This window comes from Taudactylus pleione, unplaced genomic scaffold (assembly GCF_031769625.1).
Source record: "Taudactylus pleione unplaced genomic scaffold, aTauple2 ptg000042l, whole genome shotgun sequence".
In the NCBI taxonomy this organism is placed as follows: Eukaryota; Metazoa; Chordata; class Amphibia; order Anura; family Myobatrachidae; genus Taudactylus; species Taudactylus pleione.
This window is the reverse complement of record NW_028284444.1, coordinates 1,560,359-1,783,541: the sequence shown is the minus strand read 5'-3', so window position 1 is coordinate 1,783,541 and position 223,183 is coordinate 1,560,359. Positions and strand designations below refer to the sequence as shown.

The following is a 223,183-nucleotide window of genomic DNA, read 5'->3' as shown; positions in this document are numbered from 1 at the left end:
CGCCAACCCGAAAACGCAGTTTACCCGCCAGTTATCGAATGGTTAGCATTCCATAAGTGGAGGTGTGAAGGGATTTTTTAATTTTTCCTCCTGGGGACCACTATCTGGCCCAACTTGATTCATGAGGAAGGTTTTTTAGTTTTTCTTCTTCACTCAGGTTACCTGTTTCCCCCATCTCATCCCTGCTAGTTTAGTTGCTGTGTGTTAATTTTGTTGTGTACAGCTTGGTTTTGGTGCGGTGGCTCACGGTTAGGGTGTTCTTTCCTTACAGTGAAAGACTTTGGAGAAGAACAGGTTTGGCTGGTCGGAAATTCCTATATTTTCTGGGCTGAACAGCATGGTTTGGCTAGACATGCCAGTTTATTGTTTTGCGGTAGGCATGTTCGCTGGATTGGTATGCGTGGCCTGCTGTGTGCATCCGTTCAAGATTTGTTGGTGGAGTCTGCAGCAAAATGGGGAGTGCTTGATTGGTTGGTCCTGCATGTTGGTGGGAATGATCTTTGTAAGTTGAAAGGTTTTGGAGTTGTCTTTTCGGCTGAGAGAGTTGGTTGATGGTGTTGGTTTGTTGTGGCCGGATGTGCGAATTGTCTGGTCTGAAATAGTGCCGAGACTGGTGTGGCATGGTGCGCGAGATCACAAGGCTTTGGATAAGGTGAGGCGTAAGGTTAACAGAGCTTTGAATAAACATGTTCTGTCCTTTGGTGGCTTGGTAGTCAGGCATAGCTTTAGGGGTTTGGATTTAGCTAGATTTTTCGTCTAGATGGTGTTAATTTTAATAATTTGGGTTTGTTTAGTAAGGAGTTGCTTGCCTTTTTGGATTAGTGGGTTTTTCTCTAGGTGGCAGGCCAGTCTCAATTTGAGGCTGGCTTTGGTGGGAGAACGCTGCCTCTCAGTGGCTTTATTGTGGCGCAAGAGAGCGTTGTGAGGGCGCTGGACCTCGATGTAACATGGTGAGTTTGTCCTTCTTGTACGAGGGCACCCGAGTGCTTTTGTACGGAAGCGCTCGGAGTAGACTGGCGGGACCTTCGCAACGTAAGTGCGTCTTTAGAGGTAGCGTTTCAGTTGTTCCCTTGTGTGTCTTCAGCTTGAAAGCTAGAACTGAGTATGCAACATCTTCTGGCAACCTTGGTTAGGTGAATTAATTTGGAAATAAAAGCTATGACCTTTTATCCAAGCTGTTACGGTGTCCGTCTCTTTATTTAGTAGATAACTTAAGTGCTAAGTTAAGTAAGGATGTTTAAGGTATTCAATTAGCAATAAGCCAAGGGAGATCTTATAGAAAGCGAAGGTTGCATACACGTGAGATGAAATAAGAATCCTGGGGTTTTGCTGATTACTAGGCTGATCTACTAGGCAGATTAAGTGGGTTAAGGGGTCAGGTGGTTGTTAGCTGACCAATGCTGTGAATTGTGGGTGTGCCTGTGATTAGGGGTATAAAAGAGGTGATGTGCATGTGATCTGCCTCTTTGCTGATTCTGGAGCCCACCATCTCGCCCAAAGCTTTGCTTTTTGTATTTTGTTGTGTTTATTTTTTCCTTATTCAGGGAAGGCACAGCATGGCGGGATAACGCTGCATCTCAGTGGCTTTATTGTGGCGCAAGAGAGCGTTGTGAGTGCGCTGGACCTCGATGTAACATGGTGAGTTTGTCCTTCTCGTACGAGGGGACCCGAGCGCTTTTGTACAGAAGCACTCGGAGTAGACTGGTCCAGGAGGGAGGCGGGACCTTCGCAACGTAAGGGCGTCTTTAGGGGGAGCGTTTCAGTCGTTCCCCGTGTGTGTCTCCAGCTTGATAGCTAGAACTGAGTATGCAGCGTCTCCTGGCCACCTTGGTTAGGTGAATTAATTAATTCGGAAATAAAAGCTGTGACCTTTTATCCAAGCTGTTACGGTGTCCGTCTCTTTATTTAATAGATAAGTTAAGTGCTAAGTTAAGTAAGGATGTTTAAAGTATTTAATTAGCAATAAGCCAATGGAGATCTTATTAGCTACACTAAGGAGCCCATTCATCAATTATTTATAATAATTCTCAATTTTCACTTACATTTTTAAAATCCAAGTATCATGGCTATTCATTACACTGGTAACACAGAAGGTAGCATTGATATCTACTGCTAACCTTGCAGCCCCGATACTGTCCGCAGTTCCCATAAAATAGTAGGGAGACCTTCATTAATCATAATCTGAAAACGAAATGTTAGCATTGGCTCCTGGAGCAGCACTCCCTCCTTTGGGAAGGAGCAGGGGCGTCTTAAGAGAGGAGGGGGCCTCGTGTGCACTCCCCGTGCGGGGCCCCCTCCTCTCTCCCCGATGGCCGGTAGCCGACTGACGCGGCTGGCCAGCCATCGGAGCATTAGTAGACTCTGGGCACTAGAGTGTGCCCGGAGTCTACTGCACATGCGCAGAACACTGGATAAATAGCCACAGCAGCCATTTTCCGGTGTTCTGAGCAGCACTGACACCCAACGCGGGACCACGGATAGGTACGTTTAAAATAATATGTGTGTGCGGAGCGGGGCCCCCCTGGACACACTGCACCCATTATAGATACGCCACTGGGAAGGAGGTCCAGGTTGTGAAGAGGGATCCGATCACATCACTACACCCATGCTGGCCCTCTCTGTGCACATTCGCAAACTTTAATTACACGTGCACTAACACTGCTGGGTCAGAAACGGCAGTAACTTATTATGCTTCTCATTAGCGGCTTAACTGTCAGTTTTAGGGCTCACAGCAATCGTGAATTGCTCTGATAATTGCTATGGTATACCATACCATACCACAACTCAAGTCGGATACCAAAGTATTAGAGAGCAGATGGGGCATGTTAATAAATATGCCCCAAGACCTCAAAATAGTCCTAGTTTTCGCAGCACAGTACTGAATTCAGAGATCAGCAGGCACATAGAATTGTCCTGATTTTTCAAAATGGAAGATATTTGAATTTATTAGTGTTAGAGAGCACACAAGACTTGATGAAGATTTCCTCTGAAGCAGGGGGCGGTAGTTGGGTGGAATGAATATAGTGTTAGCAATGTACGCAGCAGGTGTACCAGTCCAGTTTCTCCTGGTGGGGTTGGGTATGAAATCCCAGCAGTCGGGATGCCGCTGATCAGAATTCCGATAGTGGCATCCAGACAGCCAGAATCCCGACACCAAGGGAGCAAAGTGTAAGTATTTTCCCTACCCTAACCCTTCCTCCCCGGTGCCTAATGCTAACCTACTCCCTTAGTGCCTAAGCCTAATCTGCACCCTAAACCTAACACCCCCTCCCCGGTGCCTAAACATAATCTTCCCCTCCATGCACCCTAAATCTAACACCCCCGCCCCGGTGCCTAAACCTAACCTCCCCCTCCCCGCACCCTAATCCTAAAACTCCCTCCCCAGTGCTTAACCCTAACCCTCCCCCTAGTGCCTAACCCTAACCCCGCTACCTAACCCTAACCTCCCCCTAACACCCCGATACTTAACTTCGGAATGCTGACTGTCTGGATACTGGTGCCAGGATTCCAACCTGCCGGTATTTAGACCGACAGCATGCAGCACGCCGGGATGCCGACTACATCCCCTCCTGGTGCACTCTGAGCAATGTAAAAATAAAAAAGGTCATACAGATAAGCTACGTGGGATTCCATTAGGACAATGGCCAGAGCCAAACCTAATGTCATGAAAAACAGCACACTCACTTTATCTTACCATCTAATTAAGTTATCAAACTGTTATATAATATAGACACTTCATTGATGTTAATATCTGTGACTGTGCGCCGCAGCATGCCCCTAGTCTTCTTAAACCAATGCAACACCATGGGAACCGCCACCAGTCGACTGTAACTAGATAACACACTGTGGTGGGAAGAAAATGGACACAGCCTCTGTTATATAACACTTTAGGGGAGGATTGTACCAAACAATGTATTTCCACAGGGAACCACATACCAAACAACATTAGCTCCAGTGGCCACCAAAGGGGTTAATACTTTACTGGGCTTCTTCTGGACACTTCTAGGCCCTCTTCTGGCTCACTGTAATCCACAGAAATCCCATGATACAAACCCCATTTTGAGTTGTGTACATCTAGATGCCAGGGCCATAAAGACATTCCTGCTGTATCACAACAGAGGAGGTGGCCATTATACCTGTTGTTCCCTGGTGTGTTGGAGTGGAGTATATGCAGAGGGACAGTGAACACAAAAGGAAGAAAAGGCATGATTGGAAGCTCCTGTATTCTTTGGAGAGCAGTGACATTCTGACAAGAGAGAAGTAGATACCTACTATGCTTGGGCATATTGAGAGGAGGTTAGAGTGTATGTGTTGCTGACATGAGAACATGGTGCAATCTATCTTGGTGCAAGAAAGCTGCAAGAGGTCAAGTGTTGCTGAGACCTGTAGAGCCTACAAAATAAAAAAATATTTTTTGTTTCACATCAGAGTTGCTGCAACGCGTTTCACAAATACGATCCCCTTTCTTAGTCATTCCAAGTACCTGAGGAAGAGAATGTGAGGCAATTTTTATTTTATGCTTTATTTTTGTTTATACCTATCAACCATTTTTACTTCATATATGCTATTATTGTGCGTTGCTGTGAAACATTGCATTATACAAAGATTATCCATCATGAAGAGAGTCATTCTTCAGGACAATGGTTGTAACTTTGTCTGCACTGTGAAATATACTGTAACTACAGATTTAAAATTTTTAAATGCTATTACTGGATGAACATTCTTTTACATGTACTGTAGCTCATTGTTTTAGTGAGTAAAGGAATCGGTCCACCCGAACCTTTTGGTTGAAGCGCAACAGTTTCTCCACTGGGTTCCAAAATCCATAAACCACTATTGGAAACTGAACCCAGATTACACTAAAGGTTTATTTATCTAAAAGGTTATCTACCATCTAAGGGCCTGATTCAGTAAGGAACGCAGTTGCTAATACGCACGTAATCGGTCGATTATCTGTAGAACTGCAAGTGCATGGGCCTCCCTACGAAGTGTTCTTGTCAAAACCGCTACATTAGTGGCCATTTGGAACTTGCGAGCAATGGTATGCATTTCGCTTGCGCGGGGGTGTCCAATCACTTTTGTCTACATAGTGTATGGCTCCTGTGGAAATATAGGTTGTGAATGGACCAGCGTGTGGTTTTTTGGGAAACTAGGGAAACAGGTATGGAACAGGTGGGAAAGAATTTGGTATGAGTGGACTTGGGTGTGGCCTAGCTAGAAAATGGCAGGTACAGTAGAAATGAATATAGCAGGGTTTACTGGTGTGTGCTTTGCAGGGAGAATTCTATGGCAAATGTGGAAATAAAAATGGTGTGAGTGAACCAAATTGTAGGTTTCTGGGAAGATGGAATGGTCTACATGGACATTAACATACATTAGTATGGGTATGCCAGGATTTGGTTTGAGCCGATCCATTTCTGAGAGTTGTAATTTGAGAATGTTATGAGACATATGCAATTCTTTGAAATATACCAATTAATCTTCCCAAGCTAATGTTTTTGTTATTTATTACAATCTACAACCATAAAAACATAAGTAGATTGAATTGTGCTTTTTAACTGTAAACATAGTAATATTGGGTAAACAGCTAAATAAATTGTAGCTTCACTGTGTTAAACACATTAACAGCACCAATAATTGTAGAATTATATTTGTTCAATTATTTAAAAATGTATGTTTGTAAAATACAATTCCTGTCCATAAAAATACAGAACATGTCTAAATATATATTACACCTTTGACCACAACATTGTGTCCAAATTAATTACACTGGAAAAAGTAACACTTTAAGAACAGCCCTGAAAATGTTCTGGTAACACAAAACAGCTTTTACCTAAATTAGTCTTGACACACTTATGAATTACCAGACTATTTAGAGCATCACAGATGTGATCTGTCTATTTGGCTTTTCACAACTTTAATGGTGTCAATGTGAGCCCTGAGAATTAGTGAACAACACAATTCGGAAACCTGTTCTGCAGAAGGAATTCTGATTTTATTCCATTCCTATGGGGCTCATTCCTCATTTGATTTCAAATGTTCCTGTTCAATGTTCTGTGTGTCTTCAAGACAATTAAGTTCACTGGTTTCCTTATGCTCAGGGCAGAAACCTATGTTTAAGAGATAAGATATCTGGCTTGGGCCGATGACAGCATTGGTGTATATTGGTGCACAGAATGAGCTTCTTTTGGTGTACTGGGAGTTTTTATTGCCAATGACCCGAAATTTCTGAGGACCTGAAAAGGAGATTTTGGCTACAGGACTTGGCTGCTCAATTTTCCCTTTTGTTTGTCCCATGTCAGTTACAAAGTTATGTTGAGTTTTATCAAAATTCTTAGAAGTGGTCTCATTTCTGGCTTTGTGTTTGATTGACCGGAGAGTAAAACCATCATAGAGTCCTGTCATAGTAACAGGGGATACTGCTAAAGTTGCTCTCTGCGGAGACCTTGAGATGGGTGGTTTAGCTATAATGAGGCTGCCACTGTCTTTAGAAGCTTTAAACGATTTATGTGACTTTTCCACATTTTTCACAGGTCCATTAAGGCATTCAGATGGCACTGTTTTGTCCATCTTAACAGGGCTGATGCTTCGAGGCCAATTGAATTTTATGGTCTGCTCATTATTCTCCCCATTGTATAGCAGTACAAACTTGCTCTGCGTATTCAGGGGAATAGTGCGTTGGCCTTTAGAGCTTTTGTTGAAGATTTCAAGAGCCAAATCTGCAAAAACAGGAGAACAGTTGAATTTCATCAGATGCCTATAGTGGGGGATTTGCGTGACATGAAAACTTACAACTGTGTGAACTTTGCTAGCCTATAAGATGTATGGGAAACACTTTTTTTCTGATACTAAATTGATTGTGCATCTGTTCTACTCACAAACACATAAAGAGTTTTGGCAATTATCGGCAAGGTTTTGTGGATTCGTTGAAAGACCTGTGAGCTGCTAGTTAGATCAACCACAAAAAATCACAGTACACAGATTTCTTTATAGTTTATGAAATACTGTAACATCACAGGTAAAATGAAAGGAAGAACATTATGCATCAATAGCTGCTACTGAAATAATTGGTGGAAGAGTTTTAGGGCGTTATTTAATAAACTCAAATACAACTTCTCTCCAGCATTTTAGCTGGAGAAAGTTATAGTTTTCTCTTTCATTCATAATGCTGAGCCTCCATTGGATTTAATGGGACTGTGCAGGAACAGTATTTATATAGATTTTTTGATAAACATAACACCATGTCTGGCCAGAGTTATGTGTCTTTTTAACTGATGAAGTGAAGAAAAGCAGGGAAGAGGCACTCTTTTACTGCTTTTCTCCAGTCCCCTGGCCGGCTCTCTGCGCCCCCTGGCAGGCTCTCTGCACCCCCTGGCCGTCTCTGCTCCCCCGGCCTACTCTCAGTCAGCATCCGATGCAATTACTAAACTGGTACATCCACAGTGGCATTAAAAAGACTTATTTTGCTTATACTAAAGAAGCAAACCATCTCCTCGCCTGGACAGCCCTTTTTCAGATCTTTTTCCCCGGCAGCTAATTTAATGGAAAAAAACATTTGTTGATAAGCTGCAATTATTATATAGTTTTATTAGCAGTTTTTACTAAATAGACTTAGCACTAAAAGCTAAGGTCCATCCTGGCAAGTTCCAGTGAAATACTCCTTCCTCAGCGACAAGGTTTCTTCTCACTTCCTGTCAGCCAAATGAAAGCTTTCTGTCTCTGTCTAGACTCTAATCTGTATTGAGCATGTGCATTGAGTGGTATGTGCTTGCTCACATCACAGGTATTGGATGGAAATACCTCTGTAGGCTGTAGATGTGCCTAACTGGCACACCCTACCCCAGTGTCTGCTCACCCACCCCCAATTAGAGAGTACTGCTTTCTCTGGGCAGGGCTGGATGAGGTCAGTGTTAGACTGGCCTAGCAGGGAATCAGTGATATCTCTGGTGGGGCCCCACTGCCTGAGAGTCCCGCCTCCTACCCGTGAGGCACAAACTGGTCACTGCTCATCTGCTCCCTGACCATTTCAAGATTGCTGCAAATTGATATTGCCACCATAAGATTAGATTATGTCTATGTCACTGCAAAGATGAGCAAGAGAAGACAGAATAGAAAGTAATAGGTAAGTAACCCAAATCAGCAGATGGAGGGAACAGTGGAGGGGCGGTGCCATTGAGTGGAGAGAGCCTTGAAAGGGGTGTGGAAATACGGAATGAAGAGTACCGGAGAGGAAAGAAGCGTGTATGTTTGTGTGATGGCCATTGTACCATCAGTGTTCGTTGGTTTTAAACCATGGTAGAGAACTGAGTGCTGCCGCATGTGTAGACCTCGGCCATCAGACCACTGCCACCAATGTTTTCTCAACAGCGGGTGCAGGCATCAATGGTGCAGCATCATTGTCATGCCATCGATGGCAAAAACACAGACGATTGATGGTGCAAAACCATCGATGGTCGATAGCCATCCCTAACACACAGGGATTGTTCCATCCTGGTTATGGGTAAGTGCTCGGAAATACTGCATGAAATTACATTTTGAGAAGAGCAGAGGCAGTATGTGCTCGGTGTCGGGCTGGTATGGGGGCATTTGTGGGGTGCTTTACTTCACTTTTTATTTCAGTTCTTTATTTCAGTTTTTTATCTGAATACAAATAATGGGGCAGATGTATGAAGCTCTGAGAAGAGATAAAGTGCAGAGTGATAAATGACCAACCAAACAGCTTTCATCTGTCATTTTTCAAACACAGCCTGTAACATGACAGTTAGGAGCTGAGTGGCTGATCGTTTATCAAGCTCTAATTTATCACTTTCCAGAGCTTCATACATCTGGCCCAATAAGAGTGAGTGACGGTGAGAAGTGCAAACAGTAAGGGGATGGACATGTGAAGGGTCAGGGTTTGATGCAGAAAGCAGGCTGGGATGCTGATTACATCCCGGTGGGGAGATGCCATCTGCACTGTGTATACAGGACATTACATTTAGAAAATAAAATTTCCTACATGAATAAAATACAAATAATAGTGACCAGCTAAATAAAAAATCTGTCTCACCAGAGTGATTGCTGTTGTCAGAGGAGGGAAGAAAATCCAGCAGCCCGATGTGGAGAAAAGCTTTCTAACCAGAGAGAGAATTCCTAGCTCATTTATTGATTGATAAATTGCAGCAAGCAACTCCTTCCAACCTCCCTCCTTAACTCAGAACAGTACAACGTTAAAGCTTCAACTACTTATTCTTCATAAATAAATAGAGCCCTTATCATACATAAGTAACCTACCAAGAGTTTCATTGACCACACTTGGAATGACTTCTTTTAGCACCTCACAGTTGGTGTGCAGGGCAGGATTGCAGTTCATCTCTAGTAGCCAAACCTGGGAAAACAAGTTGGATGTGTGACGTCTGTGTTTGATGCCATAATCTTTCTCTACCAGATTCACAGACACCTTATATAATCATGTGCTGCTGTTAATGTTTACACTGGGTACTTGTTAACTTTGCTGATTCAGCAGCATACGCAAATGCAATCGCCTATGGATCGCAGTTGCTAAAATATGCTAATGGCTGCTGACATAAAGACTGCTGCCTTCTCATATCCGTCCAATGTTGTTCTTCTGAGCAAACATCGGTACTATCGATGCACATCAGCCAGTCACGCAGCATTTACAACAAGTCTGACCACCTGCAAACACTTCAAGCCTCCTTGCAGGCAGAGAGCTATCATGCTGCGTATGCAATCACAGTGGCTAATTTATGCACGTCTGTGAAACGGCGTTCAAACGGACAGCCACGTCTGCATTCTTCTGACCACCCCAACCCCGTTACCCTCCCCAAACGCTGACAGCCTGTCACTCAGTTTGCGATGGATTCCTCTGTGCGTCCATAATCACACTGCGATCGCTACACACGCACAGTGTGGATTATAAGCATGCGCAATGGCAAACAACCGGTCGATCTGTGTTTACTGCTGTATCAGGCCATTAGTCCTTCCTGCCTGCCAAGTAGTGGACATACATGAGTTATTTGTGTTTAAATAGTCTGTGCTGCTGCTGACATCCTAATGTCCTGATTGCTTCTAGGACGTTCTTGGCCCAACCAATTAATCTCCTTCACATCCATTTGTCCCTTTTTAAAAAAATGAATACAATAGGTGCTCTGACCCTTGCTAAACACAATTGAAAAGGTCAAATGAAATAGTGAGTGTGATTGCTGTAAATTAATCAACTCATTAAAACAAGGTCTAGAGCTCTCTATGGCACTGCAGAAATGTGTGGCTCCTTATATATAAATGTAATAATAATAATAAAAAGTAAATGTTTTTCTCAACTAATTTGAGCCCAGGCATGATTGTCTCTTTACTAAGCCGCATAATGTGCCCCTCCAATGTAAATGCTGTATTGGGAGGTAAGGAGCTTATTTGTGCATAAATACTCCCATGTTTATGATTAGAGTGTAGCACTGCAGATCGGAAAGGGTGAGCATTACAGGCTGCATTGATCCTTCCACATTGTCTGTCATAGGGAAGGAAAAAAGAGGCACGGAGACCACATGCCCACGTAACATATAGGAGCTGAATTTAGGTCACCAGGGATTTGTCACAGCTGCAACTATCCGACCACTGTTGATGCATATCATCTTGACTATTAAAGGCAACTCATGAATATGATGGCCATTTATACTCACAAACCTTATTATATATGTAATGCAATTCTGTATAATTATACACCATATCAACGATGTGAATACTTTAGGAAGGCTCTTTATGTTTGACCAGATGCCCATTATTTATTTTTTGTATAATTCATTAATTTGAAGCTATTCTATGCTGATTATTCTGCTACATCAAATCATTTTCCTTATGTAAAACTGAAAGAAGATCTGGGATACAGTTTGTATTTATGCAATACCTTGAAATCTTCATCGATCAGGAAGTCACAGCCAATGAGATCGAAGAACCCCCGTCGGGACTCCAGCTTTGATTTCACACTCAGGAAGCTATGTATAATTATCTGCTGCATCCTTCTCTGTCAGAGACAGGAAGACGATGACACAACATAAAGATAATCACCAGCATCCCTACACAACAGCACTTCCTGCATCCACTGGGAGATGGATATAACATTTAATGCATGTAGCATTGTATGTCCTACAATCCCCATTCACTGTTACCTATGCTGACCCAGATCTTCACCTGGCAGAGAATAGTTAGCAGCACACAATGCAATTCTTAACCGGGTGGGGATGTCTTTGAAGACTGACAGACAAATATTCTTTATGCAAGATAAGGGTATTGGCCTAGACTACATAGCAGCATATAATGCATAAAAATGAAAAATAAATAATTTTGTGTGAGATTTTACACATATTTAGTTTTAGTGTTGAAAAAAAAAGATTTGGAGACAGTACAGCTTACGTTACATACAGTATATTTATACTACAATGTCATTACACACATGGCTTTGTCCTACCGTAAAGACGTTCAGTACCCAGTCTTGGGGTAAACCCCTAGCTGGAGCATACAACTCATTGACATAGGTGTTGAATCTTTCCATTCCCCAGACTGTTTCCTCTTTCAGCTCATTATAAAGTGGGTTTTTCTTCTGCATGTACTGAAAAGCAAAAAAAAGTTATAAACTTACACAACTTTGCTACAACAGTCTACCCTAACAAACAATCAACATAAAATAAATAAAACATTATAACAAGGCCTGGATATAAAGTTTAAAATTGCCTTCCTCAGATTACAGTGTACAATACAACATATGATACATACAGGGCCGGATTAAGGTCTGTGGGGGCCCCTGGGCAGCAAACTTGACGGGGGGCCCTATCAGTGATCCATATATATATATATATACATACACACACACACACACACACACATATATATAGCTTCCTTTATATGTCCTGATGAAAAGGCTTTCAGCCTTGAAACGTTGACACATGGATATTGATATGTCGTTGAATTAATACACGTTGATTTGTATCATCTATTGGAGTGCCGCCTTCCTTTGTTGTGTGCTGGGTACATACCCATGCCAGAAGGATCTTTTTGTATATATATATGTATATATATATATATATATATATATATATACATACACATATATACAGTATATGTGTGTATATATATATATGTATATATATATATATATCTACACATACATGCACACACATACATGTATATACACACAACACATACACGATGTGTGTATAATATATATATTTCATGTAATATTGTGCCCCACAACCAGCAGCACCACACATATATAAAAAAAAAAAAAAAAAACATTAATTGACTCACCCTCCAGCTTCCAGGCACCAGGCCAAGGCAATCACACAGCAGCAGACCCGGGGCAGCAGTTGCAGCTCCTGTATTCTTTTAACCTCTGCGGGAAACAGCTAGAGCCGACCCTGATGTCTTCAGAGGAGGCTGTTGAGGAAGTGGGGCACCGCAGCGGAGACAGCTAAATGCTGTACTCCGCCGGTCTTAATAGGGGAAGGGCAGTAGTGGCAGGGGACAGGGTGTGGGGGCCCCCTATGTGTGGGGGCCCCTGGACGACCGCCCCTGTCGCCCTGCCTATAATCCGGCCCTGGATACATATAGGGTAATGTATAGTCATACTTTGCAATATTTTAAAATTCCCAGAGACTCTTTGCTGTATACAGGTGAATCTGTTTGTGTTGTGTGTAAAATTCCTTCTAATAACAAATGAAACTATACCTACCCAACATTACCAGTCCACAGGGGCATCTTAAGAGAGGAGGGGGCCTGTGTGCACTCCCTGTGCGGGGCCCCTCCTCTCTCCCCGGTTGCCGGCGGCTGGCCTGCCACCGGAGCATTAGTAGACTCCGGGCACACTCTACTGCGTGTGCACAGAACGCCGGAAAAATGTCCGCGGCCATTTTCCGGTGTTCTGTGCATGCGCAGTAGACTCTGGGCACTAGAGTATGCCCGGAGTCTACTGTGCATATGCAGAACACCGGAAAAATGGCCGTGGTGGTTATTTTCCAGTATTCTGACCAGCTCTGACACCCAACGCGGGACCACGGACAGGTTCGTTTAAACTGATATGGGTGCAGGGTGTGCGGTGCGGGGCCCCCCTGGACCCGGGGTCCAGTGTGCCCCGCACACACTGCACCCATTATAGATACGCTACTGCCAAGCCACTGGATATGATACTAATAGAATTCCATTACACGCAATAAAAAAAATGAAAACAAACCTACTTATCTTGACCTGAGCACTGGATATGATGATAATACAATTCTACCTTACTTATACAGACATAGGAAATGACCCCTGCTCATCATTACCTGACCACTGGACTGATCATAATGCAATTCTATTGCACTCTATAATATGATCTATACAGATATGAGACACTGCACCTACCTAGCATGAAGTGACTACTACACATGGTAATAACAAAATTATCATACATTTCTACAGACACTGACTATTACATGGATGGCATGCCCAATGGATATGTTTAATTTCAATACAAAAAACTCTATCACACTCTTCAATGAAATACTGTAGGCCACTAAACCTATCCAACAAGACCTGATTGTTGGATACTTATATTAATCTATACAGGCATATGAGCATACACCTAACCCAGCATAACTTGATCACTGGACCTGATTATAATACAATCCTATAATATTATGTAAAACCTTTGGTCTGTATGTACTGTGGTTATTTTAATAGTTTCTTTACAGATGAAAAACAGATGCCAGCGAACCCTTAATGTCCAGGCATGCTGGCTATTATTGTTCCACAGGTGCTGTATGGTGGGGCTGACCTACTGTTACTTGTAGTCCGCCTGAAACAAACAATGGGCCTGATTCAGACCCACTCGCGAGCGGCTGTACGCTCGCAAGTGGGTCGATGGTCTGCACTGAGCATGCGCACGACGGAGGGAGCTCCGTCGTGCGCATGCGCCAGACACGACGAGCAAAGGACTTTCCTTCGCTCGTTGTGTCCGATCAAAGGGGGCGTGCTGTCAATGTTGATTGACAGCACGCCCCCTTTGGTGGGCGTGCCGGGGGCGTGCCTCCCTGACGGGGGCGTTCCCACGGGAACGCCTCCCGTCAGAAGCCGGCCCACTGACATCACTAGTGATGTCAGTGGGAGTGATTTTGGCTCTGATAGAGCCAAAATCACTCCGGAGCTTGCGGTTGAAAACCTCAACCGCAGGCTCCGGCTCGCAATTTCGATGGTCGCGATGGTCACGACCATCGCGGCCATCAAAATGCACGCTTGTATAGCCTGTGGGTGGTGACCCACAGCTATACGAGCGTCCAGGAGGACGCTCCATGAAAAAGGAGCCCGGCCCTCATGCAGAGCGTGCGCTCTGCTCAGAGCGTACGGCTCTGAATGAGGGCCAAATATTAGTAACCATTCTTTCACCATTAACCCTGCACCCACTGCCACCAGGGGGAGGGGAATAGCCCTAGGCTTTCAGGCTAGGGTTGGTAGTTCCTCAGGAGTCCAGACTTTCTGAGGAATTCCAGTCCTGTGCAGTCCAGTTTGGGGCTGGTTGCCGCTATGGCAGGAGGACTCCATGCTGTGTGTCTCCCTGTAATAGCGTCAGCCCACCGGTTGGTTCAGTCCTGGCCTGGTTATTGGAAAAAGAGGGAACCCCACAATGCAATAGCGTCAACCTCCCGGCTAGTTCAGCCCAGCGTTGATTACTGGAAAAAGGGGGGACCCAACAATGCAATAGCATCAGCCACCCTGGCTAGTTCAGCCCGGTGCTGGTTACTGGAAAAAGGGGGAACCCAACGATGCAATAGCATCAGCCCCCTGGCTAGTTCAGCCCGGTGTAGGTTATTGGAAAAAGGGGGAACCCAACAATGCAATAGCACCAGCCCCCCCGGCTAGTTCAGCCCAGTGCTGGTTATTGGAAAAAGGAGGAACCCTGCAACACAATAGCGTCAGCCTTACAGTATAAGTATATATCCAAATCGTTAGATTCATAAAATAAATGACCCAAAGTCTCAGTATAGTAATATACTACTGTAATATGAAATTTATTGGTGATAAAATCTACTAAAAGGAATCTTTGGATTTAATAACGATTAGGCAGGTTCATTGATATAAAATTTGTACACTTACTAAAAAAATATACAAAATTTGTAAATATGTGTATCAATTCATTAAAAACCGTATCTGTAGTGCAAACACCTAATACCGGTATACAAAACATATGAAATTACCACATGACAACATATATCAAGTTAACATAAAAATGTCACAATGGTACAACATATAACATAAAATCCAGAATGTATGGATAACTTTTGTGTATACTGGAATAACCCCACTTATAATAATGTCTTTCAGGGGATAATGTCCTTATGTACAAATATCAAAATATCAGGTCGTGATAGGCTTAGTGCCTCTAAGACTGGTCAGCCTCAGAGGTAGATTTATATCTCATGGAGCCCTAAGCAAGACACCAATTTGGGGCCCCCTTCCTCAAACAATCCAGAACACTATACTTTCGCTCCTGATTTCCCTTACATTTGTAGTATTTTTTCCTCCTTATATTCAACTTTTTAAAGCTTTAAACATTAAGGGTGCCGTGAAAATAAAATGCTGATACTCTAGGGTGCCGTGATTCAAAAAGGTATGGGAACTGCCTTATAGGTAAAATGTAAATGCCGGCTGCAGGGCCTGATTCAGAGATGGATGGAATTACCGAACCACACACAAGCGGCTGTGCATTTCCGTCCATCTGAAATGCAAATGCAGCCGGAGGCATCTGCAATCCCAGCGCTGGGACCGAAGTCGCAACCTGGGATCACCTTCGTGACCATCGGACTCTAAGATGGAGGAATGAGGACTGTGCATGCGCAGTTCTTTAACAATTGGAGATCTGCTCCTATAATTTCTTTACTACTAAAGGCTGAGCTGCAACAAGGAGCAAAACCTCGCAGCCATCCATCGCCCCAGCAGACATTCATTTGCAGCATATACCACAGACACAGACATGATTTGACAGAAAAACGTACAACTCTGTATTGCCAGCAGATTTGTGTGCATACCTCCCAGATTTGCTGCGAAAATATGCTAATGACTGCTATCCCAGTGCCGTCACACTGCCAGCATAGAGATTCCCACCCACTATCGCTATCTCACATCTGTACTACCTTGCAATACTGTGTATACATCAGGAACATCGAGTAACATCGGCCCCTCATGCAGAATTACAGCAGGTCTGACCTTACTCAGAAATTGCTAACCTCGTCGCACGCAGTGAGTACTTAAGCTGCGTATGCTGTTGCAGTGGCTAATTTATGCACGCCCATGCAATGGCGTTGAGATGGGCACACCTGCGTGCCACCTCACCCAAACGCTGACCTGATGTTACTCACTCTGCAATGGTTTTGAATCTGCACGAGTGACCGCAGGGCAATCGCGATGCTAACTCACGCACTGCGATGCATGCGCAGTACGCAACAATCGGCCGTCTGCGTACGCTATCGCAATAGCGATCCATGCTGAATCAGGCCCTTACTTCGGAGTTGGGTCGTGGCTAACTGACTTGTCTCCTTAGAATATGATCATTTTGATATGGCGCAGCTAGCAAAATGTGTTGAGTGTTGCCAGTTTATATTTCACAAATTGTTACCAAATTCTTTTTTGTACACAGTAAATGTAAAATAATTTTTCTATGATTGGGAGAGCTACACTAATGCAGCGTAAATAATGACTTGCATTTTCATTATACACCCCCCCCTCCTTCCCACAGTTGTCATTGAATCCTAATGTTGTGTCATAGAACATACACATACCTCCCAACTGGCATTCAGCGGGAGTCCCGTTTTTCTGGGACTGTCCCACACACGGGCCACACAGTCACGTGGTGGGGGGGAGAGTTGGGGGGAGCACAAACCACAGACAAGAAGAGGTAGAACAGATGCTGTGCCCATGCACATGGCATCTGTTCACAAGTGTAAGGAGATCCTGGGAGCTGGCACACCCCCACAGTGATTTAAACGGGGGTGCATTTAGGCTCCACCCCTTTCAAATGCCCTGTCCCTTATACGGAAAGCACCACCCATTTTCGTTGGGACCTGTCCCTTTAAGATACTAAAATGTAGGGAGGTATGCATACATGTCAGTGTGTCATCACACACACTCCCTCCCCTGTGGCCCCCCTCCCCAAAAAATAATTTCCTAAACACCCCCTCCACCCGCGACCCCCTCCCCGTAAATTTCTTAAACAGCAGGACTACAATTCACCCGAACAGTGACACTCACCTTCAGGGGCTGGCTGGCAACTTTTAGCCTGGGGGACAAATGCATGCAGGCGGAGGAGTAGCGTGTCCGAAGAATATGCGTGCTACGCCCCCCCCCTCCACTGTTCCAGGGAGGAGGTGGGTCCATATGGGATTAATGTAAGGTAAAAATAAAGATTAGGGCAGCCCCCTGTCGTAGTGCCCATATGCAGTGCCCCCGTGCGCCACAGGTGAGAACACCCTTATGCAGGCCTCCAGTAGTGCCCCCAGTAGTAGTCCCCCCCCTTGTAGTGCCCCCAGTAGTAGTAGTCCCCCCCCTTTGTAGTGCTCCCAGTAGTAGTAGTCCCCCCCTTTGTAGTGCCCCCATTAGTAGTAGTCCCCCCCTTGTAGTGCCCCCAGTAGTAGTAGTTCCCCCCTGTAGTGCCCCCCAGTAGTATTCCCCCCCTTGTAGTGTCCCCAGTAATAGTCCCCCCCTTGTAGTGTCCCCAGTAGTAGTAGTCCCCAGTAGTAGTAGTTCCCCACCCCCCTTGTAGTGCCCCCAGTAGAAGTAGTAGTAGTCCCCTTATAGTGCCCCCAGTAGTAGTAGTCCCCAGTACTAGTAGTCCCCTCCCCCTTGTAGTGCCCCCAGCAGTAGTCCCCACTTGTAGTGCCCACAGTAGTAGTCCCCCCCTTGTAGTGCCCCCAGTAGTTGTAGTCCCCCAACCCCCTTGTAATGCCCCCAGTAGTAGTAGTCCCCCCTTTGTAGTGCCCCCAGTAGTGCCAGACACCCCCCCCAGTAGACACACGTAATATAAAAAACAAAATAAAAAAAGAAACACTTACCTGAATCCCCGCTCCCACCGCCGCCATCTGCTCCTCCGTCTGTCCTTCTGGGCCGGGCCGCTCTGCATTATGGGAGAGATGTCATATGACATCATGACGTCTCTCCCATTGCCCATTGCGGGAGCCAGAAGATGGAGCGGCTCCCGCAGTGGGAGCAGCAGCAGCTAATGAGAGTCTGACAGACTCTCATTGGCTGCTGCTTACAACAAACATACAGCTGCCGGAGCCGGCGGCTGTGTGTTTGTCAGTGTAGCGCTGACCGAACTCCGTCCGGTCAGCGCTACACATGCGGTGCAGTCTGTGTCACAGTGACACAGACTGCACCGGCCCGCGGCCCGCATGACGCTGCGGCCCGGGGGGCACATGGCACCCTGCCCCCCGGCCCAGCCCGCCACTGCTCCCCTTCTATTTTCTCTAGACTGCAGACAACTTCTAACTTCTCTGGTTCTCTTAGCACAACACACTGGTGCAGGGGAGAAGAGAGTGACAGAGCAGCATCCGGCAGCTGTCCACTCAATGTGCTGACAGTCTGCCAGGGCCTGAACTATATAGCACACTTCAATTATACAGCCCTGTCAGCGGGCCCTAAGCGGCAGCCTGTGTTGCCTAGTGGTAAATCTGCTACTGGTCAGCCTTAGTTCCCTTGATCTCCAGGTTCCATCTGGCTACTGATGTACAGGCACTGTGGTCACGCAGGTGTATTCAGTAAGCCGGGTGTGCGTGTTCTGCTATGGTGGTATCAGGGCCGAAACTAGGATATCTGTCACCCGGTGCAAGGCAGCAATTTTGCGCCCCCCTCCCTTCCCGTACCTGGATTTTGTCCTTGCTCCTCCATAAGGTAGTGCATTACTCAGACGTCCCTGGTTCCATGCTCGTTGCCATGGGGTTCCATGCTCGTTTCCAGGGGGGTTTATGCTCGTTGCCAGGGGGGTTTGAAGGGAGAAGATGCAGCTCTCAACATCCTCTCCCTGCAGCGCCAGCGTTCCCGGCACTTCCGGGAACGCTGTGTGCATTGCGCTCTGCTAACAGACACTAGAGGTCCAGTAGGACCTCTAGCATCTGTCTCTTCCTTGGCGGCGGACATTTTTTGATGCCCGTTTTCAGCAGAGTCCATGCGGATGGCTAGTCCGCATGGAATCTGCTGAAAACGGCCATCCAAAAATGGCCGCCGCCAAGGAAGAGACAGACACTAGAGGTCCAGTAAGGACCTCTAGCATTAGTCTCCTCTTCGGCGGCGGCCATGTTCAGATGGCAGAGTCTGCATTTTCACCCCCCCCGCAATTCCCTCCCGTTGCACGTGCACCTCTAGCCCCCCCTAGTTGCGGCCCTGGTGGTATGTATATTGGAAAAAGGGGGAATCACACAACATTTTTCCCCTATATTTTCTAGTACCAACCCAGGCTGAGAGGTCTGGAGCTGGTTATTGGTTTGGAGGGGGGGGTCCCACACAGTTCGACATTTATTTATTAAGTGCCTACATTTTAACTGTTGAACCTATAACACTGTTGACATTTTGAATGTCTGTATTTTGACCATGTCGACGATATGACTGTCAACATTTTGGTGTATAAGTTTTTACTAAGATTTGACGACATTCCAGCTTGGACAATCTGTGGTTCTCCAGGTGTTGGGAAACTACAATCCCCAGAATGCTCTGCCAGCTGGTAACTGCCGGGGCTTGCACATACACTACCGTTCAAAAGTTTGGCTTCACCCAGACAATTTCGTGTTTTACTTGAAAACTGACTTTTATTTATCAAATGAGTTGCAAAATGAATAGAACATATAGTCAATACATTGGCAAGGTTAGAAATAATGATTTTTATCTGAAATAATAATTTTGTCCTTCAAACTTTGTTTTCGTCAAAGAATGCTCCTTTTGCAGCAATTACAGCATTGCAGACCTTTGGCATTCTAGCTGTCAATTTGTTGAGGTAATCTGAAGAAATTTCGCCCTACGCTTCCTGAAGCACCTTACACAAGTTGGATTGGCTTGATGGGCACTTCTTGTGTACCATATGGTCAAGCTGCTCCCACAACAGCTCAATGGGGTTGAGATCTGGTGACTACGCTGGCCACTCCATTACAGACAGAATACCAGCTGCCTGCTTCTTCCCTAAATAGTTATTGCATAATTTGGAGGTGTGCTTTGGGTCATTGTCCTGTTGGAGGAGGAAATTGGATCCAATCAAGCGCTGTCCACAAAGTATGGCATGGCGTTGCAAAATGGAGTGATAGCCTTCCTTATTCAAAATCCCTTTTACCTTGTACAAATCTCCCTCTTTACCAGCACCAAGGCAGCCCCAGGCCATCACATTACCTCCACTATGCTTGACAGATGGCGTCAGGCACTCTTCTAGCATCTTTTCACTTATTCTGCGTCTCACAAATGTTCTTCTGTGTGATCCAAACACCTCAAACTTCGATTTGTTTGTCTTTAACACTTTTTTCCAATCTTCCTCTGTCCAATGTCTGTGTTCTTTTGCCAATATTAATCTTTTCCTTTTATTGGCAAGTCTCAGATATGGCTTTTTCTTTGCCACTCTGCCTAGAAGGCCAGCATCCCGGAGTCCCCTCTTCACTGTAGCCGTTGACACTGGCGTTTTGCGGGTACCATTTAATGAAGCTGTCAGTTGAGGACTTGTGAGGCGTCTATTTCTCAAACTAGAGACTCTAATGTACTTGTCTTCTTGCACAGTCGTGCACCGGGGCCTCCCACTTCTCCTTCTACTCTGGTTAGAGCCTGTTTGTGCTGTTTTCTGAAGGTAGTAGTACACACCGTTGTAGGAAATGTGCAGTTTCTTGGCAAGTTCTCGCATGGAATAGCCTTCATTTCTAAGAACAAGAATAGACTGTCGAGTTTCACATGAAAGTTCTCTTTTTCTGGCTATTTGGAGAGTATACAGTAGTGGAATTAATTAGGAAACAGAGAGAAGGGGATGGAGAGATAGAGTGGAAGAAAGAAAAGATAAGAGAGAGAGAAGGTTTTGATATACATTTACCAGCCACTGTCAGTGGTGAAGATGCAGGCTGTCACCAGTCAAGGCAGGCAGCATGTCGACAGGATCCGGGAGCAGGTCCCACACAGCATCCATGCAGACTCATGTGCTTTGTTCAGCACTCTATTCATCCAGACTGTGGCAGCCTTTACAATCAATCCTAAAAGCTAGTTGCAGCTCTGGTCAAAGTGTGAATAACAACTAAAATGGCTCTGAATACTTCGAAACATGTTGACTGGTCGCCTGGGAAGAGAGGCAAAGCCATGATGCTTCGTGAGGAAGGGTATACCTATGAAAAAATTGCAAAGAGGTTGGGCGGTGGGGCAACGAAGTCAGGTGTAAGGAAACTCTGCATAAGGGTTGCGAGCAGTGGATTGACGAAATTGGCCGCAAAAACTGGGAGAAATCCCACGCTTACAAAACAAGATGAGCACAGAATCTGTTGCCTGACCCTGCAGGACTGTCAAAGGTCTGCAAAAGCCATCAACAACATAATGAAAACATCTGGTGTCCAAGTTTGTGACCGAACCATACAAAAAAAATTTTGTGACAATGGTTTGCGAGCTAGGACCCCGATAATTAAGCCATATCTAAACCAGAAACAGAGGCAGAAACATATAGATTGGGCTCTGGCACACAATGAGTGGACAGAAAAAGACTGGGACAAGATTATTTAGAGCGACTAGACCAAAATCAGCATCTTTGGGAGTGATGGAGTGAAATTTGTTCTGCGTCTGCCTGGGGAAGATCTTTTGCCTGAGTGCACCACGGCAACTATGAAGCACACAGTGAGTGTGATGGTATGGGGCAGCATGGCCAGCCATTGTGTGGGATGTTTGGCTGCCGTTGATGGCAATATCAATGCCAAAATGTATCAAGAAGCCGTGCTGGAAGCGAAACTGTTGCCCACAAACGAGGATTTGTTCAAAATTGACCCATGGAAGTGTATCTTTCAGCAGGATGGAGCGCCATGCCACACTGCCAACAGTTCAATGAAGTGGTTCGGTGATCACCAAATCACTGTCTTGCCTTGGCTAGGAAATAGTCCGGATTTAAATCCGATAGAAAATCCTTGGTCAAGGCTTAAAGTGATGGTATCACGAAAAATATCCAAATAACAAGAGAGAGCAGGTCGAAGCCATAATCCAGGCCTGCTCCCACGTGATTTCATGTGAAGATCTGGGATGTCTGGTTCACTTGATGCCTCGACTAATGAAAGCTGTTCTTAAAAACAGAGGATATCCAATGAAATATGAATTTTATGTATTGCTGAAATTGCAAATTTTTTTTCCGTAATAACAGCATACCTGTAAAACTGTGGTTTTACTGAATTTTTCACTGGACCTTTGACAAATGACAACTTAAAAATAAATAGTAATGATTATACGCACATATACTTCAATTGGACTATAAATTATGTTATTATAATGTAAAAATAATGACTAAATGCAAAATTTTCAAAATTTCCTAAAAATGTCCAGAATTGATTCCACTAGTGTAATCGAACCCACAAATGTTATGCTCCAGATACTCAACTAACTCAAAGGAAGGCCAGTTTTATAGCTTCTTTAACGAGTAAACCCGTTTTCTAATTATCCATTAGTCTTCTAACGCGCTTAGCAAACACAATGTACCATTAGACCTGATGGTTGCGGAAATGGGCCTCTATACACCTATATAGATATCCCTTTAAAAAACAGACATTTGCAGCTAGTATAGTCATTTATCACATTAACAATGTATAGAGTGTATTTCTGCCTGGCAAGGCACTGAAAGATTGTTTCCTTCATACATTGACAAGTTATACAGTGTATAGTCACTGTATGAAACACCTGTGCGGCTGAAAGTTACTTGCCCTTATACTGCCATATAGCATGTCAGAAGGCTTCAGGAGAGGAAATAGATACAAGCATAACAGGACACAGCTGTCAAGTCATCATACCATCGCATTCCTCCACAGTCTCCAAGTTCAACAGCTATGAAATGAAATCAGTACAGTATATGTGGTATTTAGTTAACTTGTCCTATAGCATAGTACTGTATTTTACAACCATGGCATACATGCAAGATCAATGCAGAGAGTTTCATGGCATGTAGTATATAGCCTTACATTACAGCATATCACATACAGTACCTGGTTGGTCAGGTGACCTGTGAGGTCATCAGACTTTGGATCATAGGTGTTGCAGGTCAGACGGACATAGCCATGCCGAAAGAATACAAGATAGGGCACAGTAGAAGCTATGAGCAGGTAGGAACGAATATCAAACTTCTTCCCTTCCAGAAGCAAAGGGTTTGGAATATATCTGTAATACAAGAAGCCCATAACTTTAACTGATACTGTGTAGCAAACTATGTAGTCGGAAACATACATACAATAAACTATCTAAATATTTTTGCAACAAGTGTTAACATGCAACCACTTCAGCTATTTACACAACTTTTGAACCGTAACTGGCGCTGGGCAGGTCTAGCTGAATACAGGAGAACATCAACTTCATTGTTCAAGTTATAATTCATTTATTGTTATCTTTATTTATCCCTTTTCTAACATCTAAGCACCTCTCATCTCACAGTAACTGCTGCCTGTATCTGACAGGGCAGCCATTGTTCTCCAGTGGAAAGCACCAGGCAGGGAACTGAGAATCTTTCCTCGTCTTGTCATACAGTACCATGGGGAGGGCAGGGTGACCTGACACCTGCCTTGTATGGAAGAGTGACCGATTCTGCTACCACAAAAAAATATTAGAACATATCACAGATGCAATTAATCTGACACATGTAAACAGACGTCTCTTTTACATCTTAATTTATAACGGGCCTCTGCAAAGTGGCACTGAGTGCAGAAATTACCTTGCTCTGGGATCACAATGAGTGCATGTAACTTTCTACCATCTTGCTGTACTCTCCTCCATATCGGGTTCAAAACAGCTTTATTTGCAATGGAGTATGGCCCATGAGCTACACCATAGGCCCATGGTAGTTCTCATTCACCACTTACGTAACTGGTTCAAGATGGGCTATTAGTGTGTGAGGGGAGACTAGAAACTGTTTTGTCTCTTGATTCGGATTCTCATAAATGTGAAAGTAATATCTGGGATTCCCATGTGACCCAAAGTTTGGGCCACCAAATGGGGTGAATTAATTAGATATCTCCCAAGCCAATTCTGGCACAACAGTCCTGATGTCCCATCCCAGGATTGGTGCGGTTGTCCTGATTTGCTGGAAGGTGAGAGGAATTGCCATAAAAACACCATAAGAATGAAGTTTTATGTGCAAAATGGCAACAAGATACATGGCCTATCATAATGCAGTCACACCCCCATCATTCTGTAGACCTGCCCCACCGTCCGGAGTAAGCTTCAGCCGATGTTGGGAGATACGTAGTTATAATCCAATTAATATTTAATTAGAGGAAAATAGTATTATGTGTGAAAGATTTTGGTAAGGGAAATGAGAGACAGGTAGTTCAACGTACATAAACATGGCAGAAGGCCAGTTGGTAATTAATTATAATAATAAACTATTCAAAACAGAAAAATTGGTACTGCGCTTGTAAAAAGAATCTACTATGGCAGAAGTTACCCACACCAAGACACAGGTATGTATATAAATAAAGGAACAATTTTATTCCATTTAAAAATATATATATCTAATGCACATAAAGAGATAATTGCACATACATACGGGGCTCGCTACAAGACGGGGCGGCTGTCGATGGTGCGTGACAGCTCGCCCCGCTTTGTAGGCGGGTAGGGGGGGTGGCTGCACAAACGCAGGCGTTCCCTTAGGAACACCTGGCGTTTGTGGGAGGACCAACTGACATCACTAGTGATGTCAGTAGTGGACTTCCTGCTCTATTAGAGAAGGGAGTCCACTTGGGCTTGCGGCAGCCGAGACCCTACCCCAGGGTCTCGTCGCAAGCCCGATGGTTATGATAATCGCAACGGTCTCCAGCCCGCTCGCACTAGCTGTGGGTGGACACCCACAGCTTTGCGAGTGGCCAGGAGACAAAAAAAATAAATACAAAAAAAACGCCCACAGACCCTGCGAGCTGCCTGCGGCAGCGAGCGGGTCTGAATCAGGCCCTTAGTACATCATCCAAGTACCATCTCATCTTACCATTCTCCTGTGCCAGTTCTGCATCTGAAGCCACAGTGTGTATGTAGTTAGGGCCTGATTCAGACCCAGATGCTAAGCTGCGATCTGTCACTGCCAAAAGGGGCCGGATATGCAAATTCCGCGATCATACTGTGTGGAATAGGGATGCCCTCTATGTCTTATAGAGCGATGCAGTGAGCGTATGCTGGTGTATAAAGACGCCCACTTTCCTTTCTTAACACACGTCATCTCCAGGAAGTGTATCATTAATCTGTAACATCGTTCTGCGATCAGTTCTGACTGAAATACAACCAGGGGACGTGTACAATGACGCCTCCATGCTAATTATGCACGCCCTTTAAACACCGTTTTGACGCCCAGACATGCATGCGTTCGCACCACTACTCCCCCCTTCAGAAGCACCTTCCCCTGTTACCACCCACAAACGGCACTATCAAGGTAGCGCTCAGTCTTTGTGCTACGAGTGCACGATTCCCGAATGCAGTGACTGGCACGCGCATGCGAACTGCGAAGCATGCGCATGCGCACAATGTGAACCATCGGCATCTACGAGTGAACGCTTCTTAGCGTCCGGGTGTGAATCACACAGTACTTAGTACATCAACCAATTACCATCTCATAATATACCCCAGTGCCAGTTCTGCATCTGAAGTCACAGTGTATGTACTTAGTACGTCATCCAAGTATAATCTCCTAGTGCCATTCTCCTGTGTCAGCCTTGCGTCTGGATCAACAGAGTGTTTACTTATTACGTTACCCCAGTACAAACTTCCAGTATCTGTTTCCTTTGCTTTTCCTGTGATAGTGTTCTTTCATTTCCCACTTGTGCCAGATACAGTACCTGACCAAAGGGACGCGACCTGCTTGTTGGGTGTAGCTTAAGCCCAAATCCTGCTTTTGAGATGTCACTGGTGGACACCTCCCAGTAAGTTAGACTCTGTGGCTTTGGTCAGGTCTAGCCAATATCCGGTACTAGTGGATGAGTAAGTCATTTATCCATGCCCCTTGCCTCCTGTTCCTTTCCCAACCCGGGTCCACGTCATCCAATACCTCGGCAGAGGGTCAGCATAGCCTGAGTGTGACACCAAGGCCACCGGGACATGCTACGGGCCTGGATGCTAGTTGGGGATATGGTCACACCCTATTGTTAGATCATATAGCAAAAAAAACATTCCTCCCTTCCATGGCTGTCCCTGGACCCTGACAAGCCCCAAAGACAAGCCTGAGTAGTCAGGACCTGGCCCACCCCCTCTTGCACCTCTGAGAATACACCACACCATGCAGTGACACTATGCATGAAGTCTCTGTAAAAATGAAGTGTCTACAAGAATCTTAGTTTAAGGGATACATACTGTATATCTATTACTAAACTGGACTACACATGGCAGTGAATATTTGTGTGACTAATATATGGGATAATACATGCCGTTCTCTAAATTATATGGATATTTAATGATCATATAAAAGCATAGCCTTACTTGGTGCTTGGTGTTTTCCAGGTACCACACCTTCCTTACTGACCTATTTCCCCAATACAGTATTGCTGTGGAGTTTATAATGGCTGGCCACCACAAATTGAGGCCATGGCTCCAGCCTAATCACTCAGTTATTCTTCACCCTCGTGGTGCCACGTAATCTGCTTCCCATCTGTGACCTGATGCTTCCTTCCAGTGTTCCTGACCAGAGGCAGCTCTCTGCTTTGTTTAGTCTGTGCTCTGGGCCACCATCTATATTCAAAGCCGTAGTTTGGCCTAGTTTTCCTGTTAATCCTTTCTCAACTCACTCTGGACCAGGTACTCCCAGCTCACTGTACAAACCTCCATTAATAAGTCAAATGTTTTTTTGTGTGTCTGAGCTCTCAAAAGACCTCTTGTCCTTGTAGTGGGAGCCGCTATAGATACGGGAGGTAACCACACTGCAATCAGAATTGTTTAATTGAATAAATAGAGTGTCACGAGGAAGCTGCCGTGGACCTTGGTACAGAGAGACTGACATCCCGCCCAGCAAGGAAGGGTAAGTACCGAAAGGTCCTGGCGGCCTGACACTACATCGGTACAGTAGTCCAGCAGACTGGTAGAGGACTTACACAGACACCCTCAACAGGGAGCTCCCCATCGCGCAATCATTTACCACTCAAGGAGAAGCAGAACAATGCTAGAGCATCCATATAAAAACATTGGGACAACGGATCATCCATTCATTCCCCCCTCCCTTCCCTCAATTCCCTCACCCTCACTATTAAGCACTTTCGTCCCAGTCTATATCATGATCCCACACACTCACTCCTTCCCTCTGTTTTACATTGTCATTGTCCTGTTACATGTGGTATCTAGTAATAACAACACAAAACCAGCTGCATTAGGGAGCCTAAAAACTCTCCATCTAACAAAACTCAATTTTTTACTATGTTCAATCTAAGAATTTTAAAATAAAAATTATTTATTCAATTAAACAATTCTAATTGCAGTGTACATATATTTTGAAAGAGGAACACATACATAGGTGAGTGCTGTGGGACAAAGTTATTATTTCTTTAATTGAACTATTTCAACTGCAATGACATATATTTTGAAAGAGGAAGACATGCATAGGTGAGCGCTGTGGTACAATACTATTCGAAAACCTCCATTAATGTAGATATGGGAAGTTTCTTCCATCCTGCTGCAGGACTTCTCCTGCATCCAGGGCACTCAGTAGTGCACTAGCCCAGCACCCACTACCAGAAGTTACATGAAACTAATTATATGGATTCTCATCTACTCTACCTAATAAGGATCAGGAAACCAAGTACACCAAAGAAGGTGTCGAAGCTGGTTTAGTGGCTGAGACAGAATCGGTGTAAAAATTAGCTTGGAGCCACGCCATCTTGCGAATGGCAACCAGACTCCATCTTAGAAATAAGAATCTGCACGACGCCATTTTACGAATGGCCGTCCAGCGTCATTTTAGAGAAACTCACACTTAAGGACATACGGTGATGCTATTATTAACATCATGCGATCGCATATTATTAGCATTATGCGAACGCATATCTCCCCATATACCATATACACATTAAGACCCTCATTCAGAGCCGCTCGCTATTTGCGGTCGTTCATTCTAAAACAAGGGGTGGCTATTCAAATGAACCGTTCACTCATTGCGGTCTGTTCACGCCTCTAAGTCTGAACGAGCGAGCAAAACTTGCAGTTGTTATTTTGAAAAATATGCCACCTGGCCGCTCGCACCATACGTCATGTCCGCTATTTATTAGATTAATCGAGTACATCGAACAGCGTATGAACTGCTCGCTATTCTTGTGGTTGGTTTTTTCAACCGCTATTTTGCGAGCAGTTCTGAGTAAAAAAAAACCAAGTGACGTGGTCAATGACGCTGCTTTATTAATTATGCACTCCCTTAAAACGCCCGTTTTGACCTTTAAGCACGCCTGCGTTCTAATTCCACTCCCCCGTTTTCAAGCACCTTCCCCTGTTACCACCCACATACGCCTCCTTCTGTCACTCAAAATAGCAGGCATTCGCTATATAGCGAACAAACTATTTTCGGCCGCACTGACTGGTTCGCGCATGCGTATTAAAATCCGTACGCATGCGCAGATGTGCGAACATCGGTCAGAACGAACGAGCGGCCGCTTGCGAGCGGCTCTGAATCAGGACCTAAATACGCACATTAGCGAATGGATAATATCCTGCAGGTGAACGCTGTTTATTAGCTGCATGCGTACACATCTGCCCCAAGTTAAAAGTCCTCACTACATAAATCTAACTAGCGTCTTTTCCCAAACCCCTAATACTTACACACTGCACACTCAAGTAAAAGGTTCCATAGCTTCAAGGTGTAATATTCAAAGTTTATTCAGTTATTACTAATGTTGTGAAATAAAGATTATTTGATATCTAAGGTTTAGTACATGATAAGCCAACCATGTTTGGTAGCATACTGATCTACTCTGTCTCAACAGCTTTCCGGTGTCATCAGTGAGAAGATCGCAACATGCATTCTCAACTTATGGACTGTAGAGAGTTAAAACACCAAAATGTACTTTGTAATGTTAGCAGCTTAGATTTGCATGCGGCGGGAAAAAGGAGACAAAAGGCTGTCGGAGGCTGATCTGTGTCCATTTGAATCGACCTGTTAACTGTCCTGTAACAGATGCACCCGCACTGGCAACCAATAGAACCATGCCAAACTTTTCTATTGTGTTGCTTATCCCTGTAAGGGTATAAATGTGCGTACCGACTCCAATCTGGAGTCTTCTTGTTGATGCCGGTAACTGGTCCCAGTGCGCGTGCATATGTATAACTGTACCTTGGGTCTGTATAATTTCTTTGCGCTAAACTGTCTTTAGATCACAGCATGTAACGTACTGTTTATATGTTGAATAATAACCTTTGTGCTTTGGAAACACATTTCTCAAAGTCTGAAGGCATTTATTTACTGTATGACTGCGTACGCAAAAAGCGTCAATTTTAGAAGGTATAGGCAGGATTTAGAAGGTATAGGCAGGAGCGTATAGAGGTTTAAATCCAGTATCCTTAGTTGGGGGCTCATCGAGTGAAGTCACGATACCAATTCACACGATAAACATACGGTTATCGATCTCTCACCAAATGGTGGAGTGGCCACACGCAGGGTTTACCTGCAACCACTTGATGCTGAGAGATCGCTATCCGTTATTGGGTGAGTCAAGGTACGCTGACTAGAATCCAGGGACAAGAAAGGAAAAAGTTTGTTTTCCTTTGTTGATAGAAGTGCATGCTAAAAGGGGTGCCGCAGTATTGCGTACACGGCTGGGTCGCATTTTTGCATACAGTCAGGTGCATAAATATTGGGACATTGACAAAATTTTCATATTTTGGCCTCTATTCACCACCACAATGGCTTTGAAATGAAACAAACAAGATGTGCTTTAACTGTAGACTTTCAGATTTAATTTGAGGGTAATTACATCCAAATCAGGTGAACGGTGTAGGAATTACAACGGTTTCTATATGTGCCTCCCACTTTTTAAGGGGCCAAAAGTAATGGGACAAACTAAACAATCCTAAATCTAACTTTCACTTTTTAATACTTTGTTGCAAATCCTTTCCAGGCAATTACAGCCTGAAGTCTGGAACGCATAAACATCACCAGACACTGGGTTTCATCCGTGGTGATGCTCTGCCAGGCCTCTACTGCAAATGTCTTCAGTTCCTGCTTGTTCTTGGGGCATTTTCCCTTCAGTTTGTCTTCATCAAGTGAAATGCATGCTCAATCGGATTCAGGTCAGGGGATTGACTTGGCCATTGCATAACATTCCACTTTTTAGCCTTAAAAGACTCTTTGGTTGCTTTTGCAGTATGCTTCGGGTCATTGGCCATCCAATGAGTTCTGAAGCATTTGACTGAATATGAGCACATAATATTGCCCGAAACACTTCAGAATTCATTCTGCTGCTTTTGTCAGCAGTCACATCATCAATAAATACAAGGGAACCAGTTCCATTGGCAGCCATACATGCCCACGCCATGACACTACCACCACCATGCTTCACTGATGAGGTGGTATGTTTTGGATTATGAGCAGTTACTTTCCTTCTCCATACTCTTCTCTTCCCATCACTCTGGTACAAGTTGATCTTTGTCTCATCTGTCCATAGGATGTTGTTCCAGAACTGTAATGGCTTTTAGATGTTGTTTGGCAAACTCTAATCTGGTCTTCCTGTTTTTGTGGCTCACCAATGGTTTACATCTTGTGGTGAACCCTCTATATTCACTCTTGTGAAGTCTTCTCTTGGTTGTTGACTTTGACACATATACACCTACCTCCTGGAGAGTGTTCTTGATTTGGCCAACTGTTGTGAAGGGGTTTTTCTTCACCAGGGAAATAATTCTTCTATCATCCACCACAGTTGTTTTCCGTGGTCTTCCGGGTCTTTTGGTGTTGCTGAGCTCTCCGGTGCGTTCTTTCTTTTTAAGAATGTTCCAAACAGTTGATTTGGCCACACCTAATGTTTTTGCTATCTCTCTGATGGTTTGTTTTGATTTTTCAGCCTAATGATGGCTTGCTTCACTGATAGTGACAGCTCTTTGGATCTCATATTGAGAGTCGACAGCAACTGATTCCAAATGCAAATGTCACACCTAGAATCAACTCCAGACCTTTTACCTGCTTAACTGATAATGAAATAACGAGGGAATAGCCCACTCCTGTCCATAAAATAGCTTTTGAGTTGATAGTCCCATTACTTCTGTCCCCTTAAAAAGTGGGAGGCACATATAGAAACCGTTGTAATTCCTACACCGTTCACCTGATTTGGATGTAATTACCCTCAAATTAAATCTGAAAGTCTGCAGTTAAATCACATCTTGTTTGTTTCATTTAAAAGCCATTGTGGTGGTGAATAGAGGCCAAAATATGAAAATTCTGTCAATGTCCCAATATTTATGCACCTGACTGTATGCAGCAGAGACGCATTTTTACGTACGCAGCTAAGGGTAAGAGTCATACAGTTGTGTAGTAGTCGCATTATTATGTATGCGACTAGTCGCACAATAGCGTATACGTATTTCCGGTCTTCCTGCCACATGTTTTAAACAAAGCCGTTGAGATTACTTTATCAATTGTTGCCAATAACTGGGTTAAAGTGTATTTTTCTGCGCAGGAAAGAGTGTGTGACTGTGAGTATTTGTTTAGGGTGTAACATGGGTCCTAAATGTTAAGGGTATTGTCTGATCCTTAAGGGCTAGGTGCAGGAGTTAGCCTAGCTGCTCGGTAGTAGCTACCGTTCTATACACATCAGCAGGTGTACATGTTGTCTTTGTTGTAGGGACCGGCTCTGTGTGATTGTAGTGTTTAGTAATTAGGTTAGGTTACTTGAGCATTGTAATTGAGCCACACTGGAAACTTGTGATTGTAAACTGAGAGATAATAGGTGAGTGGAAGCATCTAGAAATAACCTCCATAGGTGAGTGGGAGCATCTAGAAATTTCTTCCATAGGTGAGTGGGAGCATCTAGAAATTTCTTCCATAGGTGAGTGGAGGCATCTAGAAATTTCTTCCATAGGTAAGTGAGAGTATCTAGACTGTCTTTCACCAGTTAGGCCGTTCCCTAGAATTGGTAGCTTTGATAAGGAGATATTGAACAATGTCTGAGCTCTCATCTGTTTGGTGCGTTCTCGAGTGAAAAAGTTAAAATATAACGAATGTTTAAAGTTATGGCAGCATGAAGGGGATGTGTGGCTTAAAGGTGTGCAAGCGACGCAAACTAGCGTTGCGAACGCATTAACAGAAAGTACACCCACAGCGCTAAATTGCAATGCATGCGAGCCGCGGAATAGCGCGCACGTGCAGCAAAGTAGCATTGTGGAAGGTATTGCCAGTGGTTCACGCGCACCACCACCACCCTATGTTGATGGTGGTGCAGGTACAGTTGTTGAAAACACCCAGAAAAATTTAACAAGTAATTGTACCCTCTCTTAAGTAACATGTTTATGATGTGGATGATGATCCTATTGTCATGTCTGCCATTTCAAACCTCCAGCCAGGTAATAAGGTCAAAAGTAGCAGTGCGGCCGGTCTGTATCCCATCCGGACAATAACTGTTCGAAATGGGAATGCAGATGTGAACGGAGTAGTGCCCACAAGGGAAGTAGTAAAGCATTGTCCTTGGACCTGAGCAGAGCTAAATTCTATAATAAATGATTTCCCCGATCCCAAAAAGGAATTAGCCAAATGTCAAAGATTTTTGAGAAATTTTGGTAGTTCTCACGAACCAACCAACAAAGATTGGCGAGTGGTGTTAAGGGCCTGTCTACCATGCAATATCGACGTGACAAAATTTATCACGGATTGTGTATTGGATGGAGATGTTCCCTTAACAGACCAAATTAATCAAGGTAACATTTCCCGCATTGTAACTCAATTGGGTGTATATTTTCTAGTAGTAGTTAACTGGAACAAAATCTTCACCATAAAACAAAAAGAGAGTGAATCTGCAGAAGATTATTGTGACCGGGCTCTTCAGGCTATCACCCAGTACTCTGGGTTAGAAGATATTAAAGATAGCACTCACTACAGGGGAATGATTGTCACTGTACTCATTGATGGTCTTAAAGAGAACCTAAAGACCCGGGTTCAGACCTCACAGCCTGGCTCGAGGGGAGTCACAATAGACACCCTCATAGAATCCGCAATTGAACATGACAAGAACATCTCTAAAAAGAGAGAGACCCAGAGCGAGAAACTAATGGCTGTCAGTATTCAAGCTCTAGAAGGAATAACGGTAACATCACAGCCAGCAGACACACCTGCACCCACACCTGCACCTGAACAGTTACACGTCCTCACTAATCCCACACCACCCCAAACGCAGTCCTACCCCACTTATCACACACAGCCACAATTCCCATACTATCCACAAACCCCATATCTCCCACAATATCCTCTCCCTCAATATCCTTACCCATACCCTCACCCTTTCCCCACTGCTCAACCCACACAACAACTTTATCACCCACCCCATTCATGAAAATGCTTTAACTGCAACCAAGTGGGACATCTAAGTAAGCACTGCAAAGTGAAGAATGTAGGACCCCCTAACCAGGGAAGTACCTAGATATCCCCATAAAGGATCTAGGGGTCGGGTCATATCTGTAGTCTACAGATAGTCAGGTTAATGGGAAGTACTACACATGGACACGATTGCCCCAAGGTTTCATAGACAACCCCAGTATCTTCCCCCAGGCCTTATACGACTGTTTACAATCTTTTTCAACCTGCCAATGGATCTGTTCTGATACAATATGTGGACGATTTATTGTTGTGCCCTGTTTTCATTTATGCCATGTTTAAATGATACTAAACTGTTGTGCTTCATCTCTTACACACAGGACACAAGGTTGCTAAGGACAAATTGCAGCCATGCCAGGCTAAGGTCAAGTCCTTGGGAAACTGTCCAAACCCAGGGGCTAAGACACTACCTAGAGCAGTAACTATTATTAACAGGGTTTAATTGTACAGAAGGTTGTATGCAGATACGGTATCCCTAGAGTAGAGGGATACTCATTTCACAGGTGATGTCTTTAAAAACAAACAGGTGTAAGTTGGTAGGTATTAATAATATCAAGACCACCCCAGACTGGCTCCTTTTTCTTTTTTTTATCTGTCCCCCTTTGAGATACTGTTTGACAGGCAGCCTCATGTGGAAATATGATAATGAGGTTACTGTGCAGTATCTTACAAAGATGAGTAAGAACAACAGAAATTGAAAATGTTATTTTCTAACATGTCTGATGCAAACTGTCATGAAAGGGTGGAACTGTCAAACCTAGAGAATTTCTTATGTTCTGAATTTCTTTACGCTCAGGTTGTTTGACTGATTGTTGGGAAGGCCCGTTCCAGGTGTTGCTGACGAATACCATATCTTTGAAGGTGGCCGAGAGAGATACCTGGGTCCATTCCACTCACTGAAGAAAAAAAAAAAAAGGTCAACCAACCGGTGGAGAAACAAGGCGGAGACGAGGCTGATAACGTGGACCTGTCGATCGTGAGCTTGTTTCGGGAGGATTAAAAGGTTGTAGTGAGATACCTGAGCTAAAGAAATTTGCAGGTCCTTGCTGCAGCGATGAACTGGTCTGCTGTGTTCATTTTCATATTCTCTTCCAGAGGTTACATTATCCTGGTTTGTTCGGGGATATCTGGTGTCTGTGACGGGGGACCGACAGAGGAGATGGGAGCTGATGGCATTACTGATGGAGTGGAGTCAGGAGGAGTAGTATTATGCAAATCAGGGGAGTGTCTGACCAATCTTAGTACTGTAACTGTTAAGAGATATGACCCTCACACATGTTGAAATGCTTGGTATTCATAAAAACACACCATCACCATATCTTCACACGCAGTATGAACACAGAGGCAAAAGAAATATGATACCTGGTGATGTGCATAAAACCACTCAGCTAATTAGTGAGACAACTGGCTTTCAAGTTTCAGTAGCATTGGATCCCACCAGGATCCCTCGGGGTACACTAAATTTCAGATATATCCAAGATCTTGCTAAATTGATAGATAATATTACCGAGATGTATGATGACACCTTCAGGTATACAGGTAGGGAAGTGCAAGCGTACATAATAAACTCCTGATCCTCATAGTGGTTGTCATCATAGTAATTGGCATATGTGTCAAGTGTGTTCCTAATGTGTTGAAGTGTGGAAAATGTAAAAATAAGGTAAACCGGAAGAACGAAATTATGATGGTAGTTAATAGTGACCATATGAATACTGAGGTAAATGTAGAACTGCATTACAACCCTTAACTAGGAAATACCATCATATAATGTATTATATTTAGACATGCACAAAATGTATTATTAAAATGTTATTTTAAAATACCTCAAATAATGTAAGTCCCTAATCCCCCTCAAGACTTCCTTTATAGGATAGGTGCATCCCCACACCTTTCCCATGATCTTTCAAGATCCGCGGTGTGCGTATAATGGTAGTTTTATGTCCCCTCCTAGAGACACATTATTGATGGATTAAGAACCACCGTGTGCCATCCCATAAAATAACATTAAAACGATATGTCCTAATGTAAGCCTAAATTTTAAAGTCAGAGTATGATAGCATGTTGTTTGCTATCAAAGGGTGGACTGTCGAAGCTGGTTTAGTGGCTGAGACAGAATCAGTGTAAAAATTAGCTTGGAGTGACGCCATTTTGCAGTGGCAACCAGACTCCATCTTAAAAATAAGAATCTGCATGACGCCATTTTGTGAATGGCCGTCCAGCACCATTTTAGAGAAACTCACACTTAAGTACATACGGCAATGCTATTATTAGCATCATGCGATCGAATATTATTAGCATTATGCGAACGCATATCTCCCCATATCCCATATACACATTAAATACGCACATTAGCGACTGGATAATATCCTGCAGGTGAACGCTGTTTATTAGCTGCATGCGTACACATCTGCCCCAAGTTAAAAGTCCTCACTACATAAATCTAACTAGTGTCTTTTCCCAAACCCCTAATACTTACACACTGCACACTCAAGTAAAAGGTTCCATAGCTTCAAAGTGTAATATTCAAAGTTTATTCAGTTATTACTAATGTTGTGAAGAGAAACCGAAAGATTGCATAAGAAAAGAGGTGTTTTAAACCTCTAGGATGGGGGCAGGCATGTATGCAAATTACTTGTTTGAGTTAGCCTATGGCAAGCAGGGGCGGGTTTGTAACAGGAACATTATATAAAGGGCTAGAAGTGTTGGCCAAAGCCTCTTTGTTCCAGATTCCTCTAGGACAGGGAAGTGCATTTTGTCAGTTGTCATTTTCCTTAATAAAACTCTCTTAGTGCTTCTCCTTTTTCTCTTCTTCTCTCCTCCTTTTCCTTATTGTATTTAGTCATTCTTTTCATTTACTTCATATCATTGCTTTTACTTTTCCTTTCTGTCCTCAATCACTGTCTTTTCTGGTTTCTTGTTCTGCTGGGGGGTGGGGTGGCTATGTACTGCCTAGTGATGAGCCTCCCCAGACCCTGGTCCCTGGCTCCACAGTGCCCCCATGTTATTAGGGGCTGCAGGTGTGGTTCCCCTATTGATAGTACTATCCCCCCTCAGGCTGCTGCAGCTTTGTGGAAGGTGTGCCAATGCGGGGGAGGGGTGCTTCCCTTCAGTCCTTAATGCCCCTGGTCAATATCATCTTTGTGGCTGCAGTGGCCAGCACCATAGGCAAATGCAGGAGGGGTTAATGAGTGCCTTGCCTGAACCCCCCCCCCTCAGCCCACACCATGATGACTACAATAGAAATAGCATATAATACTCAAGTTGCGTGTTTTTTAGGATCCCCTCAGTGTCACAAATGAAATAACTAGCACTACAGTCCCTGTTGATCTTTTAAAATGTGTCAGCCAGTAGAAAAAGTTAAAAAGCCGGTAATGAATATTGTTGTGCAACAACTAGGAGATCTGGAAAACATGCACTGTTCGGGGTGCACTGATATGGACCACCTATTGGATCAATTATTAATACTGGATAATACACCATCCAGTACATAAGGGGACCAATCTGTGCATCTATGTCCAGGACAGTGCACGGTTTCTTTTTCTGCCCTCCCCCAGATTCCCCAACTTGCTCAAATGATCTGTAAAGGAGCCTGCACATGAAATAAAAAGATTCAGCTCAGACAGGATGGCTCTACTTCTACATATAATTGCTTACTGTGTTTGCTGGTCCTGTATATGCCAGAAATATTTCATTCAGTACATTCGTATGATGTATTTTATAGCTGGTGTAAGTGCTGATTATGCCCTCTTAATGGTAGAAAACAGTTGCAGCAAACAGTGTCAGTATTATTATTATTGAGGTATCATTGGGGAAATAGAATGCTTTAGTGATGCGTTATCTGACAGTAAGGGGTAATGGCTTTGACACTGCTTTATTTATTTATAGCACCTAAGATCTAGCTTTTATCTCCTTTGAATCATTATTATCAGTCAATAGAGGAGATTGTATTATATACTGTATTCTGAGCATTTAACTTAAAAAATAGACAGAATACATGTGCTACAGTGAATTTCTACAGGGTGCACAGCTTATTATTGCAATCACTGCCCCAAGCAGCTATCACCGGGAAGCTCCATTCTCAGCTATGCTCCTACTTCGACAAATATACATTGCTGGAGGTCACGCAGCCTTCGCGTCCTGTCTATGAGGGGTACAACGCGAGCAAAGCAGCTAGTTCAGTTCGGCAGGGCTAACAGCAGGCGTCTGGGGGAAAATGCTTCGCCTTTAATAATTCCACCTGTACGCAGGGACGAAAATGTCGTTTTCGTCACCTCTGCTTGCGATGTGGTGGAAACCACCCAGTTGCCAAGTGTTTCAAGGTGGGTGCCCAGCAGCAGCCTGCACAGCCAGCAAAATGCATAAGTGCTAAGTAAAGTTCCATCCCCTGTCCGTGTCACAGCGATAGCAAAATGGTTGAGTTGGTATCCGGTTCTGCAGGACGCAGAATTTTCGTTAAAAGGCTTCAGTTTTGGTTTTCGTTTACCTAATTGCAGTGATGTCGACACATGTTCGCCTAGAAATTTGAAGTCTGCCTTTGAATTGCCTCACATTCTTAGGGAAAAAGTGGCTGGCGAGGTTAGAGTCAGGCACATGGCAGGGCCTTTTGCAGAACCCCCATTAGGGATCTTGTGAATTCCCCGGTGGGAGTGGTTCCCAAGAAAATTCCAGGAAAATACAGGCTCATTCAACATCTGTCTTATCCGCCAGGCTCGTCAGTAAATTATGCCATACCAGTTGAGGTTTCTTCGGTGGTGTACCAGTCTTTTGACGATGCTTTGGACGTCATTAGGTGTTATGGTCCGGGCGCACTGATGGCTAAGATAGATGTTGAGTCAGCTTTTCGTCTACTTCCTTTGCACCCAGAGTCATTCTGGTTTATGGGTTTTCGCTTGGACAAAGGATATTACATAGACAAATGCTTGCCATGCTCATTTCTTCGGGATTTTAATGGCGTTCAGTTGTGGATGTCTCCAGCCGCTGACAATTTGCAGCTGCAGCTGTTCACCGACACAGCTGGTGCCACGGGGTTCGGATGTTATCTTGATGGCTCCTGGTGCTTTGGCCGTTGGCCGGAAGAATGGGTGGGAAAGGGTTTGACTAAGGACTTGCTCCTTCTCAAACTCTTTCCCATAATGGTTTCCTTGGAAATCTGGGGGGAATGGTTATGCAATCGCAGCATCATTATCAGGTGTGACAATCTGGGCGTGGTCCATGCGATCAATCAGCAACGTGCGGCTTCCCTGCTGGTTTTGCGCTTGCTAGCGCAGCTGTGCTCACATGTTTGCGCTGTAACATCATGTTTAAGGCAAGACATGTTCCTGGGGTGGAAAATGAGATAGCCGATGCGTTATCACGTTTCCAGTGGGCTAGATTCCGATCTGTGGCCCCTGGTGCTGACGCTGTGCTTTGCCCCTCTTATGTTTGGCAGGTGATCGTGTCGGCATGAAGGGCTTAGCAGAACAGTCTCTAGCCCCCTCCATGTTGCGAGCATATCGGCAGGCATGGAATGAATGGGAAGATTATTCCCGTAGCAGCAAACAAGCAGGTAAGAGTCAGCATCGTTCGATGCTTTCTTTTATTTGGAGTCTCCGTTTGGCTGGCAGATCCAGGGCTTCTGTTGCACGCTCTTTGGCGGGCATTGCATTTTATTGTAAATTGAAGGCCCAACCTGACTTTACTAAAAGTTTTCTGATTGTGAAGGCTTTAAAGGGTTGGGCACGGGTCTCCCGGCCAGTAGCTGACCGTAGGAGACCTGTGGACGCTTATCTGCTTCCGGCAGTATTAGGGGCAGCTCACGGAGTGGCTCTTACTGCGTATGAGGTGGTCCTGATTCAAGTGGCGTTTTCGGAGGCTTTTCACGGCACCTTGAGGGTATCGGAGCTGGTGGCATCATCCAAATGGGTTCATGCCGCCATGCTCCTCTCGGATATCCTGGTCAGTGAGAGGTCTGTTCTCTGTAGGATTCGGCAGTCGAAGACTGACCAGACTGGTAGGGGTAGGTGGATCTCGTTGGGTCCAAATAGGGACGAACGGATCTGCCCCGTGGCACTAGCTATGCGGTATGAGTTATTGCGGCGGGATGTTCCTGGTTCATGATACATGCATATGGACAGGACCCCGCTTACCAAATACACACCTTTTCAAAATCCAACCAAACTGGTATCAGTTTTAGGCCTCCCGCCTCAAGATTTTGGTACACACTCGTTTCGGATCGGAGCCGCAACTTCGGCGGCAGCTGCGGGTTTCTCGGCATCAGAAATTAAGGCCCTAGGGCGTTGGAAATCGGATAGTTATAAAGGTTACATTCGACCTAGGCGTTAAGGCCCTTTGTTTAAAGTCATTTCACAGTCTATTCTGGTTATGTTTATATTTTATGCTTGCCTGGTTTTTGTCTTGTCTCATGTACTGTCCTATCTTGTCTTGTCTGTTACCCCCGTCTGTCCTACTCGAGATTAGCTACTTGCCATTGCTGGCAATGGGAGTCTCGAGGGATTTAACAATTTTTACCTGAACTGACGGATTCAATTCGGCTATTCTCAATAATTTAATTAGGTCATAGTCCATCCCTCAGCAGGTTTTTATTTTACCTCTTGCCGAGTTCACCTGTTTTTTCCCAATTCCCCCCACCCATTCTTCCCCTTTGTGTCTTTTGTTTGTCTTAGCCACTTTAAATAGTAAAGTCGGCAACCAATAGAAAATTTTCCTTTTTGGCAGATACTCACTTATGTTCTATCAGATCCCACTAATACACCATAAAATTTTATTGTTTTATGACAATTACTAATTTTTTATTTACTGCTTTCCTCCACCTTTAGGATTGCTCTTTGACACGCAGGACATTTGGGTTATAGGCCACTCATATATTTTCTGGGCTGCTAGGTTTATGAGTTCAGATCAAGCTCCAATTTTTGAATATTCAGCTAGGGTCTGTTGGATAGGTTTCAAAGATATGAGATGGCATTCCTTTTGTCCTAGACTGTTAGAGTATGCAAGGCTTTTTGGTAGGCCACGTATTTTGGTTGCTTATTTAGGAGGCAATGACTTAGGGCAGAGGTCCACTGTAGAATTACGAGTTGATATTGTCAACGATTTGGCGAGGGTGCTATCGGCCTGGCCCTTGTGTAAATTAATTTGGTCTTGCATTGTACCTCGACAGGTCTGGCGTGGGGTTAAGAGTTTTCCTGCTAATGACGAAGCTAGGAAGAAACTTAATTTCGCAGTTGCCAAATTTGTGATGGCCAATTATGGCCGTGTCATTTACCATAAGAACATTCAATTTCGATTTAGTTATTTGTATAGACCTGACAGAGTTCATTTAACAGAGGAGGGGTTGTCATTGTTTATTGGGGATCTTTTTGAGGAGTTGGCGTTATTGGGGTAGTACTTGGTATGGTGGCGGTGCGGCGGTTCTATAAGCAGAACCTTGCTGTGGCGGGAAAGAACGGCAGGTCACCAGTCTGGGTGCAATTATGATTTAAGGGTGCTCCCTTCATTGACTGGTAGTTGGCTGTACCAACCTAACGGGGGGCAGTATCACCACCTAAACGGATGGGAAGTCAAGATGGGGGTGAGCGTTACCTTTTGTTGATGACATGATTTACATGGTTATGTGTATGCACTCTGGGCGATCTACGCCTGCTATGCCTTTTGTTGTTTGTGTGTGGGCATAGCAGATTTGGCTGATTTCTGGCCGTCCTTTCTTTGCCACCATACATCCTTAAATAAATAATAATTATTATTGCTCCAATAAATCGCCATCAAGTTATCTGCCAAATCCACGTCTCAGTGTCTTTATTTTATGTTAGTATGATAAGTGGTTTGCACACATGACAACACCTCATCCGATAGAAGGTTTAGAGAAACCGAAAGATTGCATAAGAAAAGAGGTGTTTTAAACCTCTAGGATGGGGGCAGGCATGTATGCAAATTACTTGTTGGAGTTAGCCTATGGCAAGCAGTGGCGGGTTTGTAACAGGAACATTATATAAAGGGCTAGAAGTGTGGGCCAAAGCCTCTTTGTTCCAGATTCCCCACCCTCCCTCCCCTATAAATTTTGGGATGTTGTGGGTTTGGTTTTGGGTGGTGGGAAAGAACGGCAAGTCACCAGTCCGGGTGCAATTATGATTTAAGGGCGCTCCCTTCGTTGACTGGTAGTTGGCTGTACCAACTTAACGGGGGGCAGTATCACCACCTAAATGGGTGGGAAGTCAAGATGGGGGTGAGCGTTACCTTTTGTTGATGACATGATTTACATGGTTATGTGTATGCACTCTGGGCGATCTACGCCTGCTATGCCTTTTGTTGTTTGTGTGTGGGCATAGCAGATTTGGCTGATTTCTGGCCGTCCTTTCTTTGCCACCATACATCCTTAAATGAATAATAAATAAATAATTATTATTATTGCTCCAATAAATTGCCATCAAGTTATCTGCCAAATCCACGTCTCAGTGTCTTTATTTTATGTTAGTATGATAAGTGGTTTGCACACATGACAACACCTCATCCGATAGAAGGTTTAATAAAGATTATTTGATATCTAAGGTTTAGTACATGATAAGCTAACCATGGGCCTGATTCAGAGCCGCTCGTAAGCGGCCGCTCGTTCGCTCCGAGCGATGTTTGCCCAACTGCGCATGCGAACGGATCGTTGTACGCATGCGCGAACCAGTCAGTGCGGTCGAAATTCATGTGCTCGCAAAATAGCGAATGCCTGATAATTTGAGTGACAGAAAGAGGCGTATGTGGGTGGTAACAGGGGAAGGTGCTTGAAAACGGGGAGTGGAGATCCGAACGCAGGCGTGCTTAAAGGTCAAAACGGGCGTTTTATGGGTGTGCATAATTAAAACAGCAGCGTCATTGACCATGTCACTGGGTTATTTTATAGCCAGAACTGCTCGCAAAATTGTGGTAGCAAAAACCAGCCACAAGAATAGCGAGCAGTTCATACGCTGGTCGATGTACTCGATTAATCTAATAAATAGCGGACATGACGTAGGATGCGAGCGGCCAGGGGGCGTAGTTTTCCAAAAAACGACCGCAAGTTTTGTTCGCTCGTTCAGACCTAGAGGCGTGAACGGTTCAAATAGCCACCCCTATTTTCTGGACGAGCGAGCGTTAATTGCGTCCAGCTCTGAATCAGGCCCCATGTTTGGTATCGTACTGATCTACTCTGTCTCAACAGCTTTCCGGTGTCATCGGTGAGAAGATCGCAACATGCATTCTCAACTTATGGACTGTAGAGAGTTAAAACACCAAAATGTACTTTGTAATGTTAGCAGCTTAGATTTGCATGCGGTGGGAAAAAGGAGACAAAAGGCTGTTGGAGGCTGATCTGTGTCCATTTGAATCGACCTGTTAAATGTCCTGTAACAGATGCACCCGCACTGGGAACCAATGGAACCATGCCAAACTTTTCTATTGTGTTGCTTATCCCTGTAAGGGTATAAATGTGCGTACCGACTCCAATCTGGAGTCTTCTTGCTGATGATGGAGGTTTCTTGTTGATGCCGGTAACTGGTCCCAGTGCGCGTGCGTATGTATAACTGTACCTTGGGTCTGTATAATTTCTTTGCCCTAAATTGTCTTTAGATCACAGCGTGTAACGTACTGTTTTTATGTTGAATAATAACCTTTGTGCTTTGGAAACACATTTCTCAAAGTCTGAAGGCATTTATTTATTGTATGACTGCATACGCAAATAGCGTAAATTTTAGAAGGTATAGGCAGGATTTAGAAGGTATAGGCAGGAGCGTATAGAGGTTTAAATCCAGTATCCTAAAAAGGGATTAGGACCTCATTCAGAGTCAGTCGTAAGCAGCCGCTCGGTCGTACGCCTAACGACTGAGAAACTGAAAAAGGAAGCAATCGCACTGCCGGTCGGTCGCAGCCCATATGTGAACAATGCACCTCCTCTAGCTAGCGAGTGATAGCAGCTAGCGATCGAGTCAATCGTTGTCAGTCGTTGTCTGTTTATTGTATGTTAATTTTCTTCTGATGGTTGCGGCTGCTTGTGTTGTGTTGTTCAAATGTCATTTAGTTCATGCTGATGTTTTACTGGTAGTGCGTTTGTAAATAAAAAAGATTTTAAACCCAGATTTTGGAATAATAATGTTGTGTTGTTGTTAAATGCATGTTAAAATGAACAAAAAACCACATAGAATAAGCCATCCCCATGAAATGTATTTATTCTTATTATTTGCTAATGCTAACGCAGCTGATTCAATTACAAGCCAAGTAGAAGTGTTATTAGCTTCAACAAACGATTATTAGCTGCTTGCATTGTGTGGCTCAAAATAGAAACATAGGCCCTCATTCAGAGCCGTACGCTCTGAGCAGAGCGCACGCTCTGAATGAGGGCCGGGCTCCATTTTCATGGAGCGTCCTCCTGGACGCTCGTATAGCTGTGGGTCACCACCCACAGGCTATACGAGCGTGCTTTGTGATGGCCGCGATGGTCGAGACCATCGAAATTGCGAGCCGGAGCCTGCGGTTGAGGTTTTCAACCGCAAGCTCCGGAGTGATTTTGGCTCTATCAGAGCCAAAATCACTCCCACTGACATCACTAGTGATGTCAGTGGGCCGGCTTCTGACGGGAGGCGTTCCCGTGGGAACGCCCCGTCAGGGAGGCACGCCCCCAGCACGCCCACCAAAGGGGGCGTGCTGTCAATCAACATTGACAGCACGCCCCCTTTGATCGGACACAACGAGCGAAGGACTTTCCTTCGCTCGTCGCGTCTGGCGCATGCGCACGACGGAGCTCCCTCCGTCGTGCGCATGCTCAGTCCATAACATCGACCCACTTGCGAGCGGACAGCCGCTCGCGAGTGGGTCTGAATCAGGCCCATAAATCCTAACATCAATAATATTCGATAGTATCGATTGTACTCTGGGGCTTGCGAGAGCATGTACCCAACCTCAAGCTGTACGATCAGCCAGGCCTCGAACCTGCTCGCAGAGTGACGTTTTACTACTTCCGACCTTCTATGTCGGTTGTAGCAGGTAAATTATATACGCCCCTAAAACGCCCTGAAAACGGTGAGGAACGCCTGCGTTTTCAGACCACCACCCCCGTCAACACCCACAAACGCCATTTCATGTCAATCAACTCTCGGAAGCCGTATGATCGACAGCATTTTGGATCGCAAAGCCTCGTACGCACATACGCACAACTAACCGTGCGCATGCATGGTTTGGAAACATCGGATGCATATGAGCAAGCGCCCGCTTACGACCGACTCTGAATGAGGTCCTTAACTACTACAAAACCAACATATCTGTGACATAGGTAAACCATTCAAAACTTTGCTCCATCTAGGCCTCTGCACCAATCTGGCCTCAGCCTCTTGCAGACCTCTTCACCAGAGTGAGCACCACTGTGCTTATAGGCCATTTGCTCTTATACTATGTCTGTCAACTTTACATATTTCTCTTTTGTATTTCCCCAAGGTTTATCATATCTCCACGTATTGCTTATCCCACCCATTTCAACCTATGTAGTGTGCTCAAGATGGCTACCTCGTATTGTACATGGATAGGATGCACAATCTGTGGAATGAATGATGCTATGATGATACTGTATTTTGTATATTATATTCTGCCCAATGGTAATTGATAAGTATCGCTTCTCCCGCCCGTTGTAAGCTTTGTAGTGCGCCCAAGATGGCTATCTTGCCTAGTACTTTCTTGGGTCGAATGAACAATCCTTCTAACTGATGATTCTGTGGGCCCAAGATGGCTGCTTCCTTTGTATTATGGGCTTGATTCAGATTTGATCGCAATGCTGCCTTCGCACGCAGCCGGCCGATGTTTGCATTCTGCGCATGCATACAAGAGGTAGTGAGTACTCACTGCGTGCAGGAAGTTTAGCAACTTCTGCGGCAGGGTCATATCAACCACAAGTGTGCATGCAGCTCCGATGTTACTTGATGTTGCCGATGATTTTGCATACTTGTACAATAGTACGGAGGTGAGAAGAGAGTATCGGGGAGGCATTATGTAGTGCTGGGCGTCTGCATCTTAAGCTGCGACGGCATTGCGAATGATTCATTAGTATATTTTCGCAGCAGCCGGTTGCGTGCGCAACGCAGAATAGCAATCCAAGCTGAATCAGGCCCTATGGGGGTCATTCAGACCCACTCGCGAGCGGCAGTACGCTCGCAAGTGGGTCGATGGTCCCCACTGCGCATGCGCACAACGGAGGGAGCTACGTCGTGCGCATGCGCGAGACCCGGCGAGCAAAGGACTTTCCATCGCTCCGGCTCTCGCACCAAAGGGGGCGTGCTGTCGATGTTGATTGACAGCACGCCCCCTTTGCTGGGCGTGCCGGGGGCATGCCTGCCAGACGGAGGCGTTCCTGTCTGAAGCCGGCCCCACTGACATCACTAGTGATGTCAGTGGGAGTGATTTTGGCTCTGATAGAGCCAAAATCACTCCTGGGCTTGTGGTTGAGAAACCCGACCACAGAGTTTCACTCGCAAGTCCGATGGTCGCGATGGTCTTGTTGCACGCTCGTATATGCTGTGGGTGGTGACCCACAGCTATACGAGCGTCCAGGAGGACGCTCCATATTAATGGAGGAGGGCCCTGATTCAGAGCGAGCGCTCTGGTCAGAGCGTCCGGCTCTGAATCAGGCCCTATGTTTTTTGTCCTGCAGATGTAATGCACTTTTAGTGTTTTTGGAGAAAAACACTATATAAATAAATAAATAATAATAATGATATGAATTATTATTATCATTAATAATAATAATAATTATATTATTATTATTATCAAAAGCAGCAAAAAGTGTAATCATTTTTCCACTGTTTAATCGTCTTTTATGTTGATTTCCCCAGGCAAAGGACTGGAGAAAAGGGCTTTTGTATGTTTAATGAATAGACCCCTGAGTTCTGAAGTAAGCTAATACCCTCCTTTTCCAATCTCTCTCAGCTGCTAACTAGTAAGGGCAGTAGTAAGAACAGGCCTGGTGAGAGGGGGGACAAAGGAGACACTTGTACCAGGCCCCGAGATTCTGAGGGGCCCAGAGATTCTGAGGGGCCACGAACCCTCAGGAATTTCGGGAGCCCAGTTCATGTGTCCCCCTTGACTCTGCAGACAGCTACCTGCTGTGTACGCAGGGCACCCGGCATGACAATTGTGGCTAGATCCTCCCGACTAGTCCCGACAAACACAGGGAGGCCGGACCGGTGCAGCGTGCATAACGTCATGACGTTGCGCCGCTGAATCAGACCGAGGAGCCGTCGGGTGTGAGAGCTGCCAGAGAAGACTGAAAAATACAGGCAAGCGAAGCAGGTAAGTGTTGGCCGAGGCCGGGCTGGGCTAGAGAGTCACCGGTTGGGTGGTGGGGAGCTACAGATGAAGGGGGTGACAGACTCGGGCTGGGGAAGTGGGGGACATGTGACGGGCTGGGGAAGAAGGGGAGATGTGACAGGGGCTGGGGAAGAGGGGGAGATGTGACAGGAGCTGGGGAAAAGGAGGAGATGTGACAGGGGCTGGGGAAGAGGGGAAGATGTGACAGGGGAGCTGGGGAAGAAAGGGAGATGTGACAGGGGCTGGGGAAGAGGGGGAGATGTGACAGGAGCTGGGGAAAAGGAGGAGATGTGACAGGAGCTGGGGAAAAGGAGGAGATGTGACAGGGGCTGGGGAAGAGAGGGAGATGTGACAGAGGCTGGGGAAGAGGAGAAGATGTGACAGGGGCATGGGAAGAGGAGGAGATGTGACAGGGGCATGGGAAGAGAGGGATATGTGACAGGGGCTGGGGAAGAGGAGAAGATGTGACAGGGGCATGGGAAGAGGAGGAGATGTGACAGGGGCTGGGGAAGAGGGGGAGATGTGACAGGGGCTGGGGAAGAGGGGGATATGTGACGGGCTGGGGAAGAGGGGGATATGTGACAGGGGCTGGGGAAGAGGAGAAGATGTGACAGGGGCATGGGAAGAGGAGGAGATGTGACAGGGGCTGGGGAAGAGGGGGAGATGTGACAGGGGCTGGGGAAGAGGGGGAGATAAGACAGACACAGGGGCTGTGTGTGATGGACTTGGGAAGATGGGTGTGTGACACAGGGGCTGGGGAAGAGGGGTGTGTGACACAGGGGCTGGGGAAGAGGGGTGTGTGACACAGGGGCTGGGGAAGAGGGGTGTGTGACTGACACAGGGGCTGAGGAAGAGGGGGGGTGTGAGATCCACAGGGGCTGGGGAAGAGGGGGGGTGTGACTGACACAGGGGCTGAGGAAGAGGGGTGTGTGACTGACACAGGGGCTGGGGAAGAGGGCGGGTGTGACTGACACGGGGCTGGGGAAGAGGGGGGTGTGACTGACACAGGGCTGGGGAAGAGGGGGGGTGTGACTGACACAGGGGCTGAGGAAGAGGGGGGGTGTGACTGACACAGGGGCTGGGAAGAGGGGTTTGTGACAGACACGGGCTGGGAAGAGGGATGCGTGTGTGACAAGCATGGATATGGACTAGGAGAGGGTATAGGGAGAGCCAAAAACATGAGTGTACCAGGTCCCAAGATTTCTGTTGCCAGCCCTGAGTAAGAACTAAAGTAGTCATGATTTGTATGTACAGTATAAAAGGCAGGACAGTGCTGGAAATAGAAGAAAATATTCAGATAACTTTATTAATTGTCAAAGAAATATAACTGTAGTATGAACACCAGAGGGAGCTGTTGTAATAGGAAATGTGATTCCAAAACCTATTTGTATTAATCTTACTAAAAGCATCCTTATAGCATTGATGTAAAACATAGATTTATTTCCATACATTAGCTTTGATAAACAGCAGACATAGCAATAGCTACAGAAAATTGCAGAAAAAATATAGCATGTCCCAAGCGTCTCATGAAGAAAGAGAGAGAGAGAGTGAGAGAAAGATCAAGGACATATTTGCAAGTTATGGTGCCAGAAAAAATAGTAATATTGTAATACATGAAGAACATCATTCACAACAGATGTGATGCATAAACAATGAGTTTATATGCAAATAAACACATGTAATAGGGTATAATTTTAGACAAATGCCTTGATTTTGGCGATTCATGCCACTGCCAGCAGCACATGTAAGTACAGGGGGCATGAAATGGCTGGAAGGGCTATGGTCTGTTTTGTGTGCAAGTCACTAGGGTGCACTCTGAATTGTATAGAGGTCACAATGATGCTCTCTGTATTGTATGTTGGTTTCTGTAATGCACGTTTCGGATACAAGTAGGCAAAATAAATCTGGTTTATTCTTTATACAGGTAGGCAAAGGAATCTTTTACATTGCTAGCTAGGGAACAATTTGTTTAGTCCTGCCTATATTATCCCACTTTCCGATTTGTTTGTCAATTCACCCGTCACTGTCCCCATATATAATTATATATTTTATTTTATTATTTTCATTTGGGGAAGTGGGTGTGATCTGGGAGAGTAGACCCAGGAGAACTTTTCAAGTTTGGGACGTCTACTGGACATTACGTAGGCAAATATGATATTCCCCATACTGTACTGCAGCTGAGCTAACATTGTTTTTCAAACTGATCCATTATAACTAACTACCTGCTTTGCCTTCTGATTACTGACAGTAAGAGTACCTATATAACTGCTTAAACCATCTCTCAGCTTCTGGTTGCTTGTTATAGACAATAAGCTTCTCCTGTATTCCAGTGGTGCAAACAGTACCTCGCCCACAAAACCTTCTTTGGGGCTTATACCCATTGGTTTTTATTCCTCATAGATTAATAGTAGTAAAAGGCATATAAACAGGTCTGACATTAGAAACCAGTCTACAATGAGCTCCCGTGAGCTACTAGAACCTAACAAAATACTATCGGCAAACACAGCGGTGTTTTACCTAGCATCAGTGTGTGTGGCATTAGTTTCCCAGTTATTGAAACAGTGAGGCAGCACAAGGTCAGGATTTGGGATGTGTTTTGGTACACCAAATGTATGAATTAGAGAGGAGCGAGTTCGGATCTCAGAGATCCGAACCCATCCGAATTTCGGGGATCCAGGGTGATCCGAGCGCAGCTCGGATCTGCCTGCCTTCCCCGGATCCCTGACCCGAGGCAAAACCTTGTGACCCCTCTGTCGAGTCGCGAGGTTTTGTTTTGAGCGGGCTTAACGCTGATTGGCTGAGAGAGTCGTCTGTCACAGCTCTCAGCCAATCAGCGTTAAGCCCATTGAAAACAGCACAAAAGAGGAAAAGAAGATGGTGCCCGCCATCTCCCGCCGCCTGACACCGCCGGCACCCCCACTGGCAGAATCCCCGCTGCCGACACTCCTGCTGCCCAACATACTGAGGACACCGTCTGTGACCCCCCACACTGCCGACACTCCCACACTGAGGACACCATCAGCACCTCTGCACTGCCGACACAGTCAGCAAACCTGCACTGAGGACACCGCTGGCACCCCCACTCTGCCGACACCACCGGCACCCTGCATTGAGAACTCCCCTGCACTGCCGACACAGTCAGCAAACATGCAATGAGGACACCGCTGGCACCCCCGCTCTGCCGACACCGCCGATGCCCTTCACTGAGAACACTGCCAGCACTGCCATTCCATGTACTGAGGACACCGCCAGCAACCCCCGCATTGCCGACACAGTCAGCAAACCTGCAATGAGGACACCGCTGGCACCCCCACACTGCCGACACAGCCAGCAAACCTGCACTAAGACACCGCTGGCACCCCCGTACTGCTGACACAGCCAGCAAACCTGCACTAAAGACACCGCTGGTACCCCCACACTTCCGACACAGCCAGCAAACCTGCACTAAGACACCGCTGGCACTGCCGACACAGCCAGCAAACCTGCACTAAAGACACCGCTGGTACCCCCGCACTGCCGACACAGCCAGCAAACCTGCACCAAAGACACCGCTGGCGCCCCCGCACTGCCGACATCACCGGTACCCTTCACTAAGGACACTGCCAGCACCGCAGCACTGCCATTCCATGTACTGAGGACACTGTCAGCAACCCCGCTCTGCCGACACTGCTGTCACAGTAAGTGCACTATAGATGTATCCAACCCACACTGTATAACACACTGTATCCGTGTTGGAAATTAGAAACTGAACTGCCACATGTTAGTGCTGCCCACTGTGTCACTTAGCTTAGTCAGCCAGCTAGCTGGATGCAACCTTTTGGCCTTAACTAGATGAAGCACATAATATTGTGAGGTGTTCAAAATTGATTGGAAATTACTGGAAATAAATGTTATTGGGGTTAATTATACTGTTTAAACAAAAACAGGCCAATTTTATGTGATTTTAGCTGTTTTTATGATATTTTAAGAAAAAATCCAGATCCAAAACCAAAACACGAAAACAAAAACACGGAGGTGAAGTTTTGGCAAAACCAATCCAGATCCAAAACCAGGGTAGATCCAGATCCAAAACCAAAACCAAAACACGGGGGGTTGGCGCACATCTCTAGTATGAATGAGAAAACAGTGACTGAAAATGCAAATAATCTTCTCATTTGTCCGGTGTGTGAGACAGGTGTTGCTGCTGATCTAAGAAACTTTCCTTAATACTGTAGTCATACAAAAGCCAATGCAAATCACTTTGCAAATTTTGATAGTCACCTTTGAAGTAAAGACAACCATCAGCAGTCTCTGAATATAGGGGGTACATTTACAAATTTGGGGGTTTTCTGTGATTTTCCATTGATTTTGCAAATCTGAGATTTTCGAAAGGCAAAATCAAAATAACAATTTTAGATGCCAATAGCCAGCATTAGACCATCAGACCAAACATCAAATCCTTTTTATTAGGCATATGCGCCGATCCCCGTGTTTTGGTTTTGGATCTGTATCTCCTTCAAGGTTTTGGACCTGGATTTGGTTTTGCAAACCACCCTCAAGTGTTTTGGTCTTGGATCTGGATTTTTAAAATATTTAAATAAAAATAGATAAAAAGTTTTAAAAACAGCTAAAATCATGCAATTCATGCAAGCCAAAACCCGAAATTCGGATTTAAATCCGAATTCCGAACTGCAAAAAGATCAGAACCGCGACCCGGATTTATCCGGATTTCCTCAGGAGATTAGAACCGCGACTCGGATTTATCCGGATTCATGAAATTCGGGTGCATTCGGATTTCTGGAGAACCGAACACCACATCTCTACTTTTTATAGACAGCAATACAAACCATGGATTTACTTCTTGTCAGGTTTGTAAACCTGATAGAAGCCGCAGAAACATCACAGCTGAATAGTTACAAATAAATAAACCTGTCTGTGAGTGACGTGGAAAATCAGGAAAAAAACTGGGCTGGCACCTGTAGTCAGCCTGTAAAGAAAATATTAAAATAAACACAGTACTCACACAACGTATGTTATAGTATTTTATTTAAAATAACACATCCCAAATCCATTAATTTCATACTTACCAAATCCATGGATGACCTTCTCCTCCAAGTAGGCATCCAAAGGTTGTCTGAAAATAACAAGCAGAAAACACCGGCCCCACGGACATGCACTGTACAGTGGGCCTGATTCAGACCCGCTTGTGAGCGCACACCGCTCGCAAGTGGGTCGATGGTCCCCCACTGCGCATGCGCCCGCCGGAGCCGGCTCCGACGTGCGCATGCGCGAGACCTGGCCAGCGACGGGCGCTCCATCGCTACGGGTCCTGCACCAAAGCGTGGCAGCTGTCGATTGTGATTGATAGCTTGCCCTGTTTTGGAGGCGGGCAGTGGGGGTGGCTGGCCGAACGGAGGCGTTCCCGAAGGAACGCCTGCCATTTGGGGGCGGCCCCACTCACATCACGAGTGATGTCAGTGGGTGAGCTTCCGGCTCTATTAGAGCCGAAAGCTCACTGGAGCTTGCGGGAACGAGACCCTACCACAAGGGTTTCGTCGCAAGCCCCGATGGTCGTGACCATCGCGACCATCATCTTGCCGCTCGCTAAAGCTGTGGGTGGTCACCCACAGCTTGGCGAGCGGCCAGGAGGCCATCCTTAAAAATAAACATGGATGCCCTGATTCAGAGCGAGCGCTCTCAAAGAGCGTCCGGCTTTGAATCAGGCCCAGTGTACAGTACAAATGTGGACTGACAGGTCACTCAGGGACACTATCATACCCCACACTGTTTTATTTTTTTTTTAATTAACCATTTATTATCTGTTTTGCTTAACAAAGTCTGCACAGATTATACAGATCTCTGCAATGCTTTCAATCTTCCGCAGATTGACGGCGGATTAATTATTCTATTTGACAGTGGAGTCCATCATAAAGATGGCAATCCGAAGAGGTTTTAAACAGAGCAAAACAATGGATAAGACCATAGAAATCCAACAGACACTCAAATACAATGCTTAGTAAATACTGCATTTAGACCCTCCAAACCGCCGGAAAAATCCAGCGTTTTGGTTAGAAGTCAAACCAATGATTCTTAGTAAATTTACCCCTAGGTGTACATTTGACTAATTCTTCCTGCCGGGGCAGGTTTGAATGTGAAATTGCACAATGCTACCAAAAATGGATTATGGTGGGGGCACAGAGGCCAGTGGCCTACTCAGATAACATTCATCTAAGTCAGAGGTCAGGGAAAAGGGGTAAATTACCCCACATGGGCTAAAAATGAAAATCCTGGGGATAATGAACGGACAGCCGGGCATGGATATAAATCATTCTATAATATAGAAAGATTCATATGCATGCCCGGCTGTGCAGCAGGGAGGCTCTAAGCCGGACGCCTGCTGAGATGTTATTACCTGCGGGCGCCCGGCTCCTTCCCTGCAGCGCCGCGTTAGCCGGAGGCTGGAGTTCTCTTCTGAACTCCAGCTTCCGCCTCTCTCCATGCGCACTATGGGAGAGACGTCATGACGTCTCTCCCATAATACCGAGGAGCAGCCGGGCGGACAGGACGGCGGCGGATGCAGGAGCGAGGATTAAGGTAAGTGTTTTTTGGGGGGGTTTTTTTTGTACAAGCGGCACTACAGGGGCATTATATGGGGGCACTACTACAGGGGCATTATAAGGGGTACTACTACAGGGGCACTATATGGGGGCACTACTACAGGGGCATTATATGGGGGTACTACTACCGTGGCATAACTATGGGGGCACTACTACAGGGGCATTATATGGGGGCACTACTATATGATTTCCTTCCTTTCAAATCAAGGGGGTAACGTCGGCATATCTAAATATATTTTGGGCTAAAAGGTTAAAAAGTTCCCTGACCCCTGATCTAAGTTATAATATCTTGACCATCATGAAGTACCCACAACAGGGAATATTTTGTGGCTTTCCCTATGTAGGATGTGTGTGCTTAACTAAACTCACAAAACATTTTGAGAATATTCAGATTAAATCTACCAATACTGCCAGTCAAGAAACAAGGGCACAGTTAGCTACACCCTGATCTCCCCAAAGGGCCTATTCATCATCACTTAATTTCTACAGAAGCAGGTGAAAATTATTTTGTAGAAATTAAGTTTTCGGGCCATTCATGAAAAAGGTAATGCAGGAATATCACAGATATCTCCTGCTTACCTTACTCTCCCGGAGTGGCCCGCTGTCCTCATACATTAGTATGGATACAGAATTCTTCTAACTCCGAAAATAGAATATTTCCGGAGCTTGAATGCGGGAGCATTCGCCATCTTCAGATGATGTTTGCTCCCTCAACCCGCTCCTTCCCTATGGGAAGGAGTCCCGGGTTGTGAAGAGAGATCCTTTTGGATCCCTCCGCCCTTGTCTGACTCCTTGCTCTGGACTCCGGGGCTTTTGTGCGCCTACAGGACCTGTATGTCACGCAGGCGCACTAGTCTCACAGCTCCAAAAGGAGCAGTAAAAAGACTCAGGGAGACAGCTGATTGTCAGATCAGCTGTCTGTGCGCAGAAGCAATGATGAATAGCTTTGGGGCTCGCGTCCAGTTGAAATGTTAATTATTGGGGTCCGTTCGGACTCCAATAATTAACATAATGAGTAGAGCCCCAAGTCACAAACCCAATACTCCATAACTATTCTCCAATCATTGGGTCATCTCTTCTACACTTGAGGTGGTACTACAAAAAGAGGAACTTTGGGGGTATGTACTTGTTGTAAAGACAAAAGTGTCATTTTATGTGAAGATGACAGATCTGCAGTAAAACATAATTTACAGTAAGCAGATCAAACAGTTTCCTGAAAGAAAAGTTTTTCCATAATCTATCAGAAGCTGACTCGGTACCTTTGCACTATCCGAGCCTGTGGACATTTTGCTGGAGACAGAAGTTTCCTGGACGCAGACACCTCCACCATGGACTGTATTTGGCAGCGAAGGGTGTTGATCTGCTCTTGATTTTTCAGTAAATAGATACCACGGCCCTGATTCAGCCCAGTAGGTTTGCAGATCCATGTTTGGCCCTCTGGAAAGTGATGTAAAAGGCAAATGTGTCTCTTGTGTTCATCTTTAAACACTCACAGCAAAGAACCAGGTCTCCTAAACATGTATTTATTAACAGTTATTTATATTGTGCTTACATATTATGCAGCAATTTACAGAGACTAATTGGATCATTCACATCAAGCCCTGCCCTTTTGGAACTAACAATTTATATTCCCTATCACACAGACAAACATATACACTAGGATTAATTTTTTGACAGAAGGCAATTAACCTATCACTATGGGGTATATTTACTAAAGTGCGGGTTTTTAGAAGTGGAGATGTTGCCCATAGCAACCAATCAGATTCTAGCTAATATCTTCTAGAAGGTGCTAGATAAATGTTAAATAGAATCTGATTGGTTGCTATGGACAACATATCTGCTTCTAAAAACCCAGACTTTAGCAAATATATCCCTATGTCTTTGGAGTGTGAGAGTAAACTGGAACACCTGAAGGAAAAACTATACAAGAAATTAAAAAAATACAAACTCCACTCAGATAGGGTCATCGTGGGATTTGGTCTGTAAGGCAGCAGTGGTAACCACTCTACCACTGTGCTGCCTTTTTAAAAATGTTTTCATGTGTTTACAGGTAGTTTCACCTTGGCTTCTTGTTATGTTCTGTTATAAATACATACTGATTATTCAAGGATCAAAAAGATCTAATTAGCGTTTTACCAATATATATATATAATATCTAATAAAAAACTAATAAAAATGTGTTAATTATGATATCATTCCTGATCTTATTGTATATTCATTAACTTATAAAATAAAAAACATCCAGAATAATCTGTTTCCCAAGACACATACACTATACCAATATTGGGGATGTAGTTATTAGACCTGTGACCAAGATGACGTCGGTCTAAATCCCGATGGCTAAAGCCCGACACGGGACTTAAGATAGGCGTCGAAATACTGACGTCTATCTTAATCCCGATGCCGGAATGCAGAAGGACGCTGTATTAATATTAGGGGTGTGCACCGGCCACTTTTCGTGTTTTGTGTTTTGGTTTTGGATCTGGATCTTTCTTAGTGTTTTGGATCTGGATTGGTTTTGCCAAAACCACCCTTCCGTGTTTTGGGTTCTGGGTTTTGTGTTTTGGATCTGTATTTTTTTGAAAAAAAGCATAAAAACAGCTAAAATCACAGAATTTGTGGGTTTTTCTGCTCCTATGCTATTATTAACCTCAATAACCTTAATTTCCACTAATTTCCAGTCTATTCTGAACACCTCACACCTCACAATAGTGTTTTTATATCCAAAAGGTTGCATCGAGGTAGCTGGATGACTATGCTAAGAGATACGAGTGGGCGGCACAAACACGTGGTCCATCTAGGAGTGGCACTGCAGTGGCAGACAGCATGGCAGTTTGAAAAACTAGGCCCAAAACTATACATAATGCAAAGAAAAAAAAGAGGTGCAAGATGGAATTGTCCTTGGGCCCTCCCAGCCACCCTTATGTTGTATAAACAGGACATGCACACTTTAACAAACCAATCATTTCAGCGCTAGGGTCTGCCACACGACTGTGGCTGAAATGATTGGTTCGTTTGGGCCCCCACAAAACAAGCTGGCAATTAATCTGTCCCTGCACAAACTGGCTCTACGGAGGCAAGATGTCGTCCTCATCCACCGATTCCTCACCCTCTTCAGTGTTGTGTACATCCTCATCCTCACAGAGTATTAATTCGTCCCCGCTGGAATCCACAACCACAGGTCCCTCTGTACGTTCTGGAGGCTGGTCTCCCTGGAAGAGTTGATAATTCATTTTATGAACATCATCTTCTCCACGTTTTGTGGAAGCAACCTCCTACGCCTTTCGCTGACAAGGTTCCCGGCTGCACTAAACACTCTTTCGGAGTACACACTGGAGGGGGGGCAACTCAGGTAAAATAGAGCCAGTTTGTACAGGGACCTCCAAATTGCTTCTTTTTCCTGCCAGTACAGGTACGGACTGTCTGACATGCCTACTTGGATGCTGTAATCCTTTAACAGACAGACGCACGCTTGTCGCTGCTGCTTTGAGGATGCAAGTGCGGCTACAGCCCACACAATTCACAAAGACAGAAAAAAAATAGTTTTTTATTTTTTGGAGCACTTTGAGAGTTACACCACCCTTTAACAGACAGACGCATGCTTGTCGCTGCTGCTTTGAGGATGCAAGTGCGGCTACATCGCACACAAGTCACAAACACATTAAAAAAATAGTTTTTTATTTTTTGGAGCACTTTGAGAGTTACACCACCCTTTAACAGACAGACGCATGCTTGTCGCTGCTGCTTTGAGGATGCAAGTGCGGCTACAGCCCACACAATTCACAAAGACAGAAAAAAAAGAACAATATTTTTATTGTTTGTGTAGCACACTTTGAGGGTGTCACCACCCTTTAACAGACAGACACACGGTTGTCGCTGCTGCTTTGAGGATGCAAGTGCGGCTACAGCCCACACAATTCACAAAGACAGGAAAAAAAAGAACAATATTTTTATTGTTTGTGTAGCACACTTTGAGGGTGTCACCACCCTTTAACAGACAGACACACGGTTGTCGCTGCTGCTTTGAGGATGCAAGTGCGGCTACAGCCCACACAATTCACAAAGACAGAAAAAAAAAGAACAATATTTTTATTGTTTGTGTAGCACACTTTGAGGGTGTCACCACCCTTTAACAGACAGACGCACGCTTGTCGCAGCTGATTTAAGGATGCAGGTGCGGCTACAGCCCACACATTTCACAAAGACAGAAAAAAAAAGAACTATATTTTTATTGTTTGTGTAGCACACTTTGAGGGTGTCACCACCCTTTAACAGATAGACGCACGCTTGTCGCTGCTGCTTTGAGGATGCAGGTGGAATCTAGACGGGATTTGGAACCGGGGACACATTACCTCCATCAATTGTCTAAATCCCACTGCACTAATGGCGGATACCGGACGCACGTCTAACACCAACATAGCAGTCAAGGCCTCAGTTATACGTTTTGCTTCAGGATGACTGCTGTCGTACTTCATCCTCATCGCTAGGGACTGTTGGAGGGTCAATTGTTTAGTAAAAGTAGTGATGTTCCTACTTCCTCTCTGGGATGATGAACAACTCCCAGCAGCAGCAACAGCACTAGGAGGAAGTGGTTCTTGATCTTTCCCTATTTTATTTTTATCGGAGAAACTTTGGTCCTCCATTTATGTTATATTGATATATACGTGCGGCTAAAGCGCACACAAACACAGAAAATATTTTTTTATTTTTGCTGGAGAGTAGTGCACTTTGTGGGTTACACCACCCTTTAAGAAATGAGCCAGCCGGCTCTTTACTTATGGGACACAGGCGCACGCTTGGCGCTGCTCCTTTGTTGATGCACGTGCAGCCACAGTGCACACAATTCACAAACACAGAAAATAATTTTTTTTTTGGTTTGGACTGGAGTGTACTTTGGGGGTTACAGCACCCTTTAACGGTCAAGCCAGCCGGCCCTTTACTTATGACACAGGCGCACGCTTGGCACTACTTTGTTGATGCATATGCGGCTACTGCGCACACAATTCACAAACACAGAAAATATATTTTTTTTTGGTTTGGACTGGAGTGTACTTTGGGGGTTACAGCACCCTTTAACGGTCAAGCCAGCCGGCCCTTTACTTATGACACAGGCGCACGCTTGGCACTACTTTGTTGATGCACGTGCGGCTACTGCGCACACAATTCACAAACACACAAAAAATATTATTTTTTTAGCACTTGGGGGGAGCACCCCTGATGAACAGAGCACCCCCTGGACAACAATACAGCACCCCTTTAGGACTGGGACACTGCACAGGACTTTGGAGTGGACACAGCCCCTATGGAGAACTGACTGCACAACACAGTCCAGCCAGCCCCTATGGACTTTGAAGTAGTGGACACAGCCCCTATTAACAACAGCAGCACAGCACAACACAGCCAGCCCCTATGGACTTTGAAGTAGTGGACAACAGCAGCACAGCGCAGCACAGCACAGCACAACACTACTCTGCACTACACTACACTACACTACACAGCCCAGCCAGCCCTAACTCCCACCCTCCCTCTTCACTGTCCACAGCCGAGTGAGAAAATGGCGCCGACGCAGGTACCTTATATAGGTTCCAAAACCCGCGAGACTCGGCAGGCGGGATGATGACGTTTTGCCTCGATTTCAGATCCGAGTCAGGCGGGAAAAGTCGAGCCTGACTCGGATCTGACTCGGATCGGGAGGCTCGGGGGGGTTCGGATTTCAGAAATCCGAACCCGCTCACCCCTAGTTTGAGCCGATCCATTTCTGAGAGTTGTAATTTGAGAATGTTATGAGACATATGCAATTCTTTGAAATATACCAATTAATCTTCCCAAGCTAATGTTTCTGTTATTTATTAAAATCTACAACCATAAAAACCGCTCACCCCTAATTAAAATATATACATATATATATATATATATATATATATATATCTATCTATATATATATATACAGTCAGGTCCATAAATATTGGGACATTGACAGAATTTTCAGATTTTGGCCTCTATTCACCACCACAATGGTTTTGAAATGAAACAAACAAGATGTGCTTGAACTGCAGACTTTCAGATTTAATTTGAGGGTAATTACATCCAAATCGGGTGAATGGTGTAGGAATTACAACAGTTTCTATATATGCCTCCCACTTTTTAAGGGGCCAAAAGTAATGGGACTATCAACTCAAAAGCTATTTCATGGACAGGTGTGGGCTATTCCCTCGTTATTTCATTATCAATTAAGCAGGTAAAAGGTCTGGAGTTGATTCTAGGTGTGACATTTGCATTTGGAATCAGTTGCTGTCGACTCTCAATATGAGATTCAAAGAGATGTCACTATCAGTGAAGCAAGCCATCATTAGGCTGAAAAAATCAAAACAAACCCATCAGAGAGATAGCAAAAACATTAGGTGTGGCCAAATCAACTGTTTGGAACATTCTTTAAAAAAAAGAACGCACCAGAGAGCTCAGAAACACCAAAAGACCCGGAAGTCCATGGAAAACAACTGTGGTGGATTACAAAATAATTATTTCTCTGGTGAAGAAAAACCCCTTCACGACAGTTGGCCAAATCAAGAGCACTCTCCAGGAGGTAGATGTATATGTGTCAAAGTCAACAATGAAGAGAAGAGTTCACAAGAGTGAATATAGAGGGCTCACCACAAGATGCAAACCATTGGTGAGCCACAAAAACAGGAAGACCAGATTAGAGTTTGCCAAACAACATCTAAAAAAGCCATTACAGTTCTGGAACAACATCCTATGGACAGATGAGACAAAGATCAACTTGTACCAGAGTGATGGGAAGAGAAGAGAAGGAAAGGAACTGCTCATGATCCAAAACATACCACCTCATCAGTGAAGCATGGTGGTGGTAGTGTCATAGCGTGGGCATGTATGGCTGCCAATGGAACTGGTTCCCTTGTATTTATTGATGATGTGACTGCTGACAAAAGCAGCAGAATGAATTTTGAAGTGTTTCGGGCAATATTGTATGCTCATATTCAGTCAAATGCTTCAGAACTCATTGGACGGTGCTTCACAGTGCAGATGGACAATGACCCGAAGCATACTGCAAAAGCAACCAAAGAGTTTTTTAAGGCTAAAAAGTGGAATGTTATGCAAGTCAATCCCCTGACCTGAATCCAACTGAGCATGCATTTCACTTGATGAAAACAAAACTGAAGGGAAAATGCCCCAAGAATAAGCAGGAACTGAAGACATTTGCAGTAGAGGCCTGGCAGAGCATCACCAGGGATGAAACCCAGCGTCTGGTGATGTCTATGCGTTCCAGACTTCAGGCTGTAATTGCCTGCAAAGGATTTGCAACAAAGTATTAAAAAGTGAAAGTTAGATTTAGGATTGTTTAGTTTGTCCCATTACTTTTGGCCCCTTAAAAAGTGGGAGGCACATATAGAAACCGTTGTAATTCCTACACCGTTCACCTGATTTGGATGTAATTACCCTCAAATTAAATCTGAAAGTCTGCAGTTAAAGCACATCTTGTTTGTTTCATTTCAAAGCCATTGTGGTGGTGAATAGAGGCCAAAATCTGAAAATTCTGTCAATGTCCCAATATTTATGGACCTGACTGATATATATATATATATATATACATATATATATATACACACACACACACACACACACACACACACACACACACAGTATATATACATTTATAAAAATACATTTTCAATTTTTTTAAAGTTAAAAAAAAATTCAAATTTCTGCCATTTTTGGTAAAAATAAATTAGTTAATCAGTTAAGTGGTTAAGGATGACCAAGCTTCTGCAAACTGGCTGAGGTACTGTCGCAACTCACGGATAGATAGTGGATACTAGCCTGGGATAGGCAAGACCCAGTACTAAGGCGCGGAGTCTAACGTGCCGGTGGTATTCACCAGGGACCCCCACAAGGAGGTTTGGTCTTGGCTGCATCTGACACGCAGGTCGCGGCCCTCAGACTAGGTTCCTTAGTACAGGTGCTGATGTACTCTGGATTACTGTGGTGTACGATGTAGGCATACAAATGTAGTTGGCAGGTCGGGTCAGAACCAAAAGGACAATACGGTACCAGGAATAAGACAATAACAGAGTCAAGAATAAAGTCAAGGCCAGAACCGAAATACCAAGGGCAGTACCAGGGAGGAGACAGTGGCCGCCGGCTGGGACCTCAGTGCTGCTGAAGCCGGTGAGTAACGTCGGGTGTCTGGTGCACTGTGACAGGTACTAATTAAGTCACCTGTGCTTAAGCATGGATATACTTAAAACCTGCACACATATACAGTATACACAAGCAAACATACAGGAGACTGCACATAATCTCTCTCCCATAAACAATTCTTAGCATCTATATACAGAGGAGTCCTCATGCATCTATCCTCAATAAGCTACGCAGCACGACTTGCCTGGTGTGAGTGAGCCGCCAGATCCCATGCAACTCTGTGCTGATTCATTTTATATGCGACACTTGTATATCTGTGTGCACTTCAGTCTGTATATGAGGCACAACGGAACTTTGAATGAAAAAAGCTGCGGCCTTTACATTGTAGCCTTTCGTATACAGACTCAGGTGCACACAGATATACAAGTGTCGCATATCATTTTAATCAGCACAGTCTGCTTATGCGCCCTAGTTGGATAGCATTGCCACTTAAATGCATTTTCTGCAGTCACCTGGCGCTAGCAAAATCTCACAGGTCTTGGCACGCCGAGAGGGGATTTTTGGTGCGACTGCAGCAAAGATTTGTAAGGACACCTCTGTGTCATTCCATGCAGGGCCTCATTCAGCGGAGGACACAGTGCCAATGTTTACGCAGTTAAGCAATTATTTGCTACTGCGCATGTGTGAAAAGTCCTGAAAACTCTTACAGTGCATGCGTTCTCCTGAGTGTACGCTATTGCGTATAGAGTTGCAGACATTAGAACTGAGCGTTCATGGGTGGTGTCTGGGAGGCGGCTGGAAGTGTGTGCAAAAAAAGGCCGTCTCATGGGCGTGTTATGGGAGTGTCACTGGAGTATCAGTGAACATAACTGCGTTCCCAAATGCAGTACCGGAGCCACAGAGGCCATGTTTAGCTGGAGTTGAGAAGGAGACACTGCGCCAGTCATGGGCTGGTGCAAGTGTCGATGTGGATGCAAAGGTGCGCCGGTGGTGGAGTGGTTGGAACCATCAGCAGCTTTGCACTATCCATGGGCACTGAAAGTGGACGGCTCAGCTCTTGCACTGTCTGGCGAACACTAATACACAAGGGAAAGGCATATTGTTGCTGCTGCATCTCTGCAAAAAAATCGCAACCGTGGCGGCATTAGATTGCACCTTTGAATCAGGCCCACATTTTGCTAGATACTTAGATAGTGCATTTAACAAACTGAATATGGACTTCTATTGGAAAAATTCTAAATGTGGGTCTACGTATTATAACAAATTTAGGAAAAAGCATTGACATACTAAAACCCATCTGGAAAAAGAGGACCAACTAAAAGAAAAAGTAAACAACCAATTTAATGTAGCAAATAAAATGAAGCTCATTTATGTTACCTTCATAGGTGGAAAAGAATGCTTCTGCCTCTTCCTTTGAATCCAAGCGGAACGTCTCAGGGAAAAAATCTGCCATCTTCAGCATTCTACTGTGAAGGATAAATTTATATTATATATTTTTTTTTCAAAAATATTTTTATTGACTCTTTAGCACACAAAAAATAAATAATATACAATTTTTGTACAGTTATATAAGTAAAACACATAACATTACATTCCCGTACAGCATATATTAAAATTTTGATACCATACAGAATTCCAGCAGTAAAACATAACACATAACCGTGACAGTTTCAAATTGTTTTTTTTTTTTTTTTTTTTTCCTTTTTGTTTTGTAGTTTCCTTACTAGCAGGTTACTATTATTAATCTTGCCTCCATGCGGATAGGGGCCCCCCCCTTTACATCAATATCGGCGGATCATTATCCACCATTCTTAGTTCAAACCATGATGTAGAAGAAAAGCATTTGTGAAGTAGTTGCCTTGTACTCAATGGCAGAGTGGTCACATAGCTCTCCCACATTTCAAAAAATCTACCAACCCTACTCTCCCTCTCCAAGGATGCCTCTATCCAGTCCATCCTGAAAAGATAAAACAACTTCTCTCAAAACAGACTAAAAGGAGGGGTTTCTGGTTGAATCCACATCTGAAGGATAGTTTTCTTTGCTGCGGCACTTATTGCCAAAAGAAGTTTCCGCCCTCCACTAGATATCCTCTGATCTGCTGGTAATATGCCCAATATGGCCCACTCCGCAGTAAAGGGTAAAAAATTCACTAAGTGGTCAATTGCAAATTTCCTGACACCCAACCAGAAGATTCTCACTAGAGGACACGCCCAGAGACAGTGAAATATATCCGCATTATCTTCCTGGCATCTATAACATCTGTGTGAAGAGGAAGACCCCATTAAAAAGCTTCTGTGAGGGCTTATATATGTCCTATGAAATATATTCAAAAATAATTCTCTGTAAGAGCTAGCAGGTATGAGGTAACAAGATTTTTCTAATGCATTAAGTAAATCATCAGTTGACAGTTCCGGAAAATGGTCCAACCAACGAGATAGCCCTGTTTGAATATTCTCATAATCAAGCTTTACTCGAAGAAAATTATAGTGAATAGAGATGGCCTTAGAAATGGGTGGAGGATTAGCCAATAGGGAATCTCTAGGATTGGACCAATCTTGTGTAGAAAAAAACCTAATATTTTCACTAACATAATGTTGGGCTTGATAGTATGCAAATGGAAAAGATAAGAGAGAGTCATATTTCCCCACCGCCTGTTGGAACGTGAGAGGCCTCTTTGTATTATAGTCTAATAAACATCCAACTGATCCAAGACCGTTTGACGCCCATATGGTAAATGGGTGGCCAGCCTGACCCCGCTGAAATTCAGGATTAAGCACAAAAGAGTTAAAGGTTGATCTGTTAGCATTTAAATTTGATTTGTGTCTCAAAATACACCACAGTTTGCGAGTGCTCCATAGAAGAGGATTGTCCCTCAAGTTGGGAAGAATATCATGGTCTGACATATGTAGGAAAGATACCAAGTTACAATCAGGGAGGAAGCCACCCTCCAAATTAGGGTCAGTATATGTGTCTGTGCCATGCAGCCAATCTCGGAGATGACGCAAAATGGCCGCGTGGTTATATTGAGTAACATTAGGGAAGTTTATGCCTCCATTCGATTTCCATTGTTGTAAACGAACAAGGCCTATTCTGCGGCGCCCCTTATTCCAAATAAAATTTACAAACTCTGTATTTATCTTCTTGGTATCCTCTAAAGACAGCAGGAGAGGGAGGGACTGCAGGAGATACATTATCCTAGGAAAGGACACCATTTTTAACAGACTGGCCCTGCCCAAGTAGGAGAGCTGGAGACGACCCCACCCTCCCAGCTCTCTGCGGAGTCCCGTTAGAGCTCTAGTAATGTTCACACTATAAAGAGATGCAGGATTTTTGGTGATCTGAACTCCCAAATACATAAAGCTCTTTTTTGCCCACACAAAAGGGGTATTAGCATGCCAATAGGGGCGCATGTATCCCGGCCGAAGATATAAGGCAGTCGATTTTTCTGAGTTAATCTGCAAACCCGACACAATTCCAAAATCTTGAAGCAAATTCAGTAGATGCAGCAATTTACAGAGACTAATTGGATCATTCACATCAAGCCCTGCCCTTGTGGAACTAACAATTTATATTCCCTATCACACAGACAAACATATACACTAGTATTAATGAAGAAGAAGAACAGGGTCTAGAGATATATAACAAAATATCATCTGCAAAAGCAGTAATTTTCAATTCGCGATTGCCTATCAAAATACCCCGAATATCTAAAATTTGTTGAATGAGCCGTAACAGCGGATCAAGGGATAGATTAAAGAGAAGTGGGGATAGGGGGCAACCCTGACGGGTTCCCCTAAACATTTCCACCATTCCCCCACGCACCCCATTTACTAGTAATGAAGTTTTAGGAGATGAATAAAAGTAGTGAATTAAATTTATGAATTCCTGGCCAAAAGCTCGTCGTGCCAAGACTCCACAAAGGTGAGGCCAGAGAACAGTGTCAAACGCCTAATGGCAATCTAGGCTGAGGAGCATATTATTGGAAGATGGGTTACCAGAGGAGACTATTGTAGCTGCTATCGCTGCTCTTATGCCCTTTACGGAATGCCTACCCTGTACAAAGCCTAGCTGGTGAGGAGTAAGGAGATCAGGAAGTATACTTTGCAAATCGTGTGGCCATTATTTTGGCCAATATTTTGAAGTCCACGTTAAGCAACGTAATTGGTCTATAAGAAGCCACTAACTGGGGATCTTTATCCGACTTAGGTAGGAAGATAGTATATGCTGAGTTAAAAGTATCATATAAAGGAGCATGCTTGTGTATACGCCTATAAAGTTCCAATAGTGTGGGGGCTATATTATGTTGCAATAGTTTGTAGTCTCCTGAAAGGCCATCTGGGCCCGGAGTCTTGTGATTTTTAAGGCTTGAGATAGTATCATTGATCTCAGTAGGAGATATGTCTCTATCCAGCCTATCTTTCTGCTCTCTGGTCAGTCTAGGGAGGCGCGCTTCACTCAGTAGTCTATCTTGAAGACTTAAGTCAATAGGTCTGTCTTCATAGAGGTGTTCATAATATTTCTAAAATTGATTAGAGATTAAGTCTGTCTGAGAATATGAGATCCCAGAGGTTGGATCCCTAATCATATGTATGAAGCTCCTCCCACCTCTAGCCCTGGACATGGTAGCTAGCAGTTTTCCTGGTCTATTTCCCCATCGAAAATATTTGTTTTTGGCGTAGTCTAATTTACATTTGGCTTGGATGAGTAAGAAGGATTCCATCAGTTTACGTGCCTGTTTATAGATCTCGAAGGTCTCTCTAACTGGATTAGAAATATAGAGTTGGAAGGCCGAGGACATGGCCGCTTGTAAAGAGTTAAGTTGAATATTAGCTTCTTTACATTTTCTAGAGGCATAATTAATGATATGGCCCCGCATCACCGCCTTTGACGCCTCCCAAAAGAGCACAGAGTCATCCCAATGCTCTATATTGTCATCAAGATATTCATTCCACTTGGTTGTTAAGAAATTATGAAAATCTTCTGATTTAGATAAGTATGTGGGGAAGCGCCAAAGGCGGGAGGCAGCTACCAGAGATGTATTATACAGAGAAATACTGATTGGGGCGTGGTTAGAAATGACTATATCACCTAAGTTTACATTTTGTATTTTTGAAAATAATGCGTCCGCCACCAATATATAGTCAATACGGGATAGAGTTCTGTGGGCTGCCGATAGATGCATATAGGATCTATCAGTAGGATTTAGGATCCTCCATGGGTCAATTAAGCCATGGAGATATTCAAATCGTGCCAGATGTTGCCAATAAACCGAGTGAGGTCTCACCGGAGGGGTAGATCTATCCAATATTGCGTCTGCAACTGTATTGAAATCACCTCCCACTATTAAATTCGGAGTATTTCTTGTCAGTAGAAACTGAGAAAGATCATTTATAAAGTCGGCCGGAGTGTTGGGTGCATAAAGATTCAGTAGAGTATATTTAGTCTGTGAGATAGAGACGTCTAGAAGAATAAAGCGCCCCCTGGATCCAAGTATTTATCATGAATCACATATGGTAAGGCCCGGTGTAATAATATTGCTACCCCTCGTGATTTATTTCTAAAGGGAGCAGATATGCACTCATTTATCCAGGAATCTCTCAACATAGAATCGTCTCCAGCCCTCCAGTGCGTCTCCTGCAAAAACACTACAGAAGGTTTAAGCTTTTTAAGAAATGTAGTAACCCTCTTTCTTTAAATAGGCATATTTAGGCCTCCCACGTTCCAAGAGATTATCTTCAAAGCATTATCTATCTGAGGAGTTGAAAGCAAAGGTGACGTCATCAACCTATACCTTTAGGGGGGGAATACAAACAAAAAATACAATTTAAGAAAAACAAACATCTCCCCTTCCCAGCCTTCGAGGAGATAGCGTTGAGGGGGGCCATTCGCACGGCAGACCAAACATTTGCAAAAATGCATCACATTCAATATAAACAAAACAAAAAAAAATTTGCTGTACATTAAAATCAAATAACAAATAAGTATATATGCCTTTGAGTCATCATTTTTTCTTTTTTTCCTTCCAAAAACTTTTGTACATTCTCCAAAACAGGGAAATGTACCGAAAAAAATAGCAATAGAAATGAAGATTACCAATAATGTCAGATTACACCATTTCCGCAAACCAATAAGGAACGCCAGTAATAGTCAGCGAACGCGGGGACCAGCCGCAAGTTAATCCAAACAAATATTAACCCAACATATCCTTCATACTTCTCTAAGGTCTTTGATTTGGAGACCACGAAGGAGAGCGCCTATTTAGAAAATGAGCCTTGGCCTTATCAGGATCATCAAAGAACATAGTGCGTCCATCTACTTCTACACGCAGCTTCGCAGGGAACATGAGGGCAAAACGTTGATTATTCTCCACCAGGAAACTGCAAACTGGAGAAAAGGCTTTCCGTTTTTGAGCCACAGAAGCTGAAAAGTCCTGGAAAATCAAAATTCTGGTATCATCTACTTGTAACTGCGGAGACTTTCGATAGGCCATGAGAATCTGTTCCTTGACTCTAAAGTCCAAGAATCGGGCAATGACTGGCCTTGGGCGAGTTGCAGCATCATTTCTCTCCGGTCCAATCCTGTGGGCCCTTTCTATTTGTGGTGGGGGCAGATCAGGAGATAGTTTGAGAGCCCGTGGCAGGGTGGTAGAAAGATATTCCATCAGACGTTGACCCTTCACCGTTTCAGGAACTCCAATAAATCTCATGTTGTTTCTGTTCTCGAGATCATCCAATTTCTCCACCAGTGCCCCCGAGGAGCAAGAGCAGGCATCAAGGCTAACTTGCAAAGAATGAATTGTGTCCTCCGCATCGCTCAACCTCTGCTCCATTCCAGAGATACAGGAGGTTTTGGCATCAATCTTTGCTAAAGCTGAGTCGAGGGATGTTTGCATGACATCAAATTTTTTGTCAATCTGGGGTAAAAGTGTTCTGGAAATTGCCTCGATCATATCAGCAATAGACATCTGGGCTACTATAACCCCCTGCTCGGGACAGGAAATGTCCGGTGGGCCCGACGGGGTCTCTGAGGATCCATGTGGCGTGGAGGAGGACTTGCTCCCCGCTGGTCTATTTCTACCCATCTTAGAAGGAGTAGGTTGTGAAGAGTCTCCCGATTGTGGTGGTCTATCCAAATATCTGTCCATCACCCGACAGTCAAAAATTAAGAAAAAGGCTCACAGAAAAATAGTAGTGGGTATTTCAATATGCAATATTCTACGAGTAGATTACACCCAGTGGAGTATATACACTAAAAACCTGCGGCTAGGTCCCCTTGCACACCGAAAATAATCACATATATCCTCAAAAGTCACCCATTAAGAATATATTGCCACAAGGTTCCAATTAAAGAAAACTACCACTAGGTGGCAACAGTACTTGAAATATAACAGCAGAAAATGGTATCACACAGAGATTTCTAATCAGCAGCTAGCAATGTTAACAGATAATATAAGACTTAGGGCCTGATTCAGAGCCGTTCGCTATTTGCGTTAGTTCGTTCCAAAACAAGGGGTGGCTATTCAAATGATCCGTTCGCACATTGCAGTCTGTTCACACCTCTAAGTCTGAACGAGCGAGCAAAACATACGCTCTTTTATTTCTTAAAAACGCCCCCTGGCCGCTCGCACCATACGTCATGTCCGCTATTTATTAGATTAATCGAGTACATCGAACAGGATATGAACTGCTCGCTATTCTTGTGGTTGGTTTTTTCAACCGCTATTTTGCGAGCAGTTCTGAGTTAAAAAAAAAAAAATTACGTGGTCATTGACGCTGCTATATTAATTATGCACACCCATAAAACGCCCGTTTTGACCTTTAAGCACGCCTGCGTTCTGATCTCCACTCCCCGTTTTCAAGCACCTTCCCCTGTTACCACCCACATACGCCTCATTCTGTCACTCAAAATAGCAGGCACTCGCTATATTGCGTACAAACGATTTTCGACCGCACTGACTGGTTCGCGCATGCGTAATAACCGTACGCATGCGCAGATGTGCGAACATCGCTCGGAACGAGCGTACTGCCGCTAGCGAGTGGCTCTGAATGAGGGCCTTAATCCACATTATGAAACAGAATTAAGCAGTTGTAGATAAAATTGTATTTAAGTGAAAAGAAGTGACTCAGTTAAATAGCCACAGGGTGATCAAAATAAACAAATAGGATTAGTTTGTCACATAAAGTTTGCAGTGTCCTACAAATTGGTATTCATTTAGAGCGTCCCCATACACTCTTATTATTTAAAGGTGACTGTATAGTTGCAAAAATAGGGGGGTGAACAAGGAGAAGGTAAAGAGACTGGGAACGGTATAGGTGGGGAATGGAATGAAAAATGGGACATACAATAGGAGGGGACGGAACCAAGAAAGGAGATGGAAACAGGGATGAGTCAGAGACATAGATTATTAAGAGAGGGGAAAAAATAAGATGACATATACAAAATTAGTACTGGGGGTAGCAATGTAGATCAGCAAGTTCACAGTCTGACTAAAAGACAACTCCAGGAGTCAGTGTTCTCTCCTTCCCCTTGGTCAAGGCAAGATCAGCCGTCTGCAGTAAACAGGAGTCGAGGTATTGAAGCAGGGAGGACAAATGTATAGGGAAGCAGCCACCGGGTGACTGAGAAGCAACGGGAAGTATCCAGCCTCTGTAGAGAAAAAATTCTTCAGCCGCTCGGGGCCATGCAAAGCAGCTCCAATCGGCAGATAGCAGCAAGCGTCAAGGCACACAGCTCCCTTCCACAGCAACCTCCGCAGGAGAAGTAAGTAAAGCAGGCTCCCAGTTTTGTTAGACAGGGCACCTCCAGCCAAAGACACCACGTGGGGGCACAGCTATCAGCCACAGTTAGGGATACTCTGTAGCAGTGGTCGTAAGAGAGTGTAGATGAGCAGCTTCAGAGGGCAGCGTCTCCTCACTAACCAGCGCGAGTCGCCCCCACCGAGCAAGACATGCAGGGAGAACAGTCAGTGAAGGGAAGCAGCCGCCAGTCGTCCACACAGCGGATCTGCGGTCACCACTATCAATTTATCAATCCCCAAGGGGGGGCCCCCCGCACAGGGAAGCGGAGAATACCCCAGACGGCTGGCACTCTATGGGGGAGAAGCGGGGATTAGAAGTTTACAGCCGCACAGGGCTATGCAGGACAGGTTCCTCCAGCAGACAACAGCGATCAGCGGGATTCAAAGTTTCTCCCCACACCGAGACCCAGCAAAGGATCGCCGCCTGGCAGTTCGCCCAGGGATTTCCAATATTAAAAGGCCACGGAGGACGCCGCCTCCTGGGGACACAGAAGGGCCAGTAGCAGGTAACTCCACCGTGTAGAGGGTGGGCAGGCCGGGACACCAGCTCCAATAGATAGTTCTCGCTCAGGTAGAGACACTGCAAGGGATCCTGAGTAGCAGCTGTGGCGATAATAAAGGAGTAGGTTCCCTTAAAACAGCTACGGCGCCAAATTTGCGCGCCAAAACTCAACGGGACTCCGGGGCTAAAATAATGGGTTCCTCTGCTGCCCACAAGAATATATTTTGGGATCTGCAGAATTCCAATAGCCAAATCCGCTGTTTCTGTCCCGAGTTAGAGCCTTTAGTGGCTGGATGGTCACAGGTTATAAGAGGACAGAGAAGAGCCTCAGTAAGATGCGGCCATCTTGGATGCCCCGCCCCCGGAAGTCTTCTGAAATTTATATTATATTATATCACATAAAAGGAGAAAGGGGACAATCACGATACCTTAAAAGTTTTCGTTTTGTCTGTTCACTAGTGGTCATTAACAAAGCACGGTTACTCTGATGTTCATGTAGTTGATCTCATGCTGCCTCTTCGGACGCAGCCATAGGATCACAGAAGCCATCAGTGAGCGTCTTTTTACTTAAGATGCCTCCTGCGGCTTTTGCATATTTTAGCACAGCCGCTGTGTAGAAAGACGCAAAGGCTATGCTTCTCCATAACTTTTTGAATCAGGCCCAATGACCATTGCTGCCTGTTCCTACCATAGGACTGCCATCCACCTTTAGTATAGTTGCATAGCTGAAAACAAGTAAGAGCAGGGATAATATTAGATTTGTACTTCTGAGCTTTATAATGCTCCAATCTATTTCTTTCTTTTGTGTTCAGTAATAGACTTGTGTTTATGTGATATGTGTAGGCAGTAATGTTACCTTGGCTATCATATCATGATCTAACATATACAACACATCAAAGCTTTGTATATGGCTTTCATGCATTAAGCAGCACTGCATTCACTGCAGAATTAAATAATGCATGTAAACATTAAATCTTTATGTAGAGAGGGATGGGTCTGCCCCTAAGTGAACCAAGGTGATCGCCTAAGCTGCCAAACGTTAGGCGGCGCTTAATACATGGAGGGTGAGATGTGCCACACTGTACTTCCATTCTGTGTGCGGGTTTAAAGCTAGGGCTAGTCAGCATCAGGTTGGTCCTTGAGGGTACTCTGGAGATGTCTGTACCAATTCTGAAAAACAATGGGCTCCTACTAGTACCACTATAACGATGGCTACCATGGCAATATTGATTAAAAAAGAAAGTAGTACCCCATTTATCTGAATTTTCATATTTGTGCCCCCACTCCTAATAATAGTTAAAAAAGTGTCCATGCTATTATCATTAGATAGCTTTCAGCTTTATTATTAATAATTGATAAGAGACCTCATCCTGATTGGCAGCCCGTCAATTAACTAGCCAGGTGGCCCAAGCTTAGTACAGCTTGTGTCCTTTGCTCCTTGGACACAGTGTGTCCTTCCATCCCTTTTGTATTTCTTCCCATATTTTCCCATTGGTTCTGGGGCTACTGTTTTAGATTAATAATAAAACCAATGGTACTACTTTATTTAATTATAGGAGTCAGGGCACTATTTTATCTAATAGTAGATTAAATACACACTGCTACCTTATTGGTTATCAAATTCCCAGCCTGACAGAGGTGCAGAAACCACAACACTTACAGGCATCGGTACCTAGCAGGGGAAGAGGGCATAGAGTACAATGTGCCTGGCACTGCCCCACTATGAAGAAATTTTAGAGATGTGCACGGACCTCTGTGTTTTCATTTTGGTATTGGTTCTAATTCATCATCGTGTTTTGGATTTGACAAAACCACCCTCCAGTGGTTTGGTTTGGATTCAGTTTTTGGATTCCTTAAAAAATCGCTGAAAATCTATAAAAAAAAAAATTGATAAAACAGCTATTTTGGACCTGTCTAAATGCAATCCAAAAACCGAGATTGGTTTATAAATTCGAGTTCCGTACTGACTGCAGAACTGAACCGGGACTCTCTTCCACTCAGAATCCCAAAGTGATTTCGAACTAGGACTCGATTCGACTCGGAACCGCATATCTCTATGAAGAATAGATCATGACGCATTCTGAAATCTATAACACACTTTATGATTTCAGAACTAACAGTGTACTCTACACTACTGAAAGCAAAATGCTCTAAATTGCATCAACATCACTAAAATCCAAACCACACTCCAAAAGCCAGACATGAACATTCCAAAATCTGACTGGGGGAGGAAACCAGACAAGTAGTAGCATCCACATAGGGCTTGATTCAGAGGCGCTCGCAAAAAGCAAGCGCTCGCTCTGAATCAGGGCGGGCGCAGGTTTTTCTTAGTTGCGGCCTCTTCGCTGCTCGCATAGCTGTGGGTTGCCACACACAGCTATTGCGAGCGGCCATGATGATGGTCGCGATGGTCAAGACCATCGCGACCATCGGGCTTGCGACGAGACCCTTGTGGTAGGGTCTCATGGCTGCAAGCCCCAGAGAGCTTCTGGCTCAAATAGAGCCGGAAGCTCTCTCGCTGACATCACTGGTGATGTCAGTGGGGCCACCCACAAACGGCAGGCGTTCGCATGGGAACGCCTCCGTTTGTGAAGCCACCCCCTCGCCACGCCTACAAAATGGGGTGAGCTGGGAGCTGCAAGGTGCCGTATATTACAGGTGGAATTCAGTGCTCACCTGGTTTTGTTGATTTTTTGCATGATCCTTTCATATTCCCTCAGGCTGCTTAGAAGGCCGATCTTGCTGGTGAGCACTTTATTGTTGGGTATTTGATATAGAAGTTGTTCACCTTAAAAAATAATAACTATAATTAAGTCTTTATAGTGCTTTGCAAATATACATTTTCCATAGTTTACACCATGTTGCCAGCGAAACCCTTTCGTTTGTACTTATTTTACTGCCTAGAATACGTAATTTAACCCAAGAAATTACTGTGCTTAATTGCAATAGCTTTCTACGGGCCTTATTCAGAGATACACGCTGCTGTGATCCTGTATGGAGCGGACTTACGAAAATATGCTAATGACTCAGCCGCCATCTTGTGCACAGAATTACCCACCTCCGGCATCTCGCATCCGCCGTTTAAGTACAAAAGTGAAAACATCTGGAACATTGGTTGCACATATAACCTCTGAGCAAGAATATGCGGTTGAGCTTCTCACCTAAGACGCCGAGGCCTCTCCAGCTGCATACGGATTCACAAAGACTCATTAGGGCATGCCTGCGTTTTTCTAGCCACCCCCCTGTAGCCTCTCCCAAACGCTGACTACCTGTCACTCATTTTGCGAATAAATACTCACTGCGACCGCCGTCGCCAAACCTATTGCTGCGCGTGCGCAGTGCGGCTTTGGCGCAATAAAAAAAAACATTCCACTGCGTTCGGCATCGACACTGCGGGCATTTCTGAATTAGGCCCCATGTCTGCCCACACTCCATCCTTGATTTCTTATTCAACTTTTCATTCATTTTACACTTTTACCAGATTTTCCTTGTCCATTGAACAATGTAATATGAGAATTTGACAAAATTAATATAGTAAAAGGCAAATTAAATATTCAGAATCTTAAACTATGCATACCCCCAATTCTACTGGCAAACAGAACATTTTTTTCTAACACTGGTTTAAACTTACTATTATGCTTTTAATTTAACTTCTTTTAATTTTTTTTGATCTTTTTGTGCTTATAAAATGGCGTTAACAGAACAGGGGTTGTGGCAGTGCAAGTTCCCCATGCAAAAGCATGGAAAGTCTTTACTGGCAAGAGTCAGAGGTACTTAATGCAAGTGCTGTTGCATTGGCTGTTACTCCAATGGTACATAGGGCAAAGCAATAAAAGCCCTATTGCTGGTGGAAATACCACCTTAGGGCCTGATTCAGAGCCGGTCGCTCTGACAGAGCGCTCGCTCTGAATCAGGGCTGGTCTTTTTTTTTTTTTAGAACAGCCTCCTGGCCGCTCGCATAGCTGTGGGTGACCACCCACAGCTACAGCGAGCGGCCAGGAAGATGGTCGCGATGGTCAAGACCATCGCGACCATCGGGCTTGCGACGAGACCCTTGTGGTAGGGTCTCATTGCCGCAAGCCGCAGAGAGCTTTCGGCTCAAACGGAGCCAAAAGCTCTCCCGCTGACATCACTTGTCAGTGGGGCCGGCCCCAGACGGTAGGCGTTCTCATGGGAACGCCTCCGCCTGGGCAGCCACCCCCCCGGCCGCCCACCAAATGGGGCATGCTGTCACTCAATATCGACAGCACGCCCCCTTTGGTGCGAGACCCGGAGCGACGGCTTGCCCGTCACTATCCGGGTCTCGCGCATGCGCACGAGGGAGCCGGCTCCGTCGTTCGCATGCGCTCTGGGCCACCATCGGCCCGGTTGCGAGCGCTTGCGACCGGGTCTGAATCAGGCCCTCAGTCCCTTAACAGTCCTTCTCATATTCTGTCCTTGAACAAGCCAAAATGCAACTAAATTGAGAATGAACAATCCTATACTCCCATCTTAGAGCTGAGAAAGTTTTTTATTCTTGGTTCTCCTATCAACGCACGCAGTGGGCATGATTCATAGATTTCTCTTAATGCGATTTATGTTAACAGAGGCTCACTGCTGGGTTCTTGAGATCCGCTGGCTGCATTCAAAGTCGCAGCATCGGTTCCTCTGCGAGAACATTGGACAGGCATCGGACATCTGAGTACCATGCTGCCAAGGCCAAAGAAACTGTGGGACTGACACGCCCATGTTTTCTGGGACTCTCCCCTTCCATGCCCCCAAATGGCTGCAGTCCGTCACTCACCTGACATCTCCAGCCGCACTGCATTTGACATTGCCAGGCCTGACCTGCATAGTGCAGCACCTGCACATACGCAGATCCCCAGACATTATAGATTTGCGTGAATTTCGATTCACAGTAAATATGTGAATGTATGTAGGGACACCCATTTCAGTTTTCTGATTTAAAAAAAAACAAAGCATAAGGGATTCATATTTATATAGAGAACATAATTAAATATAAATTAAATGAATAATGCTTAAGTTCACAATTAGTAATTTTGCATATGGTCAGAGAGTGACCTATACATGAAGCAGAGTCTCTTACCGTCCCGGAAGGCATGGTAAGTGGCTGGGCTCTTCGTCTCACACCATTTCAACTTGTAATCATCTCTCTTGTTGTCTTGGACGCGCTGCCAGCCCTTGTTAAGGCAATACGCACTTACCCTAGAAGTAAAGATTTGTTAACTGTCTGCTCAGTACATCTAAATTTCTTTCACATAGTCAAGTCCTCATTTTAGTGTTCATGCAATTCACCACAAGCAGAATGCAGTAATATTGTCACAAATCCTGGATGGTTATGGATGCGGCCCGTATTAGGGAGTTGGCTAGACCTAAGCCTGAGGCGCGGAGTCTAATGTGCTGGCAAATTCACCAGGGACCCTCGCAAGAAGGTATGGGCTTGGCTGCATCCGCAACACAGGTCGCGGCCCTCAGGATAGGTTCCCTTATACAGGTGCTGGTAAACTCCGGATGAAGCGGAGCAGACGTATAGCTTAGTCGACAGGCCGGGTCAGACCCAACTTAGATGGTAGATGGTACCAGGGAGCAGGCGTAAACAGGTCACAGGGAATAGCCGAAGTCAAAACCAGATATCAGATGCAGTACGAGGGGTCAAGCGAAATCAGGGTCACAAACGAAGCCAAGGTCAGGAACAGCTAACGGAATATCACAGGAACGCTGGTAAATGAGCCTGATAGCAGTGCTGGTTTTCTGCACAAAGGAGCCACAGGTTAGAACTGAATTCTAGGAAGCAACACTTTGCTCAGGCACCAGTGGGAGTTCTCACAGGGGATATGACTCTGCTGCAAGTCCCTGATAGGCTGCTGAGGTCAGCTGAGGCAGGAGCACTCTCACTGGAAGAATGCTATCAGCTGACATAGTGCATGATGGTGATGTCACTGCATGGTTCCCGAACAAGGTCTGCTAGAAATCCTGACATGCAGCAAATGGCAAGGCAAGTTACACAATTTGTGCAGAGTGTGACATATATCAGTGATATATTCTGCACTTAGTTAAGTAATGCAAGATACCACAGTCACCGGTTTTCTATTATTTTGTATCTATTATGCGCCATGAAGAGCATGCAGCTCTGTACATAGGGTAACATAAAAGTGAATCAAGGATCCCATGCAAAAGTGTAGACCTGCCCATGCATGGCCCGGTATCTGTTCATGCACATTAGGCAAGATGGGTTCTGAACCCAATAGTAAAGTGATATGGTAGCGTCAGCTATCAATTCACCATATCTTCTTCACCGCGCTGATCTCATATCGAACCACTGACCGAGCATGTGCTCCATAATAATTTGACCCGAAAAAGCATTCCAAATTGCCGTGATATACAATGATAACTTGATAAGGGATGTTAAATTTAGGTTCTGCAGCGCCATTATTAATAAATAGGCCCCAAAATCAACATAAAGAAGAACAGTATGTACCTGTCAAGGGTTTATTTAAAAATATAACATTAATAATAGGGGTGAGCGAGTTCGGATTTCTGAAATCCGAACCCCCCCGAGCCCCCCCGATCCGAGTCCGATCCGAGTCAGGCTCGACTTTTCCCGCCTGACTCGGATTCTGAAATCGAGGCAAAACGTCATCTTCCCGCCTTCCGAGTCTCGCGGGTTTTGGATCCTATATAAGGTACCCACTTCGGCGCCATTTTCTCACTCGGCTGTGGACAGTGAAGAGGGAGGGTGGGAGTTAGGGCTGTGTAGTGTAGTGTAGTGTAGTGCTGCTGTTGTCCACTACTTCAAAGTCCATAGGGGCTGGCTGTGTTGTGCTGTGCTGCTGTTGTTAATAGGGGCTGTGTCCACTACTTCAAAGTCCATAGGGGCTGGCTGGACTGTGTTGTGCAGTCAGTTCTCCATAGGGGCTGTGTCCACTCCAAAGTCCTGTGCAGTGTCCCAGTCCTAAAGAGGTGCTGTAGTGTTGTCCAGGGGGTGCTCTGTCCATCAGGGGTGCTCCCCCCAAGTGCTAAAAATATAATATATTTTCTGTGTTTGTGAATTGTGTGCGCAGTAGCCGCACGTGCATCAACAAAGTAGTGCCAAGCGTGCGCCTGTGTCATAAGTAAAGGGCCGGCTGGCTTGACCGTTAAAGGGTGCTGTAACCCCCGAAAGTACACTCCAGTCCAAACCAAAAAAAAATTATTTTCTGTGTTTGTGAATTGTGTGCGCAGTAGCCGCACGTGCATCAACAAAGTAGTGCCAAGCGTGCGCCTGTGTCATAAGTAAAGGGCCGGCTGGCTTGACCGTTAAGGGTGCTGTAACCCCCGAAAGTACACTCCAGTCCAAACCAAAAAAAAAATTATTTTCTGTGTTTGTGAATTGTGTGCGCAGTAGCCGCACGTGCATCAACAAAGTAGTGCCAAGCGTGCGCCTGTGTCATAAGTAAAGGGCCGGCTGGCTTGACCGTTAAGGGTGCTGTAACCCCCGAAAGTACACTCCAGTCCAAACCAAAAAAAAAATTATTTTCTGTGTTTGTGAATTGTGTGCGCAGTAGCCGCACGTGCATCAACACAGTAGTGCCAAGCGTGCGCCTGTGTCATAAGTAAAGGGCCGGCTGGCTTGACCGTTAAGGGTGCTGTAACCCCCGAAAGTACACTCCAGTCCAAACCAAAAAAAAAATTATTTTCTGTGTTTGTGAATTGTGTGCGCAGTAGCCGCACGTGCATCAACAAAGTAGTGCCAAGCGTGCGCCTGTGTCATAAGTAAAGGGCCGGCTGGCTTGACCGTTAAAGGGTGCTGTAACCCCCGAAAGTACACTCCAGTCCAAACCAAAAAAAAATTATTTTCTGTGTTTGTGAATTGTGTGCGCAGTAGCCGCACGTGCATCAACAAAGTAGTGCCAAGCGTGCGCCTGTGTCATAAGTAAAGGGCCGGCTGGCTTGACCGTTAAGGGTGCTGTAACCCCCGAAAGTACACTCCAGTCCAAACCAAAAAAAAAATTATTTTCTGTGTTTGTGAATTGTGTGCGCAGTAGCCGCACGTGCATCAACAAAGTAGTGCCAAGCGTGCGCCTGTGTCATAAGTAAAGGGCCGGCTGGCTTGACCGTTAAGGGTGCTGTAACCCCCGAAAGTACACTCCAGTCCAAACCAAAAAAAAATTATTTTCTGTGTTTGTGAATTGTGTGCGCAGTAGCCGCACGTGCATCAACAAAGTAGTGCCAAGCGTGCGCCTGTGTCATAAGTAAAGGGCCGGCTGGCTTGACCGTTAAGGGTGCTGTAACCCCCGAAAGTACACTCCAGTCCAAACCAAAAAAAAAATTATTTTCTGTGTTTGTGAATTGTGTGCGCAGTAGCCGCACGTGCATCAACAAAGTAGTGCCAAGCGTGCACCTGTGTCATAAGTAAAGGGCCGGCTGGCTTGACCGTTAAGGGTGCTGTAACCCCCGAAAGTACACTCCAGTCCAAACCAAAAAAAAAATTATTTTCTGTGTTTGTGAATTGTGTGCGCAGTAGCCGCACGTGCATCAACAAAGTAGTGCCAAGCGTGCGCCTGTGTCATAAGTAAAGGGCCGGCTGGCTTGACCGTTAAAGGGTGCTGTAACCCCCAAAGTACATTCCAGTCCAAACCAAAAAAAAAATTATTTTCTGTGTTTGTGAATTGTGTGCGCAGTAGCCGCACGTGCATCAACAAAGTAGTGCCAAGCGTGCGCCTGTGTCATAAGTAAAGGGCCGGCTGGCTTGACCGTTAAAGGGTGCTGTAACCCCCGAAAGTACACTCCAGTCCAAACCAAAAAAAAATTATTTTCTGTGTTTGTGAATTGTGTGCGCAGTAGCCGCACGTGCATCAACAAAGTAGTGCCAAGCGTGCGCCTGTGTCATAAGTAAAGGGCCGGCTGGCTTGACCGTTAAGGGTGCTGTAACCCCCGAAAGTACACTCCAGTCCAAACCAAAAAAAAAATTATTTTCTGTGTTTGTGAATTGTGTGCGCAGTAGCCGCACGTGCATCAACAAAGTAGTGCCAAGCGTGCGCCTGTGTCATAAGTAAAGGGCCGGCTGGCTTGACCGTTAAAGGGTGCTGTAACCCCCGAAAGTACACTCCAGTCCAAACCAAAAAAAAATTATTTTCTGTGTTTGTGAATTGTGTGCGCAGTAGCCGCACGTGCATCAACAAAGTAGTGCCAAGCGTGCGCCTGTGTCATAAGTAAAGGGCCGGCTGGCTTGACCGTTAAGGGTGCTGTAACCCCCGAAAGTACACTCCAGTCCAAACCAAAAAAAAAATTATTTTCTGTGTTTGTGAATTGTGTGCGCAGTAGCCGCACGTGCATCAACAAAGTAGTGCCAAGCGTGCGCCTGTGTCATAAGTAAAGGGCCGGCTGGCTTGACCGTTAAAGGGTGCTGTAACCCCCAAAGTACACTCCAGTCCAAACCAAAAAAAAAATTATTTTCTGTGTTTGTGAATTGTGTGCGCAGTAGCCGCACGTGCATCAACAAAGTAGTGCCAAGCGTGCGCCTGTGTCATAAGTAAAGGGCCGGCTGGCTTGACCGTTAAAGGGTGCTGTAACCCCCGAAAGTACACTCCAGTCCAAACCAAAAAAAAATTATTTTCTGTGTTTGTGAATTGTGTGCGCAGTAGCCGCACGTGCATCAACAAAGTAGTGCCAAGCGTGCGCCTGTGTCATAAGTAAAGGGCCGGCTGGCTTGACCGTTAAGGGTGCTGTAACCCCCGAAAGTACACTCCAGTCCAAACCAAAAAAAAAATTATTTTCTGTGTTTGTGAATTGTGTGCGCAGTAGCCGCACGTGCATCAACAAAGTAGTGCCAAGCGTGCGCCTGTGTCATAAGTAAAGGGCCGGCTGGCTTGACCGTTAAAGGGTGCTGTAACCCCCGAAAGTACACTCCAGTCCAAACCAAAAAAAAATTATTTTCTGTGTTTGTGAATTGTGTGCGCAGTAGCCGCACGTGCATCAACAAAGTAGTGCCAAGCGTGCGCCTGTGTCATAAGTAAAGGGCCGGCTGGCTTGACCGTTAAGGGTGCTGTAACCCCCGAAAGTACACTCCAGTCCAAACCAAAAAAAAAATTATTTTCTGTGTTTGTGAATTGTGTGCGCAGTAGCCGCACGTGCATCAACAAAGTAGTGCCAAGCGTGCGCCTGTGTCATAAGTAAAGGGCCGGCTGGCTTGACCATTAAAGGGTGCTGTAACCCCCGAAAGTACACTCCAGTCCAAACCAAAAAAAAATTATTTTCTGTGTTTGTGAATTGTGTGCGCAGTAGCCGCACGTGCATCAACAAAGTAGTGCCAAGCGTGCGCCTGTGTCATAAGTAAAGGGCCGGCTGGCTTGACCGTTAAGGGTGCTGTAACCCCCGAAAGTACACTCCAGTCCAAACCAAAAAAAAAATTATTTTCTGTGTTTGTGAATTGTGTGCGCAGTAGCCGCACGTGCATCAACACAGTAGTGCCAAGCGTGCGCCTGTGTCTTAAGTAAAGGGCCGGCTGGCTTGACCGTTAAGGGTGCTGTAACCCCCGAAAGTACACTCCAGTCCAAACCAAAAAAAAAAATATTTTCTGTGTTTGTGAATTGTGTGCGCAGTAGCCGCACGTGCATCAACAAAGTAGTGCCAAGCGTGCGCCTGTGTCATAAGTAAAGGGCCGGCTGGCTTGACCGTTAAAGGGTGCTGTAACCCCCGAAAGTACACTCCAGTCCAAACCAAAAAAAAATTATTTTCTGTGTTTGTGAATTGTGTGCGCAGTAGCCGCACGTGCATCAACAAAGTAGTGCCAAGCGTGCGCCTGTGTCATAAGTAAAGGGCCGGCTGGCTTGACCGTTAAGGGTGCTGTAACCCCCGAAAGTACACTCCAGTCCAAACCAAAAAAAAAATTATTTTCTGTGTTTGTGAATTGTGTGCGCAGTAGCCGCACGTGCATCAACAAAGTAGTGCCAAGCGTGCGCCTGTGTCATAAGTAAAGGGCCGGCTGGCTTGACCGTTAAGGGTGCTGTAACCCCCGAAAGTACACTCCAGTCCAAACCAAAAAAAAATTATTTTCTGTGTTTGTGAATTGTGTGCGCAGTAGCCGCACGTGCATCAACAAAGTAGTGCCAAGCGTGCGCCTGTGTCATAAGTAAAGGGCCGGCTGGCTTGACCGTTAAGGGTGCTGTAACCCCCGAAAGTACACTCCAGTCCAAACCAAAAAAAAAATTATTTTCTGTGTTTGTGAATTGTGTGCGCAGTAGCCGCACGTGCATCAACAAAGTAGTGCCAAGCGTGCACCTGTGTCATAAGTAAAGGGCCGGCTGGCTTGACCGTTAAGGGTGCTGTAACCCCCGAAAGTACACTCCAGTCCAAACCAAAAAAAAAATTATTTTCTGTGTTTGTGAATTGTGTGCGCAGTAGCCGCACGTGCATCAACAAAGTAGTGCCAAGCGTGCGCCTGTGTCATAAGTAAAGGGCCGGCTGGCTTGACCGTTAAAGGGTGCTGTAACCCCCAAAGTACACTCCAGTCCAAACCAAAAAAAAAATTATTTTCTGTGTTTGTGAATTGTGTGCGCAGTAGCCGCACGTGCATCAACAAAGTAGTGCCAAGCGTGCGCCTGTGTCATAAGTAAAGGGCCGGCTGGCTTGACCGTTAAAGGGTGCTGTAACCCCCGAAAGTACACTCCAGTCCAAACCAAAAAAAAATTATTTTCTGTGTTTGTGAATTGTGTGCGCAGTAGCCGCACGTGCATCAACAAAGTAGTGCCAAGCGTGCGCCTGTGTCATAAGTAAAGGGCCGGCTGGCTTGACCGTTAAGGGTGCTGTAACCCCCGAAAGTACACTCCAGTCCAAACCAAAAAAAAAATTATTTTCTGTGTTTGTGAATTGTGTGCGCAGTAGCCGCACGTGCATCAACAAAGTAGTGCCAAGCGTGCGCCTGTGTCATAAGTAAAGGGCCGGCTGGCTTGACCGTTAAAGGGTGCTGTAACCCCCGAAAGTACACTCCAGTCCAAACCAAAAAAAAATTATTTTCTGTGTTTGTGAATTGTGTGCGCAGTAGCCGCACGTGCATCAACAAAGTAGTGCCAAGCGTGCGCCTGTGTCATAAGTAAAGGGCCGGCTGGCTTGACCGTTAAGGGTGCTGTAACCCCCGAAAGTACACTCCAGTCCAAACCAAAAAAAAAATTATTTTCTGTGTTTGTGAATTGTGTGCGCAGTAGCCGCACGTGCATCAACAAAGTAGTGCCAAGCGTGCACCTGTGTCATAAGTAAAGGGCCGGCTGGCTTGACCGTTAAAGGGTGCTGTAACCCCCAAAGTACACTCCAGTCCAAACCAAAAAAAAAATTATTTTCTGTGTTTGTGAATTGTGTGCGCAGTAGCCGCACGTGCATCAACAAAGTAGTGCCAAGCGTGCGCCTGTGTCATAAGTAAAGGGCCGGCTGGCTTGACCGTTAAAGGGTGCTGTAACCCCCGAAAGTACACTCCAGTCCAAACCAAAAAAAAATTATTTTCTGTGTTTGTGAATTGTGTGCGCAGTAGCCGCACGTGCATCAACAAAGTAGTGCCAAGCGTGCGCCTGTGTCATAAGTAAAGGGCCGGCTGGCTTGACCGTTAAGGGTGCTGTAACCCCCGAAAGTACACTCCAGTCCAAACCAAAAAAAAAATTATTTTCTGTGTTTGTGAATTGTGTGCGCAGTAGCCGCACGTGCATCAACAAAGTAGTGCCAAGCGTGCGCCTGTGTCATAAGTAAAGGGCCGGCTGGCTTGACCGTTAAAGGGTGCTGTAACCCCCGAAAGTACACTCCAGTCCAAACCAAAAAAAAATTATTTTCTGTGTTTGTGAATTGTGTGCGCAGTAGCCGCACGTGCATCAACAAAGTAGTGCCAAGCGTGCGCCTGTGTCATAAGTAAAGGGCCGGCTGGCTTGACCGTTAAAGGGTACTGTAACCCACAAAGTACACTCCAGTCCAAACCCAAAAAAAAATTATTTTCTGTGTTTAGCCGCACGTATATATCAAATCGATATAACATAAATGGAGGACCAAACTTTCTCCGATAAAAATAAAATAGAGAAAGATCAAGAACCACTTCCTCCTAGTGCTGAAGCTGCTGCCACTAGTCATGACATAGACGATAACATGCCATCAACGTCGTCTGCCAAGGCCGATGCCCAATGTCATAGTAGAGGGCACATACAATCCCAAATGGCAAAGTTCAGGAAAATGACCTTGAAAAAGACATTTAAATCAGCTGAAGAGAAACGTAAACTTGCCAATATGCCATTTACGACACGGAGTGGCAAGGAACGGCTAAGGTCGATCCCTAGTATGTTCATGACTAGTGGTTCAGCTTCACATGACGATGGAAGCCCTCCTCCCACTAAAAAAATCAAAAGAGTTAAGCTGGCAAAAGCACAGCGAAGAACTGTGCTTTCTAAGAAGATATCACAAATCCCCAAGGAGAGTCCAAGTGTGGTGGTGGTTGCGATGCCTGACCTTCCCAGCACTGGACGGGAAGAGGTGGCTCTTTCCACCATTTGCACGCCCCCTGCAAGTGCTGAAAGGAGCACCCACAGTCCACTTGCTGATATGCAAATTGAAGATGTCACTGTTGAAGTACAACAGGATGAGGATACTGGTGTAGCTGGCGCTGAGGAGGAAGTTGGCGAGGAGGATTCTGATGGTGATGTGGTTTGTTTAAATCAGGCTCCGGGGGAGACAGTTGTTGTCCGTGGGATGAAAAAGCCCATCACGGTCATGCCTGGGCAGAAGACCAAACATTCCACCTCTTTGGTCTGGCAATATTTCTATCCAAATCCGGACAACAACTGTCTTGCCATATGTACCATATGTAAAGGTGAAATAAGTAGGGGTAGGGACGTCAACCACCTAGGAACATCCTCCCTTATACGGCACCTGCAGCGCGTTCATAAAAAGTTACTGTCAAGTTCAGAAACTTTGGCTAAGACCGTAAGCAGTCCAGGGACACCTAAATCCCGTTGTCCTGTTGTATCCAAGCGCCTGCAAACCACACCGTCAACTCCCTCCTCGTCAATTTCCTCCTTAGTTAGGATCGGAAGTAGTCCTGCAGGCCATGTCACTGGCATGACTGACTCTCCTATCCGGGATTCCTCCGGAGGATCCTGCATTGCTACGCCTACTGCTGCCGCTGCTGCTGTTGCTGCTGCTGGGAGTCGTTCATCATCCCAGAGAGGAAGTAGGAACACCACTACTTTTACTAAACAATTGACCCTCCAACAGTCCTTAGCGAGGAGGATGAAGTACGACAGCAGTCATCCTGAAGCAAAACGTATAACTGAGGCCTTGACTGCTATGTTGGTGTTAGACGTGCGTCCGGTATCCGCCATTAGTGCAGTGGGATTTAGACAATTGATGGAGGTAGTGTGTCCCCGGTTCCAAATCCCGTCTAGATTCCACTTCACTAGGCAGGCGATACCGAGACTGTACAGAAACGTCAGAAAAAGTGTCCTCAGTGTCCTGAAAAATGCCGTTGTACACAATGTCCACTTAACCACGGACATGTGGACAAGTGGAACAGGGCAGACTAAGGACTATATGACTGTGACAGCCCACTGGGTAGATGTATCACCTTACGCAGCAACAGCAGCAGCGTCACCAGTAGCAGCATCTCAGAAATGCCAGCTCGTTACAAGGCAGGCTACGCTGTGTATCACCGGTTTCAGTAAGAGGCACACCGCCGACAACCTCTTAGAGAAACTGAGGGAAATCATCGCCCAGTGGCTTACCCCACTTAGACTCTCCTGGGGATTTGTGATATCTGACAACGCCACCAATATTGTGCGGGCATTACATCTGGGCAAATTCCAGCACGTCCCATGTTTTGCTCACACAATAAACTTGGTGGTGCAGAATTTTCTGAAAAGCGACAGGGGCGTGCAGGAGACGCTTTGGGTGGCCCGAAAAATTTCTGGCCACTTTCGCCATTCAGCGACTGCGTGCCGAAGACTGGAGCGCCAGCAAACACTCTTGAACCTGCCCCGCCATCACCTGAAGCAAGAGGTTGTGACGCGGTGGAACTCAACCCTCTATATGCTTCAGAGGATGGAGGAGCAGCAAAAGGCCATACAAGCCTATACATCCACCTATGACATAGGCAAAGGAGGGGGTATGCACCTGACTCAAGCGCAGTGGAGAATGATTTCCGTGTTGTGCAAGGTTCTCCAGCCCTTCGAACTTCCCACACGTGAAGTCAGTTCAGACACTGCCAGCTTGAGTCAGGTCATTCCCCTCATCAGGCTTTTGCAGAAGCAGCTGGAGAAAGTGAAGGAGGAGCTAAGACGGAGCGATTCCGCTCGGCATGTGGGACTTGTGGATGAAGCCCTTCATTCGCTTTGCCAGGATTCCAGGGTGGTCAATCTGTTGAAATCAGACCACTACGCTTTGGCCACCGTGCTCGATCCTAGGTTTAAAGCCTATGTGGTGTCTCTCTTTCCGGCCGACACAAGCCTGCAGAGGTGCAAAGACCTGCTGGTGAACACACTGTCAGCTGAAGCGGAACGTGACACGTCAACGGCTCCTTCTTCATTTTCTCCTGCAACTGGGGCTGCCAGGAAAAAACTTAGGTATCCTAAGCAACCCGCTGGCGGTGATGCAGGGCAGGCAGGACCAAGTTTGGACATCTGGTCCGGACTGAAGGACCTGGCAACAATTTCTGACATGTCTACTGTCACTGCATATGATACTGTCACCATTGACAGAATGGTGGAGGATTACATCGGTGACAGCATCCAAGTAGGCATGGCAGACAGTCCATACCTGTACTGGCAGGAAAAAGAGGCAATTTGGAGGCCCCTGTACAAACTGGCTCTATTTTACCTGAGTTGCCCCCCCTCCAGTGTGTACTCCGAAAGAGTGTTTAGTGCAGCCGGGAACCTTGTCAGCGAAAGGCGTAGGAGGTTGCTTCCACAGAATGTGGAGAAGATGATGTTCATCAAAATGAATTATCAGCTCTTCCAGGGAGACCAGCCTCCAGAAGGTACAGAGGGACCTGTGGTGGTGGATTCAAGTGGGGACGAGTTAATACTTTGTGAGGATGAGGATGTACACACTGAAGAGGGTGAGGAATCGGTGGATGAGGAGGATGACATCTTGCCTCCGTAGAGCCAGTTTGTGCAGGGACAGATTAATTGCCAGCTTGTTTTGTGGGGGCCCAAACGAACCAATCATTTCAGCCACAGTCGTGTGGCAGACCCTGGCGCTGAAATGATTGGTTTGTTAAAGTGTGCATGTCCTGTTTATACAACATAAGGGTAGGTGGGAGGGCCCAAGGACAATTCCATCTTGCACCTCTTTTTTTTCTTTGCATTATGTACAGTTTGGGGCCTAGTTTTTCAAACTGCCATCCTGTCTGCCACTGCAGTTTCACGCCTAGATGGGTCACGTGTTTGTGCCGCCCACTCGTGTCGCTTAGCATAGTCATCCAGCTACCTCGGTGCAACCTTTTGGACATAAAAACAGTATTGTGAGGTGTGAGGTATTCAGAATAGACTGGAAATGAGTGGAAATTAAGGTTATTGAGGTTAATAATAGCATAGGAGCAGAAAAACCTACAAATTCTGTGATTTTAGCTGTTTTTATGCTTTTTTTCAAAAAAATACAGATCCAAAACACAAAACCCAGAACCCAAAACACGGAAGGGTGGTTTTGGCAAAACCAATCCAGATCCAAAACACGAAGAAAGATCCAGATCCAAAACCAAAACACAAAACACGAAAAGTGGCCGGTGCACACCCCTAATTAATAATATACCCAGAATACAGTACTATTTTTGAGAAATGAATTTATAAAAGTGTTCTTCCTCTGCCTGGTATTTGTTGCTGTAATGCCTTATTTGTATTATGTCAATAAATTTTTGCTGTCCTTATTATTCCAAAAACGGACAATTTTCTACTGTGATGATATCTCAGTACGATGATACCGGACCTCCCACCTATATTTTTATATTTATTCAGGAAGGGAGCTCGTTCACAAAAGGCCATTAGGCCACACCCAATTCGCCTTCCGTCCCATAAATAGCCTATATGTAGTGACCCATTCACCACTGCCCTAAATATTGTAATATATAGAAAAGTATAACTACCCACAGATGTAGGTGACATTTATTTTAAAAAAGTGAGCATGAAAGATATATATCGAATACTAAATCAGTTTTCAACCTTTATACAGCTTTAATTTACAGCAGAGTTTCCCAAAATTTGCCATTACAGTCCACGTTTTAAGGATATCCATGCTTGAACACAGGTGACTGAATTAGTACCTCAGTCAAAGGTAACCCTTAATACCTGGAATACCTGGACTTTAATGGTGGAGTTTGGGAACCTCTGATTTACAGTCTTGTACAGAACATGTTGTCCTGCAACTCTTACAAAATGCTTTGGTTTAGCTCCCAACCATTCTTCTGAATTTTCCCCCAAACTGTTTACAGTATATCGCAGGTTCTCAAACTCGGTCCTTAGGACCACAAACAGTGCATGTTTTCCAGATCTCTTCACAGAAACACAAGTGAAATAATTAGCTACACCTGTGGATCTTTTAAAATGTATCAGTGAGTAATGAATACACCTGTGCACCTGCTGGGTGACCTGGAAACCATGACCTGTATAGGGTCCTGAAGACCTAGTTTGAGTACCACTACTGTATATCATCCAAATAGTTGTACTTAGTTTTGTATCCTTTGAATATGAAGATAAATGGGGTATGTGGTCAGCAGTCAAAAGAGGGCAGGACCGGCTCCAGGGGTCGGAGCACCCTGTGCCGGCTCTCTCTAAAGCGCCCCAACATGTGCGCAGCATCCATTCAGACTCCGGGGTCCCCAACCTCCCAATTTGACCAGCGGGATAGTACTGTCCCGCTGAAATTGGGATGTTGGGGAGGGGTGAGCCCTCTATGGGTGGTGCCCCTGTTCAACCGCACTGGTTGAACACCCCTAGAACTGGCCCTGACAGGAGATCCCCCAAGTCGCGGTAGCAGCTGGTACTGGAGATCAGAGCCGTAACTAGACTTTTGGTGCCCTGTGCCAGAAAGAGCATTGGCTCCCCCCTCATTTTTCAAAGGGACATAATGCACCCAAAAAAGGGCCATGGCTTCATGGGGCAGGGCCAGGGAAGAGATAGGAGAGGTCAGGAGAAGCTGGGGATAAAATAAGAGGAAGCTACAAGCAAGAATGATAATAAACAAAATTTGATATGCCCAAATAGCGCCCCCTGACCTGTGGTGCCCTTTGCGACGGCACCGGCCGCACTGCCCTAGCTACGGCCCTGCTGGAGATGTCCTTGCTCTAAGGGGAAGCTCGAGTCAATAAATTAGGTACTAAGTGCTCACCTATTGTACAGTAGATGGAACTAGTGATGTGACTAGTGATTCTAGTTCTCTTCATTCATAATTTCTCATAGCAAACCTCATCATATATATGATTTTAGGTTATTTAGCCTCATCACTAGTTCCAGCTACAATAGGTAGCTTAGTACCTAATTTATTGACTCCTTTGAATATGACTCAGCTCTACACACTGGTTACAAGTTATAACTGTATCCACAGAATTGTTCTGTGGTGAGTTCAAGGTCAACAAAAAAAAATGAAGCTGATTGATATAAAGGATTTGATGAAAAACACAGAAGACAAGCGATTCTGTTATTAAAAATTGCAAGTTGGAGAGAGGCATGTGCCAATCGAAAGATTAAAGTCATCCAAAGATGAAAACCCCCTTTTAGTCTACAGATGGACAATATTCTGCACTTTGGCTTTTGCAGTATAACATACCCCATGTTGTTCAGTTAGCTTGTGAACCTGCATACACTCAGTTGAAAAAGAAATACATTACTAGATCTTGCAATAGAAGCTAAGTAAACAAGACTGATGCTCCGAGTCCTTTGATAATCCCTGTAGGTAAAATATTTATTTCTGGCACACCAAACCTCCATTTTCTCCAATGAGCATATTCCCTTGTGTGGATGAAATATTGAGTGTCTAGAATTATACCTCCATTGTTTACTTTTACAAACTCCCAGATTGCTGATCCTGTTTGCTGTATGAGCAGAGTATGACGTTGTGTACCTGTAACTCCTTCTTGCCCTGCTGTTCTTAATTATGACAGATTTCTATTTTCTTTTCTCTAAATCCTGCATGCTTAAATGCCCCTGCACTGGTGTATCCATACAGAGGTGCCTTCTCCAATAGGCAAAGATTGTTTGATATTGTAACATAAACTCAAAGGGCTCTATTTACTACAATCCGCATATTGAATGCGGATTATAGTGTGATATTACCGAGTGAATTCGCATTGCGAATTCAGGCAATATCACAGGGATTTACTATAAATCCCTTACAGGGACAGAGCTTGCGATAAAGCTCTGTCCCTGCGGATCCCATCCGCACTCTAGTCGCGGTATTTTCGGAAAAAATACCGCGACTAAGAGCCAGCGTATTCGCCGACCGACCACCGCTACTACCCCCCCACCGACGCTAAGCCCCGGCGCTAAGCCCCGCCCCCCGTGATCGCAGACCCCCACAACCCCCCCGAACCGCCCCCCCCCCCCCCGCAACCCCCCCTCCCTTCATTACACTTACCTGCAACCTCCTGGCCTCCAGTGATCTTCTCCGGGCTTCCCGATCAGGTGATCTCCCATACTGCACTGGGGCCCGATCACCTGATGACCGGGCCCCAGTGCACTGTGGGAGACCAGCTGACCGGAGAGGAGCCATCACCGGAGGCCCGATCACCGGTCCCTGGATTCAGGTAAGTAAAAAAAAAATGTTTAATTTTTTTTTCTTTTTTTTACAGCAATCAGCTTGCGGTCTGCTTAGACCACATAGCTGATTACTGGTACCGGCTCCCGCCTCTGCTCTCCCCGTTAGAGCAGAGTGGGAGCCCGGTAACCGGGGGAGACCCTGGATAACGCCACCTCCAGGTGGCGTTATTATCACAGGGCTTCCCCCGGTATTTTTTTACAATTTATTTTTAGTAACTGTGGTCGGATCACATTTCCCTTTACAATTATGGGAAATGCGATCTGCTTTACTAAAAATAAGTGATACTGGGGGTTGGAGTAGAATTTTACTAATTCTACTCCAATTGGCCTGTAATAACTACAGGTGAAACTAAAATAATGTGAAAAGGGTGTGAAAACACCCTTTTTCACTTTATTTTAGTAAAAATAATGTTAATAAATAGAGCCCAGTGTCTCAATTAATCAAAAACATATTAATACCATGTCCATCATGACATGGTATTAAGATACATTATTAAAAAAGATACATTATTAAAAAATGAAGGCGTGTATATGAAATGATCATAAAAGGGAGCTCACTCTCAGGGCCGTAAGGAGGGCGGTGCGGCCGACACAACCTGCCTGGCACCAGCATGGTATGCAATCGGATTGATGCTAATATAAAGTTTGGAACTAGACAGAAACTTTTGAAATCAATAAAGGAGTTTTATCCACTTATATATCCACTATGTAGACAAAAGTGATTGGACACTTCCACGTAAGTGAAATGCATACCATTGCATACCATTGCACACAAGTTCCAAATGGCTTCTATCGATGAGAAAATTTGGTAGGGACTCGGGAGGCCCATGCACTTGCAGTTCTACAGAAACAACAAATGTATTTATCAGCATGACAATGCCACCTGTCATGTTTCCAGGGTGACACTAGACTGGTATACAGAAAATGCGGTAACTAAGATGGACTGGCCAGCTCAGAGTCCAGAACTTAACCACATTGAGAACCTCTGGGACTAATTGGAGCAACGGGTCCTGTTGTCCAGGAACTTGTGGACAGTTTGCCAAGAAGGGTGTCTGCAGTAATCACTGCACGTGGTGGACCTACAAAGTACTGACGTCAATAAAATCAGTATCCAATCAATTTTGTCTAGGTTTTGTAGGTTTAGGTATAAACATTGTGGCTTGCAAAAGTATAAAATTATTCAACACCCTAAAAAGTTAACATATTTGTCTATATTACAAGTGACACGCAGATTGTATTTTTAATGCAGACCAGTAGGCTATTAAAGTAAATTATTACAACAACAACAACAACGCTCCAAGTTTACACATATGAAATATAATACCCTAACTGGCTTTCAATTAGCCTTTACCTCTGAATGATTAAACAAAGACCAGCTTTTATTGAAAAAAGACCCCCTAATTTAAATAACATTGGTCATCCAATGAATCTGAAGGAAAGCTGTGAAAATGAAGACGAAAGATCATACTAAGAAACCTAAATTTCTACTTCAGGGTCCATAGGGGGTCCACAGGGTTGACCTTGGGGTATAGCTGGATCTGGATCCACGGGCACCACGCAGTTAAAGCTTTGCTGCTCCCAGGATGCACTTGGGTCCATCCTCCTCTATACCCCGCCCCCGACCACAGGCACCTCAGTTTTAGTTGGTGCCCGGCCGGAGTCGGGTCACCCTGTCGCAGTGGGGCTGCAGGAGCAGCCCCTAAGCTTTATTTTAAAAGATAAATTTTTTTATTTTTTTTTCTACTTTTTTTACACTTTTAGAGTGGCAGCATCAGACTGTCCTTTAGGACGTCCACGCTGCCGCTCCTTCTCCCCGCTGGCGCCGCGACGCCAGTACAGCTCTGGGGATCGCGGCGGGACCCCAGAGCCTGTACTAGCCGGGCTCTGGGGACTCCCTTGACTGCTGCCGGACGCAACGGGGATCAGGTAAGCGGCGGCCCGCGGATACTTTTTATGCAGTCAGAAGCCTCCGGTCTCTGGGGACAGACCGGAGGCGCTAGCGGCGGCGGGCTCCCCCTCTATTGAGGAATACCCCGCGTGTCCGCTAGACCACCAGGGTAACAGGCTGGTAGCGGGACCGGCAACCCGGGGGTTAATTGCTAGCCAAGGGAGGCAGCCTTCCCTGTCTAGCGGCTCCTCCCCTCAGCTCAGCGCGCCTTTCAACAAGCAGTCTGGCGTCGCTGAGCTGCTCTTATCTTACGGCCACTCCTCCTCTGAGGTCTCCGGCGGCCATCTTTACTGGCAGGCATCGCAGACTCCCAGGCGGTATCAAGTGGACCGGTCCCCCTGTGTACCTCTCCTCTGCTAAAGGACAGTGTACACAGTGCTATAGCCCTCCCAGACACTGAATCTGGGCGGTTGATTGTAGCGGAAGGTGCAGTGAGTACTAACTTTTCTGCATTGTATGTGACTATTGCTAGTGCTGCCTGTCTGTGACTTATTCTCCTTGCTGTCAGCTTATAACTATCCCTTTCCTTCTCCTACGGCCCGGCAGGTGTGTGGGGGAAGGGCGTTTTTCTGAGACCCTCACTTATATAAATCACGTATTTGTGGGGTCAGTCACATACTGTTGTGTGCTACACAGTACCATATCTGGGCTGTTGTGTCGCATACTGGTGAGTGCGTGGGTGTTAAAACCGTAATTCCTCTGGTGATACGTATTTCTAGTGTATTTACGGTATCCTGTCTGATGAGGAGACTGAGCGCTCTGTGGCTCCTGTGCTATTTTCCTGTAGACGCTGTGCTGCTCGAGTTGATGGGGAGGACTTATCTCAGGATGGTCTGTGCGGGCGGTGCCAGCTGGTACCGGGCCCCTCCAACCCCCCTGTATCACAGGACCCTCCTTGGGCGATGTTTTCACAGGTGCTAGCGTCTATTGCGGACCGGTTATCGGTCCCATCAGCGGTCCCTTCTAGGGCGTTGCCGCAGCCCACCATCCCCCATTCCCCGGGTGTTCCACAAATGTTGCGGTCTCCCCCCGGGGGCCCAGACTGTGGATCCTTACTCGGGACTGCCTGTGTATGTGCAGTCTTCCCCAGTGACGCATCAGTCTGTAGTGCCTTTGCAGAGTTTTGCTCCGACGGCTCCTCCGCCTTGGGTGGATGTTCTCTCCAGCTCCGTACAGAGTCTGGCGGCTTCATCCTCGGCGTTTCAGTCCATGTTGCAAGGTGATGTGCCACCAAGGGCGTCTAAACGTCCGGTTGTGAGTTCACTAGCTGCGCAGTTGTCGGACTCGGAAGTGTCCTCAGATGATGGAGAAATCCATGAGGACTCTAACTCTGATGCCATGGGGCAGGAGGTGGAAGCTAAGTCCTCCATTAATGTTCCAGCCTTAGTTAGGGCGGTGCGGGCTATCCTACATGTTGAGGATGATGCGCCGGCTCCTAGGTCGAAGTTTCCTAATTTTAAAAAGGCCAAGGTGACTTCAACTTTGTTCCCCCTGTCTGATCAATTATCGGATCAGATGGCGGCGGCCTGGCAATTACCCAGTAAGAGGTTCCATCCACAGAAGAGGTTGTCGGCGAACTATCCTTTTCCTGAAGCTCATTGCAGGAAATGGGAGACTCCGCCGGCGGTGGATTCCCACGTTACCCGCTTGATCAAAAGCGCGACGCTGCCATTGCCGTCTATCTCCTCTTTGAAGGATCCCACGGACAGGAAGGTGGAGACTTGTTTAAAGTCCATTTATTCTCTTTCCAGGGCGGTGGCTCGCCCGTCCATGGCTATCTCCTGGGTGGCTAAAGCCATTGAGGCATGGGCCAATGCCTTGGAGGATACCTTTCCTGATGAGGCTCCGGATATCCAGAGAGCATTAGTGGGACAGATGCGGGATGCAGCTTCCTATATTGGGGAAGCATCTTTGGATGCCAGCCTGCTCACTTCTAGGGTGTCGGCTGCAGCGGTGTCTGCTCGGCGCTCCCTGTGGCTGAGGTCCTGGAGGGCTGATGCAGATTAAAAAAAGGGTCTGGAGGCCTTGCCTTTTAATGGTGATTTACTATTTGGTCCGGATTTTGACCTAGTCCAAGTCGGCTTTCCTCCCTTCGGCCTCTGCGCCAGCTAAAGTGAGCAGCTCTGCCTTTCGGTCCTTTCGGGTTCAGGGTAAGGCCAAGGGCCAGTCCTTCCCGAGACATTCGGCGACCAAGGCCGCACCCAAGCCCAAGAAGCAAGCATGGAGTGCTCGGCGCCCTTCTTCCAAGCAGGAGGATAAGCCTGCTGCCTGATGGGACGGGCCTCTCTCTGGGGGACCCCAGAGTGGGAGGCCGACTTCTCCAATTCGCCCAGTGTTGGCACAATACCACCACGGATGCCTGGGTTCGAGAAGTAGTCTCTCAGGGGTACGCCCTGTCTTTTCGGTTCAGGCCGCCCCACCAGTTTTTCTGTACGAGTCCTTCTCTGGACAAGACCAAAGCTGGTCAGATTCAGGTAGCTATAGAATCCTTGCTACAAGCAGGGGTCATTGTTCCCGTTCCGCAGTCTCAGCGCGGGACGGGGTACTATTCTACTCTGTTTCTGGTACAGAAACCCAATGGTTCTCGTCGCCCTATCCTGAATTTGAAGTCTCTGAACAGATACCTCAGAGTACCCAAGTTCAGGATGGAAACGTTACGTTCCATCATTCTGGCGATGGAACCCGGGGATTATATGGTCTCCCTCGATATCCAGAACGCCTATCTCCATGTGCCAATAGCACCGGCACATCAGCGGTATCTGAGGTTTGCTATCCTGAACCATCACTACCAATTTCGGGCGTTGCCTTTCAGCCTTTCCACGGCTCCAAGGGTGTTCACCAAGGTGATGGCAGTTATGACTGCCCACCTTCGGGGTCAGGGTCTACGTCTGTTGCCGTACCTGGACGATCTTCTGCTGCTGGCGAGCTCCCCGGAGGTGCTTCTTTGACATCTCCACCTGACCATTGCTTGTCTTCAAGCACACGGGTGGTTGATAAATTGGAAGAAGTCCTCCCTGATTCCATCACAGCGGATGGTTCATTTGGGAGCCCTGCTGGATTCTCGTCAGCAACGGATTTTCCTGACTCCGGAGAAGGTCTCCTCCCTGCAGCTGCGGATGCACAGTTGCCTGAGCAGTTGCCGCCTGTCGGTCCATTCGGCTATGAGAGTTCTGGGGTCCATGGTGTCGACATTCGACATGGTGGAATTTGCCCAGTTCCATTCCTGGCCCCTGCAGGGGCTGATTCTGATTCTATCGGAATGGAACGGGTTACCTCACCGGATCCGCTCTCAGATGCTGGTGTTGTCCCCGGAGGTTCGGCAGTCTTTGGCTTGGTGGCTTCAGACAGCGCATCTGGTCGAGGGGCGCCCCTTTTGGATCCCGGACTGGGTCCTGCTCACGACGGATACCAGTCTCCGGGGTTGGGGGGCAGTGACCGGCTCATTATCGCTTCAGGGTCGTTGGTCCGCGGAAGAAGCACTTCTCCCCATCAACATCCTGGAACTGCGGGCTGTGTACAGGGCCCTGCAGTCGTCCGGCCCCGCTCTTCACGGAAGGGCGGTTCAGGTGCAGTCCGACAACGCCACCACGGTGGCATACATCAACCACCAAGGGGGAACTCGCAGTCGGGCAGCAATGTCGGAGGTGTCTTGCATTCTTGCTTGGGCGGAGTGTCACGTTCCAGCGATCTCGGCAGTCTTCATTCCCGGAGTCCTCAATTGGGAGGCGGACTTCCTCAGCCGTCACGACGTGCATCCTGGGGAATGGTCGCTTCACCCAGAGGTGTTTCAGCTACTCGTGGACAGGTGGGGGCTGCCGGAGCTGGACTTGATGGCCTCCCGTCACAATCACAAGTTGCCCGTTTACGGGTCAAGGACAAGAGACGCAGGCGCCTGACTGGTAGACGCTCTGTCGGTGAAATGGACTTTTCACCTGGCGTATCTGTTTCCTCCGATATCCCTGCTTCCTCGGGTTCTGCGGAAATTCAAGCAGGATGGCGGCACGCTCGTGCTGGTGGCTTCGGCGTGGCCCAGACGTCCTTGGTACTCCGATCTGAGGTGCCTCTCCATCGACGCTCCGTACCTTCTTCCTCAGCGTCGGGACCTGTTGTCTCAAGGGCCCTGCCTTTACCCGGATCTGGGTCGGCTGTCTTTGACGGCGTGGCTCTTGAGACAGCCGTCTTGAGGTCTAGGGGTTTCTCCAGTTCGGTCATTGGTACCATGCTTAGGGCACGCAAGCCTGCTTCCGCGCGGATTTACCACAGGGTGTGGCGCACTTATTTTCAGTGGTGTGAATCCAGAAACTATGATCCGCAGGTGTTCCGGGTTTCCAGAATCTTGGAGTTTCTTCAATCGGGTTTGGACCTTGGCTTACGCCTGGCCTCTCTGAAGGTTCATGTGTCTGCTTTGTCCGTGTGGTTTCAGCGACGGATTGCTGCACTGCCAGATGTTCACACCTTTTTCCAAGGTGTTCTCAGGATCCAGCCTCCCTTCGTGCCTCCGGTGGCTCCGTGGGACTTGGCGGTGGTACTGAGGGTCTTGCAGGGTCCTCCTTTTGAGCCGCTTGAGTCGGTGGAGCTCAAGTGGCTGACGTTTAAGACCATTTTTCTCCTGGCAATTGCTTCTGCCAGGAGGGTTTCAGAATTGGGGGCGCTTTCCTGTCGCCCTCCTTATCTGATTTTTCACCAGGACAGGGCGGTGCTCCGCATGCGTCCTGAGTTTTTGCCCAAAGTGGTCTCAAAGTTCCACATTAATCAGGAACTTGTTGTGCCAGCTTTTCAGTCACCTGATCTTTCTGCTGGTGAGGCTTCCTTGGATGTGGTCCGGGCACTTAGAATCTATGTGGACCGGACTGCTACGGTTAGGAAGTCGGATTCTTTGTTTGTCCTCTTCGGTTTTCACAAGAGGGGTTGGCCTGCCAACAAGCAAACGTTAGCCCGTTGGCTTTGTTCAGTTATTTGTGAGGCTTATGCACAGGAGGGTTTACCTGTGCCAGCCTCTGTTAAGGCTCATTCCACTCGTTCTGTGGGTCACTCTTGGGCTGCTAGACGTGGCGCCTCCGCTGTTCAGCTGTGTAAGGCGGCTACTTGGTCTTCAATTCAGACGTTTTTGAGGTTCTATGCGTTTGACACCTTCGCCTCTCAGGATGCATCCTTTGGGCGCCGGGTACTCCTTTCAGCACAGGAGCGTCCCCGCCCTTAGTTGAACTGCTTTGGGACATCCCCAAGGTCAACCCTGTGGACCCCCTATGGACCCTGAAGTAGAAAACAAGAGATATGGTAAGAACTTACCTTTGTTGTCTCTGTTTCTACGAAGTCCATAGGGTCCACAGGGCGCCCGCCCTGACGCACCTGGCTTCCAATGGGCTGTGTGGCTGGTCACCGGTTTTCCGTCTCCCATTTCATTGAGTATGGTTTCTTGTGTGTTCCAGTCTTCCTTCTCTCTGTTTAGTCTCCTCCTCCGGCCTTAGCTGCTTACCAACTGAGGTGCCTGTGGTCGGGGGCGGGGTATAGAGGAGGACGGACCCAAGTGCATCCTGGGAGCAGCAAAGCTTTAACTGCGTGGTGCCCGTGGATCCAGATCCAGCTATACCCCAAGGTCAACCCTGTGGACCCTATGGACTTCGTAGAAACAGAGATAACAAAGGTAAGTTCTTACCATATCTCTTGTTTTAGTTATAGACATCAGGGCCAGACTGGCCATCGGGCTCTTCTGGCAAATGCCAAAAGGGCCGATGGCCTCAGGGCTGGTTTGAGGTGGGCCGAAGTGCCCCCGCCCTTCACCCCACGCCAGCGGATACATGTTCTGTGCTCAGGAGGAGGGAAGGGGTGGCGGCAGTGTTGAGCTAGAAAGAGACCAGGGGCGAGTTACGAGGCCAGGCCCCCGTGACTCATGGCACGCACACAGGGCAGACTGCCAGGGCTGAACTACAGCCACAGTCCGTCCCTGATAAACATGCACAAAAAAAGTGAAAGGATACAAAATAAAATAAGTGCTTGCATATCCCAGTGTGTACTGTTAGATCAACTGTGAGGAAATGGAAGGTGTATCATACCACCCAGACACTATCTGGACAAGGCTGTCCCTCATACCTCAGCATCAGAGCAAGAAGGAAACTTGTGAGTAGAGTGAACAGGGATGGAAGATCTACAGAGTCTAGCTCAGTGGTTCTCAAACTCGGTCCTCAGGACCCCACAGAGGTCACGTTTTGCAGGTCACCCAGCAGATGCACAGGTGTACTCATTACTGACATTTTGATTTAACACATTTTAAAAGATACACAGGTGGAGCTAATTATGTCCCTTGTGATTCTGTGAGGAGACCAGGAAAACATGCACTGTTTGGGGTCCTGAGCACCGAGTTTGAGAACCTGCGGTCTAGATAGAGAGTCAATAGGTCGATACCAGATGTTCGACATGTATATGGTCGACATGTTCAAATGGTCGACAGTTAAAATGTCAACATGGACTTAGTTCAACCGGGTTAAAAGGTTGACACGAAAAAGGTGGACACATTGTTTTTCATGATTTTTAGGGTTAAGCTGGCCACACACTAGACCAACTTACATCCAACCAGCCAACTTGTTAATTGGTTGGAATGAAAATCTGGTAACGTATGGGAGTAACTGATGATCAGCAATTTGCTCCTAAATGCCAGAAAACAGATGAAAATGGTTGTCAGACAAGTTTGTTAAATGTTTGATCTAAACAATTTGTTCAAACAACAGTTTTTGTCCATTTTCCGGCGTTTGGGAGCAAATTGCTGATTGTCATTTGCTTGCATTCCTTACCAGATTTTCATTCCAACCAGTCAACTAGTTGGCTGGTTGGACAGATAATCTTTAGATGTGTGGCCAGCTTTAGGGTTAGTATGATGGTGTAGATCAGGCTTGTCCAACCCGCGGCCCGCGGGCCGCATGCGGCCCAGGTCGGCTCGTAATGCGGCCCGCATACCTCTCAAGTGTCCCGGATTCAGCGGGACATTCACGATATGTCCCGCTGTTCCGGGATTGCTCACTGTAGTCCCGGCGCCCCCAGACCACACCCCCACGCTCTCCTTCATTCACTGTAATCACCAGTGGCGGGCTGGGCCGGGGGGCAGGGTGCCATGTGCCCCCCGGGCCGCAGCGTCATGCGGGCCGCGGGTCGGTGCAGTCTGTGTCACTGTGACACAGACTGCACCGCGTGTGTAGCCGGAGCCGGCAGCTTTGTGTTTGCTGTAATCAGCAGCCGCTGAGAGTCTATCAGACTCTCAGCGGCTGCCGCTGCACCCACTGCGGGAGCCATCTTCCGGCTCCCGCAGTGGGTAATGGGAGAGCCGTCGTCATGACGACGTCTCTCCCATAATGCAAAGCGGCCAGAGGAACCGGTGGAAGCGTCGGGACCAGGAGCGGGAGTTTCAGGTAAGTGTTTTTTTTTTTTTTTTTTTTATTAAGTCTCTCTCTACTAGGGGGGGGGATTACTATGGGGGCACTACCAAGGGGGGGGATTACTATGGGGGCACTACCAAGGGGGGGATTACTGTGGGGGCACTACCAAGGGGGGGGTTACTGTGGGGGCACTACCAAGGGGGGGGTTACTGTGGGGGCACTACCAAGGGGGGGATTACTATGGGGGCACTACCAAGGGGGGGGGTTACTATGGGGGCACTACCAAGGGGGGGATTACTATGGTGGAACTACCAAGGGGGGGGGATTACTATGGGGGCACTACCAAGGGGGGGTTTACTATGGGGGCACTACCAAGGGGGGGATTACTATGGGGGCACTACCAAGGGGGGGGATTACTATGGGGGCACTACCAAGGGGGGGGGGGATTACTATGGGGGCACTACCAAAGGGGGGATTACTATGGGGGCACTACCAGGGGGGGATTACTATGGGGGCACTACCAGGGGGGGGATTTCTATGGTGGCACTACCAGGGGGGGATTACTACTGGGGGCACTACCAGGGGGGTGGATTACTATGGGGGGACTACTACTACTGGGGGCACTACAAGGGGGGGACTACTACTACGTTACTGTTATTTTATTTTATGTGCGGCCCAAACCAAGTTTTCATCTTCTAATGTGGCCCAGGGAAGGTGAAAGGTTGGACACCCCAGGTGTAGATGTAGACGTTTTGCTCTTTGTAAATTGTGCAGGTAAATGGTATACTTGTTCCATGTGTGCACTAGTGCAAATTGCTTTGCTAGTTTGTATACATAGTAACAGATGTACAATTTAAACTGGTGTCTCATGTAGCAGAATGCTTGGGTCCAGCCCTATATAAACGTAGAATTAAGAGCAAATAAAGCTAAAGGGATCACATTTTCACTTGAAACCATGTTGCAATAGAAGGGGTAATAAAACTATAAATGCAATCTGTGTTGTATTCAAAGATAATACTTGCTGCTTTTCCATACTGCACACAAATACTGTACTGGGAAGATTTTTTTTTACATTGCAATTGCACTATACTGTACTAACTCTAAATCTTTTGACACTGTGACTCCCCCCCCCCCCACCCCTTTAACTAATCTTTCCACACATTTCAGATTGGCCCTTTCTGCACTGCAATATGTTTTTGTCAAGGTACAAAATGTAACCTTTAGTTCTAAGGGCTCTATTCACTAAGGGCTCTATTTACTAAGCTGTGTTAGGAAATAAAGTGAACGGTGATAAGGTACCAGCCAATCAGCTCCTAACTGCCATGTCACAGGCTGTGTTTGAAAAATGACAGTTAGAAGCTGATTGGCTGGTACCTTATCACCATTCACTTTATCTCCTAACACAGCTTAGTAAATAGACCCCTAAGTTCTAAAATGCCCCGTCTACTGCCTCCATCCTCCTTCTGCTATCACCATCTCAAGATAACAAAAGCAGAGAATATGTCTACAAAAAAATGGTTTTATTTATTTATTTATTTATTTAAGAAAAAAAAAATTTTTCCCATTTGGATTAGGGAGTTAATATATTTTAAATTTTATTCTTTCTTAACTTTCTTTGACAAATAAAACTAAAAGCCCAAGTAGGATGAGGCCCACAATGTGTAATGTGTGCATGCTGAACCACTTATTTGTAAAGCTGCATACACACACAACGATTTAGTTAATGAACGATTTTAGTAAAAGATTTTCTACCTTGAAAAAATGAACTAAAATCGTTTACTAAAGTTGTTCATTTACTATGTTCATTTAAATGTAATGAACGATTTTTTATGAACTACAAATGATTTTTGCATATTAACTTAATGAAAATCGTTGAGTTGACAAGTCTGACTGAACTACAAACTACAAACGTGAACGCGCATGAACAATAATCGTTCATCGTTTGACTCAGAAAGTGAAAGATTTTTTCAAACGATTATCGTTAAACGATATCGTTTAACGATAATCGTTCAAAAAAATCATTGTGTGTGTATGCACCTTTTATACTTACTACAGACTTACTTCCAGCGCTCAGTGTACAAGTACAACAGTACAATAGACCTTGGAAGCAGCAACAGACTCTCATGAAGCCATTAGAGGGCACCCATCTTCCACTGACAGGGTTTTAATTGTCATTTTATTGCTCTCTTTACAGTTGGGAGACTTTGACACAAAGACAGTTACCTACTAAAGCATGCTGGTTGCAAAATGTGATTAAAACTTAAGTAAATATAGCACACAAATATAAACTGCCTTGAGAAAATGCATATTTACATTGACCTGTTAAACAGGTTACAGAGACATTGGAAACATTTGTAGATCAAACTGAGTGGGCCTATTTGCCAAATGATTCACCAGTGCTTTTGTAGTGCTTTGTGAACATTAAGCACTCGCTGTGAATGTACAGTAAGTTGCTTGCTAATGTACCTTAGGACATGTTTGAGTCACTGTTGAGTACTTTGCATGCCCTTTTAGGAAGGTCATTAATCTCTAATCCATAATGTATAGAAGACAATATTAGAAGTTAGAACACATTTACCAGGAACAGTATGCTATTGGCCAAATTTACCTATATACAGCCATAAATATAAGGTACTATCTGTTCAAGTTATTAAGTTTTATTATGTGATGTTGTCCAAAAGTCCAGATTAGGCTCCCTGGGTCAAAATTCTGCCTGGCAACCCAAACCACTCCATTAGGCATGCCTGACCAATTGCCACCACTCTGTGAAGTTTTCAACCAAATCCATCCAGTGAATGGCCCAGAACAGGCTCCCTGGTCAAAGTTCTGCCTTGCACAGAACGCTGTGAGGTGTGACCGTGACCCCAATCACTCCATTAGGCATCCCAAACCAATTGCCACCCTTCTACAAAGTTTTCATCCAAATCCATCCAGTGGAAGGCCCAGAATAGGCTCCCACGGGTTAAAGTTCTGTCCAGAGTCCAGGGTCAAAGTTCTGCCCAGCATACTCCAACGGGAGGCCCGACCGGGTCCTCAACCCCCAAGTTCGTCTTCTGGGATCCAATGTTACCACTCTGTGAAGTTTTCATCTAAATTATGTGATGTTGTCCAAATCCATCCAGTGGAAGGCCCAGAAAAGGCTCCCTTGTTCAAAGTTCTGCCAAAGTGCACTCCGCCATGAGGTCTGACCAGGACCCCAATCACTCCATTAGGCTCCCAGACCAATTGCCACCCTGTGTGAAGTTTTCATCCAAATCCATCCAATGAAAGGCCCTGAACAGGCTCCCCGGGTCAAAGTTCTGCAAAGCGTCCCTGGGTCAAAATTCTGCTCAGTGTATACCAACGGGAGGTCTGATCGAGACCTCAATCCCCTAGTATGTCTTCTGGGATACATTGTTACCACTCTGGCATTAAGCATAGGCAAACTAGGCATTTGGAATGCCTAGGGGCATGCATTCCAAGACTAGTGTCAGCTCAGCTTGACAGCGGGCAGCAGCGGGACCGGGACGAGTGGACGACGCCGGCGGTCCTGCTCTGAACCGCCGACTCTCAGCTTAGCTACAATCGAATGGTAGCCTACAGCAGCGGGAGCGGGAAACAGCATAGACAATGGGGAAACCAGGCACTAACAAAAATGTCTGCTGGAGGAGGGCTGCTGCATATGCCCAATCGTAGCAGCTCCTCCTCCCATGGTCTTTTGCAGAGTCCAGCAGGCTGAGCCTGTCTGCAGCGAGACACACAGTACTGAGGTGAGCATAGAGTGATAAGCGCAAGCATGGTGTCTTTAATATCTGCAGAGTCCAGGCAGGCTGAGGTGATGAGGTCACAGTTTTATTGGTAGGGCGAGTGCAGTGCAGGGGGTGTGGGGAGGTTGGGGTGAAATAATGCATGGTATAATGATTAAGGGGCATTACTGTGTGGCATTATGTGTATAAGAGCATTAGTAATGCGTGGCATAATGTGTAAGGGGCATTACTGTGTGCATTATGTGTATGAGGGCATTACTAATGTGTGGCATAATGTGTAAGGGGTAGTTCTGTGTGGCATTGTGTATAAGGGGCGCCACTACTGTGTGGCATTATGTGCACAAGGTGCACTACTGTGTGCTGTAACATGTATAAAGAGCACTATTGTGTGGTGCAATGTGAATAAGGAGCAATATAGTGTGGTGTAATTTGAATAAGAAACAATATGGTGTGGTGTAATGTGAATAACGGACACTACTGTGTGACGCAATGTGAATAAGGGGTACTACTGTGAGGCATAATGTGTATAAGGTAAAGGGGTACTACTGTGTGGCATAATGTGAATAAAGGACACTACATGTAGTGCAATGTGAATAAGGGACACTACTGTGTGACATAACATGAATAAGGGACACTGGCCCTGATTCAGAGCCGGACGCTCTGACAGAGCGCTCGCTCTGAATCAGGGCCGTCCCTCCTACCTTTTGGAGCGGCCTCCTGGCCGCTCGCATAGCTGTGGGTGACCACCGATAGCTATAGCGAGCGGCCAAAATGATGGTCGCGATGGTCAAGACCATCGCGACCATCGGGCTTGCGACGAGACCCTTGCGGTAGGGTCTCACTGCCGCAAGCCCTGGAGTGATTTTGGCTCTGCTAGGTGATGGGTGCTGTGCTGGGAGAGGGATGCTGAGTAAGAGGCGGAACCAGCAGCTATGCTATGGGGCCAGCCAAAATCTTGCCTAGGGCATCAAATTTGAAAGGGCAGGCCTCTACCTAAGACACTCTCCAGTGATGGAACTACCAATGAAGCAGCCCGTGCAGCTGCTACAGGGCCAAATGGGGATGTAGTCGGCATCGGTGTGCGGGATGCCGACAATCTAAATAATAGTAAGTATCGGCGTGCTAGGGGGAGATTATGGTTAGGGTGCAGGGTTAGGGTTAGGCACTAGGGGGAGGGTTAGGTTTAGGAACCGGGCAGGGAGTGTTAGGATTAGGGTGCATGGAGGGGGAGATTAGGTTTATGCACTGGGGGGGATGTTAGGTTTAGGCAACGGGGAGCAGGGCCGGATTAACAATGGGGTGGGTGTAGCTAAAGCTCCAAGTCCTCCATTGAAAATAGGCCCACAGGATAAACTGCTGTGCAGACAGGAACAGGATTTTGTTTTCCTGTCACCACCAAAAGATCACTCACTTGCCGACAGCCTGGCTCTGAAGCATCGCTACTTCACCCCTCTCCACATTCTGTCAGCAGTCTGTCCAAAACGCCTGGCCACCCTCGGCCCGCCGAAGCCCCGATCAACCCGAAGCTCCGCCCCATATCCACCTGAAGCCCCGCCCCCTTTCCATTTGATGCTCCACACCAAATGAATGAAGCTCTGCTCCCTGAGTTCCTGGCCTGTGCCGTCCAAAGCTGTCCTGTGTCTTCCGATCACCTATAGCTCCACTCCTGGGTCATGTAAAGCCCCGCCCATTCACCTTCAACCCCTTTCTCAGCAATTAAGTAGGCAGCTGGGCACTGATGTCAGGAAAACAGTCAGTGCTGCAGCACAGAGGCTGAGTTGCCTACCTAGCATGGGAGGGAATGCAGCTGTCACTGGCCTTGCGGAGAAACCAACATGACCAGAATAACATCCCAACCGCCGGCATCCCAATGGTAAATAATGCATTTGAGGGGAGGGTTAGGCGCTAGGGGTAGGGTTAGGCTGCGGGGAGGAGGAGGCTAGGTTCAGGCACCGGGGAGGGAGGGTTTGGTTTAGCTAGAGAGGGAGGGTTAGGATACTGTTGACTATATTTCTCCTCCATCCTAAGGACCTGGACGTGATGTAGAGGGCGGAAGTGCAGTTGCATGCTCTCACAGCTCTGTTATCTCGTCTCAGCTGGAGTACCTGACCCCTTTATAGTGGAAATTTGTACCATTGCGGGCTCGTTTAGCTCGCCATGCTTTGGGCATAGTTTTTATTCCCATCTATGCACACATGGATAGTAACTGATGACGTCAGGGTTCGTTCGGTGAAGGGCATCTAGATGCTACCATTAGGATACTTACCGACATGTGAGGGTATTGTAACCCTGTCGGGATGCCGGCATCGAGATTCTGACCGGCGGGGTCCTGAGTGCGTGCATCCCATACCCAACATATATATATATATATATATATATATATACACTTGCTTGTACATGTTTAGTCGGACTACCACCGGTAATTCAGCGGGCACCCTTCACAGTACAACTCTATACACCCTAGTGAGTGCAGGTATTGGACTATCCTATATATATATATATATATATATATATAACTAATTTCAGCGCTAGGCCGGTGTATGAGGATGTGAAAATAAACAATAAAAATAAAAAACACCCTATATGGGTATAAGTCTTTTGAATAAGTCCGTGTGTCTTGCCTAGAAAAATCCACTCAAATTGGACGGCCAAAGCTCCTTGTTGTCAAGCACACAAACTCCTTCAATCTGAAAAATAACAAAAAACAAGGCACCTCCTAGTGCAATAACTGTGAAACAACACCAAAATTGTGTGAAGAGGGCTAAGAGTGAACCCGTATCATGTGCATAAAATTATGACAGCTTATCTCACGTCCTTTGTGAAGATCCTCATAAGGTCACTGACATCAGTAGTGTTTTTCACAGTTTTAATGGCAATCCAAAAACATAAAAATAGACATACTTAGTGCAACACAGTTGACAATTTTAGAGCTTCAATATTGCAAATGAATGCCCGTACATTAGAGATAGTAAAAAACAGCTTATCTGAGAATCAGCATATACTGTATAGCAATATTGAAGCTCTGGAATTGTAAACTGTGTTGCACTATGTATGTCTATTTTTATGTTTTTGGATTGTCATTAAAACTATGAAAAACACTACTGATGTCAGTGACCTTATGAGGATCTTCACAAAGGACATGAGATAAGCTGTCATAATTTTATGCACATGATACGGGTTCGCTCTTAGCCCTCTTCACACAATTTTGGTGTTGTTTCACAGTTATTGCACTAGGAGGCGCCCTTGTTTTTTGCTATTCTTCATATATATATACACAGTCAGGGTAGTCGCCAGAGTTAATCTCCAGAGATCCACGCTGCCTCCTGAGCCGGCGTGGATCTCTGGAGATTAACTCTGGCGACTACCCTGACTCTGTATCGGGAACCGTGTGATCCGTTGAAGCTAAGCTTGCTGTTTGAAACTTTTGATGTATGTGAGCAGATTTATTAATAAAGATTGTCTTTTTATTACTTCTCACGAGTGCGCTCTCCATGTTTATTGCATTTTCCAGATAATTGTCTCTTTTGGCTGAGAGTCGGGAAGCAGCAGCACTACATCTATGAGATATAGCTCTGGACATTGACTGTGGACTTTCTGCGCATTACTGAGTATTGTATAATATAATATTTATATACATATATAAATGTTGAGTACTGTAATGCACTTTATATTATATGGTAGTCACACACAATAGGCCCTTCATAATTTTCAGCTCCAGGCCCATGTGGACATTAATCTGACACTGCTGGGGAGGGGGTGTTAGGTTTAGGGTGTGGGGAGGGGGAGGTTAGGCTTAGGCACTAGGGGGGGAGGTTAGGGTTAGGCACCAGGGAGGGAAGGTTAGGGTAGGGGTAAGGAAAACACTTACCATTTGCTCCTATAGGTGTCGGGATTCTGGCTGTTTGGATGCCGTTGTCGGTATTCTGATCAGCGGCATCCCGACAGCCAGTATTTCATACCCGACCCGGCCAATTGATACTGGTGTCTGGTGCATCACCTCCAAGGGGCCCCCTCTGTTCTACTGTTGGGGCCAGTACGTGTGCAACAAAGCCCTGTTTGTATTTTACACTGCACTTCAAAAATGCTTTAAACAAATGAGCTCATTGTAACACTTTTACGTAGTTAACTGTTGATTTTAACGTCAACATTACTTCAACATTATGGGGGTATTCATGAAAACTTGGAGACAGATAAATTACCAACCAATCAGCTCCTGTCAGTTTACAGGCTGTGTTTGAAAAATAACAGTCAGGAGCTGGTACTTTGGACCTTATTCAGAGAGCGCTCGCAAGCGACTCAATGTTGGTCCACAGGGCATGCGCACGACGGAGACTGCTCTGTTGTGCGTATGCGCGAGCCCCCGCTAACGACGGATCACCCATCGTTAGCGGGCTCGAAGCAGACGGAGCGAGCTGTCGATGTTGATTGACAGCTCGCTCCATTTGCTGGGCGGGCAGGGGGCGTGCCCGGCAAAACGGAACGCTTGGAACGCTTGCCGTTTTGTGGGCGTCCCCACTGACATCATCAGTGATGTCAGTGGGGAGCTTCCTGCTCAAACAGAGCAGGAAGATCCCTGGGGCTTAAGGTTGACGAGACCCTACCCTAGGGTCTCGTCGTAAGCCCTGATGGTCGCGATGGTCTTGACCATCGCAACCATCTACCTTAGCGGTCGTTAGAGCTGTGGGTGTTAACCCACAGCCTAACGACCGACATGGAGGCGGCCGTTCATGATGCAAGCGGCCACCCTGTTTCTGAGCGACCGCTTGCATTCTACGACTGCCTCTGAATGAGGCCCTTTATCTTTCAAAATTGTATCTCTCTCCAAGCTTTAATGAATACCCCATGAGCCTGATTCAATAGCTGACACAGTGTCGATGCCGCACGGAGGTGGGCAATGTTTTAAGTCTATGTATGCGTCTGAGCTGCTATGGGCAACAGCTCCAATTCTAAAAACTCTCACTTTAGTAAATATACTCCATAAAGCTGGTGCAAGTTTCAGTGGTGCACCGAGATGGAGTAGCTCCACTGCAAGTGGGCATCTCAATGTGAGCAGAAGTGGTCGCGGCATTAGCATAAATACTCATACATAGTTCGGCAAAAGATGCAGCCATGGGTGGGTCTGCTTCCACCTCTGAATCAATCCCTATATTTCTCATCCACTGTTCCCTATATACAAAACATAAACATAAAGGTACTTACAACTGTGCCCCATTGCTGCCCCCAATGTAGAAGTATGATCCAGGCCCTCGTGGGTCTTCTAGTTTCTTCTCTGTTAGATGAGATAGTTCAGAGGAAATCTTTTGGTTAACTGTGGATGTTTCCATTTTAGCTGTCTCTAGATGTTCTGTATCGGAGGACTCACATCCAGCTGTTCAGGGTAAAACAAATGATAAGATACATGCCAAGCTGTGCAATCCATTAATTTGTGCAGAGACTAACACTCTCCTGCGGAGCTATTTATCAACCATGTATCTCTCTGTGCCAGCCACTGACATTTTCATCCTGAGACCTCATGTCAGCAGCAAATACTGGCTCTCACATCAGCAAGGATAAGAATTGTTGCATTCTGAATATAATGCAATCATCGTGTTGACGTTACTGTGGGAAGAATGGTTATGGACACTTACAACCTATACATATAGTATATAGTTGTTATATAATGAGCTTTTCTGGATCCCAGTGATGATGTACAGCAATGAGAGAGTTTAGCAAAAGTGGATTATTACGTAAGATTATTTATGTTTGTTGTTTGCCGCTGGGGGAATCGGTATGATTTACCGCCGGGCCCATGCCCGGCATTGGAATCCCGGCAGCGGCATCGCGGCAGAGGAGAAAATCCCGATCGTCCTAAGGAAAGTATTGACTAATCTATTTCTACCCCCTAACCCTCCCTTAGGGGTGCCTAACCCTAACCTTCCCCCCCCCAGTGCCTAACCCTAATCCCCCCTCTAAGTGCCTAAACCTAACCTCCCCTTCCCCGCCGCCTAAACCTAAGTCCCCCGGGGGGGTGCCTAACCCTAACCTCCCCCCGGGTGTGCCTAACCCTAACTCCCCCTTCCCCTAGCCTGAACCTAACCCTCCCGGGGGGTGCCTATCCCTAAGCCCCCCCGGGAGCACTAAACCTAACCCCCCCCCCGCACACGGCTGTCCGCGCCCCTGGTGCCCGGCTTACCTTCGATCGGTAAGCCGGGTGTCAGGCTCCCGGCTTAGGTAAAATGACAGGCGTCGGGATTTCGACGCCTGTCATTTAACTCTTGCTGGGATATGACAGTCGGGAAGCCGGCTGTCGGGATTAGGTCCACCGGCTTCCCGACTGCATACCCTGCTGGGCACCTGTTCTCAGCATTTGCAGGGTTACATTGACCCTGTGTGGGGGCCCACCCTGTGCTACCGCTCCTTCCTTAATCCGGCCACTGACATTTTCATCCTGAGACCTCATGTCAGCAGCAAATACTGGCTCTCACATCAGCAAAGATAAGAATTGTTGCATTCTGAATATAATGCAATCATCGTGTTGACGTTACTGTGGGAAGAATGGTTATGGACACTTACAACCTATACATATAGTATATAGTTGTTATATAATGAGCTTTTCTGGATCCCAGTGATGATGTACAGCAATGAGAGAGTTTAGCAAAAGTGGATTATTACGTAAGATTATTTATGTTTGTTGTTTGCCGCTGGGGGAATCGGTATGATTTACCGCCGGACCCATGCCCGGCATTGGAATCCCGGCAGCGGCATCGCGGCAGAGGAGAAAATCACGATCGTCCTAAGGAAAGTATTGACTAATCTATTTCTACCCCCTAACCCTCCCTTAGGGGTGCCTAACCCTAACCTCCCCCCCCCAGTGCCTAACCCTAATCCCCCCTCTAAGTGCCTAAACCTAACCTCCCCTTCCCCGCCGCCTAAACCTAAGTCCCCCGGGGGGGTGCCTAACCCTAACCTCCCCCCGGGTGTGCCTAACCCTAACTCCCCCTTCCCCTAGCCTGAACCTAACCCTCCCGGGGGGTGCCTATCCCTAAGCCCCCCCGGGAGCACTAAACCTAACCCCCCCCCCCGCACACGGCTGTCCGCGCCCCTGGTGCCCGGCTTACCTTCGATCGGTAAGCCGGGTGTCAGGCTCCCGGCTTAGGTAAAATGACAGGCGTCGGGATTTCGACGCCTGTCATTTAACTCTTGCTGGGATATGACAGTCGGGAAGCCGGCTGTCGGGATTAGGTCCACCGGCTTCCCGACTGCATACCCTGCTGGGCACCTGTTCTCAGCATTTGCAGGGTTACATTGACCCTGTGTGGGGGCCCACCCTGTGCTACCGCTCCTTCCTTAATCCGGCCCTGCACAGATGATTATCCCAAAGATGTAATAAACAGAAATTTCATTTTGTTAGTGACAAAGGTGCCCATCCACTTGCCGATAACACTGAGTGATTGCACGATTACGACATCGTAATCGTGCAATCGCTCAGTTATCGGCTGCGCATCGGGCATTTAAATGTCTAAAACGACCAGCGAGGCGCATGCCCGCTGGTCGTTTCCGACATCTATCATCGCCCGAACCTGACGGTCAACCTGACGACCGTCATCAGGATGCCCATGTTCTGAACGTCTGAACGTTCAGTGTATGCACTTCACCCCTAGGGAGATGACGGCACTATTACGATGTCGTAATCGTGCCGTTATCCCTGTATCTACAAGTGGATGGGCACCTTTACCTGCATGTTTGAGCAAATATAAATGTTGTGGGATTCAGTATGATTGACCGCCGTCCGCATGGCCGGCGGTTCAAATCCCGACAGCGTCATCCCGGCAGCAGTGAAAATCCCAAGGTAAGTATTCTCTAACCTAATTCTATCCCCTAACCTTCCCTTAGGGATGCCTAACCCTAACCTCCCCCCCAAGTGCCTAACCCTAAACCCTAATCCCCCCTCTAAGTGCCTAAACCTAACCCCCCCTTCCCCGCCACCTAAAGCTTAGTCCCCCGGGGTGGGGTGCCTAACCCTAACCTCCCCCCGGGGTTGCCTAACCCTATGCCTCCCTTCCCCTAGCCAAACCCTAAACGCCCGGCGGGGGTGCCTAACCCTAAATCTCCCCCCCCCCCCCGGGAACCCTAAACCTAACCCTCTGTCCGTGCCCGGCTTACCTGCGGTAGGGTCTCGCTGCCACAAGCCCTGGAGTGATTTTGGCTCTATCAGAGCCAAAATCACTCCCACTGACATCACTAGTGATGTCAGTGGGGCCGGACTCAGACGGTAGGCGTTCCCATGGGAATGCCTCCGTCTGGCAACCACGCCCCCGGCACGCCCACTAAAGGGGGCGTGCTGTCACTCACCATCGACAGCACGCCCCCTTTAGTGCGAGACCCATAACGACGGCTTGGCCGTCGTTATTCGGGTCTCGCGCATGCGCACGATGGAGCTCCCTCCGTCGTGCGCATGTGCATTGGGGGAACATCGACCCGCTTGCGAGCGTCCTGCGCTCGCGAGCGGGTCTGAATGACCCCCTCAGTTCTCAATGTTCACAGCTAACAGACAATTATGTTGCATAAAGGGGAGAATTTGGTCAGCAAGAGGATAACAGGGACATAACCTAAATTAGACTGGGAAGCTTAGGTTTGGGGTGGGAGGTATGAAGGGTTCAGTCAGCAGTTCCCACTCAACACTAGCTCTTGATTACTGAAGTGGGCGCAGTCTACATGGAACCAATATAAACCAGCAAATACAGAAGGATTTAATGTTTTGTAGGCTATTTATACATTTTCTCCTAGCGAGAGTGAATAGGGAGGGCGTGTTGTTTATTTAACAGCTTCCCTAAAACATGTATGATAACTTTTTTTCACTTAACTCTTTTAGGTAAAATGGAGAGAAGATTTATGAATCCGTATCCAGAGTCAAGTTACAACCAAATAGGTTCCCAGACAGTATTGTAGTTTTGCCTCCCCCTCCCCCCTTTCAAGTGTCCACAGTACCTCAATACATTAATTAATGCCATATACATATAAATATCAGCTGCTGATAAAAAAGATGTAATTACGTTGGCAGTTAGTGGCAGCTGGTATGACCTCTGACCTCTGACCCCCACCCACCAGGGTCAGAGATGTCGCTTCCACAGTGTTTCTGGCATAACACACATCTACAGTCTCCAGCCTGCTGTTATTCCCATACACACTGATCACATACCACCTCATGATGACCACACAGGCACTGATGAAAATGAACTAATAACTACATCACAACCATAAATGTAAAACAGTATAGAAGATAGAAAAAAGGTACATGGAGATGCACAGGCAAGGTTGCCTAGCCTCCCGATTCGGTCGGGAGCCTCCTGTTAATCAGATGCAGCTTCCGGCCCCCCGGAAAGGCAGGCAAGCCCCTGCCCCCCCCAAGATTAACTGTTAAACCCCCACTGCTGGGGGGGGAGGGGGGGCGGTGACGCGATTCTCACTGAATCGCCTGATTTTGGCCCCGCCCCCTGCTTCACATTGCCTGTACTATCTGCATTGTGTAGTGAGGGCAAGGCCAAAATCACGTGATCGTGTGACCCCGCTCCTGTCACGCCTACAAACTGCAGTCATCTGCCCGGCCACGCCCTCTTTTGCCGGCCACGCCCCCGTGCCCTGCCGATCTGGCTGCTCCCTCCCGGAAGGAGCAGCCAGAAAGTTGGCAACTATGTGCACAGGCCACATACCGTCCCCAGGAGGATGTGAGAATGTCATAAAAAGTACAATAGTAAATAAAGATTTAAAAAAATGGTACTGCTGAGGATAATCTATATAAAGAAAATCGAATATTGATAAAAAATATGTCGTCACATTGATGCATGTATGTACATTGACCCTAATGTGCATGTACGCGCCTACCCCTGAGTCATAAGCTCCCCACAACCCCGTTCTTGCTCACCCCTGAACAAATACAAAATAATTACACTAATACACTAATAAAAATTACAAACACTATCCAATCATGCATACAAGGATGTCAGGTCCACTGTGCACACACTCATGTACCAATGCAGTAACTTGCACAGTGGGCCTGGTTTAGAGTTGCACGCAGAGGCTTTTCTTAATACTGAGAAACTTACTTGCAGCGTCTTACAGAGGTACATCTCTGTCTTGTGCGTCTTTAAACCCTCAATCAGATACACCATTGTAACTTGCACCAGCCGACAGCAGGTGCAGTTTCTGAATCTAAGAATAGCCTCCTGTGCGTCGTTGCACGTAGCCGCTTACTGCAGCATGTCTCCGTCTGCTTATACACCCCGTCACCTCCCAGCAATGCGTTCAAATCTGTTCTGCGGCTCTGTGCAGTAACAATCGTGATGCATGCGCAGTGAGACTCCGACGTGAATAGCGGCACACAGTGCGACTCTGAAGCAGGCACAGTGTCTGTTCGGTGAGACAACAACTGATGAACTGAAGACGGGTACACAGGGGAGGAGATACTGAGGTCTAAATAAAAAGGAGAGGGAGAGGGGAAATAAGAGCAAAAAAAAATAAAGGAGTAGGAGAGAAACAGACACATACACAGAGGAGCAGGAGAGAAACAGACACATACACAGAGGGTCGGGAGAGAAACAGAGACACATACACAGAGGGACAGGAGAGAAACAGAGACACATACACAGAGGAGCAGGAGAGAAACAGACACATACACAGAGGGTCGGGAGAGAAACAGAGACACATACACAGAGGGTCAGGAGAGAAACAGACACATACACAGAGGGTCAGGAGAGAAACAGACACATACACAGAGGGGCAGGAGACAAACAGTGACATACACAGAGGGTCAGGAGAGAAAGAGACACATACACAGAGGGGCAGGAGAGAAACAGACACATACACAGAGGAGCAGGAGAGAAACAGACACATACACAGAGGGGCAGGAGAGAAACAGACACAAAGAGGGACAGGAGAGAAACAGAGACACATACACAGAGGGTCAGGAGAGAAACAGACACATACACAGAGGGGCAGGAGAGAAACAGACACATACACAGAGGGGCAGGTGAGAAACAGAGACATACACAGAGGGGCAGGAGAGAAACAGACACATGCACAGAGGGGCAGGAGAGAAGCAGACACATACACAGAGGGGCAGGAGAGAAACAGAGACACATACACAGAGGGTCAGGAGAGAAACAGACACATACACAGAGGAGCAGGAGAGAAACAGACACATACACAGAGAAACAGGAGAGAAACAGACACATACACAGAGGGTCAGGAGAGAAACAGAGACATACACAGAGAAGCAGGAGAGAAACAGACACATACACAGAGGGGCAGGAGAGAAACAGACACATACACAGAGGGGAAGGAGAGAAACAGACACATACACAGAGGGGCAGGAGAGAAACGGACACATACACAGAGGAGCAGGAGAGAAACAGACACATACACAGAGGGACAGGAGAGAAACAGACACATACACAGAGGGTCAGGAGAGAAACAGAGACATACACAGAGGAGCAGGAGAGAAACAGGGACATACACAGAGGAGCAGGAGAGAAACAGACACATACACAGAGGGGCAGGAGAGAAACAGACACATACACAGAGGAGCAGGAGAGAAACAGACAAATACACAGAGGAGCTGGAGAGAAACAGACACATACACAGAGGAACAGGAGAGAAACAGACACATACACAGAGGGGCAGGAGAGAAACAGAGACATACACAGAGGGGCAGGAGAGAAACAGACACATACACAGAGGAGCAGGAGAGAAACAGACACAAACACAGAGGGTCAGGAGAGAAACAGACACATACACAGAGGGTCAGGAGAGAAACAGACACATACACAGAGGAGCAGGAGAGAAACAGACACATACACAGAGGGACAGGAGAGAAACAGAGACACATACACAGAGGGTCAGGAGAGAAACAGACACATACACAGAGGGTGGGGAGAGAAACAGACACATACACAGAGGAGCAGGAGAGAAACAGACATACACAGAGGGTCAGGAGAGAAACAGACATACACAGAGGGTCAGGAGAGAAACAGACACATACACAGAGGGTCAGGAGAAAAACAGACACATACACAGAGGAGCAGGAGAGAAACAGAGACATACACAGAGGGTCAGGAGAGAAACAGACACATACACAGAGGGGCAGGAGAGAAACAGACACATACTCAGAGGGGCAGGAGAGAAACAGACACATACACAGAGGGGTAGGAAAGAAACAGACACATGCACAGAGGGTCAGGAGAGAAACAGAGACATACACAGAGGGTCAGGAGAGAAATAGACACATACACAGAGGGTCAGGAGAGAAACAGAGACGTACACAGAGGGTCAGGAGAGAAACAGACACGTACACAGAGGGGCAGGAGAGAAACAGACAGGTACACAGAGGGGCAGGAGAGAAATAGACACGTACACAGAGGAGCAGGAGAGAAACAGACACATACACAGAGGGGCAGGAGAGAAACAGAGACATACACAGAGGAGCAGGAGAGAAACAGACACATACACAGAGGGTCAGGAGAGAAATATACACAAACACAGCGGGTCAGGAGAGAAACAGACACATACACAGAGGGTCAGGAGAGAAACAGACACATACACAGAGGGTCAGGAGAGAAACAGAGACATACACAGAGGAGCAGGAGAGAAACAGACACATACACAGAGGGGCAGGAGAGAAACACATACACAGAGGGGCAGGAGAGAAACTGAGACAAACACAGAGGAGCATTAGAGAAACAGACACATACACAGAGGGGCAGGAGAGAAACAGACACATACACAGAGGAGCAGGAGAGAAACAGACACATACACAGAGGGGCAGGAGAGAAACAGAGACATACACAGAGGGGCAGATGAGAAACAGACACATACACAGAGGGGCAGGAGAGAAACAGAGACACATACACAGAGGGGCAGGAGAGAAACAGACACATACACAGATGGGCAGGAGAGAAACAGACACATACACAGAGGAGCAGGAGAGAAACAGACATACACAGAGGGTCAGGCGAGAAACAGTCACATACACAGAGGAGCAGGAGAGAAACAGACACATACACAGAGGGTCAGGAGAGAAACAGACACATACACAGAGGAGCAGGAGAGAAATAGAGACATACACAGATGGTCAGGAGAGAAACAGACACATACACAGAGGGGCAGGAGAGAAACAGACACATACACAGAGGGGCAGGAGAGAAACAGACACATACACAGAGGGGCAGGAGAGAAACAGACAAATACACAGAGGGGCAGGAGAGAAACACACATACACAGAGGGGCAGGAGAGAAACAGAGACATACACAGAAGGGCAGGAGAGAAACAGAGACATACACAGAGGGACAGGAGAGAAATAGAGACATACACAGAGGGTCAGGAGAGAAACAGACACATACACAGAGGGTCAGGAGAGAAACAGAGACATACACAGAGGGGCAGGAGAGAAACAGAGACACATACACAGAGGAACAGGAGAGAAACAGACACATACACAGAGGAGCAGGAGAGAAACAGAGACACATACACAGAGGGGCAGGAGAGAAACAGCCACATACACAGAGGGGCAGGACAGAAACAGAGACATACACAGAGGGGCAGGCGAGAAACAGACACATACACAGAGGGGCAGGCGAGAAACAGGCACATACACAGAGGGGCAGGAGAGAAACAGACACATACACAGAGGGGCAGGAGAGAAACTGACACATACACAGAGGGGCAGGAGAGAAACAGACACATACACAGAGGGGCAGGAGAGAAACAGAGACATACACAGAGGGACAGGAGAGAAACAGACACATACATAGAGGGGCAGGAGAGAAACAGACACATACACAGAGGGGCAGGAGAGAAACAGGCACATACACAGAGGGGCAGGAGAGAAACAGAGACACATACACAGAGGGTCAGGAGAGAAACAGAGACACATACACAGAGGGTCAGGAGAGAAACAGACACATACACAGAGGGGCAGGAGGGAAACAGAGACATACACAGAGGAGCAGGAGAAAAACAGAGACATACACAGAGGGTCAGGAGAAAAACAGACACATACACAGAGGGTCAGGAGAGAAACAGACACATACACAGAGGAGCAGGAGAGAAACAGAGACACAGACACAGAGGGACAGGAGAGAAACAGAGACACATACACAGAGGGTCAGGAGAGAAACAGACACATACACAGAGGGTCAGGAGAGAAACAGACACATACACAGAGGAGCAGGAGAGAAACAGACACATACACAGAGGAGCAGGAGAGAAACAGAGACACATACACAGAGGAGCAGGAGAGAAACAGACACATACACAGAGGGGCAGGAGAGAAACAGACACATACACAGAGGGACAGGAGAGAAACAGACACATACACAGAGGGGCAGGAGAGAAACAGACACATACACAGAGGAGCAGGAGAGAAACAGACACATACACAGAGGAGCAGGAGAGAAACAGACACATACACAGAGGAGCAGGAGAGAAACAGAGAAACATACACAGAGGGACAGGAGAGAAACAGAGACACATACACAGAGGGGCAGAAGAGAAACAGACATACACAGAGGGGCAGGAGAGAAACAGACACATACACAGAGGAGCAGGAGAGAAACAGACACATACATTGAGGGTCAGGAGAGAAACAGAGACATACACAGAGGAGCAGGAGAGAAACAGACACATACACAGAGGGTCAGGAGAGAAACAGACACATACACAGAGGAGCAGGAGAGAAACAGACACATACACAGAGGAGCAGGAGAGAAACAGAGACACATACACAGAGGGACAGGAAAGAAACAGACACATACACAGAGGAGCAGGAGAGAAACAGACACATACATTGAGGGTCAGGAGAGAAACAGAGACATACACAGAGGGGCAGGAGTGAAACAGACACATACACAGAAGGGCAGGAGAGAAACAGACACATACACAGAGGGGCAGGAGAGAAACAGAGAGATACACAGAGGGACAGGAGAGAAACAGACACATACACAGAGGAGCTGGAGAGAAACAGAGACATACACAGAGGGGCAGGAGAGAAACAGACACATACACCATGGAGCAGGAGAGAAACAGAGACACATACACAGAGGGTCAGGAGAGAAACAGACACATACACAGATGAGCAGGAGAGAAACAGACACATACACAGAGGGGCAGGAGAGAAACAGACACATACACAGAGGGGGAGGAGAGAAACAGACACATACACAGAGGGTCAGGAGAGAAACAGAGGCACCCCCCGTGGAGCGCACAGATACTGGTTTTATTTTAATTTTTAAGGCTGTGTGACCACTCCTCCTTACATTAGGTCATACCCCCTTCCCGTAACTTGGCTTATTCAGGCTCTCTACAACCCTACATGCGATGACAATGACAAAACAGGTGCATTATTGAGGAGATGCAAATATTTGTACCACCATAATACTTGTTAAATTGGCTTCCCTAATCACGGGTACAACTTAGAATCAGTACAGTAATCACTGTTAATAACAATGTTTTCACCAGCAGTAACCCATTGATTGAATTGGGCAAAGTGAAAATGTCTTTTATAACGTTTATTTTTTAAAATGTTTTTTTTGTAATGATCCCATTGAAATATTCTTTGGCAACATGTCTTTTTGAACATACAGTACATAGTTATGCCCTATAATTCAGCCAAATTGCAAATAGGAGTGCAGGAGGTGTCATACTAATAAGTAGTGTGGATATTAGAGCTAAGAAAATAGACGTACAGTAGTCATTGATTAAGATAACCTACTATCAAACTGGAAAAATGTACAGACCTGGGGACTAACAGAAGCCACTGCCCTTGTGTGAGCCATAAAAAAAATTACAAAGAATGTTCTAAAGGATTCTAACACTTTAAGGGTTTTACAAAAGGATTCATAACCAATTATTGGTGGCATACCCTCCCACAGAGGATTACCTGGGGAAACAGATCTGGAGGAATAAGTAACTCACCTTCCAGTGACAAATGTCAAATGTAAAGACATATAAAAGGCAACAACCGAGGATCAAGTGCTAAAGAAAATTATAGAGCCAATGCTTGAAGGATTGCTGTAAAGTAAAGTGCATTCCGTAAGCAAAGAGTTTTGGCACTTACGGAGCATGTTGTCAGCTGTAAATGAGTGCATTCTTCTGAGTGACAGGATAGTGACTACCGAGTGTACACAAGAGAAACATAGACCAAAATACATCATGGTCACTTGGGAATGGTATTGATCAAGACACGTGCCAATGATTGAGTTTTCTGGCCACGCGTAAATGAGAACATTGAGGCGTTGATAGCAACTTGTCAAATGCCAAGAAAATAAAAAAGAAACAGCAAAATCCATTGACGCCTTGAGGAATTTGGCAAGGTGAAAGGCAGGTTGTGGGATCAGTGCTGTAACAGAATAAAGGCTAGTGACTGAACCAATTTATAACTGGCAAAGGGTGCAAATAAGGAAAGAGACTCAGGGCCTGATTCAGCAAGGATTACACGGCTGCGTTCGCACGCACCCACTAACTGCGATAATATGCTAATGAATGCAATCGCACAGCAACTGCAGCACTATACCAAGACGCCCATCACTGTATAATGCCGCCCACTTCCCATGACATGCAACCGCAAGTCAGCAAAAACATCGGTAACATTGAGTAACATCGGAACCATTCACACATTTGTGGTTGACCTGACCCTACCGCACAAACTGCTAAACTTCCTGTCGCCATCTAGACCTCTGCCAGCGTATACAATCGCAGGGGCTTGATTATGCACGCCCCTGTAACGGCGTTAAACACACAGGCACGGCTGCGTTTCTCTGACCACCTCCCGTCATGAGCCCCAAACAAACACTTCCTGTCAATCACTGTGTGAAGACTCTACATGCTCACTGCAGACGCTTCCCGATTGCAGCAGCCGGTTTGCACACGCGCACTGTGATACATACGTATGCGCAGATTGCAAACATCAACCAGCTGCGTGCGAACACAGCTGTGCGGTCCTTGCTGAATCAGGCCCTCAGTACAAATACAAAAAATAAAATAAAAATGGAAAGTTTATAAACTACTAAAAGTAGTTTATATTATCATTATATTTTAGTAAGGCACATACAACATAATGATAAGCATAGCAGAGCCTTAAAAAGTATAACAGTAGCCTCAAGTAATCTGGGAGATACGCATCCCTATGTATACAGTAGAATGGGTTTGACCCCGTCGCACAAGAATTGTAGAGTATGATATTTATTTTTAAATTTCCCCACAATATCCTGTTTGTATGATCAAAGGAAGGGGGGTGCTACCACGGGCACGTTAGGAAATATCAAAGCAACTGAAGAAGAAAACTGAAATGTCCAAAAGGTGGTGCACTAGAGAATTCTTATACAGGTTGAGTCTCCCATATCCAAAATGCTTGGGATCAGGGGTATTTTGAATAACGGAATATTCCATATTTTGGAATATTTGCATATCATAATGAAATATCTTGGGAATGGGTCCCAAATATACACACAGAATGCATTTATGTGTTATATACACCTTATACACACAGCCTGCAGGTACTTTTATACAATATTTTAAATACTTTTGAGGCTCAAGCAAAGTTTGTGTACAGAAATGAAATTAATTTATGTTTCATTTACACCTTATACACACAGCCTGAAGGTAATTTTATACAATATTTTTAAGAATTTGTGCTTTAGACAAAGTTCGTGTACATTGAACCATCAAAAATCAAAGTTTTCATTATCTCAGTCATGCCAAAATAATTCCGTATTTCGGAATATTCCGTATATCGGAATATTTGGATATGGGAGACTCAACCTGTATTGAATTAAAACATAACTTTTATTATTATTCAATAATATCAAAAAATTGAACAGCAAAAATTGGTTAAAAATAAAGAATGTGACAAAGAATAGAATAAGTGTATTAAAATTAATGCGGCGTCCTCGCTACACTCCCAAATCTTTTACTACCAATTAAATGTCGTTATTGATTCCTATCTATATTATCAAATAATATGTGCCTTCACATTTGGAATGGCAGATTTTATAGGTTAGAAAAATAATGCCATATAGTAGATCAGCCAGTATCTGGTGTATTGTATTCAAAAGTGACAATTAGTCAAAGATAGTTTCTAGTGAAACACTCAGTTCTATTTGATTCTTTGCACTGAATAACAGGGATTTGTTTTTTCAATGCAGAATATTGAACTGTTTATGTACTAAGAGTATATCTATTATTGTACATACTCTTGTCAATAAAGTATTGATAAGTGGTTCTACTGAAACATTATTTTCCTAATAGTGAATAATTGTTCAGGTGTGATTGATGTTTTCACATATCAGTTCACATTAATTAGGAATAGATGGTACCATATATCCTATAGGGCGTTTAATCAGACTTGCACAAACTTTTGTTCACTCAAATATATATTGTCTGGTTTTTAATAAAAGTGCCTTCTGGGAAATAAATATGAAAATCGTTATTGAATATATTATCTATAAGCCTCCGTCTTTCACACTGGCAATAGAAATCCAGTGGAAACGAACATATGTAGTTAGATATACTGTTGTATTGTCGTCTCCTGTTTATATGCACTGTAAGAGAGTTCCTATAATAGGTCTCTCATATATTTAATCAGACAGTAGTTCACAAACAACAGTATTATATCTATAGCCTAACATGGCTCACAGTGTCAGTATAAATTCAATATTACAGCCCTCTCAGGAAGCCTGACATAAATTGTACTATCAGGTTCAAGTTGCATATGAATCTTTTCTCCGATTCTAACTGGCTTATCATCTCATTTAAACATAATTTAGTAACATAATGGGAGAAGCGAGGCGCGCCGCTCTACCGACGCAGCGTTTCGCTAGAAGCTTTTTCAAGGCAAAAAAAGTATGTATACAGTAGGACTGTATATAGTAATTGGGAACAGACAATGAATAAATTAAACATTTATAAATAATAAGGAAATTCAAGACAAGTAAACTCACTCTGGGTTATAGCATAAAATAGCTTTTGAATTCATTTTATCATTTAAAACACACTTATCAAGAGATTGCATTTTCTGCAAAGAACACATACAAAATGGCAGCGCTAGAATATGTAACCATTCAGTAAAATATTAAATCAATTTATTATAAATGAATAAAATAGGTCAGTAATACATATGAGATGTGGTGAATAACATAACAATGCCTATACAGGTAGCAGGTATGAGCAGGTATGAGCTGTTTTTCCACTTTTGATGAAAGATTTCAGAGGAGGCAGACATATTTTTCGAAATGGGATAACCCAATAGGGGAGAAGAAAGAGGAAAGTAATTGTGAATTAAAAGATGAAGTTTTTAAATTAGAGGATTTGCTCAAATCAGAACTTAAGCACTGGTTATATAGTACTAATTTACAAAAATATTTAGATAGAAAAATAATCCCGAAAGGATTAAGATTATTCAAGCCATCTATCTTTCAGAATGATAATGAATATCAAAAGGAGTGGGAGAAAATTTTGGATAAATGTTCTCTGTCATTGATTGAGTTGATAATTTCTTATAGATCAAATAAAGTAAAAACATTAGAAAAAGAAATTGAAATATTAAAGACTAAATTGGAACCATGGAGCCAGACGAGAGAGTTTAAAGAGAGAGATAAAACAACTATGGAAAAAATATCTAAGTTGGAACAAACATTGATAGACACTAAATTTAGAAAGCTCCAACGTGATATAAATGATTTATAGGGATGGAAAGGTTCGAACATACAAAGATAAAATTACATTTTCCCAGTACCAGCGTAAAGAGGGAAAATGGGAACATGACAATTGGATATCTACCCTTGAACTACCATCATATAGAGCACTAAATAGGCCTTATGCGTGGAGACAGAGAGTCCTCTCTGATAAACGCAGACCCAGGAACTCTGGATATGCAAGTAGGTTCAATAATGAAATGGGTGGATACGATAGAGATGTAGATAGAGCCAATGGAATGGGAGCCAGACTCAAATCTAAACCATTCCATCTGAAAATACGGATGATTATTCATTTGATATTTTTTTAGAGCAGCGGACAAGGAGATTCCCAAAAGAACTCCAAGCTTCCGACCACTGGAAATCAAGAACACCAAAAAGAAGACAAAGTCTAAGCTTAGAGGGGGGAGGAAACAGAGATACAGGAAATTAAAAGCTACAAAAAGGAAAAACCTAGAACAAAACATCTTCAATCTATCCACTAAACAGTTGTCACAAAGTGAGATATCGATACTCAGCATAGGTTTGAATTTTTCTCCATCCACGACTCCCAATATATTTGATTTATTTGTAGAGCTCAACAGGTTTGTCAGAACCCTATGCCGAAAGAAATATTTTGCTACACAACAGCTAAATAAAAATCAGGATAAAGCGGCACCAATATTATTGGATTTTGGTGACATTCCAGCAATTAATGCCTTAAATGGATTATGGGAAGTAAATAATTGTGGACCACTTGTTGAGACACAAAAACTCTTTGACATCAATGTGAATGGGGAAAATTCAAACAAAGATCTGAATTTTATCCAATAAAATCAAAGGGGACTAGTATAGAAAGTTTCTATAAAACGACTCTAGATGACTTTAAACATATGTGCAAAAAAATTGATCCATCCCGACCACAAAAAAGATCCAATTTGAATAAATGGGAAAGAAAAGCCATCATTAATCTAATGAGGGATACCTCGATCATCATAAAAGAAGCAGATAAGTGGGGGGGGTCTTGTAATACAGGAAAGAGTTGACTATAAAAAAGAGGCTACACGACAACTAGAAGACCCATTGGTCTACGAGAAACTTACCAATGACCCCCACAAATAGATTTTTAGTGGAATTGCAAGTGCTATTAGAAGGAGCGGTTTTAGATGAGGTTATCTCCAGAATAAGAACAAGAATTTCGGTTCTTGTTCACTATTCACCCTTCAGTTCCTATTTATTATCACTTACCCAAAATTCACAAATCACTCACTTCACCCCCTGGGCGACCTATTATTTTGGGTATTAATTCTTTATCATCCAATATTTCTTTTTATGTTGATTAGTTTTTACAACCACGGGTGTCCACACTTAAATCACACATTAAAGACACAACTCACTTTTTACAGCTAATTCAGAATATTATATGGAAAGATTCCTATAGCTTTCTGACTTTGGATGTCCAAAGTCTTTATTCCAATATTCCTCATGATTTAGGTATACAAGCTATTACTAAAAGAGTGGACTTGGACAATGACCTTACAAAGAGACATAGGACTTTTATTTTGGATTCCATTTCTTATATTTTGCACCACAATTATTTTTTATTTTTGCACACTTATTATTTACAGGTGTTAAGGACGGCCATGGGGACCAGGTTCACATTGAGTGATGCCAATCTATACATGGGTGAGGTGGAGGAGCACCTAGTGTGGGGCTAGGGCTTCGGCGCGAACCTGGTCCTCTATGGCCATTATATTGATTACCTTTTTATTATTTGGGATGGGGATCACATTTCTGCACAGATTTTTGTCACTTCACATTAATTAAAATTTATATAATTTGAAATTCATATATACATACCACAAGAGCCAAATTAATTTCTTGGATTTAACTTTAGAGGTCAAGAATAACAAAATTTGTACCTCAAATTATTCAAAAGAGGTAGGAAGGGATGCTTATTTGCATTATAAAAGTGCTCATTACTTCCCATGGAAGATAAACATTCCAAAGGGGCACTTACTCAGTTTAAAACGAAACTGCTCAGAACCAGAAGCTTTTAAGAGACAAGCGAATTATATGATCGAGTCATTCTCCCAAAGGAATATCCTGATACGATTGTGAAAAATAGCACTTGTAGAGGTACTAGTCCTAGATAGAAATAAACTTTTAGAAAAGAAACCAAAAATACAAGATCCTGTAGATATCAGGGAAGTGGCATTTATATCTACCTATAATGATCATTATTATGAAATTAAAAATATTATATGGAAACATTATAACATCCTAAGACAAGATCATGTATTAAAGGAATGTATTCCAGAAAAACCTGTACATATTTTTAGAAAAAATAAATCCCTTAAAACCCTCTTAGCTCCGAGCTTCTTAAAACCTATAGAAGAAAAATAAGAAAGAATAATACTCATATCCCTTGGTTACAATCTAAACCTATTGGTTTTTATAAATGTGGGGCAAATAAATGCCTCACATGCAATCATGCTACTTCCATCCATACTAAAGCTGAAAATAAAATCTATAATATTAGAAGCTTTATCAATTGTAATACGAGCTATGTTGTGTATATGATTGCATGTGATTGTGATTACAAATATATTGGTAGAACGACAAGACCACTGAAAATAAGATTCCTAGAACATCGCAGAAATGTAATTAAAAAAGTACAGACACATAGTGTGTCTAGACATTTCTGCGATGTACATAATGGGGATCCGAGTTGTCTTAAATTAGTAGGGATTGAATATATCCCACTAACTAAATGAGGGGGTGATAGGTATAAAAATTTATGTAGACAAGAAGTCTTCTGGATGTTCTAGATGAACTCTATATACCCAGAGGGACTAAACGAAGCAGTAGAATTAAATATGGTCGTCTAAAGAAATATATATTTAAAATATCCCTATCTATCCCCGATGTAACATAAGTATTTTCACTCGTCTGGGGCTATGATTCTTGTTGTCTAGGTATATTTAAGGGAGAAATAGATTGCTGACAAATAGGAATAATAGCAGATGAGAGAGAACATTTATTACCAATTTTCGATTTTCTTCCCTCTCTTTTTACACTTATATTCAGTGTAATACTCATTTTGCATTGGATATTGCTCTCTTGGTATTTTTTCTTATCAATCTTGGTGACATAGGGGTATTTTAATGGGTATCTATATCTAGTGAACCCTTAGCAGCCTACGAGCCATGTGTGTGTCACCTATAATTCCCATATAAATTTCATATTGTTTTTTATTTTTAAGTCCCTGTTCCCCTTTTTTTTTTATTTTATTTTCCCCACCCCCATTATTATACATTTTTATTTATTTTATTATTTTCAATATATATTTTTATCACCATGCACTTTATTTTAAAAAAAAATTATTTTGTTATTGGATCTTATATATATTGTAATTCACTATATTTATTACCTCATGGTATATGTATCAAATGTATAGTTTTCGGATCACAATTTTATGATTTTTTAGATATATTGAGTAGCTAACAATGTAATCACGTGATTAACATCACATGATCGAAATAACGATATTTAAAAACTATTAAAACATTATATTTTTTATCAGTGACTATGCTAAGATATATGTTATTATAATTACTTTTTTATTTTGTATTTTAGAAATTAAATACTGGGCCATACTGAACAGCTCTATGGCTTTGATGGAAAATTGATTTGAACTACATTACCAATAATTCTAGACATTCTGACCAGTGCTTAAATATGATCATGTGATTAAGATCACTTGACCAGAGAAACGGCGTCTAATGTTTATGGAGACGCCGAAGGGAACATCATCAGTGGTGTGACTGAGGTCATGGGGTTTCTTCACCAATGGGATTATGAGAGGAAAGAATCACCATGACAACAGAATGATGCAAATCCATAGATGGACCTTACTCGGGCCACACGTGATATTTTATATCACATGACCAGAGCCAGCTCCGTAAAATTAAAGGACAAGGTAAGAACAGTTTAATAAACTGTATAAAAACTATTAAAACTTAAATCCTCCCATAAATTAGACATATTATGTATAGTAATCTGCCTCCATATTATGCTAACCATGTTTTTATGAATATATGAGTTTATTTGATGATTAATTACAATCATGTGGAAATGAGTAGCTAATTAGAGGGGTATAAGAAGACCCTCTTGGACACCACAATTTCACCTTTGAAAAAGCTGTACTCCCTACACAGGGAAATGCACTAGGTGCCAAGCCTCTACCCACAAGGTTTTTCTCCCAGCTGAGATTACAATAAGTCTGGACCAGTTTTCCGATGTAATTAGATTTTTTGTTCAGTCTATACCAAGCGCACGATACCTGGATTACAATAAACACCATGGACATCTGAGGGCTCCGAGTGCAACATACAGGACTATATACCAATAGGATTATCCCTCTACCTGGTGACAGGAGCTGGTAACTATACGTTGGATACAAACGTTCCTCACATATAAGACCGAGATTGTCACTAACTTTATTCCAAAATCCGGAAACTTTTATAGGAACAGGCAATACTTACCTTTAAAATTGGTGGGAGAGGCTAAATGTTTTTTTTTTTTGCTCAATTTTCATTGTTATGTTATTCACCACATGTCATATGTATTATTGACCTATTTTATTTATTTATAATAAATTGATTTAATATTTTACTGAATGGCTACATATTCTAGTGCTGCCATTTTGTATGTGTTTTCTGTTGTATTGGGTCTGACAAACCCTATTTGAAGCAGCTGCTTAGTTGCACAGCTCACTACAGCGCCTGTATATCTCCATTTCCATTTTCTGCAAAGAGTGAGAAAGTTATTACCATTAATCCCAATACATATAAAGGGATTTATTTACATCCTTCAAGTAGCATATCTCCACCAGTAGTGTAGCTATCATTTAGTCAATGTAATTACATGGTAGGTGGAGATTCTATAACTGGGTTGGTCAGTCGACCATTTCTGATTGGAGTTTAAAAAAATTAGAGATGAGCGGTTCAGATTCTGTGGAATCCGAACCGCTCCAAACATAGGGGATCCCAGTCCACCCAAACCCAAACCCAGTTCGGGCGCTCCCCGCCTGACTCAGATCCCTGTTCGGGCCCGAACGGCGGCCTCCTGATGTCGGATTCTCGCGAGAGAATCCGACATCAGGGCTCCTCTAGTGTAGGGCACACCGCTGTGATATCGGTCTGCCTTACACAGACACAAACACACAGTCGCCAGCGGCAGCTGTCTGTTTGTAATAGCAGCCAATGAGAGTCAGGGAGAATCTCATTGGCTGCTGCATGGAGGGAGCCGGTTGGAGCTCACTCATGAGCTCTGTCTTCTGGCTCCCTCTGTGCATAATAGAGCAGAGCAGACGGCGGCAGGAGCGGGGATTCAGGTAAGTTTTCTTTTTTCATTTTTAGATGTGTGTTTGTAAGTGGGCACTACTGGGGGCATGCTAATGGGGGCACTGCTACTGGGGGGCATACTACTACTGGGGGCCTGCTAATGGGGGCACTACTACTGGGGGCCTGCTAATGGGGGCACTACTACTGGGAGCCTGCTACTGGGGGCACTGCTACTGGGGGGCATGCTACTGGGGGCACTACTATTGGGGGCCTGCTACTGGAGGGCATACTACTGGGGGGCATACTACTACTGGAGGCATACTACTACTGGGGGCACTACTACTGGGGGCCTGCTACTGGGGGGGGCATACTACTGGGGGCATGCTAATGGGGGCACTGCTACTGGGTGGCATACTACTACTGGGGGCATGCTAATGGGGCACTACTACTGGGGCCTGCTACGGGAGGCATACCTACTGGGGGCACTGCTATTGGGGGGCATACTACTACTAGGAGCACTGCATAGGGGGCCCTACTACTACTAAGGGGACTGCATAGGGGGCACCACTACTGGAGGCATTGTGTAAGGGACACCACTGCTGGGGGCATTGTATAAGGGGCATTACTACTGTGGGCTTTGTGTATAAGGGTCACTACTGTGGGCATTGTGTAAAAGGGTCACTACTGTGGGCATTGTGTAAAAGGGTGACTACTGTGGGCATTGTGTAAAAGGGGCACTACTGTGTGTCGTAACATAAATAAAAGACACTACTTTATGGTGTGATGTGAATCAGGGGCACTATGTGCAGTGTAATGTGAATAAGATTGTGCACTGTGACTCCTAGGGCCGTAGCCCACTTTGTAAACAAGTACTGTGATTCTGCTGGCCGTACCCCACTGGGTGGGTGCACTACTTTTAATTTCTGTCACTGCTGTGTGGCAATGTGTCATAGATGTGCTTTAAACTGTGGTGTCTGTGCCGCTGCTTTGTCGCTTAGTAACCATTCAGCTCACTGCAACCTTTGGCCAATAATGGTGAAAACTATCATTTAAACTGTGAAGTGGTCTAAATTGACTGTAAATGACTGGAAATTAAGGTTATTGAGGTTAATAATACTCTAGGAAGAAAAAAAGTTTGGCAAATCCAAATCCAAAGCCGGACGACGAATTAGAACCAAATCCAAATCCAGCAAAAATGGTCCGGCGCACATCCCTAAAAAAAATACACATTTCTAATGGTTTGTTAAAGAAAGGTACAAAGTACAAGGTTTTGGCTACACTTTTACTAGAATTGTTTTTCAATCCCCATAATTATGAGCCCTTAAATGTCTTTCATAACCTTTATTTTTTTAAATGTTTTTGGAACTTTGATCAGAACATCAATCATATTTATTTGTGCAGCTCACACGATTACAAAAAGAAAGCCCAAGGAGACTATTTAAAACGACAAAGCTGACTAGCGACTGCTGTACCTACAGGAAATGTGAATGAAATGCAACACTGGCTAAAAATAGACATAACTAGGGCATTGCAAAGCTGGCTCCAGTGGTCTCTGGGATGACTCACCTTGCAGCGTAATGAGGAGGATCATGGTTTTTTCACCTTCTTTTTAATCAGAGGACTTAGAAATAACGAGCTTTACTTGCTGAAAAGCTGATTAACTGGTTTCTTTTCCTGGCATTCTCCTTTAACACTTCACTATATGGTGATGTTCTGATTATTATCTCTGTCGTTTTAATAACTCCCTCAGCACAGGACAATCTCATGCATATTAACTATTCACTGCTTGGCTTTCTTGTTTACTGCGATCATTAAATATTTTACTGATGCCGTGGGATTTTCTTATTCATTGCTACACATCCATCTATACCAAGAACTGATTCACTGTGAGGCCCCAAACTTAGAAGTGCAACCAAGGTTACATGCAGATAAAAATTGTTCTATGTTTTAATGCAGGGGAGAGACCATATTCTTGTCTGAACACCCATTTTGACCTATAGCTTTTCTTAGTTGAGTCGTTAGAACTGTAAGGTGAAGTGAGCTCTCTGTTGACTATTGATATGTGTTTCTGGCTGTGTTAAGCTGCCCATCCACTAGCAGACCTCAAAACGACTGCACGATTACGACATTGTAATCGTGCAGTCGTTTGTCAGTCTGTGATGTGACTTCACTGAATGAGCAGTCGTTCAGTGTAGGCGCATCAATCATCTGCAAACATGCTCAATCTGACGTTATCGTCAGGTTGTCCAACATGTTTGCCCGATGATAGATGTCTAAACAGCCAGTGGGAGTGCGCATCGCTGTTCGTTTTAGAAATTTTTTAAACAATCTGCAAACGATTTTCAAACGATTATCGAACAATAACTATATCGTTATCGTTCAATAGCTCAATTTAATCGCCTAGTGGATGGGCACCTGTACCTCTCAGAAATTAGGACTAACCGGGGAAGATGTACTAAGCTCTGGAAAGTGATAAATTGGAGAGCGATAAACTACCAACCAATCAGCTCCTAACTGCCATTTTTCAAACACAGCCTGTAACATGACAGGAGCTGAATGGTTGACAGTTTATCACTCTCCAATTTATAATTTTCCAGAGCTTAGTACATTATGATCTCCCCTATGTGTGTTATTAAGGCGGGTATCCATTACCCGATTAAACAGAGCGATTGAACAATAATGAGATCATTATCATTCAATCGCTCGTCAATTGGGCACGAATCGGGCATGCAAATGTCGGAAACGACCAGCGATGCGCGCTCCCACTGGTCGTTTCCGACATCAATCATCGCCCGAACATGCAGGTCAATCTGCCGATAACGACAGATTGACCATGTTCGGGGATGATGGAGGGTGCCTACACTGAATGACTAATGTAGTGTAGGCACTACAGGGGATGAGGAACGACGGTACGATTACAATGTCGTACTGTCTTCCCTGGGTCGGGTAGTGGATGTGCGGCTAGATACTAAGAGATTGCACAGGATGACATTTCCTAGTAAAGTTTTAATAACTGAAGGCATTCAGGGGCATTTTAAGAAATGAGGGGGCCCGTAAGCTAGTTCTTTGCACGAGTCCCTTTTCCAACAACCTGGAAATATGGAATAAGTGACTAAATACTATTCCCATATATTGGGTATATAGTTTTATTAGGACCCAGGTTCCTGCCCTCCCACTGCATAGGTGGAAACAGTGCACCCTCAGTGTTTAGCGCTACCCCTTAGCCTCAATCTCACTTACCAGCAGGTCCATAGCTAGGGTAGTGCGGCCAGTGCCATCACACAGGGCACCACAGGTCAGGGGGCGCTGTTTGGGCCTGTCAAATTTCTGTTTATTATCATTCTTGCTTGTAGCTTCCTCTTATTTCATCCACAGCATCTCCTGGCCTCTCCTATCTCTTCCCTGGCCCCCCCATGAAGCCATGCAAAATGAATGGGGGCGCCAATGCTCTTTCTGGCACAGGGAACCAAAAGTCTAGTTACGGCTCTGCTCACCAGCATCTCCTCAGCTCTCACATCTTACCGTGTTCTGGTATCGGGCAAGTCAGTGGACCCATCTGGGTAAGTAGGAGAGCCACCAACAGCTTGTTACCTGGATTAAGGTAATATTCCCAGCTCTTTGGCTCTTCCCCTTTACTTTGCTCTTGGAAGTGAATCCTCTCCATCTGCACAAATTTCATTGTCAGCCAATCCGCATAGTCAGACAGACAGGTGTATTTCATGTTGCAGTACAGAAACAAAGCATCTGTAAAATGTTGAGACACAGGGCCTGATTCAGAGATGGAGACTAATGCCTCCGCTGCTGAGAATCTGTACACAGCGGCTGTGTGAATATACGCAGAGTTTGTATTGAGACATGCACCGGCAGCTTCACAAATCCAAGCGAATGTGTACACAGACGTAGCACTGGTCACAGATCAGTCAATTATCAGCCTTCTGACTAAGCATATGGTTGCGCAGAATGGCTGCCAGAAAGGAGACAGCAGAGCCATTATTACTACGTACAGGATCGCAGTCGCAGGTTAAAACATGCCCTGAAAATGGTTGTGTTTTTGTCGCCACCTCCCCATTGCTGCCCACAAACGGTCCCTGCCTGTCAATCACTTTGCAAATAAATCGTCACAGCGAGCGACAATGGTAATGAAACTTGACATATGTGCAGTGCAACTCTGACGCATGTACAGACCAGTGACGATCAGTGAGGTCAATGGCTAGGGAGGCACACATGGAGATGAGTCTGAGTGCTGGGAGCCTGTGTCACCCCTACTCACTGTAACTCTCCCTTCACTACACTAAGCTTCAATGTCCATTGATTCTGCTACCTGAATCACTTTGTCTTCTCTTGCTGCTGCTGACTGAGCTCTGATCTCTAAACACTGCAGTGCACTTCCTGGTCACATGACACATCCAATGTGTCCATCAGTGCTCAAAGCACGTCCCCCATACTCAGGCATGCCTCTATTAACTTCACTTTCTGTGCATCTTACTGCCATGGTGTGGCCCCCACCTCTGCAAGCAGTGTCTGATGATACAGAAGCGAGGCTGAGCTGTTGCTGCCTCATCTCTCGTCTCCCTGCAGTCTCTGGGAGCTCCACAAAGCTGGTGAATGTAAACTTTAAAAACGGTTACAATAACCAAAGACGATGTTTCTAAACTATAAATATATTCTTTGCATTATTCTAATCATTTTTATATCAATTCTCAGGAGTATGACAGGGGAGGCTCTGCCTCCCCTGCCTACCCTGACTGCACATCCCTGGTGCAGACAACCGATAATCACTCAACTGAATACATGTGTGGATTCTTATCAATTTGTAGGTGCTTCCCATATTATAGCTAAGTAAAGATTATAGCTCCTCAGTGGCCTTTAAAAACTCGTAGATAAGTGGAAGTAGGTATCGGTTTCTTGCAATAATTGGATTGAAAGTGATGTCATCTGTACATGTGGGTAGCTCACCATGCTCCTTTTCCACTAAAAAAAATTGGTTCTCCAGTTGGCGGTATATATCCACAAGACAAGTCATCTTAAATATAGTCCTTGAGGGTTTAAAAAGAACACATGCATCCAAAAAGAATCTGGGCCCCTATGAAACAGCTTAAGGAACAAACTGTAAGAATAATATGGAAGAAAAGTTTCAGCCTGTTTCTTATCAAATACTGTACATCAGTATAGCCTTGACACCACCTGGATATAGTATTATTTGATGACGCAAGAGACAGATATTAGGGAGACTTGAAACACTAATTAATACAATAATTATAGGATAAGATCAACTTTCTGGTTTCCCAGTCAATACAAGGACTATGGATATTTGGCCAAGGCATCCCAAAGACAAATGGAAACTTTGGAGACTGTACAACATCCAATACTTGAATAGTTCTCCTAACAGACATTGATACAGTATAGTCTCTTTTTTAACTGGTAATTCTTTTAACAGAATGAGAACCATGAAGTATGTTATATTTCAAAGCTTCTGTTGTATAGGCACAATAAGAGTCGTCAAAGCTTTTCCAGAAACAGAGAATTCATGATATAAAGAATTGCCCTAGCTAATGCATCTCCCCTTTAGCGATGTGGGAATGAGCTCCACTTTGAAAAAATCAGTAAAGTACACTCAGTGGCACATCTGGAACATAAGCTGACACTGTGCTAGGTACTAGTGAGTCCTATCATCATCATACCCCTAACTCTCAACTCAGGGGTTAATCATTTATTCCTTCTATTGCTTTATTAGGTTAGTGCCCTACCGGGACATACATCCCTAAAGAAAAACTGATTGTATTCAACCAGTGTGTAATAATATACGCATATCTGCATATCTAGAATATATGTTTAGAAACTTTGGGGAAATAAAATCCCCAAACTAATTGCTATAATGACAAGAGATGATCTGGATATTGTGGCTATTACGGAGTCATGGTGCAATGAAAATCATGACTGGGACATACAGTAGCTATACTGGGATATACTTTATTTAGGAAGGACAGAATGGGAAGAATAGGAGGAGAAGTAGCAATTTATGTCAAGGAAAACATAAATTCTACGTTAATACATAGTATTGAAGAAAAAAACGAGTCCCTTTGGGTTACTATAGAAACGGGAGAACGTGATTCTTTGTATTGGGGTGATCTACAGACCACCAGGTCAGGAAGAGGAACTGGACAATAAACTATTGTGCAGGACATCACTAAAATGGCATTAAAAAGAGAGGTTATAATCATGGGAGATTTTAATCTACCCGATATAAACTGGGAGGTGTCTGTGGCAAGTTCCACTAGAAGTAGGGATATCCTGAATTCATTGCAGGGAGCCTCCCTCCAGCCATTGGTGAGGGAGCCCACTCGGAAAGACGCAATATTAGACTTAATACTTACAAATGGAGACAGAATATATGATGTAAAAGTGGGTGAAAATCTGGGATCCAGTGATCATCAAGCAGTATGGTTCAGAATAAAGACAAATACTGACTCACCCCATACAAAAACAAAGGTGTTAGATTTTAGGAAGGCTGATTTTGCAGGGATGGGAAGATGTGTAAGCAAATCTTTGGTAGAGGAACTTGAAAGGAGTGCAGGAGAGGTGGGAAAAATTTAAAAGTGCAATATTAAAGGCAACAGACCTTTGTATCAAAAGGGTTAGGAAAACCACAAGGAAAAGGAAGCCAGTGTGGTTTGGGAAAGGGGTAACAAGTATTGTGAAAGCAAAAAAAGATGACCTTTAGGAAATACAAGCAGATGCAAAATAATGAGGACAAAGAGGGGTATCTTGTAAAACAGGAGGAGGCTAGGAAAGTAATCAGATCTACAAAGGCAAAAGCTGAGGAGAAAATGGCACAGTCAGTGGGTAAAGGGGGCAAAACTTTTTTTAGTATATAAGCGAAAGGAGAAAAACATAAGGTGGAATAAAAGACTAAAGACAGAAAGAGGGAGTCTTGTTGAGGGAGACAATGTAATAGCTGATCATCTTAATAATTATTTTTGTTCAGTACTCACTACTGAAAGAGAGGGCAAGGGGCCACACTTAAGTTGCAGGTGTAATCAGAAAAATGAGGTTGGAACAAGCACATTTACAGAGGAGAAGAGCCTAACAGAACTCTCAAAACTGAAAGTGGATAAATCAATGGGGCCTGATGGGATACATCCAATGATACTAAAAGAGCTTAAAGGGGTGCTGGTTACACCATTAACAGAATTATTCAACCAGTCACTAGCTACTGGAGTAATTCCAAAGGACTGGAAAAGAGCAAACATTGTCCCACTGCACAAAAGTGGAAGCAAGGAATAGGCAAGCGACTACCGGCCAGTGAGCTTTACACCAGTAGTAAATTGATGGAAACACTCAAGAGATGTAGATTATCTCAAATTCAGCAATTTGCAGGACCCCAAATAGCATGTATTTACTGGGGGGAGATCATGTCAAACAATCTTATTGACTTTTTTGACTGGGTGACTAAGGAAATAGATAAAGGGGGGCCATAGATATAGCTTATCTAGACTTTAGTAAGGCTTTTGACACTGTTCCAAATCGCAGACTGTTAAATAAACTGGAAAGCATGGGATTGAATACAAAGTTAGTTGAATGGATAAGATCATGGCTGCAGGATAGGAAACAGAGAGTTGTAGTAAACGGAGTGCAGTCTCAAGAGGGAAATATTACCAGTGGAGTAACTCAGGGATCTGTACTTGGACCAGTGCTTTTTAATATCTTTATTTGTGACATTGCAAATGTTATTGAAGGGAAACTATGCCTTTTTACAGATGACACAAAGGAATGCAACATGGTAGACACACCAGGAGGGGTAAAACAAATAATTGATGATCTAGGTAGACTAGAGCGGGGTTGGGGAACCTCAGGCCCGGGGACCGTATAAGGCCCCTGGAATCATTTGGTCTGGCCCTCTGAGCTTTTTTCTGCTAGCCTCATCTGGCTAGCAGGGTGCCTGGAATGGCACTCTGCAGCCAGAGTCTATGCAGCAGTGCCGCCTGGAGCATCCTGAGGATGCTTCAGATGGTTTACAGCGCTGCCCTTACAGCTCCCCAGAGCATCCTCAGTATGCTTCGGGCATTGCTTTAATCACCTGCAATTGTGGCCCCACCCGATGTGACATCACACGGAGGGGGCATGGCCTGCACCGGGCCCACAAATAATGTTATATATATCAAAATGGCCCTCGGTAGAAAAAAGGTTCCCCATTCGTGGACTAGAGGAATGGTCAAGAACATGGCAACTACAGTTTAACGCCAAAAATGCAAGATCATGCACTTGGGTATCAAAAATCTAAAGGCTAAACATAGTATTAATGGCACTATACTGAAAAATCAGGTGACTCAAAGGTAAGCAAACATTGTAACAAAGCAATGAGGAAGGCAAGTCAGATGCTTGGGAGAAAAATCAGTAGCAGGAAGAAAGAAGTGATTATACCACTGTATAGGTCATTGGTACGTCCTCATCTTGAATACTGTGTTCAGTTCTGGAGGCCACATCTCCAGAAGGATGTTAATCTATTAGAGACTGTACAAAGAAGGGCAACTAAAATGGTGCATGGCCTACAGCACAGAACTTACCCGGAAAGACTAAAAGATCTTAATATGTATAGTTTGGAGCAGAGAAGGGAAAGGGGGTACATGATAGAAACGTTCAAATATATAAAGGGTTTTAACAAAGTAAAGGAAGAATACATTCTTCAAAGAAAGATAAGTAACAGTGAAACTGGAGGGTGGTAGGTTCAGGGGAAATTTGAGGAAAAATTACTTCACAGAAAGGGTAGTGGACAGGTGGAATAGCCTCCCATCAGATGTGGTAGAGGCTAAGACAGTAGAGCAATTTAAACATGCATGGGATAGACATAAGGATATCCTTCAGAAGAAGTAAGGATCAATAAGGGTTGAGGTAACAATATGTTTAAAAATGGGACAGACTAGATGGGCCAAGTGGTTCTTATCTGCCATCAAATCCTATATTTCTATGTTTCCAGTTTCAATCAGTCATAAGTTGAGTTATATTTTGTTAACGTATTCACAATTATTTATTTTGATAACACCTTTTCTGAAAATCAATATTTAATATGATAATTTATCATGATTATTGCTGTCTGATGCTTAAGAGACAGACAATTTTTTTATTGTTTTCCATTTTTTTGTGTACTCCACACAAGGCAATCTGTGTTTGCAGACTCTAGTAACATTGACTCACAACATGAAAATTCAACCTAGTTTTTTAAACTGCTTGAGAAATTCTATCAAGCAATGATTCTCACACAAAATAAATTGAAAGAATATCCATTTAGTGATATATTAATCTGAAATATGCTGTATAGTACCACTTACAGATTAATTATAATAATTTAGTGAGTGGAAGCTCGGTGCTCTCTCCCAGGGCATTCAAATTTCTAGCTACAGCTCTGATTGATTGGATCACTACTTAGGGGTCTATTTATTAAGGTGAGAAGGCAGACAAAATTCCTGTACATATTGCTTCTCAGTATGTACTAAAGGGATTTTCTCTGCCTGCAGCCTGCCAGCACTAAGTGCTGGCTACAACATCCCACTGCACCTGGGGCACGTAGCGCTGCCATAAACACCTATGTCAGCGCTAAGTGTCCCAGGTATTACTACAGTATGAGGAGATGTCACTTACTGTCGGGTGTCTTCTCCAGCGCTGATATTACCTCCTGTAGCTGCCGGTATCTGCTTCTCCTCATTGGAGAAGCAGAAAGTGCTTGTTGTAAATTTGTGATTCTAATCGCAAAGGACAGCTCTCCCAATAAGAGCTGTCCTTTACAATAGAGAGACTTCTGGGTTTATGTGATCTAAAGATGGCCTTACCCACACGGTCTAAGCTCTGGAATGTATCGCATTACGGACTTGGTACATATGAGATAAGCGCTCAGATCCCCGAAAACTGCATTTTTGTTCAAAGTATATGCTGCCCTTATTCCTACCAATGCAGAAATGATGGAGACAGGCATGTTGTGAAGTTACTTTCCCCAATATTTCTATGCCAGGAAGCTGGTGGTTTACATTTTAGAAATCTACAGAAAAACTTAGTTTATGACCCACAAATACTACATCTTTGTTAATAATATTTTCAAGAAATGTCCATTTTGGACATCCTGGCTAGAACCTGTGAACCTGTGCCGAACTTACATCGCTTTTTCTTTCTTGCTGTTAAAGGTGCTTTTCTTGGACCAGTTGAAATCTTTCTCAGTCTCCTTTTGCTTGTGGGTTCATTAGGACTTTTCCCCATGGAAATAGCTTCTTCTGACCATTCCTGTCTGTCCTCATTACTGATGTCAGCTGCAGGTTGTGTTTTTTCTTTCATATCTGTGTCGTTTTTCGTACTTTGTGTTTCATGCTGCTTTATTTCTGCTGGCTCTGGAACCTGGTTTGATGTATCACATAATCCATGATGTGACTCGGTTGGAATGGTTTTTAACTGCATTTTGTGATATTGCAGATGTATTTCAGTAGTGATCCTCAGTCATTTTGGCTACGCAATAGGCTGCAATGACGTTTCTGTATTGAGAAAAAGGACATTTTTGTGTATGTTACAGACATATTGGTCACAACACGATCCCACTTATTTATGTAGCTTTGGGTCACTTTATACAAAGGAACTGTCAATTAAACTGGTTGCAAAAAAACTGTGCATTGTTAATTATGCAAACAGATCAATGCTTTTATGATTTTAATAGCATTTGTATTATCTAGTGGTCATCTTATGTTGGGTACATCTAGTGTCCTACGCATCTAATATATAATGGGATTATGACATATTTATTTGCATTTCAACAGCTATTTCACAAAAAATTACATCTAAATCCCTGAGATAAAGAATAAGTGTGTGAAATATCCATATAATAATCAACAATGACTCATCATGTGGAGCAGGAGCACCCCCCTCCCCCCCCTCCAATAGGTCCCACCACCGCAGCAACGGAGATGGAGCAGACAAGGATTGCACCCTGTGCCGGCCCCGCTTGTCGCACAGAGGGTGTGTGACCGTCAGCTCCGGTAAGTGCAGCACTGACCAGGCTTCCTCTGGATGCTAGATCGGCTGCATATACTGTGCAGGGTGCCCATCTGGAGCGTCCACAGGATGCTCTGCAGGTGCTGCAACAGTAATCCTGGCTGCAAGGTGCCGTTCTAGGCACCCTGCTAGCCAGGAGCAAGGGCCGTGGGGCAGCGACAGTGCTGCCCACAGAGTTTCTGTGCTCTTTGCGGCGGCAATAGTCGCCCATAGCTAGTTACGGCCCTGAGCACCTGCACAGGGTAAGTATGACAGGGCGGGCTTTGGGGCATGGGCTGGGGTAGCCCAGCATATCACAGTTCCACATTACCAGTTATATATAATGCTGTTCATCTGTATGTGTTTTGTTTTCTTTTTGTAAATGCTTGAACCTTTTGGGTGCAATTTTAGTTCCATTCCACATGCATGAATTGTTGGTTAAGTAAATCTGTAGGAATATCACATGCAGAGAGTGATCTATGAATACATATCAAATTGTAGCAACCTAGATATACTGTATTAAGCCATTACAATCCACGTGTTGATCTATGGTTGTAGTTATGATAAATTGCTAATGTCGACCAGTCAGAATTTCTAATAACAATCATCAGACTCTTCTTTCTTGTATGGTTAACTCCACCTCTTGAACAGGTGTAGTGTTATACATTTGCCCTGAAGAGATACAGTATTAGTTTTCTTTAATTCTTTATATCATAATGCATTAAAGCAGGTTATCTTATTTTATCAGTGGAACCCGAGTACGGCTCTCTATACCCTATATTTATGGTCCCTGGAGTCAGGGAGTGGCTGCAGATGGACACACAATAAAAATGGCACAAAGTGTATTTGTGTACAACATTAAGGGGACTAGTCCTACAAAGTGGATGTAAGGGTGACTTTTTATCATCTCTTCACTTACATTTTTCCAGAAAAAAAATAAAAGATATGTTGAAATACTTTGTGGTTCTTGATTCAGAATTATTCAACTTCCACAAAAAGCAGGAATCTACATTATAGGTTTTGATAATAAAATCTGAACTTTTTGTTTTTTAAATGATTTTCGCTGTCTTAAACTAAATACTAAATGTGTAGGTATAATATGGTAGTCCAACAAAGCCTACCATTTTCTAAATTAGAAAACCTACAAAATTAAGGGCCACATTCATTAACCGCTTAGCAGTCCTTTCTGCACATGTGTAGAACAAATTTCCTCTTCAAGAACACAGCGGGGCAGTGTGGTTGCACCTTGTCAGCTGAAGCACAGCTGGCTGTGTCCGCATCCCATACGACCACGTTAGTTAAGTGGTTAATCAATTCTGCCCTTCAATTATGCGGAAACTGCTGTTTCCACATGTTAAAGGCAGAACTGAGTGTTACTGGAATGTAACAATGCAGAGAGCAGGAGATATGGGAGATACCTCCTTTTTTCAGAGCCTGATTCAGAGCCGCTCGTAAGTGGCTGCTCGTTCGCTCTGAGCGATGTTTGCACAACTGCGCATGCGTATGGGTCGTAATGCGCATGTGCAAACCAGTCATTGTGGTCGGAAATCGTGCGCTCGCAAAACAGCGAGGGCCTGCTAATTTGAGTGACAGAATGTAACGTTTGTGGGTGGTAACAGGGGAAGGTGCTTGAAAACGGGGGAGTGGAGATCCGAACGCAGGCATGCCAAACGGTCAAAAGGGCGTTTAATGGGAGTGTATAATTAGTAAAGGAGCGTCATCGACCACGTCACTTGGTTGTCTTTTAGCCTGAACTGCTCGCAGTTCAGATGCCTTTCGATGTACCCGATTAATCTAATAAATAAAGGAGATGACGTGTGTTGCGAACGGCAAAGGGGCGTCTTTACAAAACAGCGAGCACATTTTTCGTTCGCTCGCTCAGACATAGAGGCGTCAACAAACCGCAAAGAGCGAGGGCTCCATTTAAATAGCCGGCCCCTTTTTTGGAACGACCGTCCGCAAATAGCGTCCGGCTCTGAATCAGGCCCTCTGTACGCCAGGTCTCACAGCAGTCATCCCCATAGTCTTCTATTGGGATGGTATTTAACAATATCTGCCAAGTGAAGACTTGTGGACCACGTCTGCAATGGCGCATCCCTGCTGTAGTGGGATCCCAAGGGGGCTGCAGGAGGGCCCCTAGCACTTCGGGGCTCTTTCCACACTGTGCATGTGCAGCTGGAAAGCCGGGCATGTGCAGTAGCCGCAAAGGGGTCCCTAGGTGGAAGTAAAGTAATTGCATATGCAATCACTTTACTCCTTCCTGATCGCCGGGACGGGTTCTCAATTGGTGCCCTAGGCAAGATTTTAACTTGGCCCCCCAAGTATCGCACAGTATAGAGATTTGCATATTTTCTATCTTTTCTGCTGAGTGTGGGTGACACATTTCTGTACAGCCTGCTTTGTGCACCTGGAGGTACTGCCCTCCTCACTTTGCCCCCCCCCCTTTTCACATCTCTAGTACATGCCTGCCTTTCTTTGGTGTTGTCTCCTCTCTGGCCTATGTCCTTCTCTTGTTGGATAGCTGGCTTGCTCCTCTCCTAGTCACACTGTAGAATGACATGACATATTAACGTCATGATCATGCTGTCCACAATCTCTCCACAGTGATTGGGCTAGCTGCTATCGCATTGGTGATAGCGAAACTTCTAATGGACAGTGTTGTGCACACCCGGACCTGGTTTAGCCTATGCTGGCCACCCTCACTGGGTCACCATAGGCAAGTGCCTAGGTCGCCTATGCCCAGCAGGAACTTATTGGAGCCCATCTCCTGACGATTTAAAATGATGTGGCCAAATTGAGGAAGAATCCTGTTTGGTGCAATATGCCGTGAAGGATACTTAATATTCGGGGGCTGGTATTCGGGGGCTGGCCGCATATCACCATGAATATGCCCCTTAATGAGAGAAACTTTTTTTTTTTTTAAAACCCCGGATGGGGAGAGAACCTCTGCATTATATTAAATAAAGTTTTTTAAATGCTTTCAAGTTAGCTATAATGAATTCTTTGTATGCCTCTGCCAATCCACAACCCCATTTTTTTTTTTTTATGTGTATTTTTTAATTATACCGAGAATTGCAGTCTGATCACAGCCAGAGAGGCACAGGTCACCAAAGCATGTTGCAGATCCACCTACAAGGGATTTTTTCACACGCTGGCTTTGCCAGCAGCATTGTACCTCTCTTGGTGGAATAATCTCACTGATTTCTTGCTCTGCTCCTTTGCAGGTCATTGTAAACCCAGAAAAGGGCAAGTGTGAATACAAGAGAAAAGACAATGAATGGATGAAATCCAATCTACCTAATCTGGAAACAAGAGACCTCGCATGCCAAGTTACTTATTAAAAAAAAAAAAAAAAAAAAAGGCTGCTGGAATGAATGAATACAAAAAGCAGCCGATGGCTCATAACTTTCTAATCTGCAGGAACATTTTGCACTTGCCAAAATCAGTTCTCTTGCACATGAAGAGAGTAACAAAAAAAGTATTTGTGGTGCTTTCTTAGATGAAATTTCATATACTGGTTATATTATGAAGTGACCTTATGTACCACAATACAATAGAGATAGATGAAATTCTATATTTGGCTAGTATCTTTTAGTACCGATTGTTATTATAGATGTGCGGGTCTGGTTCTCAGAGAACTGACAACAACCGAATTTAGGGGTTCGGAGTCGAACCGAGTCCAAGTCCGGAATCACTTTGGGATATCGAGTGGAACCGAGTCCCAGTTCGGATCTCTCCACGGTTCGGAAATCAAATTTAAAAAACGAAGTCGGGTTTTGGATTGCATGCTAACTAGAGATGTGCAGTTCGGCTCTCCAGAAATCCGAATCCACACGAATTTCGTGAATCCGGGTAAATCTGGGTCGCGGTTCTGATCTTTTTGCTGTTCAGAATACGGATTTGAAATGCATATTTCGGGTTTTGGATTGCATCATTTACATGATTTTAGCTTTTTTTAAAACTTTTTATCTATTTTTAATTTAAAAAATCCAGATCCAAAACCAAGATGAATCCAGATCCAAAACCAAAACATGGGGTTCGTCTCTAATTGTTATATACTGTATAAATGGTAACAAACCATGGCAGTATGAAATGTAATTGGGCACTTCCCTAGCACAAAAAATTGGTGAGATATGCAAATAGGCGATCTAGGCAAGTGCTTATCACCTTAAACCATTGGCTAAGCTAAACTTCCTTTGATTTGGCTACATCTGGACAATTTGATTTCTAAAAAGATCAGGTCAAAAAACTATTTTAGGACTGAAGTGGTATCTAGATTTTAAACTTTCAGCCTGATTCTCTGGCCAATATGGTTGGAGAGATTTGATCACATTTGATTGTTCAGCAGGCAGGCATAAAAAAAACAGGAGTTATAGCATGCTTGGGGAGAAATTTTGCCCCACAAATACTGCTTGATCTAATCATCAACACTTAATTTATATAAAAGCAGGTAAAAATGAAAATGTTCACCTACTTTTGAAGAAATTAACGATCGGAGCTCTTCATTATGAAGGTAATGCAGGTGATACACTGATATCTCCTGCTTACCTCTCAGCCTGATCTGGTCGGCTATCCCCATACACTAGTATGGGGACCTAAATTCATCAAGCTCCAAAAATATAATATTTTCGGAACAGGACTGCAGGAAAATTTGCCATCTTCAGCAGGCGTTTGCTCCCGCACCTCCGCTCCTTCCCAATGGAAAAGAGTCCCGGGTTGTGAAGAGGGCTCCTTTCAGTGCCCTCTGCCCCTGTCCGGCTCCTTCCGCCGGACACTGGGGCTTTGTGCGCCTACGTGAAGCCCAGTTGAAGCAGGCACACTACCACTGTTGAGTCAGACTTGGCAGTGCTAACTTTCACTGCTACGGAAGGAAGATCGCGGAGACAGCTGATTTTTGGATCAGGTATCTCCACACCGCAGCAATGTTGAAGTGCTCCGGTGAATATGTATCCACTGATAAATAACATGATGAATGGACCCCTATATATTTTTAGTAAACTCCTAAAACTTACATTTGCCCCATAGCACTCTACAGTATTTATGAAAATGGCGTATTAGCCAACAATGGGGCATGTAACCGCAACACCCTATCACAGGGGGTGCCATCACTGAAAACCACGATGTTTACAGAAAACTTTTTAAATAAAATTAATGTTATTGTCACAATAAAATAAAGCCCCATAATGTTGGGTTAATGTAAAACTAAAAATGTGTGTAGGTCATTAATAAAACATGTACGTAAGAGAAAATTAAATGATAATTCATTAAAGAAAGTTTGAGGCCAAAAAAAGCTATACTATTAAAGCTTTCATTATATTAAAATATATGTACATTACGGTAGTGCAAAATGTAGTTTAAAGAGATACATATAAATGAAAAATAGTGCTTGCACACTTAGTAGTGGCTCTAATAATAAGGGGCCTATTCATCAAGGTTGTTGTACATGCAGAAAGAGTAGTATCTGCATGTTTTATGTAATGGACCTATTCATCATTAGTGCCCCAATGCATTCAAATTCAACGTTTCCAGAGCTTGACGGCTTCGCGCCTCCTCTAACATTGCTGCAAACTTTCTCCGCTACTTATTAGCAATGAAACTGTGCATTCTAGGGATCGCAGTTCAGTACCGGAGCAGTACTGAATTGCTCCAGTACATTGTCTAAACTGCTGCAAGTCGATGTGAGTTGGATACATAATTAACATGGGGCCATAGGGTCCTAATAATAAATAGGCCCCTTAATCATTTCCCCAGGAATTCCTAAGAAGAGTTGCACTCACTGTATAAAGACGCCCAGGGCCGTAACTAGGGATGTGCAACTGGTGCTGCTGCACAGAGCACATGACTCTTTGGGTGGCACCGATGCTCAGGGCCGTAGAGAGTCGGCCTGGGCCCAGCGGAAGGGGTCTTGCCCCTTTAGAAAAGAAAAGTAAGCTAAAAACCTTCTTGGCACTGCACGTCCGGGAGGGGGGTGCTGTGAGCCCCTCAGCCTGGCGCAAATCCAGGGGGGGGCACGATCAGTGTGATTGCTCCCCCCATAGGCAGAGGAGACCACTGCAGCCAAGCACATGCTGCTGTGTGCTGGGCTGCTGACAGCTGGCGTTGGACCTGGGCCCCTGCTAGGCCCCTCATTAGTACCAGCTCCCCCCCTCTTTCCGCCCCTGCCATTGTATTCATGGCCCTTGCTTCTGTCTAGTAGGGTGCTTGAAATGGCACCGTGCAGCCAGTACCACCCGTAACAGGTAGGCACCGTACCGTGTACACAGCTACACTGAGCATCTTCTGAACGATACGTGCACTGTAGTATTTCCGGGTGCTGACTGGCCCCGCCCCCTATGTGTCATGATGTCATGCGTAAAGGGGCAGGGCCAGCACATGGTGCATTAAAGCCCTGTTACGCCTCTGAAGATGTATAACTAACTAATGTGCTAATAGTATTTAATAGGCTATCCTCACTCCAGAGCTCCCACATACACACATTAGAAATCCTCCATAAAAGATGGATGTCTATTTTTAAGTCATGTTTGCAGCTTTTATGATATGTTTTTATAGAGGGAAAGAAACCTGACTAGAAATGCTGACAAGTAGGGGTATTATTCATGTCATAAGTTGCCTTTTTAAACAAAAAGTTACTTTCAGATTATCCCATAGCAGAAAACAGTCTGTGATGTTCAATAGTAGCCCCAAGGTTGGTAAATGTGTCTTCGGAAATCTGTTCTCAGCACTGTCTGGGTGATTCAATGCTATCCAACTGCACAGTACCACTTCCATTAATGTGATCTGCCAGTTAAAGCTGGGTACACATTTGGCGACCCCCAATGCGATACCCGATGGCACGATATATTGGGCGTGCGGTACACACTGAACAATCCAATGAATGACCACCCGATATGTTGTTCACCTGCACCATTCGCCTTACTGGCGTCAGCAGCTGGGTCGCTCCATCAGAACGACCCCGATGTTGGTACGCATAGTGCATACAGGCTAGACGATCCAGGCTATATGTTGGTGAAATTCATCTGAGAATTCGTCTAGTGTGTACCCAGCATTAGAGAGATGATCAAGACTGTTGAATAATACGTGTTCTGTTATGTATGCATATCTCACTGTCCGTACTTTGTATGTTGCATACAGTATGTTGGGATTTAATGAAAGCTATCATTCAAAATAGGAGATTCGGTATTCCTGCGCACTGGATTATATCTGACGGGGTATGCGGCACTTAGATATGAGGGTGCCAATCCCTCTGGGGTTAAATACAATACACAATAATAATCGAATGCGCTCCCCCTGGTGCTGTACTGGTGTTGTCTACTGTATTTTAAGGAGTATATGACTGATGATTCTCGAGTAATATGTACAACACAGTGGGCGTAATACCATGTGACGTAGTGATGTGTCATACACACTATGGACTAGAGATAGTGAAAGTACACAGCATTTAATGTAGTAAAACAACCACAACAATATACAATAGGTTATACTATTTCTAGTCAAAGTCACAATGGGGGTAACTAAAATATGGGTACAGTAATATGGAAGGTGAATCCCATGCACGTGATAAGTAAACTGGTAACGTGGTTATGCTGATATAGTAGAGGAAGTCAACAGGTGGCGTCCCAATCTGAGCTGATCCTTTTCAGTCACTTCTTCAACAGTGCGATCATCCTCTTTATACCTATCGCTTCACTTGTTGAAGAAGTGACTGAAAAGGATCAACTCAGATTGGGACAGTAGACAACACCAGTACAGCACCAGGGGGAGCGCATTAGATTATTATTGTGTATTATCATTCAAAATAGAACAAATTTGGATTATGATCATGTTGCATTGACAATGTGTAATACAGAATAGTACATACAGTAAAAGGCATTCAGTTTTAATTTAGTTTACACTGGTTTACATTTGATTTCCTTGTGTAAAGCAAAACAAATCTTGTGATAGTTTATTAGATTAAAGTCACTGGCACCTAAATTATTTCAGGTTTTTGCAAACGACTAAACTCTGTAATGGTCTAATTCTACACATTCTGCAGACGAGCAATTATTATGGCCAAATACATAAATGTGCCTGAATACTGCCAACCTTATATAGCTGCTGAAACAAGTACAACGAGCTATAAAAAGAGACATTAGCACCAAAATATACAATAAAAGAGCAGCACCATGGAGAAGAATACATCTAACAAAGATGTTATATGATCACAGGAAAGAGGTCATTTGAGTCAATTCCTGATATCACATCCACACCTTAGGTCTCGTCCATAGACTGAGACACACCAGCTTTCCTATTTCTCACACAAATCAGATTTCTCTTTCAGGATCTATTAATGGAAACCAAAAACGGAAAGCGCTACAGGGTCCTCACTTTGTTCCTCAAGGAATGTGTTCTCTTTATAGTATATTTTATCACATAATAGAAAAGGTGAAGACTGGTTGGTTCATAGTTCATACCAAGGTGGTTTTAATCAAACGATGTGACACCATTTTAAGCGAGAGTTCTACCCCAAACTATAAAAACTAAACATAGATTTGGGTGGGTCTATGTAAGATTTGTTAAACAAAACAACGTAATTTAGCTGTGTTCACAATAATATAGTTCAAGGTGTTTCCACTAATGCTGTTAATAATGTATGCATCTAATTTCAAGATAGGACACCTAATTCCACCACAAACTAGTAATGGTGCACTGTTTGAAAGTAATGGTGCTCCAAATTCCAGGCGTAAGAAGTGTTTGCTAAAAAGCAGCAATAGCAGGCAAATACAAAGTTGAAACTTACGTTACGTCTCCAGAAGTAGCATGTGAGATAAGTTTATGTCCAGCACAGCTCAAATACATTTGCACCTCTGTTTTTAACCATGTTTACAACCATTTGTTTTGCTTGTTAAATACGCATTTGTTAGGTTCAATAGAGCACATACAACTGTCCATCTCATAATACCATAAATGCACAAGCAACAAAGAAAACACCTAACAGAGGGCCGGATTCAGTACGGATCGCAACTGCGAATGCAATAGCGATTACGCACGCAGTTTCACTGCGAAGATATGCTAATCCACTGCGATTGCTATGCCGTCGCAGCACAACATAAGGACGCCCATCTTACCTTACATACATCTGTAACACTTAGCAAGACTGCAAAACCATAACATCAAGTACCATCACAGCCTCACGCACACTTGCACAAAGTCAGACCCAGGGCCGGATTTCCCGCTAGGCATCCTAGGCGCTTGTCTAGGGCCCGGCGGGACCTAAGGGGCCCGCGAACGGGCCCCTTTGCTCGAAGAAATGACTTGATTACAGCGCTTCCAGAGGAGCACTGCACGAGTACCACGTGACGTCATGACGTCACGTGGTCCCTCCTCCACTCCCAGAGAGCCTCCAGGCAGACTGTATCACTGTGATGCAGCTGCCTGCGCAGGCGCGCCGCAGCGCTCAGGAGGGTTCCCAGCGCCGTCGTCGCTACGAGACCTGTCCCCTGCCGCCAGTCTTCTGCTGCCGCTGTTGGAGCCACCAGGACCAGGTAAGTCTAACTGGGGGGCTATGATGGAGGGGGCTATGAGGAGAGGCTGTGATGGAGGGGGCTATGCGGAGAGGCTGTAATAGAGGGCTATGAGGAGAGGCTGTGATGGAGGGGGCTATGCGGAGAGGCTGTGATGGAGGGGGCTATGCGGAGAGGCTGTGATGGAGGGGGCTATGAGGAGAGGCTCTGATGGAGGGGGCTATGAGTAGAGGCTGTGATGGAGGGGGCTATGAGGAGAGGCTGTGATGGAGGGGGCTATGAGGATAGGCTGTGATGGAGGGGGCTATGAGGATAGGCTGTGATGGAGGGGGCTATGAGGAGATGCTGTGATGGAGGGGGCTATGGGGAGGGGCTGTGATGGAGGGGGCTATGGGGAGAGGCTGTGATGGTGGGGGCTATGGGGAGAGGCTGTGATGGAGGGGGCTATGGGGAGGGGCTGTGATCGAGGGGGCTATGAGGAGGGGCTGTGATGGAGGGGGCTATGAGGAGAGGATGTGGTGGAGGGTGCTATGGGGAGGGGCTGTGATGGAGGGGGCTATGGGGAGAGGCTGTGATGGAGGGGGCTATGGGGAGAGGCTGTGAAGGATGGGCTGTGATGGAGGGGGCTATGAGGAGGGGCTGTGATGGAGGGGGCTATGGGGAGAGACTGTGATGGTGGGGGCTATGAGGAGAGGCTGATGGAGGGGGCTATGGGGAGGGGCAGTGATGGAGGGGGCTATGAGGAGAGGCTGTGATGGAGGTGGCTATGAGGAGAGGATGTGATGGAGGGTGCTATGGGGAGGGGCTGTGGTGGAGGGGCTATGGGGAGGGGCTGTGATGGAGGGTGCTATGGGGAGGGGCTGTGGTGGAGGGGGCTATGGGGAGGGGAGGGGCTGTGGTGGAGGGGGCTATGGGGTGGGGCTGTGATGGGGAGGGGCTGTGGTGGAGGGACTGTGAAGAGGGGATATGAGGAGCTGTGATGGAGAGGGCTGTGATGGAGGGGCTATGAGGAGGGGCTGTGATGGAGGAGGCTGTGATGGAGGGGGCTGCGATGAGGGGGCTGTGATGAGGGGGACTGAGATGTGATGGAGGGCTGTGATGGAGGGGCTGTGATGAGAGGGATATGGGGGCTGTGATAAGGGGAGTGAGGGGGGCTGTGATGACTGGGGCTGTGGTGAGGGGTGCTGTGAGGGGCTGTGATGAGGGGTGCTGGGCTGTGAGGGGCTCCATAAGGGGGAGGGAATGAGTGAGCTAGGATGAAGGTCCTCTGTGAAGAGGGGATATGAGGAGCTGTGATGGAGGCGACTGTAATGAGGGGGATTGAGAGGGGCTGTGATGGAGAGGATATGAGGGGAGTTTGAGGGAGTGGAGCCCCAAGCTGGTATCCTGCCTAGGGCCCCATGAGGTCTAAATCTGGCTCTGGTCAATCCTTACTCAGAAAATGCTCACCTCCCGGTACCCAGTGAGAGCTAAGGCTGCATAGGGCATCACAGTGGATAATTTATGCATGCCCCTGCAATGGCGTTCAAACTCCCTGGCACGCCTGCGTTTCGCAGTCCCGATCGCAGTGGCTGGTTCACGCACGCGCACTGTGATACATACACATGCGCAGAATGCAGCAATCAGCCGATTGCATGCATAATCGCACTTGCGATCCTTGCTGAATCAGGCCCAGAGTCAGTGGTGCATTCACTATGACAAGTAGATCACCTCTGTTGCAATGAGTTCTACTAATACCATGCTGTACAACAGCAATGCTTTGCAAATAGGAAATCTTGGGGCCATATTCAACTAGAGACGAAAAGTCTGAGGTCGAACTTTTCGCCATCATCACAGGTTTGCCTGGGGATAAAGTATCGGGCGCGTGCCCGCGTATCCCCGTATTCAATTAGGAATCGGTGAAAACGGGACCCGGTGAAAAGGTAAGTATCAAAAAGTCTTCTCACTTTTGGGGAAATCAGTCTGTCACCCCCCAAAAGATGGTCTGACATGGGGGATCACTATGGGTATCCCCGAATTGGCCTGCTAAAGGTATTTGAGGTTTTTACACTGTGGCAGGTGCTTTTATGCGTCTTTGAAAATGTGGTGAAGAATAGCATTTAGCAACATTTTTTTGGGAAAACAACTAGTCCCATCAAATTTGGGATACATGAAAATGGGTGCAAGCATATTTTGAAGTCCCTAAAGTGAACTTTAAAAATTCTTCAAAAATCCACCTGCCGCAACCAACTGCAACCAAAAAAACACCTGCCACATACTTGGGGACCCACCCTGAGTCTATTTCACTAGTTTTTAAGTTTGTCCCCCAACTTTTTTTGTGCCCCCAAAACGGAACCACTTTTTTGGGGTTGTCCTATGCTACTTTTTTAAAAAAATTTCACAGATAACTTTTAGGGGACATTCCAAGGGCTGCAGGGTACTTTTTTTTAAAGTCTGCACTCCAAAACCCCAATTCTGCACTTTTTTTCGCCACCTATTCTATGGTGAAAAGTTATCCCCGTTTTTAGACAGACTTTTCGCACATGCGAAAAGTCTTTGAAATTGAATATGGGGAAAAGTGAAAATGGCGAAAATGATGTCATCGGCGATGAAATATTGCCGATAATGAGTTTTCGCAGCCTAATTTATTGAATACGGCCCTTGGTTGTCCAAATATTCCATAGTCGAGGAGGCCTTTTGAGGTATAGGGCGATGTGTTAACGAGCGAATTCCCATTTCAGCCATCATTAGGGCTCTTAATCCATTCTTAACTAGGGCCCTATGAACATTACAATACAAAACTTTGTATTCCTCAATATAAGTGGGTAAATTCTAAAAAAAAATATTTCTTACTATAAAAAAAATACTATTGCCTAAGGCTACATGTATACTGGCGATTGCAATGCACTTTTATCATATATGTTACTATGCAAGAGAAAACACATAATCACAGTGTGCTTTTAATATGCTCTTGGCTGCATTTTATTTGCATTTTATTTTATTTAAATATATGATGAAACAGTTGTTACAGTATTTTGTTACTGCTAAAGCATTTGAATGCACATATATAAATAATTCTTAAACACATCTTATTGCATTTACAAAGTGTACTGCGCTGATGCGTGTCACTGAAATTTATAAATTATTAAAAAATAACTGCACTGCAGTACAACACAAGAAAAGCACATGGAAAAAAAAATAATGTTTAATTTACAATGATTTTTATAGCCAAATAGATTTCTAAGCGCTTATCACATTAAAGGCAACATTTTACCAGCAATGTGTACTCTATGCGAGTATAAAAACTGTAAAAAGGAAGAATAAACATCCTTGAGAATATTTTTTAAGCTAAATTTATATCTGTCTATAATAAGCTTAAGCATCATTTAGATAACAGATCATAAGAAATAACATTTCCATTGACAATATGAAACAAAACAGTATACGGTGGGGATTAAATTTTTTTTTTTTTAAATAAATAAATAATCTTATAGTTTTCATACTTAAAACTATTGTTTTTTTTTTTTTTTGCTGTAGCAGTAGTTTATAATTTGCTCATGCTGTAGATATATTTAGTGTATATTCTGCTTTAACTAATAAACTTGCACAACAGGTCAAGAAGCCTCATATAAACTAGCAGTAGCATTATTTTCTACTTGTTTATAAACTCACACTCTAACTGTTACTGTGTCTAGAACTCATAGATGTGTTACTCCCTCAGTTCTGTTGCTTATTAATATGTGTAATATAAAATGATGAATAGTATAAAGTACAAAACAAATAGGCTGTTTTTATTCTCTACCCTTATTCCTGCTTTGGCAGGTCCTATTGAGCAGTATTTAGGCTGTTCAGTGGCAGTGCCCCCCTCCCCCAAATATCTGTATTCCTGGCACTCTGTCCCCACAAGCACTAACATGGCTTTACCTGTTTGCCAGTGAAAGATTCATTCAATGCAGGAAGTCATATTTTATGTCACAGAAGCTGCTTTTGGTTGCTGGGACACCAAAGGGTGTTCCACAACTATAGCTTGACAAGGTGGATCACTGTCTACAGCCCCATCCCCCGTTCCCTTTTAACAGTCTGTTCCCTAGCAACTGCTAGCTGGAAACCATGCTGTATGGGGGCAACGGCAACTACAACATGAAGTCCCAGTGTCAGTTCACTCTGCTTTTATAGCCTTGGCATGCATCTAAACATTTATCCTGCATGCTTGCAGAAGCAGAGAAACAAACTGCATATATACTTATACTTTTTTAGCATTGGTTTCTGAGGGGCCTATTCAAATGATATTAATGACCCATTAACCATGAGGTAGTTTAAACATATTAGGTTACTGGGCCATTCATAATCAGGGGTCTGAATAGGACAGCCTGATATTACTCAGAAAACGGAAAGTTTTCAGAGTTTGCTTGCGAGAACAAGCACCATTTACAGATGGCACTTGTTCTCACAGCCCCGCTCCTTCCTATGGGAAGGAGTTCCGGTGTTGCGAAGAGGGATCCGAGCATATCCCTCCACCACCTCCTCACTGCCTCCTCGGCTCACGCATGTGTATAAGCGGCTATGGGGGAGAGGTAAGTAGCGTAGCTACTTCTATAACTGCGCTACTAATCACGGGGACAGCTTTTTGTTTTGCTGGGGGGGGGGTTCCTCCTGAACCATCTTCCAGTAGATTTTACGAAGTGTAACCCATGGGCTACTGCAGCACAACGCCATCTTCAGATGGTGTAAGCTGAGGGGATCAAAATCTGGAATGATTATTATGGAGCTTGGAAAATCTGACATCATCGCATCCCCTAAAGCAGGGGTGGGGAACCTTTTTTCTGCCAAGGGCCATTTTGATATATATATAACATTAGTAGCGGACCCGATGCAGGCCATGCCCCCTCCGTGTGATGTCACACGGGGCAGGGCCACAATCGCAGGTGATTACAGCAATTGCTGAAGCATACTGAGGATGAAACTGAAGGAGGAGATGATGGCGTGTCACATGCCACTTCAGCTGACAATTTTTTTAGCAAAAGCTCTTTGCATCTTTTCAGATTTATGTCCGTTGGAAAAAAGGACACAAGGTATGACTTAAACCTAGGATCAAGTATGGTCGATAAAATACATTGATCTGATTTCAAGATATTGACGACCCTTGGATCCTTGCGAAGCGAATCAAGGGTTTGATCCACCAGTCCGACATACTTAGTGGAATCGCTCCGTTTCAGCTCCTTCTTCAGTTTCTCCAGCTGTTTTTGCAAAAGTCTGATGAGGGGAATGACCTGACTCAAGCTGGCAGTGTCTGAACTAACTTCATGTGTGGCAAGTTCAAAGAGTTTGAAAACCTTGCACAACACGGAAATTATTCTCCACTGCACTTGAGTAAGGTGCATTCCCGCTCCACGGCCTATGTCATAGGCCGTTGTGTAGCCCTGGATGGCCTTTTGCTGCTCCTCCATCCGCTGAAACATATAGAGGGTAGAATTCCACCTAGTTACTACCTCTTGCTTCAGCTGATGGCAGGGCAAATTCAACAGTATCTGCTGGTCATGCTATCTTTGACAAGCAGTTGCCGAATGTCTAAAATGTCCCCAAATTTTCTGGGCCACCTACAGCATCTCCTGCACGTCCCTGTCATTTTTAAAAAAATGTTGCAACCCCAAATTAATTGTGTGAGCAAAACATGGGACCTGTTGGAATTCACCCAGATGATTGCTCTCACAATATTGCTGGCATTGGCCCTCATTCAGAGCCGGACGATCTGAGCAGAGCGCTCGCTCTGAATGAGGGCCGTCCTCCATAAAAATGCAGCGTCCTCCTGGACGCTCGTATAGCTGTGGGTCACCACCCACAGCACATACGAGCGTGCAGGATGATGGTCGCGATGGTCTTGACCATCGCGACCATCGCCAGTGCGACCAGAAGCCTGTGGTCGGGTTTTTCGACCACAAGCCCTGGAGTGATTTTGGCTCTATCAGAGCCCAAATCACTCCCACTGACATCACTAGTGATGTCAGTGGGCCGGCTTCTGACGGTAGGCGCTCCCTTCGGAACGCCCCTGTCTGGGAGGCACGCCCCCGGCACGCCCACCAAAGGGGGCGTACTGTCAATCAACATCGACAGCACGCCACCTTTGATCAGACACAACGAGCGAAGGAAAGTCCTTCGCTCGTCGCGTCTCGCGCATGCGCACGACGGAGCTCCCTCCATCGTGCGCATGCTCAGTGCACACCATCGACCGCTCGCGAGTGGGTCTGAATCAGGCCCATTGTCAGAAATCACAAATCCCAAGGAGAGTCCAAGTTGGGTAAGCCATTTTGCAATGAAATCCGTGAGTTTTTCTAAGAGGTTCTCAGCGGTATGCCTCTAAGTGAAGCCAGTTATACAAAGAGTAGCCTGCCTCTGTATCAGCTGTCATTTGGTAGATGCTGATGTTGCTGTTGTAGGCAATACATCTACCCAGTGGGCTGTCACAGTCATGTAATCTTTAGTTTGCCCTGTCCCACTTGTCCACATATCAGTGGTCAAGTGGACAGTGGATACAACGGCATTTCGGCGGACATTAAGGGAATTGATGTTCTAGCTAAGTGAAATCGAGAAGGGATCTGATAGCGGGGACACAGGATCTTATTTAACTATCTAAAACCCACTGATATAATGGCAGATACTGGACGTACATCTCATACCAGCATAGCTGTTATGGCGTCAGTAATCCGCTGTGCATCTAGGTGATTGCTGTCATACTTGTTCGCCCTTGCAAAGGATTGTTTGACAGTTAATTGTTTGGTTACAGTACTACAAGTAGTCTCCCTCATGGTCCCCTTCAGGGATGAAGATCCACTCACAGCAACAGCAGCAGAGCCAGATTTAGACCTCACGGAGCCGTAGGCAACACATTGTTTAGGGGCCCCCTCCCTCAAACAATCCTGTGCATATATTACAGTAGGTGCCACTGGAGCAAGACACACACATCATATTATATACATGCATCATATATATACACGCATCATTTTATATATATATATATTGTGACACAGATGGGATAGGAGTCCCCCTCATGGGGTAGACGGACTCCTTCTTACACACACCACATCCGGAGAAACAGGGCACAATTCTGGGGTTCTCGTACAAGCTGGTCGGAGCCAGTCTTTATTGTGCCAGGTACATAAATAAAACAAAACATAAACAAAATCCTACCCCGTCTGGATTCTAACTAGACGTATGTTCCCTCACTATCAGAACACTAAACAAAATCCCCATCCACAGTACCTTCTGGTTTACAGCCAAGAGTGTCTCAGAGCAAGGTAACCTGCGGCCTGCTCTCCTAGGTATGTGACACTCAGCTTCAACTGAACACAGCTTAAATCAGCCAGTTCCAGTGTAAGCCAGGCTGAAAGGCCCAAAACCTGGAGTGGCCTGTGGATGGAGTGGCCTGTGGATGGAGTCCTCCCTCTCCTCACATTCACACCCCCAGGACCCAAACCGGCTTTTTCAAAAGACGATACTCTGGTCTGTTTACAAAACAGACTTCTCCTGGGGTTTTTTAGAACACATAGGCCTTATTCAGTGCCCCCAGTAGTGGTCCCCCTTATGCAGCCCCTCATTAGTTCCCCTTATTCAGTGCCCCCATGTAGTGGTCCCCCCTATGAAGTGCCCCCAGTAGTGGTCCCCCTTATATAGTGCCCCTGTAGCAGTCCCCCCAATGCAGAGCCCATAGTAGTGGTACCCCTATGCAGTGCCCTTTATATGGTGCCCTCAGCAGTAGTCCCTCCCCATGCAGTGACCCCAGTAGTCCTCCCCCTTATGCAGGCCCCCAGCAGTGATCCCCCCTATCCATTGCCCCTTATAAAGTGCCCCCTGTAGTGGTCCTTCCTATTTAGTGCTCCCAGTAGTGGTCTCCCCAGTGCAGTGCCCCTAGTCCCTTATATAGTACCCCCAGCATTAGTCCCCACCCCATGCAGGCCCCCAGTAGTGGTCCCCCCCTATCCAGTGCCCTTATACAGTGCCCCTTGTAGTGGTACTCCATATTTAGTGCCCCCAGTAGTGAGTCCCCTAGTAGTAAGCCCCTTATATAGTGCCCCCAGTAGAAGTTTCCCCCCCAGTAGTAGTCCCCAGTAGAGGTTCCCCCTCCCGATGCAGTGCCCCCAGTAGTAGCCCCCCAGTTGTTGTCCCCAGTAGTGCCCCACCCCCAGTAGAGATCCCCCCAGTAATGGTGCCCCCAGTAGTGGTAGTAGTATCTCCCCCCAGTAATAGTGCCCCCAGTAGTAGTAGTATCTCCCCCCCAATAATGGTGCCCCCAGTAGTGGTAGTAGTATCTCCCCCCCAGTAATGGTGCCCCCAGTAGTAGTAGTATCTCCCCCGTTCCCCATAGTGCAGTTACACAAGTTACATAAAAAATAAAAATAAATACACTTACCTGAATCCACTCTCCAGCTCCGGCCACTGCCCACGCCGCACGTCAGTCCTCCCGGGCTGGCACGCTTTGCATTATGGGAGAGACGTCATGACATCTCTCCCATTACCCACTGCAGGAGCAGGTAGGGAGCAGGCTCTTGCAGTGGGCCTGCAGCAGTCACTGAGAGTCTGTCTGACTCTCATTGGCTGCTGATTCACACACACATCGCTGCCTCTCGGCGGTGATGTGTGTGCAGTAGCAGCAGCCAATGAGAGTCGTCTGACTGTCATTGGCTGCTGGTTAACATACTCATCACTGCCAGCGCTGGCGGCGATGTGTGTTATGCACAACATCAGCCCGCCTGCCACCCTCCTCCTGGAGCTATTGGGCAAGCGCTCAGGGGGAGGGAAGTGGCTCAGCTGTGCAGCACAGGACCGATGCTGGAAGCCTAGTGACATTGTAAAAACTGTGCATAAATCCAGCAGGTGTCACCAGGTCGAGTCTTCACTTAGTGACACCTACTGTATATATGCAGTTTTTATAATGTCACTAGATGAGAAAAAAATATATAATAATAGTAATAATAATAAAATATATATATATATATATATATATATTTGCTCCCATTGAGGTATACATTTTCATATCATATACACTGTATGTATGTATATATATATATATATATATATATATATTTATATATATATATATTTATTTGTGTTTTTATTGCAGGCAGCTCATCTGGGGTCCTACCTGTCTGGCTTGCTGGGTGCAGCTGGTGGGCGGCGGAGGGCCTGGAAGGCTGGCAGAGTGGCTGCTGGGTCGGGCTGCGGTGCGACCTGTCTAGATGGGTAATGATAGATCATCAGCTGCGAGGGACAGGGCGGTGGGTGGGCCGCGGACCCGGTGAGTCACTCTGTGCAGCGTGCACACACTCACATCCGGCTTCTTCCCTCAGGCAGGCAGATGGGTAGCATACAGTCTCCATCTCCAAGACAGAGAGACAGCCATGCGGGTCTCTCTGGGAGAGGAGGTGGGACCGCGTGGCGTCATGGTACTCGCACAGTGCTCCTCTTGGAGCGCTGTGATTGTGTAATTTCTAAGGGCAAAGGGGTCCGTCCACTGGCCCCTTGGGTCCTGTCGGGCCCTAGGCGAGCACCTAGGATGCCTAGCGAGAAATCCGGCACTGAGCAGCAGCAACAGGCGTAGTCATCAAGGATCCTTCTGAGGAATCACGAATAGGAAAGTAGTCAATCATGCTTATAACATTGGCTGCAGTAGGACTACTTCCGATAACGAATGAGGATGTTGATGATGCAGGTGTTGGTGGTGGAGATCGAAGGCGCTTGGATCCCACAGAGAGGGAGCAGGTGGGTGACACTGGACTGATTGTTACGTTTTTAGTTATGGAACTTGGCGGCATAAACTTTGGAATTTGATGAATGCGCTCCAAGTGACTAACAAGGAGGAGGTTCCTAGATGGTTAAGGTCCTTACCTCTATTAACTGTTGCTTAGCATCGGTTACAGATGGCTTGACAACTGTTGTCCGGATTTGGGTGGAAATAATTCCACACATGAGAAGTGGATTTTTTTGTCATTTGACCCGGCATGACAACATCAATGGGCTTTTTCATACCATGGGCAACAACTGTTGCCTCACTGACACAAACGACATCCTCAGCATCAACATCCTTATCTTCAACATCCTCATCAGCAACATCCTCATCATCCTTAGCGGCAACTACCGAAATATTCTCCTCATCCCCCTTGTGCAATTCCACAGAAGCATCCTCGATGACTACGTCAGCAATATGTTGACTGCCCTTCCCCACATTTACAGAGGGCACACGAATGTTGGAAGGAGGATCCTCAAGTACACTATTTGAAAGGTCTGGCTCACACATGGCAACCGTGGACACACTTGCACTCTCCTCTGGGATTTGTGATTTTGATTTCTCGGAGCACACAGTTGGCTCTTCCGAAGCTGTCTTACTCGTCTTCTTCTTAACAACTTTCATTTTTTTTTATAGTACCACAACTACTACAACAAGCAGAAGGGCTATCATCACTAGAACCACCAGTCATAAATATATACTTTCCTTCCGACTTTGTGTAGTGAATGGCATATTGCCAATTTTTTGTTTATCTAAAGTCAACTTGGCTGTAGATTTTTTTTTCTTTAATAAAGCAAAAGAAGTTGCTTTTCCATGTCCATGGCCTGACTTAAGCCCTGGGGCATCGGCCTTCATAGAGGACAAGAACGTAGACGGCCTTGCATCATCATGACTGCTGCAGGCAGCTACAACATGTGGTTCTTGCTATCCTGTCATATGACTGCCCTCCATATTCACTGTGGTCTTGCAGCAGAGTCACCAAGCAAGCAGCAATGGTGTTGTCAAGTTGCCGTTAACTCACATGCACACACAGAAATAAAATACACTTTTTATTATATTTTTTATTTTTTTTTGTCCAGAACTTGGGGCCCGGAGCACCCCTGACCAAGGCAGCAGCGACTGACAACACAGGCAGCACTAGGTTGCTGTCTGATAATAAGTGTGGCTAACGCACATGCACACACAGAAAAAAAATACCCTTTTTGTTATTTTATGTCCAGAGCCCGGAGCACCCCAGACCGAGGCAGCAGCAATTAATGAAACAGGCAGCACTAGGTTGCTGCTGTCTGATGATAATAAGTGCGGCTAACGCACACACAGAAAAGAAATAAAATGATTATATATTTATTTATTTTTGTCCAGAACTTGGAGCCTGGAGCACCCCTGACCGAGGCAGCAGCGATTGACGACACAGGCAAAACTAGGTTGCTGCTACCTGATGATAATAAGTGCGGCTAACACACACGCACAGAAAAAAAAATACACTTTTTATTATATACAGTCAGGTGCATAAATATTGGGACATTGACAGAATTTTCATATTTTGGCCTAAATTCACCACCACAATGCCTTTGAAATGAAACAAACAAGATGTGCTTTAACTGCAGACTTTCACATTTAATTTGAGGGCAATTACATCCAAAACAGGTGAACGGTGTAGGAATTACAACGGTTTCTATATGTGCCTCCCACTTTTTAAGGGGCCAAAAGTAATGGGACAAACTAAACAATCCTAAATCTAACTTTTCCTTTTTAATATTTTGTTGCAAATCCTTTGCAGGCAATAACAGCCTGAAGTCTAAAATGCATAGACATCACCAGACGCTGGGTTTCATCCCTGGTGATGCTCTGCCAGGCCTCTACTGCAAATGTCTTCAGTTCCTGCTTGTTCTTGGGGCTTTTTCCCTTCAGTTTTGTCTTCATCAAGTGAAATGCATGCTCAATCGGATTCAGGTCAGGGGATTGACTTGGCCATTGCATAAAATTCCACTTTTTAGCCTTAAAAAACTCTTTGGTTGCTTTTGCAATATGCTTCGGGTCATTGTCCATCTGTACTGTGAAGCGCCGTCCAATGAGTTCTGAAGCATTTGACTGAATATGAGCATATAATATTGCCAGAAACACTTCAGAATTCATTCTGCTGCTTTTGTAAGCAGTCACATCATCAATAAATACAAGGGAACCAGTTCCATTGGCAGCAATACATGCACACGCCATGACACTACCACCACCATGCTTCACTGATGAGGTGGTATGTTTTGGATCATGAGCAGTTCCTTTCCTTCTCCATACTCTTCTCTTCCCATCACTCTGGTACAAGTTGATCTTTGTCTCATCTGTCCATAGGATGTTGTTCCAGAACTGTAATGGCTTTTTTAGATGTTGTTTGGCAAACTCTAATATGGTCTTCCTGTTTTTGTGGCTCACCAATGGTTTACATCTTGTGGTGAACCCTCTATATTCACTCTTGTGAAGTCTTCTCTTGATTGTTGACTTTAACACATATACACCTACCTCCTGGAGAGTGTTCTTGATTTGGCCAACTGTTGTGAAGGGGTTTTTCTTCACCAGGGAAATAATTCTTCTGTCATCCACCACAGTTGTTTTCCGTGGTCTTCCGGGTCTTTTGGTTTTGCTGAGCTCTCCGATGCGTTCTTTCTTTTTAAGAATGTTCCAAACAGTTGATTTGGCCACGCCTAATGTTTTTGCTATCTCTCTGATGGGTTTGTTTTGATTTTTCAGCCTAATGATGGCTTGCTTCACTGATAGTGACAGCTCTTTGGATCTCATATTGAGAGTCGACAGCAACTGATTCCAAATGCAAATGTCACACCTAGAATCAACTCCAGACCTTTTACCTGCTTAATTGATAATGAAGTAACGAGGGAATAGCCCACACCTGTCCATGAAATAGTTTTTGAGTTGATAGTCCCATTACTTTTGGCCCCTTAAAAAGTTGGAGGCACATATAGAAACCGTTGTAATTCCTACACCGTTCACCTGATTTGGATGTAATTACCCTCAAATTAAATCTGAAAGTCTGCAGTTAAAGCACATCTTGTTTGTTTCATTTCAAAGCCATTGTGGTGGTGAAAAGAGGACAAAATATGAAAATTCTGTCAATGTCCCAATATTTATGCACCTGACTGTATATATATATATTTTTTTTGTCCAGAACTTGGGGCCCGGAGCACCCCTGACAAAGGCAGCAGCAATTGATGACACAGGCAGCATTAGGTTGCTGCTGTCTGCTGATAATAAGTGCGGCTAACGCACACACAGAAAAAAAAATACACTTTTTGTTATATATATATTTTTGATTTGTCCAGAACTTGGGGCCTGGAGCACCCCTGACCGAAGCAGCAGCGATTGACAACACAGGAAGCACTAGGTTGCTGTCTGATAAGTGTGGCTAAAGCACATGCACACACAGAAAAAAAAATACACTTTTTGTTTTATATATATATATATATATATATATATATATATATATATATATTAGGGGTGAGCGGGTTCGGATTCCTGAAATCCGAATCCCCCCGATCCGAGGCCGATCCGAGTCAGGCTCGACTTTTCCCGCCTGACTCGGATCTGAAATCGAGGCACAACGTCATCATCCCGCCTTCCGAGTCTCGCGGGTTTTGGATTCTATATAAGGTACCCGCGTCTGCGCCATTTTGTCACTCGGCTGTGGACAGTGAGGAGGGAGGGTGGGAGTTAGGGCTGGCTGGGCTGTGTAGTGTAGTGTTGTGCTGCGCTGTGCTGCTGTTGTCCATAGGGGCTGTGTCCACTCCTCCAAAGTCCATAGCGGCTGGCTGTGTTGTGCTGTGCTGCTGTTGTCCATAGGGGCTGTGTCCACTCCTCCAAAGTCCATAGGGGCTGGCTGGACTGTGTTGTGCAGTCAGTTGTCCATAAGGGCTGTGTCCACTCCAAAGTCTTGTGCAGTGCCCCAGTCCTAAAGGGGTGCTGCAGTGTTGTCCAGGGGGTGCTCTGTCCATCAGGGGTGCTCCCCCAAGTGCTAAAAAAATAAATGTTTTTCTGTGTTTGTGAATTGTGTGCGCAGTAGCCGAATGTGCATCAACAAAGTAGCGGCAAGTGTGCACTTGTGTCATAAGTAAAGGGCCGGCTGGCTCATCTGTTAAAGGGTGCTGTAACCCCCAAAGTGCACTCCAAATAATATATTTTTTTTTCTGTGTTTGTGAATTGTGTGCACAGTCGCTGCATGTGCATCAACAAAGTAGCGCCAAGCGTGCGCCTGTGTCATAAGTAAAGGGGCGGCTGGCTTGACCGTTAAAGGGTGCTGTAACCCCCAAAGTGCACCCAAACAAAATAAAAATTTATTTTCTGTGTTTGTGAATTGTGTGCACTGTGGCTGCACGTGCATCAACAAAGGAGCAGCGCCAAGCGTGCGCCTGTGTCCCATAAGTAAAGGGCCGGCTGGCTTGACCGATAAAGGGTGCTGTAACCCCCAAAATGCACTCCAAACAAAATAAAAAAATATTTTCTGTGTTTGTGAAATGTGTGCACTGTGGCTGCACGTGCATCAACAAAGGAGCAGCGCCAAGCGTGCGCCTGTGTCCCATAAGTAAAGGGCTGGCTGGCTTATCATTAAAGGGTGCTGTAACACCCAAAGTGCACTCCAAAAAAAATAATAAAATATATTTTTTTGTGTTTGTGAATTGTGTGCGCAGTAGCCGCACGTGCATCAACAAAGTAATGCCAAGTGTGCGCCTGTGTCATAAGTAAAGGCCCGGCTGGCTTGATCGTTAAAGGGTGCTGTAAGCCCCAAAGTGCACTCCAAACAAAATAAAAAACATTTTCTGTGTTTGTGAATTGTTTGCACTTGGCAACAAAGGAGCAGTGCCAAGCGTGCGCCTGTGTCCCATAAGTCTGTTAAAGGGTGGTGTAACCCCCAAAGTGCACTCCACAAAAAATAAACAATTGTTTTTTTCTGTGTTTGTGTGCGAAATGTATGCACAGTAGCCGCACGTGCATCAACACAGCAGCAGCGCCAAGCGTGCGCCTGTGTCATAAGTCAAGGGCCGGTTTGGACATCTGGTCCGGACTGAAGGACTTGCCACCAATTTCTGACATGTCTACTGTCACTGCATATGATACTGTCACCACTGACAGAATGGTGGAGGAATTATTTTCTGTGTTTGTGAATTGTGTGCACTGTGGCTGCACGTGCATCAACAAAGTAGCAGCACCAAGCGTGCACCTGTGTCATAAGTAAAGGGTCGGCTGGCTTGTCCGTTAAAGGGTGGTGTAACCCTCAAAGTGCGCTCCACAAAAAATAAAGAATTCTCCTTTTTTTTCTGACTTTGTGAATTGTGTGGGCTGTAGCTGCACCTGCATCCTCAAAGCAGCAGCAACAAGCGTGCGTCTGTCTGTTAAAGGGTGGTGTAACCCTCAAAGTGCACTCCACAAAAAATAAAAACTTCTCCTTTTTTTTCTGTCTTTGTGAATTGTGTGGGCTGTAGCCGCACCTGCATCCTCAAAGCAGCAGCGACAAGCGTGCGTCTGTCTGTTAAAGGGTATTGTAACCCCCAAAGTGCACTCCAACCAAAATAAAATAATCTTTTTTCTGTGTTTGTGTGTGAAATGTATGCGCAGTAGCCACACCTGCATCCTCAAAGCAGCAGTGACAAGCATGCGTCTGTCTGTTAAAGGGTGGTGTAACACTCAAAGTGCGCTCCACAAAAAATTCTCCTTTTTTTGTCTTTGTGAATTGTGTGGGCTGTAGCCGCACCTGCATCCTCAAAGCAGCAGCGACAAGCGTGCGTTTGTCTGTTAAAGTGTGGTGTAACCCCCAAAGTGCACTCCAACCAAAATAAAATAATCTTCTTTTTTTCTGTGTTTGTGTGTGAAATGTATGCGCAGTAGCCGCACCTGCATCCTCAAAGCAGCAGCGACAAGCGTGCGTCTGTCTGTTAAAGGGTGGTGTATCTAAGTGCACTCCACAAAAAATAAAAAATTCTTTTTTTTCTGTCTTTGTGAATTGTGTGGGTTATAGCCGCACCTGCATCCTCAAAGCAGCAGCGACAAGCGTGCGTCTGTCTGTTAAAGGGTGGTGTAACCCTCAAAGTGCGCTCCACAAAAAATAAAAAAATCCTTTTTTTTCTGTCTTTGTGAATTGTGTGGGCTGTAGCCACACCTGCATCCTCAAAGTAGCAGCGACAAGCGTGCGTCTGTCTGTTAAAGGATTACATCGGTGACAGCATCCAAGTAGGCATGTCAGACAGACCGTACCTGTACTGGCAGGAAAAAGAGGCAATTTGGAGGCCCCTGTACAAACTGGCTCTATTTTACCTGAGTTGCCCCCCCCTCCAGTGTGTACTCCAAAAGAGTGTTTAGTGCAGCCGGGAACCTTGTCAGCGAAAGGCGTAGGAGGTTGCTTCCACAAACTGTGGAGAAGATGATGTTCATAAAAATTAATTATCGACTCTTCCAGGGAGACCAGACTCCAGAACGTATAGAGGGACCTGTGGTGGTGGATTCCAGCGGGGACGAATTAATACTCTGTGAGGATGAGGATGTGCACAACACTGAAGAGGGTGATGAATCGGTGAATGAGGAGGATGAGGACGACATCTTGCCTCTGTAGAGCTAGTTTGTGCAGGGACAGATTACTTGCCAGCTTGTTTTGTGGGGGCCCAAACGAACCAATCATTTCAGCCACAGTCGTGTAGCAGACCCTGGCGCTGAAATGATTGGTTTGTTAAAGTGTGCATGTCCTGTTTATATAACATAAGGGTGGGTGGGAGGGCCCAAGGACAATTCCATCTTGCACCTCTTTTTTGTCTTTGCATTTTGTACTGTTTGGGGCCTAGTTTTTCAAACTGCCATCCTGTCTGCCACTGCAGTGTCACTCCTAGATGGGCCATGTGTTTGTGCTGCCCACTCGTGTCGCTTAGCATAGTCATCCAGCTACCTCGGTGCAACCTTTTGGACATAAAAACACTATTGAGGTGTGAGGTGTTCAGAATAGACTGGAAATTAGTGGAAATTAAGGTTATTGAGGTTAATAATAGCATAGGAGCAGAAAAACCCACAAATTCTGTGATTTTAGCTGTTTTTATGCTATTTTTGAAAAAAAAAATCAGATCCAAAACACAAAACCCAGAACCCAAAACATGGAAGGGTGGTTTTGGCAAAACCAATCCAGATCCAAACCACGAAGAACGATCCAGATCCAAAACCAAAACACAAAACACGAAAAGTGGCCGGTGCACACCCCTAATATATATATATATTTTTATCCAGAACTTAGGGCCCGGAGCACCCCTGACTGAGGCAGTAGCGATTGACGACACAGGCAGCACTAGGTTGCTGCTGTCTGATGATAATAAGTGCGGCTAACGCACACGCACAGAAAAAAAAATACACTTTTTATTATATATATTTTATTTTTTTGTCCAGAACTTGGGACCCGGAGCACCCCTGACCGAGGCAGCAGCGATTGACGACACAGGCAGCATGCTACCAGCCCAGATGGACACAGCACAGTAGCCCAGATGTACACAGCAGACAGCACCAGCTCAGATGGACACAGCAGACAGCACCAGTCCTACACTACCCACCCTCCCTGTTCACAGCACCAGTCCTACACTACCCACCCTCCCTGCCGGAGTGAAATGGCGCCCGAGCGGGGACTCCTTATAAAGCTCGCAAGCCGCGAGATTTCGTCTCTGAGAGGTTTTGCCTCGGTTTGAGATCCGAGGCCGGCGGAGGAACCGAACGCACGTTCGATTCTCGCCCCGGATCTCTAAATTCTCTGAGATCCAAACCCACTCATCTCTACTTCCCACACAGTAATTTATCCTGCTATAATTCCACCATCCATGGCTGGCATGGCATAGTACTGGTATGTGGTCCCCATGCTTTTCATCCCCTAAATTTGCCAATTCCAGACTAGGCTGTCAAATGCTGCTTTTACTTTTGGTGGGGTCTGTTTTTTTTTTAAAATTCAATATATTTCTTATTTTTTTGTAGATCTAAAGCAAGTTCCATCCTGTGCATCATCATCAACATCACAGATATTACACAAGGGGGAAGCATATACGATATATCAAAAAAGTATATAGAAGGCTGATCAGATGCAACTCAGGATGGGGTTTTCGGTCTAAACTATGGTTTTGACCTTACTAAACCTGCAGGATGTAAAACTGATGCTAAATCGCCACAGTTCCTGCTGGATATCAAACCTGCAGCTTACTACACTTGGTAGGTTAGTTCCCTGTCCATTTCTTCACTATTAATTATGGCTGTATTTAGCCATAAATTGTTCTGGCTTTTTATTGCATTTTTCTCAGGCAGGGATCGCCGGAGGGGTGAATTTTCACTTCCCCACTCTGGCAGATGAGATGTTCATACATCTCATCAGTATTGCTTCCTGCTTCGCCTCGGTAAAGAGACGAAACAGGAAGAGTTATAGCAGCACGATCCAAGCCGCTATAATATATCCTCCCCTCAGTTGTTTACCAATAACAATGCATATAGGGCCTGATTCAGAGCCGGACGCTCTGACCAGAGCGCTCGCTCTGAATCAGGGCCCTCCTACCTAAAAATGGAGCGGCCTCCTGGCCGCTCGCATAGCTGTGGGTGACCACCCACAGCTTATGCGAGCGGCCAAAAAGATGGTCGCGATGGTCATGACCATCGTGACCATCGGGCTTGCGACGAGTCCCTGCGGTAAGGTCTCGCTGCCGCAAGCCCAGGAGTGCTTTTGGCTCTATCAGAGCCAAAAGCACTCCCACTGACATCACTAGTGATGTCAGTGGGGCCGGACCCAGACGGTAGGTGTTCCCATGGGAACGCCTCCGTCTGGGCAGCCACGCACCCGGCACGCCCACCAAAGGGGGCGTGCTGTCACTTACCATCGACAGCACGCCCCCTTTAGTGCGAGACCCATAGCGACAGCTTGGCTGTCGCTATGCGGGTCTCGCGCATGCGCACGACGGAGCTCCCTCCGTCTTGCGCATTAGGGCACCATCAGCGCTCGAGAGCGGGTCTGAATCAGGCCCATATAACCATCAAATAAGGTTGCAGTGTATATAAACCTTAAATTCTTCCAAGTGGGAAAGATTATACACTGGAGAGACTCCACACCTCCAACTTTGATGTGTTTCTTGTAAACTCCGGGTCCCACTACTAAGCGAGACACACTGCGGTATGGAGCTGCAATGTCATTGGTGTCTAAGTGCAGATATCAATGCTTTGGACAATGGTAATCCACCATCGATGGCAGAGGCACAGAATTGTAAAAAAATTTTTAGCAGGCATAATGGGTAAGGCGCTTTGCTCCACCCTCCAATGTACTGTACCACCAAGCTCTGCATAAGTAGGGATGTCCATGGTTTCATGCCATCAATGCCAAGCACCGATGGCACCATGGATGGAGACCATCGATGTCCATCCCATTTTTTTCAGTGTAAGTAGGGGCAGGCCTGGGCTCTGACTGGCAGAGTGTGAAGTGTGACTCAGACAATCGGAGCACAGCAGGACTGCTGAGGAGTTTGAGGCTGATCAGGACACATCTCGATATTACAGAATGTTCTCCAGATAGGATGTGGTGGGCAGGCTCCTTACACAGGGCAGCGAGAGGGGAGGCATGGGTCGCTCCAGCAGCTGTGGAGCAACTTATGCTTTGATAGGCACCGTAGTTACATATTTTCAGTCGGTTGTTCCCCCCTCCCCTATACCACTGAATATCTCACAAACACAGCAACATGTGATAAAATAGTCTCCTGGGGATTCTCATTAGCTTTGTTTACAAGCATTTATTTTAGAACAATTTGTACATGTTGTAAAAACATATTTCACGGTATGTAACAGATGCTGTTTAAAGGTTGCTGGATTATCCCTACTTGAGTCCCTCTGATGCCAATGTGCCTTATTATCATACAATCTCTCTTTACATTCAGCCAGCAAAGCAGCTCCCAACAGCTGATTACTATCCCCCCAACTAGGATTATAATACTAGAGCAAAATATGTGTCTTTCATCAAAAGCCAAAAACAACTGGTTTAGAAATAAAACAAAACAAACAATCCTCTATACGGACTAAAAATAAATACAAACACAGAAATGTAGAGAAAATGTTATAAATAATTCTAGTAGGTACATAAAAAGCACATTAAGGGCCTGATTTACATCCAATATAGTTAAAAAGTCGGACAATGCATGAGTCCCACGATGTGTACGCACAATGTCTCGGTACCAATTGAGACGCACAGTCCCAGAAATGTATTGGCCGGTCCTGAGAGGTTGCTATTCAAAAGCACAGAGATGCACCGCATAACTGGTTGCGAACTCAGGAGGTTAATCGCTTATATTGGAGGCCATACTCTGATGGAGAATCTGCACCTAGACGGTGCGTTCAATGGTTGCACTAGGATGCAGTCAGGATACCGGCGGGCGCTATCCAGCCCGCCGATATCCCGACACTGACAGCCCGACAGGGGACTTTAGATAGGCGTCGAAATCCCAACGCCTATTATTAGCACCACTGAAAAATACCGACACCCGGTTTACCGAACGAAGGTAAGCCTTGTGTTTTAGCATCCAGCCGAGGGGGGGAAAGGTTAGGGTTATGAACCCCCGGGGAGGACTTAGGGTTAGGCACCCCCCGGGAGGGTTAGGGTAGGGGAAGAGGGGATTAGGTTTAGGCACTAACGTGGGGTAGGTTAGCGTTAGGCACTAGGGGGGAGGTTAGGGTTTGGCACCACTAAGGGAGGGTTAGGGGGGGAAAGGGGAGGGTTAGGTTACGTACCAGCCCCAGGCCCATATTCAATTTGGAGTGAAAACTCGGAATCGGCAAAAAAAATTCGCCGATGATGTCATTTCGCCAGGCGGAAAAGTATCGCCGTATTCAATTTAAGAATATGCTGGCCCCCATTTTCAAGTACCCCAAATTTGCTGGGAGAAGTTATTTTCTGCAAAAAAACCTCCTGAATACTATTCTTCATCACTTATACAAAAACGCTATTTAGCAGCTATTGAGCCCGTTTAAAACCACCATGTAACCCTCCTTTTTACCACTACAGACAGGATCTAAGGTGATTACTATTCGCTTGGATATAAGTGCCTCCACCCAAACTATTATTGGTCGTCTGGGAAACCTGGTAAATTAATGGTGTGATGTACAATGGTAAAACATGCAATCCTATTGTATGTGTACATTCATTTAAGATGCATATGACATATAATAATACTTTCTTTATGATTTACCACTGCTGTCCTTTCTTCTTTTGTAGGAGGCCGCCGACTGGGATCCTTCCTGACTTTCACTTAAGTAAGTATAGCTCAACAATTAACAATTACCAGTTCTTAGTCTTTATAAGATAATAAATCAAAGACATGCACAGATATTACACACTTGCAATACAGTATCAATTACAGAATATAATATTATTCTCATCGAGCATTTCTATAGAGTCCTTTACCCCTATCCAGTTCTGCTGTACCTCACAGGGAATGTCTCTTATAAATATCCCGTGGTAAAATGTCACTTTGTTACATGGAAACACAAAGGCCCTCATTCAGAGCCGTACGCTCTGAGCAGAGCGCACGCTCTGAATGAGGGCCGGGCTCCATTTTCATGGAGCGTCCTCCTGGACGCTCGTATAGCTGTGGGTCACCACCCACAGGCTATACGAGCGTGCATTTTGATGGCCGCGATGGTCGTGACCATCGCGACCATCGAAATTGCGAGCCGGAGCCTGCGGTTGAGGTTTTCAACCGCAAGCTCCGGAGTGATTTTGGCTCTATCAGAGCCAAAATCACTCCCACTGACATCACTAGTGATGTCAGTGGGCCGGCTTCTGACGGGAGGCATTCCCATGGGAACGCCCCCGTCAGGGAGGCACGCCCCCGGCACGCCCACCAAAGGGGGCGTGCTGTCAATCAACATTGACAGCACGCCCCCTTTGATCGGACACAACGAGCGAAGGAAAGTCCTTCGCTCGTCGTGTCTGGCGCATGCGCACGACGGAGCTCCCTCCGTCGTGCGCATGCTCAGTGCAGATCATCGACCCACTTGCGAGCGGACAGCCGCTCGCGAGTGGGTCTGAATCAGGCCCAAAGTCTTGTATACGTCTCCCTAGACTGATGTAAAGTTTCGGCAAAGTTATACTTTCTCCGGGATTATCTTGCTCCGCAACTCATAGGTATAAAGTAATTCAACCTTCCTGAAAGGAAAATGCTCCCCTGGGGGAATTGGGGCAGAGCCAGAGTAGTAAGCGATATGATATATCAGTATTTCAATTTGTTACAGGATGCTAGGGAATATTACCCAGGACTTTAAACTCCCACCTTTCTGTGACAATAATTCCCCGGTGGCAGTACTGGCTGGTTTCACGAGTAGGTATTATGGGCTGCCGTTGTAAAGAGGATTAGTGTAATCTGCTAAATTGTTATAAAATTTCTTCTTAATGTTGGCTGTGCACTCCTACATTTCCTGTACACCTTAGTCTGCTCCCTTGTATATATTAATTCTCCCTTAATATAACGCCTGTAATTTATAAGATCCTTAGATTAAATGATGAGTTATTTTTACTTCAGCGTTCCTGCTTATAACTGTGAAACAGTCTATATGGATGCCCTGTGGCTGTTTTACTTCAGGGGCTATATTCACTGTCAATGTTCCTGGCTTATACAGTGAAACAGTCTATAGGAATGCCCTGTTGCTGCTTTAATCCTGGGGCTATATATATTTCTCCTTTTCTGCCATGGAATATATATATGTGGGGATGCAGGAATAGATTACTCACTCACTACCACTGCAGCGCTGCTGGGCACAGAGAAATCGCCTTCTGAATCCTTGTCTACAGGCAAGGCTTGGAGCTGCTGCTGCTGCTGCTCTAGTATTTCTGAGCCCCGCCTCCGACTCCTATTGGCTGCTGGCCGAATCCCCCTGTGGCCATCACAGAGAGTTCCCTGTGACCACTTCCGCCGACTCTCAGTGCGGCTGATAGCCGGGGAAGGTCTTCCTGTCACTCCCCCGTCCTCCGGAGCCGGACCCCACCAGCGCGCCCTGCCGCTGGAGCTGCGGATCGCCTCTGGCTCCCACACAGAAGCCCCACGCTGGCACCGCTATCGCCAACCAGAGCGCCTATGCTCACAGAGGTCAGTGCGATGCGGTCACAGGAGGGGGGAACAGCAGACTGACTCAGTGGCACTAGCGCAGCCCTTAAGTACCTTCTCTCATGCCGCGCGACCTCCCTGCCTTCCCGCTCTCCACGCGAGCTCCCTCTCTCCCTGCTCACGATGCATCTGGAAGCTTCCAGTGCTCGCGCTCCCTGTGTCAAACCAGCCCAATGTAGGTGCTCCAAAACGCCATCACTGCTCCTGCTGTGGCTCTATCCCTCCCCTCACATTCTTAACAATAAATATATACACTTTCATATACAACCTTATAATATAAACAGATCAATGTATGCTTATCCTATCCCTATATATGTATATATATATATATATATACATATATATACACATATACATATACACATATATATGTGGGTATCAATGTGTCACAAAATGCACCAAGGTGCCAGACAGCACTCTCAATGCATTCAATGCACATCAACCCCAATATGTACTTATTCTAGTTTACCCTAGTGTTAATAGGGCTACAATATCTCCCCCTGTTAATCTATGTAATTCCAGGGAGTAGATTACCATCACCTAATATCATTCTAGTGACTACTAGTAGCTATCCCTATCCTCCGGTCTCTGTGTGTATCCAAAATAGGGCCAATTAAAAACTATACTGGGATGTATTACTCTATCCACCCTTCTGGGCACCCCCAGCTGATCATAGGTCAAAATCACTGGTGGCCTTCTTTGCCTTCTGGACCTCATTCTATCCCCTAATTCTTTCATGTCACTTTCCCCGCAACCCGAGCAGCTTTCTTGTAAACTTCCTTCATCTTTTTCCATATGAGGCTCACTATTAGTTTTACAATTATTTGTACTATCTCCTACACTCCCAACGCTTTCTGGCAGAATCTCAGGTAAGTATTCCATTTGAGGGGAGTTTTCCACATAAAAGTATCCATGTCTCTCATCTTCAATCCCGTGTTCTTCGGTATCGCTTAGGTCCAAATGGCTTAGCGTTTGTTTTATCGTCTTCTCTTTTGTTTTTCTTTCAGACATCACCACCTCTGAAGGCTGAAAACTATCCAGTCGAATTTCATCTCCAATAGGAAGCAAGTGTTGCCTATGGTAAGTATATACTTTGTTAGATCCGTCTTCTGGTATGATTTTATACACAGGCAAATCCGAAAACTTTTCCACCACTACATAAGGCTCTTCCTTCCAACGGTTAGCTATCTTAAATTTTCTAGGTACCCCCAATTGTCTAAGAAGTACTCTATCTCCAGGAGCTAACTCCTGGTTGTGAACCCTTCGATCATATAGGGTCTTGTTTTTCTTTGCAAGTTTATTAGCTGTTTTGTTAGCTAATTCAAAGGCGGTTTGCAATTCACTCCTGAGATTTTCAACATACATAGTATGGGAAAGTGGTGATTTGGGTGTTGGATTAATCCCCATACACACATCTATAGGAAGTTTAGCTTCCCTCCCAAACATTAGGTAATAAGGCGATAAGCCTGTAGATTTGTTTTTAGTGCAGTTATAAGCATGTACAAGTTTGTTAATATATTTTTTCCACTTGTTCTTATCCAATGGATTCAACGTGCCCAACAAATTTAGTAACGTGCGGTTGAACCGCTCGGGTTGAGGGTCACCCTGAGGGTGATAAGGTGTGGTCCTGGATTTTTTTATGCCACAAATGTTGCAGAGTTCCTTGATTAACTTGCTTTCGAAATCTCTCCCTTGATCTGAGTGCAACCTATTTGGAAGGCCATAGTGTACAAAGTATTTTTCCCATAGGGTGCTAGCTACAGTGATAGCCTTTTGATTTGGTGTCACGTAAGCTTGTGCATACCGAGTAAAATGGTCGGTGACTACCAACACATTACACCTCTTCCCAGCTTCAACTTCAAGGGTCAAATAATCAACACATACAAGATCCATAGGACCAGTACTGTGGATATGTCCCAATGGTGCTGATCTGTTTGGTAAGGTCTTCCGTAGAACACAATTTCCACACGATTTGCAGTACTTTTCAACCTCAGTTCGCATATTGGGCCAATAGAACCTATCTGCCACTAACCCAAAGGTTTTCTCCACCCCCAAATGGCCATGGTCATCGTGTAGAGCATGCATCACTGTCTTCCTGTATTTACTAGGTAGTACTATTTGACGTTTCTGGCTTTTTCCTACCCTTAAATCGATTCTGTATAAGAGTCCATTTTTTATAAACAATTTGTTTCTTTGTTTACGCAACAACTGGGCTCCTTGGGAAGAATGGGAAGATTGAGTGAAACTGGCCGTATGTTGTTTCAGTTCTTCACACAAAGGTCCTATCTCTGGATCTTTCAATTGTTCCCATCGTAATTTTTTATGGTTAATCTTTGGTATTCCTTCCAACTCATCCACACTTAACCAACAGTATAAGAGGGGCAAAACTTTATCAGACGCCCCTAGACTACTAACCATTTCCTGACAATTTTCTGTCAATTCTCATGTGGTGGCACATTCCTTTGACATCCCCGGCTGGAACTTCTATCCATTCTTCCTTGGGTTCTTCTGCGGCCTGATTTGGGATTCTGGATAAAGAGTCAGCATCCGTGTTATTGACTCCAGGCCGGTATTTCAATTTAAAATCGTAGAGGGCCAATGCTGATAACCACCTATGCCCTGTGGCATCTAATCGGGCAGTGGTTTGAATGTAAGTTAACGGATTATTATCCGTGTGGACCACAAGGAAGCACCATAGAGATAATCGTGGAATTTGTCTACAACACACCATTTTAGTGCTAAAAACTCAAGTTTATGAGTGGGGTATTTTTTTTCACTGGGTGACAATCCTCGACTTACAAAGGACACTGGCCTTAACTGATCTTGTTGGATCTGGTATAATACCCCCCCTATCCCTTCTTGGGAAGCATCCGTATGCAAAGTATAGGGTAGCAGGGGGTCAGCATATGCCAATACGGGCGCCATTGTTAGACAGGTTTTAAGTTTCGCAAACGATTCGTCACATGCTTGGGTCCATCTGCTCCCAAAGGGCTCATTTGTTTGGTGGTATAATTTGAGCTCTTGCGGAGATTTCTTCGGAGAAGTACCTGTAGGTGGGTATCCTTTAGTCAGATCGGTCAGGGGTTTGGCTGTTTTGGAATAATTAGGCACAAATCGGCGGTAGTATCCGCAAAATCCTAAAAAAGAACGTAGTTCTTTCAGTTTGGTGGGTATGGGCCAATTATTAACAGCTTCAACTTTTGAAGGGTCTGTGGCTATTCCATGCCGGCTGACGATGTGGCCCAAATATTTTACAGACTCTTGGCACAGTCTACATTTATCTAAGGACAGTTTTAACCCTCCTTCTTCCAGCCGATCAAGGACTTTCAATAACCGTTGATTATGTTCCTCGAGTGTGTTTTCAAATATTATTATGTCGTCTAAATAAACAATGGCTTCCCTATAGTTCATGTCTCCCATGATCCGATCCATTGTTCTTTTAAAAGTGGCCGGAGCTCCCTTGATACCCTGGGGCATCATTAAGAATTCAAAGAAACCCAAGGGCCATATAAACGCGGTTTTCTCCCGATCTTTTGGGCACATGGGTATTTGGTAGAACGCACTTCGAAGGTCCAATACGGAGAACCAAGTACTCCCTTGTAAGCAATCTAATGCTTCATCAATTCATGGCACCACATATTGATCTGGCACAGTCCTCTGATTCAACGTCCTGTAGTCTACGCACATGCGTATATCACCATTTTTTTTCTGTGCAATCACTATCGGAGATGCATATGGGCTGCGGGACTCTATTATTATTTGATTCTCTAGCAACCCCTTTAAATGTATTCTGACGTCATCAAAATCTGCAGGTGGAATTTGCCGGGAACGTTCTCGGAACGGTGTTTCATCCGTCAACTTGATTTGATGTTCTGCCCCTTTTGCTACTCCCAAGTCCCATTCCCCTAGAGAGAAAACTGATCTCCTTTTTTCTAACTCACATATTAAGTATTCCATATCTGAGAGGGAAATGTCGCTATGGCGGAAACACTCAGTAAACCCACTCTGTCCATCACACTCTACACCTCCCATCCCTGTCTGCACATTCCATGTATTAACTGAAGGTGTTGTCTCATTTTCTTGACACCATTCAGCAAGCCTGTTATATATGTTGGTGTTGGTTCCAATTATAATAGGAAGTTCACTTCTCCCTCCTGGGATTTCTGGGCATATTAGGGCAATAAACGGTATCTGAACTTCTTTGCCATCAGCACTGGTCACTTCCAATATTACGTGGACATACCCTAGATAAGGGTATTTCTCCGTACTTAAACCCCAAATTACTAGTCCGGTTAAAGGCCTGATGGGGATTTCAAACATATGTTCCCGATACCATGATTCAAATATTATAGACACCTGGGAGCCACTGTCTAATAATACATTACATGGGCTCCCATTTACCTTTGCAGACACAATTGGGGTGGGTCCTAATAAGCCTTCAGGTAGAGCGCCATTCCACCAAGTGTTCCCCATAGCGCATGTACTAATTTCTAGGGGGCCTGTGAGGGGGTCACAGACCTCCCCCGTCCGTTTCCCGGCTCCCTGAGATCTCTGCCCTGTTCAGGATTTGGATGAAAATTGTCATTGTGCACAATATTCTGGGGGCATTCATATGATAAATGTCCCCTTCTTCCGCATCTATAGCACCCCCTATTTATAGGCCGGACTCCTCGGCCCATTCCTCTCCTTGAAGTGATAGAAGTATTCACCCCTCGTCGTGTTGAATTGGCACTTTGTGAGGCTATGAACCTATCTATTTTTTCATTCTGTTCTTCCATCATTTTAAGTATTTTTGACTAACATGACGGGGTTTCTACGGCGGGTACTACCACTTTTACTTTTTTTACAGTGTTTTCTCTCAATTCTATCATTGTTTCCTCCAGCTTAACGTCTTTCATTAATTCATTAAAAGTCGGGGGTGGTTTCCGTATTTCCGAACACCTAAGTTTTTGGGCTACAGGGTCTGATGTTAGAGCACCCCTCAGTAACTGCCTCATTCTACTCTCATCAACCTCTTCTTTTTTTATTCCGTCCTTCTCCACTATTTTATACAAAAGTTTGTCCAATCTAAACAAGTATGTGCTCAATTTCTCTCTTGGCTCCTGGAATGTGTGATGGAGCCTTGAGATTAGATCACCTACATCTTCCAGTGTCCCGTATGCATAGTCTAATGCTTCGAAATAGATATCTAATGTGGCATCCGGATTGCTCCTCCTAGCGGCCTGAATGACCCCCATGGCAGGTCCCCTCAAGCTTTCGACTACCCTTTGTTTTTTTATGTGATCAGGGCATTGCCACTCTTCAGTCTGCTGCACAGCTGCCTCTTTCCATGCATCATATTGTTCTTCCCCAGCAGGTACTGGTTCTATACCGGAGAAAATTCTTAACCTCCTATAACTTCCCTCGTAATGCCATCTTTCTAATTGAGTGACTACCCGTTCCATAATGTTCTCAAACTGACTCCCACATTTTTCCTCACTATTACCCGTGTCTCCTCCATTCTCTCCCTCATTACTTCCTTTAGTGGAACTGACTTTTTGTGTCGGCATACCGGTATCCTCCGATTCTCCTGTTCGTGGCCATATTATGCTCCATCTCCTCCCTGAATTATAATCTGCGATCATCATGACAGGGATCAGGTTAGGGTCTAACTCTCTTTCATTTTCTATAAGTATGGCGCATACCAACCCTAATTCTCCTCTCCATTTATCTACCACTCGAGGTTGTATGATCCCACATAGTGTTCTAACTTGCTTAATTATGTACTCATCTGTGAATTCTGAGAAATTTCCTCCCACTGCAAAACACCTTTTTGGATCTACCCCTTTACTCTGACACCATAGATACAGTTCATCCCTATTAAAACATTCCATTTTCCTTTCCTTTTACTGCTTACTGGGTATCCCTCGTATCTCAGCAGTATGCCTCCAAATGTAACCCTCCTTTTTACCACTACAGACAGGATATAAGGTGATTACTATTCGCTTGGATATAAGTGCCTCCACCCAAACTATTATTGGTCGTCTGGGAAACCTGGTAAATTAATGGTGTGATGTACAATGGTAAAACATGCAATCCTATTGTATGTGTACATTCATTTAAGATGCATATGACATATTATAATACTTTCTTTATGATTTACCACTGCTGTCCTTTCTTCTTTTGTAGGAGGCCGCCGACTGGGATCCTTCCTGACTTTCACTTAAGTAAGTATAGCTCAACAATTAACAATTACCAGTTCTTAGTCTTTATAAGATAATAAATCAAAGACATGCACAGATATTACACACTTGCAATACAGTATCGATTACAGAATATAATATTATTCTCATCGAGCATTTCTATAGAGTCCTTTACCCCTATCCAGTTCTGCTGTACCTCACAGGGAATGTCTCTTATAAATATCCTGTGGTAAAATGTCACTTTGTTACATGGAAACACAAAGTCTTGTATACGTCTCCCTAGACTGATGTAAAGTTTCGGCAAAGTTATTATACTTTCTCCGGGATTATCTTGCTCCGCAACTCATAGGTATAAAGTAATTCAACCTTCCTGAAAGGAAAATGCTCCCCTGTGGGAATTGGGGCAGAGCCAGAGAAGTAAGCGATATGATATATCAGTATTTCAATTTGTTATAGGATGCTAGGGAATATTACCCGGGACTTTAAACTCCCACCTTTCTGTGACAATAATTCCCCGGTGGCAGTACTGGCTGGTTTCACGAGTAGGTATTATGGGCTGCCGTTGTAAAGAGGATTAGTGTAATCTGCTAAATTGTTATAAAATTTCTTCTTAATGTTGGCTGTGCACTCCTACATTTCCTGTACACCTTAGTCTGCTCCCTTGTATATATTAGTCCTCCATTAATATAACGCCTGTAATTTATAAGATCTTTAGATTAACTGATGAGTTATTTTTACTTCAGCGTTCCTGCTTATAACTGTGAAACAGTCTATATGGATGCCCTGTGGCTGTTTTACTTCAGGGGCTATATTCACAGTCAATGTTCCTGGCTTATACAGTGAAACAGTCTATAGGAATGCCCTATTGCTGCTTTAATCCTGGGGCTATATATATTTCTCCTTTACTGCCATGGAATATATATATGTGGGGATGCAGGAATAGATTACTCACTCACTACCACTGCAGCGCTGCAGGGCACAGAGAAATCGCCTCCGGAATCCTTATCTACAGGCAAGGCTTGGAGCTGCTGCTGCTGCTGCTGCTGCTCTAGTATTTCTGAGCCCCGCCTCCGACTCCTATTGGCTGCTGGCCGAATCCCCCTGTGGCCATCACAGAGAGTTCCCTGTGACCACTTCCGCCGCCTTCCTGTCACTCCCCCGTCCTCCGGAGCCGGACCCCACCAGTGCGCCCTGCCGCTGGAGCTGCGGATCGCCTCTGGCTCCCACACAGAAGCCCCACGCTGGCACCGCTATCGCCGACCAGAGCGCCTATGCTCATAGAGATCAGTGCGATGCGGTCACTGGAGGGGGGAACAGCAGACTGACTCAGTGGCGCTAGCACAGCCCTTAAGTACCTTCTCTCATGCCGCGCGACCTCCCTGCCTTCCCGCTCTCCGCGCGAGCTCCCTCTCTCCCTGCTCACGATGCATCTGGAAGCTTCCAGTGCTCGCGCTCCCTGTGTCAAACCAGCCCAATGTAGGTGCTCCAAAACGCCATCACTGCTCCTGCTGTGGCTCTATCCCTCCCCTCACATTCTTAACAATAAATATATACACTTTCATATACAACCTTATAATATAAACAGATCAATGTATGCTTATCCTATCCCTATATATGTATATATATATATATATATATACATATATATACACATATACATATACACATATATATGTGGGTATCAATGTGTCACAAAATGCACCAAGGTGCCAGACAGCACTCTCAATGCATTCAATGCACATCAACCCCAATATGTACTTATTCTAGTTTACCCTAGTGTTAATAGGGCTACAATATCTCCCCCTGGTAATCTATGTAATTCCAGGGAGTAGATTACCATCACCTAATATCATTCTAGTGACTACTAGTAGCTATCCCTATCCTCCGGTCTCTGTGTGTATCCAAAATAGGGCCAATTAAAAACTATACTGGGATGTATTACTCTATCCACCCTTCTGGGCACCCCCAGCTGATCATAGGTCAAAATCACTGGTGGCCTTCTTTGCCTTCTGGACCTCATTCTATCCCCTAATTCTTTCATGTCACTTTCCCCGCAACCCGAGCAGCTTTCTTGTAAACTTCCTTCATCTTTTTCCATATGAGGCTCACTATTAGTTTTACAATTATTTGTACTATCTCCTACACTCCCAACGCTTTCTGGCAGAATCTCAGGTAAGTATTCCATTTGAGGAGAGTTTTCCACATAAAAGTATCCATGTCTCTCATCTTCAATCTCGTGTTCTTCGGTATCGCTTAGGTCCAAATGGCTTAGCGTTTGTTTTATCGTCTTCTCTTTTGTTTTTCTTTCAGACATCACCACCTCTGAAGGCTGAAAACGATCCAGTCGAATTTCATCTCCAATAGGAAGCAAGTGTTGCCTATGGTAAGTATATACTTTGTTAGATCCGTCTTCTGGTATGATTTTATACACAGGCAAATCCGAAAACTTTTCCACCACTACATAAGGCTCTTCCTTCCAACGGTTAGCTATCTTAAATTTTCTAGGTACCCCCAATTGTCTAAGAAGTACTCTATCTCCAGGAGCTAACTCCTGGTTGTGAACCCTTCGATCATATAGGGTCTTGTTTTTCTTTGCAAGTTTATTAGCTGTTTTGTTAGCTAATTCAAAGGCGGTTTGCAATTCACTCCTGAGATTTTCTACATACATAGTATGGGAAAGTGGTGATTTGGGTGTTGGATTAATCCCCATACACACGTCTATAGGAAGTTTAGCTTCCCTCCCAAACATTAGGTAATAAGGCGATAAGCCTGTAGATTTGTTTTTAGTGCAGTTATAAACATGTACAAGTTTGTTAATATATTTTTTCCACTTGTTCTTATCCAATGGATTCAACGTGCCCAACATATTTAGTAACGTGCGGTTGAACCGCTCGGGTTGAGGGTCACCCTGAGGGTGATAAGGTGTGGTCCTGGATTTTTTTATGCCACAAATGTTGCAGAGTTCCTTGATTAACTTGCTTTCGAAATCTCTCCCTTGATCTGAGTGCAACCTATTTGGAAGGTCATAGTGTACAAAGTATTTTTCCCATAGGGTGCTAGCTACAGTGATAGCCTTTTGATTTGGTGTCACGTAAGCTTGTGCATACCGAGTAAAATGGTCGGTGACCACCAACACATTACACCTCTTCCCAGCTTCAACTTCAAGGGTCAAATAATCAACACATACAAGATCCATAGGACCAGTACTGTGGATATGTCCCAATGGTGCTGATCTGTTTGGTAAGGTCTTCCGTAGAACACAATTTCCACACGATTTGCAGTACTTTTCAACCTCAGTTCGCATATTGGGCCAATAGAACCTATCTGCCACTAACCCAAAGGTTTTCTCCACCCCCAAATGGCCATGGTCATTGTGTAGAGCATGCATCACTGTCTTCCTGTATTTACTAGGTAGTACTATTTGACGTTTCTGGCTTTTTCCTACCCTTAAATCGACTCTGTATAAGAGTCCATTTTTTATAAACAATTTGTTTCTTTGTTTACGCAACAACTGGGCTCCTTGGGAAGAATGGGAAGATTGAGTGAAACTGGCTGTATGTTGTTTCAGTTCTTCACACAAAGGTCCTATCTCTGGATCTTTCAATTGTTCCCATCGTAATTTTTTATGGTTAATCTTTGGTATTCCTTCCAACTCATCCACACTTAACCAACAGTATAAGAGGGGCAAAACTTTATCAGACGCCCCTAGACTACTAACCATTTCCTGACAATTTTCTATGTCAATTCTCATCTGGTGGCACATTCCTTTGACATCCCCGGCTGGAACTTCTATCCATTCTTCCTTGGGTTCTTCTGCAGCCTGATTTGGGATTCTGGATAAAGAGTCAGCATCCGTGTTATTGACTCCAGGCCGGTATTTCAATTTAAAATCGTAGAGGGCCAATGCTGATAACCACCTATGCCCTGTGGCATCTAATCGGGCAGTGGTTTGAATGTAAGTTAACGGATTATTATCCGTGTGGACCACAAAGGAAGCACCATAGAGATAATCGTGGAATTTGTCTACAACACACCATTTTAGTGCTAAAAACTCAAGTTTATGAGTGGGGTATTTTTTTTCACTGGGTGACAATCCTCGACTTACAAAGGACACTGGCCTTAACAGATCTTGTTGGATCTGGTATAATACCCCCCCTATCCCTTCTTGGGAAGCATCCGTATGCAAAGTATAGGGTAGCAGGGGGTCAGCATATGCCAATACGGGCGCCATTGTTAGACAGGTTTTAAGTTTCGCAAACGATTCGTCACATGCTTGGGTCCATCTGCTCCCAAAGGGCTCATTTGTTTGGTGGTATAATTTGAGCTCTTGCGGAGATTTCGGAGAAGTACCTGTAGGTGGGTATCCTTTAGTCAGATCGGTCAGGGGTTTGGCTATTTTGGAATAATTAGGCACAAATCGGTGGTAGTATCCGCAAGATCCTAAAAAAGAACGTAGTTCTTTCAGTTTGGTGGGTATGGGCCAATTATTAACAGCTTCAACTTTTGAAGGGTCTGTGGCTATTCCATGCCGGCTGACGATGTGGCCCAAATATTTTACAGACTCTTGGCACAGTCTACATTTATCTAAGGACAGTTTTAACCCTCCTTCTTCCAGCCGATCAAGGACTTTCAATAACCGTTGATTATGTTCCTCGAGTGTGTTTCCAAATATTATTATGTCGTCTAAATAAACAATGGCTTCCTTATAGTTCATGTCTCCCATGATCTGATCCATTGTTCTTTCAAAAGTGGCCGGAGCTCCCTTGATACCCTGGGGCATCATTAAGAATTCAAAGAAACCCAAGGGGCATATAAACGCGGTTTTCTCCCGATCTTTTGGGCACATGGGTATTTGGTAGAACCCATTTCGAAGGTCCAATACGGAGAACCAAGTACTCCCTTGTAAGCAATCTAATGCTTCATCAATTCGTGGCACCACATATTGATCTGGCACAGTCCTCTGATTCAACGTCCTGTAGTCTACGCACATGCGTACATCACCATTTTTTTTTCGTGCAATCACTATCGGAGATGCATATGGGCTGCGGGACTCTATTATTATTTGATTCTCTAGCAACCCCTTTAAATGTATTCTGACGTCATTAAAATCTGCAGGTGGAATTCGCCGGGAACGTTCTCGGAACGGTGTTTCATCCGTCAACTTGATTTGATGTTCTGCCCCTTTTGCTACTCCCAAGTCCCATTCCCCTAGAGAGAAAACTGATCTCCTTTTTTCTAACTCACATATTAAGTATTCCATATCTGAGAGGGAAATGTCGCTATGGCGGAAACACTCAGTAAACCCACTCTGTCCATCACACTCTACACCTCCCATCCCTGTCTGCACATTCCATGTATTAACTGAAGGTGTTGTCTCATTTTCTTGACACCATTCAGCAAGCCTGTTATATATGTTGGTGTTGGTTCCAATTATAATAGGAAGTTCACTTCTCCCTCCTGGGATTTCTGGGCATATTAGGGCAATAAACGGTATCTGAACTTCTTTGCCATCAGCACTGGTCACTTCCAATATTACGTGGACATACCCTAGATAAGGGTATTTCTCCGTACTTAAACCTCAAATTACTAGTCCGGTTAAAGGCCTGATGGGGATTTCAAACATATGTTCCCGATACCATGATTCAAATATTATAGACACCTGGGAGCCACTGTCTAATAATACATTACATGGGCTCCCATTTACCTTTGCAGACACAATTGGGGTGGGTCCTAATAAGCCTTCAGGTAGAGCGCCATTCCACCAAGTGTTCCCCATAGCGCATGTACTAATTTCTAGGGGGCCTGTGAGGGGGTCACAGACCTCCCCCGTCCGTTTCCCGGCTCCCTGAGATCTCTGCCCTGTTCAGGATTTGGATGAAAATTGTCATTGTGCACAATATTCTGGGGGCATTCATATGATAAATGTCCCCTTCTTCCGCATCTATAGCACCCCCTATTTATAGGCCGGACTCCTCGGCCCATTCCTCTACCTGAAGTGATAGGAGTATTCACCCCTCGTCGTGTTGAATTGGCACTTTGTGAGGCTATGAACCTCTATATTTTTTCATTCTGTTCTTCCATCATTTTAAGTATTTTTGACTAACATGACGGGGTTTCTACGGCGGGTACTACCACTTTTACTTTTTTTACAGTGTTTTCTCTCAATTCTATCATTGTTTCCTCCAGCTTAACGTCTTTCATTAATTCATTAAAAGTCGGGGGTGGTTTCCGTATTTCCGAACACCTAAGTTTTTGGGCTACAGGGTCTGATGTTAGAGCACCCCTCAGTAACTGCCTCATTCTACTCTCATCAACCTCTTCTTTTTTTATTCCGTCCTTCTCCACTATTTTATACAAAAGTTTGTCCAATCTAAACAAGTATGTGCTCAATTTCTCTCTTGGCTCCTGGAATGTGTGATGGAGCCTTGAGATTAGATCACCTACATCTTCCAGTGTCCCGTATGCATAGTCTAATGCTTCGAAATAGATATCTAATGTGGCATCCGGATTGCTCCTCCTAGCGGCCTGAATGACCCCCATGGCAGGTTCCCTCAAGCTTTCGACTACCCTTTGTTTTTTTATGTGATCAGGGCATTGCCACTCTTCAGTCTGCTACACAGCCGCCTCTTTCCATGCATCATATTGTTCCTCCCCAGCAGGTACTGGTTCTATACCGGAGAAAATTCTTAACTTCCTATAACTTCCCTCGTAATGCCATCTTTCTAATTGAGTGACTACCCGTTCCATAATGTTCTCAAACTGACTCCCACATTTTTCCTCACTATTACCCGTGTCTCCTCCATTCTCTCCCTCATTACTTCCTTTAGTGGAACTGACTTTTTGTGTCCGCATACCGGTATCCCCCGATTCTCCTGTTCGCGGCCATATTATGCTCCATCTCCTCCCTGAATTATAATCTGCGATCATCATGACAGGGATCAGGTTAGGGTCTAACTCTCTTTCATTTTCTATAAGTATGGCGCATACCAACCCTAATTCTCCTCTCCATTTATCTACCACTCGAGGTTGTATGATCCCACATAGTGTTCTAACTTGCTTAATTATGTACTCATCTGTGAATTCTGAGAAATTTCCTCCCACTGCAAAACACCTTTTTGGATCTACCCCTTTACTCTGACACCACAGATACAGTTCATCCCCATTAAAACATTCCATTTTCCTTTCCTTTTACTGCTTACTGGGTATCCCTCGTATCTCAGCAGTATGCCTCCAAATGTAACCCTCCTTTTTACCACTACAGACAGGATATAAGGTGATTACTATTCGCTTGGATATAAGTGCCTCCACCCAAACTATTATTGGTCGTCTGGGAAACCTGGTAAATTAATGGTGTGATGTACAATGGTAAAACATGCAATCCTATTGTATGTGTACATTCATTTAAGATGCATATGACATATAATAATACTTTCTTTATGATTTACCACTGCTGTCCTTTCTTCTTTTGTAGGAGGCCGCCGACTGGGATCCTTCCTGACTTTCACTTAAGTAAGTATAGCTCAACAATTAACAATTACCAGTTCTTAGTCTTTATAAGATAATAAATCAAAGACATGCACAGATATTACACACTTGCAATACAGTATCGATTACAGAATATAATATTATTCTCATCTAGCATTTCTATAGAGTCCTTTACCCCTATCCAGTTCTGATGTACCTCACAGGGAATGTCTCTTATAAATATCCCGTAGTAAAATGTCACTTTGTTACATGGAAACACAAAGTCTTGTATACGTCTCCCTAGACTGATGTAAAGTTTCGGCAAAGTTATTATACTTTCTCCGGGATTATCTTGCTCCGCAACTCATAGGTATAAAGTAATTCAACCTTCCTGAAAGGAAAATGCTCCCCTGTGGGAATTGGGGCAGAGCCAGAGTAGTAAGCGATATGATATATCAGTGGCCGCCGCAGTTTAGAGGAAGAAGCGAGGAAATCTCTGTCAGCCAATGGAGATCCTGGCTTCTTCCCTTCCCCGCAACGGCGGCGACACTCCTCCATTTCGGGAAATGGAGGGCATCCCTGCCCACAAACGGTAGCAGACTGTCAATAATCAGTATGCTGCCAGTCTGTGAGCGAGTTAGCAGGACCCATTCTGCACACTCGCAGAATGGGTCCTGCGTCTGCGCAGATTCCCAAACATCGGGAATCTGGGTTCAGCAGTGCAGTAGCCTGCGCTGCTGAATCAGGCCCTTAGTCTGCGATTTAGCTCCCCCATTCCACCTCTCCAATGAAAGTGGTGCAAATCTGCATACAACATAGGCATACACTTTTTTCTGGGCTTGTTTCCAGGTAGCATATACATTTAAATCACTGTTCAAATGCACCTGAAATAGGTAAGAAACAAATGTGAAAGTTGGTGGATTTCCTGCTGCAAACCTATGTGTCTTAGGCAAACAGCCAGAATGCACGGTCTTGTAACTAAGAATTAGTAATAAAGATATAAAGAAAAGTATGGAATTTTAGAAATGTATCCTTCAACCCAGATAATACATTCTTCAATTCCTCAGTAGCTTTCCATACACATCTGATAACCTCATTATATTCTGGCACCTGAAATACTGTAAAGATGTTGTCCTGTACACAGGGAGAAAGCTTAATACATTTAATAACACTATACAGATTTATCTGCAGATGATGGTTGTTCGTACACACTGAACAACCATCATCTGTGTCTGCCTGCAGATCCCGGCAGCCAGGGGGCATGTCGGGGACGGGCGGGGGCGTGTCCCGGCAGGCCGGGGGCGTATCCTTGCGGCTGCCGCTGTGTGTGCTGTGTACGGGTGGTCTGCAGACCGCCCGTACACACCTGCTGATGGACAGATATGTCTGCAGACATATCTGTCCATTGGCTGTGCCGCACAACCAATGTGATATGTCGGTGAACGCCGACGTTCACCGACATATCGCAGGTACACACTTACCGATGGCCAGCAGATATATTGGCCGATCAATTGATCAGCCAATGTATCTATCAGTGTGTACCCAGCTTTAGACTAAAAACTATTAAACACAATTTCAAGATGTAATTAATTACCCCTGTTGTGACTACTATGTAAACGAAACAATATAAAACAAAAATTGCCAGAATGCGTAACAAGAATATAATCTGTTCAACATACAATTTACATACATTGTCAGATGCATTAATCTGACAGCCCAGTATAAAACATGTCTAATTTTGTGTCACTGCACCCTTAACTCCAATGACCAATGCATACACACTTGCCAATGCCGGGAGCGACAGCGAGGGCAATGCTGCATTCGCATACCCCCCAACATGACCCTCTTCAGGAGGGACACAATACTCTGGTCCTGGACTTCCCTGGTAAGAGGCGGGGCTGCAGCACAGTTGAAAATTCAAATAGGCGAGACACACCTACTGTCATTTCACACACTGCCAAACATCACTGGCTGGGACTCACTGGCAATTGGTGTGACTCTCCTATTTGAATTTTGGACTGTGCTGCAGCCCCACCTCTAGAGCTGTCACCAATCATAAATTACCAGTGAAGTCCAGGACCAGAGCATTGTGTCCCTCCTGGAGAGGGACATGTTGGGAGGTATGCATTCGGCATCATGGCCCTCGCTGACAATGCGTGGTAGCACGCATCGTCAGTGACATTTAGGGTACACACTAGACGATGTTGCCGACATGTCATCTGATGCCACCGGATTGAACGACATATCGTCTAGTGTGTACCCGGCACAATCTGCCCTAGGTGACATTACTGCATCTGTATAATACTAGTTAGCACAAGTACATGGCTGAATTTTCACTGCAGTTGTCAATGAGAAAACAAAGATGGAGATGACAGCCTCCAAATAGTGCAAATGTGATTATTAACTTTCACTGTTTCTATGTAACAACATAACTGTGCAATGTGTAACCATTTAGAAAGAAGAAAACTGATCTATTCTTCCCTCAGGAAATGAGGGACAATTTCATGTCACTTTAGGAAATGTCTCTAGCACCTTGCACCAGGTGGGCCAGTGTGAGTTTGAGTTGCTTGTAGCTAGTTGGTTATTGAGGATTTTCTTATAAAACAGCGACCAAAGCAAGTAGCCACCACATATATAGCGAGGTCTCTGCACCTCTTTGAGGTGTAAGATGACTACTATGATTAGTCTTACTGATTTGGCTAATTTAGCTATCAGTGGCCGAGATGCTCAGTCTGTGGATTTCGGTGCTCTTCATAGCCTTATACATGCCATACTGACCCATCTCAACATCGGCCATGTAAAAGTGGAGCACCAAAAGGAAAACGGGAGTTCTTTACAGCCACCGGCGCAGGTGGTAAATTCGGAAAAGAGGCCGAAGGACCGGGGGACAACTTCTCACCAACATGTCCCAAATATGGAAAGGCCTGCTAAGCTACCCCCAATTCCAGACATCCAGGGGAAGAAATCTGTAAAGAAACTGAAGAAACAACTGAAGGCCGAAGCGAACAGAATGGGCAAGGTAAAGCAATACAATGTTGTAATAACTATATTATTTACTGTCCATCATATGAGAAGTTATTGGTAAAAGCTGTCATTGTTAGGTGTGGGCTAATCCACATGGGGGAAACAATATATGCCCTTATCCCAGCTCCACACATATATGTATACAGTACATGTAATGACAAGTAATCCAATATAGCATCAATTAGTACAGATGTAATTGATGTATTTGAACATTGGGTAATATATGGAGTTGGGGATTATCTCAGTGTTATCTGTATACCTTTGAAATAGGTATTGTTCAGTGTCTCATCAATTATGGGCCTGATTCAGTAGTGAATGCAAGTGCGATCGCAGCTGCAATTTTGTATGGAACGCAGCTGTGAAAATATGCTAACACCTGCCACAGCTCAGCCAGCATAAAGACACCCACTGCTGCTTTCTCATATCCATCCAATGTCACCCATCTGTGTAAACATCGGCACTATCAACGCACATCAGGCAGTTATGCAGCATTTACAACAGGTCTGACCAGACGTAGACACTGCAAGTCTCCTCGCACTTGGATAGCTCATGCTGTGTATACAATCGCAGTGGCTAATTTATGCACGCCCATGAAACGAACAGACGCGCCCTTGTTTTTCTGACCACCCCCCTGTCACCACCCTTAAATGCTGACAGCCTGTCACTTACTTTGTGATGTATTGCTCTGTGTGTCCATAATCGCAGTGCGCTCACTGTGTACGCACAGTGCAGCTTGTACGCACGAGCGATGGCAAACAATCGCTCGATGTGCATCCGCAATCGCAATTGCATTCACTACATAGTTGCCGACTTTCTGGCTGCTCCTTCCGGGAGGGAGCAGCCAGATCGGCAGGGCAGTGGGGGGCGTGGGCGAAAAAGGGGGAATGTCCGGACGGGTGCCTGACATTTGTAGGCATCACGGGGGCGGGGTCACGAGATCGCGTAATTTTGGCCGATAATACAGGCATTGTGAGGTAGGGGCGGGGCCAAAATGACGCGAATCGCGTCACTGGCTGCCCTCGCAGCGGGGGTTAAGAGTAAATTGCGGGGGATGTCTGGGAGATCGGCGGCCGCCGGGAGGCTTGCCCAAATCGGGAGGGTAGGCAACCCTGATTCACTATTGAATCAGACCCTATGCTTCTTTATCCTATAATAGATGAGGGATGTCCTAAAATGGACACTACAGTAAAAGATATAGGGGAGATGTATCAAGCCTTCTAAAAAAAGAAGACGTTGCCCTTAGCAACCAATCACCACCTACCTATCATTTTATAGAATGTACTTGATAAATGCTGGCTAGAAGCTTATTAGTTGCTATATGCAATGTCTCCACTTGCCTTCTTATCCACTCTGTAGAAGGTGTGATACATTTCCTCCATAGATGCACCCCATCTTGTCACTGAAGATACTTGCACCACTGGCTACACTCTGCATGCATCTATGTTAGGGGTGTGATCTAAGCTAATCTTATTATTATGTTATCTGATCCCAGGAGGACCTGCAGTGGCTTGATGAGCATATAACAGCTATGGATATGAATACTACAAGAAGGACAGATACGATCATCCTCCTCAGAGAGATTGTGGAAAATAAGAAGCGGGTGGTAAGTAGAGATATAAAATAGCATAAAGTACATAACAGTTCATGCAGCAGTTTCCCAGAGTTAGGACTGGAGGGGAGGGGTTAGGATAGATGGGAAGAGTCAGGGAAGGAGGGGAGGGGCTATGCCAGAGGGGAGGAGTTAGGACTGGAAGGGAGGAGTTAGGACAGAAGGAGAGGAGTTAGGACAGGTGGGGAGGGGTTAGGACAGAGGGAAGGAGTTAGGACAGGAGCAGAGGAGTAGGAAACATCTGTGCATGTGCATTAGTTACCACTTCTTGTTAAACTGAGAGAAGCATCTAATTTCATACTGTACACATAATACAGTAACTGCAATAGCATGGAACTCAGGCCCTGATTCAGAGCCAGACGCTCTGACAGAGCGCTCGCTCTGAATCAGGGCCGTCCTTCTTGATTTTTAGAGCGGCCTCCTGGCCGCTCGTATAGCTGTGGGTGACCACCCACAGCTATAGCGAGCGGCCAGGAAGATGGTCGCGATGGTCAAGACCATCACGACCATCAGGCTCGCGACGAGACCCTTGTGGTAGGGTCTCGTTGCCGCAAGCCCTGGAGTGCTTTCGGCTCAAACAGAGCCGAAAGCACTCCCACTGACATCACTTGTGATGTCAGTGTGGCCGGCCCCAGACGGTAGGCGTTCCCATGGGAACGCCTCTGTCTGGGCAGCCACGCCCCCTTTGGTGGGCGTGCTGTCACTCAACATCGACAGCACGCCCCCTTTGGTACAAGACCCGGAGCGGCGGTTTGCCCGTCGCTATCCAGGTCTCGCGCATGCGCACGACGGAGCCGGCTCCATCGTGCGCATGCGCACTGGGCCACCATCGACCCGCTTGCGAGCGCTCAGTGCTCGCGAGCGGGTCTGAATCAGGCCCTCAGCTCCAGCATACATTATATTCATTTATATGGTAATAACATGTAGTAACCACTCTTACCTGTCATGTGTATGTTACTATAGAAGAACAACGAGGCCAAGCTGGATGCCCTGGATGGACCATTGCTGATACCCCGGATAAGTAACCGGAAGGGGATGAAAGCTCTCAGTTATATTGGTAACTATATAAAGACTTGCAGAATGTTGCATTAATTTACCTAACATTAGGTTCTAACACGGAGACACAGGGATGTGTGTAACATTCGTGGTTTCAATTGTGCAATAGTTGTGCTCAATCACAGCAACCAATCAGACACTTTCCACCATGGTCTCACTAGTTCACTAATGCCCAGACAATGCAGCCCTGATCAGGAAGGTGGGACAGGTCTATCTAATTTTGACTGTTCTAACTATATTGAAAGAGTTGGGAGATATGTTAGTATGTGTGAGTAAAACGTATGCAAAATGAGCAATAATCTCATTTATACCATGGACCAAATGTAAGAGGGTGAGAGTTTAGAAAGTGTGAGAGTTTACCAGTAACTTCTCGCATTGGTCGAGTTTTATCTTCAAAATGGGAAAACATCTGGCTGAGAGTTTAAATCGTGAGAGTTTTTGAGTCTAAAAACTTACGAGTTTCCATGTTCTCTGACTATTACATTGGCCAAGTATAAAAAGTGTGAGAGCTTACTGGTAAACTCTGACATTTTCTACACTCTCACCCTATTACATTTGGCCCCATGTTTGTACACTGACTGTGTGTGTAGAATCTCATAATATAATCTTCTCTCTTTCTCTGCAACTCATTCCCCAAATTTTCCTGGCTAATAAGACCGGCAGTGCAGAGCTCCTGCAGGGCAGTACTACAGTAATATTGTATAATGCACAACTGTGGCAACTATAAAAAGTGCTGGGTTATATGCCACAAAGCTTCTGAATTTGGTCATTGGCTATCAGGGCCGGATTAAGGTCTGCGGGGGCCCCTGGGCAACAAACATGTGGGGGCCCCTGTCATGAAAAATTTACTATATATATACACATACACAGACATCGGGCAACCTGACTGATATATATATATATATATATATGTATATATATTTAGTGTAGTACCAGACAGACTATCCGTATATCCAGACACAATGCAAAATCAAATAAAGTAAAAAACAAACAAACTGTCAATCACTTACCCACACAGTGAAGCTTGAGGCACTGCATTGGTGTAGCTTACTGCTGCTGGCTGCCACTGTCCGTGCCCGGTGGCGGTCAGCTTAGATTGCGCTGTGGCGCCTTTTCCTCCCAGACTGTTCCTGCTCCTCAAGCATGACGTCAGGCGCCAGGACACAGGGGGCAGTAGCGCCATCATGTGCAATGATGTCATTACACAATGATGCCATATATGTTACTGGACGGGGGGTTAGCGGAGGTGGTGACTGGACAGGGGGGTAAGCGGAGGTGGTGACTGGGTGGGGGTTAGTGGAGGGAGGGCCTTGTTAATCCATTCATCTTTTGCATAACAGGCAGGTGCCAGGTGGCTCACTCAGTTTATAAATAACCACCTTGGGATCTGTACCCTTTGTACCACCCTTTCATCGGGCTTGTGTGTGGGTCCCCCTATGTGTGGGGGCCCCGGGATGACCGTCCCTGTCACCCTGCCTATAATCCGGGCCTGCTGGCCATCATAAAAGCAGGGACCATATTTTGTGACTGCAACAGATGAAGGAAATCCCAGCTGACTTAAGGTGCGTACACACTGGGCGATAAAGTGGACGACTGAACGATAACGATATCGTTATCGTTCAGTCGTCCACTTTATCGTCCATTTTTAACCCCAAAAAGATGAACGATAACGACGACGCGCGTTCCTGCGGGTCGTTCGTCATTATCGTTCATCGGCCTGACATGCAGGCCAACCTGACGATCTCGTCAGGTTGCTGCATGTCGGAATGGGGGAGAGAGCCCGGCGCTGAACGATATCGTTAATGATATCGTTCAGCGGCTGTGCTCAATGTCATGAACGACATTGAACACAGCCTGCTGGGGACAACACTTCACGATATCGCTCAGGGAGCATATCGTGTAGTGTGTACCCACTATTACACATCTCTGACTCTATGACAGAATATAATCAGAAAGTATATAGAGTGAGGTTGCAGCATAAACTGTATTCCTTTCACTTCATTGGCAAAACAACTCTGGTTAGTCAGGAAATGATTGAGAAGCCACTCAATAATGAAATAGAAGAGTGTGGTACATGCCGGCTGGACACTAACTACGGTACAGCAATCTGCAGCAGATGGTTACACCATACTTACCTACTTTCTGTCTGACACCTCTGGGAGGAGGCAGCCAGGTGGAAGGTGGAGGAGGCATGCTATGGCCAAGTGGGCAGTGCAGGGGTGAAAAGGCACGATGTCACCATTAAACAATGCTACGATTACCAGTAATGTAAAGTAAGGGGAAGGGCCATGATGTTGTAAATCAGCATAAATTGTGCTATCAAGCCATCTGGACCAACCACTTAACGCTAGAAGTGGGCAACACCAGGAGGCCTTGAGGGGGCTCTGCTGGGAGATGTGCCTGCTTTTCCAGACACCCACTGAGATTTGGGAGTCTCCCGGAGTAGGCAAGTATGGGTCAGACCTCTATCATATATACATTCTGAGACTGTAGTAGCGTAACAGGTCATTATATATTGCTCTCTTTGATATTTAACATTAATTTACACAATTAATAAATTACCCCATAGTCATTTCACATTTAACGATGTTAGTGTTTACTGCCATTGTACAGAATACTATCCTAGAGCACCCAAATCCAGTCTTCTGGGAACCCTGACAATGCATGTTTTCCAGGTCTCCTTGCTGGAGGAAGCAAGTCTTCATTACTAACACATTTTAAAAGATAAACATTGGCACTATCTCAATTATAATTCTGTGAGTAGGCCTGGAAAACAGGCACTATTATGGAGCATACACACGGTCAGATTTTTCTTCAGAACTGAACGATAACGATTTTAAAAAATTGTTCAGTCGTTCATATCTGACATGTCTGACATGTCTGAACAATGAACGATGAACGATGCGCCTTCCCGATGGTCACATAACAATATCTGACATCTAATGTGTTTGCAGTCAGTTTGGACGATTTCAGTCATTTTAATGCAGTCAAAAATCGTTCGTAGTTTAAATCGTTCAAATCGTTGGTCAAATCGTTCAATCGTTCATCTGACACATCTGACCGTATGTATGCTCCATTAGCGTGCTTTGTGGGTATATTTGGAAAACACTGCTATGGGCTATTATGGGGGAATACAATTGGTTTATCATGTCCACAGCTACTGTCTAAAGTGACAGGAGGTATTCAGTTACTTTTGTGCCACTGTAAAACCAGATGTTGGATCATATTTTGAGCATTGTTGTAAATTGGGTTAATCCAATAAAGAGAAACACACACACTCACACACAGATACACACGCATGCACACACACAGAGATAGGCACGCACACACACAATCCTGCCTAATCATGTTATAGCCTCACAAATAATGTTCCATGTTACAGTGTAGTATGAGGGTCAGTATGCATACCCTGATCTGCCCAAATAAAGATGTTCTATAAAATGTACATACCTTTCCTTCCAGCTGTACCCAGAGTACCAGTGCCACCTGTACAGCCCAAAGTACCAGTGCCACCTGTACAACCAAGAGCACAGAACGTAGAATAAGTACTGTACAAAATATTCATTTTGTATATTGTATTCATTAATTTTCTCCACATAGACATGGCTACAAAGCTGTGTCTGCTGTGTTACATCCCTGCGCCATTACACCACATACTCCCAGGTTCACACAGACATGGCTACAAAGCTGTTACTGCTGTGTTACATCCCTGCGTCATTACACCACATACTCCCAGGATCACACAGACATGGCTACAAAGCTGTTACTGCTGTGTTACATCCCTGCGTCATTACACCACATACTCCCAGAATCACACAGACATGGCTACAAAGCTGTTACTGCTGTGTTACATCCCTGCGTCATACAACACATACTCCCAGAATCACACAGACATGGCTACAAAGCGGTATCTGCTGTGTTACATCCCTGCGTCATTACACCACATACTCCCAGGATCACACAGACATGGCTACAAAGCTGTATCTGCTGTGTTACATCCCTGCGTTATTACAACATACTCCCAGGGTCACACAGACATGGCTACAAAGCTGTTACTGCTGTGTTACATCCCTGCGTCATTACACCACATACTCCCAGGATCATACAGACATGGCTACAAAGCTGTATCTGCTGTGTTACATCCCTGCGTCATTACACCAAATACTCCCAGAATCACACAGACATGGCTACAAAGCTGTATCTGCTGTGTTACATCCCTGCGTCATTGCACCACATACTCCCAGAATCACACAGACATGGCTACAAAGCTGTTACTGCTGTGTTACATCCCTGCGTTATTACACCACATACTCCCAGAATCACACAGACATGGCTACAAAGCTGTTACCTCTGTGTTACATCCCTGCGTCATTACACCACATACTCCCAGGATCATACAGACATGGCTACAAAGCTGTATCTGCTGTGTTACATCCCTGCGTTATTACACCACATACTCCCAGAATCACACAGACATGGCTACAAAGCTGTATCTGCTGTGTTACATCCCTGCGTTATTACACCACATACTCCCAGAATCACACAGACATGGCTACAAAGCTGTTACTGCTGTGTTACATCCCTGCGTTATTACACCACATACTCCCAGAATCACACAGACATGGCTACAAAGCTGTTACCTCTGTGTTACATCCCTGCGTCATTACACCACATACTCCCAGAATCACACAGACATGGCTACAAAGCTGTATCTGCTGTGCTACATCCCTGCGTCATTACACCACATACTCCCAGAATCACACAGACATGGCTACAAAGCTGTTACCTCTGTGTTACATCCCTGCGTCATTACACCACATACTCCCAGGATCACACAGACATGGCTACAAAGCTGTTACCTCTGTGTTACATCCCTGCGTCATTACACCACATACTCCCAGAATCACACAGACATGGCTACAAAGCTGTATCTGCTGTGTTACATCCCTGCATCATTACACCACATACTCCCAGGATCACACAGACATGGCTACAAAGCGGTATCTGCTGTGTTACATCCCTGCGTCATACACCACATACTCCCAGAATCACACAGACATGGCTACAAAGCTGTATCTGCTGTGTTACATCCCTGCGTCATACACCACATACTCCCAGAATCACACAGACATGGCTACAAAGCTGTTACTGCTGTGTTACATCCCTGCGTCATACAACACATACTCCCAGGGTCACACAGACATGGCTACAAAGCTGTTACTGCTGTCTTACATCCCTGCGTCATTACACCACATACTCCCAGGGTCACACAGACAAGGCTACAAAGCGGTATCTGCTGTGTTACATCCCTGCGTCATTACACCACATACTCCCAGGATCACACAGACATGGCTACAAAGCTGTATCTGCTGTGTTACATCCCTGCGTCATTACACCACATACTCCCAGAATCACACAGACATGGCTACACAGCTGTATCTGCTGTGTTACATCCCTGCGTCATTACACCACATACTCCCAGAATCACACAGACATGGCTACAAAGCTGTATCTGCTGTGTTACATCCCTGCGTCATTACACCACATACTCCCAGGATCACACAGACATGGCTACACAGCTGTTACTGCTGTGTTACATCCCTGCGTCATTACACCGCATACTCCCAGGATCACACAGACATGGCTACACAGCTGTTACTGCTGTGTTACATCCCTGCGTCATTACACCACATACTCCCAGAATCACACAGACATGGCTACAAAGCTGTTACTGCTGTGTTACATCCCTGCGTAATTACAACATACTCCCAGGGTCACACAGACATGGCTACAAAGCTGTTACTGCTGTGTTACATCCCTGCGTCATTACACCACATACTCCCAGGATCATACAGACATGGCTACAAAGCTGTATCTGCTGTGTTACATCCCTGCGTCATTACACCACATACTCCCAGGATCACACAGACATGGCTACAAAGCTGTATCTGCTGTGTTACATCCCTGCATCATTACACCACATACTCCCAGAATGACACAGACATGGCTACAAAGCTGTATCTGCTGTGTTACATCCCTGCGTTATTACACCACATACTCCCAGGATCACACAGACATGGCTACAAAGCTGTATCTGCTGTGTTACATCCCTGCGTCATTGCACCACATACTCCCAGAATCACACACACATGGCTACAAAGCTGTTACTGCTGTGTTACATCCCTGCGTTATTACACCACATACTCCCAGAATCACACAGACATGGCTACAAAGCTGTTACCTCTGTGTTACATCCCTGCGTCATTACACCACATACTCCCAGGATCATACAGACATGGCTACAAAGCTGTATCTGCTGTGTTACATCCCTGCGTTATTACACCACATACTCCCAGAATCACACAGACATGGCTACAAAGCTGTATCTGCTGTGTTACATCCCTGCATCATTACACCACATACTCCCAGGATCATACAGACATGGCTACAAAGCTGTATCTGCTGTGTTACATCCCTGCGTCATTACACCACATACTCCCAGGATCACACAGACATGGCTACAAAGCTGTTACTGTTGTGTTACATCCCTGCGTCATTACACCACATACTCCCAGAATCACACAGACATGGCTACAAAGCTGTATCTGCTGTGTTACATCCCTGCGTTATTACTAGGGATGTGCGCCGGACCATTTTTGCCGGATTTGGATTTGGATTTGGTTCTAATTCGTCGTCCGGCTTTGGATTTGGATTTGGATTTGCCAAACTGCGGTGACTGGCTTTGGATTTGGATTTGGATTTTTTTACAAAAATTGACAAAAAAAGCTAAAATCACATAAATTGGTCTTTTTTTTCTTCCTAGAGTATTATTAACCTCAATAACATTAATTTCCAGTCAATTTAGACCATATCACAGCTTATAATATTGTTTTCAACATTATTGGCCAAAGGTTGCAGTGAGCTGACTGGTTACTAAGCGACAAAGCAGCGGCACAACGACACAGACACCACAGTATAAAGCACATCTATGACACATTGCCACACAGCAGTGGCAGAAATGAAAAGTAGTGCACCCACCCAGTGGGGTACGGCCAGCAGAGTCACAGTACTTGTTTACAAAGTGGGCTACGGCCCTAGGAGTCACAGTGCACAATCTTATTAGCATTACACCGCACATAGGGCCTGATTCACATTAGACACAAAGTAGTGTCTCTTATTTATGTTACGACACACAGTAGTGCCCCTTTTACACAATGCCCACAGTAGTGACCCTTTTACACAATGCCCACAGTAGCGGTGTCCCTTACACAATGTCCCCCAGCAGTGGTGCCCCCTATGCAGTCCCCTTAGTAGTAGGGTCCACTATGCAGTGCCCCCAGTAGAATGCCCCCCAGTAGTATGCCCCCCATTAGCAGGCCCCCCCAGTAGTATGCCCCCCATTAGCAGGCCCCCCCAGTAGTATGCCCCCCATTAGCATGCCACCCAGTAGTATGCCCCCCCAGTAGTATGGCTCCCCCAGTAGTAGGCTGCCCCAGTAGCAGGCCCCCCCAGTAGTAGGCTGCTCCAGTAGTAGCCCCCCCTGTAGTATGGGCCCCCCCTGTAGTATGGCCCCCCCTGTAGTAGGCCCCCCCAGTAGTATGGCCCCCCCAGTAGCAGGCCCCTCAGTAGTATGGCCCCCCCAGTAGCAGACCCCCCCCAGTAGTATAGCCCCCCCCAGTAGCAGGCCCCTCTGTAGTATGGCCCCCCCAGTAGTATAGCCCCGCCCAGTAGCAGACCCCCCCAGTAGTGCAGACCCCCCCAGTAGTATAGCCCCCCCCCAGTAGCAGGCCCCTCTGTAGTATGGCCCCCCAATAGTGCAGATCCCCCCCAGTAGTATGGCCCCCCCCAGTAGCAGACCCCCCCCAGTAGTATAGCCCCCCCCAGTAGCAGGCCCCTCTGTAGTATGGCCCCCCCCAGTAGTATTGCCCCCCCAGTAGCAGACCCCCCCCAGTAGTGCAGACCCCCCCCAGTAGCGCCCCCGGACCTTTGACAAGTAAAAAAATAAAACTTACCTGTATCCCCGCTCCCGCGCCGTCCGCTCTGTCACACGCTGAGGAGGGAGCCGGAAGAAGGAGCTCATGTGTGAGCTCCAGCCGGCTCCCTCCGTGCAGCAGCCAATGAGAGTCTGTGTGACTCTCATTGGCTGCTGTAACAAACACACAGCTGCCGCTGGCGGCTGTGTGTCTGTGTCTGTGTAGGGCAGAGCGCTATCACTGCGCTCTGCCCTACACGCGAGGAGACCTGATGTCGGATTCTCTAGTGAGAATCCGACATCAGGCGGCCGCCGTTCGGCCCCGAACGGGGATCCGAGTCAGGCGGTGAACACCCGAACAGGGTTCGGGTGGACTCGGATCCCCAATGTTCGGAGCGGTTCGGATTCCACAGAATCCGAACCGCTCATCTCTAGTTATTACACCACATACTCCCAGGATCACACAGACATGGCTACAAAGCTGTATCTGCTGTGTTACATCCCTGCGTCATTGCACCACATACTCCCAGAATCACACAGACATGGCTACAAAGCTGTTACTGCTGTGTTACATCCCTGCGTTATTACACCACATACTCCCAGAATCACACAGACATGGCTAGAAAGCTGTTACCTCTGTGTTACATCCCTGCGTCATTACACCACATACTCCCAGAATCACACAGACATGGCTACAAAGCTGTATCTGCTGTGCTACATCCCTGCGTCATTACACCACATACTCCCAGGATCATACAGACATGGCTACAAAGCTGTATCTGCTGTGTTACATCCCTGCGTCATTACACCACATACTCCCAGAATCACACAGACATGGCTACAAAGCTGTTACCTCTGTGTTACATCCCTGCGTCATTACACCACATACTCCCAGGATCACACAGACATGGCTACAAAGCTGTTACCTCTGTGTTACATCCCTGCGTCATTACACCACATACTCCCAGAATCACACAGACATGGCTACAAAGCTGTATCTGCTGTGTTACATCCCTGCGTCATTACACCACATACTCCCAGGATCATACAGACATGGCTACAAAGCTGTATCTGCTGTGTTACATCCCTGCGTCATTACACCACATACTCCCAGAATCACACAGACATGGCTACAAAGCTGTATCTGCTGTGTTACATCCCTGCGTCATTACACCACATACTCCCAGGATCATACAGACATGGTTACAAAGCTGTATCTGCTGTGTTACATCCCCGCGTCATTACACCACATACTCCGAGGGTCACACAGACATGGCTACAAAGCTGTTACTGCTGTGTTACATCCCTGCGTCATTACACCACATACTCCCAGGGTCACACAGACATGGCTACAAAGCTGTATCTGCTGTGTTACATCCCTGCGTCATTACACCACATACTCCCAGGATCATACAGACATGGCTACAAAGCTGTATCTGCTGTGTTACATCCCTGCGTCATTACACCACATACTCCCAGGATCACACAGACATGGCTACAAAGCTGTATCTGCTGTGTTACATCCCTGCGTCATTACACCACATACTCCCAGAATCACACAGACATGGCTACAAAGCTGTATCTGCTGTGTTACATCCCTGCGTTATTACACCACATACTCCCAGGATCACACAGACATGGCTACAAAGCTGTATCTGCTGTGTTACATCCCTGCGTCATTGCACCACATACTCCCAGAATCACACAGACATGGCTACAAAGCTGTTACTGCTGTGTTACATCCCTGCGTTATTACACCACATACTCCCAGAATCACACAGACATGGCTACAAAGCTGTTACCTCTGTGTACATCCCTGCGTCATTACACCACATACTCCCAGGATCATACAGACATGGCTACAAAGCTGTATCTGCTGTGTTACATCCCTGCGTTATTACACCACATACTCCCAGAATCACACAGACATGGCTACAAAGCTGTATCTGCTGTGTTACATCCCTGCATCATTACACCACATACTCCCAGAATCACACAGACATGGCTACAAAGCTGTTACTGCTGTGTTACATCCCTGCGTTATTACACCACATACTCCCAGAATCACACAGACATGGCTACAAAGCTGTTACCTCTGTGTTACATCCCTGCGTCATTACACCACATACTCCCAGAATCACACAGACATGGCTACAAAGCTGTATCTGCTGTGTTACATCCCTGCGTCATTACACCACATACTCCCAGAATCACACAGACATGGCTACAAAGCTGTTACCTCTGTGTTACATCCCTGCGTCATTACACCACATACTCCCAGGATCACACAGACATGGCTACAAAGCTGTTACCTCTGTGTTACATCCCTGCGTCATTACACCACATACTCCCAGAATCACACAGACATGGCTACAAAGCTGTATCTGCTGTGTTACATCCCTGCGTCATTACACCACATACTCCCAGGATCATACAGACATGGCTACAAAGCTGTATCTGCTGTTTTACATCCCTGCGTCATTACACCACATACTCCCAGAATCACACAGACATGGCTACAAAGCTGTATCTGCTGTGTTACATCCCTGAGTCATTACACCACATACTCCGAGGATCATACAGACATGGCTACAAAGCTGTATCTGCTGTGTTACATCCCCGCGTCATTACACCACATACTCCGAGGGTCACACAGACATGGCTACAAAGCTGTTACTGCTGTGTTACATCCCTGCGTCATTACAACACATACTCCCAGGGTCACACAGACATGGCTACAAAGCTGTTACTGCTGTGTTACATCCCTGCGTCATTACACCACATACTCCCAGGATCACACAGACATGGCTACAAAGCTGTATCTGCTGTGTTACATCCCTGCGTCATTACACCACATACTCCCAGAATCACACAGACATGGCTACAAAGCTGTTACTGTTGTGTTACATCCCTGCGTTATTACACCACATACTCCCAGAATCACACAGACATGGCTACAAAGCTGTATCTGCTGTGTTACATCCCTGCGTCATTACAACACATACTCCCAGGGTCACACAGACATGGCTACAAAGCTGTTACCTCTGTGTAACATCCCTGCGTCATTACACCACATACTCCCAGGATCATACAGACATGGCTACAAAGCTGTATCTGCTGTGTTACATCCGTGCGTTATTACACCACATACTCCCAGAATCACACAGACATCGCTACAAAGCTGTATCTGCTGTGTGACATCCCTGCGTCATTACACCACATACTCCCAGGATCATACAGACATGGCTACAAAGCTGTATCTGCTGTGTTACATCCCTGCATCATTACACCACATACTCCCAGAATCACACAGACATGGCTACACAGCTGTATCTGATGTGTGACATCCCTGCATCATTACACCACATACTCCCAGGATCACACAGACATGGCTACAAACAGTGGCGGAACTCCCGGAGACAATGGAGTCATTTGCCGCCGGATGTCAACCCTGAAGGGGGCACCTGGCTCCATTGTCCCCGGGAGCTGCATGGAGAAGGAGCGCCGCTGATCGTCTCTCCACCTCCATTGGCGTAACTACGGAGGGTTCAAGGGGTGTGGTCGCACCCTCCATTTGCCGGGCGCCCACTGAGTGTGTTACCAGCGGGCGCCCGGCTCCTATTCAAACCCCCGGCGGTAGCCGGAGGATGGAGCTCCCTCCGTCTTCCGGGTCCCGCAGTGTACTATGGGAGTGACGTCATAACGTCACTCCCATAGTGCCGAGGAGTGGACGCCGGGGACGGAGCTCAGGAGTGACTCCGTCTTCCAGGTCCCGCAGTGCACTATGGGAGTGACGTAATAACGTCACTCCCATAGTGCCGAGGAGCGGACGCCGGGGACGGAGCTCAGGAGTGAGCTCCGTCTTCCGGGTCCCACAGTGCACTATGGGAGTGACGTAATGACGTCACTCCCATAGTGCCGAGGAGCGGACGCCGGGGATGGACGGCAGCAGCACTGGAGCAGGGATAAAGGTAAGTGTTTGTTTGTTTTTTTTGTGTGTGTGTGCGCGCGCGCGGTGGGGGCCATCACTACTGGGGGCAACTACAGGGGCCTCACTACTGGGGCAGCTACAGGGGCCTCACTACTGTGGGCAACTACGGGGGCCTCACTACTGGGGGCAACTACAGGGGGCTCACTACTGGGGACAACTACAGGGGGCTCACTACTGGGGGCAACTACAAGGGGCTCACTACTGGGGGCAACTACCGGGGGCTCACTACTGGATGTACTGCATAGGGGGACCATTACTGGGGAGCACTACATAGGCGGACCACTACTGGGGGCATTATATAAAAGGAACTGCATAAGGGGGGTGGCGGCAGCTGAGGCTGGCATAGGTGCTGGGGGGTGGTACATTTTAGTTTGGGGGGGCACCAACATTTATCTTGCCTCCGGGCAAAGCTGTATCTGCTGTGTTATATCCCTGCGTCATTACACCACATACTCCCAGGATCACACAGACATGGCTACACATGTTCCTACGGAAGGAACAGGGAAATGTCTCCTCCCCCGGGGGCGGAGCGCGGATGTCGGGCTGATACACTGTGAGAGAAATCTCACAGTGTATGCCGGCGACATCTGCAGCTGGCAGGCTGCCAGATAAAATGTCTGTCGGTCTGACAGACATTTTATCTGGCCGTGTATGCCCAGCATAACTCATACTTACCTACATTTATGTTCTGCTCCCCAGGAGGTTCCCTGAGAGCAGAGACAGTTGAGCCTTTTGGGGGGCAGGGTCGGATGCCTATGTCATTAGGCCCCGTCCCTGTCATGGTAAACTGCCGTGAATCGCGGGTGTGTGAGGAGGAGCCAGGGCTAAATTTAGCCCCGTCCCCTCCATATGGAGCCACAATTCCTGCCAATTATCTCTCCATCTTGCCCACTTTACTAGGAAGTGGGCGGGATTCGGGAGATCTGGATACTATTCTGGGAGTGCGGGGGGCCTCCCCAAAAATTTGGTAGCCTCCCGACATTTCCCGGAGAGTAGGTAAGTATGCTCTAAATTACCGTATGTCCTTTCTTACCCTGCATGTAGGACATCTCGTATCTACTGCAACAGTCACCAGAGCTGCTGCTATTCACTCCCCATAACCTGTGTTATCCTTCTCACTTCTCTCTACTGACCACATTTTCCCAACTTTCTTATTTCCTTAATATTTTCTAGTATTTTCTAATTCCATCTTTTCCTACCAGCAGGGGGAGGCAGAAACACACAGTTCTCTATCTAGCCGTGCCAAAGATGGTAAGTAACAATCTATTATTATGTATATGTGTGGTGTGTGTGTATGTATATGTATGGTGTGTGTGTATGTATATGTGTGGTCTGTGTGTATGTTTATGTGTGGTGTGTGTGTTGCCAATTAACATGATAGCGAGATAATTCATAGCCTATGTTCCTTGAGGATGTCAAGGAACATATTAGTGAACACCCAATTAAAATCAGTTGAGTAAAGTAGTTCTCGAGGTTTTAGGAAACATACATACAAAAAAAGATTATATATATATATAGATGTAGGGCATTACTATTGGGGGCACAAGTACAGGGGGTATTACTACTGAGGGCATTACTTCCACAGGAGGCACTGCATATGGGGCCCTACTACTGGGGGCACTGACTAAGGGACACCACTACTGGGGGCACTGCATAAGAGGCACCACTACTGGGGGCACCGAAGAAGGGGCACAACTCCTGGGGGGCACTACCACTACTGTTGGCTCTGCATAAGGGGCACCATTACTGGGGGCACTGAATAAGGGGCTCCACTACTGGGGGGCACTGCATAAGGGGCACTATCACTGTGGGCACTGCATAAGGGGCACTACCACTGTAGGCACAGCATAATGGGCACTACCACTGTGGGCACTGCATAAGGGGCACTACCACTGTGGCCACTGCATAAGGGGCGCTACCACTAATGGGGGTACTGCATAAAGGGCACCGCGACTTTGGGCACTGCATAAGGGGCACCACTATTGGGGACACTGTATAAGGGGCACTACTACTGTGGGCACTGCTGTCGGTGTTATGTGTAAGGGGCACTACTGCTGGGTGTTGTATAAAGGGCACTACTACTGTGGGCAGTGTGTAAAATGGGCACTGCTGTGTGTCATACATGAATAAGGGACACTACTATGTGGTGTAATGTAATTCAGGGGTGAATCAAGACTGCTACTGTGTGGCGTAATTTGAATTGGGAATACTATTGTGTGACCACACCCCTTAATGTTAAGCCCACTCCCCTTTTGAGGCATGTCTACGGTGCGCGCTGTCCCTATTTTTCAAATGCGGCGAAGGGGGGGGGTTCCACCTCTTCTCGAGGACCACTTTAAACTAGGGGTGAGCGGGTTCGGATTTCTGAAATCCGAACCCCCCCGAGCCCCCCCGATCCGAGTCCGATCCGAGTCAGGCTCGACTTTTCCCGCCTGACTCGGATCTGACATCGAGGCAAAACGTCATCATCCCGCCTTCCGAGTCTCGCGGGTTTTGGATCCTATATAAGGTACCCGCGTCGGCGCCATTTTCTCACTCGGCTGTGGACAGTGAAGAGGGAGGGTGGGAGTTAGTGCTGTGTAGTGTAGTGTAGTGTAGTGCTGCTGTTGTCCACTACTTCAAAGTCCATAGGGGCTGGCTGTGTTGTGCTGTGCTGCTGTTGTTAATAGGGGCTGTGTCCACTACTTCAAAGTCCATAGGGGCTGGCTGGACTGTGTTGTGCAGTCAGTTCCAAAGTCCTGTGCAGTGTCCCAGTCCTAAAGGGGTGCTGTAGTGTTGTCCAGGGGGTGCTCTGTCCATCAGGGGTGCTCCCCCCAAGTGCTAAAAAAATAATATATTTTCTGTGTTTGTGAATTGTGTGCGCAGTAGCCGCACGTGCATCAACAAAGTAGTGCCAAGCGTGCGCCTGTGTCATAAGTAAAGGGCCGGCTGGCTTGACCGTTAAGGGTGCTGTAACCCCCGAAAGTACACTCCAGTCCAAACCAAAAAAATAATTATTTTCTGTGTTTGTGAATTGTGTGCGCAGTAGCCGCACGTGCATCAACAAAGTAGTGCCAAGCGTGCGCCTGTGTCATAAGTAAAGGGCCGGCTGGCTTGACCGTTAAGGGTGCTGTAACCCCCGAAAGTACACTCCAGTCCAAACCTAAAAAAAAATTATTTTCTGTGTTTGTGAATTGTGTGCGCAGTAGCCGCACGTGCATCAACAAAGTAGTGCCAAGCGTGCGCCTGTGTCATAAGTAAAGGGCCGGCTGGCTTGACCGTTAAAGGGTGCTGTAACCCCCGAAAGTACACTCCAGTCCAAACCAAAAAAAAATTATTTTCTGTGTTTGTGAATTGTGTGCGCAGTAGCCGCACGTGCATCAACAAAGTAGTGCCAAGCGTGCGCCTGTGTCATAAGTAAAGGGCCGGCTGGCTTGACCGTTAAAGGGTGCTGTAACCCCCGAAAGTACACTCCAGTCCAAACCAAAAAAAAATTATTTTCTGTGTTTGTGAATTGTGTGCGCAGTAGCCGCACGTGCATCAACAAAGTAGTGCCAAGCGTGCGCCTGTGTCATAAGTAAAGGGCCGGCTGGCTTGACCGTTAAAGGGTGCTGTAACCCCCAAAGTACACTCCAGTCCAAACCAAAAAAAAAAATATTTTCTGTGTTTAGCCGCACGTATATATCAAATCGATATAACATAAATGGAGGACCAAACTTTCTCCGATAAAAATAAAATAGAGAAAGATCAAGAACCACTTCCTCCTAGTGCTGAAGCTGCTGCCACTAGTCATGACATAGACGATAACATGCCATCAACGTCGTCTGCCAAGGCCGATGCCCAATGTCATAGTAGAGGGCACATACAATCCCAAATGGCAAAGTTCAGGAAAATGACCTTGAAAAAGACATTTAAATCAGCTGAAGAGAAACGTAAACTTGCCAATATGCCATTTACGACACGGAGTGGCAAGGAACGGCTAAGGTCGATCCCTAGTATGTTCATGACTAGTGGTTCAGCTTCACATGACGATGGAAGCCCTCCTCCCACTAAAAAAATCAAAAGAGTTAAGCTGGCAAAAGCACAGCGAAGAACTGTGCTTTCTAAGAAGATATCACAAATCCCCAAGGAGAGTCCAAGTGTGGTGGTGGTTGCGATGCCTGACCTTCCCAGCACTGGACGGGAAGAGGTGGCTCTTTCCACCATTTGCACGCCCCCTGCAAGTGCTGAAAGGATCACCCACAGTCCACTTGCTGATATGCAAATTGAAGATGTCACTGTTGAAGTACAACAGGATGAGGATACTGGTGTAGCTGGCTCTGAGGAGGAAGTTGGCGAGGAGGATTCTGATGGTGATGTGGTTTGTTTAAATCAGGCTCCGGGGGAGACAGTTGTTGTCCGTGGGATGAAAAAGCCCATCACGGTCATGCCTGGGCAGAAGACCAAACATTCCACCTCTTTGGTCTGGCAATATTTCTATCCAAATCCGGACAACAACTGTCTTGCCATATGTACCATATGTAAAGGTGAAATAAGTAGGGGTAGGGACGTCAACCACCTAGGAACATCCTCCCTTATACGGCACCTGCAGCGCGTTCATAAAAAGTTACTGTCAAGTTCAGAAACTTTGGCTAAGACCGTAAGCAGTCCAGGGACACCTAAATCCCGTTGTCCTGTTGTATCCAAGCGCCTGCAAACCACACCGTCAACTCCCTCCTCGTCAATTTCCTCCTTAGTCAGGATCGGAAGTAGTCCTGCAGGCCATGTCACTGGCATGACTGACTCTCCTATCCGGGATTCCTCTGGAGGATCCTGCATTGCTACGCCTACTGCTGCCGCTGCTGCTGTTGCTGCTGCTGGGAGTCGTTCATCATCCCAGAGAGGAAGTAGGAACACCACTACTTTTACTAAACAATTGACCCTCCAACAGTCCTTTAAGTACGACAGCAGTCATCCTGAAGCAAAACGTATAACTGAGGCCTTGACTGCTATGTTGATGTTAGATGTGCATCTGGTATCCGCCATTAGTGCAGTGGGATTTAGACAATTGATGGAGGTAGTGTGTCCCCGGTTCCAAATCCCGTCTAGATTCCACTTCACTAGGCAGGCGATACCGAAACTGTACAGAAACGTCAACAAAAGTGTCCTCAGTGTCCTGAAAAATGCCGTTGTACCCAATGTCCACTTAACCACGGACATGTGGACAAGTGGAACAGGGCAGACTAAGGACTATATGACTGTGACAGCCCACTGGGTAGATGTATCACCTTACGCAGCAACAGCAGCAGCGTCACCAGTAGCAGCATCTCAGAAACGCCAGCTCGTTCCAAGGCAGGCTACGCTGTGTATCACCGGTTTCAGTAAGAGGCACACCGCCAACAACCTCTTAGAGAAACTGAGGGAAATCATCGCCCAGTGGCTTACCCCACTTAGACTCTCCTGGGGATTTGTGATATCTGACAACGCCACCAATATTGTGCGGGCATTACATCTGGGCAAATTCCAGCACGTCCCATGTTTTGCTCACACAATAAACTTGGTGGTGCAGAATTTTCTGAAAAGCGACAGGGACGTGCAGGAAACGCTTTGGGTGGCCCGAAAAATTTCTGCCCACTTTCGCCATTCAGCAACTGCGTGCCGAAGACTGGAGCGCCAGCAAACACTCTTGAACCTGCCCCGCCATCATCTGAAGCAAGAGGTTGTGACGCGGTGGAACTCAACCCTCTATATGCTTCAGAGGATGGAGGAGCAGCAAAAGGCCATTCAAGCCTCTACATCCACCTATGACATAGGCAAAGGAGGGGGTATGCACCTGACTCAAGCACAGTGGAGAATGATTTCCGTATTGTGCAAGGTTCTCCAGCCCTTCGAACTTGCCACACGTGAAGTCAGTTTAGACACTGCCAGCTTGAGTCAGGTCATTCCCCTCATCAGGCTTTTGCAGAAGCAGCTGGAGAAAGTGAAGGAGGAGCTAAGACAGAGCGATTCCGCTCAGCATGTGGGACTTGTGGATGAAGCCCTTCTTTCGCTTTGCCAGGATTCCAGGGTGGTCAATCTGTTGAAATCAGACCACTACATTTTGGCAACCGTGCTCGATCCTAGGTTTAAAGCCTATGTGGTGTCTCTCTTTCCGGCCGACACAAGCCTGCAGAGGTGCAAAGACCTGCTGGTGAAAACACTGTCAGCTGAAGCGGAACGTGACACGTCAACAGCTCCTTCTTCATTTTCTCCCGCAACTGGGGCTGCCAGGAAAAAACTTAGGTATCCTAAGCAACCCGCTGGCGGTGATGCAGGGCAGGCAGGACCAAGTTTGGACATCTGGTCCGGACTGAAGGACCTGGCAACAATTTCTGACATGTCTACTGTCACTGCATATGATACTGTCACCATTGACAGAATGGTGGAGGATTACATCGGTGACAGCATCCAAGTAGGCATGTCAGACAGTCCGTACCTGTACTGGCAAGAAAAAGAGGCAATTTGGAGGCCCCTGTACAAACTGGCTCTATTTTACCTGAGTTGCCCCCCCTCCAGTGTGTACTCCGAAAGAGTGTTTAGTGCAGCCGGGAACCTTGTCAGCGAAAGGCGAAGGAGGTTGCTTCCACAAAATGTGGAGAAGATGATGTTCATAAAAATGAATTATCAACTCTTCCAGGGAGACCAGCCTCCAGAACGTACAGAGGGACCTGTGGTGGTGGATTCCAGCGGGGACGAGTTAATACTCTGTGAGGATGAGGATGTACACAACACTGAAGAGGGTGAGGAATCGGTGGATGAGGATGAGGACGACATCTTGCCTCCGTAGAGCCAGTTTGTGCAGGGACAGATTAATTGCCAGCTTGTTTTGTGGGGGCCCAAACGAACCTATCATTTCAGCCACAGTCGTGTGGCAGACCCTGGCACTGAAATGATTGGTTTGTTAAAGTGTGCATGTCCTGTTTATACAACATAAGGGTGGGTGGGAGGGCCCAAGGACAATTCCATCTTGCACCTCTTATTTTTCTCTTGAATTATGTACTGTTTGGGGCCTAGTTTTTCAAACTGCCATCCTGTCTGCCACTGCAGTGTCACTCCTAGATGGGCCACGTGTTTGTGCCGCCCACTCGTGTCGCTTAGCATAGTCATCCATCTACCTCGGTGCAACCTTTTGGACATAAAAACACTATTGTGAGGTGTGAGGTGTTCAGAATAGACTGGAAATGAGTGGAAATTAAGGCTTTTGAGGTTAATAATAGCATAGGAGCAGAAAAATCAACACATTTTGTGATTTTAGCTGTTTATATGCTTTTTTTAAAAATAATACAGATCCAAAACACAAAACCCAGAACCCAAAACACCGAAGGGTGGTTTTGGCAAAACCAATCCAGATCCAAAACACGAAGAAAGATCCAGATCCAAAACCAAAACACAAAACACGAAAAGTGGCCGGTGCACACCCCTACTTTAAACACTGTTTATAATATGTTCTTTACATTTTTCTTATGATTTTTATAGACAAGACCCTGGAGTATACCGAAGTATGTCAGAAAAGTCTCTGCCTCACCTGCCTTACCTGACCGCATATCACTGGTGACAATGCAGGAAGGATCCATGCTTTTGTGCTGTTGTCTCCATATCAGCACCCTACCATCTGCAATCTGCATGGGGTAATTATAAACGTGATTCGTCAAACCAAATTACCCATTTCCAATCATTTACAATTCCTGTGTTTCTAAGCAAACCCTGTTTGCAGCAGATAGCAATGACGTACAGACAGGCCTTCTACTTCCATAGCCCATATGTAATGTGCGACGTATTGTTAGGTTATCTGTAATTTGATGCACTGTTGTCCGTCTGTGGGATGGAACAAGGCTGCCCACTTTTAGTTTCACTCGAGCATCCAGTAGCCATTTAGGACCACAGGCCTTGCACTCAACCCCAGTTTTTAGTCTGCTGGTCCACTCTCTGTACACGTTAACAGCTGCAAACCTTGACCAATTCACCAGTGTGGCTGTTTTACTAATGCTCGCACCACTGCTGTGAGCACCAACAATCATTCCACATTCAAAGTCTGTCAGTTTGCGACATATACCCATTATTACATGAGTGATACACTTCATTAGTCTCTGCATAACTTCACTTTTCCGTTCTTATACAGATTCAGACACCGTACATCAGCATTATATGCAGAATAACTACTTTGCATAAAATACACTGGGGGGGTCATAATAATTTGGCCACTCAGTATATATGCATGCAGGATTTATTGAGCAGAATGGACGAGGACAGTGTGAGCCCCCAATGTAGGTAGCTGGGGGAGAGTGACAGAGAGGGTCTGAATCAGAGATACACGCAGTACCGATGTTTGAGCAGTTGAGCGATTATTTCCTACTGCTCATGTGTGAAAAGTCTAGAAACCCTTACTGCGCATGCGCGAACCAGTACGTGCAATGGCGTATATCTACAACGTCGCTATGACTTCAGGCGGCATCAGCGATCCATTGGTGTTTCAGGGTGGAGACTGGAAAGTGACCTAAATTGATTGCAAAAAGAGGAGGTGAAATAGGCATGTTATGGGAGAGTGATGGGGGGTCACAGCAGCGCAGCCACAATGGCCATACTTTTGGAGTCTGTACACCAGGCAGGGGCTGCTCGAGGAGTCGCTGTTGTGACCGATGGTACGTTGATGGTGGATTGATCGGATTGACCATCGCAGTTGAGCATTCTATGGTACTTGAAGACTATATTAACATAATTTTGCACCTCTGCAAAACTGCCTTTCTCTCTGCAAAACTCTAATGCCATATGGTTTACACATATTTGGTTAGCTCTGATAACAAGCATTTAAACCACTATGCCTAGTGTACAGCTATAGTAATGTAGACTTGTCACAGTACAGCCCCTTTTCTACAGGCGCGGTTTAAAAGAGGAGAGGGCCTTTGTGCAGGCTCCATATGGCACCCCCCCCTCTCTCTGGCAGCGCATTAGACTCTGGTTTTTGCCAGAGTGTACTGTACATGTGCAGGTCTCCAGGAAAATGGCCACTGCTTCATTTTCCTATTTCTCTCTGCAGTGCCAGCCGGTGCATTACTCCAGAGTGATAAGCCTGAGTATAATTATATGAGTGCAGGGTGTGCGGTGTGGACCCCCTGGACCATGCAAACTAGATACCCTAAACCCATTGAAGATATGCCAATGCTGTTTTAATTTAAATACATGAGAATACCAACATGCATCAGGTTTATTATTTATTACCAAAATGCTTACCTTTGTATTTACATCATAGCAGATACGAAATCAAACTATTTTGAAAAAAATACATATATAAAATAGGGGTGTGCACCGGACACTTTTCGTGTTTTGTGTTTTGGTTTTGGATCTGGATCTTTCTTCGTGTTTTGGATCTGGATTGGTTTTGCCAAAACCACCCTTCCGTGTTTTGGGTTCTGGGTTTTGTGTTTTGGATCTGGATTTTTCTTAAAAAATAAAAAAAAACGCTAAAATCACATAAATGGGCCTTTTTTTGTTCCTACGCTATTAATAACCCCAATAACATTAATTTCCACTCATTTCCACTCTATTCTGAACACCTCACACCTCACAATATTGTTTTTAGGCCAAAAGGTTGTACCGAGGAAGCTGGATGACTATGCTAAGCGACACAAGGGGGCGGCACAAACACGTGGCCCATCTAGGAGTGGCACTGCAGTGGCAGACAGGAAGCCAATCAGCGTTATGGTGCCCATTTGCATGTAGCACGAACCCGGGAGATCCGTGCTACATGCATCTGTGTGATTGGCACAGAGCAATGACAGGTCCGTGAGACCCGTCTGTGCTGCTGTGGTAAAAAAAAAAAAAACAACCTGTGTAAAAAAAGAAAAAAATGGCGTGCACCCCCCCAAAAAAGAGCAACCAGCCCCGGGCATTAGTAACCCAGTGCTGGGTGTGCTTAAATACAGGGGACAAACGACGTAGGGGTCCCCTGTACTTAAGCACAACCAGCACCGGGCTAGTCAGAACCAGCGCTGGTTGCCAAAATACGGGGGACAAACGACGTAGGGGTCCCCTGTATTCTGCGCAACCAGCTCTGGGCTCTGATCCGGTCCTGGTTCTGGAAATATAGGGGACAAAAAATGAGTAGGGTTCCCCTGTATGTTCCAGAACCAGCACTGGACTTTTTCTAGCGGGGGGCTGATGCCACAGCCAGGGGAGCCCTTTCACCGGGCCCCCCAGCCGCAGCATCAACCCTGACCGCTAGTCAGCCCAGGCCGGGGATCCCTGGAGAGCTGGGGACCCCCCCAATAAAGGGGTCACCCTCTCCAGGGCACCCCAGGCCCAGGCTGATAGCCCGGGGCTATCCCCGCCACCCCTGGTGGTGGTGGGTGGCGGGTTGATTGTGTGGTGTGGTGTAAATAAAGAATATCAAACATTGTCTTTACAAGTAGAACTGCAAGTCCCAGCTAGCCTGCCCCGCATGCTGGTACTTGGAGAACCACAAGTACCAGCATGCAGGGCATTAAGGGCCCACTAGTACCTGTAGTTCACCTGTAAAAAAATGTTTAAAAAAAACACAGGACACACACACCGTGACAGTATAAGTTTATTAAACATACATACACACACACACACACATGTACACATACTCACCTATGTAACCCTGTAGCATCGGTCCACTTGTCCGGTAAAGTATCCATAGGGGACCTGTGAAAAAAAACATACTCACCATCTCCTATGCGAGGTTCTGTCCTCTTCGTTCCAAAGTAGGCATCCCCGGACTTGGCAAAAAAAAAAACGAAAACGCGATCCACGAACTTAGTACCGTTCTATAGAACGGTACTTCCCGAATGAGAGCTTAGCGGCGGGGTATCACCATGGAAACCCCGCTGCTAAGCGTTCATTGGCTGAGAGAGGTCATCTCCCGTCTCTCAGCCAATGAACGGCTCCCTCCATTGTAGTCAATGGTGGGAACCGCAGGGTAAACTTTAATAACCTTGCGGCTCCCAGCATTGACTACAATGGAGGGAGCCGTTCATTGGCTGAGAGAGACGGGAGATGGCCTCTCTCAGCCAATGAACGCTTAGCAGCGTGGTTTCCATGGTGATACCCCGCCGCTAAGCTCTCATTCGGGAAGTACCGTTCTATAGAACGGTACTAAGTTCGTGGATCGCGTTTTCGTTTTTTTTTTTTTGCCAAGTCCGGGGATGCCTACTTTGGAACGAAGAGGACAGAACCTCGCATAGGAGATGGTGAGTATGTTTTTTTTCACAGGTCCCCTATGGATACTTTACCGGACAAGTGGACCGATGCTACAGGGTTACATAGGTGAGTATGTGTACATGTGTGTGTGTGTGTGTGTATGTATGTTTAATAAACTTATACTGTCACGGTGTGTGTGTCCTGTGTTTTTTTTAAACTTTTTTTACAGGTGAACTACAGGTACTAGTGGGCCCTTAATGCCCTGCATGCTGGTACTTGTGGTTCTCCAAGTACCAGCATGCGGGGCAGGCTTGCTGGGACTTGCAGTTCTACTTGTAAAGACAATGTTTGATATTCTTTATTTACACCACACCACACAATCAACCCGCCACCCACCGCCACCAGGGGTGGCGGGGATAGCCCCAGGCTATCAGCATGGGCCTGGGGAGCCCTGGAGAGGGTGACCCCTTTATTGGGGGGGTCCCCAGCTCTCCAGGGATCCCCGGCCTGGGCTGACTAGCGGTCAGGGCTGATGCTGCGGCTGGGGGGCCCGGTGAAAGGGCTCCCCTGGCTGTGGCATCAGCCCCCCGCTAGAAAAAGTCCAGTGCTGGTTCTGGAACATACAGGGGAACCCTACTCATTTTTTTCCCCTGTATTTCCAGAACCAGGACCGGATCAGAGCCCAGAGCTGGTTGCGCAGAATACGGGGGACCCCTACGTCGTTTGTCCCCCGTATTTTGGCAACCAGCTCTGGTTCTGACTAGCCCAGTGCCGGTTGTGTTTAAGTACAGGGGACCCCTATGTCGTTTGTCCCCTGTATTTAAGCACACCCAGCACTGGGTCACTAATGCCCGGGGCTGGTTGCTCTTTTTTTGGGGGGGGGCACGCCATTTTTTTCTCTTTTTACACAGGTTTTTTTTTTTTTTTTTACCACAGCAGCACAGACGGGTCTCACGGACAAGTTAGTGCTCTGTGTCAATGACACAGATGCAAGTAGCACGGATCTCCTGGTCCGTGCGTGCATCTGTGTCATTGAAATACACAGCAGCACAGACGGGTCTCACTGACCCATCTGTGCTCTGTGTCACTGTCAATCACACAGATGCATGTAGCACGGATCTCACGAGTCCGTGCTACATGCAAATGAGCACCATAATGCTGATTGGCTGAGAGCCGTGACAGACGGCTCTGTCAGCCAATCAGCACTTTGCCCATTAAAGGCAAAGGCATTTTTTTTTAAATGGCCGCTCGAGGCAAAACCTCGAGATCCGACAGCAGATCTCGAGGTTTTGCCTCGGGAGAGGGATCCGGGGCAGACAGGGAGATCCGAGCTTGGGCTCGGATCGCCCCGGATCCCCGAAGTTCGGGTGGGTTCGGTTCTCAGGGAACCGAACCCGCTCATCCCTAATATAAAATAAATCACATTCACTACATAATTTCCGTTTTAAGCATAACAAAAAAGTATTTACGTCTTAATCCTTCATGTAAAATTGATACATTGGTTTGAGAACTTTTTTTTTTTCAAAGCTATGAAGATTACCGTCCATAATCTTGTTGCTATTTACATTTATGCTGTCTCTAAGCAACACTTTGCCTCTATTTACCTATACCTTACGTATGGATGAAATCCTTTATGTACTTTGTCAGTTTTTATTTATTTTACTACGATAAGGTTTTTTTATATATATTTTTCTATAAAGTATCACTACTCTATAAGTGTTTTCAAAGCACTTCAATATATTTGTAGAAGTTTACAAAATGTCTCCCTAGTGCATGGAATTATTCTCCAAGAACCTCGTAGTATGTATAAAAGTATGCAAAGTATCTTATATATGTAAGAAATATTTCCCTCTGGTGTTGTTATACAAATTGCATTCTCTGCTAGTACAAAAAGCTGTCATTTTGGTTACATATCAGGATGATATGGAGGATACATAGTAATGCCACATAGTAGTAGTGTCACATATAACACATTATTCCATGGAATAGTTGAGCCCCTTGCATATTATGCCACACAGTAATGTCCCTTATAACATTATGCCATACAGTAATGCCTTTTACACATTATGTACCCCCAGCAACTCTCCTCCCCATCTCCCTCCTGCAGTCTCTTACCTTCCTCTGTGTGCCATTAGCAGCCAGCTGGTGTGGATTTGGGGCTTGGCTACCAGCTAATTATAGCTGGCGCACCAACAGGCAGTGGCAGACATCGACAGACAGCGCTGGCACAATTTGAATCTGGCACCAGTCGCAAGCCAATTGGAGCTCGTGATCCGGCAGCAAATCAGGAGTCACCACTGTTGATTGGCTGCTGGTCCATGAGCTCTGATTGCCTCATGAACGATTGTGCTGTCTCTCCATGTCTGCCTGCTGGAATGCCAACTGTAATCAGCTTGTGGGCGGGCACCAAATCAACACCGCTGACACCAGGGCCCCCTTCAGAGGCCCTGACTGGACCTGCACACCTTGTGTGCGTGACAGATGCAGGGGAAATGGGGGGCCACAGATGCAGGTTGGGCACCATAGCAGCTGCACTCCTTCCACCCATGATAGTTACAAAACTGTTTGCATGCTTGTTAACAAACAGTGGTCTTTTTCAGGATCAGCGGAATGGGATTATAGGCAAAGACAATGTAAACACATAAAGGCTGCAGGTGTACTTCAGGGTCCAGTCTTCAACATGGGCAATGCCGAGTATCCCAGCTAGTTCAAAATATATATCACTCTTGCTTTTTCCACCTCGGAAATATCTATAAGCTCAGACCCTTTCTCAGCCTTGATGTCACCAAAATCCTTATACATATACTCATAATTAATCTCCCATCTTGACTATTGTAACCTCTTAGTCTCTGGCCTTACCATTTCTCAACTTTCCCTATATCAATCTATCATGAACGCCCGGCTCATTTTCTCATTTTCATCCTTTCTAACCAGTCTACATCAGCCTCATTCCCCTTCCCCCTTCAACTTGTGTTATTGGCTCCCAATTTCCCTCTGAATCCAGTACAAACTCCTGACCTTCAACTACAAAACCACTATGCACATTCCTATATCTCTAACCTCATTTATGTCCACACTACCTCCTGCCCCTTCTGCTCTTCCTTTGATTGCTACCTCAACTCCACCCTAGCTACCATCTCTCATATCAGTCTCCAAGACTTTTACTGCTCATCCCCCCTCCTATGGAACTCATTCCCTTGCCAAGTCAGACATTCTCCCAATCTTCCCAACTTCAAACGGTCACTCAAAACTCACCTTTTCATCAGACCCTTCAAAGTTTCCTCCTCAATCTCCACTCTTTTCTCCCCTGTTCCAAGATTTGCCACAGTTCACTCTCCAACTGTTCACCCCTCTTCTTAGCATGTACAGATGTGTCCTCATACACCTAGCCTCAATATACCATGCTGCACGAGATGTCTGGCACGAGTTAGCTCCTTCCAGGACACTATGTACTCCACCATCTCCCCCAGGACACTATGTAACTCACCATCTCCCCCCAGGACACTATGTATCCCACCATCTCTGCCAGGACACTATGTACTCCACCAGCTCCCCCAAGACACTATGTAATAATGTAACCCACCAGCTCCCCAGGACACTATGTACTCCACCATCACCCCCAGGGCACTATGTACCTCACCATCTCCTCCCAGGACACTATTTAATAATGTAACCCACCAGCTCCCCCAGGACACTATTTGCCTCACCATCTCCCCCCAGGACACTATGTGCCTCACCATCTCCCCCCAGGACAGTATTTACCTCACCATTAACCCCCCCCAGGACACTATGTACCTCACCATCTCCCCCCAGGACACTATGTACCTCACCATCTCCCCCCTGGACTCTATGTACCTCACCATCTCCCCCCAGGACACTATGTGCCTCACCATTTCCCCAGGACAATATTAGCCAGTAGCCAGCCCCCACATTGCACTGTGTGCTCACCCCTTCCTTCTCAGAGCACTGTGGTTTCTGCCAACTCCCTCCAGGACACTATGTACTCCACCGTCACCCCCAGGACACTATGTACCTCACCATCTCCACCCAGGACGCTATGTATCCCACCATCTCTACCAGGACACTATGTACTGCACCAGCTCCCCCAGGACACTATGTAATAATTTAACCCACCAGCTCCCCCAGGACACTATGTACCCCACCAACTCCCTCCAGGACACTATGTACCCCACCAACTCCCGCAGAACACTATGTACCCCACCATCTCCCCCAAGACACTATGTACCCCACCAACTCCCCCAGGACACTATGCTCCTCACCATCTCCCCCAGAACACTATGTACCCCACCATCTCCCCCAAGACACTATGTACCCCACCAACTCCCCCAAGACACTATGTACCCCACCATCTGCCTGGTACATCTTTAGACGCCACCATCGGTAGCACCATTATAACTTGCACCAGACCTATGGCAGGTGCAGATCTTGTATATGAGTATGGCCTCCAATGTGGGCGATTAAACATCTGTATATGCAAACACTTCAGTGAGACGCCCACGACACTCCCATTACACGTCCATAAGACGGACCATCTCCATGCCTCTGTTTTGCCACCTTCCAGTCACTGATCAGGAATGCCCAACAGTTTTCCATGACATTTATTATACCGTGCACTATAATGTAGGAAACGATCAGCGATGCGCACGCCCGCTGGTTGTTTCCGACATTGTCCATCACCTGAACATGCAGGCCAATCTGCCGATAACGACATATTGGCCATGTTCAGAAATGATGGAGTGTGCCTGCACTGAATGACTGATCGTTCAGTGTAGACACTACAGGGGATCAGGAACAACGATGCGATTATGATGTCGTAATCGTACTGTCTTTCCTAATCGCCTAGTGTGTATGCACCTTTAATCTTCCTTTTTCATTAAGATTACTTATTGAATATTGCTCTATTCTCTTTAATTTTGGCTCTGCTATGCATGCAGGCCAGTCAGTGCGTGACTTGTATCTTGTTTGAGAAATACTATGAGTGACAGAGATATCTATAAAAGTTAGGTATTAACCTTTTTTCATATTCAATCTGCTAGTCACTACGTACTTAACTTCCTGGATGTTTCACCACAGAATTTTTTTTTCTTTACAAGGCTTTAGTGGATAAGCACTATGAGCCGTATTCAATTTGAGCCGAGCCGCGATACTTTTTAGCAGCACGGACTTTTCGCCTACTTCGCCTGTTTTGTAGGCGGAAAAGTATCGCGCACGTGCCAGCTTTACCCTATATTCAATTTGAAAGACGGTACCTGGCGAAACTTGAACAGGCGGAAAGTACTGTCAGATTTGGGGAAATCAGCCTGACACCCCCCAAAAGAAGCTCTGACATTGGGGTTCACTATGGTACCCCCCGATTTGGCTTGCTGAAGGTATTTGGTGTTTTTAAACGGGCTCAATAGCTGCTAAATAGTGTTTTTCAATACGTGGTGCAGAATAGTATTCAGGAGTATTTTTTCCTGAAAATAAGTTATCCCAGCAAATTTGGGGTACTTGAAAATGGGGGTCAGCATATTTAAAAGTTGCTAAAGTTAAGTTGAAAAAATCGTGAAAAATCCGCCTGCCGCAAGCACCTGCAATCAAAAAAACACTTGGGGCATGCTTGGGGACCCCCCCCCCCAGAGTCAAGTTCTCTAGTTTTTAACTTTGTACCCCAACTTTTTGTTTTTTTTGCCCCCTTTTTCAAAGTAATTTTTTGGGGTCTGTCTGAAGGCTGCACGGGGATTACCGCAACGTTGCACTCCAAAACCCCAATTCTGCACTTTTTTCCGCCTGCTATTCATAGGCGAAACTTTTTCGCCTAATACATTGCATTGAGGCAGAAAGTCTTTCAAATTGAATACAGGGTAAAAGCAAAACAGGCGAAAATTATGTCATCGGCGAAAAAGTATTGCAGATCTGGACTTTTCGCCTCAAATTGAATACGGGCCTATGTGTAGGTAGATCCCTGATAACACATTCCAGTATATTATGTACAGGATAACAAATATTATGACCCAAGCAATATATACTGTAGTAGAAACATGTATACATTGAAAGAGGCGCAATCATTATGGACTTATAGGGGCAGATTCAATTAGCTGAAGATTGAGTCGCGCAAACTGTTCCTGCGCATAAAGTGGCAAGAACTATTTAATTATAGAGCCTCAATCAACTGACAAGCAACGTCAAGCCAGCATGTAATGAGCAGAAATAATTACTACCTCGAGCTGCTTGTGGTTCAATCGCTGGTCTGTATTTGAATAGCTTCGGGAGCTTCACCCGCGGGGGACAGACCAGGCGACTTAATCTGAGGCTAACCTTCCCTGAAGTCCATTGTTATACAGTAGGTTGCAAATGTGTGGCAACGCAATCATGCCTGCACATACAGTAGCTGCACCTCTATTGTTTTACAATTTTTTTTCTGGCGAGTTATCGGCAATTCTGGGATGTACATGAGCAGCACATGCGGACTGCTAGAATAATTCAGACTGAATAATGGGGCACGTGAGTTATATAATTCTTTCTCTAACAGAGGGCGTAAAAAGGACATAAAGGCAAAATGTCAGGATACATTGGCACAATAACTGCTTTTGATAGTGCGAGAACTAGGTCACATATATTGTATAGAGATGAGCGGGTTCGGATCTCAGAGATCCGAACCCACCCATATTTTGAGATCCTGGGTGAAAACCGAACGAATCTCAAGCCGAGGCAAAACCATAGAGACGAGATCTCGTTGCTCGCGAGCTTTCGTCTCTATGATCTATGTAGTATATGGGGACCACGCGGCGGACGCCATTTCACTCCAGCTGTGGAGACTGAACAGGGAGGGTGGGTAGTGTAGGGCCAGGGGCGGATCTAGAAACTTGCTTTATAGGGGGCAGTGTGTGTGTACGTGTGTGTTTGTGCCACCGGTCTGCGATCCATCCAACATCATGGATCCCAATGGGACCCCTGGGAGTGAGGTACAACACGTGTCCTCAGGCTCCTCATTAATATGGTTTTAGTCACCTGTAGGAGAGGGACTTGTGTGTCATATCAGGGCCAGTTCTAGACCAAGTAGAGCCCAGGGTGAAATTTCCTTTGGTGCCACACTTAAAAGGACAAAAAAATCAATACTGTTTTTGCGTGTACTAAATAAAAACTCACCTTACCAATATGGTGGTTTCTCGGCAATGGGGAACATCTGAAGAAATTGATCCTCTGTGGGCAGGCAGTCTCCTCAATAAGTAGTCACTATTCACGTTGAAGATCACATGGTCCGGAAGATGCCTGTTTGTGTAGGAATATAATCAATGTCACCATCATTCAACAGAAGTTCAACCAGAAATGTACCCCCTGTGTCCCTTCCAGCCTCATGCCCCCTGTGTTCCTTCCAGCCCCATCATTCCAGCCTAGAGCCCTCTGTGTACCCTCCAGCCCCACATTATTCCAGCCTCCAGACCCCTGTCATTCCAGCCTTCAGCCCAGTGTCCCCTCTAGCCCTCTCTCTTTCCAGCCGTCAGCCCCGTGTCATTCCAGCATCCACCTCTCTGTGTCCCCTCCAGTTACCTGTCATTCCAGTCTCCAGTCCTCTGTGTACCCTCCAGCCCCCATCATTCCAGCCTCCAACCCCTTGTCATTCCAGCCTTCAGCCTCCTGTCCCCTCCAGCCCCTCATCATTCCAGCCTTCAGCCCTCTGTGTCCTCTCCAGCCACCTGTCATTCCAGCCTCCTGTCCCCTCCAGCCCCTCATTATTCTAGCCTTCAGCCCACTGTGTAACCCAGCCACTTGTCATTCCAGCCTCCTGTCCCCTCCAGCCCGTCATCATTCAGCCTTCAGCCCCGTGTCCCCTCCAGCCACCTGTCATTCCAGACTCCAGCCCCCCAACATTCCGACCTCCTGTCTCCCCTCCAGGCCCCTGTCATCCTGTCTCCCCTCCAGGCCCCTGTCATTTCAGCCTCCAGCCCCGGGTAACCTCAACATCAACCCGCTCCCTGCCCCCCTCCAATGTACCTTAATTTCTGCAGCCGGACTGCTCCTTTTCCTTCTAGTTTGGCGTCCTGCTGCTCCTGCACCTCAGGCTCTTCCTCAGCACTTGACACGTAGGCTATGTCCCTATAGAGAGCCGGCTGGGTCAAGGGGGCATGGTCTAATCATGGGTCCATGGCCACGCCCCCTTATGGAGGGCTGGGAGAGGTGCTGGTGCTGTGCCGTCTGCTGTGTCCTGGGCTGGTACTGATCCATTCTGGGCTGGTGCTGTGCTGTCTGCTATGTCCATCTGGGCTGTTGCTGATCTCTCTGGGCTGGTGCTGCGCTGTCTGCTGCATCCATCTGGGCTGGTGCTGATCCATCTGGGATGGTGCTGTGCTGTCTGGTGCT

At 45.6% G+C, this 223,183-nt stretch overlaps 2 protein-coding genes across 3 annotated transcripts; both read right to left on the bottom strand.

The window, feature by feature from the left end:
- Window positions 1-5,553: 5,553 nt before the first annotated feature.
- Window positions 5,554-139,472, bottom strand: TTLL10 (tubulin tyrosine ligase like 10). Of its 2 annotated transcripts, none has more exons than XM_088460081.1 (11): window positions 139,107-139,472; window positions 109,112-109,280; window positions 76,187-76,305; window positions 73,777-73,888; window positions 63,178-63,266; window positions 54,903-55,080; window positions 23,202-23,373; window positions 11,462-11,602; window positions 10,901-11,017; window positions 9,274-9,367; window positions 5,554-6,719 (listed from the first exon to the last, which is right to left on the bottom strand). In XM_088460081.1, the coding sequence occupies exons 1-11, from the start codon at window positions 139,399-139,401 to the stop codon at window positions 6,016-6,018; spliced, it is 2,190 nt and encodes a 729-aa protein (XP_088316207.1). In that variant the 5' UTR covers window positions 139,402-139,472; the 3' UTR covers window positions 5,554-6,015. The 2 variants fall into 2 exon arrangements, with proteins under 2 accessions (XP_088316207.1, XP_088316216.1); XM_088460090.1 differs by lacking the exon at window positions 139,107-139,472 and adding an exon at window positions 130,528-130,604.
- A 30,973-nt stretch (window positions 139,473-170,445) lies between these two features.
- On the bottom strand, window positions 170,446-185,092 carry LOC148537904 (uncharacterized). The gene is given in 6 exon segments (XM_088460133.1): window positions 170,446-170,515; window positions 173,074-174,078; window positions 174,983-175,055; window positions 175,058-175,838; window positions 180,495-184,099; window positions 184,657-185,092. Coding segments are annotated over 6 exon segments (5,970 nt in total).
- Window positions 185,093-223,183: the final 38,091 nt, after the last annotated feature.

Coding starts and splice junctions, on each gene's coding strand:
- TTLL10 (XM_088460081.1), bottom strand. CDS start 139,401: ATGCAGTTAAAAACCATTCCAACCGAGTCACATCATGGATTATGTGAT. Junction 55,081..63,177: donor ATTCTTTTCCACCTATGAAG/GTAACATAAATG, acceptor ATCACTTTCCAG/AGGGCCAAACATGGATCTGC. Junction 11,603..23,201: donor CAGGTCACCTGACCAACCAG/GTACTGTATGTG, acceptor TTTGCTTTTCAG/TACATGCAGAAGAAAAACCC.